The sequence below is a fragment of the Myripristis murdjan genome, chromosome 9 (genome assembly GCF_902150065.1).
Source record: "Myripristis murdjan chromosome 9, fMyrMur1.1, whole genome shotgun sequence".
NCBI classification, from domain to species: Eukaryota; Metazoa; Chordata; class Actinopteri; order Holocentriformes; family Holocentridae; genus Myripristis; species Myripristis murdjan.
The window spans coordinates 13,930,737-14,219,094 of NC_043988.1; the positions used below are offsets into that span (position 1 = coordinate 13,930,737).

Here is a 288,358-nt window from a genome sequence, read left to right on the forward strand (position 1 = left end):
GCAGACGGCACTATTAAGGCTATTTATGGATTAACTGAACAAAACATACTGTATGTTTACCATAACAACAAGAGTACTGTGCAGGACAATGGATTTAGATTATTAATTATAGAGCTATTGTGCAGCAGATGCAGGGAGAAATGTGAAAAAAAGAAGACAAAGACTTGTCACTACTTTTGCAAAAGAAACATACAAATTCACTGTCCTGCCTGTCCTATTGTCTCTGCCTCAGAGCCATCACTTTGATGAAAACTCTACAACCAAAATACAGTTTATTGAATTAATTTCAGTAGAACCATATCCTCTAGAGAGATTTTAGACTTTGAATCAAGATTTCAATATAAACGGTTCTGGACATTTGGCTTATTTTGCTTGCTGCAACAGTGGGAGTAACTAATTCTATGTACTGTAGCTACTGTAACTGCGTAACGTTTTGCGTACTTTTAAAGTACCTCATTTTTCTTTTCCTTCAGTACATTTTTGCTAAAGTATTATACTCAGCTACACTCTAAATAGTAAATCACAAACACGTTTTGTGACTGTCCATAAGCTTCAGAAATAGGAACATTGTAAATGTGACACAGAGGAGAGTAGTAGTCTTGCTTTACATTGTTTGTGCACCTTATTTTGTGATTTCTAATTTTTCCAATTGAAATAATCCTGCTTGAACTGTGCTCTATTGTGTATACAGAAAACATCACAAGAAACAAAGTTACCTTCTCTCAAAGTAGCTCATTAACTTGTACTCAGAGGATATTTTAAATGACATTTTTTGACATATACTTGAGTAGATTTCTACATCAGACATTTTACTTCTGCTTAAGTAATGTTTCAGCAAGGTAGCAGTATTTGAGCAGTGTTTGAGCTCTCTTTCCACCCTTGAAAATAGGAGCTTCTTATGTGACGGGGTCATGCAGCCTCGTCTTGCCTTGTGTCCCCTCCCCAGCAGGGCCTCTGTCTCTACTGTCTGGGTGGATGCGACCTCTGACCTTCTGACTTTCTGACCTTTCAGAATTCCACAAACAGCAGGTCCAGTAAATTCCCGGTGACGCTCAGAGGCCGCCAGGGATTCTGATGCGCATTCCTGCTGTATCTTCATGGTCTGCTGCAGATGCTCGTAAATAAAACACCACACCAAGCCAGCAAACCCAGGGCGCCTGCTTTGTAGTCTTCAAACCTGGGTGCGTAATTGATATTAATGAAATGTGATTTCGCAGAGGCCAGCAGGCATCAAATAAACATGACTTGAAACACTAAAGGTCAGAACAGTCAGTTAATGACACAATACGGTTGTGACAAGCTATCAAAGCCATGCCCAGTTAACTATCTTATGAAGAGTATCGTTTTGAATATGTAAACATCAGCCAAACATGTAAAATACAGGCTACTCACACAAATGAGCATGGCCACACAGGATGAAAAGCCAAATATACCCTGCACATGTCTGGCCATTTTGTACATTTTGCAACATATCTTACATAACATATCTTGCAACATATTAAAACTGTATCCAAATGAAGAAAAGAAGAAGGGACTGCGAATGCCATGTGACAAAGAAATTCACAGTCTCTCAATGTGTTTTTCCCATTAGTTGAAGAAAGCACTCAGCTCTTTTACTTATGCAAAAACGGCAGTACCAGAACAGAAAAATATGCCTCCATAAGTAAAAGTCCTGCATTCAAAAGCATCTAAGAAAAGTGGTCACTGTGAAGAATGTCTCCTTTGAGAGAGTTAAATTATTGATGCATTAACCTGTAAGAAGTATTTCAGTGCTGTAGCTCTAACTGCTTCGTATACTGTCGGCTTTAGTTTACACTCTAACAAATGCATCATCTTTTACGTTTTGCATGCAAAAACCTACTCTGCAAAGTAACTAGAAACTGGAGCCACCAGATAAGTATTATGGGGTAAAATGTAGGCTTACAACTCATCTCTCTAAAATGTAGTGGAGTAAAAGTATAAAGTCTACAAATGGGAAATACTCCAGTAAAGTGCTAAATACACCAGTAAAGCGCTTTGCTATCAGCCTCTTGTTTTTGCACTTCAGCTTTCTCTGCTAAATAGCTCAGCCTACAGCCAAAAGTTTCTTGCCAACAAAGTTGCAAACATCATCTGGGCGACTACAGCTATAAATCACTGCACTGTGCACGCCACTCACGGCCGGTAGAGGTCTCTGGATACAGCAGAGGGCAAAGTTGGGTCTGTGTTGCACCGCATGGGGTGTCACCGTGTCACTCTTCAGCATTTCCAGGGCGCACAAGGGTTTGCCTGAATGTTGGGAAAAGTGAAAAACCAACAGTGAAGAGGGACTCTGAATCTAGTTTCTGCTTTTGGGCGCACTACAACATAACACATCAGAGGAAAACGTGTCTGTTTGATCGGGGTTTGCCAAGAAATCTCTTGGGAGCTTTGCTGTGGGGGCCGTTTTGTGCCACCTGGATCGACGCTTCGCTGTTTGGCAGTTTACGGAGCGATTCCTTCCTTCCCTTCCCAAGTCCGCTCACTTTGACTTCAGCAAAAGACGCCGTACACAAGGATATCTTTGAACTTGAAAAGGCAGAAGCGATGTTTTGCCGGAATCAAACAGCAAGAGCCACCGTTGCCCGCGGCTCTGCCCTTGAAATGGAGATACGGCGAGGGAAGTTCAGAAAGAGCGTTTTCCTGGACACATCACAGGTAGACTCGGGTTTGTCCGCTGCTTATCACCATTATCATCACACACACACACACACACACACACACACACACACACACACACACACACACACACACACACACACACACACACACACAGCAGGAGATTTCTCTGTGTACAACTTTCACTGCAATCTTCTCCCTCTATTTATAAACTGACTCCTTTGGCACAGTTATACTTTTAATCTCGCTCCGGAGGCGTTTGTGTACGCGCCCGCGTGTGTGTGTGTGTGTGTGTGTATCCAACGTGCTTTGCGCCGTACTTTAATTAAATAGTGCCGTAGAACTGAGCCGCTGCACTTAACGCCTCAACTGAAGGCTTGCAATCGCAATATTTCGAAATCACTTTACATTTCCACCCTGTCCCGAAGAAAAAAAAAAATAATAATAAAGAAAAGATTCATATAGATTTTATAAGTATGTGATGCTAAATGGTGACTGAAGCAACTTCACTTTGTTATGCTTTACCTGACGCGTTACCCATTTATCACCACGGGGACTCATAGTTTTCTTACGATAGCCTATTTGCATATTATCCTCTAAAAATTATTACAGGATAGACTAATTATTTTTTGGTTAGGGCCCTTTGACTCTATTATACTCTATTATACTTTTAAATCTCGTTTGATAAGGCCTCTTGATAATCGCTGTGTTTTTAATTAAATTTAATTACGCTGCTACCGTTAAGTCCTCAAATCCATCTCGACTACTAACTGCCACGCGAGATTGTGCAGATGAGGCATTTGGCTCGCTCGTGCGTCCTCATAGTTTATTGCTGATGTGCGCGCGGCTGACCACGAGGGGACCCGCGGGTCACAGAGAGACCAGAGGATGAGAAGTGGGTCAAAGCTGCAGCCGGAGTGAAGCTCTCAGCTGTTTATCAGCGGCTATAGGCTGGTACACTTCATGCATGTTTCCTCTGTGCAAAGCTCCCATGTCAACATCTGCTTCATATTAGCCACTGCTGTCGGCATGGCACGGCACGGCACAGCAGAGCAGGCACACTGAAAGGACTCCCAATCCAACCTCTAATTATTTTTACTCACGGTCCACGCTAATGTTTTGATGGAAAGTGCTCTCTCTCTCTCTCTCTCTCTCTCTCTCTCTCTCTCTCTGTCTCTGTGTGTGTGTGTGTGTGTGTGTGTGTGTGTGTGTGTGTGTGTGTGTGTGTGTGTCATGCACACACCCATGCACATTTTGCATGTGAGCTTTGGGTACTATGCATATTACTTTGGCCAGGTTTTCCAGTCTTGGCATTTGCTTATTCTGCCAGGAGCTTTCTCTGGTTTTTGTGGGTGTCTGTGTCTGTCAAATTAAATCTAGTCTCTACCAGACATTTAGAAGGCGAACGGTTTAGTAAATTCAGGGGAAGTGAGTTTGTTGTACTTAGACATAAGTAAGAAAGAAGGATATGTGGACGTGTGTGTGTGTGTGGTGGTGGTGGTGGTGCGAGTTCTCAATTGTAAAAGGATACTTTAGGAATGTTAATGGTCCAATATAGCAAATGGAAAAAAACAGAGTATTGATTCTCTTCCTCTCCTTTCTTCCTTTCCCCTCTCTCTTTCACTCTCTCTCTCTCTCACCTTTTCACTCTATGTGTGTGTATGTGTGTGTGTTCCTGCATGTGTGTGCATGCATACACACTGTCAGCTTATGCTTCAGCTCTACTAGTCATTTATAATTCATGTCACAGGAAACCTGCTGCAGCTCCCGGGAAGTCAGGCACACTCTATTGTATTGATCTCCAGTTAGAATGGCTGTGATGTGGTGTGAGTTCATATCGGACTTAACGCATGAGCTCATTGGCCGCAAACACATAACACTTCCTGGTGTTGCAGTGGTTTAAATGTGGTTTAGCATGTAAAGAATCTCTCAGGCTGGAGGAAGTGACCTCATGTATATTTAGGGTGTGTTTTTTTTTTTCAGAGTTGTGTGTGTTGATTATTGTCTCCAGCGAATGGCAACAGTGTAAGGGAATTTCTCCATCCTGTATAGGGTATTATAGTAGGAAAAACAAGTGCAAGTATAACAGTATGAGTTCAAGAGATGAATTTTATAGCCAACAACCTCATGCACAATCCCACTTTGTCTTTATGCTGGTCTGTGATGTGCTAACCAATCACTTTCATCCGTTTACCTTGCAGTTCTTGTTGCTTTTTCCTGTTGAGTCTCTCAATTAGTTATTTATCTAGGTTAAGACTTTCTTTCCTTTAACCAGAACAATCATTGCTTCCTTAACTCTGTAATCTGCCCACCACTGGTTCTCATACAAGATTAATTTGCATCTCGGCCACTGTTGCCAATGCTAATGATCCTCTTTCAGAGGCCTGGACTTTCTCCCAACTCTCTCTGTCACTCTCTTTCCCTCTCTGTGTGTGTCTCAATGCTACTGTGGAGCCAGTCTGTGGTATTTCAATGAAGCAATCGACGACACTTTGAATGCCCCCCTTTTACCATGCACAGGGATATCACATGCATGTGTGTGTTTGTGCCAACATTTGAGAGCCTCTTGTTTAAAGGCATTAGTGGTGGTCAGTCTGGAATTTCTTTGGTCAATGACACACGTTATCAGTAAATGAAACCTGCAAAGCTCAAACAGCTGATAAACCTGAAAAAGCTTCCGCTGCTTTGTTGGACTGAACCCAGAGTGTCTAGTGCCAGCTCCTGTGTCCACAGTCGTTTGTTTCTGTAGTGTAAGTGGCCACTGCGCTGAAAAGGTCTATTCAGGTAGTAGAAGAGATTCTGTTCAGGTCTGTCCCTACATGCTCTGGTTACCAAACCAAACCTCCTATTTTCGACCACATTCAGCATTCAGCATAGTTGCTAGCCTTGAGTTTTATCTTATCTCAGTACTTATAAATGCTAGTGTTCATTGCGTTTATTGCTAAAGGCACACTGACCACTAAATGAAGTAAAATGGTGGTAATACTGTAGTGTTCTCGCGCTGTGTGTGTGCACTATCTGGAATCCAGTGCATTTAGCTGTGTAATCATTCTGACTTTAAATCCTCAAATATCCTGTGCTTCTTCAGGACTGATTCTGCATGTGTGTGCTTATTAAAAAGTGACAGGGTAAGAGAGTTTAAAGGCAAAAAGGCAGAAAAGTAGACCAAGCGATTGCATTCACATACAGTATTTGGCCAGGCGGTAATCCACTCTGCAACCGGCCTGCCGGTCCTCTGCCTGCTGCTCTCAGTGGGAGCAGAGCAGACATCTGCTTTCTCCATCCCTCTCTCATCCACAGCACTGCCAGTATCTCTCTGTGCTTTGCTCGCTTCCCATTCGCACCATTTCTGCTGTTCCAGCTGAAGCCACCCAGGCTTCCAGCAGGAGCCCAGTCAGTGCGCTTATTATTACGGAGGTAAGGATGGAATGTCGTCTTTCTCAGCGTTTCAGCTCTCAGCATTATGTTTAACTCACGGATGGTCCCCAGTCCGTACCACTGTGGCCACCACCAGCTATGCAGGGCCAGGAAGTGGTTAGGTGTGTGTGTGTGTGTGTACGTGTTTGTGTGTGTGTGTGTGTGTGTGTGTAAGTGATGACACACCCATCCACCCACACTCTCTCCCAGCCTGATGTGGCAGGACTGGGGAGTCTGCCACTTGTGTTGAGTAAAAGCTTTAACAGCTCTGGACTGCGGTTTGGTTTGGTTTGGTGCTCTACCCTTCTCCGCCCTGCACATCCACACTCACTCACCACCACACATCCAAACTCAACATGCTGGGCTTACTTACATTTGGATGTCATGGGTGTTCCCGTTGCCCAGTATATATTCACTCACCCTAAAAGGAATGCTTTGGTCAAACCAACAGCGCACCAACTCCTCATTTGAAATGTTTGTTAATACCACTAATTCAGTGTTTCCTGTAAGTTGGTCTGTTGGAGAGAAGAGCTTCATGCATGTCTGAATTTGGAACAACTACAGAGATGTGAGGGTCAGCTTTTTTTTTGTTTTGTTTTTGTTTTTTTTTTCTACACTCTTTTCATTCAGATGATTAAAAAATTAAAATACCTTTATTGAAATTGTGAAGATACTGTTGGGATGACTATTGGTGCATGTCTTTATTGTAATGCAGCCTTTAAAACTAAGAAAAAAGTCAACACTTAGGTCATATCATGATATTGCAGTATCCAAGAGACACTATCTTACCTCATATCTATATATCGTCAAGCCCTGCTCTCATGTATGAAGAATATTTTCCAGTGGAAGCATTAGCTGTGCTACTATGGTCGGTCCAGTTATGTTATGTTATGTTATGTTATGTGATGGACTGCAGGTCAACAGTCAGATTGGCTGTTGTCACCTTTAAAAAGCAATGTCAGTATTGATCCAAAAAGTGTATTTACTGCCAATATTACTAACTACTACTGACAAAGCTAACAGGCTTCTTTTGACAAAACACTCAAATCTGAACCTGTGTTGCACCTGCATTTGTGTTATGATTTTTCCAAAAATTGGTTGTTATGGGTTTGAAGATGTTATTTGATATCAGTATCAGTCTCAACAAAACATACTCTTTCATCCCTGTTTGCTGTTATTTCTGCTCAGTATGAGACACTGCCTGCCTGATATGTGTTCCACAGATGCCCAGATGGATGTTTTTTATTTGACACAGGCAGACCTTGCGTTGTAAGCAGACCAGCAAGCTCTCAGTGTGAGCTCTGCTAAAGTGTTTAATGTGGCCTGGCAGGAACTTTGTGATGAACTAAGCCTGTTTATGTAAGCATATGTTTGCCTCCCCACATACACACACCCACACGCACACGCACGCACGCACGCACGCACGCACGCACGCACGCACACATGCACACACACACATACACATACACACAGAAAGAGAGAGGTCATATCCATGTTGCCAGGACAACACCATTGCCAGCACAGAGGAAGCACCTCAGACCATGAACCCACAGAGAAAAAGAGAGAGAGACGTTTTCAAGGAATGCCAAAACTTCCCCTCAGTCCCTCTCTCAAGGCAGCTCTGTGTACCCGGAGAACAATGGGCCATCACTCTGCACTCGAGCCCAAAACGAAGCCCTGTTCTGGGGCATGAAATGTGGTGCAGAGGGGCTCGGAGGCCCAGAGGTTCTTAGGAGTGGATGTACTCTACAAGATTTCCTAAATGACTGAAGTGTTAAAATCACCAACCCACATTTTGAAGAAGAATGGGCTCTTTGGAATAATGCTCTGAGAGAAAAGTATGTAATGGGATTTTTTTTTTTTTTTTTGGCCCAATCTTCCAAATTTATGTGGGACTACTTAAGTTTCAATCTGTTTTTAAACTGCTAGTGTACTGTATGTCCACCTTCAGGGCTTTCTGGCATGTTGAACGCTATAGGGGAGCAGGGAAGATGCCAGATAAAAGGTTAACCTCTTCTTTTACCCGTCCTCTCAAAACAAAGCTCAGCCACTGAGGCTTTATGCTTGGAGGCTCTCTTGGTATGCTGAGGGATATTTTAACTAGCAAATGTTTAACTTCTTTTTTTTTTTTTTTTTTTCAAGGAGGCTTTGTCTGTACTTCATTGTAAAACAACCTTCCCCACTCAGCCTCTGAGTGCTGGAACAAATGAAAAATTGTTCAATTTTACTTCAAACTGTGAGTAAAATTTACCCAATGTCCTGCTATTGTTCCCATGGTAATGACTGGTGTTTGCCTAATAGAGAGCGAACAAAAATTATATTGTTCAGCTGAACTATGTTGAAAAGATCATAAGTTGTTTCACAGTGGGAAACAGTAGCGCGCGCGCGCACACACACACACACACACACACACACACACACACACACACACTCACTATCTTTCTCCATAACTAGATAAGGTTCTATGGTAGTTTATCCATTATTTCACACAATTGAACGCTTGTCTGTCTTAAGTTTCATACATCAAATGTAATTCACTTAATGTCACAGCTGTCATCCAGCGCTAATCTCATTTAGTCTTTAATTTGCCGATCTCCATGGTGAATGTTACGTTCTCTGTGTGGAGAAAAGCTGCCGATCCTCGTATTGTAGATTTGTTGGCTTCTTGTGCCACAAAAGCCTTGAAGGTCTCTGTTCTTTCTTATCTCATATGAGCCACTTGGATGATGGTTACACACACACACACACACACACACACACACGCACACACGCGCGCGCGCACACACATGCACACACACACACACACACACCATTAGTCCCACAGTTACAGGATGTTTTCCTGCACTGACCAGTCATTGGTCCCCTCCCTAGACCCAAGGACGGCACGGAGTCCATCACAGCCTTATCTTATCTCTGTCTAACTGAGTGAACGTGCATACATGCTGTACAGTATGATCCATACGGATTTTGACTGTAGTTTTATTTCAAGATTTTGTTTTTGGCAGCTCTCATTCATTAGCAGTGGAAATTGTTGCATTGTTTTCTTCCCCCTTATATGCTGCTTTGTTGTGTCTTTCTGATCCCATTGCTAGATTTATTTCCAGGATCATCCATATTACAAATACTGCTGCAGCAAGCAGTCGATCAACAGAACTTTAATTGATTATAATTCTGGTAATTGATTAATCATTCTAGTCATTTATCAAGTAGAATCCCACTAAGATGCTAAGAATTTATTATTTTATAAAATAACCATTATTATTATTATATTTTTAACTGCTGTTAAGACAAAGGAAGAAATTTAAAGACCACTTTGACCTCTCCTAACTACCGTTTGCCATTATTTTTGATATTTTATAAAATAAACGAATTAACATTTAACCAAAAGACTTATGCTATGTTATATAAAAGATTAATCAATGTTTACACTAATCAGAGCCAAGTCGCAGATTGCCTGTGTGTCAAACACATTTGTTCGGCCCCATAGTGTCCTTGGAATGTGGCAGTGGCCCGTGTGTGAATGTGGAAGTGGTGTCAGGGTGCAGCACAACAGCTGAGGGTCTGTTGCTGATGTTGTTAATGAAATCCATCCAACCACAGACACGTTCTACAGCTTGACTCAAACAAGGGGTTAACACAGAGAGCAAAGATAGATACACATGTGTGGACTGAGAGGAAGTGAGTCATAGTTCTTGTCAATCTGCAGCTCACACTTGCTTCATGTAATGCCTGCATTCACATTTCACTCTGCTCATTCTTCTGCGTTGTGAATGGAGGCTGCTGTGTTTTGAACTCTTGGTTAGTCATCCCATGGTAATTGCTGTTTGTCAGTCTGAGCTTTACACACACCTTCTTACTGAGACAGTGACTAAATAGCGTCTCCTGCTTGAGCAAGGTTCATTGAACTTTCTCAGACACAGATGGGCTTTGTTCACACGTAGCACACTGTCCCACGATGAGCTGTCACTGGGAGTGATTTGGTCAACACACAGATAGGTAGATGGAGTTGGTGCAATCACTGGATCGTCTCCAGTTTTCCCGGATAGAAAACATCCCCCCACGTGCCATCAGGCCTGTCTCATTCAGTTTCTGTCCTGCCTAGTCAGGTGGGTAATGCTTCAGGATCAAAGTAACCCAGAGCAATTCTTTTTGCCAGGCATACCTCACCTCCTGTGTTCCTATTTTTACTGTGTAATGTGGGCAAAAAAACAAGAATGGGAGAAGCTGGACTAAAGCCCTCATTTTGAAACAAGCCTGTCCCAGAAAATCTGAGTGGAACTGAGCCAGAGTTAAAAGAGGTATGAAAAGAAATGGTAACAGCACTTAGCTGGAACTTGCCATCTTGCACCAAGCTGTCACAATATGAGGAGCAGCTCTTGTCAGGAATGTGTCATGTTGTTGCACCATCAAAAAGTTGCTATGAAATGGAAATAGAGCCCCGCTATTTCATTGAAATGAGTATACAGTACGGCTAAACAGTATGGTTAAAGAAAAATCATTTTCAATTATCCAGGCAGATATTGCTGTTGCGATTTGATTCACAATTTTACAAGTGATCATTTTTGCATCAGAATTTTCATCTTCCACTGAAAAAGAATGATTAAAATGATGCTGTGATTTTTGCTGAGGTCTGTATCAAGCAAAGATGTTTTCTTATGCCTGCAGAATAATGGAATAGTTGTAGGCCAGGGGGTCTCTCTACCACCACAATACTTCATTTATAATAGTACTTACCTTTATCAAAAAAAAAATCCCTTCATCTTGAGAATACTGCGAGTACAATAGTATTTGATTAAGGGTACACTATGTAAAATTAACAAGAATCCACTCAAGCGAGAACCCTTTACACTCAGCTGACTAATAAAATGTAGAATAAGTATGGAATTTGATGGTTGAGTCAACATGGTTCTCATCATCAGTCTGCCTTATAACCAAATTGTGTGTTTGTTTTTTTTTGTTTTTTTGTCAGTTGAGTCTAAATGATCCTTTCCTCTGTCAACATTAAACTTTATATAGTGCACCTTTAATTGTTCAGCTTATATAAGCAGTGAAATGATATGTTTGTAGACACGTTTAAAAAAAGAAAGAAAGAAAGAAAGAAAGAAAGGGTGAAACTTTAGCAAACAATCTAGTCTATACCTGGCTGTCTCCCCCCTGTGAGCCTTCATGCCCTGCCACAGGCTCATTCTGTCCAGTCTATCAACCTCAGAACCTCCCCTCCCCGGGAGAGCCACATTATCTGGGCCACAGGGTTTCTTTCAGGCTTAGGTCCCCTGGTATTCCAGGAAAATGGGTCTTTTTTGTCATGCATTGTAGTGCCAGCCTACTTTCCTGATCTAGATTACACTGACAAAGTCCCCCTTTGTCTTTACATCTGGACAGTCACAGAAGATAACTGTGGTACTGTGGTCTTTTTATTTTATTTATTTATTTTTTTTACCTTCCAGCAGACCCGAACACGTCGAACCCTGTGCTAACAAACTGAACCGTGAGCTTTGGCTGGGTCATAACTAATGTGTTTTCCTGGTGAGCATGTCAAGAGGAGCCTCACTGATTGATGCTCTGTTTAACATTGATGAGAAACACGCACCCACACACACACAAACACACGGATTCCAATACTGGTATCATTTACAGTCGGGGACTGTTGTTGTCAGCTCTTTTGACTTGTCACAGAAGGCTTGGAAACATGAGAGTCTTTGTCACTGTGTGGAAAAATGCCATCCTCTGCCAGACACACTCTGCTGGATCCTGTCTGAAAAGATTACAAAGGCTGGGCAGTTGTGCCCCTTTGTGAAAAATGTTTTTCGTATTTGGGCTCATGCATTAGGCTACTTCCTCCTCGTCTCGCTCCCCCTCCTCCTCTTCTTATTTTCCCTTGTCATGATTATCATCAAAATAAATTGGGAGTTATTTCAAAAACAGCTCCAGGTTGTGAAAGCACAAGCGGCTGTCAGAAATATTTTAGGCCATCTTATGGGAAGAGGGTGGCTCAACAGTGGCATTCTTATCCCTGAAAAACCCTCATTCCATTTCTGATTCAAAGTCTTTTTATCATATTAGTTTTAATATGAAAATGAAGCAAAGGTGACTGTCAAGAATTCTGAGCATGCAGGCAGGCCTTGTCTATAGAGACCATCAATTAAAAATCTGTTACCTAATCAAGTGAAGTATCTCAGTACAGGGTAATGATTTTTCTAACCTGTCATATTCAAGTGGTGCCTTTTTTCACTTTATTTCTTTACAGTTTTGTCCCAGTTAGAATGGCACTCTAAAATCAAAGAAACAGTCACTTTGAACTCAGAGGGGAGAATTCACAAAGAATGGATTGCACATAACTTTAGATCGCTATCTGCCGAGTCTCAAGGTCCGATTTGCGTACATCACCCTTGATGCCATTAAATATGCATCATCGGTTAAGTCAAAAAGTGATATTCTCCTTAGAGATATCCACTTTCAAGCACGTCTAGCATTACGATGCCTTCACCTGGCTACAGTCAGTGCTGCCATGATCACTGGAAAGTCTAGGTGTGACGCTAGGTGTTATGAACGCACTCCAGTCACCTCCAACTCTCTGAAGACGCTGATAATTTCACTGGAACTACGTGTGGTCATTAGCACTGGTCTTTGTGAATTGGACTGTTTCTGCAGTGAAACTCGTTTGCACAGATGGGGCCATTTTGTGCCAAATGTACGCATATTACCTAATTTAAATATGTGCAACCAGCAAAGGCACAATGTGACGGTGTTTGCTTGCAGCCCAATAAGAGGCGCATTTCACCATTTGCGGGTGAATTATTCCTTTTGTCGTTGTGCAGGTTTAGCAGCCGCAAAAGCTGCCCAATACTTTTGTGAATTTGCCCCCGAGTGAATCCATTACAAATGTTGATGTACTAAGTTTAGCCTGCCACTCCACCAGGGACAAACCATTAACCTTCAAATAACAGTTGTTAATGGTGTGGAATATGGGGCATGTCTATGTCAGCCCACTTAGTATCACCTGTTCTAGCTTTCTCTCAGTCTCATTCCTTTATTTCCTTGTTTTTTTATTTGGACAGAGGGTTTTCATCCCTTTCTTCTATATATTACATAACCATCTAGCTCAGTGGCCAACAAGCTGACTATAAAGAGCCAAAAAAAAAAAAAAAAAAAAAAAAAAAAAAAAACAGCCACACAACACATGCAAGCCCACTCTACAACAGCAACAGCAACTTACAGGCCTAATCACAAAACCTAACAGTTTACATGGATCTTTTCTTACCTTGGTTTAGTCAGCGGGACACCTGGCAGTCTTTGTTTCCCACAATCCTTTTCAGGTCTGGCTTGTACTCAGTTGTGGCCATTCAAAGCGACTCTTTCACATGTGTGTCCATTAGCTTGAGTGCAGCATGTTATGTTTGACACTGGGATATCTGTCTGTTGGCACAATTTTCCAAAACTCTGCGGTTCCTTCTCTCAAAACACATTTAAGTCTGTCATCCTCAGAAACTTCAGTCATCTCCAACTGAGAAGCTGCATCATCTGCCACTCGAGGGGCTTTCACAACAATCCGATTCAGCAGTGAAAGGGTTGATGAGGAGTGTGATCCATTTATAAGTGTATTTCAACTGACATATTATCTGATATTCTCTGTTCAGTGGTGTGCTGTGACAGCTGCAGGTCTGACTCAGAACACTTCAAATTGTCATTTTCGGGAGCGAGGATAGCATCAGCATCTCTGAGGCACGTCTTCACAAATGCCCCTTCACTGTTTGGGTTTTCAGCACAAGAAATTTTCCATGCCACCTGATATGATGCAAATGTGACGCACTCTGTGGACCCTTCTCTGACTGCTGCGTCACCACATTTACATTGTATTTGCAAAGCTCAGTGCCTTTGGGAGACTTACTGGCCAAGGAGTTAGGTGAAATGGCACTCCAGGTTTGAAGCTTTAAAAATGTGACAGTGAAGTCTGGCATATCTAGCAAGAGGGTTTCCCATTTCACCCGTAGCTACATGCATGACACGTGACAGCAAAATTATTGTTATTGGCAGTATTGGCGGTATTGTCAAATACTCAAATACATTTTGATTCATCAGAAATATACTTTAAAATGGAAAAAAAGAGCCCTGAGCTGCACAGGAGCAGGCGAAGAGCCCCATGCGGCTCACAAGCCACAGGTTTGCCACCCCCGACCTGCTGTATTGTGACCTAGATGGAGTCAGGGCCTCTCTTTCATACAGAGGAATGTTGAGTGAGAGAAATCGATACAAAGGAATGTGTGGTGTGTAGGTATGTGTGTGTGTATGGTGTGCAGGTGTGTTGCAAATGCCTGCTCCAGCTCTGAACTGCCCACTTGTTTTGAAATGTGCAATCCTACCTTGTTGCGAACTCTGAGAAAATGTGATTTGAAGCAAAGCTGCCTATATGGCCATGGGATGGGGAACTTTGTTCAGGTGTTTGTCTGATAGAGATATGGTGTTGCTATTTCTGCTCCACTGGGGAAAAAAAGACTCATCTGGTGTAGTATTGGGTCAGCCTTATGCTTCAATCTGCCGTCTCTCTTCAAGATATTAGTCCTCCTTTCATCAAAGTGCCTTAAAGGAATGGAAAATGCATTTAAAACACGGATTTCCTTATTTAGTATTAGTCTTGACTACTACCTTCACCATCCATCAAGATCCTAGAAGTCAATAACTCTAATAAAATAGAGTTTTAGGGCCTGCATTTTCAAGAGCAATCCATTTAAGCAGGGCTGGGTGGGCTGTAGTTCCTCTTAATAACATTGTCTGGATCCTGATAAGACAAACCAGTTCTCCAGAAAAGTGAAAATATCCTGCTTGATGGAACTGAAATAGCTATGGGTCTTATTAGTGCTGCAGCAATAAGATAGCAAACGTTTTTTTGTAGCTCATTAAAGTGCAGCTCACTTGCTAAAAACGTGCACTTTGGAGGCTTACAGGTGTAGAAAAGATGTATGAGAAAATCCATGACTGACGCCACCCCCAGCTAAATGGCTCCATGTATGAGACTGAAGCACTTTGTTAGTTCTTGCCTCTTTTGGTATGATGTTAGATTGGTAAAATAATTCTTGGTTAAATGCAGGATTTATGCCCAGGAGCAGCACAAAATCAGTGTGCCAGTCTTGTTCTGGTTAGTCAATACCATTTGTTTAGCCTGGCAGAGGAGAAGAGGTGCAGTCAAAGGCTGTCAATCAAACGGGGGACGGAGGAATACAAACTGAGGTTGTGTTCTCGTTGGATCGCTCCAGTTTTATATGTGATACTTGCTTTTAATCCCCATCAAAACTGCTGGGTTGACTCACTAGAAATCAAGTGAAAGGCCTCGCTCTGCATGGAATGGACTCCTTTCAGTGAAAAGTGACAATTTAATTTACCATCTCTTTAAAAAAGCATTCTGCATTGTAAAAAGTGGAAAAAATGCACATATTTGAAGAAAAAAATGAGATTTTGACACCGTACATTGGAGGAAACAGCCTTTTAAGATGGATGTGTTTTGCTGTGCAACCTGGCTGCTACAGCATGGCATGTTTTTAAATGTGGAGAGGAGAGGGTGAAGGGCCAGAGCCACCGATGATGTCGCTCTCTGTTGTGATGATGTGGAGCAGGTGTTGACTTTATGAGAGCAGATGGGTCTATTATGGATGTCTGCCTTCGCTGCATGCTGCTCAGTGTGCCAGGCCCTGCTACCATGCCTGTGTTTTAATGTGTTTGTTCACCATGGCAGACGCGGCATTGTCACTTCTCGTCATGGTGTTGAATTGTTCCTGCCATCTCAGCATTTTTTTATCATGTTTGTTGCCAGTCGGTGTGTGGCTTTGTATGTGTATGTGTATGTGTGTGATGCTGTACAAACTTGCATGCTTGAGTAGTCTTAACATACATAAGCCCCATTATTTTTTCACACTCATAACAACCTCTCCCTCTCTCTCTCTCACACAAACACAAACACACACACACACACACACACACACACACACATCTCATTTGTCAATGCCTTATTTGAGACATGTTTTGGCTGTCAATTTAAGATACGGTCTGCCAAATATCCCTTCTGCAGATGTTTAGATAATTCATGTTTTACCCCGACAGAGTTTTATTGAGAGCAGCGGCCTCTTATTGTGAGCTCTGCTAAAGCGTTTATTGTCCTCTGGCAGGAATTGCCTCATGGCAAATAAAAAAGTACAGTTTTTCAAGTTGTTGCAAGACTGTTTATCTGGAATATACATGCAACACTGTTTTATTTTTTATTTTCTCTCTCTCTCTCTCTCTCTCTCTCTCTCTCTGTCTGTGCGTCTGTGTGTATGACAGTCATGTGTGTGTAACCCAACTTTGTCATGGCTGATTATTTTCTTGTAACTTGGAAACCAGACAGCACCACATTACGTCACCCCAGTTCCTCCAGCAGTCTCATTCTCAGTCTCTTCCCATTTGAATAACTGAAGTTTCAGACTTATACTTCCACACACCTATCAAGTTTATGCCTCATGCATAGATACTGCTTAGTGGAGTTCTGTTCCGTCTGGCTAACTGTGAAATTGTGTTTCATGTAACTGGCAAGTGAAAAAGTCTCCCTTGCTGTTTGCAGCTTACTCTGCAGAGGGAGCCATTGCTCCATGTCAGATACAGCAAAAGCCCACAGTGCTTGAAGTACACTTAATGCTCTTCCCTTCACCTTTCCCTCTGAGAATTGATTTTCATCTTATCTTGTAGTCATGACTTTTTTATTTTAAACCAACAGGAGCATTTTTAAGTACAAAAAGATCAGCCCTGGTCCACACATCCTGTTAAATCCACACAAATCTACCATGACACATCCTGCCGATCTTATACTCCTTAAAGTACCAATCGATACGGATTAATTGCCTAATGAGTTTGTTAAGCTTTCACTCAGTTGCTCCGTTCCTCAGAGAGAAGAGATGGGGCGAGGTCTTGTGACTGGCCCAAAGATGATTCCTGAAAATCAGCAATGGTTCTGGGAAGCTGCCAGAGTGCACTGTGTACCGCTGACGTGGTGTTGAACTGTCTCTACAGGCATGACTCTGAGCGTGTGTGTCTGTGTGTGTAGGAATGAATACATGAATCTGTTTTCCTGTCCCAGTTCCCAGCACCAGAGGCTATGTTGAGACATATAAAACAGGCCGTCAGCCAGGTGCTTGCAACACTCCCTGTTTAGCTAATATTGTCTACAATGAGGCAGGCAACTCCCCCAACTTTCTTGAGCCATGACACACATCACATTCGCTTCATCTTTTTCTTTAATATGGGATTGTTCATGGAACAAAAACAACAGCTGCATGATTGGTGGGTTCCTGTCCAGCATTCGTTTCCCAACATTCCCCAAATTTTGGCCACTGTATTCCTAGAAAGCTGTAGACTCTTGAAGTAGAGCAGAAGGCACTCCAGGAAAGGCGTCATAACATCCTCTATATTTTATAATAACTGTGAGTCCAGTCACTCAAGACATCACAGGATGAAACTGATACAACAAGGTAGACCTGTGACGGGATTTGCCCTGTCATTAAGCAGCGTCTGCCTGTCATTTATTACTGTGAAGCTGTCAGCACACATATTTTATGCCTTATAACTGAGGTCTGACTGTCCTCCAGGGGGATTTCTGCGTGATAGGTCTGGTTTTACACCTCATCACATGATGTTGTCATCAGGTCAAACAGGTGTGACCCATCACCCACTCCAGCACCACTATGTAACTCAAGAGCTACAATATTCAATTCTATGGAGCTTGATGTTTTTTTCCCCCTAGCAGACTAGTGGGAGCTGCTGTTTTTCTGTCTGTGCACTGTTCAGATGAGTCATATTACATGACGTTCACCTGTGATTCACCTGCTATGTCTATCTTCAGTACACGTAAACATCTCACATCTTAGCAGCCTTCCCTTTTATTTATGTTTTTACAGGCTCTGATTTGTAATCTGGTGCTTTGAGACAACCAAATTTCACTACAGTATGTGAGCAGCATAAATCAATTCAGCTCTGCCTCTTCCTTTATCATTGCTCTTTATGCTGTAACTTTGATGGTGAGATTTTGTTTTTCAGCAAAGAAGGCAAAATAATGTTTCACATATGAATTGCTGTGTACTGGTCACATGACATGGATTAGTTCAGTGTAACATGGAGTGTGGAAGGAAGACCAACCCTTGACTTTGACTTTAAACCAATTTGCATAGTGCAAATTGCCAAGGGTTGGTTTGAAGTCAAATTTATTTAGAGAGCACATTTAAAAACAGCTACAGCTGACCAAAGTGCTGTACAAAGCCTACAAAACCCACTCAGCCGCCACTTTATTAGGTCCACCTGTAAAAGCTAACAGAATCCAATACAAATGTCTTGCTATAAAGTTTCCTTTCATGATAAAGTTTACTTCTATGATGCCCATAATGCCCAGGTTTTCTTTTTGTCACAGTAGTAGAAGTATTCATTCAGTTCTATGTTTGGTTGATGTACTGGACTGCATTTTATTGAGAGGTGTTTCTACTAGACAGTCGCCAGTCTTCCCAGGAGTGGACGTCCCAGCAAATTCACCCCAAGGTCAGGCCGAGCAATGCTCAGAGAAATTGCAAAAAACCCAAGAGCTACATGGAGGACTCTACAGGCCTCAGTTAGCATGTTAAAATTTAAAGTTCATGACACAAATTGAAAGACTGAACAAATATGGCTTGTTTGGAGGGGTTGCCAACAGAAAGCCTCTTCTGTCTAAAAAGACATAGCAGCATGGCTTAGATTTGCAAAGTTGCATCTGAACAAACCACAAGCTTTCTGGAACAATGTCCTTTGGACAGGATGAGACCAAAGTGGAGGTGTTTGGTCATAATACACGGTGCCATATTTGGTGAAAACCAAACACAGCATAACAGCCAAAACACCTCATACTAACCATCAAGCACATGGTGGAGCGGTGATGATTTGGGCTTGTTTTGCAGCCACAGGACCCGGGCACCTTGCAGTCATTGAGTCAATCAGTATTCCAGAGTCAAATGTGAGACCATCTGTCCAGCAGCTAAAACTTGGCTGTGACTGGGTCATGCAACAGGACAGTGATCCCAAGCACACCAGCAAATCTGCAACAGAATGGCTGAAAAAGAAAGAAAATCAAGGTGTTGCAATGGCCAAATCAAAGTCCAGACTTCAATCCGATTGAAATGTTGTGGCGGGACCTTAAGAGAGCTGTGCAAACACAAATGCCCTCAAACATCAATAAACTGAAGCAACACTGTAAAGAAGAGTGCGCCAAAATTCCTCCACCACAATGTGAGAGACTGATGAAATCATACAGAAAACGATTACTTCAGGTTATTGCTGCTAACAGTGGTTCTACAAGCTATTAAGTACTTAGTTTTTCCACACATGGCTTCTGCATTTTGGCTGAATTTTTGTTCAATAAATAATGACATGGTGGATTCTGTTGTGTGTTGTTTTACACCTGAGGTTAGATTTACCTAATTTTAGCACCTGGTAAGAACCAGATATTTTTGTTTATTATTATTATGTCCTGATGTGTGAAACTATAGACCTGAAAGAGGGTGAACTTTCTTTTTCTCATGACTCTAAATGCATAGTCCATGTTTTTTTATCAGCTCAAGTCTAAATGGCTTAACTTCAATCAATCAAATCAGTACTCTTGACAGATAAAAAAAAAACCTAGCCAAATAAATAAAAGTGAAATTGTTGTAGTTAGCAGTGTATCCGTATCCAGTGTATCATCAACAGCCTCTGTCTTGATTTGTAAGCTGTTTTCTCTCAGCCCGAGCAGATCTGAGAGACCCAGGGGGTGCAGGGTAAAAACCACTACAAGAGCAAGTGTGAGTTTATAATTACAGTGATAAAAAAGGTCATAACAATAACATTCCTGTTCCATGAGATATAATGCCAGGAACAATGCTTTGCTGGTCATGATGAAACAGACAGACTGACCAACTCTAGCTGTGTCTCATAATTTGAGACAGTTTTGCCACAGCTACAGTGTGTGTGTGTGTGTGTGTGTGTGTATGCGTGTGTGTTTGTGTATCATGTGTGCACGGGCCCTAGAGTTTATATACGTCTGTTTATGCTTGGGTGTGTTTGTATATGCAAGTTTGGGTTTTTGTCTGTGTACGTATGTCCCGGTCAGTGTGTAGGAGGCATGGCGTGGGTGGGGTTCAGTTTTCAGATTGGGTTTAGATGACAGTCGGGGTTCTTTGTTGTGGTCAGGGCCCCTGCTGGCCTGGGGCCCTTCTCTGTTTCCCTGCCCTGCTCTGCTGTCAGACTGCCTGCTTGACTGGAGACAGATTTTAACCTTTAGCACTTGAGCCTACAGTTTTCAAGACAAGGGTGACGTTGCCTTCGAAGACTGCACTGATTAAAGGTTAAAAATGACGTTTTTATGATGATCTTTGGCCTGTTGGCTTTGTTCACACTCTTCAGATGATCAATTTAGTGGATGATCGTCTTTTTTTTATTTGAACTGCCTCTTTATGAGGACTGCTCTGAATAAGGAGTCTGGTGACCCCTCTTAGCTTTTCTAGTATTTCCTCAGTTCTTCAGTGAATTTGTGGGAGGAAAAAGAGACTGCAATGCAAAACCTATGAGACATTTTTGTCTCATTTACTTTGGAAGCCTTATTGTTGAGGTGTTCGTCCTCGTTCTTCACCTCTCCATTCCACCTGATAATGAAAATCACCTCTCCTCACCTGATTGAGCGCTAGTCTCTAAGGCTGACCCCAGCGTGTCTCAGCCGGCTGATAAAGGCTGCTGACAGGAAGTTTTCCATATTCCTCTGCACATCCGGTCAGAAACACAGAACACACCGGGTATTGTTGTAAAAGCAGTCCATTCCCTTCAGAGCACAAAATGCAAGCCCGTGCCTGAGCTGACACAATGAGGAAACGGGGAACGAAGGTGTTTGTGTGTGTGTAATGGGGGGAGGGATCATTTATCCTCATTTCATTCTCCTTTACTGGAACAAATGATCCTGTTGTTATTCCATGTACTTAATCCTTCCTCTCTTGCCCAAGTCAACATGGTGATCCAACCTCTGAGGTGCCTCTGGGTGAACTGATTGCATTATATAATGTATCGGTTTCACTCCTCCCTCGTGTTAGCCAATTAGCACATCTGGCCTTGCTACAGTCAGACCAAGCTTTTATTGTCACTAGCTGCTAATCCAGCATCCCTCAGTAGGTAATTATGATTAACACACAGCAAAATCCCAGTCAGCTCTGGCTGTTAGGCCTCTCCACTAACCACTAATCTACCATGGCTGAATACCTGAGTTTGCCTCCTCCTCAGTGGCACTTGGCCAGGTAACAGCGGCGCTCTGTGTTTGAACTATACTCACTTGCCTGCTGCAGCGCGCCCTGTCATTGAGATAATAGCTGTTTTCTTGCTGTTATGGTTCAGCCTCTGGGCTTTTGTCATAAGGTGTCAGTCTTTGTATTTCGGTGCTGGGAGGTTTTACCTGCTCGTGTCTCCGCCATGTTCTGCCTCAATGAATTGTTGCCGGTATAATAAAGCAAATGTACACAGAGGCTTAACTTGTCAAGTCACAGTATTATGTTTCAAACATGAATGCAGTGTTGTCCCGATGCGTTGTGTTCTTCTTTGCTTCTTTCAAAGACATTATTAGCAGTCAAATTGATTTGATGACTGTGTACGCCTGGTCGACCTAGTTTGGCTCCACTCAATACAGTTTAAAAATCTAACATTTCCCTGGATCACATTGCTGCCCAGACAAAGATTACACGGTCAATTACTCAGTGAGGCCAGTTCCTCTCTGTTAACTCTAATTAATTAGCATAAAACAACCACATCTAGCCATTCAAAAGTGAGAATACAGTGTCAACAGGGTGAAATTGCCTTTTTTTTTTTTTTTTTTTTATTAATTGTTGCCACTCAAGAGTCATCCCAAACTCCGTATGACCCTATTAATAGGGGAGTTAACACAGTAGTGTTCAAGTGGTTTGAGATTTTGATAAGTGGCCCCTTTGAGTATTTTTCCAGTGTAGCAGCATGTCAGCTTGACTTTTGGAGGGGACTGGGTAGGGGTGGGCAATATACATCACTGAAATTGCAATGATATTGTGAAATGAGACTAGATATCATCAAGGATTATCCTAATATCATTATATGGCATAAGCGCTATTGCATTAAGTAAAAGGATCGAAAATCTCTGGTGTGTAAATATTTCATGAAAGAGCTCAAAGTCATGCTTAAACTATTGTCACAATATCAATAGTGAGGTATTCAGTCAAGGATTTTGTGATATATATGTTTTTGGCCATATTGCCCAACCCTGCAGACTGGATCTGGGTCGACCCGTGCACGCTGCGTGCGCTCACACTCACATCCACATACACACTTTGGAGACCCAGAATGCTTTGGTGAACACCCAACACCCTCCCTCCTGTGCGTTCACCTCAGCTGTTTCTCTTTCCACCTTCTTTTCCACCTCAGAAACAATAAATCTCTTCTCTTTCTGTGTGTATGTTGGTGTCTGAGACAGATTAGCCGGGTGATTTAAACTTGGGAGGGTGGAGGCTTTTCTTTGGGGAAATGCCCCCGCTTGCTACCGCTGCCCCTCGCTCCAGTCCTCTGAGCTGAATGAGCTTTTACAGCTCATTTGTTTTCACTGTTTGCCTTCACTCAGTCACTTTATGTGAAGGAGTGTAAAAGAGTTTAGAGGACGTGTTTTTAAGTGATGGAGTGCTGAATGTGCCCGGGTATGGGGTGGGTGAGAACATACTTGTGGTTTGTATGTGCAGGGGTCCCAAATATTCTCATGATAAGCTTACAGGGGGACGCCCCAAATTGATCTACACTACTCCAGGGCTCATATTTGTGAGGACTGTGGCCTAGAAACCCCATCAAAGATGTTAATTATGGAGTACATTGCATAATCTTGTAACTGTCTACCACAGGTGGGCTGGGACACAGAAACCTATAATCACAAGAGTCTTACATTCTCTCCTAATGCTAACCTGTAAGAAGTGAAATAACAGCAAAATTAAAGTATTTTCTCCAGCCTTTTGCCTCCAGTCCACTTGAAATCACCTCAGGGACCCGTCTGGAAATCCCTGGACCACACATTGGGAATACAAGAAGAGTGTGTGTGTGTGTGTGTGTGTGTGTGTGTGTGTGTGAATGTATTTTACCTCATTTGCCTCAATGAGCAGTGCGCAAAATAACGCCAGTTTCCTGTTGAGGGGTCGGCTTGTGGTTTGCTCATTTTTGTCTCTCCCACGCCACAGGGAAGATTACACGCAACACACACACTCAAACACACACACAAACACATACACATACACACAGTCTCATTCAGACAGCTACTCTCTCTCCCACAGTCACACACCAACAGCTGTTTTCAGGTCCAGGATTAACACTGGAGAGAGAAGAGGGTGAGTGGGTCTCGGCACTCCTACATTTCATGTAAGTTTTTCCAGAGCTAAAGAAGATTTTAATCATGTTTCAGCAGAGGAAACAGAACCTATGGCTGAAAGTCAAGTGGAGTAAATTTTGGTTTATTGGGTTCCCAGAACTCACTGGGGGAAACACACTGAATGAGGCTGATGTGAATGGAGGCTGGAAGGGACGTCCAGACCTCCGGTATCACTGTGCATTGTAATTTTTTTTTTTTTTTTTTTTTTTTTTTTTTTGACAAGGAAAAAAAAAAAGAAATTGGTTAATTGCATATTTTGATGACTGCTTTATAATGTCTTTGTAAATTTGAGGGCTATCACTGAATGTGAAAGCTGACGCACATTCTGAAGATCCATCGTTTGCCAGGATAGACTTGTATGAATAGTTAAAAGGATAAGCCATTAAAGATTTAAATGACTGTGGCACCAGGGATCTGTAATATGAAATATGCATTTGAATTGGCCAAGACGCTGTTAACCCTGTGACCCACTAACGCCTGTCTCCTCCTGTCTAGTCCAAATTTCTGATTTAAATTTGGCCATTTGAAGTACACACTGCAAAAATAGCTATGAATAAGTGGTTTAATATTATTCAGTTTTATGTTCTCATTCTTCCTAATACAAGTTAAGAGACCTGTCCCATGGGATGAGATGAGGTCATGTTCTTTTTATGGGGTCTGTATCAACTCTCCAGCCTCACTGCAAGATATTGACACTAAAATATATTAAACAAATTAACTAAATTCTGAACAACGAAAATAATCGTACTTCGCTGGCAGAATATCTCACTTGTTTCAATTAGAGAGAAAAAATAGAGTTCATGTAAAATGTTAATGAACATTGCACTGTAACTTATAGACCATCTGATGTTCTTTTTTTAGTCTTGCCTGCCCTCTTAACGACCGCCATCTGACACCCTTATAATTTCTCAATTTATTATCAAGCCATTAAAAAGAACAAAGCTCCCCACCCGGCTGTATGCTCCTGTGGCGGCGCGGTATTTGCTATTTGTTTATTTTAAAGGGCGTGGAGGCTACTACAGTAATCTCTCTTTTCTTTTTTTTTCCTTTCTTGTGTTCATTACCATCGCCAGAAGCGCGTCGTAGGGGTTAATTTAGCGCGGAGTGGAGGAGCGTCAGGGCGCGCACAGTGGACTAGTTGTGCCGATCACTCCCGCAGAGGCGATGCCCTTTTGTGGAGAGGTCTCTTGTCACACAGAGGACAGACGGTATTCACAGTCGGGACACAGGGACACAAAGAGGAGAACTGCCTTTTAAAAGGGGCCATTCTTTCCCAGCTGCTGCTGGGTGTTGACTGTGGGTGTTTGAGAGGACCTTTGTTGCCTGGAGAAAAGTAGAGAAGAAGAATACGCGCTGAGAACCAGTTGGGGGAATTTTTATGGACAGGGTTATTACAGTGTAGCCCATGCTGGCTGTCATACACTCACCACCTCTGCCTGTTTTCCTGGGGCGGCAGTTGTTTTGGATGACGGATTCAACTTTTACGCATTGATTGTACGCGCAACTCAGGAAACTCGCAACTGAATCGTCGGAGGGGGACCTGTTTCAGAAGTTTTATTTGCTCTTTTAACCCGTCGTTATGAACTTTCTCACCCCAGTAGGTGTCGGTTTGGAGTTTGTTCCTCATTATCATTAACTTAAACCTCAAGAGGAATTTGTGGATATTTCTCCAAAGGATGCCAATTGATAAATTCGCAAACATGGAGGAAAAACTGTGGATATTGGAGGACCTGAATATGATGTACATTCGTCAGATTGCCCTCAGTTTACAGGTAACAGTCAGTTTCCATTTCTAGCGGTCTCTGCAGATAACCATCACTTGTCTCCCTGCAGCATTCTCGCCCCGGACACTTTTATTTTAGCCGGCAGTGTGAGTGTTGACTGTTACCACAACTTCTTCTTGTACTCAACCCAAAGTTGTTGGGTGTGTCAGTAAAGTGATATTTGAAGGTGTAAAGTTAGTCAAGTGAGGCATGTGTGATAGCTGGCTGCATCAGACTCTGTTTGTCTCGAGTCACAAATCTTAATTCTTTCACTGTCCTAACTGCAAACAGGCAAACGAATTGGAACCTATTTTGAGACTGGTATCCCCCCTCCTGGAGTACAGTGCATCATTGAATTAGCTGAGCAAGTTTGCAGCTGTGCCATGGATGTGTAGCTGAAGAATCTCTCTATGTGACAAACAGGTCATGCTTCCACTGGTGTGATCTGTCTCTCTACAGATGGCAAAGCTCTCACTGACAGCAAACAGAAAACAACCCCCCCTCCTCCTTTTTCAAACCTTGGTTCACACATACAGTCCACAGCTGCACATATGGGACTCATAAGTCCCTATGGGTGCGTGTAAGTGTTTGTGCCTGTTTGTCTTTTGGCATGTGCTTTTGTGTTCTCACAGACAGCCTCTCCAAACAATATTTGCACCAAAACTTCACTTTAAAATAAAATTATTCTCAACGCGTACCTATGCTGCTCCTTTCATAGTTCCAGAGGAAATAGCTGAAGCGTGCGTCCATCACATTTGCAATGGAGTAGAGGGGAAGAGGAGACACATGGCCGGTTGAAATCGCACAGTAATATCAAAGGGAAATTCAAATATACTCCTTTTTCTGGCACTATTATCTGAGAAGATATTGGCTCTGTGCAGTGCAGCTGTTGTGTATTAGGAGAGTAAGAGACAGGCTGTGTTTTTTTCTCACTAGCAACAGGAATCTAGTCCAGTAGTCCTCCTCTGTGGGACATGAGTGAGCAGTGTATGAGAGGTGATATCACTGTGGTATACCCTCTGCCCGCTGGCAGTTTGGCACCGTTTCATGTGTGAGGTCTGTCTTTTGTTCCTTGGTCTGTGCCAAGTGTCACAAAGAGGGCCAGGTGGTCTCTTTGGCTTTTTATCACGCTGCGAGAAGGGAGATGTATGACTATTAAATAACACCCACACATTTGTCAACCCCCCCGGCTTGTGTGCATCCCAGTCCCGTCTCATTCTAAGGATGGGGTTAGAAATTTAGACTCTCCTCACTGTTGATCGGTCAACCAAACTCTCACCAAATTTCAAGCTTCTTTCTTCTGCTCAAGAATAGCACATTAAGATGATTTCTGTTTTCTCTCTGAAGCTGCACCAGCCACTTCATCTTGAGCTGAACTGTCGCTAACCAGCCCTCACGAGGTCTCTTCACCCACAAGTCAATCGGGCTCTAATCAGCTTATTAGTTCCTGTCACAGAGCCTCCTTTGACGAAGAAACTTGTTTACAGCTCAGACACAGACTGCAAAATGCCACTTTGTCTGAATATTGAATCTAGGGTGCTGTGTTGGAATGTAAATAGCAGGCATTTTTCTCCGTCTGTGTGAGCCAGAGAAGATTCAGGTAGAATGCTGTCTCAGTTTAGGTTTTTATTTTGGAACGCACTTTTGCTTGGACCGGAATGTGCAATTATAATAGTAGGAGCCCTTTTGGAGACCCTCTTCTCACTCCTCCCCCCACCACAGAGAGGTCAAAGATCAGGGTCAGCTACAGAGCAGCTCCCCTGTAGCTGGAGGGGATTCAGTGTCTTGCTCAAGGACACTTCAGCAGGGTGCATGCTTTCCCACACGGGGTCTTGAGCCCACACCCTCTGGTTGAAGGACAGTTTTCTATACTCCTTACACCTTTTTGTCACCGCTCGGTGCAGCAACCAGTTAGGATTCAAGAGTCCTTACTTGCAGTCTCGTGAAAACATCTTCAACTCATCTGAACATTTTAAACAAAATACTCACTCTCTTACTTGTTTGCTCACTGGCTCATTCACTCCCCGTCCCTCCAACCCCCATCTCCCCTCTGCCTGGGAGGGTTTATGAAACAGGGATTCTTTGTATGTGGCCGAGCTTCTCGGCCCACAGCGTAACTGTAATTTCAGCCAGCATTTGCAGAGCAAGATCCGTTGAGCACTAGCTATGGATGTTTTTGCTCCAGGGTGTTTCATAAATGTCCTTTTGGATCATCGTGACTTGCTGTTATTATAGTGTAAACCCTTTTCTCCTCCTTTATTTGTGTTTCCCTGCAGCAGTATCTGACTGAACCCCCCCTCCCCATTCTCCTCTCCCCCTAACGTTTACAAGATTTCAGCTTGTTTGTTGCTGTTTTTATGTGAGAGCTGCTGGTAAGACAGCAATTGATTTGAGAAAGTATGAACTTCTGCTGTTTAAAAAAAGGAAGATCATGCATGTCTTAAGCACTGAAGTTTCAGCATTCCTCAGGCATATATAATTGCTGTGTCAGAGAGGGAGAACAGTCATTGTGTTAGGTTCAGCCTAGGAAGTCTCCTTTCTGCTGTTCAGGTTTTAACAAGTCCATTTATAATAGGAGCGACTGCATTCTTGACTCTGTGCTGTTTTTTTTTCTTTCCTTCCTCTTTTCCCCTCCTATGTTACGAGGCCCATAAGACAGTCGGTGAAACACCTTTTCAGTCACATGTACAGTGGGAAGCCCTTTCGCCTCTTGGAATGCTCTATTCCCCAGCAGTGAGGGGGGGAGAGGTGGCTGATGGGAAGCAGGAAATGGTCATGTGTAATGAGTGGCTCCCACTGGAAGTGATGGCATGATGTCATAGAGCCTAACTGCCATTAATAGACACACACACATACATACACACCATTTCCTGTCGCCCTGATGCACGCAGCTGCTAGTGGAGAAGGTTCAGGCTGGGTGAGCATCTGCTCTCCAGCGGTTCAGAGGTTATATCTTCTGTGTCACTAACCCAGCCTCATATTCCCAGGCTCCTTGGCCCTTTCTTGCTACTGAGTTTGTCATGACCTCCTGTAGCTCAAGGAGTCTCATTGTTGCTTATTCTAATCCAAGCCTCTGAAATGGTGTTCCAAGTCTTGCATGTCTTTTTGTCTCTCCCGTTCTGTTATTTCCTCCTTGTCCATGTTTCCTTACCTGCTCTGTCTCTGTCACTATGTCTGGTCCCCTGCTCCCTTGTGACAGACAGAGGGCCGTAGATGGACACTTTCCCCCCTGGTCTAATAATAGCCTGGAGACTGGCCTCTGTGCCCTGTACTGACTGGCATGGATTACATAGATTGTCGAATGCAGGCTCGAATATGTACATCTGTTAAGAAGTATCTGAAATCATTTATTTTTGCTCAAGTCATGAGAGCAGGATTTGTCATGAGCATTTCATTAAATTAGAGAATCATGTTATGTGACAAACTGCGTCTCTGTAAGTACCATAATTTGAGTGTGTATGTGTGTGTGTGTGTGTGTGTGTGTGTGTGTTTATGCTCACTGCCACAGTGCTGCTTCAGCTCTGATTGCCTCTGTTCATGCCATTATTGCTAACTCCTAGTTCCCTTTTGGGTTTTTGCTGTTGGGCGGTTTTGTTGGGTCAGTTGTTTATTCCCAAAATAGTTCTATTGCTATTGCACATTATGGTTATTATGGCCTTAGTGTTAAAATACTGACAATCTACCTTGCATGTGTTTTCCTTTTTGCACAATTGCACATACCGGACTGTGCAATTTTCTGTTAACAGATTGTGTATTTATTCCTATTTTAATTTTGTGGTAGTTTTTACCTTTTTACTCATTTACTTCTTTTTCTTAACTGCTTGTTGAGCAACTGTGACAAGGCAATTTCCCCTGCAGGAATCGATAAAGGTTTTTCTGAATCGTAATCTATCACCAGGTTTGCACTTTGTCCACGTTAACACGAGCTGACATGTGTAACAAATGAGTTTTAAATGTGAAAAAAAAAGAAGTCACGTTTCAACAGTCCTTGTTTTCCTCTCTGAGCCTGTAAGCCTGTTTTCGCTTGATTTGTAATCTTAAATCAATTTACTCCTATATCAGCTAATCCTAACAATCCATCACATTTCCCCAGTGTTCTTTCTTTCCATCCCTTCCTCTTAATGCTTCAGATTTCACTGTATTATCAAGATCAGCACCTCGTCATCCCTCAGAATATTATTGTGGTATTAGTCTGGTGTAGTGGCACTGACTAATAATCAGGTGGGTAAAATACAGCCTTTCATTTAAGTATTCAGAGGCTGACACGTCGACCCTGACATGGTAGCTCAACCTTCGACCCTGGTTGACCGTGAGCTCACGTGGGGGTCAGGTGGGAGTTTCTTGCTGCCTCACCCGGGACTCATATTTGACCTCTCACACGCTCCCAAATCCTAAACTTAGCTGTGGTCATGCCGTGGATAGTTCTGTACACTGTATACACCATGGGCCTTCAGTCATCATTGGCGGGTATTTATAAAGCCTCTCTTCATACATAGTGCCGATCTCAAGGCTGATTCATTCAGTCGGACGATCACCAGGAACACATGTCAACCTAGATCAATACAATTTCCATTTGAAGTTACAATCATATACTTGTGCAGATGCGCCCTCTTCTGCATGATTAAGTTTTCCCTCTTGCACATTAGCTACATTTGTCTTGTGTAACTGAGGCTGTTTCACCTTTGTACATCTCTGTATGATGCATTTCAAATATCAGGCCTGGTCACAGATGTCTCCCAAATCCAGACCAATTACACCTCTAGAGCTCATGCTTTCTATATGCACTGAAGTCCTGAGGGACAAAGGCCAAACTGACACTGGTTAATCCCTGCCAGAACTGGGACAGCAAACCATTATCTTCCAGCACAGTCCAGCTGGATTCATGAATGTCCTCTGTGAAGATGAATTTGAGGCCAGTTAATCTGCTTTATACTGGGATAGTAAAGCAGTGCATCTGTATACACCCAGTCCCCTGGTTTGCCTACACTGCTTCCCCTGAATTTGACTTGCATTTTTACTGTTTCTACTCTTTTTTCCCCCATTCTTATCTCAACTTTCTCTCTCTCTTCTTCAATCCTCTACTTTTACTATTAACATATTCATTTTTTTTTTTTACTTCATTGCACACTGAATTAACTTTCAGCATAATCCTTATCAGTGTATCAATGCATAAAGATCCAGTCAGCAGTCTGAAGGTGCCGTGTGTGTGTGTGTGTGTGTGTGTGTGTGTGTGTGCGTGCGTGCGTGCGTGCGTGCGTGCGTGCGTGCGTGCGTGCGTGCGTGCGTGCGTGCGTGCGTGCGCATCTGTAAGTGTGTTCGTATGTGTGAGCGTGTTAGTTCAGCTGCGAGCTTGTTTAGGTAGCCTAAGTTAGACCAGAGCTGCTTGCTCCAGTGGAAGGTGTGCTAAAGCTAACAGCAGCAGGTCTCTTGTGATACAGGATACACACAGTCCTCACACACATTCCTCCACAACAGACCACTTCATCGCACCGTGCACCCTGCTGAGCTGGTGTGTGTATGTGTGTAAGTGTGTATGTGTGTGTGTCTGCATGTCTCTGTGTTTGCGAGAGTGTATGTGTAAATATTTGTAACAAGTACTAAGCCCACACTGTAAGCTATATAATCAAGTTCTGCAGAAGAACTAATTTGATTTAATTAAAGACATAAGGTCTGGCTCCCTGGATTTCACTTTGAATAGCATTAGTATTCTTGTGTTGCCCATAATGAATGGAAATACCCAGATGTTTTTATGTATTAATTTGGTTTGACTCTGCTTGTTGTGTGTGTGTGTATGAATGTATATGTGTATGTGTATGTGCATGCAAGCATGTTAGTGTATGTGTTTGTTTGGCATCCATACCATAGATAGCTACAATATGTTCCAGTTCTCCCAGTGGTGTATGCCAAGAGCAGGCATGGTGTGTATGAGGTAGTGGAGAAAGGGGGCTTTGTATCGCATCACACACCCCCATCACTCCCTGCCAAGCCCTCCTCTCCCTCTCAGAAGCCAACATGCAGGTCCTAACCCTCACCCGTCCCACCACAGCTCCTCTCCCTTCTCCTTCAGCCTCTAATCCCTGGAGCCTTCGCCTGAGTCTACTGGCTCCAGACCCCTGTACTCCCATCTGGGAAAAACCCTGACGCCCCCTCACCACCCCACCACCTCTGTCCCAGCCTAGGCTGTCGCCCATGCTGTGGTTAGTTAGGAGCGGGGCAGGTCTGAATAGCCACTCTGTGTGAGCAGGAACCAGTCAGATGCCGCGGCTTGAGCCAGCTTCCTTTGGAAAACAGCAACCGTGAGCCAGAGGGGCGAGGAGGAGAAAATACCAAGTCCCAACCGACAGCTGCTGTTACTTGGAGCGCAAACCTGTCTCCCTGCACCTTCCCTGCCTGCTCCTTTATTGTCATTCACCTCTTTCTTTCTCTTTCTCTTTTGTGTCACTATCTCTGCCTGAAACTATTTGATAATTTCACTCTGCTGTACTCTCCTGTCTCTGTGCTCTTTCTCTTCTCTCTGAGCCTTCAGTCCTCATTTCCACGCTCTTTTATCTCAACCTTCAGTTTCACCTTTCTTTAATCCCTCCTCTCCTCTATTTCTGCTTACACCAGCGTGCTCACAAAGACACTTTGGCAATAGCAGTTTGAGGTTGTTTGCAGCAGCTGCACAGAGAAGTGGAGCCACTTCAGCCATTTGAATTGAGACCTCAGGCATTATTCAAATTGGCACAGATTGGACTGAAATCTGTGTTCGAGTTGCAGTGTCAACACGCTCACAAGTCACCAGCTCCAAGTGGAGATATTAAAATTGTTGCATTCCCTCGTAAAATGTCTAGTAGAAACATCTGAACATGGCAGTGCAGACTATTTAATCAAATGGTTTTCTTTGAACATGTGTATAAACACTTGTGTTAAATGGCATTTTCTGCTGTGTTTATTTGTGCCTGTAGATATTGCCTTTGTGTTTGCCCATATGGCTGTAATTTACTGTGTGTGTTTTAATTGTGTGCTCAAAACATGCACAGTGTGTATTGCGTTTATTGTCAAAGACGTGACTTTATGTGTTGATGGTGCTTTCATTTGGATGCCTGTGCTGACACATATGTATGTGTGGGTGTTTGTTTATGCGAGAATGCACAGTACCTTTTTGTTTCTATAGGTCTACCTCTCTTCGATAATCTGTGCCTCTCAATTCCACTTACCTCTCTCTCACCTCTCAGGGTGAATGCCCTTGAATAAAGAGTAGGTGGTAGGCAGGGAGAGGATGACGGATAGAAGGCAAGGAGTGTCTAAACAAACAATTACCAGCATTCAAACAAACCAGTCCCTGCTGCATTTTCCTCTGAAGTGCAAGCATTAGCATCAGCACCAGCATCCTTCTGACTCAGGGCTAGGTCTTTTGGGGCTGTGTGTGTTTATGAGCATCTGCATTTGCGTGTATGTGTGTGTGTGTGTGTGTCAGCAGCATACCAGAGTGTCTAATTGAATCATAGCACACTGCAGGAGCCTTGGCCAATGAGTTGCTGCGTGTGTGTGTGTGTGTGTGTCACTGGGAGCTATGTGGCAGGTGGACCAACTCTGTCAGCATTTGGAGGACTGCCTTCTGACTGAGAGCCCACTCAGCTTCCACCAAGGACAAGAAAGGATGTATTTATTTTTTTTGTCATATATCATAATTAAACCTTTACTGTCTCTCTCTTCTTGTCTTATTCTCAGAACCATTGTTCGAGACCCATAAATGGCAAATTATATTTTAAAGTTATAATGAAATGAGAAAGTTGTTAGCTAATTTTCTGTTCCAGAATATTCAGCTATTTAACAATAAATGCCAAAGAATTAAAAAAAAAAAAAAAAAAAAAATCTAACTCCCATTACTTCTACATCCTGGAAAATAGTATATGCTCAGTGGTGATCACATGCTAAACCAGTAGGCGTGAGCAAAATTTTCAACCAACAAAGACAATACATTTTTGAACTGTTACACCACTACAATCAATTAAAAACTGCTGTTGGTTTGCCCCTTTAAAAGAAGCCTCTGTGTTGTAGCCTTTTTCAACAGGAAATCCATCAAATTAAGGAAGCAGTGGGTTTTCAAATGCTGCTGATAAAACTCTGAAACTTAAGACGCCCATGCTGATCATGTCAGTCTGTACAGGAATCCAAGTCCAGCTCAAGTTTTTAAATGGCCTCTGCTGGTGGATCTACAGCCTTGAGAAGATAGATGGTGCTGTTATGGAAGTCTAAGATGCCAAAGACACATAAGCTCTCAAGGGGAATCCCAGGGGGTTTAGAGTCAGGTCAGCAGGAGCTGTGGGCTTTAGGGCCGAGAGGGAGCACAGGGCCATGGTTGTTAAAAGGGGCCTCTTTCTGTTGCAGGGAGAAGGTGTTGAGAGGCAAGACTGAGCTGTTTCTACCCCCCAAAATGTCTCCTCACCACTCCCCTTCAAAAAACCCCCTCTCTGTCTCATTAAGATGAGATAAGTGGAAAAAACCCTCCAGCCCGATGATGTCATGACCAGGAGTTGGGGTCAGAAGCTGAAGGCCACATCAGGAGAGGCGGTGTGTGTGCTGTTGCTGTACCTAATCTTTTCTTCATTCTGCTGCCTCCGCTCCTCCCCTCTGTCTCCTTCCTCCCCTCCCTTTCCCCCGATCCACTGGATCAGGGGTCAAAAGAGTGTGTATGTTAGCATTCATAATCCTAATCTTGTCATCACTTGGAGATGAAAAGGTTAAACTGACTTACCATTGCTGCAGCTGGCCGCAGAAATGGACCAGGGTTCCTATTGGCTCTGAGGAGCTACCGGCTCAATATAATTGGCTGAGACAGGTAACTAGCTGGTCTGGAGACCCCTGTTAACCCCTGCAATGCCAAGCCCCTCTTAGACACGGTGTCACTGGTCAGTCACTGGCCACATGTGGCTGTTGGGTTAGACACGTAAGTTGATTGAGGCCCTATTATAAGCCTATAAAGACATATATATGCACACACACATACATACTGTAGAGGTCGTGTCCTCATAGTCGACCACAGCTGTTTCACGATCAGCTGTTACTGCGACATCCATCAAAAATGCCAGCCAGTCTTAGCACTACATATAGCTGTTGAATATGATCGCTGTTGTTTTAACTTGTGTAACACCAGGGGCTAGTTTTCTCTAGCTTGCCAGCAGTGAAATAACTATCCCATCATGTAACTGAATGTAATTTGTATACAGTCTTCAATATTATGATGATGAATGCTATTTTCATCTATTTTTGTATCTGACATATATTTTTATAATAGTCTACAAGTGCAAATTGAACTTCTAAAAATGGCATTTTGGTGCTTGCGCCCACATTCTGGCCTATAAATTAAATTCCACAGAGCATATCCTCAGCAACCTCTCAGTTTGGTCAGCCAAAAAATGTAAAATGTTGAAAAATCTTTCTACTGTTTTGCAGTTTATATCACAGTTGCATTACCCTACAAAGTAATGGCAATATATTTATTTGTAAATATTGTGCAGTCTTAACAGAGAGCATAGTCTAAATATGGAAGCGGCCACCAGAAGGTTAGAGAAGAGGGCTTGTGACTGAAAGGTCACCCGCCCAAATGCCTTTCCCAGCTGGGGAAAACTGGGTGGGGGATTGTGAATGAGGAAATGCTCACCTCTCCTTTAACAACTACTGTCAACAAAAAGCACTGAACCCCAAATCTGCACCAGTTGAGCTGTCCATGCAAGATGTAAAAGCCCGGTGGCACTGAGCAGCTCCCATGTGTCCAGCCCGTGGATGTGTGAGACCCCCAGCTGCTCTGCAGTTTCACCCTCCAGGCCACTGTAGAAATGGTGAAGGTTGCATAAAGGTTAAAAATAACTTTCCATTTAAATAATTCAACAGAAATAGAGAAGAAAGATGTCCTGTTATGAGAAAAATGGCCACAAGAACTTCTTATGATGTGTGCGTGTGTGTGTGTATATGGAGGAAGGAAGAGAGCTTGGGGGGGATACAGTTGCAGCAAAGATGGGAAGAGAGATGTTATTTGTTTAGGAAAAGAGCTCTTGTTATAGCAAGTCAATAGGAAGTGTGTTGGTCTCGGAGGGAGAGGCCTGGGTAGGTTAGTCTGGCTCAAGGAATGTCCTGTCATCCTCTTCAGGAATGAAGGGTAATACCGCTGGGAATGATGTTATCATTCACTCAGCTGCTCCTCACTGAGTCACTGAACCTGAGAAAAATTGAAGTGCACCCGTTGTGGTGTATGGTGATCATGGGATCACATGATTTTAGGTTTATTTTTGAGGCTTTTGGTCATAAAGGAATGTCTTTACCTCCAGAGATTGTGAGTCTGAGTTGTTTAGTCAATACGTGCCATGGAAATATTCTGAGTTAACGAGTGGAGGTGCATCATGTGACCTTGTGCTGTTTTTTCTATGTCTGCTCATTGTTTTCATGCGTGTGTTGATATTGCTATTCACATGTGTAGTTTCCTGAATCCTCCAGTGAGCTGTGAGTGTAAATTAGTCTCTGACAGCAGCTCTCTGGCTGCACCTTAATCTGATTAACTGTAGGATATTTACAGCTCTGAGTTATCAGGGCTCATCTTGTTTTTGTTGCACACACACATACAGAGCGGGAAGGAGAGAGGGAGAGCTTTAAGTCAGTTATTCTGTAATGTTTGTTGACTTTTTTTGGTGTCAGTGTTTAGCTGTTTTGCCTCTGGCTCTCAGTCAAGTTGTGGGAGTGTCCTCTGCTCTCACTGGTGAGGTGGTTACCATGACACAAAGCATGATGGGAAAGGCTCTCCTCATGCAGTATCTTTAGCCAGAGGTGAGGAGCTGCGTCCACACGGCCAGATGCTCAGATGTGTTGTTGCACTGTTGAGATGGACTTTGTTGGTCTGTTGCTGTTAATGCAAAGCCAAGCCTTCCCACAGACTCTCTCTCTCTCTCTCTCTCTCTCTCTCTCTCTCTCTCTCGCCTCCTCCATCCCCATCCTCCTACACCTCATCTGCTGCATCTCTCCCTCTGATCTATATCCCATTCCACCTCTCAACTCACCCACAAACAGCAACACAGCAAAGCCTGTGTTGTTGATTTTTCATCCCTCACCAAGATTACACATTCTGTTCTGTAGATATTTTGGAAAATGTCAAAATATTAGAAATATTGATCGCCTGAACCTTGCAGTTATGTCCTGCAGAGGTGCGTTTTCATAAAGCTGCCCTTGTGCTCACACACTATTTCCATGCCCACTCTGTTATTAGTTTGCCATGCGGATTTCCCACAGCCTGCTGTCAGTCAGCTGAGCCACTGGACCCCTGCTTATTCCCACACTTAATTCTAGCGGGACTCATCCGCGTTTTCCGTTTCCACCTGCCCACAAATCGCTCTCATACATCACCCGCAGACAAGGCGACGCGCTTCGGTGCACAACAACTTCCCAACGTGCCCATAAGGCCAGGTAATAAGCAGGCAGGCAGGGAGATGAATGAAGATTTTTATTTTCCCAGGAATGATAAGTTGTTCCGTTAATAGAATCACACCTACGTGTATGGGCTGTTTGCGGGTAATATTTATGCACATGATGGTGTCATCAGGCTTGATATCGCATCATAATTTTCTGATGTATGTTCACTAGTTCTTAATTATGATTAGAATTACATAGACCTAATTATACATTTATGAATGCCAATCCTACGTCAAATCACCACAATTCATATCCCTCTATTGTCTACATTTTTTCTGACCAGTGCAGAGATGATGCATTTCGTAAACATACAGTGTAGCTGCTCATTTGGATCAGGCAGAAGGAAGAAAAAAGACGAACACAGGGACAAAAAGAGATTTCTGTCGTGCCTTGCGCTCAGCCATGCGTGTGGACCACTGCCTTTTTTTTTTCTTTTTTTTTTTTCTTAAGTTGAGTCATAAGTTGATAAATGCATTTTTTCCCACTGTGGGTGTTGTAGGCACAGAAAGGCCACCGTGGATTTTGCTGACACACTTGCAACCTTCAAAGAAAAGACTTACCCAAGGTGGCCAAATCGTTTTCAAGTCAAGTTCTCTCAAATGATATTAGACCATGAGCCGCATGTAAGATAAGTTACCCCATCTGCTTATGTTTTTATGATTATGATTATTTTATATTAGGCTCCTGCATAAGAGGAGGTGTCCTGGCAACAAGTGGGGGAACAAGGGGAGTGTGAAACCACTGATCAGAATATAATCCTATAATACAATCCCTCATCGTGACAACTGCCTGATGAATGAAATTAAACTATTTCTCAGTTTGCTGGGTACCTCCTGGGATCCTAGTCGAGGAGCCCTGAAGGTCCCTGGGCCCCAGTTTGGGAGTCACTGTCCCAACTCACAATCCACGTCCTTTGGCTTGCGCGCAGTCACACGCAGATTACGCGCACGCACCCGCCTCCTCAGACACGGCTCTCGGTTGGTCCATCCATCGGTCAGTCTTTATCCACCCCGGAGCTGGTGGTATGTGTGTGTGTGAGAGAGAAAGAGAGTGAGAGAGAGACAGACAGACAGAGAGAGAAGAAAAATGAGAGTCTGGACTGGAGTTCTGGAGCTGTTAGGACGACGACAACAGTGATAATGATTCCTGTGAAGAGGACAGCGCGACGACAGAGTCAAACACATGACCGCTACCATTCCCACACTGCCGCATGGTTAGTGCTCGCTGCGCGGACGGCAGAGATCCATAAAAACTTCTAAGGGCAGGAACCGGCAGCTATTTTCAGACGTTGTGAGGATATTTCATGGGTATAAATGGATGCGCTGCCACGGGAAAACCTGAGTTAGATATTTCACCGGGTGTGCGGGACATTGCATGGACCTTGGTGTTGCGTAAAGCGCCCGTGTTGCCAGTTTTGGAGAGTTGGGAAGCGGCGTGCTCCACTTTGAGCAAGATGGATAACTCAAAGAATCAAAGGGTAAGGCTTGTTATTGTGTATCAAACGTTTATTGCTGTAAGATATGGAACGTGTTGCATTTGAGATCAAGTGGAAAATGCCAGCCAGTTTTAAGACACTGTGCCTACCGTGCGCGTCACACTTAATTCTTCGGCGTCAAATCACGTTACATTGGTGATCATACAATGTGTCAATGCGCAGCGGATAAAAGGAAAGCTCCTACCCGGGCAGTTCAGCAAAACATAGCTGTTTACAGGGTTAAGTGTAGCCTGCATGTGCAGTTTACTGAGCCAAACTCCATTAATATTTTGTAGATGAATACAACTCTGCTTTGTTGTAAATACACATTCCCTGGAAGAACATAATCAGCACGTCTTACAAATCGTTAAGGTCTTGTGATAAATTCGGCACATGAATGATCCGAGACGTGGCACTTAAAACTAATACGATGTAAACTTTTATAAGTGGTTAACAGTGCTTTCTAGGGCCCGCCATGGATAAGATGATTCTAAAACTGAATCGCATGCCGAAATGGGAAATGCTGCCTAATGATTTGAAATATGTCATAAGCCATGTCCCAGTAGTCTTCTGTCTATCAAGAAGGAAACGTTTAGTGGGCTACCAGTTGGTGTAATGGAGTGGCTACCAGGCTGGTGTGCTGTCACTTTATATGAAGACTGGCAGGTGTGTCTTTTCAGGGCAAGGACAGACTTGGCATGTGTGGCAAATCCGAATAACGTTAAGTTTCCATGAGTGTCATTTTCCTCTTTCCTCTTTTTTAAACTTTATTTTAAAAAGTGGCATAATTGGACGTGGGTGCCGTGACTAAAAACAGTAGTAGTCTAATGCATTTCTTCCACCTTGGATGTCTCTCTCTTCCTTTCTCTTTCTGTAATTCATGTGTTGTATGGTTGAAGTAAATGGTGGCATAAGTTGTGGGATACTCTCTGTTTCATGTTGAGTGACTGCTGTTACATATTATCACCCATTTTCTCAAAATAGGAACAGTATGACCACTGTGGGGTATTAACTGCAATAATGACTTACATCTCCCAGCCCTCAGTCAGCCCTTCGCCTGTTCGTTGAGGAAATCTTTCCTTAACGCCTTGTGTTGGCAGCACGAGGGCATGGCAGAAAATAGCTGTAGCTTATAACTGAAGTCTGCGGTTTAGAGAAGAAAAGACCTTTCACATGTCAGAATATTTTGCTTGCTAGTTGCTCCCCTTTTCCAGCAGTGACATAATGAAATGTCATGGTGTTCGAAGATGTTGCGGATGCCGGCCAAATGCCACCTAATAGAAGCATCTGTCATACATTGACATTTTTGTTTCAAGAAATAGTTCCCCATCCTTTCCGTATGGCAGAAAGACCCACCAGTCCTTAGACGACTAAAAAATAATGGATAGCTACCAAAAAATGTTTTCTTTACCACTCTTGTCCCATAAAACAGTGGCTAGAGCGCCCGGGTGTGTGTGACGGGCAGTCTTTCTGGTTTCTTAGTTGGACTCTAGGTGCCTGACAGACTGCTGAAACTCTATCCATGCACTGATTAAGGACTGCATCCCTCTGATTGCCTTCACTTGATTCACCTAATGACAGGCAGCATCTTGATGAGAGAGAAAGAGAGAACTAGAGTTTAGTATTTTAGGCTCATGTTGATTTTAAAAGGTCACCTGCATCAGTCACAGATGGAGAGACCCCGACGGATGTGATCTTTCAATTCCCAGAATGCAACCTACGCTTTGTGTAGATGTGTGTGTGTGTGTGTCTGTCCGTGTGTGTATGTGTGTGCATATGCAATAGATGCAAACATTAGTGTACGTGCTGTGTGTTTGTGTGCGTTCAGTCTGTCTCCATTACATGTCGGAACCACAGTCTCTGCACATCAGTAGTGAAAAGGTCACCGTCATGCCAAAACCCCTCAGTGTAAAAGCACAGGGTACAGCTGCATCCACACTGAACAGCCATACTGGTCCTGCTCATCATGTAATGCAATGATGCTGATGCTATTCCTTCCGCAATGTAATGATACCGGTCCTGTTCATTGTTCACTGCAATTCAACTTGTCTTGTAAAGTGCAGATGCACTGGTACTATTCATTGTGCTTTGCAATTACCCCGAGAAAGAAGTCAGCATCCTGTGTCTGTGCTCTGGCCATTGAATCCTGTGCCCCTTGTCTTACAATCAATAACCACTTACTGCAGCGAAACTGTCTGCGGTCACATCTCTCTGTCCTCCTCAGCTTTTCTGTCTCTACCTATCTATCTAAGCGGATATCTCAAGTGTCTTCTGCGTGTATCTGTCTGTCTCTCCTTCCTCTACTTCTTCCCTAGCCTCTGTCCCTCCTCTGCAGTCACATTGTTGCTTTTTTTTTTCGCCCTGCGTACTCCTCTCTCCGCCTGTGCTCTCTGCTGTGTGTCTGCAGTAGAGGTCAGGCTTCAAGACGCACTCTGTTTTCTCTGCTGATATTGTCCCAGGCTTTCTCCCAGGGGGCTGTAGCCGGTGGATGGAACTGGGATAGGTAGGACTTCCTCAGCTTCGGAAATGCAGGAGGGACCGCAAGCCATTATTTTATGTGTTCTGCAGCATGACAGTGGCAATGGGGGCAAATTGGACTGTGTGTGCATGCACGCGTGAGTGTGTGTGTGTGTGTGTGTGTGTGTGTGTTTCCTTGAGCCACATGTCCAAGGAAAAGTGGAATAGTGTGAAAAATGAGCCACTTATACCCCACTGCACTACAATATGGCCTGTCCACCTCCCCAATTATAGATCTTTTAACTGAATCTTATGACTGTAGGCTACACTCTCTCTCTCTCCCTTTCTCGCCCCTGTGTTTTTGTTTTCCTCACATTCTTTTCTCCTACTGGCTCTGGTCCTCCTCTCCCTTTTTCTGCTGTTGACTTCATGACTGAAATGCACACCAAGCAAACACAGTCCAAAAACAACCCTAACATGCCATGACAGAGCTCCCTTAGTAATGTTCTGTCCTATTTTTCCCTCTGCTTTTAGAAGCAAGCACTGGGACGGGCAGTGTGGCAGGTTTTGGGATGGGCTTTGTCCTGAGATGAGTGCCTCAGCTCAAAAGAGAATGAGAGACACAAGTGGGGGCGAAAGGTGGGTAGACGGGGCTGATGAGGAGTGAGGGTGGGCATAGTATTGTACCAACACACACAGTGTAGTGTGTATTTAGAGCGGCCAAGTGATGGCCTGCCTCTGTGATGCTGATGCGGTGGAACAAGACAGGAGGGGTGGATGGACAGAAGAGAGACAGATACAGAGAGCCTGACAATTAGATTGGAGTGATGACCTGACGATGCCGAGGGAGATTGCATAGATTGATGGTCATGCAAAAAAGAGCTCAGGGCCGCCGGCGGATAATCAGACAGGCAGCTAATGCATAGCTGTTGGCAACGGCTCCGAAACACAACCAATCCACCGCTATCTGTCATGTCTGTCTGTGGAAGAGGATGCTAAACTGTCACTCATTTATACAGCGCTGTCTGACAGGCTGTCTGCAACCTGCTACCTGTTGTGTGTGTGTGTGTGTGTGTGTGTGTGTGTGTGTGTGTGTTCTCTGCCACACACTCTGTCCTGCCAAACCATCATTAGATTATGTTTGCTTTGCAGAATTGCTCCTGTGTTTCTGAGTAGAGGCAAACGGCATGAAAGAACTGCGTGTGTGCAATGCGCAGGCACACACACACACACACACACACACACATACACACGCACAGTGCTAATATAATGGATAGTCCTGCCATCTTTCTGGCCCTCTTTCAGCTCCTATAGCCCTTTGATTAAATGCTGGCCATATAGAATCAATAGTAATACCATCACAGGTATAGCTTCACTCACACACACACACACACACACACACACACACACTCCTGCACTATGCACATACTGTACCATCACATGATACCTCAGCTTGGTAAGGTTAGATAGTTGGGACAGAGAGAGGATTGTGTGTGTAGCATGTGTTGTACAGAAGAGGAAAAAGCGCCTCAGGGATTTGCTTAGCGAGAGAGTGTGAATTGGGCGTAGTGCACACTTACTCTCTGACACCCGAGTGTTTTGCTGTTGTTACGGTGTCTCCTCTGTGTTTCTATTGAGGGTCATATCACCTGTTGATGACAAGACTGGATCATAGCTGATATGTATTTTAATTTATTGAAAAAATGCAGCTTGCTTGAGAACAGTATTGTACCTGGCCATATTGCAGTTTCAGTAATATCAAAATTAATTGTTCAGCTGTTATGTAGTCTACGCCTGTCTAAAACACATTAGAGTGAAGCCTGTGTAAATGGCCTAACTGCATGTGTGTGTTGTGTGCATTGTCTTTCTTTCCAGCGTGGACAGAAGCAGCAAAGAGAAAGGGGGTTCACTCTAAATTGGGGTCCATGTAAGACCCAGACTAGCCCTGCCCACGTTCGCCTGCTCATGGTACAGTTAAATGTCAAATGTATCAGCTTGGTTAAGAAAATGTTGAAGTAGTGTGACTGTGTCAGAATGTGTAGCGCTGCTTGGTAGGTGAGTGGCGGAGTAAACATGTTTATGTGTTGAAGTTTAGTTTGTGTATGTAAATGTGATGTTTATAGGATTTTTCCAATCTATTAAAGATATTCTGGAAGGCAGAGATAAGAACCAAGGCACACATACTCACACATACTCACAAACACACACACACACACACACACACACACACACACACACACACACACACACGTGCACATCCAGTGATTAATTAAGTTTGAAATAGCCAGGTTCTTGTCACATGTCAATCTCAGTTTCCCTTACCTCCTTACCTTCCTTCTCCCTCTCATTTTCAGTCTGTGACATGACACACACCTACACACACACACACACACACACACACACACACACGCAGGGTTACTATTGAGCATTAGTAACCAGAGCGGGCTGTAAGTGCTGTAAAGTGGCAAGAGAGGAGAGCCCTAAGCGACAGACAGAGGGAGTGCGAGTGGATCTCAGATTACATGTGTTCCCCCTGACACGAACACGACTGTCATTTATCAAGCCGGTGAAACAAATACACCCATTACTTTTACTTTTACTGCCCTATGATACTAATATGCCTCAGGTCCCAGGCCCTAATTCATGGCCACCATTAATTAGTGGCATACCACCAAAAAAAAAAAAAAAAAAAATCAACAGTGTGCTATCACATTTCATATGCTTGTCCTTTGTCTAGTAAATGCAGTCTAGTGCTGAATCGATCAGTCTATGGACAGAAGATTAATTTCTATTGATTATAGCTTTGATAACCTATTAATCTTTATAGTAATTTATCAAGTAAATATACCAAATGATAGACCTTTTTTTTCATTTAGACATGAAATTGCAGGTAAATACAGGTATTACTATTGATGTTAATTATGGTTCTGTTCCATTTAAATTCAGCAGAGACTTTCTAATTCCATTTTTACCATTTTATAGACAAAACTATTAGTCAGTTAATTGAAAAAATATTGTTGTCGTTAACTGGTCCATTGTGATATTCTGTAAAGTCCTACGATGGATTAACCATTTTGTCCCAGTTGAAATTGTATCACTGGCCATGACAAACATAAAATCGGTGAAAGGTAACTTTTAAAATCACGAAGCTGTCGGAAGTGAACTGTGAAATTAGCAGCTTTTATCATAAAAAGTTCTCCACATTCTTATTCAAGCTCTTTCATCCTATCTCTCGCTTCTTCTCGCCGTGCCTCATTTATCTTTTTTTCCAGACATTTTGCCCAGAGGGCGGAGGGGTCAGGGTCGGTCCAGTGATGTCGAATGTTATTTAAAATCAGCTCAGAGGTCCTGCTACTTCATAAATATTCTGATGAGCCGCTTTCCCCTCAGGCCTCACACTGGTCAATAGCGCTTATGGACACACCCGCAGCTTCATCGTGGGCTTCATCCTGCTTGTCATAATTATATGCATGTGCATGTGTGAGCCTTTTTGTCTTTCTGTCATTAGGATGCATGACAAACTTGCAGCCTTACTCACCCGCCGCCTCTACAGGACACACGTGTGGGCAGCACATGTGGTTATATATACACGTTTGGCTGTAGTGTCTAAATAAGGCAACGGCAATAAGAGCAGCAAGAGAAGTGATGAATAATAGAGACTGATAAAAGCAGCCGCAACTACAGCAGCTTTTGGGGCTCCAATAGAGCTCCCTGAACAGGAGAGAGAGAAAATGAGATGGAAGAGAAACCATGTTTAGGAAAAGATAGGGGGACAGGGTGCCAAGGTCAGTGGAATGAGAGGGGTGTGCGGGAGCAAGTGTGTATCTTCTTTGTATGTATTTCCTATGCATGACATTGAGAGAGAGAGAGAGAGAGAGTACAGCATGTAGCGGAAGTAATGGGGTTATATTTCAGAAATGGCTTCCTTTGAACGCCTGGTTTCAGGACCGAGTAATTTGCTGTTATCTGGGCGCAGGAGAGCTGCCTGCAGGTACCGGAAGGAAGGAAGGAACACATGTGCAGGAATGATGAGAGGAAGCAATGAAAGGTGAGCCAGGTGACTTAGGGGTCATTGTACAATAAATGGACAGGAGAGAGGGAAGTAGAAAGGAAAGAAGAGAGGAGGGGAGAAAAATGGACTGGATATAGATGTAGGTTATCTGGACACTTGGAGGGTGCAACCGATACCTCTTTCTACACTGGTGTGAAATCCCATGTGGGACTGGAGCTCAGGGTAAATGGGATAACCGGGCATGTTGGTCCTGCATTCTGCGACAGTCCCAGGTAATTATCGGCTGTGGCTCTGACAGCGGAGTGGTAAATGGGTCACCTGCCCATTTGCGCATGATACAAGACATGCTCTACATTTAGGCAGGCAGTCCTAACTTTAACATGTAATATGTTTAAGTTAAAGCATCAGAGAAAACTCTGTTGGATAGGAAGGACGTGGCACCAGTTAAGCTGTAAGTGAAATATGGAAACAGGGCTTCTGCTACTGTAAGTGGTCTCACCCACTTCTTTTTAGCTAAAAAAAAAAACTGTGAAACTGTGAAACCCACTTGCTTTGTATAGACGTGGTATAACTTGCTCGTGTTCTACCAGTCAGATAGATAAATATCATTCATTTGTTCATTATCTGGTGGTGATTTGTTTGATTGTAAGGCCATTCCTGAAATATGCAGCCTGGGTCTGAATCGGTGAAGAGTGTGTGCCATGCTTTACACTTAGCTCCACCTCTCTGTGTATTTCTGTAGTCGGAGAAAAGATGGCAGAGGGAAAAGACTGCTGCGCTTAAATGCTAGTTAGGCCGGCTGAGCTAATTAACCCTGATTTCCTCATCCTGCTTCAGACATGGAGGAAAGCCTGGGATTACTGAGACCAGCACTCTTTGTCTCTCTCTCTCTCTTTCTCTCTGTCTCTCTCTCTCCCTCCCTCTCCCTCCCTCTCTCTTTCTCTCTCTCTTTCCCTCTCCCTCCCTCTCTCTGTCTCTCTCTCTCTCTCCCTCCCTCCGTCAGGCTGTTGAAACTGTGAATCGGTCGGCAGGGGGTTTGCATGCATTTATTTGTGAAAGTCAACTAATGAGAGCTTTACAAATGTGTTACAGCGTGCAGCACAGCAAGTGTTAGGATGGGCTTGTGCAAGTGAGATAACCACCCGCCCCCCTCCCCAAAAACAACAGCAACAAAAAAAAAAAAAAACACCCCCTCCATAGAAGAAAAGGAGCTTAATGGTTCACGTCCCAGCAGGGATGCCACTCTCCTCCTGGCAAACTGTGACACTGTGACCTCTGGCTCCCCCGCCCCTTCCCTCCATCTCTTTTAACTGTTTCTCCTCATCCATTTGTCCATATTTTACTGCTCTTTTGACACCCCACTGCTGTACATCTTTCCCCTGCCAACTTGAATATAAACCCATTTTATTGTATAACTGAGGGGTGTCGTGCTAAAATGAGGGCGTCCAATCTTGCAAACTGATCGCTGACATGAAAATAAAATACAATCTTGGATTGTAACATATAAAGGGAAGGTGGACTGAAACAGTTTTACCTATGTTGTGTGATCAGTTTCATTTAACAATTAAAAACAAAATATAGCCTTTACCAGTGAAGCCCCTCTGAATCTCCGTCTTTTTTTAGATTATTTTTTATTTTTTTCAACAGGAAGGGAAGGTTGATGGTAAGCAAAGTAGCTTGCCCCACACTCCCCCCTCTCACCCACCCGCCGCCCCGACATGTTTCCTCGAGGTGTGCGGTGACATGTCAAGAGGCCTGTCAGTTAATCTGACACTTGTCCTCACTTTGAGTTTGTTTACACAATCAAAGGAGGTTTTTTTTTTTTTAGAATGTGTTATATCACATACCCCACCCAGCCCCTGTGGCAGTTCAAAAGTGATAGAACCAACTCATGTTCACAGACTAACACCGCTCTCTTCAGACAGTAATTTGAAGCATTTGAGGGGCAAAAGGTTGTAATGAGATGTCAAAAATTATAACACAGGCTGGATTAAAGTGTCACTTGAGTTCTTTTTTTTTTTTTTTTTTTTTTTTTTGCCTCTTGAGTATCTCGTAATATGATTAAATCCCTCTTTTATTCTCATCTTCCCACTTAGGGACGTGCTACCCGAGTGTTCTCATTGAGAAAGATCACAGCGGGCTTTGATCAGGAGCTTAGAGAGACCTGCCTCGCACCCGTTGCCTTTCTGTGCCCTTCTTTGCTTGCTCTATAAGGGCTGGCGGCTTACTGGAAAAGCTGGCTAATCAGCTAATAAGGCAGCATCAACTTGTATAATAGTCTATGGCTCCGTGCCAACCTGCAGTGCACAGCGCTCTCTGGGCCACTGAAGTTCAGCGATGTAGTGTATTTGTGTGTGGGTGTGTGCTCCTTAATTTATTAATTGCCGTATGCGGCCCGGAGATAGTTCAGCCTGCCAATTACTCTCATTAGACCTTCTCCGTTACCGTTTGATTTCTCTGCATGTCTCCTCTCTGTGTCTTGATCTTCATCAGAAGGTGTTTGGACTGTTCTCTTAACTCAAAGGTTGAGGGCATCGCCACAATACGCCAGAATCAACACACATTACTGGTAAACATTCGGCGTATTACTTATCATCAGCGCGTCTCTCACTAGCTAAAACAGTTTTGTGTGCCGCATTCCTCACCGCCTATTTTTATCAGCGCTTTGCAGCCTGTTTGGATCCAGGAACTTGCAACATATTGAAAGCAGAGCACATAGGCCTAGTACATGTCTGAATCATCTCTGCCTGCGCTCTCCAGTTTGAAATGATTTCCATCCACGTTCATGGAATCTGGACGTCACATAAGTCTGTGCTGAATGCAGCCCAGTTTGTTCCCCTCGGTCCCTCTCAGAGGTGGGTTGGGAGAGGAGCAAGAGGAAGGAGGTGTACTGTTCTTATTAGGGTTTTTGAGCTGCTGTTACTTATAATAAACTCCCTTGCAGGTTGCATGTGTACCTATTTTTTTTTCTGTCCCACACTGTTATTTATGAGTCTGGGTCTGGAACGTGTACGCAGCATTTCATAAATCTGCACTCTGCAGGCCTGTAAGGTGCTCGGAGACCACACACATGCACACCCACGCACACAATAACAACACACACTCTTCCTGATGCTCAAACCTACAGAATGTCTTCACATGATCCTGTGGTTTAATTTTCCAGCCTAGTTTTCGTCCTGCATCCTGCTGTGTTACTATATGATAATGCAGAGCCAGTGCATTAGGCTGAGTGTGCACAGGCGTGTTTGAGCCAACAAGCTTTAGTGGGTCTATAAATTGTGGAGGTGATCGCTACTAGGCAGACTTTAAGGTCTCTCCATTCTCTCACGTAGCTCTAAACAAATGTGTTTTATTGCTTGAAGAGTTTCAGTCTCCTTTAACATAGTATAAAAACAGCGTGTATAAAATGCAGAATACACACACATTGATGCTGGATTCTTGCATGCATGCACCAGATATATTCATTTAACTCCTGCAGACATATCAAACATGCAAAACACATATTGATTTACCACACAAACACACACAAAACGTACACATTCTTTCTGCCTTTAGCAGGCTCTGCTCTCACTCCGCCCCCTGTGCGCTGCGACCCAGCTGCACTCAAACACTCTGCCTTTGTGTGAGAACAGCTGGCTGCAAAGTCATTTGGACACACACATGCACATAAGCACATGTGCGCATACACATCCATACAGTAGATGCACACACAGTTTTGCAGGCGAGCCAAGTTGAAGCGAAACAGTCTGTATTGTTGGCGAATAAGTGAATGCATGAGCCGCTGGAGGAGAGAGAGTTCACGGTGTTCCAGCTATAAGAGCAGAGCATCTTGCCGGTCTAGTGCTGAAACACTATAGCTATCACCTCAGTGGTGACATCAGCAGTTTGGCACCGAGACCGCGGAGCAGACCACAGTTTGCCATAAGAGAGAGCCCTGGAAGTGTGTGTATGTGTGTGTGTTAGTGTGTATTGGCAGTGAGCAGGCCCGGACTGCTCTGCAGCCAGTTTTGCTGTCGTAAACGGCACGCACAAACACTCCACCCCGTTACTGTTTCTCTCTCTCTCTCTCTCTCTCTCTCTCTCACTCTCTCTCACACACACACTTGCTCTGTGTCTCTCTCTCTGCCTCTATGTCACTTGCCTTCCCTCCCTCCCTCCCTCCTCTCCCAACTGACCAGCACCAAACCAGTTCCCTCCCCTCTCTTCTGTTCTGTTGTCCCCTGCTTTCCCAACAGCAGCTGCAATCTGAAACACTAAAGCGACTTTGTGTGGTGAATTGGATCTTTGTGTTTTTGTGGGTTTTTTTCATGTCTTTGATTGGACCGTCTGTCTTTTGTTTGGGTTTTACAGATCTAACTTAGGACTGTGTGTTTTGTATATCTTGGTGCATGTAGACCAGTGCGAATTGTGTGCATGTGTGTGTGCATACATATGAGAGAGAGAGTGGGATATGAGTTGTGTGCTTTCTTCCCTTGTGATCCCAGTGCACCGATTCACCCTCCTCCTTCTTTCATCCTTCAATCATTCACTGTTTCACCTCATACGTCCAGTGCCCCTGCTGCCATTTTTTCTCGTTGTTTAATCCCTCTCTACCGTCATCCACTTAATTTTGTTTTCATTCATTCCTTTTTGGTACCTTAATCTCTCCTTCCATCCCTTGCCACAGCCATACTGGGTGTGGGAGAGGAAGAGGGGAAGAAAGCGAGAGGGAAAGTAGCGGAAGAGGGTGGAGAGGAAGGCGAGGCACATAGTTGTGGCTGGCTAATTGAAAGCCAGCTAACTTTGGTCAGTAAAGTCCCAGTGTCTGGGAGTGGTCAGGAATTCACCAGGACTAGTTTGTGTGTGTGTGTGTGTGTGTGTGTGTGTGTGTGTGTGTGTGTGTGTGTGTGTGTGTGTGTGTGTGTGGGAGAGAGAGTGCACACTTGGGTTTCTGTCTGTCATGACATCTGCCTCTCTGGTTTGTGTGTGAATGTGTGACCATGCCTGTGTGTTTGTGTGTTTGAGCATTCCTCCCCTGTCGCCTTGCCATTGTTCCTCCCTGCCGTTCTCTTTTCATTTCTTTCTCTCTTCTCTCTCTTCTCTCCATATCAGCCCCCTCTCGCTGCCGTTCTGACCAGCTGTTTTAGTTGGCCGGTCAGCCGTGGCCTTGTCAGTAGAGAGGAGAAGTGACCTCAGCGTAAATGGGCTTTATTTACGGTGCCTGCCCAGGCAGCACATATGATAACATTGGATCAATATAGAGGGTGAGGTGGCAGCATGACATCGTAAGTACAGAAGCTGACCTTCAGTCCTTTGAAATCTGGTCTCCGCTCTCCAGAGGTGGACAGAAAATATTCAGACATCACTTTTCCAAACTGACATGATCTCCTGAACAAGCATAAAATGTGGCAAAATATCATATTGTTGGAATTTCTTGATGTGTGAAGGTATTCTGGTGCATTTTTTTTTATTTAGTCCAGTAACAATAATACTGGAAAGTTATTTACAGTTAATACTTCACTCATGGAATTCAAAATATTTAGCGAATGTGCCAGAGCTGAATAATTAATTACAAATATTATAGAAATCGCAAAATGGGAAAGCATAATATCCAAATTGCTGGAGCCATGTTTATTTTATTTTATGTTATTTTATTTTATTTTACCGGTAAAGGTAGAATGTATGATAAAATGACATTATAAATGAAGTATTGCGGTTGCACAGAGATGTCCTGGCCTGCAAATTGTATTTTCCAGACATAAGCAAACATGTTTGGAACCGACAACAGCAAAAACCATACCTTCATTTAAATAGACTTTTCTGATGAAAATAAAAATTAAGATACAAAAATGATCATTCCCTCTAAACTTGTGAATCATATCATAACCACAGTATCTTTCAAAGTAAGAGCAGTATGATTTTTTCCCCCATATCATTCAGCCTTATTGGTTAAGTTATTCACAGTTAATATTTTGCGTGTGTTTTGCTCAGGGATTTTAGTGAGGTGTGGACTTCACTCTCCTGTGTGTCTGTGCTCTGAAGTGGATTGGATTAACATTGATCTGTTTATAAAGCAGACTGTGTAGTGTCTGAAAGCAATGCCCCAGCCTGTTGAATGGAAGAATGTGTGGAAACACACATGCACAAACACACACACACACACACATGCAAACACAGACACGGTAGTAGGTTGTGAGCCTGACCCCATGCTTTAAGTGCAGCCGTCTGGTCTGGTCAGGGATAGAGGTCAGAGGTCAAGGGTCAGTGATCTGAACAGGAAAGCCTACTCATGCAGAACAACACATCGTAAACAAACCATTACACACCATCTGCGGTGGCGTCAAATCCCCAACCAGCCTGTGTGTGTGTGCGTGTATGTGTGTGTGTGAGACACTCAAGTGAGGATCAACGCCTACAGTAGCACACACAGCCAGACGGGACAGAGAGGTGACAGAGGAAGTGACCATCTGGTATCTACTGAGGCATCAAATTACCTGCTGAAAGGTTACAGTGGCATTACGCAGGAGACCGACTTTGTCATACAGTCAGGAGGAGCCGCTCTCATATTACAACATTAGTATTGTACTGATAAGTGTTGTGTGGTCACTTTACACAAATATTGTATTGCTGCTGCAGTGTTTATTTAAACACTTGTCTGGAACTCAGTAAGATGGTTGAGGGATTTGAGGTCATTGGTTTCTGTGGGATTTATGTGTCGCCGTTTTACCAGAGAAATGCCTCTTAAGGTGTTACGTTGCAGATAGAAATGCATGCTAGTTATCTAAATTCAGTTAGAACAGATTATTCACTCCATAGTTGTGTAACTGAATTGCTGAAATTATATAATTATGAAGTTTAGTGTTGTTAGCCTGCAGTGCAATATTACGGACACACACTCTTGTCTCTGTTTCGTCCTCAGTTTGTCCCCTTTCGAGAGAGACTCCATCTCTCCCAATTATTTTCACGCGGGTTCATTTCCACCGCCGTACGCTTCATTACCCCGGGAGCAGATCTTCCCCTGTAGCACCCGCTACCTCTCACTTTCCTCGAGCATTCCTCTGTCTCCCCATTTTCCCCACTACTTCTTTCTCTCTTTCGCCTGTCACCCTTTTTTCCGCCTCTTCCCCTTGTCATTCCTGTCTTCCTCTTGACTCTGCTCCCCACTCTCCCCTCTCGAACTCTCTTCCTTCTCGCTTGTCTTCCTCACCGTCTCTCTCTCTCTCTCTGCCCCCTCATCGCCTCCTCTCCTGTCTGTCTCTTGACATCCTACTCCTCCTCCCCCCCCTTGCAATTCCCTCACTGTCTTTTATTGTAGTCGTTTTCTTTCTCCACTCTCCCTCTCTCCTGAACTGTCTAACCCTGCCTCTTCTTTGCCTTTTCTCCTTGTCATCACCATACCTTTCTTTTTCCTCCTTCCCCCTGCTGCGTTCTCTTTTCCTCTAGCCCTCTCTTGTCCCCCTTTGACAACACCACCCTTCCTTTATTGTGGCTGCCTGATATTCAGCCTGCAGTGCCTCCATGTCACCCATCCAGCTCTCCTTCATCCTCTCCCCGCCACCCTGCTTGGCACCCTCCCTGCTGCCGCTGTCACTGGCAGCCTCTCTGGCATTGCCCACTGGTCTAGCACCTGCCGTTTTGAGGACGCCGTGCAAGGGAATCGCTGTGTGTGTGTGTGTGTTTGTAAGAGTGACTGTGTGTGTGGGAGGGGGTTACTTTGATGTGTGCCTCTGTGCGCATGTGTGGAAGAGATAAAGAAAGCGAGCGAGCATATCATCCACTCATGGCGTTTTGTCCCGCCTGTTGTTGCACGATGTGCGCGGGCCCGTGTTGTTTGGTGCAAGTGTGTTCATCTCTGTCATCCACGTCTGCGTGTGTTTATGTCAGAGTGTTTGCTCGGTAAACCCGACACTGGCGAGGCAGCGTGTGGATTAGAGTTAGTGATCTAGGCTGCTCGGCCTCTATTCTGAGATCCCCAGAAGGAGAAGCCTGATAATTTGATTGCTATAAATACAGGACCTCCTCCTAGCAGGTCACTCTCAGACCCACAGCATGCTACTGTACTGTGGTGACAGCTCCTGTACATTTAAAGTGTGTGAATATGTGTGTGTGTGTGTGTGTGTGTGTGTGTGTGTGTGTTTTCCTTAACAGTTGGCCCGACAGCCCCAGGCTCAGTGGTGCATGGAGCTTGTTTTGTGGTGCCACCAAAGACAAGGACATTTGGACGCAGTCTCTCTCTCTCTCTCTCTCTCTCTCTCTCTCTCTCGCTCTCGCTCTATCCGGCCAACTTTTACCTTTTTTCTGTCTCTTTTCTTCACTGTTACCTGTCTACAGGTTATCTGTCCTGCCAGGGAAAAGCCTTCACTATTGAAGAATAGGATCGGCATTTTTCAACCCAGGTTGACTTAAAAATCTTGATACCCATCATTTGTGACCATATGTGACGGCAGACTCACCACTCCTTCTATCTTCTTGCGAGCTTTCAGTACAGTCCAATAGGGTGCTTGACCTCAGCCTCAAAAACCAGCACAAGTGTCCTCTTTGAAAATGGGAAACAGCACAGTCAAATATGTTTTGAAATTGTCCGGCCCCCCCAGAATGGTTGCAAATTGTGTTTGTGGACAAATTTCAAAGAGAACATTTATAATGGTTCAAGAGGCCCATTGCCCTGCTGTTGGACTGTGTTGAAGGCTAGCAAGACGCTGCAGCAGAATACTAATTTTCTCTCACTTCCCGCTCTCACTAAATTAGAAACATACAGAGCCTGTCCTTTCACTTTGTGTGTTTTACCAGCACTGGCATAGGTTTTGTTTTTATTTTGCGTGGATGCTGCAAATTCAATCGTTGTACCCCGTAGTGTGTGCCTCGTAACGCTGATTCAGGAATTTGACTTTGTTTCCATTTCCTGCAATTCTGTGTGTGTGCCTAAAATGATATGACTATTTTTTGAAATATCAACATAAATGCGATTGTGTCTTTATTTCTGTTGTTTTCCCTTCTCCCTAGACACTAATCTAGGATGAATGCAAAGCACACACGCGTACTCCGACTCTTAAAAACAAACACTTGACCTAGAAATCCAATTTGCCGTTTGTGCACCACAGACAGTTTACTGCTACCTGCCTTTCTGCTTTCTTTCAGAGTCAACAGCAAGGCCGATTAAGGCGTTTATTCAATGTCAGACGTACTCGTCTGCCTGCATTTTCCACAATGTAGGCCAGGCTTCACACACACAAGACTCTTGTGTGATCATTATCGTCATCAGTGTAAATACACTTCATCATTGCTTGTCTCCTAATTATTCTTTCTGGTAGTATTTTATGAGCAAGAATCTGGCAGCAAAGACTTTGGTCCCCTTTAATGTCATATGCTGTTATTGTTGAACGAGATAGTGTTAATGCACGTCAGACTGCTGGCAAGCCAAACAGTCAGCTTTCAAACAGTGCTCTGATGCACTGCGACAGAGCTTTATCCTGTTTGGCTTGGTTTGGAGACAGTGTATTTGAATTTTGTCTGATTTACAGTTGTTGGTGTAGCTTTCCCCACCATGCAGAGCCAGTGTGGTTACACTCCCTGCTCTGTTATTCAAGAACCAGGCTTGTTTTGCCAGTAAAGCGCTGAGATGAGAAATACATGAAACGTCATTTGAAGCGCACCGTGCCCGTGCCATAGTCTGTGTCCAAATGTGGTCCGCTGTGTCCGCGCCGCATTCGTTCCTCTCCCGCTGTGCCATTGTCGAACAGCGCGGGCCTGACGGTAAGGGAGAGACAGGTAGAAAAGAGGAGAGAGAGAGGAGTGTAAAGAAGAAATAAAAGCCAGTTGAGGACAGTGAAGTGGAACGGATGAGAGAAGGTGGAAGGGAGGGGTGGGAGGGCAGTGAAAGTATAAAAGCTTAAATCAAAAGAATGAAAAATGCATGAGAATGAGACAGAGAGAGGATAAATGAGAATCATCAGAGTGGAAGAGGGGGAGCAGTATTTATCAGGTGGAGACAGAGCAGTGGAAAGAAAGGCCAAGGCAGCATTGAAGATTAGAGTGTGCATTTGTGGAAACAGGATGGGTTTGCTAATTTTGTGCTGGAGGGGAAAACTTTTAGTTTGCTTTCACATACACTTAGGCATTGGGGTGCATCCCTCGCACAGTTTCATACACAAAGTGAACTTTGTGTTTCTTAAGATTTTATTGCGCCCACCAGTGTTCCCTTGCTTCCAGAGGTTGTTGCTGTGTGAATGCATAATTCAAAGGTACTGCAGCTCGCAAAAGAGAGGCAGCACTCAAGACCAGCACAGGTTTGCCTTTGCTTTGTCTTTCACTTTTGGATCTCTTTGAGCATTAGTTCTCTCTCTCTCTCTCTCTCTCTCTCTCTCTCTCTCTCTCTCTCTCTCTCCCCTGTTTAAGTCCAGTATTTCTCCTCTGCTGACAGGGGAAGCTGAAGTTGGGTTTAGGGATTGGTTTGAACTTATCTATCTACAAGAGGAGCTAGTCAACCAGTTTGGGGCTCAGGGCTTTAACTGAGTGTAGTTTGCGTGTGTGTGTGTGTGTGTGTGTGTGTGTGTGTGTGTGTGCGCGCGCACATTCATGGCGATGATGCATTTACTTGCAAATGTACAGGGTCTTTCTGCCAAAGGAAGGTTCTCTTTGCCCTTCAGATTCAATTAAGTAATATTTTATTTTTTCCTCGAAGAATGCTGCTGCTGCTGCTGTGTGTGTGTGTGTGTGTGTGTGTGTGTGTATCTGGAGTCATTTGGACTACAGATGTCCAGTGTTTGACAGCTTCATTCCTTATTCTTTCACTTGAGCTGTGCTGTTCTCACTGTTTTGGTGTGTGTGTGTGTGTGTGTGTGTGTGTGTGTGTGGCGATTGTGTTGAAGGTGGGGTACTAAATGATTCAGCATCTTCATGTCTGCTCAGTCGGGGGGAGGGCAGAGGGCATAAAGGCCATATTTTTCTCTTTTGCCTGAATACTGCATGTGCCCACACACACATAGACACACACACATACATACACATACTGATGCTTTCAAGGACACACCCCACCATGTATTCACAAGAGGCCTGTAATCTACAGCAGACTTCACAAATTCTCTCATTCACACACCCTTTCTCTGTCAACCAGTAAAACACACACACACACACACACACACACACTGTCTTGAAAGATTAAGCTCTTACTCCCACTTTTCTTTTGATAATCTCTCAGCTCTTCTCCTTTGTGTCGTTATCTGTTAATGATGCTTTTTATCTCCAAAACCCTTCTCCTTTCACCCCTCACCTATCTGTCTTCCTTTTATTGCCAAATACTCTGTGTCCTTATCTGTCACTAAAGGGCCATCTCCTCCCTCTCCTCCTCCCCTGTCCCCTTGCAGGACAGCGACATCCAGAAGAAGATCGACCATGAGATCCGGATGCGTGATGGGGCCTGCAAGCTGCTGGCCGCCTGCTCGCAGAGAGACCAGGCCCTGGAGGCGGCCAAGAGCCTGCAGACCTGCAGCACCCGCATCATGGCCTACATGTCCGAGCTGCAGAGGATGAAGGAGGCTCAGGTCATGCAGAGGGTGGCGCGAAGGTCCTCGGACGCCGGGCCGATGGACGACAGGCTGCCGTGCAAAGGGAAAGTTGCCATCTCGGGTGAGCGCCGGCTCGTCTGAATGTCTGTCTGTGTGTTTGTTGGGGAGGAAAAGTGCCAAAAGAGAGGCAGTGGGAAGACGGAGGCGGAGTAAGAAACTGGGAACTGACCAGTGGCGAGATAAGGAAATGAAACGAGAGAATCTGCAGAGTAGAACAGGAGGAAGCGTATTTGTGAAAAGAAGACGGGAGGGAAAGCATGCAGAGAGTATTGGAGATTATGGTGTGTAATTTGCAGAGAGAGGATGCACTCTGGTGAGCAAGAAGACTGGCCAGCAGAGAAAGAGGGAAGTAAATAGAGAGAGAGAGAGAGAGAGAGAGAGAGAGTAGTTGTATTTTAATGCAGAGTCACTCTATCAGGCGCAGACTGGTACGTAGCTTCCTCCCTCTCCATTATAGGACGTTTCATTCTCTCATTATTGACTGGCTGTGACCATGGCGACCTGCAGATGCTGCCCGTCACACTGTGAGAGAGGGCAGTCAGATGAATGATGACGGAGCCACTCTATTTGTCTCACAGGCACACCGCTGAGAGACAAGCTACACCAGGGAGCAACAGGGTTGAAAGGCAAAGGAGAGATTTCTTTCCCAGGATGTTTTTTTTTTTTTTTGTTGTGTTTTGTTTTGTTTTTTAGAATGTGGTGAGAAAGTGAAGCAGGAAAACACAGGGTCACTGCTGTTGTCTGGCACCCAGCTAGAAAACAGGGTACACACATGCACAGTTGGTGATTATGGCAGAACGAGCAGACGGTGACATCGTGTAAATATCATTTTTAGTTTAACCCTCTCTCACATGTCTTCACAGACCTTCGTATCCCTCTCATGTGGAAAGACACAGAATACTTCAAGAACAAAGGAGGTGAGGAGCCACTTTGTTCACTGCGTGTGTGTGTGTGAGTGTGAAAAAATTCATTGATGGGCTATGAATGATTTATGTTTGCAGAATTTATTAATGATTCATCTGAGGGAATTGGTATGTTGCTTGCGTACAAGTGTGAAATGAGTAATTCAGAGATGTTGAATTAGCGTAGAAGCTCTGTGAAATCATTTGGATGAGTGTGGTATTCCACATAAATATTACATATCGAAAACTGTGCTGACCCAAGACTCCCACTGAAGTGTACTGGCTATAAATGATGTCATTTTTATGCACAGCCTCCACAGCATTGATCAGTGGAATCCGCTGCAGCTTCCCAGAGATCTTTGCATTTACAGGAACTGGTTAGGGATGGGAAAGCCTCCTGGCAGAACAACCTGCCCCACTGCTCAGTCCTGTTGGCTGCTCCCCTTGGCTTTGAGAAGGCAGCAGGCACTGAACTGGCTTGTTATTAGCAGGGCAGAGCGCGCCGTAAAAGAAAAAAACAAGTGAAATCTGTTCTACAGTAAAGAAACTCCTCTTGGTTTTAGTCTTGGGGAAACCGCTGCATTTTTTTCCCCTTCTTCATACCAAACAGAGCTCTGTTCAAACCTATCCCTGTGTTGTTTTTGGCCTTGACACTTTTCTGCACAGCACCAATTCAGATACGGCTGGTGTTTGTGATTTTAAGTGTGTACACTAATAATACTAGAGCGGTGTGCAGTCATTATAAAGGTCTCTGTGCTCCCGCTCTCCCTTGACAACTTGAACTGAATTAATCTGTATGACCTGTGCATATAAATGAACTCAGGAGACAGGTAGAAGACTCTTAACAAAGCTTAATGAGGCTGTTAGTCAAGGTCATTAAGCTCACTGAGACATAAACTGAGCCCAAGAGGCACGGAGGAGTGGAGCATGTTCCTCCCTCACTTGTCCAATCATATTTTAAGCCGAGTGAAATTGAACTCGCACAGGGAATAATGTGTTTGCAACCTCTGAATATTAAGAGTCAAGGTGAGCGCGGAGGTAGGCATGAACCGCCTTTCTCAGCCGAGTCAGTCGAAACCTTGAATTTTGATGAGAAGTGCCAAAATGATCACCGTAGTTTGGTTGCACTGTTGAAAAAAAAAAAAAAAAGATGGAATTACAGCTTTTATACAATTCATATATATCTCCGTCAATGTTGTCTTCATGGTATGTCACAGATGTTAGCCACAAGTGGTGTAACTCACCATGGGTGTAACTTTTTGCTCGGTCAGTAGCGCTGTTTCATTGTAGGGATACTGGATATGAAAGTTAAACCACTGAGTATATGAGATATTGAGCGTAAAAGCGGAGAGCAAAGTTGGCCTGATGGTGGCGCAGTAGTGAAACAATCAGATTTATAGTCAAAATGCCAGACCCCAGAGTCAAAATCCTTCGTTCCCAGAGCCTTCATCCAAAACAGGCCAACAGAGGAGCCGAAATTGTACATAGTGGACAGACTGAGCCCAATTCATGGTCCATTCACAGCTATCCGAGCTTTACAGCATTCAACAGAAAGACTGGGCTGCATCTTTAACCAGTTGGCTTTCCTGACACTAACCATAGCAAAAGTCCATGTCAAACAGCTGGAAGAGCTGACCTTGGCTCCCGCTCTCATTACTTGTATACCGTCACATGTGATATAAACCTTCTGGCCAATGGTTCAGACATTCTTGCCCTTGTTAAAACAGTCTTGAAGAAAGCAGGTGGTAGTGTTATGGAGCTGACAATGAGTTCCCAAGTGGTGTAATCGAGCGAAAGCTGTTCAGATGTCTTTCACATGTGGTGTTTCACAGATAGACTTTTTTTTTTCTGCTGCCACACTTAATTTGGGCTTTTTTCTACCCCGTTATCCTCCACCTGTTTTTCTCAGAGCTGCATCGGTGTGCGGTGTTCTGCCTGCTGCAGCTGGGAGGAGAGATCTTTGACACAGACATGGTGATGGTGGACCGGACGCTTACCGATATCTGCTTTGACAACACCATAGTATTGTAGGTATTCACGTTGTGCTATGAGCAAACAGTCCCCCTGTCTGTAATTGTGAAATACATGTTATTATCGTTGGTCAAAATTAAAACACTGAGTAAATGTAAACGAAAAGCAAGTTCTTCTTCTGTTATATTGTGGCTTGTCAGCTACCACAGAAAACACATGGCCGTGCCTGACCCTGATATTACCATTCATATATGTATCCATTTGCAGTAATGAAGCCAGTCCGGGCTTTGAGCTGCGTGTTGAGCTGTACAGCTGCTGCTCAGAGGATGACTACTCAGCAGGGAGCACACCCAGGAAGCTAGCCAGCAAGCTGAGCTCCTCTCTGGGTCGATCAGCAGGGAAAAAGCTACGGGCCGCCATGGAGCCCGGAGCATGTAGTCCAGTCAGCAATGGAGGAGGGGCTCCACTGCTGCTGCCTGTCCCCTCTGTACCGTAAGTGGGCTTTTTAATATTTGCTAGTTAGCATTTTGTACCCAGTAGTTTTCTGTGGAAGGAATTGGGGCTGGGTGATATGGAAAAAAAATAAAATATCCCTGTATCTTTGACCAAATACCCCAGCATCAGTATTGTGTTGCAATGTGGTTTTTGGGTCACAATCTCAGTTTCAGTTTGGTTTGTTTTGTACATTAGGGAGAAAAATAAACCTCCCATTTCCAGCGTTACACTTTGGAAAAAGAACTTATTTTTTCATTCAGAGATTTGGAATAACAATATGAAATCAACAAATTCTCCTAAAGGCGAAAGTCTGCTTAGACTATTTGAAACAAACATAGGAAATACTTTCAGTATATTCATTAATTCATCAGCTAAGTGTGTGGTTAGATGGCTCTCATAAAGTGGATGTGTTTGTAACACTGCACTTTGTAGGGTGTATTGTGTATTGAGTTTGTTTTTTTACAGTTTGGTTTTACACCCCTGTTGTAGAGCTACAACAGCATCCTAATTATTCATGAATGTTATCATTGTTTGTGAATATAAATATGCAAACTCTGAAAGACACACACATGCAGAGATCAAAGCAGCGTCCCGCTCTTCTTCTGTGTGTGTTGACAGGGGTCCTAAGTACCACCTCTTAGCCCACACTACCCTGTCGCTGTCCCACGTCCAGGACAGCTTCCGCACACACGACCTCACCATCTCAGGCAACGGTGAGTGGCAGCCGCCATCAGTCTGTCTCACACCATTTTTCTCCTTTCTCTGCCAAATCAGCCATCTGTCTCTTTTTTTTGTCCTCTTCTCCCTCATCACTTTCGTTCTTCTCTCTGCATTATAATAACTTCCCTTATCCCTGCCTACCTCCTCTCTCCTTCTCCTTTCTTCCTCTGTCCTCCCTTGTTCTCTGACAGACAGCCATTGTCAAGGTCACTGTGGTAAAGGCTGTTCTAGTGAGGTGACTGCTGTGTAAAAGCTGTAATGATGCAGGCTAACAAGGGCCCAGACGCTCAGACAGACAGGCCCCCAGTGTTTTATTCATTGGCCCTTCAGCCTGCAGTAAAGTTTCATAGCCACACTTCACAGGGCTCTGTTGAGCTGTTGGTCTTTTACACCCCAATTCTGTGTGGTTTCTCATGTTGAGGGGACAGATTAATGTGGGGGGCTGAAGTGTGTATGAGTGTACGTTGTGCATAAATGATCAAAATGAAAACAAGATAATAAAATGAAACAGAAAAAAAGGAAAATTAAGGTGCGGTGTTGTAAATTAGCAATGTAGTCAACTCTCTCTCTCTCTCTAGCTATGTTTACATGGACACAAATAATCGGAATAAAGGCCAAATCAGGTTAAAAATGCTTCATGTAAACACGTCAATCGGAAGATTGTGATCCGATACGGTCCATTCGGAAAGAAATTTCATTCTGAAAGAGAGAGGTGGTTTATGCCGATCATTATTCCAAACGGCGTCCATGTACACATCCATTCGGATCCTGTCCTCCTGGTTGGGGTAAAATTATCTCCACTGTGCATGTGTGTTACGTCAGCGTGATGCGTTTCCGCCTTTGCGGCAGCCGGTCGTTTTTCAGCAAGTAGCAAACGGTCCAAAAGGTCCATATTAAAAAAAAAAACCTACATAAACAGACACTGTGCCAGAGGGGAGGAAAATAAAATGTGAGAGGCACAAAGAGTGAACGAGCTGAGGACGTGCAGACAACGCGGCGTTTGTTTACAACACAGGCGGAAGTACAGCTTCTTCTTCTACTACTATTTCCAGAAAATTAGACGACTCCGCGCATGCCCAAATAATGTGTACATGTAAACAGTGGATTTGGAATTTCCGATCAACCAAGGTTTAGATCGGATTGGAGAAATTTTGCGCATGTAAACATAGGTTGTGTCTTTCTTTTCTTCCTACAGAGGAGTGTTCGTACTGGCTTCCTCTTTATGGCAGTGTGTGTTGTCGCCTTGCTGCTCAGCCTCACTGTATGACCCAACAGATGATGAGCGGATGCTTGAAAGTCAAGGTATGTCAGCAGGCATGTGGCAGTCAAAGAACTCTCAGAACTGCAATACATTTTTTCGCATTTTGTCCAGATTCATTTCATTACTTTTCTTCCCCTAACTGCAGTCTTGCCATTTCTCTTTGTCTCTGTATCTTGCTCTGTCTGTCTTGTTTTCCACTCACATCAGTTGATCTGTTTCTCTGCCTCACAGCAGTTAGGCGGTGACCCTCAGAGCTGGACAAAAGTGTACGCCGTTCTGAAAGGAACAAACCTTTTCTGTTACCACCGGCAAGAAGACGTGGAGGTGAACGTCGAGCCGGCCTTCACCATCGCCATCAACAAGGTCAGAGAGGGAAACTCATGAACTCAGATGAAATACTGGAGTGGAGTGCAGAAGTTGATACTGGGAGTTTGTATTACAGTTTGTTGAACTTGATCCAGTGCTCTTACAGCATTAATACAGGAGTGTGTTTTGGGTAATGCCTGGGGCAGCAGTAGCCTAGATGGTAAAGAAGTGGACCTGTGGATGGCTGCCAGTTAGAATCTGGGCCACTTGGGAGACTCAGGGCAGGAAGGGTGAATAAAAATAAGATTCTATCACAGTAACTAGTATCAAGCTGCCTGTGAGCAAGGCACTTGACCCTCAGTTGCTCCAGTAGAATTGTTCAGTAGCCAATTCAGAGCCCGTCTGGGAGCTGTTCTGAATGATCAGAACAGCTCCCAGGTGTATCTGTGTGAATGTGAAACAGGCTATTGTTGAAAAAGAGCACGCAAGCTCAGTCAGTCTTCCTTGGATAAAAAGAATATACAAGATGAAGCATGCACATCCAATTCTGCACAGGTGCAAGACCCGAAGACAAAGTATCATGGAATGAAATACTGCCTGCACAGTGGTTTTTGCTCCCGTCCATTAATTCTGTCTTAGTAATAAAGAATTAATGGACGGTAACACATAACAGTGCACAGGCCCTATTTCGTTTCATTAAAAACCAGATTTGAAAGCTATATGCATGGACTGTATCTGGCCATCACACAGACAGTTAAGACACGGTAGTCCTCTCCATCCAAGCAGACATCATATTTCTCTCATCCTCCCAGTTTTCCATGCTCAAGTCAAGGACAGTCAGTCAGCTTGTCAGGCTCTCGATCATCTCATTTCCTGTGTCTGTCTGCGCGTGTTGATGCCTGTGGGGCTTCTCATTCTTTCCACTGTGACTCACTCAGTCTTTTGTCGCCTCTGACCCTCAGCACAGAGCTGAGCTGGAGCTAAGTCAGTCAGATCAGATCTGTATGATCTTGTTAGTCAGCAGCCTGGCTCTCCTGAGGAGCAGGGAGGAACTGGATGAGTGGATCAACACTGCCATCTAGTGGTCATACATAGACTTAGACACGTGGAAAATAATGAGATAGGAGCTGCAAGAGTGCACCTTTTGCTCGATAACTGCTGAAGGGAAACATCTCAGATAAGGACTAAGCATTGTTTTTATTAATGAGGGCATATTTCCATCCACTAGTATTGGAATTTCTTCTTGATTGGATTCATTTTGTTGCACACTGATTATATCCTGTGACACATACATGTTTACCCATGTATGTCTTCCCTTGTTCCAGGAGACAAGGATACGTGCGTCAGAGAAAGACCCTCACAGTAAAGCGCAGAGCATCTGCATCAGTAACCAGTACGGAGGGGAGGAGGTCACACACACAGTGACTACAGAAAGCCGCGAGGACACACACCGGTGGATGGAGGCCTTTTGGCAACATTTCTATGACATGAGTGAGTAGAGAGTCAGTTCACGGCACACTCTCACTCTCACCATAGTCGGACCATATTATCACCGTATATTCTAAATCTGTTCCATAACAACAACATTTCACCTAGAATATAAAAACATGCTCCCACTTACCTTTTGTGCAGTCTATCAGTCCTGATGGTTTCTATGTGATTTGGCGAGGTTTCCAGTCTGCTGCAGTCTCCCTTATCTCCTGGCACCCCAATACATTGGGGCTGGGTGGGTATTTTCCTGTGCAGCTAAACCATGAAAAATGTACATGTGAAAAAGTCAGCAGCAGCAGTTCTTTCCTAAAGGAGGAGACAGGGAAGATAACGGCAGACAGAAACCTCGCCAAATCACACAAACTATCTGGATGGATAGGGTTGCTCAAAAAATATTGTTTTTGTATTTTGGGTGAACTGCTCCTTAAAGCATTTAGAGAATTACACAAGATTACAGCTTTACACACATTGTGTTATGCCAGGCAGCTTGTGATTGGATGGTTGAAGGTGACTGACAGCTTCTCTCCATCATCCAGGCCAATGGAAGCAGTGCTGTGACGACCTAATGAAGATTGAGCTCCCGTCTCCGAGAAAACCAGCCCCTGTCACACCAAAGCAGGGCTCCCTCTACCATGAAATGGGTAAGATGTCTCCCAGGTCACATTGCTGTAGGTTTGAGAGTCTAAATACAGCTTTTAAATGCAGGGAATCATTGTACAGTCACCTTTTGCCATAAAAATAGGGTATTATCATCATCATCATCAACCTTTATTTAGCTAGGCAAGTTAATTAAGAGCAGACTCTTATTTAGAATAATGGCCTGGGTGGGGGTAGCGACCCCCTGGGGAAGGGTGTGGGGATTAAAAATATACATATATTACGAGTATTAAAACAAGAGTATTAAGAAAAGAAAGAAAAAAACCCCAGAAGGCATGGATAGACAGACCAAGAAATGAGTCTCCGTTCCACCATGTCTGCGTTGCATGTAACTGTTTGAAGCTTTAACTTTTTTGGGTCCATGTGCATGTAAGATGCTATCACCATAAAAAATTTCCTCTCTAAGATCTCAAACTCACACTCTGCTTGACTTCTCTGTACTGTAGGTAGAAGGGATCCTATCTCTGACATGCTGACTTATTGTCTCTTTTCTGTCCCTTTTTGTCTTTCTCGATTTTCCCTGTATGTCCTGAATCCATCGCTCCTTTTTTTTTTCTCTCTTGGCTCCTTTATTATTTCCATGTTTACATGAACACCACTATATTTTTCATTATCTTCCATGTTCATTTCTAATGGGGTGAATCATCTTAACCCTTGAATGAGCCTCTGTTTTTACGCCATTACCATCATTTCCTTAACAAATACACATCAACCCTAATTAATTTTGATCATAACACCTGCACTCCATTTGTTGCACACCTCCTCTCCTCTCCACCACTGCGTTTTCTTGCCAACTTCCTCCCTCTCGTTTCATTCCTCCTAATGCTCCCTGGCAGCCCCTCTTGCCACACCCTCCTGCGAGGGTCTTCTGCTTCAGGATAATGCTGTGTCTGCTGAGATTCGTGCTCTGCTCTCGTCCTATTACAACGACAGGTGAAGTAACAGGAGTAGGGGTCTATATGAACCATAGCATGGTAAATGTTGCAGGCTCAAGAGGCTGCATTGAGTTTCACTCTATAACTTAAGTTGTTAAATGTGTCGTAGGACAGTTTTGGTGACATTATCGGGCATTTGTCTTTTTTAGCACAGGAAAAAAAGTGGTTTGTAGTAATGACAAACATTCAGTTACATATGCACACTAAAGTGTTACCTATGCCCAGTTTTGAAACTTTTCATCTGGATCAAATTGTAACCTTGGTTGAGACTTATTTTGAGACGGTTATTCAAATGATTTTCAGATGAGATCGTTCGGCTGCAAATAGCAAATAGATCAAGATTATAGAATGCAGAATTGCAGTCTTTAACTAGTGTCTGTCTCACCATCTGTTGGACAAATAAAGTTACAACATGTAAGGCAAGACAGAAGAGATGACAGGGGTAAAAAAAAAAAAATGTTACTGTCACATGTTAACTTGTATTATCAATACAAGTATGCAATGCATAAAACTGAAAGATGTGTTGAAGTGTAATTTGATTGCAAATTTTTAGCAATACTTCCCATTTCTCTGTAAAGTCTTTCCATTCATTAATTGTGATCTTTTTCTAAAAATAAATGGTCTCAAGAGCATCTGTCATTGGCAGTGCAGCTGTTCCAATAGTTTGTATGATTGTACATTGAGAGTTTTTTTCTATTTAGTAAAAGTTAAACATTTAAATACTATTCTTAATCCATATTCATGATGCATAGACAGTATTATTCCATCCTCCTTAGTTTCACTTCAGCTTCTCGGATCTATCAAACAGCTTTCATGTCTCTTATTCTCCTTTAAACAGTCTATGCTCTTAATCCCCTCAAAATGCAACATCCTAGTTGGATAAACATTCTGATTTTTGCAAGTAAAATTATAATAATCTTTGCTGTAAGAACAACACAGAAGCATTTAAGCTTGACTCAGTTTATGATTTAATTACCCAATCCAAAGTGTCATTTGTTTTTGGAAGCTCATATTTTAAATTTGATTCAACCCAATTATTTAAAATGTATCAGCTACATTTTGATAAACAGGCTACACAGCAAAACAATATAATATTGCATTTTTCTGCGTCTTTCCTCCAGTTATTGAGACTTCAGATGACTTCAGCGGCACAGTGTCGGACATCCTGGCTCGGAGGATGCAGGAGCTGGAGCTTCGCAGCCAGCTGGGCACCTCCCCCACCTGGATGTCTCTGTTTGAAGAGGACACCCCCCACGGCTCTGGCCGCCCTCGTCCCTGTACCTCTCGCCTGCCTGGCCACAGCCCCCATACCCCCCACCGTCTGCCCCGCAGCCCCTTGACCCCTCACCGCTGCCCACGACTGGGCCTGTTGTCCTCAGATGCCAGTCTGACGTCAGACAGCGACAGCCACTGCAGCACCAGCCCCTGTTCCCACCACCACGGCTGGGCTGAACCTTCCTCAAACTTCTCCCTCTTGTCGTCCTCGTCTTCATCCCCGTCGCGCTTGAGGCCGCGCACTCTGTCGCTGGATGCTAAGCTCAGCACGCTCCGAGGGAGGGGGTATGGAGGAGGAGGGACCTTCCAGTGCCCATGCCAGCCTCCTCCTTCGTCGCTGCTCGCCCCGCTCCCGACATCCTCTCGTTCACCTCGGTCACAGCGCAGCACCCAGACCACCCTCTCCTGCTCCAGCTCCACCTCCAGCAACAGCTCCAGCAACAGCGAGGGGAGCCACAGCCCTGAGTCGTCTGAGGGAGCGCCCTTCTCAAGGCCCTCCCCGGCCCGACGCAGCCTCAGGAACCTCAGGGCCAGACTTGACCCCCGCAACTGGCTCCAAAGTCAGGTATGAACTTGCCTTGCCTGGCTGACTTTCACGCTGGCATGAAGGCAGTGGTCAACACACCATGGTTTAACTGGTTTAACATGGATTAACAGTTGATTTATCATGATAAACATATGTGAACCAACCTCAGGCAATCTGCTTAAACCGCATGCTCGGTCATGAGGAGGAGAAGCTGCCTCAATCCCCCTTTCTGTTGGAGGATGGATCATTGAAGACCCACCTGGGGCAAACTGGAAAGTCTTCTAACACAAAAGACAGGTGACAGTCCCTGCAGGCTGCCTTGACTTTTACTGGGTTGCCACAGTCTGAAGACAGAAACGAAATGGGAGATTCTCTGCTAGCTGTTAGAAGTTACGGGTGAGGATACCTGGAAAGCGGCGATGCTAAAAACTAAGGCTTTGTCCGATACACACAACCACCACTCTCTCTGTCCTTGGAATCCTTAATTCCAAAACTTCAAACTGGAAAAAAAAAAAAAGGTTTTATTTTGTCTTCTGTGTCAGCCGTCCTGGCCACTCAAAACTGGTTTCAAGATTATCTCTGTTGATGCACTAGCAGTATTTTGACTGTGTGTTTCTTATCGGTATTTTGTAAGTGATGGTTTGCAGTGTTTGCGCTGTGAAAGCTAAGTGAGCATGTGGCTAAGTTGAAAATGTCATGGTCGTGATCACTCCGAGTTTTCAAATGTTGGGAACCGTCCAGTGTGGTGAAAAGGGTTGATGTTTGTTGCCTGTACTTACTGTGATATCTACTTCAGTGTACTTACCATCTAATATCCACACAAAAGATGATCTCTCACAGTCTCTCAAAAATACTATGCACCGTTTTGTTTCTTGCATGATTTGGCTTAACAAGTTCAGGAGTTGTGCTCTTTGAGATCATTTCAGCAAGTGAATTTTAGTAGGAGTTCAACTTAATTCAAGTGCTTACATTTACTGTACTGGTCGTTACTGTGATCTCTTCAGGGTAAAAATCTGTGCTCTGGTCCTTAATTTAAACATTTAGCTGCACACTGTTGATGGGAGGCTGTTGTTGTAATTAGGTAATAGCTGTGTAACAGAACAAAACCTAGATTAAACTGACACAAACCAAAGGTTACTTGTTACTGAAAAACAAAGCCATACTTACAATTCTGCTACACTGTCTCTTAGCAGTATTGTGGGATTCCATCAAGATATGCGTTACCTGCTTTTAGAAACTCCAGTAAAATGTGAAACGTACATCAATCAAATATTATGCAATACAGGAAACACTTCTAGGAAATTACACTATGGTGGCCGTGTTTTACTTCCTATAAAATTGAGCGTTTGTTCATTTAAATGCCAGTTAGGTATTAAATCATGATCATAGTTAGAGCGCAGGAGTAACATGCTTTGTTTGCACTGCCACCTGTCTCTTTAATTTGAGTTGTCATTGCCGTCTGAACGATTCTGCATGCCAACAGCAAAACGCTTTTATCAAACCAGAAAACAAAATCATCTGACTGAGGGTGGCAATGTGAAAACAAAGGCTATAGGAGAGTGTGTGTGTGTCCTGTCAGTACAGTAAAGCATATTCTTCTGTCTCTGTTGTTTACTGTGGACTTCACTTGGTTAACCATTTCTCCCTTGGAGTTCAGAACTGGGGCAACCATTTGTACTAAGAATTAAAACTTGTCATGAGCTTGAAAACAGCATTTGTTACTGTAAAGTAATTTTTTTAATTTAACAAATAAACCTCCTCTCTTTGTCTTTTGTTAAAATCTATTTTACATTATTGATTTTGTTATAAAAGCAGCTATATTGATATATAATTATTATAATTTTAACAGATAATGTGCAGATCTTTAACTGTTGCAATAGATAACATTGAATTTTATAACCATGCAAGAGTGTGTCTCGTGTTAGCAGGCTTTATGTTCTGCATGCACGCCATGCTAGAGGGTGAACCTAAAATGAGAAATGTGTTTCAGTAATATAACATTAATGATAATAAATGCTTTATCAGTTCACAGCTGTCTCCATCTGTTTCTGTCACATCTACGTCTTGTGTACACCAAATATTACAGATATCCTCAGAAGAGAAATCTGCTAGTAGCTATTTTACATCAGATGCTTGGTACATTTCAGTCGACTGTTCTGAAATCCTTTATCCCAGATGTGTCTTAAAATTGTCATAGGGATTTCATTAGTATGCTTTTCATAAAATACTATAACTCAAACTTAAAACTGTTACTAGGTGCCAAAGAACCCTCTGTGTGATTTCTCCTTTTAATTTATGTGCCCTGGATTAAAAAAAAAAAAAAAAAAAAAAAAAAAAAACCGCTTATTGTGAGAAAGTTTTCCCTTTGTTCTGCAGATGAAGATATTTTTTTTTTCCTGAGAGAAAATGGCAAAGCTTTTGTGGTAGATCGACATAGCACTTAAATCTCCCCTGCATTGCGAAAGTGTGATGGTTCATATACTATCCAGTTCTGTTCTTTAGTTTCTCTGTCTTCCTTCCAGCTGCAACAAATCCCACTAGAGTTGCCATCTTATGTGAAACACTGAAGATGAAACTTGGACGAATATCAAAATAGAAACTACAGCAGTCTCTGCGGCACAAGCATGCAGAAAATCAGCTAGAACACAGGCTTTATTGTCAGTTTAAATGTCAAAGCCTTGGATAAATCAATAGTACAAAGTACTGTTACAAACATAGGAGGTAGTAGACTGAGTCTTCACTGAGCATTGTAGTATGCATAGGGAAATACTATGGCCATATCAACTCTGTTGAAATGCCTCAGAGCAGAACCCAAAGCTCCCTGCTTTTTGTTTGTAGTACTGAGTTGTGCCATTATAACTTCACCATCAATTAAAGTATAAAAATCATACATCTAACCATGTTCAAATCAACAAATACATATTCTTCAGAGTTTAACAATCACATAAATACTTTATATTTCCTCTATATGTATGCTCTATATGATGCTGAGTATTGACTAATGTAACCCAAGAGGGGAATTTTATAGTTTGGCAATTATATGAATTCTGTTGGATTACATAAGTAAACAAACAATATTACACCAAGTTACACCTCAGTGAGGAGGGTTTCTCCTCACCCCACCCTCCACCTCGTCCTCCAGATTTCACAAACATTTACTGTTTGTGTGCATGTGCTTCTTTCCGCTTCTGTGCCTTCTCATCAGCAGGCACTGCGTGGGTTGGATGCTCGTAGCGCCACACCGGCCAGAGTCCTCCAGGCGAACGTGGAGAACCTCGCGGGGCACGTTCCCGCTCTGTTGATGTACGTGGATGCAATTCGGTGCAGCCGCTTCGCTCCAAACGTGTTGTAGTGTCCCGGGAGGACTTGATCAACCTGTTAAGTGGATTTGACATCAATGTAAACAATGCTGGTGTAAACTGCATGCATTTAAATAGCATCAGTCGTGACAGACTAAAGCAGCGGTTCCCAAAGTGGGGGATCCTTAACAGAGTTCTAGGAAGTCCCCAGAAAGGTGAGCAACAGCTTTAATTTTCCTTTTTTTTTTCAATTTAATGAGGTTAACACAGTGAGAGTAAATAAAAGGATGACAATTTTTCCCATAGCTTTCACTCTTGCCAATTTGCATCCCCAAATTGACAGTGCACACAGTTAAAACTCTATGCTATGTAATAGCATAATAACAACAAAAAATAGGATTCCATTGGACAAATCTTACGTATTATTATGCGAGGTCTTGTTCTATTTTGTTGTCCTTGATGTGACAAAGTTTGGGAACCCCAGCACTAAAGCATTATTCCACTGTACACCAGGGCCCGATGCTGAATGGCTCTCATTTAGAATGGTAAATTACCAGCGGCCCTAAGCCAAATGCTCATTTATCTTTGGCTTGCTAACAAATCATGGTTTACGCTCCTTTTCCATTATGAAAAGTCAAAATAATGAATGTTGCATGTGAATTAGACCCACAAGCCACTTCGGAAAGGGCATAAATAAGTCTAGCCATGCTCACATTTATTTACCGAACAAATTATCCATCATACAAAAACAGTAACATTTGTCAAAGTCTGTCTCTGACCTCTGCATGCCTTACTGTTAGTCACTTGTAACACTGATGATTTCAGTGAGTTTTTTTTAAGAGTTTCTATGGATATGAAAGTCATCTTGACATCTAAAATGTATATGTTTACTCGTCTACAGGACCTTGACATCTGCTTTTATCCACCGGAAATGATCTGATTGGTTCTCATGTGCAATCCGAGAGCAACTGATAAACGAACAGAGAGTGGACCTTTTTGAAATGATAGTTCAGCCCATTTTCAGTCTCAATTTTACCTGTTCACTGTCCACCAGCCCCACCAGACGCTCACAGCTGCCGATGTAGTCGCTGACATGGCTGTAGGGCAGCCAGTCAATCATGGCACCGTCATACACTACATCTCCGCTGAAAAGCAACTTATTCTCACGGTCGTGGAGGCAGATGCTGCCCCGAGAGTGACCTGGCATATGAAGCACTGTCAGCTGCCTGTCACCCAGGTTGATGACATCACCTGGGCAGGAGAGAGGGCGAGAAAGTGAAGGAGATATTAGCCATAATTTACAAATCACACTCACAAACACTGCATGACTTGGAACTTTAGGGCCACAGACATCCTGATCCCATGTCATCTCCTAGACTTGCATCCACATCCTAAATCTGTATCATAACATGGCTGGTTGGGATCAAGCCCAGGCTACATTTTTTCTTGCCTTTACATCATCTCAAATCACCTCGAGGTGCCAGGTCTAGGACATCTGGGTTAAGTTTATAATCGATTTGGGACAAGATGTGAGTCAGACAACGTGACAGGAGATTGAAACTGACTCTTTGAGCAATGAGATATTCCAGCTGCACTGCAGCAGTGGCTCTGACACAGCGGAACAAGGCAGTGTATTGACTGACTATGCAGAAATGACTTGGCAAGAATAGCAAAGACCCCATCAGGCAGAGTTTGGCCCTGCTAAAAAAAAACAGCTCAACCCATGAGAAAAGACCTAAGACACTGTGGGTAAATCTGGCCTTTTTTGTGACAATAAGCTATGTATACCAATTTCCATGACTGTAAAATGCAGAGTGTATGTTTTCCTATTCGGATATGGTGAATCTGCTCTTGCAGGAGGGTGGGTCATGACTAAATCAATATGCAGCAGCTGTGGGATGCTCGCCTTTTCTGCAGTTGTTTATGTGGCAAGTTTGTTCATTTCTCTGTGTGTACTCCTCTTTTCTGCCTCGGCTGAAATAGAATCCATCAAAGACATCAGCCGGCTGTCCTAAAATAGAACATCTCTGCACATACAGATTGAAAAACAAGCATAATATTCTGTCCCTAAGAAGACAGTTTTCTTTTCATCACACACTGATCCACTAACAGTCATACAGGCCACCTCTTCACAGATAACTCCTGTATTTTACAAACCCCTCTTACTTGCAATAACAGTGTAGTGGCATATGGCATGGGGAAGCAAATTACCCGCACACCTGTATAAGGTTATGCCTCACTTCATGTCATAACCCAGAGCATGTGCGTGGGCGTTTTGCCTCCATAGACAGAAAAATGTGACGGATCACTTAGCAACGACAAAGCCGGGTTCATGAACCCTATAAGTCATTATGTAAGTGTGTTTATTTAGGAGGCCGGTTCTGGTCCTGTGCCAAGTTCACCACTCTGCAGTATGTATATTCCTATAACAACACTGAGGCCCCTGGAGCATAATGTGCAAACTACAGTAGAACCACTGTACCGCTGGGCGCAGACTCATCCTTTAAATATCTGCTAATTTCATTGCTATCGATCATAGTCTTTATCCGGGCTGATTCATTGCATTCACCGGCGCTGATCCTAGCAGGAACAGAGCAAAGGAGCTTGTCTTTGGTCACGGGTCCACCACAATCTGCACCTACCCTCCTGCAGTATGTGTGTGGGCTGCACCGCCTTGACTTTGTAGTGCCTTGCCCTCCATCCCGGGCTGGGAGACTGGACGATCTCCCTGTCGCTGAGCCAGGTGACCGTCTCGAAGTTGTCCCCGTTGGCCAGGGCATCGACCTCGGCGCTGTGGACGCCCACCTGTTGGAACTGATGCAGGCCGCCCGAGTGGTCGAAGTGGGCGTGGGTGGCGATGGCTAGCAGCGGGTTCTTCCTCTGCGGATCGTCACCCAGCAGCGCCTTGGCGTTGATGTAGTCAGGTAAGCTCCTCAAGCCCAGACCCGTGTCTATCACCACGTCTTGGTGCGTGCCGCGGATCAGCCAGATGTTAGCCCGGTTCTCAGACTGGTAGAACCGCTCCTGGATCCAGAAGAGTCCGTCTCCGAGCGATTTGTGAGCGTACCATTCGGTTGCAGACATCCCAGTTCATGCACTTGTCGAGATATGATCGATGTGGATGCGTGTGTTGGGGGCTGATTTTGCGGTGACAAAGGTGTACGCTGTCAGCGCTGGTATGTTTTCATTGAGGTAAAAAATGATGGTGGCCGCAGACACACCCTTGTAGGAGGAGCGTGTGCTCATTGGACGAGCCGCTGCGCGACGAAAGGATTAACAGCGCCGCGATTGGCTGGCGTCCCTGCGCGTCAGTGAAAGGCGTGGCGATTTAAAAGCCGCATGAGGGCCCCATACAGAGTAGTAGTGTGAGCAAAGGTTTCCACGCCGGGTGTTGATGAACTGTTCTCCAGATACAACTTCTAATCAGACTAAGTGGTAAATTCAGTCATTTCAAAAATGTGTTAACTTGTCGAGCAACAGCTGAAACATGTTGACAGTAGCTGACAGCTAGTGGTTGGTTAACAAAGGGAGACTGAAAACATGCTGATTCAGTCCAGGCTAAATCCCTCTCCACAGGCCTGGCAGTGCATTGGCTTTCACTGCCCTGTGTCAGGATGTATTGACAGTCTTGTGTTGAGTGTCACTACTTTGTGAATTGCTGTAAAACAAGGGAAATCAAAGGTAAATGTTCTCATAGCCTAATGGGAATGGGGTTATAATGGCCTGTTGCCTGTAGGTGTTCCTAATTTCTCTACTTCATAATTTAAACATTTGGTTGACAAATGTCCCATGATAAACCAGGCAGTTCCCAGTTGGGACAAAAGGAGACATAATGTATTAACCTTGCTAATAGTGAAGTTGACTCAAATCATATGGGCTCCCTGCAGATCTGTAGGAGAGACTTGCATCCATGGCAGGCAAAGGCCGTGGTATAGCTGCCTTTACCTTTAACATCGAGGCCCTGGGCATCGGCAGGGGCTGCATGCCAGAAGCCAGGGTGGGGCCCAACCCACTCTTTCCAGTAAGTACTGACCACACACACACACACACACACACACACACACACACACACACACACACACTCGCGCAAATGCAGAGAATCCACAATGACATATGATATTCCAGTATATTATTGCATTTATAATTCCTTAAGGTATCAATAGATGCATGTCTTGTATTATTATAGGTAAAACGTATATTATGATTTAGCCAAGAGTAGTGGCTGCTTGAAATCCTATTATCTGTGCATTTTATGTAAATGCTGTTGTGTATACTCAGTGAATGGTGAGGTGGGGTAGTTCAAAGCTTCATGTATTCCAGGGAAGGACGTGCACCTTTATAGTGGAATGTGCAAGAGCATGCCAGAGAGCAAGAGAGTGGCTCATGATTTATAAACTCAGCTTTTAGGTGTTTCTGTTAATTGGTTATAAATTATGCTTTTGGGAAAAAAATGCTCCATATCTTTAAAAGTATGCTTATTGCTGTATGAATTGGCTTGTATTTTCTCTTACAGTTGACGCCATCACCTTTGTTAGTCTGAAAGAATAAAAAAGGATCATAACAGAAACATCATGAGGTTCATTTTGTCTTTATATACATTTTTTTCTTTAAACGCATATAGTACCAAGACCTATGGATGACAATTAGGGCTACACACACACACAAAAAAGTTCTGATATTAATCACAGAATTCATAGAAAAAATGTCAGAATTCTGAGAATAAAGTTCATAAGAATTGTAAAATTTGAAGTCAGAATTCAGACTTTGAGGGTAAAGTCAGAACTGTGAGATTTTTGTGAGACTTAATCTCAGAATTCAGATTTTTTTTTTTTCTTGTCTCAATTCTGACATTTCAGAATTCATTCTCAGGATTGTGACATTAATCTCAGAACTAAACTAAAACTTTTTCATTTTTGTGTGCCCCCAATCCTCTTCTGTACAAGACAATAATTGATTAGTCAACAGAAAATTAATCAGCTATAAGTCTGATAACTGTCATAATCATTTTAGTCTTTTAACAAGTAGAAATACCAACCATTTAGCCATTATAGCTTCACAAATGATAATGATTTCTTGCTTTTCTGCAGTTTATATAATTATAAAATGCAATTTTTTTTGTTTTTGTTTTGTTGTTTTGGCTGTCGCATTGCGTGAGTAATTTGAAAGCTTCACTTTGGACTCTGTTAACTGTCACTGGGTATTTGTCATTTTTTTTTTTTTTTTTTTTGACACTTTACTCAGAATAAATAATTTATCAATTACTCAAAAAATAATCATTCATAGATTAACAATAATAATGACAATAATTGTTTGTTGCGGCCCTAAATGCATATATTTTGAGTTTTAAATTTGCCAAAAAAAGAAACAAAGAAAGATAGGCAGACATGATGCACACATTTACAGTGGGACGCTCAGTTTTTCTCAAAGCCAAACAAATCTGCTGATGAACAGCAACAGTTTCATACAAGACTTCCCCCTGAATGGACTGTATTTGAGATTTCCACATTGTGATTGTCTGTAATTGTCCCAGAACACAGAGTTCAAGCCTGTGCCGCTGAAAGCTGGCGAGGATGAGGACTACATGCTGGCTTTGAAACAGGAGCTGAGGGCAACGATGCAGCGGCTGCCACACAACATCAAGCCTCTGTGTGTGAAGGCAGGTGAGGAGGGGAGCGGTGCATTAGAAATCTGACATCCCACTTTAACACTATAGCAACATAATTAGCTGCCGTGAGGTGAGATAATGCAGCACTCAGGAACTGAAACATTTAATTATCTCCATATCTGGGAAAAAGGAGAGATTTATGTCTGACTATTGAGTCATGGGCCTTTTAGAGCTCCCATATTCAGCAGTGAGACAGTCTAGTATATGTACAAAATCTGGTTTTATCAGAATGTGTTGCTTTTAGATGTTTTCAGATGCACAATATTGGTGCTTTGCATTCCCAAGAAGATTTTTAAGTAAAAATGGGCAGCTGAGGCCTAATAGATTATATCTCTAACAAAGCACCGAGTAGTGTGTGTTTACTATAGTTACAGGTCTGATGAATGTGTCGTGAGAGTGGATGGGAGTTTGTGTGAAATTGCACCAAAGTACAACCTGTTCTTGTTTACACATCAGAGGTGGAGAGATACAAGGAGAGATACCTGAAGCAAGGCCACGTGGATGATGAGGAATGGACTCCGGGTATGTGTCCAATATCCACCAATATGATTAGAGTGAAATGAGGAAAATATGGAAAAAGTGGTAATCATATTCACTGCATTTTAGACTGGAACCTCTTTCCGAAAGAACTGATGCCCCGCCAGAAAAAGCCTCGTGCTAAAACAGGTATACACAATGCATGATGTATTTAAATGGATGTTGATTTTGCTGTCGTAAGAATAAAGACAAGTGCTTAAATTCAACAGGCACAAAGAAGAAAACTGTGAGGAAACCAAACAAAGATGCAGAGAAGATGCTGAATAAACTGGAAGTATGTTTCTCCCACCTTTAAATTTATTCCAGACCCCACTAGATTTATCAAGTGCCGCCATTGCTTCCACATCAGTTTGCCTTAATGTGGTTCTAAATGTGAACTCAGTTGATGTTTGAAGCTCCATGAGGTCATGTCTACTTACATATAACTAGATATTCCCCTAGTTTCTTGAGTAATGATGGATGTAGTTTAGTATGTAGTCTCATACCTGTGTCACTTCTCAAGGAACTGGAAAAGAAAGATGTCGAACAATCAGATGACGAGAAGGAAAAGGAGAAAAAGGCGGGTGAGGATGAAGAGGAAGAAATTGAAGAGGAGGAATATGATGAAGAGGATATTGAAGAGGTTAGATAACAGATACCTGCCAATTTCAATATTACATCAGACCCAGATTCTCATATGGTTAATAAACAAGGACAAAAAGTAAGGTTCCTCTTTACTCATGTCTGCATTTGTGTTTTTCCATGTAGGAAAATGACTACATAGACAGCTATTTTGACAATGGTGAAGATTTTGCTGCAGGGAGTGATGACAATATGGATGGTGAAGCAACGTACTGAGACCACTGTGCAACTGTTACCTCAACTATGCAAACTGTCAAGCAAATGTGCACTGTTAACTTACACGTGTTTTGTTTTTGTTTGTTTTTTTACTGGTAATATATTGTTGATAAGCTGAAATTGCCATTTAGCAAAGTGGTAGCACTTGTTTGATGTTTTGTTTCAGAAGTGTGATCATGAGACAATTAATGTAATTAAAAAATGTCAAACGTGAGCAGGCCTGCAAGTGTGAGCATCAATAATTTATTCAAAATAGACTTTTATTTATTTTCCAGCCTGCTGCACATTTCCACAGGTTGAAAGGCACATACTGTCAAGAACACGTTACACTTGTTTTAGACATAATGATAAAATAAAAAAGGTTCTAAAGTCTAACATTTCATGAGTATAACTATGAGTGATTGTGGGAATACTGTGCATTTCCCATTTCCTCACCATGCCCTTAGTCATAGAGGTTTCTTGTGATTCCCAAAATAGAGAAAAAGAAAATTGCAGCCTTCTCAAAGCAGGCTTAAGGACCCAGAAAAAAAAAAGTCAAGCATTCAAGAAGGTCACACAACATAATTCAACTGGTAACTTCCAATACTGATAGTGTAAGTATAAGACCAATGCTAAATGCTCAATAGTTTTCAAATAAATTAATTATTCTATGTTAATAACAGAATGGCAGCAATCGGGACTTTCCAACAAAACAGTGTCGGAGAATATTCTATTCCTAACAGCTTTATGGCAAAAATAATTACAGTCCCCTGTTAGAAGAAAACACAGTTGGACCAAACTGAGTAAAAACAGGTTCAAAACACATCCACAGAATGAACATAGGTTTGTCTTATTCCCAGTCTTTCAACCATACAAAAATGATTTTGTGTCCTCTATAAAGTGACTGTACCAGTTGGCCAGCTTGCACCAATGTATAAAATCAATAAAAACTGCTCAGATAAAATAGGGATACTGACCCTGTTTTTATTGGGTCTTTGAGTCAGCAACTGGTTTATTTGAAATGTCACTGTTCCCCGCTATGTGTTGTCATGCTTTCCACCATCACTGTCTCCCCTTTTATCAACACCGTGTCCCTGTGGATCTCCATTACCCGCATTTCCAGCATCATGTCCAGGGCCAGCACCCATATGGATGCCCCCTGCTCCTGGAAGGTCCACTTCATTGCCCTGCCGATGTCCAGGGGGTCCACTGATGTGAACCTGTGTAGGGATATCATGGTGGCTGACGTCTGTTTTCATCAGAACCTCATAGTACAAGAGATAAAACACTGGTGTGACAATGCCAACAACAAGCATGATGGCCACAGCTGTCCACCATCCCATGCCCCAGTCTGCCCCGTAGTAGGGGTCCTTCCTCGGAGCTGGTTTATACTCCACCTCTCCTAGCAGTGGCTGCTGCTGGAGTGATAAAGAGGACACGACTTCATTCAAGCTGGTGCGAGATGGGCCTGTGGCCTTCACCAGCTGCTCAATGTCCTTGTCCTTCTCCAGGAGGAAGCCTTCCACGCTGTCTGTGGAGGAGGAAGAGTCTGTGGAGGATTCAGAGGTAAGGGAGGTAACGGGGGAGATCTGGGGCAGGCGCCGGGCACCTGATGGGGAGGCAGATTTGATTGGTGTAGTGCTGTGGGTCTCTGTCAACACACTGAAACGCCTCACAGGAATCTTGATGGACCGCAAGGCAAAGAAGTCCTGCTCTGTTAAGAGGTTGTTTGCCCGCTTAATGTCAGCCACCTAGGGGACAGACAGAAGAAAGGTTAACTTGACTGTCAATAGCAGAATGTTTACAAACTCCTCTGTTACACTTACACTCCTTTTACTATATTGCATTCAACCATGGCAAAAAAATGGCAGCAAAATATGCTGAGGACTGTCCCTTCCTGACTTGCATGTATGCGTGTACGGTTGCATTTGTGCAAAAAAAAAAGAAAATGCATATAAACTAGGGCTGAATAACATGGTAAAAAAATCATGTAAATTATTTTGATGGTGATTAAGATTATGATTACTTTGAGCAAAATGATTCACAGTTTTACTTGGAATAATAATAAACATAACTTTCATTTTCACTGAAAAATATGAATGATGATTAGATTTTTGCTTGCATGAAAAAAAAAATGTTTTTGTTTTTTACATTTAGAGAATACAATCTGTAGGCCAGTGTTTCTATAGCACCATAATAATTCATTTATAATGCTGTTTTGTCACAAATTTTACTTTTATCAAAAAATGGTACCTCCTGTGATTAGGTTATTCCACTTGCCCAAACTGTGATTTCATTAAAAAAAATTATTTATTGTTCAACCCTAACATTGAGTAAAAAAAATTGTAGCCAACTTTCTGGAAAAAAAGCATTGGAAATAAATAAAAATATTCTGTTTATAAAATAATAAATGCAGAAGAATACAAGTAAAGCCATCCAAACATATTGTAGTTCATGTAGTTGACAAATACTGCATGGGAATTTGCGCATACTGTGACAACAGAATTTATAGAATTAGATAGAAACAGATACAATATCTGGCTGTTTATACAAAGAGGTGACAGCTTTAAATGTTTTATCAGAGTTACGACACAATAAAGTGTGTTCATATAGTCTGTAACATGGCAGGCAGAGAGGGTTTGCATGTGTGCTCCCCAGAGAGGGGGACAGAGACCAAGACAGGTCAGCGCAGACGTACTGAGCAATGGTACTGCAGGGAAATACTGTTCAGGGTGTCCCCCTCCTGGATATCTCTGGCCAGGTAGATAATATCGTCCATCCTCTCTCTAGAGGTGCTCCTCCGCAGCCTCTCTCGCCCGCGCGCCCGCAGCTCGTAGCTCTCCCCGTCCTCCTCTGACAGGTCATTCTCTGAGCCATTGTTCCCAAACAGGTAGGCATGGCCGCCATTGGCAGGTTGCACTGTGGTGGCCGACTGGAAACCATAGTGCTGACTTCTACTGGCCATTGTTTCTTCACTCTAGAGAGCAGTGCAAAAAATAAGTCTTTAATTATAAAAACCTTGAACTGCAGGGGAGACTTTCTTCTCTTTTAGAATGACATGTTAATGGTTAAACGCGCGACCTCTGTTCTGCCCTGAAGGGATACAACTGTCAAAACTGGTATGAATGTCTTTTCTAAACTTCCTACAGGACACAAATTCTCATGAGGCAACAATGAGCTCTGAGCTGAAAAATTACGAAGCATGTTTTGACCCCAAGAGATGGCCAAGACAGTCAAAAAGGTTCTAAAACTAGTACTTTTTTTATTTGATGGGACCCATAGTGTCAAACCAGGGCTGTCCTGGGAAACTTGGGATTTAATCAGCCACAGGCAAACACTCAAATTTGCATTACTGCAAAGGGGCAGATGGAGAATGAAAGGTTAGGCTAAAAATGTAGATGCTGTAGTCATCATTTTCACTAGTTTTTCATAGCGTTTGAGGTGTACACCAGGAGCATACCACACATTAGTGAAGAACAACATGGTTAAAAAATACTAGAGTTATTGCAATTCTGATATGATTCATGATTTTAGTGGGAATTCAAAATTTTCCTGCATAACTTCCAGCAAAAACAAGCCCCAGCAATGTGGGGCATGCTTTTCCCATAAAGTTTCAGTCATTTTTAAAGTGATTTTTCAGCCATACCTCCTATCACCACCAGCTCCCAAGGTCACCCCACATGTGAACACTGTGGCACATAGCCATACAATTACACCTGCTATATACTTGTACTGGGATAACAGCTTTAACAGCTGGGTGAAATTAAAATGAAATTAAATAGTGACTAGTGTTCCTTTACAACAACATGCAAGACTAAACATGCATCCGGCTGCACTAACGCGAGAGGCATGCTACAGAAACCAGAGGAAAATATCACTCCTGCCTTGTGGCATGATTATTAATGCAACGTTTCTGGCGACCAACACCAGCATAGAGGGACAACAACTAAAGTCCATCTGTTAGGTTGGCGGTTTAATATGTCTACAGAAGAGCCAGATAAGACAAGGCGCTGATGACTGCTCAACGTGATAACTTCAGGCAGAACATCGGTACATTCACATTTGAGAGATGTCAAGGTCCTTGGTTTATGTAACCTGCCCATTCCTGTTTACTGGGAACGTCACCGGCTCCTGTATCATCCTTGATAATGTTGGCTATGGCGAATCTGTGGACACAAACTATTCTGAGAGACTAATGGGACTCGAAACTACTTCCAACCAAGTGCCAGGTTTTTGACTAGGTAATTAGCTACCAGTCAGCGACCTAACATGCAAACCATAAAGCACACCAGCCATCACCAGCAAGCCGGGAGTGTGATTATCCGGTTAACTTTACACAGATTATCTCTATCTTAAGTAACGTTAGCTTTTAGTTAACCAGATATCAGCAAAACCTCGCAGTTTATCCAACCACTTTCAGTCCAGTCGATAGCCACATTTGAGAGGGAAAACAACTAACTTGATGTTAAAATCGCATCGGCTATCTTGAAATGTTTAAGTAACTAACAGGCCAATCAATCAATGGCTAAAATAAACAGTCACGTTAAGTGTCAGAGGGAGTGTAATATCAGCAATAGCATGGCTTGCTAGTAACTAACGTTATGCTAGGTCAATGCTAGCTAGCGTATACCTATCTGTTGTTGGTGTGACTAACGTTAGTAGCATTTGAATACTGTCGCTTCTCATAGTTTAAATGGTGTTTACTGTTAGCGAGGGGGAGAGCAAAAGACGTGAAGAATTATCTGTACCTGAGAAGGTGAACACCACTCAGTCAGTCGTCCCGAACAACATCCATTTCCCCTCGGTCTTACCTTGCCCTTAGTTACCTGCTAGCTACTGTTGTTTAGCCGCTGCTCACGCCACGTCAACAGAATGTTAACGTGATGACGTTAGCATTCAAGCTCCTGAGGGTTTGATCGCTTGATGGCGCTAAACATCAAGTCATAATACGGCCTGCAAGTGTATTCATTATAGACAGGCACACCACTGTAACCCATTTTCAAGTCTTATAATGTTGCTAAGTTTTTATTCGTATTTTTATTTATTTTAATTTATTTTTGCCCCCACCCCGACGCTTTGATTAGGCCATTAAAACAGTAGATAACAAGTATAACGCGGAGGGTAAACTAGTTCCTTTTTATTTATTTTTTTTGCTCGACATAAATTCACAGTACACACTGTAATAATAGGCTACATGTTAACAAAATAATACATAATACACAGAGATATAGTGCATTTTTATGTAAAATGCATCAATGAATGCTCTCTGAAAGTAGACTATACACAACTCTTTCTGTGTAGGCCTACAGTTCTTTTTCTTATTAGGATCACATGATTGGAGGTAGGCTAATAGTTCACCAATGCATCACTGTTCCTACCCGCACACTTTATAGCCTACTTTTGCCCACGGAACCCTTAACCCTGGAAGTTTTAAATGCCACTGAGTTAATTGATGTAGGCCTATATTGAGATTAACACTGAGAGTAATGATCATTCATTGTAGTTACGCAATGACGCAAGAGGCATCATTGCTTAAGCATAATCTAGAGCATAATCTATTAAAAAAGGAGCGATGATTAGTTAACGAACCCCAAAAAAGAGGAGTATTCAACCATGGGGACACTCTAGATTAGGATTTGTACCGCGTTTGAGGAATTATGGTTTAGCACATATTTACAATATTGACATCACGGCGCTCAGCAGAGGGGAGAGAAGCCATGATGAACACAATCATCAAACCCCTAAGTGTCCCCTGGGGGCCCCGGACCCCGCTTTGTAAACCGCAGCTCTCGGCTCTATGCATGTTTGGCTCACAGGGTGGAGCTGTCCGCCACCACACTGAGCACTCTGTGAGACAAATGGGATTAAAACATCTCGTCTCATTAACTCGGCGACTGGGAGTCGAGCTGGAGTCTCTCAATAGCTGTAGGCCGGTGTTTTTTGTCGGACAGTTGTGTGTGCAGAAGCTGTAGCCCACACATGGCTGCAGGACCCTGGACCTAGTGAGAGGAAGGTGCTTGCCAGACTGGGGGAAGCGCTCCGTCTCCGCTGTTCCTCCCGGCTTCAGTCCCGTTAGATGACATATACGCGCTTTATCCGATGTTGTTCACCTGGAACCTAAAGCTGCCAAATGAATAGCCAATTTCAATAGATTTTGAACAGAGTCACGATGCAATTAGTGACTGCCATTTGAGGGGAGCAGGAGCCGAAGACCCTGGGAACTCTTATCGATGTTATCCTCAGCAATAAATATAGGTATTCTAGTAGGCTAATTTATCCTGGACAGAGAGGCCAAGCAAGGTGTCAGGTAAGTTGGGCTGATTCATTTATTTTCTAACAGGTGTTTTCGTTGGTCAGCTCGAGCACAACAGCAAGGATGCAAAACCAGCAAAACTTTTCTGAATTAATTTCACAGAAACACTTGAGGGCGAGGTGGATATCGCTTTGTGACGCATGGTTATGCTGCTTGTTAAATGCGAGCGTTTTTTAGTTTTATTTTTCGGCGAGTGACGCAGGCTAGTAAAGGCTGGCGAGCCCAAGCCTAATTGTCTTTGGCGGATTAACAGTGAAGTGAATAAAGGAAACAAATGAGTAACGATCTATTACTCCTCATCAATTATACCCGACAGCTCAAGCAAACCAATTGTAAAGCACCGTAAGAAAACGATTAAAAGTGGTGGGCCACCGCTAATTTCTTTTCGCACTATGCCAAAAATCTCCCTCGGAGTAGCTAATAAAATTGAAAAGCCTAAATATTGATTCAGTGCATCACTAAATGAATGGCCGGGTAACCCATTGAGGAGGGAGACAAACGCTTCCATGGTTACATCCAGGATCTCCAGTGTGGACACTGCGCTTTGTGTGTGTTTTCTCTCGCCCATTGAAATAAAACAACAATTCAAGGGAACTGCCACACATGGTGAGCTGCGGAGCCGCTCATAAAGGCTCCGTTGACTAATCTATAGTTGGGCCATAAGTAATCTTGGCACACTTTGAGTTACGCACATGTGCTACTGTTACATAAACGAGTGTAGGCTGTTACCTTATTGTCCTACTGTTTCTTTGCGCATTTTACGCAGATGTCCAGATGTCTCCATAATTTGAACAGTTGACGGGGTGGGGTTTTGTCATTCCTGAATAATTTAATATGTCCACCTTATCTCTAATTGATTTGACATGATGTCATCTCGGTGCGTCTCTTCTAAATCTCTTTTGTTAGCCTCTCTGTGGCGCCTCAGCTGAGTTTAATCCTTTTTCTCACTGGGGAGGAAGGGAGGGAGCTGCTTCTGTATCCATTCAGCACTTACACCTGCTCCTCCTCAGCATAAGCCTTCATTGTTAACTGCTTCTGACTAACTGTATCTTTAAATCTAAAGGTGAAATTACTGGATGATTTGAGGAAATAATCTGCCCCCTTTGTTTGCAAAGAAGCAGCTAAACTTGGCATGAAATTATCTCTATTTTAATTCCTTAAATCCAAAATTTCCATTTCCATTATCATAAACCCACATGTCACCGCCACTCTCCTTTGTACACTCAGATCCTCTAAGATCCTTCACTTGCTCAGAGCTCAGGTCCTTTGTTTGTCAGTGTTTATGTCATCGCCTGGCAGGGGTCAGCCCCTAGTCGCCTGTGTGAGGGTCTGAATGTGATTCACTGGGCGGAAGCTGTTTTACTGCCTGCTCCTCTCTCCTTCTGTCTCACCCCCCTAATGACTGCACAGTACAAAGGGGGACAGTGCCATAAACAGACCCTGTCCATTGATGAGCGGTGCTGAAGTGTCGCTTGTTGCAGACAGGCTGAGATTGATGTTTGCAGAGGATAAGGGGGCCTGCATTCCCATTGTGCGTTGATTTAGGGGAATAGTAGACAAAGACACAGTCCCATGCGTACACACACACACACACACACAGACACACACACACACACACACACACACCGTTCAGCCCTGCAACAGGCGATGGCTGCATCATTGCATCTCTGTACCACTGAATCTCTGCTGTGGAGATGTAAAGGATGACTTCATCTGGCAGATGGGGCCTATATAGTGACAACAGTAAAATTTAGCACATTTTTTATATGGTCTGATTGCCCCATATATGCTCTCAAGATATTCCTGAACCTATTTCCCTCCACTTTATCAAGTTGCCTGTGTCTCTTAACACTGTTTCCCTGTCATACCACTTCCCTTCACCTGCCTCAGTTACTGCATGCATGCACGCGCGTGCACACACACACACACACACACACACACACACACACACACAAACGAGCGAGCACACACAATGACTCATGTCTTGTCCTGTATGTGTTTGCAAGAGTCAAATCAATGTTAATCTGACAGCTGCTTCACCCATATGTCTTGAAAAAAGTATTGATTTAGTCATGTCTGGAAAGAAATCATTAAAACGTGTGTGTATGTGTGTGTGTGTGTGTGTGTGCGTCTGTCTGTCTGTCTGATTTGCATGATGATAGGGAGGGATCAGGGAGTAACTACATTTGGACGTGTCCCCAGGAGGAATTTCATTCCTCTGGATCTGATTGAATAAACATGATGTTGGTGTGTGGGCATGAGGTTAAAATTTATCTTTCCTTTGGTGGGCGACCTCCCTTTCTGCTTCCTTTTCTTCCTCTTTTTTTTGGGGGGTCTGCTGCTAGGCCTATTTAACCTGTCACTGTAAAGTGTGACAATGCAGGAAGAGACTGACAGCTCATATTAGTTACAGCCTGGTTCTCATTTCCACACCTTGAGAGGATAAAAAGCACCACCTACTGTCCCATTAATTCTCTCTCAAATCACCATTTCCTTCAAAGGCCCATGCATTGGAACAATTCATTTGGTATAAGACAGTCCAGATGTACCTGAAAGCAGCTTCTTTAACAGTAAGCTGGAGGCTGACCTGGCTCATTGAATGCTTGTTTGAGTTTATGAACTAACAGTGATAACAGCTGTGGAACAGGAAATGTACCAGTAACCCCAGAAAAGTATTAGGGGCAACATCCATGGCTGAGCAGAGCCATGGATTGGTGCAATCATAGTAAAGAAGTCAGGCATTTCTTTCCTTTTTTAAAAAATTGACTTTAAGATTGTTAATGAGTGCAGAATAAGAAGCATGAGACAAACTGGGACATAAGAAAACTGTACTAAAACTTTTTAGTGCACTTGGATTTGAGCTATTTTCTTTGACCACATCCACCATACTTGTAGCAGAATAGGCTTTTAAGTATAGTCATGGATTTCAGAGATTGAAAAATAATTATTCAAAAGCATAAGTCTTCTTTTGATTTGCTGTGACATCCAACATGTTTTGCAGTGTTTGGTGCAGTGCATTGCTCCTTCATTACGTGATATTTGTCCAGTGTGGGGAGAAGAGGCACTGCTGTGGGCAGACATTATAATTAAGGCTCTGATCTGAATGAAAGACACTGAAGAAAGCAGTGGTGTGCTATAGGGCCAAAGAATAACAAACACATATGTAGGGAATTATCTAAAACTTGCACTAGTTGACGAGAGACGAGAGAAAGTTATCTGCACCACTTTCAGTGTATTGAAGGTTATTTGTTTTTAGTGCTCAGGTCAAATGCAACGACTGGTGCATTTCCATAATAGTTAACAAATAAGGAAGGGAAGAGACCTGCTTTTATATTTTTTTTCTTTTTTGTTTAACTAAATTTATTATTATGGGGTCTGGTCAGGGCTGTTGTGATAGCTGATAAGGTGGATATTCTTCGAAGAAGTTGGGCACTATAAATTACTGAGGAGTAAGTGGGTATACTGTCCTGTAATGGAAATGGCTGTTTGGCTGATGGGTGGATATGCTCTAAATCACCAGAAAAAGAGGAGGGTAGACTTTTTATACCTGTGTATAGATTCCAATACACTGCTGGATTTGCTGCCACTGTGTGCATGAACTTTGACAAAAATGGTTTTAAGGTTAGTTGGTAAATTAAAGTCTTAAATTAGTCTCTTGTGATGTAGTCTGGGACATTTGGGACTTAATGCTGAAAGTTTATTCCACAGTTCATGCTTACGCACAGGAGACAGGATCATGTTTTAGTAGTTGTTGTCCTTGGAGCGCAGGGACAGGAAAGTGGTGGGTCCTCAGTGATGGCCAACAATCCTGAGGTCTCTTTAGTGGGCCTGACCAACCGCATATTGTTCCTGAAGAGAGGATCCTGGTACGGTCACTGCAGTGTATCCACGGCCATGACCACGCTGTCAACTCTCATACTCACACACACACACACACACACACACACACATACACATGCTTATTGTTCTGCATTGTGTTCTGTAGGGACCAAGAGGAGGCCTCCATTCTCTAAGGGTATTGAACTTGAACTCTGACCCCCTGTGATGTTAGTAAAGCCGTTGGCCACGGATGGGTCAGCCTTGGAGCCATGGCTACCTGCTGAGCTGAGTAATGCATGACTGATTCCTCCCCTCAGTGCAACCACAGTTAAGAATTGTCAATAAAATTAATGGAAAAAAATGTACCAGTCAATAAGTAAAACAGTAATTTTAATTTCTAATATATTCCACTAGATCTAGTATAATTTATTACAATTACAGTTCAGTTCAGTTACTCTAAAGCAGCTATTTGGATGTGGCTGCAATGCTGTGTCTCATTTTATTTTACATGCATGCATAATCAGCACAGGAAACAACATTTTCTCAGGATGTCAAAATATAATGAGGAGTAGAAGAACATGCTTTTGGGAGAATTTTTTTTCTGTCTCAAATAACCCTAGCAAGATTATGTAAAAATTAAATAAAGTTTCTTTTGTTGTGATAACTGAGTGAATCAGTGTCCCCCAAGAGCGAAACTTGCTCTAGAGAAAAGGTCTCTCAGAAAAAAAAAAAACGCCCTCATTTGGTAGATGAACAGCCTCTTTGGTTGCTCTTCGGTAATCCTGTTCTTTAGATGCACAGCGCCCCGACCCCCTCCACACCCCCCTCACAGCCACAGTGGCAGGTCCCTCCATCCGGCCATAAATCCCCAACGGGTTCTACCTCTTGGCCAGATTTTTTAGGGGGAGCCACGTGGAACACATCCCATGTTGTGCCCTGCTTCCTCTGCTAATTTACACGGGGTCACACACTGAGTTCTGTCAGGAGCACGTCACTGCTATCCAACCTTATCCTTCTTTCTCCATGTAGTGGCCCCATCACCACTCCACATTGTTTATGAGTGTGTGTGTGAGAGTGTGTATATGTGTGAGGGCGAGAGAGAGAGAGAGAGAGAGAAATCCTCCCCCACTTTGAGGGTGTTTCCTATTGAAAACTTGAACCTGTTGATGTGGGTCACTGGCTTCTAGATGAATCTTCTTAAACCTTTAGTCCTTTCCATTACCCTTCAACCCTATTAGCCCCCCACTCCCCTGTGTGTGTGTGTGTGTGTGTGTGTGTGTAGTCTAGGATTACCCATTCTATGTTATCACTTCATCCACCATCCACTTTATCCACCAACTTTCCACCATCGACCCTCATGCACACACATCTCTATACCCCTCTATTTGTCCCGCACACCAGCCCCTCTTTCATGTCCTGTCTTTTTCTGTTTATCTCTTACTTCCCCCATTGTACTGTAGTTGGTCACGGCAGAGGAATTCCTCAAGTTGGGGGGGGGGGGCAAGCAGGGCTGAGATGTGGTGAGGTTGTGTTTATTGTCATAAAAGATGTGTCCGTACACTTTCTCTGGCTGCCTTTCATTTGAGAATGAAGTTGTTTGCCTGGGATGTAAAACATCTTGGAGATCAGTATCGCTTGGGAATAAATAGAAAACACGCTCTTCGTCTGCATAAGGAAGTGAAACATAAACCGTTTGGATGTTTTGCATTGCATTATAAGTAAAGGGTTGTGTAATTGCTTTGTGTTTGTATGGTCGCTGTACAGTCTGGAGAGCATTGCAAGGGGAGGAAAGGTTTTAGACAGGACTGAGATGTGCCACACTGTAAGATGTAAGACAAACTACTACTGAGGTTAATTACAAATTTTGTCACTAGTTGTGGTTGTGTTAATTGATAACAGGACAATCATAGGGATGTGAACATATGTGAATGTACGCATGACATTACACATTCAGATATAATATACAGTAAGTGGAGGTATGACGTATAAATGATTGGTACTGAATCAGAGAGAAAGAGTTAATGATTAGCTAGTTCGGAGGAAGAAGTTGTTTTTTGTGTGTTTGTGTGTTTGCTTGTTTGTTTGTTTGTTTGTTTGTATTTTTTTTTAATGCTCAGAAGCCGACAGCCGCACTTGATCAGGGATTTAGTACCTTGGGCCTCAATCCTGCCATCTGGCCCCCTAGTCCAGCACTACTTCCCAGGACTGAACTGGGTAGACCAGATGAGAGAGGGGCTCTCCCACACCTCCCGTGCTGACATTCTGTGTTGGGTGTGTAGGGCAGAGAGAGAGACTGAGAGAGAAAAAGAGCCTGGATAGGATGGTTTGGGTTCTGTCAGAGAGGAGGAGGAGTCCTGCATGCCAAAAAGTGGAAGACACAAAAGAAAAGAGAACAGTGGCAATGTCACAAATACACAAAAACAGGAGCATACGAGAACAAAAGGCTGCTCCTTAAAATTGTGTGTTGGTCAGTGAATCGTAAAGTCCCGCTTCTTCTCCAACAAAAATACGCCCCCATTCTGGGTTCCCTCTCTGTTTTGGGAACGCTTTTGAAATGCAATTAGCATTTCATCCAGGCCCAACCAGTTACATGCAATGAAGTAATACCCTTTCTAATTTGGCCCTTTGGTCTGTGAGACTGTGGAGAGCACAACCTTGTTTAATCCCCTGAAAGTGCTTTTCTGTCTGCCTCAATCATTATGTGTCATACAGGCTAATCAGTCAGCCAGCGCTCAAATTGGAACTCACTCTGAATTGCTCACGCACTGGTTCCTACTCAATTGGAACCTCCTTCCTCTTTCTATATCCCTTCCTTCCCACTAGTTCCAAAGACGAAGAAAAAAAATTGTGTTTTTAGTTAGAGGGAAGTGAGATGCCATTGGCTCGACTTAAGAACAGCCGACCACAACCGTGTGGACAATACCTCAGGAAAACTCTCCCTCTCTCTGTTTCTTTTTTCACAGTAAAATGCACACTTGATTGGCAGCCTCTTGCCCCTGAAGGAGAAATGCCTGGCTTGAAAAGTATCGTCTGACAATAGCTGCAGGGCTGACCTCATGCATTTTTGTTCTTTAGAGAGGTTTTCATTCAAGCGTTTTCTACTTCCCCTCATATGGAATGGCATCATTTGGCTGCTATTCAGCTCTTTGCCATCCTCATTTCTCAAAAACACTTTCTCCCCCTCCTTGTTAGACTAATGCTAGGTTTTCTGTTTTTCCCCCTCAAAATAAATAGAAATCTGTTTTTTGGGAAGCGCTCTCCAAAATAAGCCCAGTGAACAACACAGCACTCAAAGTTTTTGTCAGATTTAATGATGTATGTTTTAGCTCTACTTGCTTATTAAGTTTCTTAATTTCTTCTCCCCTACTTTTCTCTATGGCGAGAATATCCACTGATCTAAAAATACACAGGCAGAAACTACATGTGAATTGCAATTATGGCCTTGTGAGTTGACCGGGAATGGCAGCCGTGGCTGCGCCGGGCTGAGAACGGACGGTGGGTGGTTTCTGAGGTAGGGCCCAACACACATTGGGGTGGTGGCATCGTTTAGTGTGGAGTGCAACTCTAACAGAAAACAAACCAATAAACAGAGCAGAGGAGGTGCCCTGGTTTTGGGGCAAAGCAAACACAGCCAAAGGCATGAAAATACAAATGAACTGAAAAGGCAACCTTTCAATGAAAAGGTCTAAATTTTGCCAACATGGATCTACTATGTCCTCATTAGGTTTTGCTTAGAGCATCATGTAAGGAAAGACCTTGAATGGCTTCATGCTGCACGTCATTTCAAGGAAACTCTTGCATTATAAGCACCCTCTGTTTCTGCTCAAATCCACTTTTTCATATTTAGTCTGAACTCTTGAGCCTTTTGACCACTGCACTTCAAGTTTCCAATGTTTACTTCCCTGAAGCATTGACCCAGCAATCACCCATTACATTTATAGACTTTTTTGTAATGGCAGATGAATGTGCATGGAGCCTTATTACCACCTCTCATTGCTTTAACTTTATACCTACCACACTATCTGTCTGTCTGTGTTGACTGTTCACCTGTCTGTTAATCTCTGTTAATTTAAGTCTGTCTGCCTGTCTGTCTGGATTCAAGTGTAAATTTGCCCTGAGGAGAAACATAAACGGACCAGGCATGCTGTTATATTAGCAGATTTTAATGACAGAGCAGTTTTTCTGCGGCCAGACTGACTCCAGATTACCGACCAGAGCTGTAAGATTGATGAATGAGATCCCACTGCAGGCCTCCCAGCGTCAGACAAGCAGGGATCACTTTGTGCATGTGTGTATGTGTCTGCGCATGCATGTGACTACCAGATATAATCACAGGCTCTTCACCGAGGGCGTCTCAGGACCAGGGAAGCCTGGATCGGGATGCCGCATGGGAAAGCCCTTCTACAGGCTGCTATCCCACACATACTCTTCTGAGGAAAAAGTAAGAGTATTGCTTGCCTTTTAGGCTTTTCCATCTTTAAATACAGAGCATTCTCAGTGATATAACAAGGGTAAAAAGTAGCAGAATCCATTATGACTGTCGAGGCTGGTATTTTGCCCCAAGGGCTCCCAAAGACCTGTACTGCAAGAGAGGGAAATGACCAGGAAAATTAAGAAGTCTGTATTAGATGACTTAGACAGAGTACACCTTCATTTGAAGATATAAGGTTGACACTGTCTGGTTTGCATGTCAATTTTAGCCTACCTGTATGTGCTGCAGTAAGTGTCCTGTAAGAAGCTTTTGCCAAGTGCACCATAAGCAGAGAGTCTGTGACAGTACACGTGCAATTACGCATGCTTTAGTCAGCGACCTGATCGCCTGACTGACCACAGACACCACATGTGGCATTCTATACGATGAGTCTTCCAGTGACCACACAGATAGGCACACACACACATCCACACAAACGTCACTACCATTGAACACATTCTCCTGGCTACTCTGGCTGTGAAGTCTTGGGCTTATAGTGAATAATTGATGCTGAAGATTACGGCACAGAGGCCACCATCAGGAGAAACTCTAGAGGCATCAGCGCTCAGCGCTGACCTCAGGAGCAGCCCTGCAACCAGACACCACCTCAGCATCTCTGACCGGGACATCCAATAGATAGACAGGACAGTTGGTCTCCAAGAGGGAGGAAGTGATAGGGAGACCAGTGACAGAGAGAGATCAGAAGATAGAGAAAGGGCTTGAAAAAGAATGCTGAGGAGATACCCTATGAATGTGCGTGGGTGTGCATATAATGCGTTTTGTTAGTGCGTGTGTGTGCATGTGTGTGTTTGTTGCCTGTGCATTGTCCCCTTTAGCTTTGATCTGGGGTAAGCTGCTGAAAAGAGAGGGCTTAGTAACCCTCCTGATGTAGCTCAGTGTCCAGCGCTAAGAAACTTTCCTGGCAAGCTTGAGGCTCCCTTGTACAAGAGGGCCGTAAATCCGAACTAAACTGCATAGAGAGAAGATGAAAGAAATAATGCTGGAAGTATTATGCCCTGGCTAAAAATGGGTGTTGTGAAAGCAGGTTGAAGGTTAAGGCTTAACCTGGGATTAATCTGAATTAAACCACAGCATTACAAACTTGTAGCTTATTGTTGAATGATTCAGGGCAAAGAACCCCATATTCACTTTATTGTCCTTTGGTTTTTCTGATAAATTAAAGAGTATATTTAATTGACAAATTAAAAAGAAAAAGGCTTCCCTCACTTTATTGTTGTTCTCCAGTGAGCAAATGCAGTCATGCACATCACAGAGGCAGTCAATATATATTTTGTGGGATACTAGAGATGGGTTTATTATTTTCAGCTGACTGACTAAAAGGTCGCAACCACAAAATAAGTGAATACAAGCAACGTTGTCCATCTTCAGAATTTGAACATTTCCTCTGTTGTGGTGCTGTCTGTGGTTTGTTGGAGCGCCAGGTCCCAGAGTCCTGGCCCCAGATATGATGTTCTGTTCCTTTGGCCTAGGAGATTTGTGATGGACAGTGTGTTTTCATGCATTTCTGAGCTCTGCAGTGTCCTGGCCTGTCACCCAACTGTCTATTGCACCATTGAGACCTTGTTTTTCAGATGTTTTTGCAGTCTGTGGTGGACCTGGCAAACGTGTATGCGTTCATGTGTCCATATGCGTGTGTGCGTGCATGTGTTTGTATGCGTGTGACTTGGTCTGTATGCATCTCTGTGCACCTCTCTACATGGACTCTCTGACTGCCAGCCTTATCAATGTCAGAGGTCTGCGCCAGGCGCTCCATGTCGCCTTTTGCTGTGACAGACAGATCCTTGGTCCCCCTGTAGCCCCTGGGGTCAGGGTTGGCACCAGACACAGTGCCAGTACAAAGACTGCCCTGCTGTGTATAAAACAGACCTATGCCATCCACACAGCATCTGCCTTTGAAGGGAGTTCAGCATCTGGGTCAATGCATGGCTATAGAGCCACCCCTCTGTTTTTTGGGGGGCAGGAGGTTGGATGCTTGCTACCATTCATGTGAAACATAGCAGATTGAAAGATGGTATTTGGCATCATTTGCAATCTGAGGTGTGAAAATTGTCTGACTTACTGTCCTCTTTAGTGATTTGCTATCATTAAAGCTTTTGTTTTGATGTCAGTCAGAGAAAACAGGTGACAGAGAAATCGATTAAAAAAAATGTGGAGGAGAGAACTTTGCGGTAGACTTGTGGTGAGGTTTTAGGCTCGTGGTAGTAGCTGATGAGCAGGTGGGGCTGCTGTCACCAAAAGATGGGTACTTGTGTGTTGGTCATACAAATACACACTCCAAAAGTCAAGTCAAGTCACATCAGGAACAACTCCCTGAAAAAACCCTAAGAGAAATAAGGGGAGGCACTTGTAATTAAGAAAGCTAAGGGTTTTGTGAAACTGGTGTCCAGATGCCATGAATCTGTGCTCAGCCTCAGGTGCACTGCTACTCATGACAAGAATAGAACAATGGTTTGTAATGGGAGGCTGTTCTAGCAAGTTGGTGCAAGAAAGAGGGCTTATAGCTTTCTTTCTAGCTCTCAGTCAGAGGTACAGGAAGTTCCCAACCCTGGGGGAGAGAGCAGGCAGAATAACAGGGTTTGCTTCCCCCTGGCCCCTCTTTGTCCTGGGACACCCTCACCTCTCCTCCCCTTGCATCCCCCACTGTCCAGCCCCACTGCCCACCAGCTCTTAATCCGTTTTTGATGGATTTCACAGCACTCTCACCACTGCTGGCATGTGTGTGACATATGCACACGTACACGTGCCCCTAGACACACGGTCACCCACACACACAAACACTCAAACATATTCTTATGCTGTCTCTCACTCTCTCTCTGTCTCTCTTTAACACACACAGACACCTTCATTCTCTTTGTTCTAAATGGAACTGCCACTCAGCAGCTTGTAATGCTGATACAGTGTTTTGCCGTCTTCTCGAAGCTGACAAACTGATTGATGGATGTTTGCTATATAAAACACCCAGCAATACCCAGAATAGCCCAGATTGATCTAGCAGTAATGGAACATATGAAAAATGGGATGTTTTCAATGTCCAACTTTCCTAAATGATTTCTCCCTAAGAAAAAAAAAAAGAGAGAAAACAGCATGACTTCATCCACCATAGCTGCTGATGTTCTTTTTCAACCTTGTAATTAAGAGCAAATATTTTTTTTTTAAAAAGGCCTTACATGGTCATCCTGTTGGCAAGCCTGTGGGTTGCAGATCATGAATGGGATGAGTAAAAAAGTGACGGGAAAGTGGGAGACAGAGCAGCGAGGCCACAATTTAGTATTAAGCAGGCCCCACCCCACTTGTCATGCTGTGTTGTTTTGTTGTGTTAGCCATGACAACTGTCCTGTGGGTCCATCCAGCTTTAGGATGGATTATTCTGGGTGAGAGAGCAGTACAGAGGAGAGGAGAGGAGAAGAGAGGAGAGAGTGTTGGCACTTTGGATTGGTGGCTGTCTGAAGTTTCAAGATAAAATATCGCGACTACCTTGAGTGATCCAATTTATTCTTGCATGACATTTAATTCATGTGGTCAAGTGGAATATAAACTTGACAACAACTGCGTTTACAGTTATGACAACATGAGGACAACAGCCATTAGGGAATGGAATAATGTTATGAATCATTTATACCACAATGACCAGCAAGACCGCCAGCCAGCCTGGCTGCAAGTTTCATAAGCTGAGTCCTCATAATATCTGGCCTATACTCTGTATTCAGAGCTTAGAGTGTAATGTATGTCCACCATATAATTTTGTACTCAACTACCAGCATACATGATAGAAGGAATAAGACAATCATGAAGTTATTCATGAACTTTAAGGTGAGACGATGAAGTGAGAAGATTACTCATCATGAAAGAAGGGTAATGCAATCAAAGGTGTTTTTAATATGGATGCCATTTCTTTTCTCGGGATTTTCTTTGTCCTCCTGCTTGCTTTGTTGCTTCTGAACAGGTCCATCCCCATACTTTTATGGTATTTTTCATACAATTAATGCATTCTCTAAGTGCGAGTCCCTCTGTTGTATCCACTAACATGCCACAGAGGTAACAGTATTCAATTTGTCAGTTTAAGAAAAAACAAAAACAAAAGTTGGTTTATGCACACATATGCCTTTGATGAGGTGGGCTTGTAGACTGCAAAATTAACTTTTTGGAATGTTTACAACCTCTTACAGCCACAAAAGTATATAAAACATCAATTAAAACATAAATTAAAGGCTTATGCAACACAGAGTAAAAATAAATCAATCCTATAAATTAGAATAGCAACAGAGCGAGTCCTTAGGTCACGGTTTCATGTCAGAGTACCATACTGAAGTTATGACTTGGACCTGCTCCCATTAGCTAACCTTGTAATATATACCTTATTTGTAATTTTACTGTATCATTATTTTTAATATATTCTTATTTTCCCCTTTCTTCTCCTAGGAATGCCCTCTGTCCTCCTGCTAGCTGGGTTAATTCTGGCTCTGTCCATCCCTGGTGCTACGTCTGAGTCAGCTGTGCTGCGTTTTTTTGGGCAGACTGACTTTGTGGTCAATGAGAGCAGCAGAACTGTAGTTCGTCTGGTCGTGGAGAGAGAAGGAGACCCGATCAATGTGACAGCCCTGGTTCTGGTAAGACATTGAGCGAAGTGGTCACGCTCCAGATGACTCACTGAGTATCCTATTGTATGCCTGCTAAACATTGTCCAGTTTCTTTTTAGCAAAACCACTGCCTGGATTTGAAATTTGTAGTTGAATGTAGTTCAAGTAATTCTGTTAGAGCATTAATTGTTTGCTTTGTGTCTTTGTGTCAAAGTTCTCTTTCTATCTGTCTCTAACAGCCAACACAGCTCCTGTGTTGGCACAACTGATAACAAAATGTGATGCCGAGGCGAATCTGTCACATTGCTCTGTTGCTGGGCTGCCATTTCCAGGTCTGCTGAGGGGAGAGTTCGGTGACCTTTTAGCTGTGGCAGTCAGTGGTAGTGACATGAAAGTCCCAGTGTGTCTCCAGAAACTGTCTCCCACATCACATCATGCATTTAGCTTGATGTCCTCCACATGGGAACCAGTGTCAGCTGCTCACAGTTGGTGTCTGGCATGGAGAGCTGGCTGCATGGTGCAGTGTGGCCAGGGGATTTCCTATGCTTCTTGATGGCTTTACCGTATTTCTGCTACATGAACTATAATACCTGCGCTGCCATAACCTTATTAGTTAATGAAATACGCTGTGGTATCAGGCTACCTTCCAGGAAACTGACAGACACAGACAGAAACATGCAGACTGAGATGAAAAAACCCCAGGCAGCTAAAAGGCACAAGTAGAGAGGAAATATGTTGACAGCAACAAAATGCATGCTCCTTGCAGGTGGAAGGAGATGAAACAGACAGGCAAAAACAGTCTGCCGGTGGCATCCTGCGGGCTTAAACCATGTACCTGCAGCAATCTTAGTTAAAAGCCGGCTTGGGACCTTGGTCACCTGTTATTCTCTTCTCTCCTCTCCTTCATGTCTGTCTGCACTGTAGGCTGTCAAACGAGAGCAAACATACTGAATGAAATATTTTAGTCAAGAAGTAAAGGAACGTTAGATGTACAGAGAGACGGAAATTTCAATTTATCTGGATGATAAATGATAATAAAAACATTGTGTTTGCTGGTCTCCTCAGCTAGAGGGAGAAGACACGGGGGACTTTGAATCCACTACTGCTGCAGCCTTCCTGCTCTCGTCTGAGCCCAGTAAGACCATCTTCATTGCTGTGAAAGATGATGATCTGCCTGAAGCTGATGAGACATTCACTTTCAACCTTAAACTGCAGGTAAAGGCCCATTGTGTATCCACATGTTTGTGCATCTGCATCAAACTTCCAGTTGCAGACTTAAGTGTATTGATAAGAAACAGTACATGTATGCCTGTGTTGTCTATGTGCCAGATGTCTGATGGTTGGCAGTGAAAATCCTTTACTGCCTCACTCCCTTCTCTTTCTCCTTTCTGGAGCTTAATTTCCACAAAGTTCCACTGTTTTAATTCTGCCCCTGACCATGTTACACGTTAACCCCATTTCTAACCAATAGGGAGTGGGGGCCTCGCCTTTCAACCCCAAACTAAGCCTTGGGCAGCTCTGAGCTGTAAGCTCTTTGATGTGTGCACTCTATAGGCCTTTTCCTGGGTTGGCTTGGGTGGGGCTGCGCACTGTGTGCCTCTCTGCCTTTCTGAGGTTCTCCACTAAAAGACACCTTTGTGAGGAGAAACCCACTCTGACAGCCACGGCCTCGCCACACACTAGATTAAAGTGACTCTCTTATTCTCTGGCCCCTTGACTTCAATGGGCATGTCTGTTCCGTGGATTTCATTTTTACGCATTGTGTGTCCACTAATGCAAATGACACATCGCTATGGATGAAAGTTCTGTCCGTTACAATGAGTGAATGGATGCACAACTAAGTATATTAAAATCTTTTAATACACTTTGAGACTTTTTTTGGTCACACCACCAAATGGAGCACGTAGGGGGAATTCACTACTTGTGTACCATAGTTGAAAGGAAATTTTGAATACAATAGGTCGTGTTTAGAGGGTCTAAAAAAATTATGTATTGGATAAATGGCCTTTTTTGAATAAGTACAATTATTGTGCCTTTTGCTGTTGGACACTGCTGATATGTTTTAAACTTTGAAAGTAGATTTTTTTGTCTTTATACATTGCAACTCAGTCCTCATCACAGGAACGTCTGTTTAATCATGGACCAGGATGCCTTACAGCTAGTGGCTATCTCCATGGTATCATGTCAAGATTGATTGATGGTTTAAGGGCGGCTGGTCGTGCTGCCCGCCTGCTAGATGCCTCACACCAAAGGCTCTGAGAGAAAGACCAGTTTGAATCATTTGATTTCAACTATATCACTGACATTTCTCAACATCAACCTTCCTAGGCATATTCTCAATATGACACTGCATTTTTTGTGACATCTGGTTAAAATCTAGTAGCCTATACCTGCATTTACTTGTCACCAGAGGGAGCAACCAGATGAGGCCTACTCAGCTCCACTGTTTACACTACAGAAGATACAAAGCCTTGGTGAAATGCTATGCTGTCAGTGTACTGAAACACTGCCTGGACCCTCACCTCTCACTTATTCAGATAAAGAATAAGTGAGAGGTGAGGGTCATTTGTGGTTCATTTGTCTTGTCTGACAGTCTAAAATCTGCCAGTGTAATTCTGTGCTAAGTTAAGCTGAAATTAGTCTAGCAACACATTTATATAAAAATGGGAGAAAATGTGGATTTGTGCAACATGGTGATTATGCTGCCATACATACAATTGTAGCCACTGTAGAGGTCACCTGTCATGGATTTATTCTGCATTTTTCCTGCAGTAGCACGGCTGTTTTTTTTCCTTTGATTGCTCATAGTAGAATCAAATTAGTATATTGTAATTCAAACCTTAGTGTCTCTTAGAAAACATGAGCCTACCCCAGTGGCTACATCTGTACATAAAGCAGCTGATTACAATCTCTATGGAGTGGAGCAGGTGCAGTGTACTAGTGCTGCGTAGGACCATGAAGAGCCATATGGTGATTGGTGGAGGCAGTGGCAAGGCTGGCATGTGAATGCCTGAAGGCCCGATTTGTGCGTATAACTGTGCATACGGGAGTGTTTGTACACACGTACATGAGCATGTGTGGATGTGTGTGTTCGTCTGAGTGTGTACCCAAAAGAGCAGGCTCCTGGCTGTGCCGGCGGGTTGGCTTGTGAGAGCGTGTGGATTCTGTGTCTGCGTGTCGGCTGCTACAAGAGCTCAGCAGCTGAAAGAAAGCTCTGTTACAGCTGGGAAAAGCCCTGTTTGAATAGAGGGGTGAATGCAGAAGGCCTAAGTACTTTTCTTTTTTCTTTTTCTTTTTCTCCTTTGCCTGCTCTCTCTCACCTCAACACACACGAACACACACACGCACACGCTCACAGTGGTTTTGCTAAGGGCTTTCTGCTGGAGTGTCTTTGGCTGAGAGAAACAAAAAAAAAACATTTCAAAAACATTACTGGGGAGAGAGTTGTGTTCCTGGTTATTAAACAGTGCCAAGCCTGTCACAGATCATCATTTTCCAGTGACTGCCTGTAAATGCACATTTTACTTATGTCTGGAGAGTGACTAGATGTTTGTATATCAATTGTGGAAGTTTTGATGGGAGTGTGTGCGCTCGAGTGCAGACATGGTGGTCGTCAACAGAGACAGTAAGAGAGATGCTTATAAAAACATCGGTAAGCTTACCAATGGAAACCTTGGAAAATTGCACCAACTATCAAGCCTGTGGTCTTTAATAGGGTTCATGAGAAGGAAAACCTGCCTTGCATAGGTCATAGAATAGGGTTGGTTTGTTTTGTTTTGTTTTGTTTTGTTTTTTAGTTGAAAACACAGTCTAAACTTTGCAAATTGTGTGTGTTAGTTTAATCACATTGTGACTGAGAGTTTGTCAGGTCTTAGTGCTGAATGACAGAGCACAGCGTAAGTCTTGCAGAGGTGGCCTGCTGAGAGCTGACCTGACAAACCAACTGGGCTGAGACCAGTACTTCCTGTCTTTGTGGCCTCTCACCAGGGCCTCTCAGCTGGATGATAGAAATGAAGTGAAGTGAGTGGGGAAGACAGGCTTTCTGCCTTTTCCACATGGCAATGAATGTTTGGGCTTAGTGGTTGGGAGGAGGTACAGTAGCTGTCTAACCAACTGAATTCTTCCTACTTTCCTACCAGAGCTCATCCAATGGCGTGACACTGGGTACACCAAACAAGGCAACCATCACCATCCTGTCCAATGACAACGCCTTTGGAATCATTGCCTTCAACTCAGTAAGAAACTCCTGTCATTCATTGTCACGTGCTTTTTCTGTTTGTGCTCTCTGTTCATTCTCTTTGGTCTTGTCTGTCACAAACTAAAGAACATAATTTAAAGCTATACTGAGCTCAGTCTACATGAGTAACCACAATAAGGTGCATTCCAGGAAGCTGGAATTGGCATGTTGTTACTACAGTTCCATCCTCTCCTATGTGGAAACAGTTTTTTTCCCTTGTTGTGTTGAAGTCCTGTCACATAGCCAATAACACAAACTTGTTTAGCACTGTGTTTCCTTCACACAAGGTATATATGTAAGCATGTAATTACCAGTTTTCTTATATTCCTGTACTGTTTAGCCTTGCTTACGTCACTTAAGTAACTTAGGTATAGTACTAAAGTGACTAAAGAACAGAGACAAACACAGTTGGTGTGTTTATTAGTGTAAGAGTTACTCCAATGTCTTTACATGCTTAGTGTAATATCTGCAAAATGTCTAGAAGTTACTTCAAATTTCTGCTGACCTTTTCCCAAGCAAGCAGTCGTATTTTAGAACTCCAATATAATTTTTCCTAACTTTTATCCAGCCATTGCTTTCCATGCATTTTACTATGATATGAAAATTAACTCTCAGACTTTTTTCAGACCATTATTCCATCACTTTAATGAAGTCGTCCATATTAGTCCTCCTAAACTCAGCAGCACTGTTGTGTTTCGATAACTTGAAAATAGTTCATAGTTACCATTACAGTTGTTCTTCAGTTCTTGAGTGCAGCTGCTCCATAGTAGCTGTGTGTGGTCTGTGAAATGACAAAACAACCTATCATTTGAATAAGTGTTTCAGTGAGCAAACCTCATTGAAAGCCTTTGAAAAGAGGATGGTTCCTCAAGTATGGACTCAAGACAGTGCCATTATGTCTTTGTCCGTTGAGTGACCCCATGCTGTTCACTTTATCCATCATGTTTTACAGCCCTGCAGTACGTCTGCACTGTGCGAGAAACATATCTGTCTTAGTCAGGAGTATAAAGTAATGGGTCAAAGCTGAATAATATGGGGTCCAAAGCCATAGAGAGGGGTTCGCTCATGCCTGTGTGGTGGTTGTGGCGTTAGTGACGGTCCCATGGTTGCTAGAGTGGGATTCAGGGGGTTTCCAGGGGCAATTAAAACCACAGCACTCCCCGGATTAACTTATCAGTGGGAGTTTTTAGTGTTTCCATGGTAACTGTGGTATATTGGGCACTGTTGGCCTTACCACCTCCAGAAGGTCTCATATGCGGGATAATGATTTGGCTCTCTGAGAATCAATAAAGGCCTCCTGGCCTTGGGAGATGTGTTTGTGTTAGGGTGGTAAAGTGAATTCTGATTGGGTTTCTTTGCTTTCTTTTCTCCTTCTTCAGTTACATTATATTGAGAAACTTATTTAGCTGTGGTGAATGGAACCAAAATTACATAGAAAAACAAAGGGGGTTTAACTTCCAAATTTAAAGAGAATGATAATGACTTCCAAACAATATGAAATTTAATGTTATTTCTGTCTTACTGCATTAAACTGTGGAATGAATTTTGGTGCTGCTGCTCCAAGGAAATTTACTGGAACAAAACATAATGTCAGACTTTGTGTAACTTGCTCCTCTCTATCGCTACTCGCATTACCAGCACCTTTCAATTCAATTAATTTACTTCATTACCACTGACTGATGTTTTGATTTCAAGAACTGGAGAATGTCTATCTCAGTCTCACCTGTCATGCTATGTACTCTGTGTCCTCTTGGTTGCCATTATTGTTTATATCTCCCTTTTTGTATAATTAATACAAGGATACAAGGATACAAGGAAGTTTATTGGTCATTATACAACAGGTTGTATAATGAAATTAAAATGTGGTTCCCTCTTGGTTGATTTATTAAACATGGCATTTCTCACATCAGTCTGTGTGTCCAAAACAGTCCTGTAGGGCTGCTGCAGCCTCATCTGTCCACACCGTGACTGTTTATACAGTTGGTTTGACCCTTTTTGTCAGCTGGATGTAAGTAGGCAGGAGAAGCAGGGAGATGTGGTCTGACTGGCCAAAATGAGGACGAGGGAGGGCTCTGTAGCTGCCAGGAACATTGGTGTAGAAATGGTCCAGTGTGTTGCTGATGACCTCATACAATTCCTGGAGTGCATTTTTTGAATTTGCATCCGGTGGAATGTAAACAACAGCGACATTCTCTAGGCAGGTAATATGGCCGACATCTCAGCAGTAAAAACTACTAACTAAGTAATTGCTGGTTACTTCACCTGTAATTGGTAAGGATCTGTGTTTGCTTTATATTTCAGATGTAAAGAGATATTCAGCTCATTCATATCCTCTGCTCAGGCTGAATCACTTTCTAATTTACTTTTGTTTCAGTTTCTTCATTCCAGTGTACCAAACAAGGTTCAGTGCTTTATTTCCATATTTGGTTTAATCTTCTTGAGTTTAGGAAAGAAATGTGATAATCAAAGTGTATATGGTTTGGCTGATCATTGTTCACTCTTTTTCTCTGTCTCTCTCTGTCTTCATCTCAGACTGAAGAGGTTGTTGTAGATGAACCAAGAGGAAGGAACCAGTATGTGCCTTTCACCCTTATTAGAGAGAGGGGGACATATGGGACCGTGACTGTGAACTTTGAGGTGAGAGGGCAATTCACATAAAACAGGCAAGCCCCAGACACTTTACTCACACTACTCAAAGAGGGCTGGCAATGTTATAGTTACTGACAATGGCAGTATATCATCGTTAAAGGCAAAATGTAAGCTCCTTAGGAAACAAAAGCAGCCTTGTTTTTAGCTTGATGTTTTTAGCCTAACCCTGTAAGATTTTTTGAGTTTATCTAATTGGTTTTGAAAGGGTTTCATAAAGCCAAAAGGAGCACTTTCTCAGCCCAAAGTCACACTAAGATTGGAATTATGAGGTTCTCAAACAACACAAGCATTCATTTCATCCACTAATTTAAAGGAACAGTACACCCATAATACAGAAAAGAAAGTATTATGAATTTGGTGCAAATATATACAGTTTGCTGGTGTTCTTCGGCAGGAAATAGTTCCCAATGAAAATGTTCCCCTCTGATGGCTGTGGATTATGTCGGGTATCCATGTCATTGTTTTTGGAAAGAGCTGTTGTTGTTAAGTTTTTCATATGTAAATTTTTTGTTTTGAAGTAAAGGGAAACAGACTGGAAAGCTCGCCAAATCACACAGAATCTATCCGGATGGATAGATTGCCCTCAAAGAAAGTGGGAAAACAGCCTTTGCAATTTGAGTAGACTGTTCCATGAAAAAATGCTGCCTATTCCTGCAAAATAATTTAGAGAAGAAAATGTAAACATATTATTGTAGCTTTTTGGATAGGTTAATGCATAGTAGGTACTTTAATCATTGGTTTCCCAGTGCTATCACTTTGCATGGTGAGTTCTCAACATGTAAGATGTCCTGAATGATGAACTTAAGGCAGCAGTCTATTTACAGCATGGATATGTACGTACCTCTTTGGCATATTAATAATAAATGAAAATGCATGTACATGGGCATATACATATACAGAGGCTTGTGTATCACTTCCTTCCTGTTCAGATCTTTGGAGGTCCCAACCCTGCCATTGAGGACCTCAGACCAGACAGAGGAAACATTACCTTTACCCCCAGGAAAGCTGTGGAGGTCTTCACTGTCCTCATCCAGGATGACCAGGTGCTGGACAAGCTCCTGGACAAGTCATATGTCATATATTTTTATATATCAAATTAAGCATTGTGAGTTTTGAAACTGCTGTCTAAGATGTGCTTTTTGAATGTGCTTTTCTTTCTCTGTGGTCCAGATCCCGGAGGATGATGAGGTGTTTTCAGTCAGGCTAACAGGCGCGGCAGGCGGGGCCCTCCTCAGCCCCAACGCCAACAGCGTCCAACTAAGGATACGGCGTAATGACAGTCCGCTGCGGTTCTCCCAGTCCATTTTGGCAGTAGAAGAGACTGACGGAGTCGTCAACCTCACTGTGACCCGTGGTCGGTTGACAGAGGGTGGGCCAGTGGTCGGCTCCATTGACACCGAGGTCGAGCTCTTTTCTATCAATTCATTTGTTAAGTTTTATGTTTTTTGCCTTGGTGTTGGTTATTCAGATCTTCGTAGTTTCTGCATCCTGTGAACTGTAGAAATGGACTGTGTGGATTTCGAAATAGGAATATTAAGCATAAGAATAAATAACTTCTTTATATGTATCTTTATTGGCTTCCAAAGTCGAGCTCTTTAAGTGCGTTTTTCTAATACAAGGATACAAGGATACAAGGAAGTTTATTTGTCATTTTACAACAGGTTGAATAATGAAATTAAAGTGTGGTTCCCTCTTGATTGATTAATTGATTGTATAGAAAATAAAATTATTAAACATGGAAGAGTTCAGATGGTGCATTTAGTAGTCTCACAGCCTGGGGGAAGAAGCTGCTCTGTAGTCTGGTGGTACGGCAGCGGATACTTCTGTATCTTTTGCCTGACGGCAGCAGGGTGAACAGGCTGTGGCTGGGGTGGGTGTTGTCTTTTAGGATCCTTTTGGCTCTGCGCAGGCACCTCACCTCCCCGATATCACTGATGCTTGGTAGATGGGTGCCAATGATGTTTTGGGCGGTTTTAATCACTCGTTGCAGAGTCTTCCTGTCCTGGGCCGTGCACATCCCATGCCAGTTTGTGATGTTTCCAGTCAGGATGCTTTCAATCGCTCCTTTGTAGAAGCTGACAAGAACTTGGCGTGGGAATTTTGCTTTCTTAAGTTTCCTTAAGAAATACAGCCATTTCTGGGCTTTTTTAACCAGGGCAGAGATATGTGAAGTCCATGACAGGTTCTCTGTTATGTTGATTCCCAGGAACTTAAATACGTGGGCTTTTGATTTTAAACTGATGATTAAATAACACAGGACACGACTTTTTTAAAATCTGTATTTTTCTGGGGCAAAAGCAATGAGCTCACTGATATAATGTTATGAAAATTTCTACAATTTTTTTTTTTTTTGCTTTACACAGGTTTCTGTCGATTACATGGTGGTGAGCGGTGAGGGAGCAGCCAGCGCTACACCAGCTGTGGACTTCATTGACCTACAGCCGAACCGCACAATCACGTTCCCGCCATTCCACTATGAGGTCATCCTGCAGTTCAACATCAGTGACGACGATGTGCCAGAGATCGCGGAGTCCTTCCATCTGGTCCTGCTGGAGGAGACAGTCAGAGGAGACGCTGTCCTGGCTCCACCCAATGATGTCTTGGTCACCATCGAGCCCAATGATAAGCCTCACGGTGTCCTGTCAATCAGCATTAGCACACTCTTTCAGCCTGTCAGCATCAATGAAGATCTGACACAGAGGTGAGAATCTTATGAGCGCCTATGAAAATCCTCGGAATGAGTTATGAAGACAAGGGGGATATTTGATCCTTGATTTCCTCAGTCTGACATGGCATTCTTTTCTGTGATAAGGCATATGACAGTTTTAAGAAATCCTCAAGGCTATTATGCTGTCTGAAAAAGTATGAAAAAATGTGGAATATGATTTAGATAATTTCCTGGTGTGGGTAAGTATAGAAAAAGAGCAGAGAGTATGGATAAATATTTGTGTTTCTAGCCTATTGCTTGCTTAATAGTTTTCTAAAAAAGTTTAATTAAAAATTCACAATAATAAATTAATCATACAAGCAGCATATTTTGATTTTGTTGACATTTGGAGCACACTGCTAATTATTATTATTTTTTTTTTCAACTGAGTGGGCAGGGCAGAGCGATTTAAACCACTGTCCATATTATAGCATGCAAAATCAAAGGTGGCACATTCCGTCTACAAGATGGGAAATGCAAGTTTTCTGAGAAATGGGTTACCCAAATAAGATATAAAAAATGGTTGGTAAAGGAACAAACAGAGCAGTACAGTGCAATCTGTGTATGAAATCATTTAATATCTCGAACACGGGCGAGGCAGCCCTCACTGGTTATATGAGGGGGGAAAAGGCACGATGATCTTGTGCATTGTCAGCACCCGTTGTCTCATCATTTTTATGTCTCATTGTTTGTGATGAAGACATCAGCAGCTGGAGTATTTACATCTTGATAAACATAGAGCTCAGTAGTCTGAGATGTAAAACACAGTCTGAAAAAAAAATCCACCAAGATTTCTGGAAATGTCGGTCTGGAAAACTATGGAATTTTGGAATGTAAAATGTGCATGAGCACTGATTATGGTTTTGATACAATCAAGTCATATTCAGACAATCTAAAAATGTCTTCTCCAAAGTAGTATACACGCTTAGCAATTAAAAGCCCGGATAAAACAAGGAAGATGACTCAGTTGCTCCGCAGTTACCAAAATAGCTGACATAGCAGCCAATAAAGTACATCTAGTTGGTCATTGCTCTGCTGAAACCTGTTATTATTTATGTAATATATTAATTTGTAATGTAATTTTTCCTTTTTTTAAAAGCTGAGGGCAAAGAACAGCTCATTTATAAGGTCATCATATCTTCAACTGTCCTTGTCTTCCATCATTGCTCTAGATTTGATGGTATCGTCATTGTAAGGAATGGAGGCAGCTATGGTGATGTGTCTGTCAACTGGACCATCAGTCGAAACTCCAGTGACGAATCCCCAGTGTCAGACGACTTGAGTCCTGAGGCAGGGATGCTGAAATTTGGTGCTGGTGAGAAGAAGGCCATATTGCCGTTATACATTGTGGCAGATGATTTTCCGGAAGAGGCAGAGGCCTTCATTCTCAAACTGCTGCCGGATACTGTCACAGGGAGTGCCGAGGTCGACGAACCTATGGAGGTAAGAAGAAATGATTTAGACTTTCTACATGCTTTCTTTTTTAGATTCTGAGATTGGGCGAGAGGAAGAGGGCGGGAGAGGGAGAGAGAGAGAGAGAGAGAGAGAGAGAGAGAGAGAGAGAGAGAGAGAAAGAGAGAGAGAGAGGGTACCCACACTTTGTTGGAGAAATCTGCAGGGAAAGGCTGCACTTGTGAGGGGACCCATCTGGAGGATGTGGTTGTGTGTGAGTGTGTGTGTGTGTGTGTCTGTGTCTGTGTCTGTGTGTGTGTGTGTGTGTGTGTGTGTGTGTGTGTGTGTGTGTGTGTGTGTGTCTGTGTGTGTCTGTGTGTGTCTGTGTCTGTGTGTATGCGGGTGAGACTTACTGTAAGGTACAGTGGCAAACTTGGCATGTTTTGCCGAACTAGAGCCTTTAGTCTGTCACTTTGCTCCCTGGGTGTTCCCTTAATGTGGCTGAATCAAAACAAAGCAGAATCAGCAGGCATACTCTGTGTGTGTGTGTGTGTGTGTGTGTGTGTGGTTTTTAGAATGTGCGGGTGAAGTGCTGAGAGGTTTTTTATAGCTTCCATCTTTGTCCAAGCCACTGCTATTGGCTATGTGTGAAAGGAGTGGGCAGATCTGAGTCTTGTTTATGTTAAAGGCATTAGATTAGACACACACAGACTCTGCCATGGTCACATACGTACAAACACACAGCAACACACAACCCCAGGTTATGAGGTTACAGGATCTGTTTGCCATGTGTTTAGGAAGAGTTGGCTGGTTAGAAATTCCTTTAAGGATTAACACATGACTTTAACGGTTGGACAAGTTAATCAGTTTTAAGTGTCATTAATGTTACAAATGATTTATCACACACTCTCAACTGTAAATCAGCTCTTGTGAACATGTCGGGCCGTGCATTAGTCCACTGTAGGTCTCAGGCAAATGAATGCGCTTCAGTTTAAATGCTTGTGAAAATGACTCTAGCAGACTTAGCTGAGTTAATTAAAGAGGATGCCTCGCTAAAATTAGTTCAGGGCTCTGTTTTACTACTCTGAGTCTGATATACTCTCTTCTTCCTCTCCACTTTATGTTTCTTTCCTCTCCATTCCTTCTTCTTCAACGAGGATGCAATTTTAGCAACACAATAAAGACACTGATGAAAACAAAAAGAAAAACCAAAAAGAGATTGATCAGCATCACACCATTTACCTTGTGGTCCTCAGTCTCCATTTTTACTCCTCCCTCTTTCTTTTCCCACTGTTGCTCGAAACAAGACTCCTCGAACAAGTGACATGAAAAATACAGAGGATGTTTAAATCATTCTCCCTCTTATCAAACTGTCGAAGCTGCTTTCTCTATTCTCCTCCCAGTTTATTTCTTCCACTCCTAACCTTCCCCTAAAGTCTTCCTCCGCTCTTTCCCCAGATGGTGTTCTACATTCAGGACAGTGATGACATCTACGGGATGTTTCGCTTTCACCTGGTCGAAAATCAAAGCATCCAGAGCCAGCCTGAAGGCCGTTTTCTGTCCCTCAGCTTCCTGCGAGAAGGTGGCACACTGGGTGAAGTGTCTATGACCCTCACCGCCCTCTACATTCCTGCAGGGCCAATAGATCCAGCGCTGGCCCGTGACCAGGTCCTGAATGGTAGCAGGTCCATCAGTGTGGTGTTTTCTCATGGGCAGGAGCTGGTCCACCTCATTCTGCCAATCAGGAATGATGCTTTTCTGCAGAATGGAGCTCATTTCTTAATACAGGTAACAGGGATGAAAAAGCATCAGATGTTATTTGCCCCCGTTTTTCGTCATACCTTGAGCAAAACCTTTCTCAGTGTAAGGGCATTTAGGGGAATTTTGCCTGCACCTGTATGAATGCATTCTTTTGCATTTGTGCTTACGCCGTTGGCGAAATCAATGCCATCCAAAGTTTAAGTGCCTCATTTGTATGTGTGAATGGTTTGGACATGAGAGCTCAAGTCTGGTCTGTTGCTATGGGAATAGACCCAACTGTCCAAACAAAACACATCACCTAGTTCTCGCAAACAAACCAAAAAAACTACCAAAAGGGCCGGCTGCACATTCAGTATGACCATAACTGTGCCACACATTTAAATTTAAATTCTTTAATACGTCTTAGACATACGAGGCACAGTCATGCTAATTGAATTTGACGAATGAAAGAAGTATAAAACACTTTTAACAACCTGAAAGCAGAGCAGTTTTCTGAACTGAAGGCATTCCACACAGCATTTTGTTTTCCATCGATACTTGTGAGGTTGATCTGCTTTGCTGACTTTTTTCAAACAGTTCTACAAGTATTTTAAATGGTGCTCCAGTAATAGAAATGTGTAATCCAGTTTCAGAGCTACTACTAACACCTTGTGCACAGAGCACACACATTACATAATAATTTTCCAAAAATCTCTTTTTTGTTATTTCTCCTGCATGTGCTGGATATTGACTGAGGGCTTTTTCTCTCTCTCTCCCAGTTGGATAAACTGGAGCTGGTTGACATTGCGCCCCCGATTCCCTCGATCAGCCCAAGGTTTGGGGGATCCCTCAATCTGACCCTGCCTGTCACCCCAGACATTGCCAACGGGGAAATCGGCTTCACCAGTAACACCACTGTGGTGGTTTATGAACCAGAGGACGGCAATAGTACCATGGTAGGATGTAATGTCTGTTTTCAGCAGTGATACAAATGTATAGTGCATAGTATGCTGCAATGTATAGTGCATTGTATAGTTTGAATAGTATATATCCATTATAGGGAATAAAAATGTCACCATAAGTTGATCATCCACTTTACGTCTAAAATACAGAGGAGCAAGTCAGTAAAAAAAATTAAAACAATCTTTTTCAGTCAAGAACGTTCGAGCACCATCATTTGTTTTAACATTATGCTTTTAGTCATTTTATAAAAGGGGGGGTCACTTTTTTATTTGTTGGAGATATATTTTTTTTAGCCCTAACCCTAACCCTAACCCTTTTGTTAAATGAATCTCTTCAGTTTATATAGATCAATTAACAATTACTGTGAAGGCAAAGAGAGTTTTCTCACTGTTGGCAGTTAAAAACACTTCCCAGTCAGAAAAATCTCTGTAATCTGTGTTCACAACTTAAATTTATCTGTGTGTAGGTATAGCTGGTTCATTTTTATTATGTTTGATGCAGGTGTCCCTCCCCCTGCGGCGTGATGGGACAGATGGTCAGGCTGAGGTGTTCTGGAGTCTTCAGCCAATTGGAGCTAACCGTGACGATGTAACCCCTGACGACCTGGGGCCTTTTAGTGGCTCTGTGGTTTTCATCTCTGGACAGAGTGCCGCCTCCATCAACTTCACCGTCATGCCCGATGATATCCCAGAAGTTAATGAAACCCTGCTGCTCACTCTGGACAGGTAGGGACAGTGGGGACGCTGTAACATCTCTGGTCAGCCTGTATGGAGTGTTTTTAATCTGTCATGAAGACAAATAAAACTTGATACTATACTTGCATACATGACTACAATAGCTCCTAAAATATCATTTAAAGGCAGTGTTAATATTTCAGAACAAACTTATGTAATGAGAGAGTCTAGTGAGCCTGGAGGTGCTGCGTGGGTGCTGCTGTATCTCATCCCTCCTCCACTCACTTCTGGTGTTTCTTATATTTTGGAGGGGTGTGCATGTGTGTGTGTGTGTGTGTGTGTGTGTGTGTGTGTGTGTGTGTGTGCTAGTGGTAAGTTCTGATGAGAACGGCGGCTCTCTCTCCCTCCCATCCCTCTCCTGCAGGGTGGAGACTGAGCGCTTTATAGTGTACTTTGGGTAAGTGGAGGGTGGACTGAACCTGGTCCCTTTGTGTGCCATGAATCAGGACTTTGTTTTTTAGAGAAGGGCCCACTTCAGGATTTCTGGGGCCTTTGCTTGATGTGGGGATGAGGGGGCTTGGGGTTGGCTGGGGGTTTCTGTGGTGGTGTAAAATAGGGAACCTAAAGGAGTGTGGTAGTGGGGAGTAAATGGGTAATCTTCTTTATGTGTTTCGCCCCAATTTAACTAGGCTTGATTGTGTACTCTTGTAAAGATGTCAGTGTTTGTATGCATGCAGTGCCTTGGCTGTGACTGTTTGTTTGGAGTGCTTCATTCTGTCCTCCTTTTGTCTCTAATTTACCCGTTATGTGGTGCTTGTTTGGCTCTGGTTTTCTCAACACACACATACACACACACACACACGCATACACACACATACCCCTGCAGCGCAATAGAGATGCTGGCGCGGCGTTGATTGACATAGTTAATAAGAGTGGTCTAAACAGCATGCCCTTAGCATATGGGAGCCATAATGAATGAACATCAGTCTTTGGAATGCATTAATCAACTGAAAGGTTAAGCTTAAGACATTCTGTCATCTTATATTGCCCCAAGTTGGCAGAAGCTCAACACCTTTGGCACAAGAAGCCTCCATATGCAAACTTCTAATGCACCATGTAGGCAACATCGATCTTGCCATCTTCACTTACTCCAAAAGGAGTCCCATCTTATGCTTCAAAAATAATTGCAATTTTTTTTACAATGAAATCCATCTACTTTATGGGGCTCTATTTGTGCCAAGATTATGCTGATACATGTGGCATTGTGTTGCTGTATATGGTGCTGTTTATGTATCTTGGTCTTTGGACACTGCGTTACACTGTTGCCTGTGTCTACCGTTGCATTTGTCCATTCAGCTGTTTTTGGTGGTCTATGTCTCCTGTATAAATGCTTTTGTCTGTTGTCATCTCAGGTGGTTAACAGTTTATTAGCTTTTGTTAGGGTTTCTTCATTGCTCTTATCTGTTGTTTAAACACCTAAAGACATACACAAAAACCAAAATGACACTAGACAACTGGAAACAACAATGCACAAAGACAAAAATATAGCAAAAATGTAACAACAGAATATACAGCATATACCAACAGCATAATTCGGGCACAAATGGAAACCCATATATTTCATTGTTATTGCTATCAAAGTACATAATGTCTATGTAGTGGGTGAACAGTAATTATTAACTGTAATGATCTAACACTGTATATGTGTGCATGTGTGTCCCAGGAGTAACGTCGAGAACCAGATCCTGAAAGTTGGCTTCACCAGCCGAGAGATCGTCATCATGGAGAACGATGACCCCGGGGGTGTCTTTGAGTTCTCCCCGTTTGCTAGAGGTCCATGGGTCATCAATGTAAGTCAAACATGGGACTTGCAATATGACTTAAGCTAACGTGTCTATTGTAGCATTCATTTGAGTCCTCCTCTGGCTGTGCATGATGTGAAGGGATAGTTATATCAACTCCTTGATATGGTTATTGTTTCTGACGTCTATTCTCCTGCTCATATAACATCTCTAAACCTCTCTTGCAAATGTAAAGGAGGGTGAGGCTGTGGAGCTGCGAGTGGTCAGGGCTCAGGGTCAGCTGTTGAAGCAGCTCATACGCTACACTGTCATGCCCTCTGGAAACACCGAGTTCTATGGTGCTACGGGCATCCTGGAGTTTAAACCACGAGAGAGGGAGGTGGTGGTGGCACTGGTGGCACAGCCTGACGGGGTGCCAGAGGTGAGAATATCATCATTGTCTTTGCCCACATTTTAGAATATACATTTTCTTTCTTTCATCATAGTAAATCATTTAGTCATTTAGTGACACTCTCTCTCCAAAATTATTTTTGGAGAAAAAGGCAGTGGGTTGGGATAATTATATTTACCTGCCAAGCAGGTCGCACTTGTCTCAAGAATTTTCTCAACATTAATATGTTAAAATAAGGCAGAATGCTTGGTTTGGTTTGCATTGAAAAAATATTAGAATATATTGAACAGCTTGTTAAAATGGTTATTTTTTGTAGTGTTCCATTTGATTTAAAAGGACATAGTCAAGATAACATGTAATATCTACTTTATCCAGTAGTTTATAATGAGGATGTACTGACAGTAGCAAAGTTCAAGATACTTGAAGATCTATTTCAAATTCAGTGTCTGGTACCTTATTTTTGTGTGTATTTTTGTCTGTGTATGTGCATGCATGTGTGGATGTGTGTGTGCACAGCTGGACGAGACCTTCTCTGTGGTACTTACCAGCCATAGCACTCCGCCCAGTCGTCTAGGCAACCACAGGGAGGTCAACATCACAGTGCGAAAGAACGACGACCCCTATGGGGTCATTGAGTTCATCCAATCTGGACTGGTGGAGGCCATCAATGAGAGCAAAGGGAGCGAGACATACCAAGGTACTCTGGAGTAGCCCTCCTTTAGATAATAAAAGTGCACTTTCATGTTAAGTGCCATATCATTGAAGCTTGAAAGGGACTATAAAGAAAGGACTATAGTATTGTTAGCATCCACAGATAAAACTTGAAAGAAAAGAAAGAAAAGGTTCATGGCCAGATTGTTAGCTATTGAAATGGCATTATGCATGGCTACATTTGAAGACTGGCAATCTGATAGGAAATTCTGTCTCATGTGCATGATATCTTAAAATGCAAATTTGAGCTCTGTGTACCAAAACAGAGAAAAATACATTTCACCATCAGGAAAGCATTGCATGAAGGAGACATGATTAGAAATCTTATCTAATAATCTGACACTGATGACCCATGTTAGATTACAACGCGCAAAAGCACATTTCTGCTGTGAATGAAGTTTTAGTTTTTAGCTACAGGTCTAACCATGACCAAAGCTTAACTTTAACCAAATTGATTTAAAAACTGTAACGCTAACCTTAAGTAAGCTGACTTAGTTGCAGTCAGTAGTCAAGTTAGAAATGGCATTCCAATTTTGGGCTATTGTTACATAGAATAATCCAAAGCATGGTGGAGTAATGTAGTCTTCACATAATGTGTGCTCACCACAGGTAGTCTCTGTTTCAGACTTTGTGCTCATTTTATAAATTTAATGAGATCATGTTGTTTTGCTTTTCTACCTAAGACAGCATTGTAGTGTGCATGCTGTATGTTCAAGTTTATACCCGGATTTGCAAAATGATTTTTAATCTTGAGTGATTCATCCTATAAATAGACACTCTTTGTTAACTCTATCTCTATGCAGCGGTGTACCCTGTAGTGAGGAACAGGGGTCGGTTCGGACAGGTGTCAGTGTCCTGGGTCCTAGAACCCTCCCAGTCTGGGGACGTCAGCCCCATCCAAGGAAACATCACCTTTGAAGAAGGAGAGTACCTGAAAAACCTCACTCTCTTCTCTGTACCTGATGAGGTAAAGCAAACACCTAACTAGACTAACTTTCTGACCTTCAACCAATTTCACTTGGTTCTTAAAATCAAACTGAGCTCAAATCACAGTTAGCACATATACATGAGTGTGTCTTGGGCTTCTTTGGTTAAAATACGTTTGTGTGTTCTTGTCTTTTCTTTGAAAAAGATCCCCGAGGATATGGAAAATTTCACCATCACACTGATAAATGCCACAGGTGGAGCTAGACTGGGAAACGTACTGAATGCCAGTTTACAGATTAACAAGAACGATGATCCCATTTACTTTGCTGGTAAAGGTTTTTCTCCTGTCACGTTTCACATCAATCAATGATCCTTTGAAAGACCATGAGAGATTATATATTATGGCTGAGACCATTTCCCCCACCCTGACTTTCTCTTTCTCCCACTCTCTCCATCTTCATATTTCCTCCTCTTCCTTCCTCTCTCACCTTTCCCTCAGAACCGGTGGTCATGCGGCTTCAGGAAGGGGGCGTGGCCACCTTCACTGTTCTGAGGGCAGGCCGGGCAGACTTTGTTGCCACGGTGATGTACCGTGTAGAGTACGGTGACGCGTTGCCGGGTGACTTCACCATGCTGAGTAATGACACGTTGCTTGTGTATGATGTGGGTGAATGGATGAAGAACATCTCAGTGGCTGTGGAGGACGATGACATACCAGAGACCGATGAGCCCTTCTACATTGTTCTCTACAACGCCACAGGTGGGTAGGGGTTTCCTTTTAAGCAACTGGATACTACTGCTGTGTTTTTGGTGATTCTTCTAGATTCAAGAATAGAAACAATGTCAGAGGATTAAAAATCACAAACTGCTTTTTAAAGTGGCAATAATCAAAATGACTGAATCTACCTGTTTCTTACTGTTGGACTGATTGAGTAATAAATGCTTATTCCCTGGTTTTTGTCTATTGCCTCTTGAAGGTACACATTTTCTCAATTTCAGGTAATGCAGCTTCAAAATGCTAATAATTCATGATAAAGTTTACAATGGAGGAACCAAGCAACACCTCATCAAACGTCTGACTTGATCACCCCCACCCATCCCCTGTTTATCCACCCTCCTTTGCTTCCTGGTTGCATCTGTATATAGGAGAGTAGCTGGGTTATTTAGCATTGACTGTGGTGACATTGAACGCTCTCTTAATCCCAGTATTGTGTGTCAGGGATGGAAATGAAAGACCGGTGGGCCCCAACAGGACCTTAATTACCAGACTCCCGACTTTTCTGAGACACAAAGACGGACCACTCCACTGGCCTCTCTCTGTTTACTGATTGACACGGAGTAGAGCAGAGTAAGGGGTAGCCTCTGGTTTAAGCCAGGGGATTGGCCTTTATACAGAGCCTATGTTAGAAGTCAATAAACCTTATGTTAGAAGTCAATCAAACTCCATGGTTATTACAGTGTACGCATATTTGGACAACTTGACTCAGGAGCTTCTGCAAGGCTGATGCAGTGGCTTTGCAGCAAAATATTCTTTACTATCTTTAGGAAACATTGTTGTTCATAGATTGTGGTTGTTTGAGGCCTGGACCTTCACCTTAGTTCCTATACAGAGAGAAGTCTGATATTTGGATGTTTGTTTTTTTTTCATTAATATGGAGCTCTGTCCTCCCGGACTTGGTTGCCATAGTTATGGCGTGCTATGTTAATAAGAATAGCCTTCCCTCTATTGCTTGATATTTAGCATAACAATAACAATGTGTCCAACACAAACCGTCCCTCCTTCTCTCTCTCTCTCTCTCTCTCTCTCTCTCTCTCTCTCTCTCTCTCTCTCTCTCTCTCTCTCTCTCTCTCTCTCTCTCTCTCTCACTCTCTCTCTTTTTCTCTCTCTCTCATTCTTCCTACTTGTCTATTTCTCTCTCACTCTACTTATCTATCTAGATGAACTGCACTTGAATATCATATTTGGTCCAATTTTATATTAGTGTGATCTTAAAGATGTTTTCTTTGTTATCATCTGATTCTCCTCAAGCAGAAAAGATGTTTGAGTTCAGATGAAAATGTTGCTTCTTCGCATGCCACTGGCTCAAGGGGGGCTGAGTGTTTTGAATGTAAATTTACAGCTATGTGGTCCTGGTTTTCTTATTGATGTCACTGCTGTAGTAATGATGAGAGTTACATTTTCCATTTGCCACACTCTATATACTTATCATCACAAATTAGATGGTTACTAAATAAAAAGAACATCTTATCTGACTCTTCATTGAGAGTGCAGACTACAAATACACCCGCAAATGTATGATATGATGCGTGTGTGTGTGTGTGTGTGTGTGTTTGTATACAGGTGATGCTGTTGTGTATGGAGCCGACACAGCTACTGTAGTGATTGAGGCTAATGATGACGCCAACGGGATTTTCTCCCTGGACCCCACAGAGAAACCTGTGGAAGAGGGCAAGACCAACAACTTCACGTAGGAACTGCTCTTTAATTTAGCTGTGTTTTGAGCAGGATATTTCCATTTAGAAATTGTTTTAGCATTTTGTATTATGGCTTTGAATTCATCCTCACCATCTGCCATTGCAGTTTAACATTTATGAAATGATTACAGGCTGCTCTGGGGGTTGAGAAAATTCTTTTTGAAACCAGTTAGGTAAACGCAGTTTTATCGTCATCAAGCTAAAAACAAGGCAGAAAAGTTGATTTCAGAGTTACAGTGTTTCCATCCTTAACAAACCAGTGTGCAGTCCTTATGGGTAGATGATGCTTCTCACACTTAACACACAGTCTCCTCTGCAGCTCATCTGCTCATTGACTCCTTAAAAATATGATTCCTGTCTCCTCTGTCCTAGTGTCCTGCGGGCAAGGGGCCATTTTGGTGATGTGACAGTGTTCTGGCAGCTCTTTGCCAATGACTCAGTGTCTCCCCTGGAGGAGAGCCAGGAGTTCACCAACACCTCCGGCTCCATCACCTTCACCACAGGGCAGGAGGCCAAGCCTATTGTCCTGGAGGCCATCTCTGATAAACTACCAGAGTTCAATGAATTCTTCGTCCTTAGGCTGGTTAATATCTCAGGTGAGTTCCCAACAAAAGGGAACTAATTTCATGTTATTAAAAAAAATGTCATCACTTGAGACAATTGGCAAGTCATTTTCATATGGCTTGGGGGTTAATTAGAGTAAAGCCTTTGAAATAAGGACTCCTTCAAATGTATTTAAAGAAGACCCTTCAAAATTTAGCAGTAGGAAGGGCACATCATTCCTAATTTTCTAGATAAACCTTCAACATTTGCCTATACTATCTTACAGGTGGTTATCCAGGAGAAGGTGGACGACTGGCGGAAACGTTCCTGAATGCTTCTGTCCTCATTCCTTTCAACGATGATCCATTTGGCGTCTTTGCCATCGCTGAAAACAACCTGGATCAGGAAGTGGCTGAAGACGTAGCTTCAGAGGACGATATGTCTAACGTCACATCCTTCAAAATCCTCCGACAGCAGGGCACTTTTGGTGACGTGCAGGTCGCCTGGGAGATTGTTTCGGGTCGTTTCCCAGAGGGCCTTCCTAAGATGGATGACCTTCTCCTCTCAGCCTCCTTCCCAAGGGAGGTGGAGCTCAGGCCCCATGCCAGGAGACACCACTCCGGCACAGACGCATGGTTCTTCTCTGGCCACCCTGGAGCTTATGGGACCATCTCCCCTGAGGATGGTCCTGCTGCCTTGGGCAATTTTACTTTCTCTGCTTGGCTGGTGCCCAGGCAAGACACCGATGGCTTTATAGTCTCCAAAGGAACCAGAAATGGGACCTTGTATTATGGAGTGAAGGTCCACACCAATGAGTCCCATGTCAGTGTGATGCTGTTTTATACAGCCATAGGGTCAAACAACACCCAGGTGGCCCGGGCCACTGCTGAGAAGTTTGTGAAGGATAATGTGTGGCTGCATGTCATCATTACAGTGGATGATGGGATTATAGAGTTCTTCTTGGATGGGAATCCCATTCCTGGAGGACTAAAGAGCATCAAAGGAGAAGGCATCGCTGATGGTAAGTTGTTTTATCAGTGTTTTGGATGAAAATGAGGTCACTATAACATACAATTTGATAATCTTCAAAAAACTTCCCTCTGCTTTAGGGCCCTAACCTAACATAACCATACCTGAAGTAGTACGGGAACCACTCATATGGGGGGATATAGGGGGAGATATCGGGGAGGGGAAAACATAATACCTACGACAACTTCGATATTTCCCGTGCTGTGAGGGTGGGGAAATATGGTTCCCACGAGGACATTGATAGTTCCCACCACATGGGGGAGGAGCAAACATAAAGAAGCTTGCACAACAGCCTTCTAAATTATTTCTCTTGTTGCTCTGTGTACTCTCACTTTATAGATAGATAGATTTTATTGTCCTTTTTCAGGATAATTGTTTTCACTTCCGTACAGTCACGAGGATTACACAAACAACATTACAGAGGGAAACACCAACCAATACAATACCATACAAATACTATGCCATGGCGCATACCCGCCACCATACATATACATATACATTTCGCCACAGTTACATGTCTCTCTGTTGAATATGAACGCGAAGCAAAGGTTTTCTGCCAGTGAGGTTTTGTCACAGCTCTTTGACAGTGAAAGTGACATAGAGGAGAATGTGTCTGAGACAGAGGATCATGTTGAGGAGGACCCTGATTATGAGGCATCCTCTGATGAGAATGAAACCCTCAGTTCTGACCCTCCTGTTGTCTCTCAACCACCAGCAGACAGGTTACCTTCCAAAAATGGAGAGGTATCATGGTCCCTCTCCCCACATGAACAACAGGGTCGACTTAGTGTTGCTAATGTCATCAAAATGGTTCCAGGCCCCAGCAGATACGCTGTCAGCCATGTCCAAGACATAAAATCAGCATTTGAGCCCTTTGTAACACCATCAGTCGGAAAGAATATACTTGTGATGACAAACTTAGAGGGGAGGTGTGTGTGGGGACAGCTGGAAAGACTTGGATGTGACCCATTTGCAGGCCTACATTGGGTTACTCACTCAGAAGTTGTGTTTCTTTTTCCTGGGGTCAAATTGACCCCGAACATAAGACATGTTACTATCCTTGATAATAGAAACAGATTTTCTTTCCAAATGTTATAAATAACAAAAATCTGTTCTTAGAAATAATATATAGCCATTAAAACACCAAAAAGATATTTCTTTCCAATTTTAGGTCAATCAGTGAAATTTTATGGTGATTTGCATATTTTTCCATAGTCGCGTAATAGGAAAACTGGATGTATAAGTGGGGGTGGGGGGGAGTTATGTTTTATTTTAAGGACTATTTAGGTAGTCAACAAAGAAACATAAAGTACCTGACACATAAACTTTGGTAACAATTTTAATCATAATAATTTTGTTGAGGTTTAAACTGCTGGGGTCAAATTGACCCCAAACATAAGGGATGTTAGTCAAATTTGAACATAACAGGAGGGTTAAGTCAGGCTTTTTAAGAATTTGCAATGCCAAAACATAAAACCCTGGCAAATCTCTCCCTTTCTTACAGTACAAATCATACAGTTTTTTCCAGATTTTTTGATTCATATATTCATTGAGTGCTGTCTCAGCAGTGGAGTCTGTGTTAGAGAGCCACAAATGTCATTTAAGCTGTCATAGTCATGTCCTCATGTCTTCATTATGATGATGTCACCCGTGAGCTGTGTGTGAGTTTGTGAATGTACTTGTGTGTTTTGGTTGTAGCGTGTTTGTGTTTTGCGCAGGAAGTTGGTTTGTTCATGCTTTTCTCCTCACTGTCATTGTCTACATTTGGAGGGATAACCGACTTACACATCCTACACATACATGAATGTGCGTGAGCATACACACACAAATGCGCACACACACCACCCAGTCGCTTGCCTATTGTTCACCCCTACTGACACTCTGCAATGCTTGAGTGACCACTTAGCCTTGGCACTGCTGGATATTGTTACTGCTGAAAGGAATCAGTCGGCATCTTTTTTTCTTCCTATTCTTTCTAATAAGTGAAGACAATAGTGGCAGCCTGTAGCGAACCAAAGACTCCCGCATGGGGGAGAGGGAGATGTCCTGATGGCTCTTAGACTAACTTGAGTCACAGAGGATATACATATAACCATCTATCATGTCAGGCATTATTGTCTGCTATGGTTAACTCAAGCCAGATGGAATGCTTTGTACTTGCTCATTGTGGCAAATTTCTTCCATTTGTCCCATTTTATGTGAGTGGAAGAAACTGCTCTGTCTTAGGCACAAGAGCTTTGAGCATAGACAGAGCAGGACCTATTGTAGGTTTTCAGTGGCCCTAAGCAAGACTGTGTTTGTGGCCCCAAAACATATCATGGTCGCCAATTATGCACAACATTAATAAGAAGAATAAAAATAAGAATAAGAATAAGCTGTTTTTTATTGGTTAGATTGGCTTTGCTCAGTGCTTATTCTATGGGCAATGGCTGTGGATATAAACATTTTTATAGGGGCAAGTAGAACCTGTGAGGGGCTTTGACTTAGCTATTTATCCCAGAGTAAACATAATATATGACATACATCCCAGTATTTATAACAGAAATAACAACTAACATTGTATTAAATTCAGTTTAATGTTTTTGGTGACTTTATTAACTGTGAGGATGAGTTGATATAATATGAAAAACACACAATGAGGTACTTTGTGAAACGTTCTTCAGCAAATGTGGTCCTGTAAAAAGCAAAAATTAACACTTTTAGAATCACAAAAATAATTTTTATTTTCTTATTGGTGCCCTTTAAAAAAATACAACAGTTTTCAAGCAGCAAAAGGTTTCTCGAAATTCGTCACATCCACAGTGAATTAACAGTATTAAAACTGTGTGTGTGTGTGTGTGTGTGTGTGTGTGTGTGTGTGTTTGTGTGTGTGTGTGTGTGGGTGGGTGGGGGGTAGAATTTTACACACTGGCCAACTGAAGCAGTTTTGGCAGCTTGTGGCTCATCAAAATACTAAGCCTCTAAATGTCTCCTTTATATTGTCAGCCAGGCCGCTCTGTACAGTGTACTTGTGGTAACAACAATTATGTTTTTTTCTGTTGTACTTTAGCATTTCCTAGATGATATTTGCCCATTTTCTGCAGCTCTAAAATATTTTGCGTTGTTTCTCTCCTGTTCCTGCTGCAGGACCTGTTCCACTGTTTATTGGGTCAGACCCTGAGGGTGAGCAGCGCTACACAGGTCTTCTCCAGGACGTTCGCCTGTACGGAACTAAGCTGAACCGCAGCCACATCCATGAGCTTCACAGCCAGCCCGCCAAAATAGACCTGCGTAACATTTCAGGGTACCTTAAGTACCGTCAGGACGAGAAGCAGAAGTCCTTTGTGGTGGAGGTGAGGGACGACAAGGAGGAGGAAGGAGAGGAGGTTTTCTATCTACAGTTGATAGCAGTTCACGGCGGAGCACGCCTCCCCTTCCCCAAACCCACTGCCACACTGCGTGTCATGAAGAGCGACAATGCCAATGGCTTTTTTGGATTCACCGATGCCTGCATACCTAATGTAAGTCATCTGCATTTCATGTGTGGCATTTAGGATTACCATATAAAACTGCCAGCTATTACTCATGGGGCATCTACTGGCATCTCATCTGTATAAACATTTACTGAGGATGATGGACACAAGCAACTTGTTTTGATGTACAACTATCAAAAGCACAATGCCAGACTGTCGGCCAGGATGATCCTTATTCAGGATCATCTGAATAAGATCTGAAGGCTTCTGCATGATCACTATTACAATAGTATCTGTCAGTGGTGTCACTGCATTTCACACTCATTTGTCTCTACAGAGAAAACCTATGCATACTGTTACCTAGAAAGCCGTGTAACGTAAACCCTTCAGTTTGTGAGTCCATGTCCTCCTGCATATTTCATCAGTCTTCACGCCTGGCTGCAGGGAGAGCACGCTCTCCCTCTTTAGTTGGATTGGACACGTGGCCTCTCATATGGTGCCCCTCTCAGGTAGAGCGACAGCTGGTCAGGCCATGCAGTGGCAGGTCCGCTAGCCAGGGCATTCCTATAGAAGTGGATCAGGAGTTCCGGTAGTGGGACTGAGAGATCTAGTTCCTCGTTTCCATCAGCGCAACAGGTGGCAGGGCCGTGGATGACATTCCAGCAGAAGTAGGGATCTATGTCCTATTCCCTTTGGGGACAAAAAGACGTAGTGGCATGTGGGCTGTCAAGTAGTCTGTCCCCAAATCACACTATGACTGTGCAGGAATAAGAGCACACCATTAAGGTAATGGGAAAGACTATAGCTCATGCAAGCATAACATAAACTAAAGGGTTTTGGATGCCTGCGCACTAGCACCCATGGCTAGTTCAGAAGTAATGGTCGTTTTTCATTTCAACTTTTGTTTATCGTTCATCAGTCTTTGTTCTCTGTAATCTCTCCTTCTAGACCACCGAGGAGGGCTCCACTATTTCATGTGTGATCGAGCGAACACGAGGAGCTCTGGACCATGTTTATGTCAACTACACGGTTACCCAGCTGGACAGCTCGGACAGAGAGATCACAGCCCACCAAGATTTTGCTAATGCCACTGGAGCTGTACTTTTCATGCCTGGACAGCGCATTGAGGTGTGTGCATGTGTGTATGTGTGTGTGCAAGAGATAATGAGGAATGGAGAGACAGAGAGAGAGGGAGGGAGAGAGAGAGAGAGATTGAGGTAAAAGACAGGTATAGTTTCAAAGAAGTAACAAAACAGTCCAGAGAAAGAGGGTCACCTGTAGAGAATTCACTTTCACAGATAATAACGTTTATGGATTAACCCCTGTCCACTGTTTTCTTGCATCTTTGTATATATTTCAAACTGACAGCTGCTTTTTACACCGTCTCCCACACTGTTTCTTGATATCCAGCCCCACCTAGTGGCAGGTTGGTTATGAATTTGCTGATGGGTCAACAGGTGTCAGCTGACTGTTAGGCTTATCCTAAGCCTGTACAGCACAACGAAGACAAAACCCCACATTGAAAATGATGAGGTCATTTTAAAGTATAGCCTAGCATACAATAACAAAGTCAGTTCCCTTATCCTCTCTGTGTGTGCCTTGGTCTGTCAGGCGCTGAACCTCCTGGTGTTGGACGATAACCTCCCAGAGCTGGCAGAGTCCTTCCAAGTCATGCTTGTGTCAGCACAGTCAGGAGATGGGAAGCCAGGCTCCACCCCCTCCAGCGGGGCAAGCATTGACCCTGATAACTCCATCAACACTGTCACCGTCACAGCAAGCGACCACCCCTATGGTAGTGGCACTCACATACGTACACACAGAGGCACATAGCATACAAGTGTTTTAACAAACAGCTTACTCAGTCACTCCTTGTCCCACTCCTTGCCCTCTTGCACCAATCATACCTTTCTCCTTTTCCTTATCTCCACTGCCCTTTTCTATCTTCTCCTCTTGTCTCCTTTCCTTTCCTTTCCTTTCCTACGCATCATTACAACCCCCCACCGCCCCCACACACACATTCCAAGGCCTGCTCCAGTTCCAGCCGAGCCCTCCAGGGGAGGGCCTGATCTCTCCAGCCTCAGAACCTGCCCACATCACCATTAACGAGGAGGACGGGGACGTCCGTCTGCTGGTGGCCAGAGCCCAAGGCCTGTTGGGAAGGGTCATGGTAGGATACAGGACGACCCCCTTCACAGCCTCCAGCCCTGAGGACTACGAGGTCATTTTCCATCAAAGTTTTTTTCGCCATATAGTTCAATATGCCACTGTAATATTAGGGAAGAATGCGCTGCACAATGTGGCTATGCATCCCTCCCAAGACATAATAAACTACTTTAATTTAAGACCCTAGTCATAACAAAATTGTCCCTCTTGCTGATGGGCATATGCTCGCCTATGCAAAAGTATTGCTGGCCTCCTACAGTCAAACTATTTGGCATATTCAGTGAATGATCATTAAGTTTTAGTGGCAACTTCCAACTTTCTGACAGCTTTAATTTCCACTTCCTCTGTATTCCACTGCCAGGACTCAGAAGGCTTGCTGGATTTTCAGGAAGGCGAGAGGTTTAAGTTCATCACTGTGACCATTATAGATAACCTCGTCCCTGAGTTGGACAAGATTTTCAGAGTAGAGCTCTACAATCCTGATGGAGGAGGTAAGAATGCATTTGTCTTTCCCCATTAATAGCTGGCATCAATTGCTTGATAGATTTTGAGCCTTAGCAATACTTTCCTCAGGTATTTCTAATTGAATAAATTTTCATTAGAAACCTTTCAGTACCTATCCTCTGATCAAGTCCTATATTCTTCCCTACTGTTTTTGTGTGTTGGCGTGAATTTGTGTGCTGTGCTCCTGTGTGCTTCCTGTACCTGCCTACCTGCCCTCCTTTTGTTGTGTCTCTGACCTCTGACCTGGTGTGATCCTTGTGTGATCCTGGTGTGTGATCCACCAGTGGGTCAGTTCCTGCATAGTGAAGGAAGTGGTAGTGGGGAGAGTGACTTTGACTTCCTACTTCCATCCTATCACCACCGTGGTAAGTCTCCCCTCCCTCACTCCTCTAGTCTCCTCTTTTTTGCTGTTCCTTCACCTCTCACACCCATATCATTCCTCTTTCCCTTACTTTCACACTGGGCTAAATTCATATCTCAAATTCTTGAAGTGACAATAGGGTTCGACTGAAATGAGTTTAGTTGCTGAGAATTGATATTTTGTATTGATAATCAGTATGTTTGAATCTGACTGATTTTTGTGCTACCAAAACCCAGAGGATTCTTTTTTTTGCCCAAATTTATTTTTCATGGAAACGGCATTTTGACCATTGAAGCTGTTTGACATAAAAACTTTCCACTGAAAGGCATATTGATAACATTTTTGGGTGGGTTAGCAGCTCCTTAAGTCAGGTTTTACTGCAGCTTCTGAAGACTGTCAATCCTAAAGCTGGTCTGTAAAACTCCCAGATCACATTGGAATGATTTCTCTGTGATCACCCATATGAAATTTAAAAAAATAAATAAATAAATCAACCATATACACTATCTGTGGTGAGGAAGGCTCCACCATGAAATAAGAGCTGGTGATTATATCAAGATAGAGATGATATCAAGTTTATAATAAAATTCAATATCAGCCTAATATATTAAAAAAATGTATTTCTAACCCTAGTTCAGATATGAACGGGACCAAATATAGTACACTACGTTTGACAGCCAACAGCTCACTGCAGTCCTTTCATATCAGCTGATTTAGTATTTGTCAGCTAGGTTATTAGTTGCCTTTAAGTCCCTTGTCTGTGAGTATGTGTGTGCATATGTGTGCATTTGTGGGTGTGTGTTTGCCTGTGCATGCTATTTACATTGCAATGGGGCCTGTGAGTGGTGCCCGGAGAGAGAGATGTGGGAAAAGCAAATAGCTTTTCTTTTGAGGCGGGGGCAGTAGTGGTAAGTGGTTGACATGGAGTATCACAGACCCTGGCTATTTATATTGGGTCTGGGCTGCCGTGAACCATATTGAAGTAACCTCTAAATACTATGAAGCTGCCAGCCCAATCTGACACACTTGACCAGAATGTCACTGATTAGCTAATTTATATGAACATCGCTTGCTTGATTTATTATTACAATGCTGGTGGCTTGCATGCCAGTGTGTACATAACAGTCACATTTCCATTCCCTACTACCCTACCAAATTGTGTTTGTGTTTGTATTTGTTTTTTTTGTTTTTTTTTACCTCCCACCCAAAATCTATCTAACATATATCTGTAAGGTAATGTCAAATTAAATCTGGTAATTATTTGTGTGTAGCAAGCCTGGGAGTTGGTTCCCACATTACGGTGACCATTGCCGCCTCTGATGATGCCCACGGAGTGTTTCAGTTCAGTCCTGACTCCCTGGTTGTCAACGGGACAGAACCTGAGGACAGACGCAGCTCTGTGGTCCTGCAGGTCAGTTAGATACACAGTGTACATCTCTAAAATGCAAAATATACAAGACCCGATCTTGACAATGGTCAGCAGCCATGTCAAATATTTGGTATGATACACCAGAAGATATAATTGTCATTATCATGCAGTCTCTTTTTGTCATTCTTCTGTCCTTCCCTTTGTCCTTGTCCAGGTGGATCGGGCCTTTGGTGACCTCTCCAATGTGACTGTTTATTGGGAGGCTGAACCAAGTTCAGAGGACGATCTCCTTAGCAGGTCTGGGAACATCACCTTCAGCGTAGGTCAGACTTCGGGGGACATCATCATCAGCATAGCACAGGATGAGGTGCCTGAGCTGGACGAGAGCTTCACTGTGTCCTTGGTGAATGTCTCCCATGGCCAGCTGGGTGTCCACACCACTGCTACTCTGACAGTGTTTGCCAGCGACGACCCTTATGGTGTTTTTGTGTTCGCTGATGTCACCAAACCTGTCCGTCTTCCTGAAGGTGACTCCACTGTCACCCTCACCATCCTTCGACAAAGAGGCCTAATGGGAAAGGTACGTCCATATGTTGCAAGGTCTATATGGAGCATGAGAAGTGCAATAAGAAGGGGAAAAAAATAATTTTAGGCCACAATTTACTAATTCGTGGCCATGAGATAAAGTATAACTTGCTCCCTTAGTTTAATTAACTAGCTCCCACAGTTTAGTTCTTTCATGACCACGAGGTAAGTGTCCAGTGCTCTTCCTTTCTCCTGGGAGCAGACTGCAGCTGCGCACCAGACAACATTTACTGTATAAATGAGGATTATCAGGCACAGACGTGCTTTCTTTCTGGGAAGCAGGCCCAGGCAGTTGCAGTCTGCTCTTGGGAGAAAGGAAGAGTACCACACTCTTATCTTGTGGCCATGAATTAACTAAAATGTGGAAGTAAGATAATTAAATTGAAAGAATGAGTTATATCTCATGGCCACAAATTAAGACTTTAGGAAATAACTTGGAGGTAAATAATTGACGCAACAACTGATCCCATTTGTGCGGAATTTGCCAATAGCATATTACTTTGCTCTCATTGGCTTAGGTGCGTGTGACATATGGGACACTGAATGAGGACGATCCAGCACCATACAGGACCCCTGGGGTGGGCCGGGCCACCGAGGGGGAGGACTTTGTTCCTCTCCTGGAGTCTGTTGTGTTCTTGGCCAATCAGAGTGAAGTGAACATCACCCTCCAAGTGCTGGATGACGAAGACCCAGAGAGAGACGAGTCTGTGTTTGTGGAGCTGATCAGTGTTCATCTCATCGAAGGAGAGCAGGAGAGGCTCAGTAAGACACAGATACTGACACTGAATGTTTCACATTTCAGCTGATGTAATCATTCAGTCATAATGATATGTTACTTGTTTATTAGTGTACAAGTTTCCACAATTACTTCAAAATGATTCAGAAAGACAAAGCCAAGTTAATATTTTCTTGACATCGTATTATCATGGTGGCATCTGTTTGTGTGTCTGTGTATAGACATATTGTGGTGAATACAATAACTCAAGAACAATTCATGATAAAAAATTATATGCTTCTCCTTAATGCTTTAAGATACATAGTTCATAATAATATAACCCATGTGTTATGTAAAGTATTCAATTAAACAAGTGAATTAACCAGTCAAAAAAGTTTCATAATAAAAAAAACTCTTTTTTTTTTCTTTAATAAAATATTAATTTGGTACAACATTCCCCTGACTATTTTGTGCATGGATCCTTAATTAACAAATGATTTAGCTTAATTAGTCATCTCATTAATCGACGTATAAAAGTAATTATGGCAGGACCTTGTAGGCAGTTCATTTGCACTATGCAAAGATGTAAACCACAGCAAGCTATTGAAATGATTCACCTATACCACACTATATTCATTGTATCCTCTTACTGTTCTTCTCAGTTGCCAGATCCCCTCGTCTGGGTTCACGGACTGAGATTGTGGCCCAGGTCATAGTGGAGGCCAGCGACGATGCTTTTGGAACCCTGCAGCTGTCAGCCCCCGCTGTCACTGTGGCTGAGCACTATGTTGGGCCCATCATTAATGTAACACGCACAGGAGGGATATTCGCTGATGTATCTGTCAAGTTCAGAGCAGTGCCCATGACTGCTACAGTCAGTAAGTGTTGGACAGAGTATGGAGCTGATGCTGTTCTGTCTCTACACTTTGCTTTGCTTTGCTATGCTATGTCTCAGCTGTTTACTTATGTCCATGTGTGTATTCCTACAGGTGAAGACTACAGTGTAGCTTCCACTGATGTGGTCCTGCTAGAAGGGGAATCCAGTAAGGCTGTACCCATCTACATCATCAATGACCAGATCCCCGAGCTGAAGGAGACCTTTCGCATCGAGCTGATCAACCAGACCACAGGAGGAGCTTTGCTTGGGGAGCTCACACGAGCTATCATCACCATACTGCCTTCTGATGACCCCTTTGGTGCCTTTGGTTAGTTGGCATTATCCACATATATACAAATATAAGTTACAGCCTTTCCATCTTTCAATTTATTATTAGTAAGCAAATTATTTACTTGGTTTTCTTGTTCCTTGCCCAGTCTTCCAGGCTGCTCCAGTCACCATAGAGGAACCAGGATCTAACTCCGTTGAGGTCACACTACCTATTGTCCGTACGGCTGGAACTATTGGCACAGTGACAGTACAATGGCAGGCCACTGTCAATGGCCAGCTAGCGGTAGGGGACATCAGTCCCACATCTGGTGAGGTGACCTTTGCTCCCAAAGAGACTGTGAAGACCTTGAGACTAGAGGTCTTGGCTGATGATGTACCTGAAATCACTGAGGTAAGACAATTACAGTTAGTGCAGCATTGTGTACATGTTTTTCAGTCATGAAAACTATTTTTTGTTTTTACTCAGACAGAAACAGAAAATTGGTAGTTTTATATCACACACACACTTTTCCTCCCAGATTATTAAGGTGGAGCTGACTGGTGCCAGTAATGGAGGAAACCTTGGAGCTGAAACATCTGTTAACATCATAGTGCCTGCTAATGACAACCCATATGGGACGGTCTTCTTTGACCAGTTTGTGTACCTCGTTCAGGAGCCACTGGAGGGAATTTATATAGCCAATATTACAGTCCGCAGGAGGTTAGTCATTGTGTTTTTGTTTTTTGTTTTTTTTTTTTGTTTTTTTACTGGAAGAATTGTTCAACTTATTCATAGTCACCATCATGCATGATTCACTCCAATATTCCCTTCTTTTCTATTCTCCATCTCCTCCATCCTCCCTCTGCTCATTCTGCTTCATTCCAGTGGTGGTCACTTTGGTCGCTTGGAAATCCTCTACAGCACCTCGGAGATTGACATTGTTGGCATGGCTCAGGCTGAGGGCCAGGACCTGCTGATGTATTACAACACCCCAATCCCAGGTGTCCCATCTGCTGCCACCCACAGGACTGTCAACATCACTGGCCAGGGAGACCCCCTGACTGCCTGTGCAGCTGCCTGTCTGAGGGAGCGTGCCTGCCAGGCCTTCTCTCTCTCATCAGGGGTGAACCCACCATCCTGCACCTGGGTGACTGCAGGCACTGACCAGCTAACCCCAGAACCTTCAGTGATGACTTATTTGAAAAATTCCTCTGTGGCTGCTGTCCTATACAGTGCTCAGGCCGTGGCAGGTAGTGATTACACCACCATGACAGCTCAAAGTGCCTTCATGGAGGATGGGTCCAGGACAGCCAACCTCACTGTTCCCATCTTGACTGATAAATTCCCTGAAATGGACGAGAACTTCGCCATTCAGATCCTAAAGGTACACACCATTTACATAAAGAGATAATTCACCACTTTTTCATGTAAATAAAAGGCTGTTTCACCACTGTGTGTTGTTGATTGATACTATGTTGAAAAAGTTATTACAAATAAACTATATTGCTTTTTTGTTGTTTGAAGGTCGAGCTGGTGAATCTGACTGTGGCGGAGAAGAACCTGCCCTCCATTGGCCAGCCAGACAGGGCCGTGGTTACCATAGGGATAAATGGGGATGCATTTGGGGTGTTTCTTATTTATAGTCTCAGTCCCAATGCCACCAGGGATGGGCTGTATTTGGAGGTCCGTGAGGAGCCAATGGTTCTGGTGCCACTGGTTATAGAGAGGAGAGGAGGCAGTCTAGGGAGAGTCACTGTAGAGTGGAGGTTTGTTGGAGGAAAAGCCACACCAGACGCTGACTTCACTGGAACTGGAGGGACGCTGGTCTTTGCAGATGGTAGGTGGATCACTGTGACCATTTAGCAACTGTGATTTCAAGAACATGCATGTGTGTTTCAGCTTAGTGGTTACAAAACTGGGATCAGGGAATACCCAGAAGTCCTAAAGGAGGTACTAGGGGTCCTAGGATAATGAGTAATGGTTTAATTTTAATAGTATTTTACTTGCTGGGTGTTGTTAAAATGAGATAATATAGCAGGATGGCTGTTCTTGTCATAGGTTTGACAAGAACTGTTGTTTGTTTTCTAACTCTAGTTGAGGTCTGATGATAGTTCAATATTTTGATATTTATTGTCTTTGAGTAGAATCATATCATGATGATATGATAATTTTAATCTTTACTCTGCTCTCTAAACTGATGATAGCAAACAAATTTCCGTTTGAAACTCTGACAAATGTACATGTACTTTATCTTCTCTGTGTACAGGTGATATGAAGAAGACCATAGAGATAGTAATCAGAGATGACAGTGAGCCAGAGGACAGCGAGAACCTCCACATTGGACTGGTGAAGGCAACAGGGGGAAGTCGAATCCTGCCCAGCTCTGACACTGTCGTCATAGTGATACTGGCTAACGATAACGTGGCTGGGATAGTAGGCTTCCATCCAGCTTCACGCTCTGTCATCGCCAGAGAGGGTGGGTGCCTAGTCTTGTTGCTATGCAAAAGAGTGTATGTTTACATATGCATGTATGGGCACCACGTCATACTCAAACCCGTCGTCTGCATTACACACTTACATCCAGTGTCCCTGTCACCAGAGACTTGAGGTGCTGTAATTGTGTAACTGAGAGAACAATTGAGGAAATGCTGTAGCAGTAGTGACTGCATGTGGCAACAGGTGGCACATGTGACGCTATGTCATGGGCATTAAGTATGCATGACAAAGCATAAGTTGAATCCTTACACCACCTGCATATGGAATGAGAGACCTTGAAGCATCTTTCACTGGATCATAAGAAAACCTACACAGTTTGCATTAGATGTCTATAGAAATATCCATATTATCAGTATATGCCATGTCACATACACACTTATAGAATGACTGTCTGCTCATGCATATTTTTAAATGATTCATACTCATGCATAAAATTCACCATTCGTACATAAAATGGTTTATACTTGTTTCCCCACATCTGACATGTCACTGCTTATATACTGCACCATTCCATTCTGATTCTTAATCTGTTTTTACATCATTGCAATGAATTGATTCATATAGTGTTGAATCAGTAAGAAGAGAAAAAGAAGACATGTTACTTTTTTGTGCTAAGCTGCGGTGCTGATTGTATGATGCTTTGTGTTACAGGTGAGAGGCTATCCTTGTTAGTGTTGAGGACAGCTCCAGGCCTGGGTAACATTACTGTGGACTGGGCACTCCAAGGCCCCCTAGTAGACAGGACCTTCACCCAAACCTCAGGGACACTTTTCTTTACTCAGGTAAAACAGAGTGTAAACATAGGAGAGATTATTGTCAAATGGATTATTGTACAATATAACATTGCTGCACAGATCAGTATGCTATCAAAATCTTTGTGGTTTGTGAGATTTGCTGAGACGATCAGTTAACAAAGAGCTAAACCCTGAGTGATTTAAATTGGTGCGACTGTATCTGTGATACCTTCATACCTGAGCTGTCATGATTATTTGCTTGTAAATAGCTGACTTTTGTATTGCCCTCTACAGGGAGAACTGAATGACACCATAGTCTTGCAGCTGCTGGATGATGTCACACCAGAGGACAAGGATGAATACAAAGTAGTCCTGTCCAATGTACAAACTTTCGGTAAAACAACTGCTCTGACTCCTCCTATGAATGATAATAGCACATGACCACTAAGAAACCTGAGGCATTTAGAGCTAACTTCACACATCCTCCCTGACTGTCATGCAGGTGTTTTGGTGACAGGCCACGCAGCACTGGACATTCAGGGCAGTGAGGCAGTGGTTACCGTGCAAACCAGTGATGAACCCTATGGGATGTTGAGCATTGCCCCGTCCTCGCTCAGGGTGGCCACGGAGGAACGCGACCGAACTGTGCACATCTATGTCAACAGGGAGTTTGGAACCTCAGGTCAGTCGGCTTAGTAAAGAGACACCAGTGTAGAGGTGATGGATAGGTTCCCATTGTACCCCATTCCATCATTCCATTGGTCAGCTAATAAGCAATTTAAACACCTATCTGTTAATGAACTGTTTTCATTATGACATAATATTCACATTGATATTGTATCTTTAGTGCTAAATCTTCACCCTCTAACTGATATTCCACCTGAATCTTCTTAATCCAGGAGCAGTGAACATCACTTATGAGGTTGTTAGGGGTTCTCTCCAGGACCTGTCCCAAGTAGAGGGGGATCTTGCTGACCCTGGACAAGACTTTATCTCTGGAACCGGCTCTGTTATCCTTCAAGAAGGACAGACCTCTGTTGGCATCCCGGTCACCATACTGGATGTAAGGATTGTGTCTGTCTTCTCTTCAGATAGCAGGACTGGGGGTGTTAGATGAGCATGGATGGGACTTTGTCTCTCTCTCATTCTGTCCATTTGTCAAACAGCATATGTCATACACTCCAGGCTGTTTTTGACACGAGGTATGAGGTATCTTCCCACTGTGTTCCAGCATTATAAATGTTCCTCTGCTCGGTGTAGTAGAGGCACTAAAGGTCAGCATTGTTTACAGAAACATGATTATCTGGTGTGATTTTTGTGAAACATAGAGGGATCATATATTATGACACTGGCATTTAAACAATACATTGATTAGACTGACATGGCTGCTATAACTCAAGGTCAAAATCATAGACAATGAAAGCCCATAACTGGCTACATCACTGCTCTCATGTTTCTGAAGCTTGTACCTAACTAGCCCCAAAAGGTGGCTGCATTATTTGTCGTGAGCGACAAATGTTTTCATTGACGTGAAAACATATTGACTTTTTTTTTGATTTTTTAAAATGATTTTATTTCTATTAAAGCAAAATGCCTACCCTTTGCAACCTATATCACTTTGAGACAGCTATATTGGAAAGTTGAAATTTAATAACTTCTTCTTTTCTTTCTCAGGATGACCTTCCCGAGTTGCAGGAGTTCTTCTTGGTCAACATAACATCAGCAGTGCTTATCACAACGGTTGCCATTGCTCCCCAGCTAGGTATACAACAATGCAGCAGCTCAGTCTGTCATCTCTATACATTGATGCATATTCATTTCTGTAATTGCTGTTTACAATATACAGTGTGTTAAAAAATTTGTATAAGATTATCCAAATTGCTATCACAGTAGCAATATTTCTATATTACAACAGTAGCAAGCCACTTGGGTTATTATGGTCTCAAAATACACCTAAAAGTCTGTTGTTTTCCCCTCTTGCTTTTCCCTTTGTAGCTCCCCTGTTTCTGGTCTACTCTACATTTTTATATATTTTGCGTAATTTCATGAAATCCCTGTTTTCCTTTCCTTTCTATTTTTTCCCCTCAATTTCTCACCACTTTGCTCTGTATGATGAATAGAGGTTGTGTTTTGCACGTTGCCAGGTAAAATATGCATTCATACGCTCACATGCTTTGCTTAAAATGTCATGTAGATTAGGCTGATATTCCTTCCATGTACATTCAACTAAAACATTGTAGCTGGATGTCGTCCTGTTTCATGAAAGAGCTTAGTAGTTACTACCACCCTTTTTGCATAATCCAAACCACAGTCCAATTTATGAATGGGTAACTTTAGAAAGTGATGAGTAGACAGAATACTATAGGCAGAGCAGTGCCTCGAGACTCCCAGAATACTATAGGCCTTCTGCCTGGAGACACACAGTAAACACACAGCCTCTCTCTTGGCAGCAGTCATTGTGTGGTTTGGATGTTAGGATTGATGCTTTCCATGATTGAGGAAGCCTGGGGATTTGGTGGGAGCTGAGTAGCACTATGTGGTGAGGAGACAGAAAGCCAAACTAAACCCGTAGCTGGCCTCCAAGTGTTTTGGCCATAGAGTAAATGGGAGAATACTATTCAGGGGGTCATAAATCAGTCCACCCAAAAGACTTGGCTGCTCAGCCTCCCAAGCCACTTACGGGAGATGCTTCTTAGCTATAATCCTTGGCTCAAATGTGGCGTGACAGAAGTTAGATCCTCTACACTTTCCTCTTGCACAACTTTTGCTATTGATGCTTGCACTGTAATTGTAGTGCTCAAGGCAGTGCTATTGCAAATGTTTTACTCAAGATTTTTCTGTATGCAGAACACATACTGTATGTCACTGATATTCACTAGTTAGTTAAACTTCTTCACCATTTTTCCTCTTTGCATTTTATACCTTTTCCCAGACACCCAAGGTTTGGTGGCAGAAATCACCATTGTTGCTAACGATGGCATCAGAGGAGTCATTGAATGGACAAACACCATGTGAGAGTCTTTCCAACTTTGTATTCCCTCTCCAAGATAAATCATTCAAACAGCGACTGCATAAATCACAAACATAACATTTTATGTGTTTTTTTTCTCCAAAATATCGTCTGATTTATAGGTTTGAGGTAAATGAGACGATAGGGGCGCTCACCCTGGTGGCCTACAGGAACAAGGGGACATATGGAAATGTCTCGCTGCTCTTCTATGCTCAGAACCTGGAGGCTCAGCAAGGACTGGACTACAACACCAGCCAAACGGTTAGCCACACAAATGCAGTCACACTACACTTCAGATTTACTATCTAAAATAATGCCAATTTTTTTTTTCTCAACATCAAATCCTTCTATCTCCACAGATGCTCCATTTTGTTGATGGTGAAAGACATAAGTTTGTGGAGGTGCAGATCACTGATGACTCCCTTCCAGAGGGACCTGAGAGATTCCAGCTGATCCTGTCCAAGCCTTCCCCTGGACTGGAGCTGGGCGCCAACACCACAGGTAGAGACTGGACCACGATAGAATAGAAAGTAGAAACCGTGGTAACAATAAAAAGATACAATAAATATGTAACTCAACACCACATCACATGGGGACAAAATACTGATTCACATAATGAAATGTAGGATAAAAAAAATGCCTTGAATGCATTTCTGGAATGGAGGCAGATTTTTTCAGCACAGCACCCCAAATAGAGGGGTATGGGACTCATGACCACCAGTTTAAGAAACTAGTGAGAAAAATATAATGTTGTGGTAGTGTTTATGGGGTAGAGTGGTTGTGATGGTTAACTTTACATAACACAACTTGTTGTTACCATACTCTTGGGAATTGAATTGTATTAGTACTATCCTTGACTGCTATTCAAACATAAAATCTTTAGCTGGATTTATAAGGACAGATATCTGTTCTAGTCTCCTTACCTACTTACAGTAAATGTTTTCTCTTACCTATAAAATTGTTTTCCTGTACCACACCTTGACTATTATGTTATCTTTATAGCGACCGTGACCATCCTGGCCAGTGACGACGGGCACGGTGTCATTTCCTTCAACAGCAGCGAGCATTTCCTGTTGAAGGAGCCCACGTCAGTGTCGGGCCTGAGCGAGAGCGTGGCCACTCTGTATGTTGTCCGGAGCCCTGAGCAGGGCACATTCGGCACCGTGACCGTACAGTTCACCATCACTGATAACAATGGTAGCCTGGCAGAGGGTGACCTGATTCCATCACAAGGCTTTGTGGTGCTGGAGGATGGGGTCAGGTTTAAGGTGAGCGGGGGATTTTAAAAGGACATTTTCCATATCAGTGGTCAGTATTTATTTGTTTGAATTATTAGTTATTTAATCATGAAGAAAATATGATTTATTTTCTGATTGTCTCCTCTTATGTTATTAGCTTGGGGTCATGGTATTTGGTCATAATTTACAGATGTTAAACAGATATGGTTAGATGAATAGAGAGAGAGCCTTTGCCATTTGTTGGAAAGATTTTGTCAGCCTCATCGCCTGAGCCAAGTCTGTCTTGTTCCAGACGCTGGAGATCTGGGCGGTACTGGATGCTGAGCCTGAAGAGAATGAAACCTTCACAGTGACCCTGTCCAGTCCAACAGGAGGTGCACGTCTTGGCGACCAACTCTATACACTCATCACAGTCCTGGAGAACCTGGCTCCTTCTGGCCTGTTCCGCATCGGACCCACACTCAACAGGTCTGACTCAAATCACACTAACAAGGACAAACTGAACAGAAAACAAACTCCAGCTCAGGGACGTCCCAAACACATGTATGATGTTGCATATTTGATTGACCACATGTATGGAAGCATGCACACATTTTTTAAAATTTTATTTTATTTATTTATTTACAAGGGACAATGTACATTGATCACATGCATTGCATAACATGTACCAGATTTAGCCATCAGGCTATTTTGAATGTGTAGTCCCTGGCAGGTTAATGTTGCAAAAGATAGGTAGGCTACAGAGAAATAACTAACAGAGGTACAAGAAGCATGACACAACAACAGACAATTAAAAAGCATACAATATATAAAACTGTCACAGGGGATGGAAGGTGGAGGACCCAAAAGCAGGAGCAGGCAGGCAAAAATGCTCAGTGGCAAATAAAAATATATTTAAACAGGCTGTAAACACAATACATAACACAGGGCAGGAAACAGAGCATAACATGAGACAGCACAGCACAATGAACCGACAAGGAACAAAACTCAAAACAGGACTTAAATACACAAGAACTAAATAGCTAACAAGACACACCTGGGGAAGGGGCTGGAGCACGAGACAGGAGAACACAGAGGATAGGCCGAGGGAAACACTGGGAGGGATCAGAACAATCAGGGATAATTAACAGACACAGGACAGGTGTGGCACTAGGAGGGGCAAACAAGACACAGGTGAAATCACTAAAAAGAACCAGGCAAATGAAACACAGGAAACATACAAACAAAGCACAAAACCATGACAGAAACACACAGGAAACAGAACCAAACAAAACACAAGCAACACGAAACCATGACAAAAACAACAATTTGTAAAAGGCTACAGAATTAAAAACAAACAAACAAAAATTGCATGTGATTGCAGGTTTGATTATCCAGTAAGCATTATTTTATGGATTTTGCGGAAATGTGTATATTTGTAATTTCCCTGAGTTCAGTAGGCAGGGTGTTCCATGTATATGCTGCTCTGTAGGAAAAGGCTGACTGTGCAAAGGATGTTTCTCTGTATGGTATTTTGCAGTCCCCTCTGGTAGTGGCTCTTGTCGATGTCATTTGAGTTTGTGTAATGAACTCACTGAGTGGAGGGGGGGCCAAGCCATGGAAAATCTTATGTACTAATAAAATGTCAGCAAATTTCATCATGTTTTCCCAGTTTAAAAAAAAAAAAACATGTTTTGCTAAAATCTTACAGTGATGATAAGCATTTGATTTTTTTGTCCAGGATTTTCAAAGCCTGCTTATAAAGTCGTTCCACTGGTTGTAATGAGGCTTTGGTTGTCTGTGTCCAGCTAGTAAGGCAGTAGTTTAAATGTGAGAGTGTCTGTGTGTTTTCTGTGCAGAACTAACACAGAGGTGGTGGCTGATGAAGGTGGCAGGACAGTCTTCCTGACTGTGTCTCGCAGTAATGGCCTGGAGTCAGCTGTCAGCGTCGAATGGGAGACCCAGTCAGACACAGCTGTTGCCTCAGGTAAGATAACTATAAAAGCCCACACTGGCCCCTAAGGAGTTGTATACATGTAACCTATACAGACATGCACTTACATCTCACAAGCTAACCAGCCTGCTGTCTAAGGGCATTAGCATGCTGGAAAGCTAGCTAGCAATCCAAAATGCGAGTTTTTCTCTTTACATATGTCCTCCTTCCTTCCTTCCTTTCTTCCTTTCTTTCTTTCTTTCTTTCTTTCTTTCTTTCTTTCTTTCTTTCTTCTTTCTTTCTTTCTTTCTTTCTTTCTTTCTTTCTTTCTTTCTTTCTTTCTTTCTTTCTTTCTTTCTTCCTTCCTTCCTTCCTTCCTTCCTTCCTTCCTTCCTTCCTTCTTTATAGGGCTAGTAATGAATAGTTAGTAATTAGTATAAAAGTTATGATGAGCAGGTAAAGGCAAATGCTGTTAATTTTACTCATCCAGAACAGGCTAATAGTTTTAGAAAATGTATCACTTCATTAATGCAGCCTTTAAGATTGGGAAAATGCAATATTAGGAAAATTAATTAACTAATGTAGCATTTGAAAAATTTAACATTAGGTTATTTCACTATACTAAAATACCAGACAATATCTAGTCTCTTAACAAAACATCAGTATTATACAATATATCTCCCAGTCCTACATAATTCCTTTCCTACTGCATTTGTTTTTTATTTCCAATGGGCAGTGGGTCGGTATTATCCCTTTGATTGTTTCCTTTTTGCTTTCAGAGGGTGATCTCTCAGTGATGGGTGTGTACCAGAGATTTGAGGACAGGCCCACCTCTGCTTGGTGCTCCCTCCCCGAAGGGCCCTCCTTCCTGGCCATGAGGCTGGACAGGAGGCCATCTGTTGGATTCCCTTACACTCTGGCAACCCTCTACCAGTGGCAGGGCGTTTTTGTGCCCACAGAGGTAGAGTATCTATAATTTTGTCATACCACGCCACATACAATCTCCCTGCCCAAATGCATGCATAGCTCACAGGTGGAGTGGAGTCACAACTCTTAGGAGGAGGGCTTTCAGTCAGCCCCAGTGACAAGCTGATGTACTATATGACAGATTATGAGCATATGTTTATTTTAGAGGCACAATGTCATACAGTACAACTTAATCCCATTTCCCCTCTCTTTGGTCGTTCCAGTCCATCAGGATCCAGGACCCAAGCTCATGTGTTGGGTTTCCAGTGAATGGTTCCACCTACATAGCTATCACACACAGCGGTTCTCCCTTCTCCCCTGCTGCCAACCTGAGCATCTTCAAAGTGCAGAGTGATCTCAATATCACATTGGTAGATATTATTCCAGTCATGGTCCATAACAGTAAAACATTCACATTGACAATTATATTGTGTTATATTTTCTTTCATATGATTTGGTGCAATTTCAACTTTTTAGGTGCAAACCCTAGGTATCGAAGCTCTTGATGTGAAACACTTCTCCATTGAAAAGAGAGACTACCTGATAGCATCAAGCCAGGTGAGACTGACAGTGCATGGCATTTTTACTTCAGACCTGGACTCTTATGACCATGCACACGTTAAAGTTTTTAATGATCGGGACATATTTGAAACACTTGCTAGAGTCATTTAAAGCCGGATCTAAGCTGTGCTTTTGTTTTCGTTTTCATTCTGCAGGTTTTCATCAGGGTTGGAGGCTGGTTCGCTCTCTTCCAGACCCTTGACCTCCAGCAAAATATCCTCAGTGTGTCCCCATTCATTCGTAGGGATACTCACTACCTAGTAGCCTGCATAGACAGACAGACTGACAGCTGTTTCCTGCTTCAGTGGACCAATAGAAAATTTCAGAATCCGCAGCCCCTCCCACTCGCCGGCAGAGTCAGCCAAATCGAGGCGGTCCACACAGTAGCGGGAGACATTCTCCTGTTGGTTGTAATTGAAGGTGACCTCTCCTGCTTTCACCTCACATCACATTAATGATATCAGTATTATTATTTTAGGCTACTCCAAGCCAACATTATAGTGTTTAAAAATTGAAATAGTAGAAACTAAAATATATGAACTTGTGTATGGAAGGATAACAGATCCGTGTACCTAAATTATGTTAAGGGGATAGCGGTATTTCTTGTTTTTGTTTTTGTTTTTTTGTTTTTTTTAAATAACCCAAAGCTATTTTCTGTTTGTGTATTTTCAGTGTACTTTGTAGTGGATTGTGCGGAAGTGACATAGTGGTTGGGATAATGCACACAAACTGGTGATATTTTAAAAGGCACAGAGATAGAATATGTCCTACTGGCAGACAAAACAGTCTGCCTCTGTAGGCCCGACCAAGATGACAAAAGTCAGTATGGATACTGGATCATATACTTTGATTATGTGCCGTATATTTTGATGATACATAATATTGTGGAGCCTGCAGAGGTTGCAAGTTTCCCCAGTTGAAACCTGTTGTGGGTTTACTGGAAAGGCCTGCATGTGAAGGAGAGCAGAACCACAGAGGGACTTGGAAGTTGTAATTTGTCTTGTTGGGTGTGTCAGACAGACCAGTCCTTACTTCACATAAACATGCCATTCTGTTGTTCAGGAAAAAAAAAAAAAAAACGAAATCTTGTATGAAACGTCTGTATGTGTGTGTGTGTGTATGTGTGTGTATGGTGCTTGTGTCTCCTCAGGTCCTTCGTCATCCTGTGAGGTGTTATTGTGGGGTTCAGAGGAGTTTTCACCGCAGAATATTCAGTCCATTCATCACCCAGACCTCACCTCAGTCCATCACTTCACCCTTCCTTCAGGAATCAGTGAGTACAATGTCAAAAACTGGTTTGTTTTTACCTGTAAAGATACCATTTCTGACTGTAATCCAAATATTTCTGGCATTTGTCCTAATCAGATCCTTTACACTTGTGCGACTATATATATGATAATTTGCATTGATGTACTTGTCCCTACTTGCTCATAAAAGAATAAGCACTTGAAAAGTTTATTCCAGCTCCAGTTTTCTCCAGCTCTCTTTGTCTTCTCTCTCTCTTCTAGCCTATGTCCTGCTTGCTGGCAGAAACGACTCATCACTCTACTCCTGGAGGTCTGATGTCCATCTGTTCTCCATGATCCTGAAGGCCCCCCCAGCCATCAGCTTTCTGTCTCTGTTGGTCCCCTCCCTCGACACCAACAAGACCCTTTTGGCCTCTGCTGAGGAGAGCAGCTCTACTATCTATGAATTCACTTACATCTCCAACCAGTCTGATTTCATACCCAGGTATGGATGTTTTTTGTTGCATTGTTTATCATTGTTCCTTTATTTTCACATGTCAGTAGTTTTATTCATTCTGTTACATTTATTGAAGAAAATCCCACTGAAGGAAAAAATGATTGAAAGAAAATGAATGATGCCACATATTAATGGGTTTTACTTAATTTTTGACATATAGTTATGGCGAGTTGCACTTTGCACCGGGTGACAGCGAGCTGGAGATAGCAGTTAATGTCATAGATGACGACATCCCTGAGGAAGAGGAGCACTTCCGGGTCAGCCTGAAGAACCCGAAGGGCGGGGCTGAGATTGGCTTTGGTGGTCAGGTGACTGTTATCATCCCAATCAACGATGACGCCCATGGAGTCATTGGCTTCGCTCAGGTAAGAGGAGATATTGACTTCTGATATGAGACAGGTTGTGCTTTTATCCATATTAGTCATCATATTATATCCACTGTGTTTAACCTCAAGATTCGTAAACCATTTCACGTAAACCATTTTACTACAGATCATTCCGCTGTTTTAGCAAACTGTCGTTGTCGCCTTCTAGAGCTCGCTATTCATGGAGATTGAGGAGTTGGAGCAGAACAACCTAATTTCTCTAAGTGTGGAGAGGAGAAGGGGGACTTTTGGCAGGCTGACTGTTCACTGGGCAGCTAATGGCAGTCTGGAAGACATTTTTCCCACTTCAGGAGTGGTGAGTCAGCTTTGCCCAGCCATCTTGTACACTCAGTGTAGTCATGACATGATTTACTATGTAGTGCCAATTAAAATATATAACAATAACACTGGAACATTTTTAATCAGAAAATTGACATGCACAGCCTACTGCCTATGAAACTAATGACTAACAAAAGCAAATACTAGTCTTATGATATCAGCAAGCGGAATTTCATTTAATTTCATTTCCTATTATAGGTAACGTTTTCAGAGGGCCAATCACTAGCCACGATCTCTGTGGCGGTGATAGCAGATGGCGTTGCAGAGATGAGGGAGAGTGTCACTGTTGCCCTCATGGATGTCACCACTGTGGGTCTGGAGGACCCAAGGCAGGCCGCTGTCATTGACCCTCAGCGAGCTCGGGCCCTCCTCACCATCCTACCAAATGGTTCACCTTTCGGTGTGATAGGGTGGCATCTAGACTCCCAGTTTACATTAATACAAGAACCACAGAGTAAGAGTCTGACTTACTGACTGAATAATGATCAGTGATAATTAGTCAGTAAATTTGTTTTTCACTGTATAACAATGCAGAGCTTTAGTCTGAATCACAGCATCACAAACCCAGTCAAAGAAATACTTATTCCTGGATTAAGCTTTCTGTGTGCCTGAAAAATAAACTCTCTCAGTTTAGCTGGTTGCCACATACTAGTAATACTTTTTTTTTTTTTGGATGAGGTTTCTTGGAGAGCTATTACGGTAATCACACTTTGAGATTTACAGTAAAGGCAATCTACAGGGCTTCCAGGATTTGAAGTAATTTAGGATTTATCTTAATCTGTGTTTTGGAGAGTTGCCCAGGATGTCAAAGTAGTCTAACATAACATATCCATGGTGTTCTCAAAATATTATTTTATGCCCATTTACTGATGTAAAAATGGGATTTTTGTTTATTCAGGTTCTTACTGGCATCCTCCGTGCCATCACATTTCCTAGAAACATATTTTTTCATTATTTAGAAAGGAAGTGAAGTTTTTGGTTAAATGTGATTCCACCCCGTGGTATTCATCACTGCCTCACACCATCTCTTTCCCTGACCTCCAGGGATGCCCATCAATGTGACTCTGTCCATAGTGAGGGAGCAGGGCTCTTCAGGTGAGGTGGCAGTGCATTACCAGACCAGGGCGGCTCTGTCCCAGCCCCCGTCCAATCAGGCCACAGCAGGACAAGACTACATCTCTAAAGACGAAACCGTCATCATGATAGACAGTGCAACTGTGGTCCTTGTCTCTGTCACCATCCTGCCGGTAAGGATGATGTGTAGGATGGAAAGTTAGTTTTAATATACCAGTATAAAATTTAAAAATGTTTGTTAGTTTGCCTTTGGTTCACAGACTCAACTGACAAAGACATTGGATGTGCGTGTACTTTGATAGCATTTGAGGCTGGCAGCAAACACAACCATTAAATTACATTCATGCTCCATGTTGGAGCCTAAGTGGTCTTCATCTAGATCTTCCTTTGCTAATGTTGATTATTGTGGCTTTAAATGTATAGATAAGAAATAATGAAATGTTAACCACGTCATAGAATAGAGTAAAACAATCTACTGGGAGGCTTTGCCAATCACTTTTGAGATGAGACATTAGAGCTTTTGGCCTTGGCACAGTCATAGGTCTTGTCCTCTTTTCCTTCAGTCCTTCAGCCTACACCTCATACACTCCAGTCCATCCTGACTTGTTGAACAGACTGCTGCTTTTTTCTGCCCACAATGTAATTCCTCTCTCTAATCAGCCTTGCAGCCATCGGACTAAAACTGATACCACCATGTGTAGGTCCACAGTGTTGTGAGAAATCCTAGCCACCCCCTCCTTTCCTCCAGAAAGATCTGTTATCCTTCCATACACTATTCCAAATTATCTTGGGCCCTTGATTCTATCTGCCTTCCTTTCTCTCTGTCTTTCTCTTTCATGGCTTTGCGCTCTTTCCTTCCCTTGCAGGCTCTCAGGCACATTGCAGAGGCCAGTGGTGTCTATTTTAACCTCCCCCTAATGTGACTGGTGATTATGTTGTGTGTTTAGACTAGAAGTGGGAGAACGCTTGAAAACATGACACAGGGCATGGTTTCTATTTTTTTTTCTCCGAAACTGCCAGCCGTCATTACAGCTGTCGTGGAGAGAGGTTGTATAAATGTTGTGAAATGTTGCTGCTCTTCTTATCCAAGACCATTGCTGCTTGCACAGTCAGCTGCAGCTAAAACCACAGAACTAAATTTAGTGACCAAGCTCGGGACTTTCAAAAAACATGTGTGTATGAGGGAGAGAGAGGGGGAGCATCTGTACATGCATGTGTGTGTTTGTGCATCCTTTAAGGTACGTGTACATGTGTGTTTCCCTAAGGATGACATCCCGGAGCTGGCAGAGAGCTTCTTGGTAAACATCACCGGTGTTGAGCTGATTGGCGGGTCTGTTGGAGCAGGCCAGCCCAGTGTGAAGAGGCCTGGTATGGAAGTAGCGGAGGTCACCATCCAGGAGAACGATGACCCCAGAGGGCTTCTGCAGTTCAATGTGTCTCAGGTGAGATCGTATTACCTGGGTAAGCTCTTTGTCTCTGAACCTGGATGGTCAAGCTCTGTAGATGATGATGTGTTGATACATAAAAACATGACCAAAAGACTGAATCAACAACAAATCTGTGTTTAAGCCTTAATAAAGCATTCCTTGTTATTTCTCATTGTCCATTCTCAGGATGTCCATGGGAGGGTTCTGGCCCACGAGTTGCCACCACCAGACAACATTTTCCAACTGTCAGTGGTGCGATTGGCTGGCACATTAGGAAGAGTGGTAATCTACTGGGAGGCTTTGCCAATCACTGCTAGTCTTGACGACTTCAGCCCCACCTCTGGGAATATCACCCTAGAAGATGGGCAGGTAAATGGATAAACTATCATAGTTTGAAATAGGGATGCACAATACATTTTTTTTTTCAGACTGAATATGAGTACTGAGTTCTCACTTTAGGGTATTCGCTGATACCGAGTACTAACATGAGTTGGCTCCTATGATTTAACAAAATCTTAGACAATAGGACACTCTCTCTGAGAACTTCCAGAGTGAAAAAAAAAAACAACATGAAATCATCATGACGCTTCAGTGCCATCTGTTACTCTCCCTGAGTTTCAGCAGACAAATTATAAAGCTATTATTGAATACAGCATGTCACTATCACTGTTCCAGTAACAGACCAAAAACCGGCACTGACATTCACTGAAACAAAACATGGAATAGTCATCAAGGGTTGCAACATTTGTGTCAGAGGGAACCACACATTAAATGGCCTGCACTGGAGTGATTTGTCAGCACGAGAGATTGAGCTCTCTCCAAGGTGCGTGCCTAGCTGTATCCTTGTCAAACAGCCCTGCATCCTGTCTCTCCCTGCACCTCTCTCTGTTTGGATGAGATTCATTTCTGTGCTTAGCCACAAAGATGGTCTGCAGCTGGATATTATTGGTTGTGTCTAAACATTTTTTTTCCACTTCTGTAGTGTTTGTGCAGGTGTTGGTTGCTGCAGTTTTTTACTGCTGGCATTATTAAATCCACTATACTCTGTGGTATGTTGATTTTTAGATGCCCCTTCAGCGTCTGTCGTTATATCATGCTGATATTGTGGTTTATCAGTGAATTTTTACAAGTAAGAATACTACAGCATAAGTACAATATTGGACCAGTACCCAATTCAGGTATTGGGATTGATGCATCCCTAGTTTGAAATGATGAGATGTCCAAAGTATCACACTAAGCCAAGACACGAGGCTGTCCAGAGGTTATTGCTAACAGCTTGTTAGGTGCAGGCTGTCCAAACCACAGTAGTTTGTATTATCTTGGAAACTGATGTGTATCTTGTATTTCCTCACTCTTCTTCTCAGAGAGAAGCCACAATTGACATAACCATCACGGATGATAAAGAGGTGGAGACTGCAGAGACCTTCACAGTGACTTTACTGCGTGTGATTGGTGGAGCCCAGCTAGGAGAGGTGACATCTGTAACCATCAGTATTCCACCTAACGACTCACCTCTGGGGCGATTTGGATTCCAGGAGCTGGAAGTGAGTGTAAAATAAAACTAACTCATGATAAATCATACTTTTTTTCCCCCATCAGCAGACTTGTTGTCTGCCAGTCTGGAATAGTTTCCATCATTCTAACATGATCACAGAAATAATAAACTTAGTTAAAACAAACCATGCCCCATTGGAAGGATTTGCTGTTCTAACATCACAAAAATGTATCTTATCCTCTCTCCTCCCAGGTTACTGTCAGTGAGCCAGAGTTTGATGATGACCCCGCTGCCGTGGCAACACTAGCAGTTGTGCGTAGTGCAGGAGGCGAGGGGGCAGTGACATTGGTGTGGCAACTAGATAACGAGGCCAGAAATGACCTCTTACCCCTCAGAGGAACCTTAGTCTTCACTGAGGTACCTACACAAAAAATAAAACATCTCACAAGATAGTCTTGTGATAGTTAGTAGTAGTTTTCATGTTTTCATGTTGGTAGACGGGCAAATGTAAAAATGAAGAAAATCAATTTATTACATCTTGTTTCATATGTTTCTTTCAATTGATGAAGGATAACAACTAAGGAAATAAGGAGAATTTTATATTCTATATTTTCTGTGCTTTCCCAACTTTACAGACTGAGTCTAAGAAGACGTTTGTGGTAAGAGCTCTCGCCGACTCTGTGCTGGAGGGAGATGAGAGCTTCTCTGTCCGGCTATTTCCTGATGAGAGTGGTGTCGTCATCGACCCCTTAAATGGTCAATATTTATGAAATCCTAATAAAAGACACACAATTAGTTGATGAAGAGTCCCAAAACAAGCATGTTTTCAGCAATTATCCTTTGTGGATGCATTCATAAAATCCAAGTTCCTGGTGTCTCCTGTGTTGCCGTCCTCCAGGTGTGGCCACCATCACTATCATGGGAGACACGGCTGCCCTGGGGATCGTTGGGATAGCAGAGTCCTCCAAGAACATCTTGATTGGTGAACCTCAAGGAGATTACAATGGGACTGCTGTTGTCAGGTGAAAAAAAATAAATAATTGATCAAAGAAGACATTTTTATTTTTCAAAGAGAGTTTTCGGTTTCACGATTCAGGTGGTCTGTTTAATTTGTGTTTGTGTGTATGTCTAACAGTCTGGTTCGAGGGCCAGGTGTTTTTGGGGAGATCCAGGTCTATTGGAACATCACTCCAGCTGTGGTTTCTGAGTTTGAGGAGATTTCTGGCATTGTGACTATGAGAGACAGACAGTCTGTTGCCACAATTATCCTTAAGGTACTCATTCTGCTAGCACAGTGTACCATCTGCGCTAAACAATGTTGTACAGTTCACTGAAAAATCTGTTTTAAATTTGGATTTACGTGTAACATTTAACATGAGAAATAACCAAATGAATGTGTCTTTTTCAGCGCTGCTTAAACTTAATACTTTACCCTGTTTAACTTTCAAATCAGTTGTATGAAAGCCATATGCCTTTCTGTGAATTTATACCTTTTCATATACCTTTCCATAAAAACATCTCTGTCAATTATCATTGTGCCAGGCCCTTGATGATGATATTCCAGAGGAGCGCCAGGTGTATCAGCTTACCCTGACGTCTGCCACTGCAGGGTTGGACATCAGCCCCTTAGCCAGACATGCAAGAATTACCATGGCAGCCAGCGACAGCCCCCACGGCTTGTTTTCCTTCACACAGCACCTGCTCAGGGTGACCGAGAAAGAGGGAATGGTGAGGTCATCAAAATGAGATAAATGTTAGTGTGTAACTGCGACATGATTGAGATGACTGAGTTCTTTGCTGACAGATTCAGATTCATATTGACAGATCCACTTGTGTGTCCACAGCGACTCTGTAGTTCAGAACTGAGTTGGTGTTCTCATAAACCTACAGCTAAATGTTTTAATTTCCTCTCCCTAGGTCAATGTGACGGTGATCCGCTCTTTGGGCACTCTGGGTACTGTATGGGTGACCTATCAGACATCGGGCAGCACAGCAGTCAGCGGGGTGGACTTCTCCCCAGCTTCAGGACGATTACTCTTCACTCCAGGCCAGATCGCACGACAAGTCATGCTGCGTATCCATGATGATGATCTTCCAGAGGGGCCTGAGGTGTTATACCTCAACATCACTGAAGTGGAACTATTCAACGTGAGGTAGAGCAATTTAATTGAGTAATGACATATGAATGATACATTTCTACAGCTTCATCAGAAAAAAACAATTGCACATGAGACTGGGAGGCATATGGACTATGGACTTTGTTGCAAAGCTTTCTAAACTGGGCTGAAACAAATTCAGCACAATTTAGTTGGAATAGTATACCCTATGTTTGAGAGATTAAAGGCATCTGTGAGTGACTGCATGTTCTGTGTCTCCCTCTGGTGGTCAGTGATGTGGACTACACAGTAAGAGAGTCAGGCCTCCAGCTGGATCAGCCTCCAGCTATAGGCAACATTTCCTCTATTGCAGTGGTCATCCTGAAGAACGACAACATTGAGGGTATTCTTGAGTTTGACCAGGACTTTGTCAACATAACAGGTGAGAGTAAAACACACACTGGCACTGAAGCTGCAGTTGAATTATGTACTATGTCAAATTTACAAGCAAGACACTACAATGACTACCATGAACACATAATGCTTATGATACTCTTTGTTGCTACTTATCAGAATGCTAATTTACTTTATATCTCTCTTGCAGTTGATGAGGGAGTTGGCATGTTGTTGATCCCTGTGGTGAGGAAAGTAGGTTCATATGGACTGGTCTCAGCTCAGTTCATCTCTAGAGGCCTGACTGCGACCCCTGACTTGGACTACATCTTGTCTAATGCCTCAGTGGTGTTCAGCCATGGCCAGAATATCAGCCACATCAACATCACTGTTATAGATGACGTGGACAGGTGAGAGGATTAAGGCTAAAGGAAGATAGAGCTAACAGGTCCAGACTAAAGGTGTATATTTTGTTTTTATTGTAGTAGTAACATTGATGTATGTCTTCGTGGGAAACTTTTAGCCTAGGACTGGGTTTTAGTGTGCATCTGTAGACAAAAGCATGAAAATGGGACATGCACATGATTGGTATAAGCTTTAATTCAAGCGTGACAGTCAAATTGATTATTTTCTTTCCATTTCAGTGAATACGAGGAGATGTTCGAGATCCAGCTGATAGGAACTACCGGGGGGGCAGTCTTGGGTTCTCACCGAATTGCCAGGGTAACCATCGCCAAGAGCGATTCTCCTAGCGGGATGGTGCGTTTCCTTAATGAGAGCCTAATCACTTTGGTGAACCCTGACTCCACCCTCAAAGTCACCCTCGTCCTGGAGAGAGTGGGAGGCTCACTGGGTAATGCAATGGTGAGATTGAGGAACAATTTCCTGGTATTGGGACATCACATCACTTGAATTCAGGCATCTCTTCACCTGTTAGACTTAAAAAATTCTCATTACTTTTAAAGACAGTTAATTTCTGGTCCCATTTTTATGGTTGACATCAGATAATCCAGAGTGGTCTTACTTTTCTACAGGTTGCTTGGAACATCCTTGGTCCCAACAGCAGAGAAGTCCTTCCTCCACTCAACACGGACATTCGAGAACCTGTGAACGGCTCCTTCTTTTTCAGAGATAAAGAGGAGGTCATGCACGTGATTGAGCTCCGGATTCTCCCCCATGGGGAAGTGGAGGTGGAGGAGACATTTATTGTAGAACTCAGCATCCTTTCTGGGGAAATGGATATTGACCCTCAGGCAGGCTCCATCACAATCAAGGTACTTTCTGATCCCTAGTCATGACTTCAAGCTCAGTTTCACTGTCATCAAACTGATGGTGTGAAGGGTGACCACAGGTTACCACAGTTATTTTTAGGTTCCAAAGCGCTTTTTGCTGAAGAACACAAATGCTAGCCTACATGCATAGCCTATATACTGCAGCCAACAGGCTAATCTATGCCATTAACCCATGTGCTTCTCTTTGCCAGATTGAGAAGTTTGGTGACCCTAATGGTATAGTGCAGTTTTCCGAGGATGCTCTTAGAGAACGCATCTTCAGTGAACCCACAGAAACAGATGGACCTCTCAACATCTCTCTGTTAATTACGCGACGAGAGGGTGTCATGGGTAATATCACGGTAAGATTTCATGAAACATACCATGTGTACTTTTTGTGCTGTGTTCATTTGAACTCTAAGCTTAGAATTTCTGTCTGAAAAATTTCTGATCTACAACCACATTCTGTTCATGACCTCAACTTGGGAGAAATGGATGCCGAGACGGGGAAAGTCTCATTTTCTACCATTGGAAATCCTGTGTGCAGCCATATTTGCCTATGTAGTAAACAAATCCTCCTTCGTATTGATTCAAATTGTATGGTAAACTAGAGATTGTGATTTGTTTTCCACAATTGAAATTGGAGAAGTAATGCCTGAAGAAATGCCAGAATTTCAAACTTCTATGTAATTCTGAGTTGGAGAATCGCTCAGTTCATTGTTACGGAAGTTGGAGCTTGTTTTTGATGAGTTCCAATTGGAATTGAATGCAGCATTATGCCCACTCTGACATACCTTGATTGCTGAAAAATAGCATACACAATACAAGGAGGTTGTATAAATCTGTCTACTCTGCCCCGCCTCAGGTCCACTGGCAGATCCAGAGCATCTCAGATCTGGTAGGCGACTTCCTAGCCTCGGCTGGCTCCGCTCTGATCCTGGAAGGCCAGAGGGAAGCAGAAGTTGTCCTCAGCTTGATGCCCGACACGGTGCCAGAGGTGGAGGAGCTTTACGTTGTCCAACTCACAGCTGTGGAGGGTGGTGCCACTCTGGATGCCAATCCAAATCGCACCAGCACCCGCATCAGGTTTGTTGTTATGGCACTGTTGTATTCAGTGGACCGTCAAGGCTTTCATCTACTGTGGTACAATGTTGCAGATTTGTGTATAATTTTTTGTGTTTATTAGATGTATTAGAATGACCAAATCTAGCTATGCTTCCCTCAAAACAAGCTTCTCTTCCCATTTCTATACTTCATCATTTATTAAAAGAACCTGGAGGCTGAGCTATATAAATAATTAAATAACTTTATAATTTATGATAATTTAATAATTGTAATAACTTTTAAGTAACGTTGAAAAACTATGCAAACCTCTATGAAAATCATAGCTCATTTCACAGCCACCCCCTAGGGGAGTCTAAGTTGAAAATCACTGATCTAACCAACCTGGAGTTACTCTCCCTCTGTCCCTCTCAGGGTGCGTGCCAACGACGAGCCCCACGGTGTGTTCACCCTGAACCCTGAACACCAGTCTATAACAGTGGTGGGTGAGGGGTTGGAGGTCAGCAGAGTTCTGGTTCTGAACGTGACACGGTTAGCTGGGCTCTTTGGAAATGCTAGCGTGGGCTACAGGATCACTGGAGGGATAGATGGAGCGATGGGCATTGAGGAGATCCTTGGAGAAGAAGCTGAAGGAAGGGTGTTTTTGAGAGAGGGAGAGCCCTTCACCACTGTTACTGTGACCATTAGCAGCCAGGTGAGGAGGCTTAAAGATGCCCATGCAAAGACATCATATATGTTCAACAGATTTCAGCAAGTGCCAAACACTGTTCTACAGATCTTATTTTATGTTATTGTTATGCACATCTTAATACATTTAGGTCACTTCATTATTTTCCTCCTTTTCTTAAGGTGTTTTTGTCTGTGGGTGAGAGCTTCACAGCAGAGCTGACTGATGTTAAGCTGGTCAGTCCTCTCCTCGGCCCCCTGCCTCGCCTCCTTCTGGATGCCAGTGTTGCTATGGTGACCGTGCCAGAGGAGGCTGCAAGCTCTGAGGTGATATGAAGTTGTTTGCCTTTTTGTTTTTGTTTTGTTTTTTTTTGTTGGATTTTTTTTTTTTTTTGGTAATATATTATTGATGTCCAAAGGGGAGCTCTTGGTGCCTTACTCAGGGATATTTGCACAGGGTGGATTCTTTCTGCTGTCACAAGGGCTTCAGCTGAAGTTTTATTGCTGCTCACCAAGCCATCCTCAAGTTGCAGCATATTCCTGCTGGAGACATGTCATGTCTCTATTTTAGGAAAATATTTCTTTAGCGTCCTGAATGAGCAACACAACTGTGAATCCCATATTTGTTTCATCTGTGCTGAAAATTCCTGTTATGGGTAGGAAATGTTAGATCAATAGCTCTCAATGATGTCTGGGATAACATACGCATCTAGAGGTCTGAGTGCCTCACTTTCAGCTGGGGGAGTAGGTATCAAAGCTCCTATGACCCCAAGCATCAGCCCTGCTGAAGTGTCCTTGAGCAAGACTCTGAAACCCCTACCAGCTCTCATGCAGAGTTGTTATTCTGTAGCTGAGTCTGCACTTCAACCTCCATGCTGTGGAACCAGTAAATAATTCCCCTACAGGAATAGTACTATCACGTTATTTCATTACTACTTGGCCAGAGAGCAAATGTGGATCCGCTGCACTGTATCTTTCCCTATTTTCTCTGAGCTTTCTGTCACTTTGCCCTCAACTGTATGTAACTGAATTAGTGGCCAGTCTGTCCTGTGAACAGTCAGCCCTCTGGTTTAATGAGTGTAAAAATCTAACGGATTTACAAACTGTCCTGTGGTGTGCAGGTTGGCTTTGCCTCCCTGGCTTTGCAGGTGTCTGATTTAGAGAAAGGCATCTGTGAGGCGGAAGTGACCCGTTCAGGGCTGTTTGGGGACATCAGGGTGGAATGGAGAGCTGGGTACCCTCCAGGACTAGTGCCCCCTGGGTTCAGTCTGGGACCTGTCATCCCCAGCTCAGGTAAGACACCCAGAGAAAGAATCAGCTCAGAGAAAGGCTGAAAAAAATCTTAATTGTCTCAAAACAAGCAAAGGATTCTGCCAGTTACTTTGTTACAACATCTATGTTGTCTTTTTAGTCTTTTGTTTTTATTTTATAACCTTTGCTGTGCTTTGGCTCTTGGCCAGGCTTTCGGTTGTAAAGGAGAATCTGTTCTCAATTGACTTGCCTGGGTAAAGAATGGTTTAATAAAAACAAACAAACAATAGAGTGAGATAATTTCACTGATTTCCAATAGATTTTTGTTTGTCTTGAGATAAGTCAGAATTAGGCAAATTACTTCACTTCATTAAATAACTTTTCAACATGGCAATGTTTCGTAATGCATACCTTTCTTTTTTATTAAACATAAATATAGGTACCATTTTCACCATAGTATCGCTGGTTGGCATTATACCAATCCTTTCTTTAGACTGATCACCTGCAATCTGACACAACAGCATGATGAAATTGCATCTCAAAGTGTGTGTGTGTTTTTTTTTGTTTTTTTTTTGTCCTTCTCAGGCTCAGTGACCCTGGCCCACGGAGAGAGGAGTAAAACTGTCTCTCTGATGGCTGATCCTGTTGTGTCAGAGGTGGCAACCTATGCCATTCACCTCACCACTGCCTCCTCCAGCACCACTGCTGCCAGCATTGTAACACTCAGGTAAAGGTTTGACAGCCATGTCATTCTGTGACCATTGTTAAAACTGGCTACATACTTAAGTGATATCATAATTAGATGGCTGAGTTCGCTCCTGAGGCATCGAGAGAAAAATTCAAGTCAGGCATCAGTATACAATAATGCACAGGTACAGACACATCTGCACCTGTGGGCTAACATACTTCTCACTGCTTAAGAGGATATTATTTTCAACAAATTGTTTGGATTCGTTTGGATTTAAAGCCACACAAGTCTGGGGTTACAGTGGGAAAGAGCCCATTACATGTGCAAAAAAAATATTAGATCTGTTCCCAGATCTACATAGTACAACTGAGTTAGTCACAATACAGTTATATTTTTAACAGCACTGCACTCAAAGCAATTTTCTATGTATGATAGTATCAAACATGACTAAGAACACCCTGTTAAAAAGGTGATGAAACTGATTCATGTGAATCAGTGCAGTATAGCATCACAGATGCACACAAAACAAGAAATATACATCAGAGCAGAAAACAGATTCTCAAAGGTCCCATGTGTCTGTATTGAAGATCTGACATTATTTTGAGCACATTGCAATATGAGCCTTCATAGACATCTAACCAAAAACAGGGGTAGGCATTTCTGTTTTAGAGCCTTTTCACAAAGTAGATCCTTTTAATATCCTTGGGAGAGCAAATGGAATAATTCAGCTTTTCGAGTTATCTCATGCCTAGGCAAGGCCACACAATCCTCACCAGAGTGGAGGTCCGCCATTGGGAGCGAAATCACTGTTAATAAGTTGATTTTTACAGAATACAAAAGGAGAGAACAACAGGAATGATTCACTACAAATGTTACCATCAACATGATTAAATAATGAAATGTAGGCTAAATCCTTGCGGTTTTCAGTCATATCAAAATTCAGCCTTACTCTGGTGTCCATCTACCGGTGCAGGTCAGGTTTCACTGTGGCGGAAGTGGAGCCACTGGGGGTCTACCAGTTTTCCCGCGACTCCCGCCAGCTGGTCATCGAAGAGGACATCCAGACTATAACACTCTACGTTCAGCGACTCTATGGTTCCCGTAGCAACCGCACACGCCTCTCCTTTGAGACCACACCGGGCACTGCAGCAGCGGGAGAAGACTTTGTGGCCGTACCCAATGGCTTTTTGGTCTTTCACTCCCCGCTGCAAACAAACGCCTCAATATCCCTTTCGATATTGGATGACCCCCTCTCGGAGTCCGATGAGTACTTCTTTGTCAACCTAACAGATGTTCAGACCGCTACACCAGACTTCCCTTGGGCAAATACGTATCCTCGCCTCAACCCTCAGCACAGTGTTGCCACAGTCACCATCTTGGCTAGTGATCGGACTGGGGGAGTGCTGAGTATTGGTCCCGGACTAGTTCATACAGCTGAGGATCGGGACGAGGAGACGCATCAGGAGAGAAGAGTGACGTTAACGGTCCGCAGGTCTGACAGTCTGGCCCGGTCTGTGAGGGTACGGATCCAGGCCTATGGAGGTGTGTATTTGTGTTCTCTCTTGTTGTATTTCTCAACACAGATGAATGATGAGGATGGATAATGCTGGATTCACAATATATTTTGATGTGCTATTTTTATGTCTTTGTTTCTAATTGTGTATTTTCATCCAGGTGGAAGCACAACAAGCTCACTTCTCCCTTTTGCTGTGGAGCCTAACGGGACCCTGGCAAAGGAGGGGCAAGACTTCCGGCTGGAGTCCACTGTCGTGTTCCTGCAGGCTGGACAGAGTGAGGCAGAGGTGGTTCTCCTCATCGTGGACGACTCTGAGCCAGAGGGACAGGAAGTATTCTTCATCTACCTCAGCGACCCCGAGGGAGGGGTGCAGATCACTGACAGTCCTGACCAGCAGGGCTTTGGGGCCTTTTCCAAAATCATCATCCTTGGTAAAATAAAGAGAGAGAAATCCTTATTTTCTAGAGTCATGTATATACTGTTCACTAACTAAGACCACGCCATTTGTGTATAGTTTAAATAGTTTATTTGATCAACGAGAAGATTCAGGAAGGGATAAGATGAGGGTCAATGACGATGGATGTTAGTGTCGGGGGGAGTGATAGAAGCTGGATGAGGGTGGATGACGTGTGCGGAGAGATGAAGGAGTCGAGGCTGGAGCGTCTAGGAACCCGGGGGTGGAGACTCAGGGTGGGGGCACGTCTCGATGAGCAATTTCTGCTTCATCATCCCCCGGTGGTTCCTATGATGAAGGAGAGAGTAGAATTACTGAGGGTTTAGGGGGGTGGGGTTTGAGAGAACTGAGACAACAGGAGAGGTGGAGGTTAGGCGTGCTTATATATGTGCGTGCAGGTATGTGGCTGGGAGAGGCACAGGTGATTTGGGTTAACGAGGCACAGGTGTTGTGAATTAGTGAGAAGCAGCGGGGCGTGGTCCTGTTCCTGAACTTAGTTATAATAATAACTTGATAAAGAGTATTCATTATTGAGCATTCATCATTATTATGTTCTTTTACAGTATATGCCAGCTAATGAAAGTTGCATTACATGCTCATCTGTTGATATGTCCCCCGGACTTCATCTCCTCCTGATGAGAACCTCAAATTAATCCCAACAGTCTCCTTTGGATCACTTCCTTGCCCTAATCAAATGGGGCCAAATGGATCCATGGACGTGACTTTGTTATCTCACAGAGTGATTCAGTGTTCTGCCCTACTTTCACTAATACAATTTTATTTGAGTCTAGGTCACTATTGCCCTGATATTGCTCTCCAAATACCATTTTGGGCCTCATGGCACTTACTTATCACATAATCAAATCCCCCTACAGATATTTGATTATTCGGTGTATTGATTACACAATGAATGGGTAATGATTACACAATGAATAGGTGGTTGCACAGTTATGGGGTAATCAGATTTCTACTCCTCCTTTCTCTAAATGTGTCTTTTGCTCTTTTCCGACCTCTACTCATGCCAGGGAGTGACTTCCATAACGGGATTGTGGGGTTCAGTCTCAATTCTCTGGTGGGCCAAGTTCTGGATGAGGATTCAGAGAACAGAACCACTCTGCTTTACCTGCAGAGGCAGGAGAACAGGTAATAAAACTATATTCAATTATGCATATGATGAATACTGTGGTAAAAATAGATTTTATATACATTCTGTGATTGAAATGTGTATGTCTTCAGGTATAGGGTGAAAAATGTAACATTTCACTGTTCCTAGTTGTTTAATGTGCTCTGTCTCCCTCTGTTTAGAGCCTTTGAGGATGTGCAGGTTTTCTGGAGAGCTACGTTCAGCAAAGAAGCTCTTGCGGTCGTCAGCAATGGAGTCAACCTGACCAGAGAGTTGCTGCAGACTTCAGGCACTGTGCTGTGTAGGAGAGGAGAGATTATCTGTGTTCTCACTGTGGAGGTCCGTGATGATGAGGTGAGTGGGATGGAGAGAGAGAGAGAAGATAATAATAATGAAGGTGATGTAACAGGCAACATATAAAATAGTCTCTCACACACACGCAAACAAACAAATAAAATCTAATCAGTAGCCTACCAGCGAGAGGCCTCACTCTGAAGGCGGTCGAAGGCACCGATTGTTCATTTTTTCTCAGCGGGAGGCCTGACATTTGCATCAAAGCCAGGGGCCCTCGTCTTCATCTTGTATCACCTGCACGCATAACGTGCGAGTTTGTTGAGATTCTGTCTCTATTTGCAGTAAGGGGCACTGTCATTAGAGCAGACTCACAGGAGGACAGGGAGACACTTGTTCAAGATAAAGCTTTCCTCCCCCTCTCCCTGTGACTTCTATCTTCCTCTTCTGTTCTTCACCGTCCTCTCATTCCTCTGGCATTTCTGCCCACCTCCTGAGCTGATAAGAAGCTGTGGGAGTCGACTGTTAGAGGCAGTTTGCCACAGACATGCACTTGAATGCCCACATGGCACAGACTCAATTTCCCAAATTTCAAAACAGGAAAAGAAAAGATTTACATGGTGGTAAGATGGTGTGATATACTAGATAATATTGTACCTTCCTTTTCAGACAGAAGAGAAAGTTTTTAAACAAGCAGACGAAAAATGTTTTGATTGATTTCATCTGTGCAGTGCCATAAATTAGGGTTTACCCAACTCCTCCTCTGTGTTAATGTAGGAACCAGAGAACCAGGCGTGGTTCCTTGTGGAGATTTATCAGGTCGGTGTAGGTGCTGCCATCAATGAGACCACCCGTTTTGCTAACATCACTCTGGCAGAGAGTGATGATCCACGAGGCTTGGTGTACTTCGCTGTGGGCTCCAGATTGCCCGTTGCCACCTTGAAGACCAGAAAGCTGAGTCTCCAGGTGTACAGACAGGCAAGCACGGCTTCAGCCATGTCTGTGCGCTACAGCATGATGGTGAGTAACAAACACAAATATTCAGTGACTAAGAGTACACACACAGACATGGCACTCAACAGCACATAAATGGATAGTCTGCACCCTGAAATGTACATGTAAACAAATGTAGTGAAAGCTGAAACAATATTTCACACTTCCTAAATAAATCTTTAAAAGTACACTATATGAAATCATAAGCTGATTTAAGTGAGGATCCTGTAGATCTGTTTAAAAGCTACATGCTGACTGGTTGAAACAGTGCTACCCGAACAAGGCATGCGCGAAGGTGCATGGGCCTTATTTGGGTCAGGTGTGCAAGAGCAGAGCTGGAACAAAAACCTGCCGTACAGGGGGGCCTTGAGGACTGGTTTGGGAACCACTGCTGTAGACTCAGCTGACAAAAATGTGGAATAAGCATGTCGTTTGATGGTTGAGTCTACATTGCTTTCTTCATCAGCTAGACTCACTGATCAATTATGTGCTTATTCCACTTTTTTTGTCAGTTGAGTCTTAAAAGGTCTCACTTAAGCCAACCCATGGCGGGTTTGCATAATGTACCACACCGCTGCTGTTTGACTTGACATTAGTGCATGGCAGTCATCCACTTGCTGCTTACACTTAGGCTTTGCCTCAAAGTTATCACATCCAATGGCAGAAAATCTAATTTCCAATCTAGGCCAATTGTGTCTCCATCTGTTGACTGTTCCAAATAAGATTTTAACCTCTACCGCTGAAATCCTAACACCTGAACCATGTTTGTCTGCCTCTGTCTGACCTGATTTTGTGTGACCTGATTTAGTCACCTCATGACTTACAGCAGGCACAGACCTACTGCTCTAATCTGAGGCTTTCATAACGGCGTCATTACATCAACCAGTTAGAAAAACTTGATTATTTATTATGTCATGCTGTTAAGCAGCATGATCGTGATACATAAATGTTTTAGTGTTTTCTTCCCCTCAGAAATTCGTACTCCATATAAATGCTTGACTTGAACATTCCAGAAAGAACTGTTTGATTTGATATAATCTAAAATTGTTCAAGAATTGTTCAAGAAATTTTGAAATGGAGTGTATTGAATCAAAATGCTGTAGTTCTCCAACTTCATCTTCACTTTATACAGCTGAAAGTTGAAAAGCCTTGAAGCTGACAGTTTGTCCTTTAACCTTGCATTAATTTCCCACCCCCGATAATAAAAGGCCAAATGAAATCAGGTGTTACTGCTAAGATGTTTGTGGAGCTCATTGTAGATCAGGACCTGGTCATGATGATTAGCTGTTATATGGTTTTTATTGATGCTTATCAAGTTCAAAGAGATGAGTGTTCCCTCCTCCTCTTCCCTCCTCCTTTCTCTCCACATCTCAAATGGATCATGATTAGAAATGTGTGTTTGATCCATAGTTTAGCTATCTGTCTCGGGGGCTGATATAAAGTGGTGAAAGAGCTATTTGATATTACAGATCAAAGGATAGAATTTCTAGTGCACTTTACGAGAGTCAAACCCTCACTGGGACACATGGCCAGGCCACCTGCTTTCATCTCTCCCTAATGAACCATATTGTGAGAATATTTGTTTGATACATATTAATAAGCCGGAGGTCTTACAAGCTACAGAATCTGCTTTCATGTGCTTCCAACAAACTGTGCCTTTCCACTTTGTAAGTATATCTCAAATCAGACAAACAATGCTAGCAAGATGATTTATTTTGCAGAACAATATTGGCAAACATTCATCCATCCATTCTTTCAGATCTTTTACTTTTCATCCAATGCCCCCAACTGAACTCACACCCCTGTTTGTTTTTTGCATCTAGAGGCTTCCCGAAGCAGAGCTGGTCGGTCCCTTTAAGATCTGGCCCGCTGAACCAGGGAAGGACTTCGATAAAGACGAGGGCGAGTTGATGTTTGAATTGGGCCAGTCTAGCACACTGTTGGAGATCAACCTGACACCAGACAAGGCCTCCTCCAACCCCACACCCAAGCGCTTCCAAGTGAAGCTCTACGGAGCTTCAGGTGGGGCCAGGGTGCACCCGGAGTTCGGGCTGGCTAATGTGACTCTGGTGTCAAATGCACAGGCCCAGGCTGTGTGGGCCTTGCTGGACCAACTCCATCAGCCTCTTGAGCCGACCATATTGGACCAGGTGCTGCAGGGACTGATCAATAAAGTCCCCACGGCTCTCACTCGAGAACAGATGACCGCAGTCTTTGAAGCTTTTGGGAAGGTGAGAGAGTTGGAGAGAGGATTGTGGGAGAAACGCATGTCACCAATACACATTAATACCCAAACTCCTCATCTTGTTATTCTTGCTTGTTTCTTAAATATTTCATTTTATGTTTACAGAGAAAGCCTCAAACTGTTCTTATTTTTGTTTTCACTCAATAATTAAGAAACATTTACTAGTGTCTTGTGTTTCTGAAATTGTCATCCTTTGAAGCCCGGCGGTCGATGTAGTAGCTCGTGCCAGGCAGTTCTGCCCTAAAGGGCATACATCACCTTGAGTACACAGCTCTGACAGATCTAAGAACCACTTTCTCCTCTGAAAAGGTCTTAGTTGTCACTCTTCAAGACTGCTGCTATAACCTCACTCCGCTGATGTTCGAGTCTGCACCCCAGGCTCAGGCAGCCTCCAGACAAGCACAGACACCCTCTGTAATTTAAGTGGGATGGAAGAGTGGGAGCAGAGAGAGCAAATGAAGGAGGAAAGAAAGGGTAGTTGGGGAGAACGAGAAAGCATGGGATGAGGGAGAGAGAGGGAAAGATGAAAGGAAACAGAGGTTAACAGATAAACCACATTAATTCACTATGAAAGAAATAAAGCTGCGTAACGTTAGAGAGAGCCAGGAACGGTGGAAGAGAGAAATATTACTCTAGAGCATGGTCAAACATAAGACACACACTTCACACATATCAGTCACAGACAAATGTACTGAGAGCAAACTTAGATTTTCAAGGCACTGTTGTCTGACTGCGGTTGCAGGATTACTTTTTTCACTGACTGTGCTGCCTGTAAATCACTGAATGTTATCTGCTACTCTTATTCCATTACAGTGGGTGGCTGTCTGTGTGTGCTAGAAATGATGATCGCTGTAGAAGGCACACGGTAATCGGAAAATATTGGTTATATTTATCGTAGTTGTAGTCATCGCTGTAGTTACGCAGCCAGTATACTCTTGGAACAGAGAAGTCGACACTGCTTGTTCACACACGCGTGGACACACACACAGAACATACATGCACGCAGGTCCACAAGCTTATCATTATTACTCACCCTTCCTCTCGTCACACACTCACCCACAGTCTCTCTCTCTCCTGTGCCAGATACTTGCAGAGGCAGAGAGGAGCCCTCTGGAGGAGAGCAGCCGAGAGCTGACCTATGACCTGTTGTGTGCGTTGGCCAACCCCAGCCGAGAGGACACCCGGGGCCTCAGCCACCTGGCAGAGGTGGCCGAGCGATTTGCCTTCTCCCTCCTCACAGACAGCCAGTGTGAGGTGAAGAGGCTGAGGTCAGTCTTCCTGCTGAGTGTTATGAAATGTGTAGATGTCTTTTTGGGTTCTTGATCTTTAGAGATTTGTGTGATACTCTGCTGTGCACACAATGAAATTTTAAGAAAATGTTGTAGCATTTTGCTCTTAGCTATAAAAGTTACTATACAGTGATTGTTACACCACTACACCTACACTTTGTCTTGTGTTTTGTTAGCTAGATTTTTACACTCATCCCACACATGTACTTTGAGCTTTTTCTTGAGGTGTACCCATGTGCTGTTTCCTCAGAGGGCGTACCATCCTCGATACTTGCCCGTACATGTCCATCTCTGCCTTCCACTGGTACCCCACCAAAATCAATGGGTACATTTTCACGGGCCGAAATACAGACACCTTCCAGCTCCCTGACACCTTGCTGGAGGTCCCAGCCCCAGCTGCGGGCACTCCGGCACCTTCAGCCTGCCAGAAGATTCACCTGACCGAGTACACCACTGAGCACTGGTTCCTCAACAGCGATAAACACAGTGCCCTGAATGGAAAGGTAGGGAGGCGGTGAAATAGTTTCGCTTCATGAAAAGGCATGTTATGCAGCACTTCCCCCACACTACTTGTTGTTTTGCCTCTAGAGTGCGTGTTGATTCAAATTGCCACCGCTTCCCTGCACCCTCCCACCACAAGTACAAAAGGCACGCCTCTGCAAAAAGCAACCGACTTCTCATGCCATATGGACCTGCAGAAAATGTTACCCAACGTAATAATAATAAATGTTGTAACAGCAATGGATATCTTACATGCTGATAACCTTATAGTTCCATCAGAATACAGGCCAGATGCACAACAATCTTCATCCGCTTCCTTCTTTCAATACTGTCCTTTGGGGAAAAACCATGACAAAAATCAAGTCAGTTTGTAAATGTTTAATAGAATCTCCAAATCCGTAAACACATGCATACACCTGTAAATGCGTATGTAGGTCTGTGAATGTGTAGGCAAATGTGTAAATATGCATTAGATATTAATGGCTCGTACACACAGATTCTGAGTACACATTTGCGGATTCTTTTACACATGCACAAATGTCAGTACATATTTAGAGATTCGTTTACACATTCACAAATCTGATGACACACACACACAGATTGAGATACAGTTACTCAACTCTCCACACACGTTTGAAAATAATTCTGCTACAGTAATATTCTCAAACAAGCCGAAGTTGACTCAAACCATGTCAGGAAAGTGGAATCAGGAAAATTCCACTTTCAAATAGTAAAATTTGAAGGACACGCCAACTCATCACTCCCAGTCAGAAACTTTTGACTATTTTAACGATGAGTTTCCTAACATGTAGTTCTATGATGTCTGTAAACATACCAACATGGAGGCATTCATAGTGAATAGAAAGAACAAGAAAATCTTGAAATTACCACATCAGCCCTAATTTGACAGACAAAAATTACCACTCTGAAATATGCAAAACACAACAAAAAGTTGCCTTCATAGTTTTCCAGTCCAGCAAAGTGGTGATAGAGTGTTTTTCTGTTGTTTTTTTTTTAAACATGTTTTAGTGGCTCAACTGGCAGAGCGCATATCATGTGCCATTTAGTCCTTGTCACAGTGGTTCAGTTCCTGCCTGAGCCCTCCGCTGCATGTCATGTCCTCTCTTTGTCCGCTGTGACTTTTCTGTCTCTCAACTGTACCGACGTAATCAGACAAGCCCTAATAATCATCTTTTAAAAAAGGTAAAATCTCAAACAATATGACTTTAAAGAACATGGTTACTTCACCTTACAGCAGTTGTTTAGGTCATTTCACATTGATATGTTTTCATTGTTAGGTAATCTGGAGGTTCGAAACACATGGAGTGTCCTGTCTACTTGCAAGAGATTGTCCAATTGTATTCAGATTTACTGAGCAATAATATTTATACATTTAAGTTTGCATAGAGAGTTGGAGTAGTGAAACAGGCTTCTCCCCATCAGTGTAACAGAGACTCTGCACTGCCAATACTATAATCTATAATTGATCACCTCAGTAGGAGTATCATTTAAAGACACCCCATCTTACTTTGTCACGAAATTCTACGGATCATGAAAGAAAAGTACCGATCAGAAGCAGCAGGTGGCAGTGTTGTTCCAACATAAGCTCTCCAAGAGGCGTTACAAGATTTTGCAGTTGACCTCTCTCTCCTTGTCTCAAGGTTTTCTCAGTGAGCATCCAGGGCAGAGGGTCACGACCCCTGGCTGATGGGAATGAGGTGGTGTATCGCATCCACACCCCCGGCCCGCGGGTTAAACCGGGCCAGTCTTTGTGCCTTCTCTGGAACCAGGATGTTCAGAGGTAACTCACCGCAGGAGGGAACACTGTTTGCTGATATTATTATATGATGATGCTGTGATCAGGCATTTTCAGAGGTTTTTTTTTTTTTTTTTTTTTTTTTTTTTTTTTTCCAGAGCTTTTTTCATTACCTAAAAAATCCATCTGTGAAAACTAAGACTTATTGGGATGCAACAGCCAGTCCTAACCAAGGGCCATTATTTGTCCAATGTTCCTCTTTGAACTTTTAAAATACTCTCCCTCCCATAACAATATATGTAGTCAGGTACAGCTAATTAATTAGAGGATGACACTTCAGATATTATAACGCTCCTTACTGTACTAGAGGCTTCTCTTTTAGATAATACCACCTCCAGTGCTTTCCCCATGAATGCTATCAAGAGTACTATTGGTTCAATTATTTATGTCAGTGTACAGTTGACAAAAATATTTTCACTCTTTTTTTTCTTCCCTTTTTTCTTTCAGTCATTATTCTTAATTAAATACATGTGGGTAGACATTCAGGAACATCTGATTATGTTATAAGGACGTATTGCTTCATTCTCACTTCTCTCTGTGATCGTCACACTTATTGCGTGAGTAAGTGTCTAAGTGAAGTGCAAAGGTTCAAGTTCAGCCAGGGTCAGGCCCCTCTGTCACACTGGGTGAAGTCTCGTCTCATTTTATTCGATATCTGCATGTTCAGTTTGCTCAGATCAGTATCCTCCCCCTCGCTGTTGGTTTGTCGAGGACATTCCAGGGGCTTGGAACGGGACTTGGCAGGAACAGGCTGTTACAGACTAAGATTTGGCAGATTTGGTTTGGCCAGGAACAGCTGCCTCGGAGACGTAGCCCAGATAACAAAACAGATGTGAGGACTGATAGAGAGAGAGAGAGAGAGAAAGAGAGAAAGAGAGAGAGAACAAGATGGAGGGGGAAACAAACCGACAGACAGGAAAAGGATGTTGTTTGAGTTTCGTGCTCCTACTGGCAGGTCAAGACGAAAACAGTCCTGAATGTTATACACGACTCTGATTGCTATTTAAGAGCACTTACATAATACCTGTCTGCTTATTTTCACTGAAGTCGTGGTTTAGGCTCATTAAATCCAGTACAAATATGACTGTAATATTCTGGTCTTTGAAGTGTAAAGGTGACAGCCAATAACAGCCAAACGAGCCAAAATGCTGCAGAACTGGGTGTTCACACGCAAATATGACAATGCCTCAGGCTGATTTCCCTGCTGTTGTTTACCTTGTCAGTGTAATGGTGCACTTGTTGGCAGTATGGTGTCTTAACTTGTCTTTCCCTTTTCCTTACTTTCCTTATGTTTACATTCTCTGTCTTTCCCTCCTCTCTCCTCTCCTCTAGCTGGTTATCAGACAGTCAGTTTTGCAGAGTTGTGGAAGACAGTGGGAACTACGTGCAGTGTGCCTGCTCCCACTTGTCTGTCTACTCGGCTCACGCAGAGATTGCTGCTCTCGCATCCTACAATGAGGCCTTCTACGCCTCGGGATTCATTTGCATCTCAGGTACACACCAACATCTTCTGCATTTGTCTTGTGTTGTTTTTGTTACTACCCACTATCCGTCTTCGTGCCTCTCTGTCCTTCTGTTTGTCTCTCTTCCTCCTCAGTCTCGTAGCCGACTCATAGTTGGCGTAACAGAATGGTTTGATCTTCCACATTCCTCCCACACCGTTTCGAGTGGCACATTGCTGATTTGATATGAAACACTTGTGTAGGATTAATAGTAGGTCCATCGATAATGTGTTTTCCTTCCCTCTCCTCAGGCTTTACCTTGGCCATCATATCCCACCTGCTGTGCTCCCGTTTCCCCATGTTTGCTGCCAAACTACTTACCCACATGATGGTGGGCTGCCTTGGGACCCAGGTAATACACATCTGCCCTCTGTGCAGCACTGTAGTGGTTCACTGTATGGGCCACAGTGAGCTCCAACACCCACAGTGCACTGTTTATGATTCAGGCTGAGGGCTTCATACTCCCACACCGGCCCCTGGCTTTCATTTTTAGAAAAACACCATTTGTTTCTTTGGCATTTTCATCTTCCATCCACTGACTCTCTCAAGCAGTATAATAATGGCCTTAAATGTAGATGGATAGGGAACCTTTGCAAGTAGTTATAGAGGCATACATCTCTCTGCAGATCAATTTCTTTGGGTCAGTAGCTCACATACATTAACAGAATCATACATGCTTTGTATAATGCAGCTCACACATACAATATACATGTACACCTTTACATAAATTTCCACATGAATGTGCACAACACATGCACACGCTAACACACCCCTGACCAGCCGCTAGAAATGTCAGCGTTATTTTCTTAGAAATGTGCACAGAGCTGAACACACACATCATCAACAAATGCGACGGCTGCGTCCTTTGCGGGCTGGCGTGTCCTGACAACAGAACCATGCCCCCCGCACCCGAGCCCAATAAAAACGCAAGCTGTCATGTAAGCGGTGAGCGAGATAGATATGCGGCTGGAGGGGAGTTACCGTCAAGGAGCTCAGTCTCTCAGCTGATTCCGACCTGTGAGTGTGTGTGCGTGTGTGTGTGTACGTGAGTGCGGGACTGGTAATTTTCCACTGGTCCCCACTCTCATTGGTTGACAAACACGAGCCCCTACTAAAGCAGACTGTCGTTGGGGGCTAACCACCTCGGGCTCAACCTGTTTATGGCCCCAGCCGAGCCCCTGAACCTAAAAGGGTTTTGGATGGAAAATTCCGTCCTGTTCGTCTCCTTGTTGATACTGTACGTTAAGGCCTTCTGTCTTGGATGTGCACGTGTCTCAGATTGTGAGATATAGTTTAGAAAATGCATTCTTGTGTTTGTGTGGCCTTCTAGCCAAGGCCAGCCGACGAAGGCCTCCTGGTAAGCTGTCGAACTGAAGGCCTGGCTGCATGTGCTCTTACGTCCCCTCTTACTGTTGGGAATATTTTGGAGGTAATGATGAGCACACAGTGCAGGATGTGCTGAGTTAAAATAGACCGATTGACGTCACTGTCTTCACTTAACTGTACACTTTATCTGAGATCTGAGGAGGCTAGCTGGAGTAAAAGCAAAACTTCCTTTTTGTATAAACCCATGGGAGCCGATCTGTTTGTGAAGTCTGCTCGTTTCTGTAAAGTCTGCTCATCTCCATAATCCCCGTTTGTCTATCTGCCCTCAGGTTTGAATGTCCAATTTCAATAAACTTAGTAGATAAAGGTAATGCAGCAATTTCTCCCAGATCCAGTGTTTGTTTGTTTTTTTTGTCGGTGGTGCTTTAAATGAATTAATTAAATAGTAATTATTCCTATAAAATTTATATAACATAATGGGAGCTTTCCACTTAAATATAAAATTAGATACCTAGATGCAGGGTATTCAGTGGGTAGTGCGTGCATTCAAGTTATTTTTTTTTTTTTTTAGCCTCCTTTCAAAAAGAAAATGAAATGTCTCATCACTCAGGAAATATAATTGTTTACTTCCCACTCCACCTCTGAGTAATTTACTCATGCCTCAGGGATGGGATCTTTTTCTCTGTTATCAAAACAGAATCTCACCAGCAGAGCTCTATAGTGTAGCCCTTTTAATGGATATGCTGTTAAATGCATATTTATGCTAAAAGCAAACAACAAAAAGAGAAAATCATCCCCTTGGGACTGGAAGTAATGATAGTCAATTTCACTTATTTTCACATGCGGTGCAGTATATATAATATTTGTAAAAAAAAAAAAAAAAACACCACTATAGCACCCTGTTTGTTGTTTTCTTAGTGAAGCACAACAAACCTAGTTTAAGCCTATGCACATGCGTGTGTGTATGGGTCTGTGTGTGTGTGTGTGCACACGTGCATGCATATGTAAGTGTGTGTATTCGTGTCTGTGTTTGTGTGTTTGACATGACCTGGAGTTTTTTGACTCACGACTGAAGAGTTCATTGAGGTCAGCATTTTTTATCAGGGTAAACAGACCAAGCTCCACAAAACAAGCTACATTTCACCAGCCTTCTCTCATCTACTGAAATGTGATTGAAGTCCCTGAAGCAGGTCGCTCTGCGTACACCTCTGTGATGTATACTGCATGTAAATCCTGTACTAGCAGGTGGCTGGAGACATCAGTGTTCAATTTCTGCACAACTTTGTCTTAGATCAAGTCTTATATGCATGCTGTTGACTATGAGCACAAGCCTTGTGACCACAGAGCCAAAACAGACTTTCAAAGAAGGTTTACAGAGTCTCTTCGTAAGCATCGATTTGAATCCATGTGTGATTCAAATTGAGGCTGCGACTGATGCTTCAGAACTGCAAGGTTCAGCAACACAAGGTAAGTGTTGGTCAAGTGATGTCTTGGTGAAGAGTCACAGTCAGTCCCCTGTGGATGTGGAGCTGATGTTCTCCAACTCTGGATTAGAATTAACATCACACCATTAATATTTACAGTCCTCTTAGATATTAGGATAGGACAAGTGTTGAATTTCTGTATGATGACGGTAAATACCTCTGGCTCTGTGGTGGAAGAGATGTGATTAGTGACCAAAATGTCTGCTGAACCTCAGGGTTTAAACCTTGGTCATGCTTCACCATTGATTTGAAATGTCAGGTTCAGCTCCAAGAGCTTCCAACAGAGATGGTTCTCCATCTGCAGCGCTGGGGCTGTAATTAGTCACTGACGCTGGCCCCTGTGTGGAGAAAATTAAAGCTGCCGGTTTGATTTATTTCTCTCTCTGCAGCAGCTACAGTATATCTCATCTTTCTGTGAGGCTCTGAGGATTTAGAGAAGGTGGGGGAGAATGAGGAGTACAAGGGGAGGTGGAAGATCTATTCATCTGGCTGCATACATACTTACCTGTCTGTCTGCCTGTGTGTCTGTCTGCCCTCCTTCCTGGTCTCCAGTAAGGACACTGCAGAATGTCACAGACATGAGGATAGTAGATTTAGCTATTAAACCTCTGTGTCAAGACAAAGAACATGAGTGTGAGTAAGAGCAACGGTTAAATATGGACTGACTGCCAAAGAATTTGAGTCAAGTTGGCTCATCATCTTCTCTCTCAGGCTCTATCAGGGCCTTATTTCTGCACACCACATATTTTCACATCCTCATGTTTGCTTCTCAAGAGAAAGAGAAGAAGTACGTACAAGAGGATAAACTACAGCAGCATTAGCTCTTTCCTCAGGCCATCACCGAATAAAGGCTTGCATAGTGAAAGGGAAAAATGTCCCATCTTATCGTCAGTGTCTCCAGGCTGCTGATGCAGGCTGTGTGATTGTTTTTGTCTGAATGCCAAGTACATAAGTGTGTGTGTAAAGCAGAAGAAGCATTCTTAACACTTTGGTAGTGGTTAAAAAAAAAAGATGCGTCATCACTTAACTCTTTCTTCTAACATTCATATTGTCAAAGGATGTTAAAAGGAATAGTTCATCCAAAATACCAAAAAGATATTTTTCCACTTACCCCTAGTGCATTTAATCCATCCACATAGTTTGTGTGATTTTGTTAAGTTTCCAGTCTGCAGGGGGAGACTGCTGTGTCTCTGTGCCACAGTACAATGGGGCACAGAGACACTGAATTTATTCACATTGATGGCACATGGATACAGTTTGCCGGTGTTGTTCTGCAGGAAAGAGTTCCCAATGAAACTCTTCACCCCTGAGGGTATCTGTGTCTTATCTTTTGGAAAGAGCTGTCCTACTTGAGTTTTTCACTTGTAAATTTCGGATGGTTTGAACTCCACTAAATACCCATCGGTTCCTCTGTATTGAAACCATCCAAATGGATAGACTGAAAAAAGGGCATTTTAATCCAGACTTTATTAAGACTGGTGCCTTCTAGTAAGCCTACATAGATTTGATGAGATGGCTTTGCTGGAGGAAGCACAAAATTTCAGAAAAGGAAGGTGTGATGAACTAACCTGTGCTGGTATCGAGTTGCCCACGGGCCACTGTCATTGTTGCAGACGTCAGACCTCCCACTGAGGGAAGAGAATGATCTGTACCATCCAGGACCTCCATGGAGAGGCCCCTAACTGCAAATGATTGGGCTTAGTGTGTGTGCGTGTGTATGTGTGTGTCACATCTGAGGCTGTGCGGGGACAGGCCTCGGCCCAGGCCAACAGTTTGCAGCAAGACAACTGAAGATTGTCTGTGTGGAGTGGAAATTTACCCAGTGGCTATGTACTGTATGCGAGGCTCAGCTGGCCATGTAGTGTGTGTGTGTGTGAGTGTGTGTGAGTGTATGAGTGCATCAACCATGTTAGGGCTTTTCACACGAGCGGCAATAACACACATTAACCTTGGGCAATCAAAGAGCAAATGCCATGCACAACAGACATGAGTGAAGGCAGTGAGTATATTAGTGTGCATAAAGAGGTGGTCTATAATGTACATGCAGTCCAGTTTATGTGAAACTACCCATTTTGGAATCCAGACAAGTCCAGTTAAACACAGAGCTTGAGTGCCAGACTCTGAAAGAGCTGCATCCCTGTCAGCCTAATCATGTCTAGCCTCCTCACAACCAATATGTCATTCAAACTGAAGATTTATTTATTCTTCCCAAGGGGGCATCTCTTTATTATGTGCTGAAAACAGGAAGATGGGGCTCTTCCCATGTTTCAGCACCTCAGGCATTTTCCAATCTCATTGAAATTCATCCCTCTCCTGACAGTTTTTATGAAAGTAGTTCTTAGTCACTGTATGCCTTCAAGCCACAGCCAAAGCAAGACCAGATCATGAGCAAAATATTATTTTCTAACATTGCATGAATTAGTTTCTCTGTTTATTTGTCTTCCCCCTCTGTTGATCTTCAGGATAGTCCAGGGAAAGGTGAAGAAGTTGCACTTTTTCCCTCTCTCTTCTGTTCTGTCTTTCTGTTGTGTTAGCATATCCTTGGGTTATATTATTCTTATGCCAAACCCCTGACAGACTATGTTTAAACATGTAGTGTGTCTCTTTTGCTATCCTGTGCAGCTCAAGTTCTCACTGTGACTGATGTAACTGGATTTGAATGTCAAAATCTTGATTTGAGTGACTGTTTTGGACTCTTACTGTCCTGCTCTTGCATGTTGCATGTGAAGGGGTGCATGCGTGGGTGTCTTTGTGGGAAAGGAAAGTCTTCTCGGCATCTGTGTCAAATGCAACACACAATTTAGTTCCTCATCCATTGTATTTAATAGCTCCCCACGTCCTATTCAGCCATTCCCACACACTCAATGCAGTGTTTACCCCAGTGGTTCCAGCGTTTGATTCCAGTATCTGGGAGGTGCTTAGGTGACTCCTAGTTCTGGTTATAAAGGATTTCCTGTTAGCTGTAGGACCCGCTCCAGCAGTCACAACTACTCTACTCACCCACACACACACACACACACACACACACCTTCCTCACCACCCTTACTTCCTGTCTCTCAGTCAAATAAAGAAAGTGTCTGATTGCCGTGGAGATCTCTAAAACGCAGTTCCTGTCTGTCGCCAATGCATGCGCGTGTGTGTGCGCGTGTGTGTGTAAGGGAGTGGCGGGAGGGCTCACACTCTTCAGCTCTCCTGCCAAGAAGGCATACGAATTACACAAGAACTGACCTTGTCCTTTTTAGAACGTAAGAGCGACACTGCCCTTTATAATGAAGTGACTCTTCCTGAGGAAGTTTATCTGTTCCCAGTATGACTGGTCAATCATTTCATCAACAAACAAAGCAGTGTGTGTGTGTGTGTGTGTGTGTGTGTGTGTGTGTGTGTGTCTTGCTGACGTCAGAGAATATGCCTCATCATCACCGTGTTTGGAGAAAAAAAAAAATCTTGAGGAACATAGGAGGGATTTTCACACACTTCATCAACCAGTAGATTCCTGCACTCTGTTTTTCTCAGGTCTCACTATTCTACCTTGAGTTCTTCTTTGTTCTTCAGTCTAAGGAGAACATTTTAGTTGCAGCTGTTTTAAAATTTACAGCAAGATAAAGTACCCACCATTTTCCTGATAAGATTTTAATGCAGTGCTAAGCTCTGTGCTGTCTGTCTGTCAGTCCTGGCTAATGGTAGGCAAGTGATGTAATGGTATAAAGTAACAGTGGCCAGGGCCTGTGTTACATGTGTGTGTGTGTGTGTGGGTGTGTGTGTGTGTCCGTGCGCGTGTGGGTGTGTTCACATAGAGAGGTGAAGAGGGTCTCCTGGGAGGGTCACATTACACTCCACTGGCTGGTTACACTCCTACTGTAGGCCCGACTCCTCTTTATCTGGCCCAACTCTGCTCTGCTCAGCATCTCCAACAGGGCACAGGCTGTTCAATTTCTTACATGGTGAAAGAGCAAAAAGCTCTTGCCTTTCTCATTTTGTGTGCCTGAAACCGAAGAGTCAAGCTCAACGGCACAGTGCAATAAATATTTTTTCAAGGTTCCATTTCTTTTCCTTTCATTTCTCTGTGTTCATGTTTCACTTGTTCTTTGATTCTTTGATCTGCCTTTCTTTGCCTCTCCTCTCGCCCGACCTCTGTGTCACAAAATGAGGACTGATGTCTCTGTTTCTATTCTCTGCCTCCTCCATCTCCATCATTTGGCTGCTGCTGGGCTTTGCAGGGAGTTGTGGCTTGTGGCTCTCTCTCTCTCTCTCTCTCTCTCTCTCTCTCTCTCTCTCTCTCTCTCTCTCTCTCTCTCTCTCTCCCCCCCCCCCTCTCTGCTCGTTGTCTGACTACCCTCTCCCTCTCAGGAAGTGACTGGTCACATCCTGTGTGAATCATCACTTTAACCGCTGATGATATTGACAGATGTTGCTTTTTCCCTAAACTGATTACAGACCTTTCCCTGAATCTATGAGACCCCCACTCTCAGCCTACCGATTTGATTCACACACAGAGCACATGGTCGATATTATTTTCAACTGAAAATGAGCCATTAAATTGACCTGTATTTTATACTCTATTTCTGTTTCTCTATATCTCCCCACCTCTTTTTTGAGCGTGTGTGGGCCAGATTTCAGTGGGCCACCACTGAAAGCAAAACCAGTCCTGAATTCAGTCTTTTTTAGACCTGCTTCTAAAAAAAAATAACATTTGATTATGTGACATCTCTCAACAGCAAAATGATTCAGTGTTACCTTGGTTATGTATTATTAAGTTACACAATCTAGTGAGAAAAATGCAGAAGGTTCAGCAAATGTCATTTTCATGCCAGCCTTCTTTTTGTCACGTACAACTTGTTTTCATTTCCCTTTACAAGAATATGAAGTAATGTTCAACTAGCTTACGCCATCAAACTTCCACCACGTTCCTATCTGACAAAATTGTTTGCTTAACTTTTTCCCATATGGTGTCATTTTGTTTCTGTTTCTGTTCTGTCTTGTTCTGCCTGTTACTTGCCGTTTACTGTCTTGTATCAAAAGAAAAAGAAATAGCAGAAAATAATAAAATATCCAATAAAAAGAAAAGTAGGCCCCCTCCCTATCCATAGTTCATGTATATGTTTGTCTCAAAAAAAATCTATTGATCATTCATGATTATGTTGAGTTCTTCTACCAAGGCTGGCGGAAGTCATGGGATAGAAACACACAAGCCCGTGCTGCCAGTGAAGTGGCCCATAAAGTTTTCTTTGGTAAACCGGCGACTGATAAGGAGAAACCAGCTCAGTTATTAACTCACTTTGCCCACAGTTAGTGCACATGGCAAAGAGAGGATGCTATTTGTCAGTGTAGTATTTGCATTACTTTAATGGCTGTCTACCCTATTTTTTATATACAGTAGGTCACCTATCAGTGTATGCAAATGTGCCCCTCTCATGCACCTCTCTGCACGTGCCGATATATTATTACACTGCAAGGGGAATGTATATTTGATTAATTGTATTGGTTTCCTCTCCTGTCTCAGACTCTGAACCTTTCTGCACTCTGGACATCAGGTTACACTCTCTTTTTTGCCATGTTGTCCTAACAGCAGGTGACACCAAAAACAAACTACCAAGAAGAGCTGAACTCTCCCCCTGTTTCCAGAAAAAGCACAGCAAACAGCAACAGGAGGCCACAGCAGCCTTCTCCCTTTATCAGGACTCTGTAACGAGCTCATGCCTTGCCTGGAAGCTGTGAGACATGGAGCAGCAGATAATCCAAGAGCAAATAGTACCACTTGTCAGTGCTTAAGGCAATTAATTCAAAGGTGGCTAGATACTGCAGATAAACACACTCTCAGACAGTGTAAAATGTCAGTGTGTGTGCAGTGCTTGGCACAGAGCGGCATGGGTTCGGCAGAGTTTCAGCAGTTCATACAGCTTTAGGGGCATGGGGCCTGCCTGTTCATTCATCAGTTCAACACAAAGAAATATCGAGGAGAGGTTCACATATAGAAACTCACTTGGAAGCATAGATACCCATATGGAAATGTAATATATGTACATATATGGAATGGAATGGAGAGACACACACACACACACACACACACACACACACACACACAGTCTCTTTTTTTGGCATTTTTTCTTTATTTTACAGTCAGAGTAGAGAGAGACAGGACAGGCAGGGGAGAGAGAGAGAGACAGAGAGGGGATGACATGCAGTGAATGGCCTTAGGTTGGATTTGAACTCAGGATGCTGTGATCAGGACTCAGCCTTAACAAGCGGCATGTGCACTACCAGATCAGCTACTGGGGCACCTCTATGTATGAATGAAATATATATTACTTATATGTAAAATACATGTTTGTCACATGAGTTTTTTTTTTTATAATTGCAAATACAAAGAAATTGCATTGATATAGAATATAAATTATACAAATACATCAAACATATGGTGTTAAAACAGGATTTAAAAATGTAAATTGAAGGGTAAGATGTAATGATGAGCGGCAGGCTGTTCCCTGCGCTGAGCTGCGCTTCCCGCTGGGTTGGGCTGCACAGTCAGCAGCCACTGCCACTTAGCTTGGCTTTCAGCACTTTATTATATATGTTCATCTAAAAAATAGACTTCTATGTTTAGAATTAACTAGAAAAACATAAGCATACATAATTCTGTAAATAGATTGTTTTAATAAACCTGTATTTAAATTAAATATATATTGATAACATATATGGTGTCAACAAATAATACCATATAAAAATTCATCATTTAGATATTTTTAATATATCTGCATTTTATTAGTTTTACTATGGGTATTTCATGTATGCTCTAAACTTATATATGCATATATACATGACAATTATGTGAACATATATGGTTGCAACATATAGTACCATATAAAAAATCTTCCTATGGGTATTATTCACATATGTACATATATAAATTTTACTATGGGTATTTCATTTGTGTTATAAACCTATATCTTTATATATTCAGAGGATGTATGTATGTGACAATAATGTATTACCTTACATGTAACATATATGGCAAATCACTCTTGATATAGGGCCATATTTGCACATATATGACATTTCCGTATGGGTATTCAGCCTTGTTACACAGTTTACTCTCATATTACATTTGATGTTTCTGTGCAGACATTCTGTGCAGACATTCAAACCAAAATCATCTGTATTTGTCCAACAGTGAAGATCTGTTTCTGTCCTTGTGCAGCAAGGGATGTTAACTGCCCACTAATATTGTGCCTCAAAGGATAAATAAAATGTATTGTGATGAACAGATATAGAGATAAAGATAAATGATAAAATGGTTTGTGGTAAGTAAAGTTAAGAGCTCATATTGTTTATGAATTCCTCAGCCTCTCCTTTAATATTATCTTATAATGTGGGGCATATAATTTGGCCAAGGTGAAGTAAATGTCAGTGGCATAGACAAGAGAAAATGTAACAGTCGTGCATAGTTGTTTCTGGTGTTAGTCAGTTTAATGCTGTATTCATCAAGAACTTTTTCAGTTTTGTTAAATAATTGGTCAAGCAATTAGACCTAGCCTGACTGTTGCACTTGTTTTCAAGTTCAAAGCTCTGTACATACAGCACTGGGTCAGTCAGTCACCAGGAACTTTATCAAACCAGGCTGTCAACACCATGGCTGATGGTTCAAGCAGGACCGCAGTGCTCGATCTCTTGCTCTATTTCTGGAGCTTGCCCACTTGTTGTGGCAGGCCTTTGTGTATAGAGAGGAGTGAAAAGACATGACCAACCTGATGGCTGCACTTTTGTTTGGTTTGATTGATCTTGTTTTGTTTACCTTGAAGCTATTGAGGTCAGTGGTGTTGTCACTGTAGCTCTGATGTCAGCACTGGTTTTCTAGGTTATGTTGAACGGGATGTTTAACAATTTCTCAATTGTTGTCACATATGAAATGACATCTTTAGTAGTAATGGGGTCTATTCTTACCCATATTTTACATTGACTGTCTATATAAATAATATAAATAATTCCTTTAATAATAATTCCTGATGACACCAGTTGATGATTCATCAGGCCTAGTAAACTACAACACACAAAATCAGCACACTGCAGGGCCACTAGAGAGTGAGAATCTCATGCCAGCTTAATACCACAAAATCGAGGATGAGAGTACTGTATGTGTTGCCTAATTTCCTCGTGGAGTCAGGGACTGTTGAATGAAGGAAGGAAACAATGAATTGTGTCTAATCAAACAGAGCCGTGTCTATATTAAGCCCTTTGTTCTTGGTTTATCAGCAAATTGTAATCAGTCTACTTAGTCATTTTGTTTGGATCTCTGCTTGGATCTCAGTATTGTCCTGAGTATGACTTAAGCATGGGAGTCTAAGATGAATGTTGCTATGACGACGAAGGCAGAAGTGCTGCAGATTCCAAGTGCACTGCCAAACCCAAAATCAAATCTCGAACAACAAGGACAAATATGGTATACACAACATCACACGTGATGATTTTGTGTGCACATAGCCATTGTCTTAACTGCACAAATACACACACAAACATGGACTCAGTCACCACTCAGCCACCTCGGATCAATCTTGGGTTTCACCAGCCTTCACTTCTTTCCCCGTAGTGACCTGTGGGGGTCTCTCTAGCTCCACAGCCAGAGCCAAGTTCAACAGCAGGCGTGAATGAGCTGCCTGATCAATGGTTCCCCAGAGCTCTGCTCTTATTTAATGACTAGACATCGTTTTGGAGCACACTAATAAATTTGAGGGCTGTAATCCTGAGAGAAACAGTTAGAGCCAAATCCTCTCTCTCTGATTCTTAGAAATAATTTGCCAGTATTGGTACACAGATGTTTATGCTGCAAACAGTGACAGGCTCCTTAATTTATGCAAAGAAGTAAGGTTGTAACAGCCAAACAAGAGGTCCAGTAATGCTTAATTATTTATTACTTAGTACTTATTAATCTCCTATTCTTATGCAGAGTAACAAAACAACAACTATTGAGCCAAAGTGCTTTTTTAATTTTTTTTTTTTTTTTTTTTTTTTTTTTTCTCCGGATGTGAATTGATTGCATGTGAGCTTTATGATGTAAATCAGAGAAAATCCTGCCATTCTAGTCCAGGTGCAGTAGGTGAAGAAGGCCAAGTGAGCTGTAATACAGTGCGTGTTGGTACATCTGTCGCTCTTATTTAGTTTTAAATGGCAATGGCAGTTTCTATAGCAAGGTGTGTTGGCACAGCCACAAACAGTGCATACAGTACTTGATCGAGTTCCTCTCATTGATTGGCTGACAGTCATCCATTGATGGATGCTGAGAGCCGCTGCAGATCAGCCAGCTCGTGCAGAGGGGATCCTTGTTGGATTGATGGCCTATTGGACAGCAGTGGGTTTGACTGATGTAAGGAAGGTGGTTCTTAACCTGGGGGTTGCAAGATAATTTTGGCTGGTCACAAGAGGATTATGACATAGGGGAAAGAAAAAGAAAATAATATCAAAATTATCAGGATTTTTTAAAAAAATATCTTACTGTTTTTTTCTGTTTTCTTGTGAAATGCTGACTAGTTTGAAAATACCTGAAAAGGTAGTCATTCTTCAGGAGGACCGCTACCATTCTGCATTTGCTGCCTGTGACATGGGGTTGCAAGTAGGATTGGGTCATTTTAAGGGGTCAAGAGCCTAAATGGTTGAGAGTCACTGTTTTAAGGGGTTCAGGCCTTATTAGTGCAATAAGAAAGGCACTGAATTGTGATCCCTATGATAGCTAGTTGGGATGTGTCTGCACCACCGCTCCAGTAGTAATGCAACATGTCATTAAGGACGTGGCTGTGCATTCATGCGTGGCTGTGCACGTTGTGTCCGCATGCATGCACAGTTTGCCCTCTACCTGTGATGTAACCCACATGGTACTGTCAAATTGAATTTTGCTTAATCAGATCAGCACTGATGTGCATACTATATGGTGACATGGCGAGCAGGGATACAGTTAGGCAACATGTCACAGTGTAGACTCTCTGTCTGTCTGTCTCTCTCTCTCTCTGTGTGTGTGTCTTATCTCCCAGTCTCTCTCTCTCTCACACTCTCTGTATGAAGGTCCTGCATGAAGATGGCATGAGCTGTTGAATGAATAAATAGGCTTTCAGTTTTTTGCATCTCACAGAGTCTAGAGGTCCTTCAAACTCATGGAAAAAATTCCATGCAAAACTCCTTTATGTTCTCCCTTTAATGGCCTCTTCATAATGGCATTTGTGAATCTGACTGAATTATAGCCATGTTTCATAATGTTTGCTGCTTAGCATTTCCTCTGATAGCCCGAGTCGTGTGAAACAACCATGGTAACCATAGACCACAGCTTTCAGCGGTGGTTACTCACATCCACATACACATCATGAATGCAAACAAGTACACGCACACAAACATAGAGGTTTGTGGTAGTGCACAGTAGACCCATGGAGTGTTTAGGGAACTGACCTTGTGCAGCTGGTTGCAATGTTTTTATAGCTGTGTCTGCACATGCATCCATGTACATGTGTCATGTGTCTTGCAGTCCACTGAGTTCTCCAAACTGGTTCACAGCAGATGTTGAGGAAGGAAATTTCAGAGGTATGTAAAAAGCAGATTTAGGTTTTGAACTGCAGAACCAGTATTTCAGAGAAATGTGAATGGAGAAAGGAGATGAGTCCTGGTCTAATGCTGCTAAATGTGTGTTTTATGTGGGTGGTACTGCTAAGACTCCATATATGAGCGAGTTAGCAAGAGAGCAACTGGAAGGAGATGTGGCAAAAATAACATTGTAAGTATTTTCCATCCACATGTTGCCATAAAATGAAAAAGCTTACTGATGATAACTACATAAGGCTTGTTTTGCTTATTATTTACAATCTAAGAAATTAGTTGGACTATTGACAGTAACAGGCTTCAGACGTGATGGCATCATTTTATTATTAGTCTGTAAGCGAAATGAAAAAGGGTGTCCCGTATTCCTTCAAAATAATCAGACCTTTGTATGTGTATGAATGAGGAAAGATTTTCACTTTTTTATCTGATAACAAGTGGTGTCACTTTAAAAAAATAGCAGCTGAGAGGCCATCCACTTATGATGACTCGTCCTGTCACACTTGACTTAGGTGGTTGTGATTCTTGCAGCTCTTAAAACTTCTGTCATCCCTGACACAAAATGACAGTTGGGCCAAAGAAATGGAAACTAGCAAACCAGGTATTTCTTTTGGCTCAGCATCAAGCTAAAGTGATTCAAGTTGTAAATTTAGTAGGCTAAGCCAGTCACAGAACAGCACGCTGTGACATATTTAACATGCAGCAGGGTTGGCTTTTTTGTTGTCTAAATAACTATTTCGGTTGGAAGGCAGCAGCAGGATTCAGTGGATCAAGTCCCATGTAAGCAAAAAAAAAAAAAAACATAAAAGTGCAGATAAAAACATGTAAGTTTTAAACATCACCTTAAATCACAGAGCAGGAATGACTTTGAAAACCCCATGGATTTTTCTTCATACAGGAAATGTGTTTGATCCGGATTTCCACACGAGGCCAAAGGTTTGTGCTCAACAATACATGACACTTCTTAGGTCTACAATATAGTTAATGTTGATGTTGATGCTGTTGTTTTAGTTCGTTTTAGTTGCTTCATACTTTGCTGACAGTCCACTATTGCTGTGTCACACCGGAAGCGCTGGAATGTCACACCAAGTCCGCCTTTTGTGCGATCCCAAAACCTGTGGGATGTTCCTGCATCCTGTGTTCTGGGAATATATCAGTCACTCCCAGCATACGTGACACTGGACCCTGATACCGCGTCTCTCGTTCACACATGCAAACATGCACACACACATAGACACACGTACACACACACCTACTCTATGGCTGTGCATGCTGATGTCAGCAGTTGCAGAGGGAATGTGGTGGCTGTTTGGGTGTGAAACAGAGGGGACGGGAGTGGGTGTTTATTTAATAACAGCTAGCTCTGCCAGGGAGCCTCAGTCAGTTTTAACCCAAAACACCAGTGAACTTTATTTCTGTACTCTGACCTTAAGCTGCTGGACATGCTACTTCAACACACCAAGATAGGATAGTCGCTGGCCAGCATGCATGCACAAAGCATGTTGTGGTGAACTATCTAGTGAAGCTCCAAATGTAAAAGGCTTTGTTTCAGTAGCACTGTCAAATGCCAAGACTTGAGTTGTGCTGATAAAATGTGAAACCACATACATGAGACCAGGGAAACAGTCCCTGACAATACATTTTTTAGGCCCTCTTTCCGTTTGATATTCCTGTTGAACATCACAACCTTTCCCGTCACTAGCACATATAAATCATTGTCACACTGTGTGGTCCTGCAAGCAGCCTATGACGGTTTAGATCTCTTGCTCATTTCTGCAGTGTGTTGTTGTGTTTTGTTAAGGGCATTCCCTTAAACTGTTCCCTTAAATCATTAAAGAAATGTTGTGGGTGGAACTGTGGACTGCGTAATGTCTGTTCTGTTCTGTTCTGTTCTCTTTTTCACGTGATAAAAGTAACATCTCAGGCCATCTCTCTCTCTCTCTCTCTCTCTCTCTCTCTCTCTCTCTCTCTCTCTCTCCCTCTATCACCTTTCACTCTGCCAGCCGCAACCCGTGTTTTCATCTCTGCCGTGAAGCAGCTCACGTAGAGCTCCTCTGTTTTTCTCTTCACCGTTTTCCTGCCTGTCCTAACAACCTTCTCAGCCAATCTTAAATCATCTTACTCTTCCCTGCTTCTCCTCCTCCTCCTCCCCACACTGGCCCACTAACCCACCTACGAGCCATCCCCAAGTGACCCGCTTCTTGCGACTGGCTGTCCCATGTGCTGCAGAACGTAAATCACATTCACACACATACACACACACACACACACACACACGAATGTGAAGACTGCGGCACGTGAGGAGACTGATGATCATTGCACATGTCGCCTACAGTAGAGGCCTGGAGTAAACACGTTTACCCTCCAAGTGAAAGCCACTCTCACTAACACACTTTCAGTACAGCGCAGAAATGAAGCACCATATCCGGTCACGTTCCTGAATTCCCTCGCCTGTTTCTATTCAAAGAACCTCACTACTCACGTCAGACTTGTAGCAGAATTTTTAACAAAAAGCAGTCATAATGTTACTTTGACATAGATTATTTGTAATTCTGCATATTTAAACTGCATTCATGAAGGCTGCCAGGATAGTCTGAAGTCCTCAGCCATAAATGAGAAGAGGTGAAGGGATTGGAGGAATTAAAGTTGATGGATGGCAAGGCTTTGCAATGATGAAGGGAATGGGGGTGGAATGATAAGCTTATATTTTGCTCTCTCTCTCTCTCTCTCTCTCTCTCTCTCTCTCTCTCTCTCTCTCTCTCTCTCTCTCTCTCTCTCTCTCCCTTTATCTGTTTCTGAACAAAGAGAGGAGGAAACACCCAGGGTGCAGGCTGAGGCTGGAACAAGCTAGATCAGACCGGTAGCTGTTAGAGAGAAGGGGGAGGTGAAGGAGAGAAGGAGGAGGAGGAGGAGGAGGAGGAGGAGGAGGGGAAGAAGAGATGAAGGGTGGAGCAGGGGAGGTAGATGAGTGGAGGAAGGGGGGATGAGAGGAAGAGGTTGGGATGAGGAAGAGGTTGGAGGAGGGGAGGGAAGAGGACACAAGTCTAGATGGAGGGTCTGGCAGGCAGACAGCAAGGGCCCCATTCCCTCAGTGATGTAATGCTCCGGGCAGATGCTATTTTTAGCCACTCGGGTACATTTAGCTACCTTAGCATCAGCACACAGAGTATTGATCACTTGCACAACTCACAGGGAGGATGGGAGCTGCAGCCACCAACAGCACAAAGCTGCTGCACCATCACAATGTTTGCTCTGTGCAGGTATCCTTTATTTGGCTTTGCAGGCTTCCTTTTATCTCTCTTATGTGTTTAATATTTGTCTGTCCTCAGATTCCTTCTGTGTTATCTTAAGGTATCACGTTGATAAGGCAATTTGGCACAATACCAGAATGCTGTTGAGTGCTTGGGCATTTCCCGCTGTCGATCTAAGGTTGGGAGAGAGGTGTTTTGTTGCAGTCAGACCTCCATATCATATAAAAAAGAGAGGTTGCATCTTGTCAGAAGATAAATATTATCTCTCTCAAAGCTGCAAAAACAACAGCAATGACAGCCCATCCAATTCAATGTAGATGTGGAACAAAACAACAATAATGATGTTGATCTGACAGGCACTCATGTGCTTTGAGCCACACAACAAAGGAGAGTCAGCTGATTGGTTGTGCAGCTTAGGACACGGACCAATAGCAAGAATCAGGGGCCTTGAGGCCTAATGACAAAGCCACATGAACCATTTCATAGAAGAAGAGTTTCTATTTTATAATATATACAATTATCTAAAGCCTGAACCAGGCCTCTGTGTCATTTATTATAACTCCCCTCCCTCATCCCTCCCTCTCTCTCTTTCTCTCTCACTCAATCTCTCTCTCTCTCTCTTTCTCTCTCACTCTCTCATTTGTATTGTCTCTCCTGCCGCTGCACCTCCGGGGTGTGTGGGTAACACTGTGTGCAAGTGACACAGCGTCTGGATATGTAATCTTTGTACCCAGAGATCATAAATTAGAGTTTTCGCGGGGGTGTGTTTTGGTGGTTCCTGTTTTACCAGGCATGGCAACACGCGAGCCCTTATGAACACCACGCACACACACATACATGCACAAACACAAACACACACTGCTGAGACTCAACTTGTATTTAGAATCCTGCAGCACCTCCCAGTCTTTGCTTTGAATAAGTGTGTAGCCTGAGGGTCTAGACACGTCGACTCCTGGCTGTCCTACACAAAGGAGAAGGAGGCCCTGGGACAAAGCACAGAGCAGTAGATAGGACTCTGATAAAAGCCACTTCCGCACCTGTCACCTCCCCACCTAGCTAACTAACTACAGTACTGACATGTACCTGTGTTATTTCTATACTGGACCAACAGTGGTGGCCACCACCTCTCTTACTCTCATCCTATCCACCTGTGTCTTTGTGCTGAACAGAGTAAATACAAGTCCCAGCCCTGCGACATACAGTTTTGATTATGTAATCCTTAAAACACCACAGGGCTTGACCTGAACCCAGATATCTATCAATGGGGATAATAGCAATCTGTTTATAGTCTTAAGCAACAGGTACAGGAACTATGTCAGCCCAGATTGGCCTAGTACAGCATTGTTTCCAGTTGTGAACGGCTAACCCTCCTGACCTTCCAGGTGACTGAATGGTGAGATGCTGTAAGCTCAGCTGTAACCTAATTATGCAGCCACAGTCAGTCGGTTCATGGAGAATGTTGCATGTCAGTACTGATAAGATGCAGAGCCACTGAGAAAGGCCTGCAGGGTCTGGCTGTGTTCTCTCATAAAACCTGATTCACTCCATTTTGTTGAACTCTCCCAGCACCTCCCTGTCTCCTGCTCTAACCCTGAACTTAGTGCTTTGTCTGACGCAGACTTTGGGTCATCTGGGGATTTCAGCACTATGCACAGGCCTAACGATATTCATTATGTTCGGCTTTAATTTAGCCAGCTCCACTCAGGTTCGACAGCTCTCTCATCTGTGTCACACCCTGCCCTCTCAAGTTTAATAATAGGGAAGGTCTCCTCTGCTGCACTTTGACTGACAGGGTGTGCTGAGGTACCCACTCAGCCTCGAACTTTGAAAGACACTTTTAAAGTTTCTTTGAAGTTTCTTGTCAGTATTTCAAATTGAACCCCTGTCGATACAACATATTTCTTTTAACCACAGTCGTCCAGCTTCATTTACATGAGCATTTCAAAGGGAAAGCTTTACTGGCTTGGTAGCCACACCATGTAAACGCTGCTCAGAAAAAAAAAAAAAAAAAGGCAGTTTCCAGAGGAAGATCGATTTCCTCTGTTTGTTTGGAGGCTTGTCTCTTAGACTCCCATGTAAATTGTCTTCTCTCTGACAGTTTGAGTGTTTCTATGCTCTTTGTGTGCCGTGATAAAAAAGCTGCCCTGGTTTGCACTCCTTGTCCAGTCAAAGTAATGGCAACAGCAATCTTTTGTGTCCAATTACAGAAAACTTTATGGCTCGGTTGAATCATCACAAGATAGGCTCAATGTCTGCACTGTGCTGTGTATCACTCTCTCTTCCTCTCTCTCTCTCTCTCTCTCTCTGTGCGTGTTTGTACGCACGCACACAGACACACACACACTATCCACTAATATCTGCTAATGGTACAAAAAACAGCTACACAGAAATGCTGCATATCTCCAGTGACTTCATCAAACTTCATATTTCTTCTTCTTTAAGCGGCCCTTATTGGTCTGCATACTTGACTGTATTCTTTTTTTTTTAAATCTCTGTGTTTATATTGGTCATGTTGTATAAAGTGCTATATATTAGCCAGACCCCATTAAAGGGGTATAATAGAGTATTACATAATAGGCAAAAAAAAAAAAAAAAGTATTTTTAAGGCCAGGTCAAGCTGCCTATTTCTGTCCCCTCTCTCTCTCCGTCTCTCTCATCTACAAAATATTACCACATGACGCGCGTCTCACCTTGAAGGCTCAGTCTCTTTTTCTTATATGTTCTCCCCAATCTCCCACCCATTCATTATTGGAACAACTAATTTGAAAACAAACAAAGTGCTGCCATTCAGAGCACCGAGTCATCAGAACAAAAAGAAATTAGCGTGAGAAATAAAACGTAGCTCATTAATACGTAGCATGTATCCTATAGGAGGAAATAATGAAGCTTTACACAGCAAACTCTCAGCACCCCTGTTTTTTGTGTCTAAAGCTCTGTATGGTCTGTGTATGTGTGAATGTGTGTGTGTGTGTGTGTGTGGGTGTGTGTGTGTGTGTGTGACATATTGTGAATATGTGCATTACATATGTGTTTGTGTGTTGAGTTTGACTGCTTATTTTAGGGCCCTTTTGAAAAGCCAGAGGGCCACTGGACCCAGTCTATGCAAACTCAGATCTTTATGGAATCCACTGTGTGATCTATTGACCCATCCTAATCTGGTCCACCATACCTGATATTTCACCTGTTAACCTGTGCCGGTTAATTCCTAGGAAGACACATCACGGCTCACACTATGAGTGCGAGCTGCCATGACGCTCTTTTCAAATTTATCTTTGGTAGAACCAGTGCACCTAAAACCAACTCAAACTAAGCACAATGTAATCACTTTGACCTGGTTTATTCCTTGCCCAGGGCCATGGAGAAGACACACATACACACACACACACACACACACACACACACACACACACACACACACACACACACACACCACCTCTCCCCTGTGATGTCATCATTTCACCGCAGGTCACTCGTTAGCGCTGGGGTTATTCAGGTGTGTCACGATACAATAATGGTTCAAATAACAAGTCACTCTATTCTGCTAACATTATATATCATTTGGATTAACAAACTCTAGCTGTGTAAACGCATTCATGCTTGTGATTATGCATGTGGCTGACGGCAATTTATTTTGCATTTCTCACTTCGTCTTTTCTCGTTGTTTTGCCTGGGAGGAGAGGTATTATGTTTCATGCTGCGTCCTTGGCCAAACCGAGGTGCTCCCTTTGCCAAAAACACACAACACTGCCCGTAATCTCCTATTCCCATAAGTCACCTGAACCGCTTCCCCGCTCTGGCTCCGTTCCAGGCTGTTCAGGCGCTCACTTCCTTCCTGTGCCGTCCCTCCCGCTCACACCCTACAGAGCTGAGAGCACGGACGGGAAACAGAACTGCCAAGTGTTTATTTAACAAAGGCCCTGACTTTTCCCCCTTACTCCGCAGAGAGACGCCGACAGTCAGAGGTGGAAAGTCCAGGAATAGTCAGTCGTGGTTTTGCCCGCAGAGTTTCCAAAATGTGGGGATGGAGGGAAATGGGAGAAAAACTTGCCAAGAGGAAAATAGAGAGAGAGAGAACTGAAGACTGAGAAAATGTTGAGAGAGGACATTAGGGTTAAGTGTCGGTGTGTGTATGTGTGTACCTAATGTGATGACATCAACCGGCTCCAGCAGGGGAGAGTTGAAGGTGTCATCTGATGGGCATGTCCCTTACCCATTACCATTATTAGGACGAGGCTTTTACACAACAAACACAAGCTCTCTTTGTGTGTGTGTATATGTGTCTGTGTGTCTTTTTGCGTTTGTGGTGTCAGGTATGGTCACAGCACACCATACCTGTTTACCTGGTTGCTGTAGTAACGGTATTGGCAAACAAATTAAAACGAAACCACAGGGCGAGATCAAAACCATTCACTGGGTTTTCTCGTGTAAACTTGCAATTGCGACGGCAATTAATGATAATTAGGTGTAAGGTAAAAAGGCCACGCTGTTGGGACACTGCTCCCAAAATGAAAAACAAAAATGGTGGCTTCTAAAAGCACACAGCAAGTGTTGATCACATCTGCACAGTTAACTTTGTGATCACAGCAAGAAGCTCAGATGGTAGCAAGTGCTGAATTCAGTAAACAGACTACAGCGGGTTTATGTCAGGCTGGTATTTTTGTAAGCGTGTTTTTTGGGGATGTTGTTTTTGTTTTTTTAGTGACAATAGGGTTGGTCAAAGATCAGTATTGTAATTTAGGTGTGTGATAAAAACTAAGATGTGACACTTTAGCCCTATGAATGAGGGTTCCTCATTTTTGTGCTCATGAATTCATAAATATTTATGTCAATAAGTCTGCGGTGTGTATAATTAATTGCAGATCATTAATGCGGAAACAAGCCTTGACAAGCTCAAATCATCATTCATCAATTCATTCATTCAATCATTCCTTAACATGAAGGAGGGCACATTCAGAATTGTGTTGTTGTGCATGTATCATGAGTATCAAAATTCATGATCCATGAAAACATCATGTATTAATATGATATACTTGATAATACTGATCTGAAAGCGGAGATTTTTGCATGCAGGAGGATGGGCGTGTGTGCTTCAGCTTGCCATTTGCAGCCAGTTGTGACCAGCTCAAAAAGGAAGCAGCTGGGTTATAATTCAAGTCACAAATCACCACTTCCTGATATTTGCATAGCTAAAATAAATCAGCTACAGCGTGCACAGCAGTGGAAATATACTTGGAAGTAACAGCTAAATTTTTATGTCAGTCATGTCCCACGCAAGGCTTGGAGACACAACAACAGCTTGGCACCAGAAGAGAGTAGGTAGGTTTTTACAGTCCAAAACAAAAAGTGGACCTTTAATCAACTGTTGCAAATATTATTTCTTGTGTACACAGTACATCTTTTAATAATATTTATTAGATCTTAAATGTCTCAGTATGATAATGTTGTCACATAAATAAACACATAAAAAGAAACACTACAAAATGGATTACCATAAAAGTTTTCATTTCATATACAGATGTGCCAGCTACATTCTTCTGGCTCCAAATCCTCCGTAAAAGTTTTAAAAAGCACTAGAAATTATCTCAGTGTTGTGCTCATGACAGAATCATTAGATAGCATCTTAAATAGCCGGTGCTGTGGCTAACAATAATTACGGTGATGAAGATGGTGACAGTTGTAGGTGGTGGCACTTACAGAGCTGATAGTGATCGAGAGGTGCGCTTGGCAGCTCTCAGCGTTGCAGTGCATCTGGACAGAGCCGTTTCAATCCATCACACCTGACAGTCTCGCAGTTCTGTTCCAAAAGTGTGTGTGTGTGTGTGTGTGTGTGTGTGTGTGCACTGGATAAGGATGACTCACCCTATCAAAGGAAGCCGTGGGTAATGGAGTTTACACACACACACACACACACACACACAGACGCACGCACAGACACCTAAGCACATACACAAACACACAAAAAACTCATTACAGCAGGCCAGATGAAATCCAGAGCTGGAGACGGGAACTGTGCTGAGTTTTGTCCTTGGACTGAGACCCGAGTTAAAACGTGACTTCACTTTTTTTCAGATTAGTTTGATTTGTTTTCAACTTTAATAGTGTTAAGCACTGAATAGTGACAGGAGAGGTAAGAAAGGGAGGCATTAACATCTGCAGCAAAGGCAGGGAGACAGATTTTCACCCATGTCATTGCAGGTACATGGTATGTCCCTCAACCTGCTGAATCCCCATGATCAACCTGTGACTCGCTGTCCCTCCTCCTCTCCTCAGTTTGTCTGTGCTCCTACTCTCTCCTCCTCCTAGATGGATGTTGAGGTTGAAGTTGCAATTCACTGGTTGACATAAATGTCATGTTGGAAACATGTAAAACCAAAAATTCGCTTTGGCATCCTTTTGGTGCTCAAGGAGGACAAGAGAAGCGAAAGTTATGCATGATGGGATTGTTGATTTTGAATTCCACCTGTTAACACCAAAAAACAATCGCCTATCCAGGACAATACAGTTGAACAGAACCTGAACCGAAGTGCTCTGGCAGCACAGTGTTGTTGGAACCAAGAGTCACTGAACAAAATATTTTGTTTAACCCATGTGGTCTTTAGTCACCAATAAAGCAACATATTTGTTCAGGCAGACCACTGAAGTCATGCACGCAACCAGCTGATCAGCATCAGCTGTCCCATCTAACAGCTGATCTGTGTCAGCTAGCTCCTCCAATCACCAGTCACATTCAAACATGTCAAACATGAGCGTAGATCTGTGCCAGGTGTGTCTGGGGGCATGTGGGTGGCAAGCAGGAACCACAGACACACTTGTTTGTCCAGCGTGTATGAGTGAGAGTCGTGGAATGGTTAAGAAGAGTGGGGAGTTGGCACTCAATTGTGGTATAAAACAGGTTTTTCAGCGGTTCTGAATTACTGTTATCATCATACCGTCATAATTGTGCAACAGAAATATTAGGCTGATGGAAGTAGTGTGTGACATTAGCTGCGGACAGACAGATACACACGACTCAATGCATGATCCCATCCAAGCTACTGCCTGACAGAGATTAAAAAAAAAAAAAAAAAAAAAACTGCCTCTGTCTCGCCCAACTCCCCCTGCTATCATCTGTTATTGTTGTGACATAAGTCTCTTATGTCTTGGGGGGACTTTTTGAGCTCCTTGTAGATTCTTCAGGAGCAAAGCCTTTAAGACCAAATACAACTGTAAAAGCATTTTTTGCTATAAATGGTCCAGTTCAAATTCAAGTTTATTTAGAGCACTTAATCACAGTTACAGTCTCAAAGAATTTGGTCCAAATTCTTTTGTATGTTTTTGACTGACCAGTTAGACAATCACTAAGCTTGTGCTTGTGTGAGTTGTACCACACTGCCTGCTGTATGAGTGCACAAAGTATTTTTCTTCTCCAGTGCTTTTAGGGCTCTGCACTGCTGAAAGAGCACCTGCTGTGATTTTTCTAAGTTGCTATATTGTAATGAAGAGTCCAACTGCAGGATCTTCCTCCTGAGACTCTTCCCTCTTTTGCAAGCCAGCAGGAAGAGGGCAGGAGGGTTTTAGCATACCCTCTAACTGTAACCCTAACTTTTAACGTTTAACCTAGCCTTAATCCTAACCTTTAAACCTTTAACTTTGCCCTAACTCAGGGCATAGGAAGGAGGTGTGTGTGATGCTGCAGCTGCATGGATACTCTTTACAATAGTGGAAAAGAGGGGAGTCAATTCACACTTTAGCTCCAATGCATTTCATTAAAAACCAATGTTTCAACAGAAATCTATTATTTGCAGGGTCAATGCTGCATCGGCTTGATTCCTGCAGTTATGAATAAGTGTCAAGAGGTGTAAAAAATATACTGATGAGTAATAAATCTCTCATAAATATACGATATGTGTTGCTCTCTTCCTTTCTAGCCTTGATAACACGTGATGTCCCCTGAGCATCGTGCACCAAACCAACACTGATATCCATCACGCCATCAAACATTGTCATGCAGCTTCCTTGAAATGTACAAGTCAAGCTTCCATTCACAGGTGCTGCTTTGATTAGATATGGTCCACGTCTGTGCTGTGAACCCCAGGCCAAAGGAAAGTTTCCATAACCACCTGCTACTTTTAAATTGCATATTCTGTTTGAGAATCGAACTTCTGACCTTGACGCTATTAACACGATGCCCTGATCAGCTGAGCTAATTGACCACGGAGGCACCAAAGCTCTGCTATAATGAAAAATCTTTGATGGGATTCACCCTCTTGGCAGCTTCAGTGATATACACACCCACACCCCGACTAGGTTTCTACATAGGATATTTTCAGGGTAGTTGCGTAGTAGATCAGGCCAGTAAGGAAATGACTTATTCATCTGTTCTCCGCTTCGCTTCAGCCCTCTCCCCCATCAATAGCTTGTTTATTTTCAGTCTTACTCCTCTGTCTCCTGCATCGTCATTCTCCCCACATCCCTCTATTCCTCCTCTCATCCATTCACCCTCTCTGGTCCATGGTGCTGGCACGGGGCCAGGTGTTAGCAGGTTATGTAACTGTGGCCCGGCTGTGTTGGCAGTGCACCACTCCCTCTCTGTGCCAGAGGTTAATGAAGCTCGGTGACAGACAGCAGAGCAGGAGTATTTTCAGCTGCCCTCATGGGTTTTCCACACCGTCTTGCCTCTAATGTCACAAATTGAATTTTGGCCCTGATTCATTCCCTCCTACAAAACTCACACACTCGTCTTTTATCTCTCCTCTCTCTGTCTCTTTCTCACTCACAAACACACACACACACACACACCACATGCTTATATCTGCATTGTGATTCTGCTATGCACTTTGTTCTAATATTTGGACAAATGCACACACACACAGGCATGCACACATCTTCTCATGTGTGGGATGGTACGAAAGGCACATTTGTCAGTGTTGTTTAGGCTGTTGATATTGTTATTTTTGGTTCTGCCTGCATAGCTTGCTGCATGGTGATGTAACAGGTCTGCAGGATAGGATCTCTCTCTCCCAGTGGGGTGAATCTGAGTCCTCCTGTCCCGTCTTTAAAAATGCATGGGCTGTAACGCAAGCGATAAACCGACTCATACACAATCTGCCCTGCTGACACTGCATGGAGCGCTGCACCTGCAGTATGTGTGCACGCGTTTATATCTGTTGGAGAGCATGAGTGAGTGAGCGTGTGTTTGTGTGAGTGTTAGGGTGTGCCATCTATAGTCATCTGCATAGAGTCTCACGATGTTCTCTGAAGATGCAAATTATATTTACAATGACAAATTTTTTTTTACCTTGTCCAGGGTTTTCACACATGTAGTCTGTGGTTTGAATCAGTGGAACAACTTTATGTACTTTGTTGCATTGTTGATTTGGTTTCACACAGGAAAAAATGAACCAGCGTGTTTCAGCAAAAGCCATGTGGGAGCTATCAGCCTGTTCACTGGTCAGGGGACAAATATCTGTAGGTTCAAAGGTGGAGAAAGGGAGTGGTTTTTTTATTATTATTTTCATCTCTATCTTTATTGTACCAACACATTTGACCAATACAGTATCCAACATGGGCACAGATCACCATCTGCAGCTTTGGCATTTATTCATTATCATAGTGCTGGTTGTATACCAAGAAGACAATGTATTTCCTTGATGTTCCATGTCAGCACTGGATTCCTTTGGTTTCTATGTTGCTAACTGCCAGTTGCTACCAACTTGCTTTTTTCTGTTATTAATTACAAGTCCATAATGCACACCTCAGCTACAGAAACTGCTTCAGTCCAAAACAAACACAATGCTTCCTGCTGCTGGGTTGAACCTAGGTCGGTTCAAGCCCACATCGCAAACAAACCGCTCCGGAGCTCGTTTGTAACCGTGCCAAGACCACCTCCTCAGCAGGGTCTTGGTCAGACAAAATCTTAATTAAGTTCTTTTTTTTCCTAATAAAGCAAAAATGTCTTAGCGACAGGGAGAGACAGGACCGAAGGAGGGGATGACATAGCAAAGGGTCTGGGCCAGATTCAAACCCAGTATGTTGCATGGTATGCACTCTACACAGTGAGCCACCGGGGTGCACCATGGTAATTAAGTTCTGAATTATCTATTGAATTCTCTGTATACATTACATGTTTATCTTTCTCTCTTTTTTATCCACAGATCTGTTTCCTGGTGTCGGCTTTCCGCGGCCGAATGTTCTCAGAGGACAGCTGTGCTGCTCTGGCGCTCTTTTCTCATTATTTCCACCTCAGCCAGTTCTCCTGGATGCTCATACAGGTAAAAGCTGGTTAGCAGGTAAAAATGGATGTAAACTTGTAGCAAGTAAAAAAAAAAAAATTACTTGTCAGTGTGCTTGTTATATTTGTAAATGAACTCAGTAAAAAATCTCCATCTTAACAAGTCATTTGGTCTCACATTAAGTGTTAAAATCTTGTTTTTCTTAAAACAGGTGAAAAAATCTGCCAGTGGGATGAGATAAGCCAACTTCTTGCCAATGCAGTTTCACTTATTTCAGCAATTTTTCTGGCAACAAGTATAAATACGTTGGAACAAGGCAGAATAAGGCAACCCACTCATATCAAGAAAATTATACTTGATTCAAGAAAAAAACAAGTCAAATAACATTGGAAACAAGTGGGATTATGTCATCCCACTGATTTTTTGTCCACTTCTTTTAAGGAAAAACTAAATTTCAAGACTGAATACGAGATTAAATAACTCATGAAGCAGGAGATTTCTGCAGTGCATATATCTAGACATAAAAACATTATGACCATCCCCAATGGCGTCACTGCGATCGATCAGATTATCTGTTGCCACTAATAGAGTCTTGTGATCAGAAGACTTGTGGAATCACCTGGATAGAGAGATGAGGAAGAGGCTTTTTAATCTGTTGAGTAAGCAGTACAACCATGTGCAGGATGTTTCCTGCGGCCATGTCTGTGCAGTCTATAAGCCTGAACAGTGAAGTCTATTCATTAAAGCCTCTATGAGACAATGGCCCATAGAGACAAATGGTAATACTAGAGTCCATAAGTCAAACAGTATGTCAGTGAAAGGTATACACTGCAGCAGATGAAGGGTTCTGTATACAATGAAATGCCTTCATAGGGTCACACACTTTCTTTTTTGTTATCTTTGGTCTGCTCATTCCCTGCAATGAATTATAGTCACAAGGATTCAAAGATGAGTCAGATTTAAAAGAAGAGATATGGGTTTTACCTCTCACTGTTTTCCATCCCTAGCTGGATTTTCATTAAGCAGCTGTTCTCTTACATCAAATATATTTCTCGGTGAAAGGTACCTGGCACGTATAAGTAAAATCTCCTCTCCTGCTCCTCCCTTATTTAACCCATGACTTGGCATAAACAGGGTTCCCATTCTTTCTTTTGTCGCTTACGTAAAGCCTGTGTTTTTATGCAATCAGCAGTGAAACCTCAGCCCTGGACCACGTGGACTTAACCAGGTTTTCATTAGGGGGCGAGACTGGAGGTGCTAGTGTGCTCTTTGACATGACCTTTGATCCTAGACTGGTACCTCTTAGTAAAACCTCACCCCCAGCAACCCCCAACCCCTCCTTTTTGACCCTGAGCCCTCCCCCTTTCTTTTAAACTCCCTCTTCTGTGACATAACCACCAAGGAACAGAGCCAGGCTTGCAGCTTAGCTAACATGTTCACACTTAAAAAAAAAAAAAAAAAGGGGCTCAATTCACTCCGGCACAGCAAATCTGATTCTCACCATCTTTTTTATTACTGCTTAAACATCATAACACTAGATTTATTGTTATCTGTTCATGCTAATACAGCTTTGATAACATCAGAGCCGTGCCACACAAAGACAGAATGAAAAAAAGGATCAGATTTTTAGCTGACAGTGTAAATCCAGCCTAAGCCAATTTTAATCCTTCAGAGAGTGTATAGATGACTTGTGACCCGCTGAAGGAGCCAGGAATGTGGTGAACGTGGGCTGGAGTGCACCATCAGCCCATTTAGGGAGGAGCACTGCCCCTTTACCCCAACCGATCCCCCTCCTCCGACAAGGCCAGCATGCTCCTCTAACTATCTATCTATTACATTTATTTTTTATGAAGTACAAAAATCACAAGTAAAAAAAATCAAAAATCACCATGGTAAATTAATGTGCTACTCAGATTTGCATATATCACTTCAACTGCACCATACTGTGACGTGAATAAATGTGTTGCGGTACTTAAAATGCCTCCAATATGCCTCCATTCTGGTCTGACCATCTTATTTGCACACTAACTGGTCTACTAGAATCAGCTGACAGATACAAGGACTTATCAGTCCATGTAAAACTACTGCTGTAGTTGTTTTTATTTGTTCTTTGAAAAGATAAATCAGTAAATGCTGTTTTTGCAATACATTTAAGCTGGCAAGCAAATGCTGTGCTTATGTTAATGGTGTAGAATATATTCATGTTGGGAATAACTGCGAATTAACTTAGATTTACAAGGTGGTGGGTGACAATTATTAATGTCAAAGGGAGACGTCTGTATTTCACCACAGACTCAAGGCAAAATATTATTTTACCTCTTTGGGTGGGAAAGACAGTTGTTTGTCTTCATACCGTATCATCCATTAAAAGCCAAAGCTAAGTACAGCAAACAATCAAATGAGCTCTGCAGACGAGCTCTACTAAATAAACATCGAAGGCACTTGTAATCAATAATAATATTTTGTTCCAGACAGCATTGCACTGCACAAACCTAACCTCAAATGAACCTCCTGTTCTCCTTCTCAGACATTTTGCCCCCCCCCCCAGTCTCTGCCTGTTGCGGTGTTTACATCATCCTTCAATCTTTTAGAGTGTGTGACGTTTATAGGAAAACGTAATCGTTGTTTATGTAGTGGATGTAATCCGTCCTGGCATATACGTTATTATAGCTTTGGTGGAGCATTACAAGATTAGCCCTTTGAATAAGCTAATAGAGGGTGACTACAATGGAGTCATATAGGGATCCATTTGTTTTGAATGAGCTGAATGAGTGCAGGTTTCTTATTGTGTATCAGAAGATTTTACAATATGAGTCATCTTATGGGATAACGCTCACGGCCAAAGGGTTTCATGTGGCTCAAGTGTTTTCAGAAGAAAATTGTCAGAGATCAAACATGTTTTTCGACATCGGAAGCTGTTTCAGACACATATGGTAGTAGTTGTCATGGGGGTAATGTAAACTGTGATTCACGCTGGAAAGAATTACAGACTTTGGAAAGTAACACAGACTTCTAAAGGGAAAAAATCAGGTCAGAATATTTTAAGAGCATTTATAGACTTTTTCGCCTTTTTCTTACTCTTTGCATCTTTATTTATGTCTTTTATTCATTCACTCACTTGTCCTCATTCACCTTTGCTTTTTCTGAAATTGCTCTTCTATCCATCAAAATGCATTTATGGTCACTTCACTATCCTTGTCAGCACCGATAGTGGCTGACGATGAACATCTTGCTGACACTCCTGTCCTCCTTGATGTGTGTCTCACTGAAACCTTTCAGCTTTCAATGACATTTCAGTGTTGAACCAAGAGATGCCTCACCACTCACGTTTGCCCGCGTCAGGGAGCTGCTTTCAGTTAAGTGGCTGATACAAGTGGGCGCCAGCAAGCCATCTCAGAGCACAGAAAGACTTTGATTAATAGCTTTCTGCATGTGTGTGTGTGTGTGTGTGTGTGTGTGTGTGTGTGTGTGTGCATTGTTTATCAGGGAAACACACATTGAACCAGTTCCAGAAAAGCAGCCCATAATTTAATCTTCATGTTGACCAGCTTCGTGTAGAGAGGAGAGGCTTTCCCAGGGACTGCACAATATTACATAACATAACAGCCCGGTCAGCCAGGCAACACCTGCCAAATCCTGGTCCACTGTGTGTGTGTGTGCACTGGGATAGTTAGCCAGACAAACAGCCAGCCAGGATGCCAGTTGTTTTGCCAGGTAATACCTGTAAATGTTGTCCTCTTGCTCCAGTGTGTCTCTGGATAGTCAGATAAATAAGTGACCACTCAGCAAACCAGTCAGTCACTCAGTCACTCAGTCAGTCAATCAGCCATCTGGTCAGCCAACAGGCAACACCGCCACTTCTTTAATCCAGATCAGGCAGAGAGGTGCTTACTAATGATGCATGGATTGCGTAGATGTATCCACAATCCAAGCCATTATATCTGCAGATAATCTGCAGATCGTGAAATGTGGATGCAGGACTTTAAATCGGAGTAAATAATTCATTCAGGTGGGCGGCACTTGATTTATGCGTACATGCGGATTAGGATGATGTCAGAGCTGATCCGCATATTGCTAGGGGTTCCACTTGTTTTTTCCAAGTCAGTCTCTGGATATCAAACCAAAGAATGGCACAAGGATTATTGATTACAATTTGATTATAAAAGTTTTTACACCTATAAAATCAATCCTCTGCCTTTTTGGGGTAGATATCCAGACACTTTCACCCACTAGCTTGTCCTTTTTTGAGATTGGATTATCTTTACAAGAGAACCTTTGGCATCCGATTACACCAGGACTCATGATATGATAGATATGTTAGGAAAAACGAGTGAAACTGCATCCAGAGGTGGTCTCATTCACGTGACTGGCTCTCAGAGAAGTGTGGACCGCAGTGTGACCACAATCCAGACACCTGACTGTTTTAGTAATCCTGGCATCTTCAGAAGGCTCTTTGTTTCACCAAATGCCGTCTTTCCCAGAAGGATCACACAGGAAGGTTTAATCTGACCACAGATGTTAAGTGCTGACTCATGCACATGGATATCGCTGGGTTCCAACTTGGCTCATCCAGTCAACAAATTTGTCCGGAAAAGACCAAGTCAAAACGATAGAGACACAGCCAGTGACAGTCTGGTCTGTTCTAGTGAGTTCTAGCTCTCGTCAACCTGTGTCCAACGGGGCTCAACAATGAATCTGATATCTGGTTGCGTTTTTAAGGTTCAGATTTGGGCTTTAGTTGGGTTTGGATTTGTTATTTTTATTCAAAGAATTTATCTCTCTCCGCCTGTATTTCTCCAATCTGTGAGAAAGTGCCTCCATATGCATGTGTGTTTTGGCGCTCTGTGGAGGAACAAAGCGTGAGCGAGTAAGGCAAGCAGGCCATGCACCAATCAAACTGACCAAAGGAAAAATATCTGTTTTAAATAGGGATGACTGTAAAAAATAACAGGTCGGGTTTCAAATTTGGCAGCGCCAGTCAGTCTCAGTTGGGTCGGGTCTGAAAGTCGTGGTTACAGACCGGGCTCTGGCCTCAGTCTCATGCTCGTGCAGACATGTAGTCTGTCCCTCACCCATTTAACCCAGTCACACCTGCCAGTTCTCTATTGTCAGAAGGCAGTATCATTGGCCAGTCAGGGAACACGTCAGCACAATCCTACCCATAATCCATTTATCTTACCATTTATCTTCCAGTCTGGTCACAGGCAAGGAAAGGCAGTTCCTGATTCTGACTGACACAACACTATTGTCTCAGTGCCCAAGCTGTTACACAACTGGTGTAGCTATGCTGTGTGCGTGCGTGTGTGTGCGTGCGTGCATGCGTGTGTGTGTGGTGTCAGTGGTTACACAATAGATATGGGAGTGATGCCGCTCCCAGAGGAGAGCAGTAGTTATTGGGAGACAGAGGTTATCTCCGGGAAAGGTCGGTGTCCCTCAACCTCCTGCCGTCTGTTACATCATGATACTCTGCCTGTTTGGTCCTGGAGCCCCACATATACAGACGGTCACGAGCATCAGCAAGACTGGCATGATAGCTGTCAAGCTAATTGTTTTTCACTCCGAACAAAAAAATCTTTCATTGCTTTGCTGAGAAAGTTAAAGCTCCTCTGCTTCACTGATCATGAGGTCTTTATCGTCGCTAGAAACTTTGGTGTTAGTGAGACAAACTCGTGCTCTAAAGGTCATCGCTTTATATCCCCAGCCCGGCACGCAAGACTGGAAAATGGAGAGTTGCGAAGTTTTGCCCTTGAGCTTAACCTTTAAAATTAACCTCCGCTCTGCTCCAGCGCAGCAGCTGACGACCGCCGTTGTACTTTTCAGCTCCCTGGAGAGCACCTCTCCTCCTGAGGCCATTGCTCCGAGGAAGAAATTGTTCTGGCTCTTAGTCAATCACGTTGTTCAGGAAGAGTTCAACGCTGCCACACTGAACATCCCTCACCCTTATGTGGTCACAACTGGCTCGGGGAGATGTGTTATTGTCTGTGTGTCGAGGTGGACACACAAGGAAAAGAAGTTGTTTCTATGCAACACCCAACAGGTGTTAGACAAGCTGCTTATGTAACAATACAGGACTAAGTGTATCAGACAGATGAGACTATCAAAGCCTGCTAGATTACAAAGCAAACACAGCTGTGGTGTGTGTGTGTGTGTGTGTGTGTGTGCCTGTTCATAGATGTCTAAATGTCCTCACAAAGATAGAGAGATACTTCAAAGATGCCTCATGCTTCAAAGTAAGGACATGTTTCCAGTCCCCGTTGTTTTAAAGCGCTAGCGTAGGGTCAGGGGTCGGGGAATGAATGCCAATATCAATGAGATTCTTACTCTAAGCCGTATTTTTTTGTTAGCTGGAAGTGTAAAGTACTACCAAAATCTTTTGAATTGCTGCAATATCAAGAAAGCTGGTTTCAGCCGATTACTGCAACAAGCTGCAATGTAATGTTTTGGGGGAATTACAGCCTCAGAAGAACATCCACTACAAGAGCTTGTTATTGGTACAAACAAGCTCAGCCTGATATGATGTCATGATAAGCATATTATCTCCATTTCTGTTATGTCTTTTCACTGTGTTTTTATGGCTTTTTATCTTTGTATCTCAACACCATTGTGAATGAGGATTTTTTTTGTGTGTGTGTGAAATAACTGTTGGGGGAAAAAAATGACAGCGCTGTAAAGATCTTATCCATGTTATCAAATAATCATCAGAACATTTACGAACAGAAACATAAATGTAATCGTATGAGAAATGTGTGTGGAGCAGGAAGACAGGTGGAGGCTGAAAGACGTGACGAGAGACATTTGGTTGAAAGTTTATTGCTGAAATACAGCCTCTTAAAAAAAATAAACTAAAGTGGTTTGTATTCCTTAATTTCCTCATTGCTGAAATAAGATGTCGTCACAAAGTGATCTTAGTTTTCAGAGCTCCCTTTTGGTAATGAGGACTTGCTGAAGTTGTGGCTAATCTGGTGCAGAATTACATTTCTGTTAAGTGGTTGGCCAAAGCCATTTCTCTCAGTACTGCACTAATTCAAAAGACTTTGGTACCTACAAGGGGCTTATAGTAAAATATGCTGAAGTTATTTTTTTTTTTGCCTGTATAACAATATAAAGGTGTGTAAAATGTGTGTGTGTGTTTGTACATGCTTTATCTTCCATAGTGTATGTGTGCTGTCTGTGCCCTGTGGCGTCGTTTCTCTTACACCTTTCACCCACTGCACAGTTCATATCCTAAAACAGACGTGTGGATGTAGGGGTGTTTTCTCTTCACAGTGCATGTTGTCCTCTTTTTCTCCCCCAGGCGGGGAACTTCTGGCAGGTGCTGGTGATGAACGACGAGCACACCGACCGCCTGTACCTGCTCTTCTTCCTGCTGGGCTGGGGGCTTCCTGCCGCGGTCATCTTGTTGCTGGTCATTGTGGCGCTGGGGGGCTACAGATGGAGCATACACACAGTATATGGACTGGTGCACGGAGATGTGTAAGTGGAATGTGCACACACACACACACACACACACACACACACACATGCTGAAGATGGATAGGTGACCCAACAATACCACTCTGTGTTCATCAGAGGTCGTGTCAGTGTTTTCTTAAACCAGGTGCAGCCAGTCAAGATGACCTCAGTTTATTTTTCAGGCCTAAGTAAATTCCACTTCAAATGACAAACAGAAAAAAAAATACCCTGTTGAGTCATCACTGAAGTGCCAGTGACATGTCGGGAGGAGGCTGTTTCACCGTGAGCACATGTGACTCCCTGCACAGAACCTCAAGTCATTACCTCTGAGGTAAAGGATCTCACAGGGCAGGATGTGGAATGGGTGGAGGACGGCTCTAAAATAACCCACATAGAACTGTGTGTGTTTGTGTGTATGTGTGTGGGTGTGTGGGTGTGTGTGTGTGTGAAAGAGAGAGAGAGTAAGAGGAAGAAAGAGAGTTATAAATAACCTTTTGGTTATTTATAGGTATTCTTAGTGCACCTGAAGCCTAGACCACTACAAATGAGGTCATCCTGTAAAGACCTGCACAGTTGTCCCTAGTCAGGTGTGTGTGTGTGTGGGTGTGTGTGTGCGCACGCACACACGCGTGTGCACGTGCATGTGCGCGCACATACACGCTCATCATCCTACCATTTATTCATGTCAGTGTATTTTTAGTGTGCACGTGCAGGGATGAAGTCTTTCTCACTGTCAAACCTTCTGTCTTTATGCAGAATGTGACTCTGTGTGGCTGTCTTTTAGTGTGATTAAGTGTGTGTGAAGGGCAGAGTACTACAATGTCCTTCTCAGGTGCTGCTAGTTTGCCAATCTTTTACTTAAGTCAAACTGCTGGTGTAAAAATCTACTTGATTACATGTAAAAAGAAGTTAGAAATTACAGAATGAAGTGCAGAAAACGATGAATTACTTGTCTCTGCTGGCTGACTGTTCACTGCGAATGGCCCCACCACTGGCCAGTTTACATCAGCCCCTGTTCTGTTGCTTATGGAGTCAACAAAACACACACTCTGCGATAACTGTGATTTAAAATGTACCTAAGCACAGCACTTAAGTGAAAATGTATTACGGTAAAATCCCTTGCTTCAAAAAATATTTACAAAGCACTTGTTCACAAAAATACTCAATACCCAGTTGTAGTAAGTAAATGTAATTAGTCACTTCCATCCGTAGTGAAGGGCAATGCAAAACGCAGAGTAAGCTAGACCTCTCAAATCACATCTAAAATTAGCCAGTGGTCTTAGGCGTGCCTGTTATCCTTGGGACTGAGTGTGTCAGCGAGCTTTCCCGCCCGTGGGTGTGTGCGTGTGTGTGTGTGTGTGTGTGTGTGTGAAAGACAGTGAGTGTACACATGTGAGTTTCAAGGACACAGAGGTGTATTCAGCGTCCTGGGAGGCTTACCTTCCCTCTTTAGGGAAAGAGGCAACATTTCCTTCCCTCTATCACTCCCTAATTTATTTTTCTCTCTCTCCCTCCCTCTCTCTCTTTCCTCATCACTGTAAATAGGCGACCTCTTGTCTTCTCACTGAAGTTTTCTCAGTTCACGGCTCTATCCTTCATGCCTAGATAGAGGTGTCAGGATGAATCCTTATGTCAGTAGGGCCCTGATGTCTGCTCACTGCGACTATATTATTTATCTCATATCTTTTTTTAACGCTGAAAACACACGACTAAATAAGGGCAGGATAAACTCAGCAAGTATCAAATAAAGTACCGGATGTCTTTTTAATGCGCATGTGGTACCAGTACCTTGACTTTCATGCCTGATAAAGTTAGAAGTTTAATTAGCTCCAGACAGTCTGGGCCATGCAAGGTTCTCACGCTAGCTAGCTCCAAGACTGCAGGCCTGCCGCAGAGTCACCGTAGCCTTGTGGGTAATCCTGCAGAAAGGAACAGAGACTAGACTCTGCTTGCCTCTGTGTGTGTGTGTGTGTGTGTGCGTGTGTGTGTGTGTGTGTGTGTGAAAGAGAGAGAGAGAGAGACAGACAGAGAGAGAGAAAGTGAGAGTGAGAGTGAGAGAAACTCAATCTCAAACTCTCAGCAGTGGCATCCGTGCAGTCTATTTAATCGTTCATTCATTTATTCATTTTGAACATTTTTTTTTCCAGCCATTGTAGCCAAATGCGTTTTGTTGTGTTTTGTTTTCGGTTTTTGTTCCCTACAATACTCTTATCATGTGCACATCAGTTTTGTCCCATTTGCTGACACCCAGCACCGATTAAGACAATCTTGCTCATCGTCCTTTCCTCGTTTGCTCAGTGGTCATAGACACGTACCACGTTAACAGGACGTCCTGGAATCAGATTTAGCCTGGAAACTTTGTCATTTCCCTCTTCCTTCCTCGCCCTTCCCCTATCTCTCCTCTCCTGAGATAGGGGGACGGGGAAAGAGGCCCAATCAAGCAGGTGAAGCAGAAATTCCATAGAAAATGTTCATGAACTAGAAAATGACTAGACAGCCAAGGAGGCAGATCAGGTGTTGTTCACAGAAAACTTTACACTAATAGACAAACACGGTGTATTTAAGAATTAACAGCTTGAATCTTATGGACGCAGTTTTCCTCAAGATCGCCCTTCTTCTTTAAAATCTAATAAAAGTGCCTATATGTAATCCACAGCATGTTGCCTAATGCGCTCACAAAATATTTATTGTTAGTATAGTTATTGTTTTTCAGAGGCTTTAACCTTTAACAGGATACCTATCTCACCTACATGGAAGTTAACTGCCTTGAACATAAGTCGGGAAGGGGGTCGTATAAGCATGTCGTAAAATGCCAATGTGAACGATAGACGCTCGGTTGCTACTTTTTAGAGCTGGCACATTTTGTGGATTAAAACATAGTGTTTATGTACTCAGTATACTCAGATCGGCGGTGTGTGTCTTTCCAGATTCCAGTCAAAGAGTACACAAAGACGGACACCGTTTTGTGGCACTTTGGAACAATACAAAAAGGCCAACACCAATCTCGTCTAGATTTTCCTCAACTTTCAAATGAAGTATTACCCGAACAGATATCACTCATAAAACAGCGTGAACATGTGATCAGCTCCTCGTTGGCTCAGGCTCAATCTTTCTACAAAGTTGCCGGTAAATACATTCAGAACATTTTGAGATATCATGGTAACAGACAGACAGACAGGCAGGCAGGACGATTACGTTACCTCCTTGGCAGAGGTAAAGATTCGAACAGGTCATCACAGGTGAGTTTTAGAAACAGCCGGGAGCTATTTGTGACCTATTGGTGTATGGAGAAGGCAAAGGTGTGCGGGGATTCACAATTAATTGCATGGGTGGAAAATTATGAGAAAGGCCGAGGGAGGGAGATTAACAGATGGCAAAGAGTCAAGATGACCATGCTGTTGTTTAACAAGCAAAAGAATAGTTAAGCACACATAGATATATGTGCCCACACACTTAGCTGCCTGCATTCATTACAACTCAAAATGCACATATGGCCAATATCTTGCAAGCTTAAGATGCTTTAGATGCATCACCTTTAATGTGTGAGGCATACTAACTCTGATCTGACTCTGGCTGCATTCAGATTGCACAAACTGCAACTTCTTACTTTGCATTGAAACTGCTGTGATTATCTCTTGCCGGTGCAGTAAAGAGTCTATGTGTCTCACCTAAAGTTTTAGCTTTTATCTTCAATTCCTTTCTGTCTCTTTATTCTCCTGCCTGTCTCCTCTGCTGGCCCCATCAATCTCTTTCTTTCTCTCTGGCTGGCTTAAGGACACGTGCTGGTTTCTTGCCAGCAGCTGTGTGACGGTGTGTGCCTACAAAAGAGATTAAAGAGATTACAAAAGAGACAGTCATTAGCATACACAGAAAGTATGGTGGTGTATACAGTGTATCACTGTTGTTTAATCGTGTGTTTACCTAGTGTTTTACTAATTCCCATTTGAGACTGGTGTGACAAGCTATGACACTTTAACACACTCTTTTATGGGTCACGTCAGTGTGTGTTTTCCCAAGACTTACAGTAACAATGTTTACAAGCAAGTGCAAGTAATTTCCCGCACAGGTTGACAATATAACCTGACACCTAGCTATTCTATATACTCCGTTTATAGCCTCACCCACGGTGTAAATTTAGAACTTGAATGTACTGCCATCACACTGTGGAGTGAACCCAATGTGATGTAAGGTTTCCATGTAAGCATACGCTCTTCCTTCAAGCCACATTTCATTCATATCATTGAATTCATATTAGTCGTCCCTGCTCCAAGAAGGATCTGTGCTTGAATGGCGGGGACTTTATCCTGATGGATGTGCGAGACAGAAAATCCGAGCATCGCCTCCAGTGAAATCCCCATAAGAGGCATCGCTTACCTCATTTCTACATTCTCAAACTAGCATATCGTCAACGAATTGGGCCTCTCTGCAATGTTTCCCTGGTCCCGCTCCAGGAATGCTTGGGATTTCACTTTCTTGTGAGATCTAAGCCTCAATCCCCTCACAAGGCCACAGCAGAACAAATATCCATATTACAGTGTGTTTACCCTCTCCCATTCTGGCTTGCAGGCTGGGACATCATGATGCAATGCTTTATTTGGCATACCTCATGTTATGTTATGGCTAGCATAACCATAATATAAGCCAATTATTTCTGTGTGAATGCAGAAGACTGGGATCTGTAGGGTACACTTTTGCCACGGGCTGAGCCTGGCTTGTGAACAGGACAAAGTCACATGAGTATTTGGATCGTTGTTTGACTATAATAGATAATAAGCAAGGATGTTGATTTTCCCAGAGACCAACAAATTGTTCGGTTTTCTCCAGTGATGCGAAAACACAAGAGACCGGGCAAGAGAGGGGAAGGGACTTACGAGATTTCCCAGAAAAGCATTGAGACATAAAGTTTGGGAAGGAGGGGTGGGTCATACAGAGGGAAAAAATACAGACTCACGGACAGACAGACTGGAGACATAGACATATCTTGACACAGAAAGGAACAAAGAAAGAAAGAAAGAAAGAAAGAAAGAAAGAAAGAAATGTAAAAATAATAAATCATGAAAGCTAGGATAGAAAATCAAGATAAGTGAGAAAAACGAGGACTTGCGATGCGAACAGCATCATCATTCAGCTCATAAAGGTCAAGACAGCATTAAAATGTTACGTGCATACTTTCTTGCTGTCACTGTTTTATTTTTAAAATTGATTGCGACCCGAGGTTGTCAGTACCCACCGGGGGCCCAAAAGCATCCGGACCTGCATGCAGCAGTTGTAGTTTGTGCTCCCAGTAGCTGAGCCAAGTGTGATCGTGTGGATGGGTTTAACAGTGGATGGCTGATGCACGCTATAAACACACAGCCAGGGCAGGAATACCCCTCAGAGAACACGCTGTCTTTCCCCAGCCTGTCCGTGTGAAATGCGTGTGAGACTGAATGACACGCTGCTGGCATTTGACGCTCTGTGTGTGAGTGTGAGTATATTTGGCACAGTGTATACATTGTACTGAAGTCTCACCCTTACACCACGGCGATGAGGGAATGTGCTGTTATAATGTGACCTTAGAAACCGGCACACTCACATGCATAGATACAGTACACACACACACACACACACACACACACAGGCGCATGGACTCTTAATACTCACAAATGCCAATGCACTGAATAGATATTTGTCTGTGTATTAAGCCTGAATTTCAGTTTGACCCCTAGCCAGAGGTATGGCTTTTAAAGATCGTGTTTTGGCTGGTGGGCAGGATCACAAAACACTGAACCTCTCAGTAGATGTGTTCACATAACCACTTCACAAATAAGATGCCCCTTTCAAAGCAGTGGGAGATGAATGTATTGTGTTGTTTGTTCTTCTGAGTGTCCTTTCATCCTCTAAATAGGAAAACATTTTTAAGCGTCTTTGGTCTCGGATATTATCCTGCATTTGCTGCAGGCTGACCTGGTTGCTCAGAAGATTTAAGAGCACATTTTGCTGCTGAGGAAAAGGGCCTCTGAAGGCTGCCGTTGAGAAGGAAGGCTTTGAGTCTTAGGCAGGCTCAGAGGTATCACCTAGACGATCCTGTTTGTGGAAGCTGGAGCAACAAAGTCTTAAGTAAATGTAAAATGGTACGGACATGTAATACGTTTTCTGTTTTCCAGAGCTTTCCATTGGGTTTAACTGGACTCATGGTTGTTCAGTAGGGCTGCACCTAACACAGAATTCCCTCAGTCAAATCAGATTCGGCTTTTCAATAAAATAATTCAACAAGAAAAACAACTGTTAAAAAGGATCTCAATTGACAGAGTGGGTGTGTTATTGATGACTTCACATGCTGTACTGATTACATCATACTTTTTAGGGACGACTTCCTTCTCTTTACCTTTTCCATCAGTCTCTCTTCCATCTCCGTCTCCTTTCGTACATGCCACTCTTGTCTTGCTTCACACCAGACATCTGTGTCCATCTCTCCTCTAGGTGCTTCATCCCAAACATCTACGCAGCTCTGCTTGCGGCCGTGCTGGGGCCTCTGATCTGTGTGGTTGCGGTGGTGGTGGTCTTTATCTACATCTACCAGGTCACTCACCAGTGGAAGGCCTACGATGACGTCTACCGTGGACGCACCAACAGCACAGGTATCCGGCAAACACGCTAGTGTGAGTGTGTGAATGAGGACGAAATGAACGCGCATTTGCACACAGATGCATACGTACAGCATGATTTGAGTGTGTGCACCTTTAAAATGACTACAGATTACACACACAGTCACAGCAAAGCGGTGCCTCTACTTCTGCTTAAGTAGAAGTGTGATGTTTGAGTTTACATGGTTCTCATCATCAGGCCAACTCACTGTTATTTTTACCCCTTTTTCCACACTTTTTCCACATTTTTGCCTGTTGAGTCTAAATGGTCTATTGGTCTAAATGGCAGAAGCAGACTCCTCTTCTCATCTTTGGTGACTGAGCATTCATTGGTCACAGAATCTGTCATTGATCATTTGTTCTCTGTAATGGATGTGATTTAAAATGTAGTGAAGTACAATACTCAAGCAATGTATGCAAATGTACATGAAAAATTACTGACTTAAAAAAATACTCAAAAATGTCCCCCAAAAAGTTACTCAATCACAGTCATGAGTAAATTTTTATTAGTTACTTACACCTTACATTCTCTCCTTCTCTTACTGTTATCTTTCTTGCACTCTGTCTGTCTGTCTCTCTTATATAAAAATGCCAGAAATTCAATGTACCCGCAGCCACTATGCCCTCAGGAGCTAGACTGCACTGACCCCTGTTCTTGCTTGCTCAGCCTACAGACTCTGTGAGTGTCTGCTGTGTCAAGTGTTTTGTCAGGGATCCATGACTTGTTATGTAAAATCAACAGGAACAAAGCATCACAAGTACTTGCATGCCTGACTAGAATAACGCTATCGCAGACCCATGACAAATAGGTTTATTCAGCCAATGTCCTTATATGTGAAATCCTTTTCAGAAGTTAACACCATGGCTCTTTAGTTTCAAGCAGCCTTTCATTCCCCATTTAGGACCATGATAGAAATGTGTTAATACTACTGTTAATACCGAACCGTACAAACAGCCATATGGTCTGATCTCTCAGAGAACCATGAAAGTTTCTATTCTTAGTTTCCGATAGAACTCAATGTACAGTCATCAAACTACTATATGTTTTCTAACTCCTTGAACTTGAAACAAGCCTCATCATTTTGTCTCTTGGAGAAGCTTCAGTAAACAATATCCTGAGAGAATAATAAGTTTTCCAATGCAAATAGAGATTCTGGTACCTCCGCCAAATCTATTCCAAACAGCCCCTACGATTGCCAGGGGTACTGTTTCTGTCTGTGTATATGTGTGTGTGTGTGTGTGTGTGTGTGTGTGTGTGTGTGCATGTGTGCGCTTGGGTGCGTGTATTCTTGCAGCACACAGCTAATCCCTCACGCCGCCTCATAGTGTTCAAGCTATTTTTTGCCATGGACTGCAATTCCAAACCTCTCTATCAGTCTGATCAGTTGCAATTTAAAGCACTGAATAAATTCTATGCAATGAATGTGGGGGGTGCGTTGTGCACATGAACCCACACACATCTTTACAAAGCTCTCACTTTATGCAACATGGCGTTGGGCAAAAACGTGCACAGATATATGGTCAGTGTGAGTCATGCAGAGTAGCACATATCCAGCATTTCCTGAGCACGCCCACGCTGTCCGCCCACACACGGAGACACTCGCCGTGCTGCTGTAGTCCGTCAGTGTCATGGCTCTAATCCATAGCCATTGGTGAGAATCAGCGGGCTTTATCTGGTACTGCTCAGTCAAGGCCCTCCAATGACAAAGCAAAGCCTGCATTAGTGCCAGGCCTTTGGCTGGCAAACTGGCTAGCAGTTTGCCCTCCACACTGTGTGTGGCCTCTGTGGAGGAGAAGAAAACTGTGGAAAGCCAGAACAGTGTTTTCCGAGCAGGGAGCAAAGATAGGAGTGAGCAGTGGAGCTGAATATGGTCCACTTTGCCTCTGGGTGTCTGGGTTTGGGTGTCCACGTGTGTACAGCAGCAGGTATGTAGTGTGTTAGCTTGTTTATGAAGGAGAGACAGCAAAACAAGAAGGAGAGAGGTGCTCAGAGGCTTTTTTGTTCAACACGATGTTCGCTTTCGCAGGGTGAGAGTGAAGAAGCAGAGCTGGGGCAGGAAAAAGAGAGAAAAGTAGACTAGACAGAAGGGGAAGAGAGGAGATCTGGGATTATTTAGGGGGCTTGAAGGATGTAAGGGGAATGGGGAAAGCAGAGGGGGCACAGTCAGCTCAGTAAACAAGGCATCAACAGCCTCTAAATCTCCTTATTTACACTGAGTGAGAGAGGGAGGCTGAGGGGAAGGTAGGCACAGCACACACTATTAAAAGCAGCAGTGTTAGTGGAGACTGAGTGCATGGGGCACAGGCGCGGAGGACAGGACTGCCCTTGAGGTGTGTGTGTGTGTGTGTGTGTGTGCTCAGGTGTGTATGAATGTGTGTGTTTGTGTTTTTGTTTCCCCGCAGCCTGGCATCAGACCCAGCAACAGAAGGTGACCCTCTGTAAGTTTCCTATAGAAGAATCATTTCAGCCAACCAAATGAGGAAAGGATCTCTGTTGCCGGCTTAATTAGTCTGCACTGTTTCTCGTTAAAGCCTTCCAGGGGCTTTGTCGGTCGTTTTCACTCACAGACACAGAGGTTTGTCTAGTAAACCTTATTCCTCCCTTTCCCCTTCCCTCTATCACCGTCTCTCCGTCTTCCTCCCTCCTCCTGCCTCCATTCTCATTTCTTTTTCTCCCCCTTCATCCCACCTTCGGCTCATAACTTTAGTCCCCAGACGTTGTTGTAGTTTAACAGGATTGCAGCCTGTCATTTGTTTTAAAGAGATTAAAAAGACTGCCCATCCATCTATTCCCTTTTTGCTTGTTACCTCTTATCCACTGAGCTCTCTTTATCCCCGTATAACCATAAAGAAGTCTAGTTGTTATCAGGAAGTGGTTGCCAGGACTCCCGTCTGTCTGTGTCTTGCACAAGGTACTCTGGGGTTGCAGTTCATCTTCAAACACAAGACAGGTTTGTCTAAACAAGGCTGCACAAGGCCACAATCCCGACATGATATCTGTGCTGCAGGAAAAACATGCACACACACACACACACACACACATGAACAGACACACAAACAGCATGGGCCAGATTCAGTCACAAAGCTCTCCTTCCACTCCTTTTTCTCACTTGTTGACAAACATTATTTTGGTGCAGTATAGACTTCTCATTGGGTTGTATATCAGACTATTGACTTTCTCTCAACCAGTCCAGAGTCCAAGGGGAATAAAATGAATGTGAGGGAATGGCCTGTTATAGTTTATTATTCCAAACAGAAGCTACTCCTCTGTTTGGTCCCTGGACGTACCTACAATTTGTCAGAGCTACTTTAAAAGCCGCAAGCTGCACTACAAACAGATACACAGCACCAACAAAGGCTGATTAGTTTCAGACCTGTGCAGCAGAGGGATAAAAGACTGTTGAAACATAATGTTTTAAAGAGCCTTGATATGTTTTGCATGCAATCTCATCCTATTTAACACCCAGACTTACCTGTAAAGAGATCACATGATGATTCGACTGCAACTGTTGTTTCATCGATCCATTTTCTGTGCTCCTGCCAGGCTCCTTATCAAGCTCATAAATCTGATAGGAGTGTCATATTGATATCTCCATCTGGCTGAGACATCACTGCAGAGCCTACAACAGCTGATGTCATAAATGATATCAGATCAACAATATTTTCAAATTCCTCACTATAGCAAACAACTGCTGAGATAAGCAAAGCTGAGGGCTTCTTCACATGTGTGTGTGTGTGTGTGTGTGTGTGTGTGTGTGTGAGTGCACGCACACATGACGTGCTTGTAAAACTCACAGGGCTGTGTAAGATTTAGCAGGACCTCTGACGTCAGTGAAGTAGTGTGTGTGTGTGCCGCAGGGCACTTTACCCCATCTGCAGACATGTACCTCAGCAAAGTGTGTAACTCTATCATTAAGCCGAGCTGCTAAAAAATATGTTAGACACTACTAAACATGATGAATTTGATCTCATTTCCATTATAGTGTCACACTAAAACACAACAGTGCCTCGTTAACGCACATCAACCCGCTCTTATCGCAGCCCCCACTGAGCCGCCAAGGTGTGTTTGCAATACATGATGTTCTTTTGATACAGCGGTATGCACACCTTCACTTGTCAACAGAGCGGAGCAGAATGAATAGCTATTATTGTTCTGTGTGTCAGTGTGCCCTGTCTGCACCTCACTCGGTCCGGAATGAGGAAATAAAAGAATAAATGTGATTAGATGGATGGAAGTTTTGATTGCAGGATACTTGCTGGACAACTGACTCCTTTTTAAATTTGTTGTTTTTATTGCCTTGTTTCAAGAGCCTTGAAATGCAAAACCTAGCTCAAAGGCTTGTGTAGATATAGCACAAAATATTTTTCTCATGCCTGTTTCACCGGATTCATTTGCAATAGCTACATGTTACCTTTATCCAAAAACTAAACTTAGTTATGTTGGATGGAGAGAATTTAATTTATTTCGATATTAATCTGTTCCCTATGAGTTAACTCGCTGGAATTGCAATGTTATTCTGACAAGCAATCTGTTATCAGCATGGGGATTTCTATCTGGGATTGGTATGAACACAATAACAGTGGGCTTTTAATCTATCAGTGTATTCTAATGAGAGGGTTCAGTATTCAAGGCCACTGTCTTGAGTAACCCTGGAACAAGGTGCTGACATTAGAGCCGTAAATCCAAATTATAAACTTGCTGCTATCAAGTTAAGTTTTTATTGGATGGTTGTATTTTCTTGGGGAACCTTGGGGAACCTTTAATTGACATTGTTCAGTAGATTGTCCTTTGTAACATGCTGAACTGCTTTTTATTATCATGCGTTGATGCTTTTCAATTGAGGTTAAAGTACAGACGGACAGCATAACTTCACACAACCTTGGCAGAGAATCAGATTGGCAATGGGTTTTTTTAATGTTGCGATTATATAACATCCATATTGAATAGATTGTGAACAGATTGTGAGTGCTGAATAGTCCAAGCAGTAAAACAATTTTTCAGTTTCATGTTTGACAAAGTCATCCTGTCATGGTGATATGAAACGTTTATTGCGCCAATAATGTTTATGGAGTTGAAGTGGGTGTGCATGTGTGTATTATCTAAATCTAATTTTTTACCACTTGTTTGGATTCTTAAAGTGCTTGCGTGCTTCCTTGTCAGCTTATATGTGTGTGTGTGTGTGTGTGTGTGTGTGCACGTGTGTTTGTAGTGTGTGTGTATGAGTCCATGCTGAACATAAGGGCCTCTGCTGTTGTGACAGCTGCTGACCTCTCCGTGACAGTAATGTCAGTGCCGTCTTTGGTTTCTGCTCGGCTGTTTGTGTTGAACCCGCATTCTCTCAGTTGGTCCTCTCGCACCCTGAACTCACTCAGATCAAATATACAAATATACTTTCATCCTGTGGAGAAACGCGGCTCCCTCGTGTCCAGTGGAAATTACTGGAAATTGTTTCGGGCCAGACGGAGCACCATCTCACATCCGCCAGGATACACAGAGAGATAATCATTACCTCCCATCAGAGGTTAGACAGCTCAGGTCTGGCAGAGGGATGAGACTGTCCTGCAGGTTTATGTGTATGTGTATAGATGCAACACACACGCACACACACATCTGCACACATCAGTCTGGGTAAGTGATGGAAAACTGTGCCTGTTGCTGTCTCAGCCAGCCAGTCAGCTCATTTCCAGCAGGCTTTGGGAACCTGCTCTTACTGTGGGAGCTCTACTCTGTCCTCAGACTGGAATGTGCTTACATGGTTGGAAAAATCAAACCAGGCAGGGAGGAGACAGAGGCAGATGTGTGAGTGTGCGTGAGAGAGGGAAGAGAGATAGAAAGTCTGCACAGCTCTGACTGGAAGTCAGTAGAAGGTAGAAGTTTAAGAAAAGTTTATGAATATTTTTGAGGAACTGCAGATGAAAGGGCTTATTATACAGATTTATAGACTCTGAGCAAACAGGCAGTCAAATGAGATGACCAGAGGGAGGGAAAAAGCAAGAAAGGTCTAGGTGTGAAAAATAAATTCTGAGCTGTGGAAAAAAAGCACATTGTGACGGGAGATGCTGAATAAAGACTTGAAGGGAATAAAGGCTCTACAGGAAAGGGAGAGGGAGGAAAAAGAGATAAAAAGAGGAGGGCACAAACAAGGCTAAGGAAAATGAAAGGCAGAGAAAAAGGGAGAGCCAGAGAAAGAGTAAAAGCTGTCGAGATAAAGAGTGTGAATGTGGAGCCGAGCGGCTGACAGAAGGGTGGAAGTAGCACCTGTGTGTGGGCTTTTTGTGCAAACCTGGGCCCCGTGCCCCTGTGTTTCCAGCCTACTTGTTAAGTGAACTGCACAGTGTGTCCTACACATCACCAACCGGTAGACCACAGCCATACTGGTCATGCTGTGAGACGCTGAACTGCTGCAAAACTCTCTGTGGATGGGGGTTTACACTCTTTTACATCAGTTGTCAAAGAATTGCTCGCGGTGTTGGCTTGACACAAAAATCATTTATATTGAATTTTAAATTTACTCTGCAAAAACTCTCCACCTGAAGATATTTCATTCCACACTGACTCTTAAAACTGGTGAAAGAGTTGAATGACTCAACCAATGAAATCAGATTTTTTTTTTTTTTTTTTTTTTTTTTGTATAATTTAGTATAACAAGTATAATGCTGAAACCAGACAGAAGAGTAAAGCAAATAAATTACACTTGATTCAAGAAAATTCTGGAAACAAGTTGAATATCTCATACCACTGTCACATATTTTAATAAAAGAAAAACAACATTTTTAACACTAAATACAAGACTGAAACTGACTCAAGATGGAGATTTTTGTGCTGTATGTCTCTTAAACTCCCATATTCCAGAAACCTACACGCACACACACACACACACACACACACACACACACACACACACACACATACAGACCATACAGTTTTAGCGACAGTGCATCTGCATCTACATGTTTTGCATTGACCATATTAAAGTAGGGAGCCATTGTGAGCTGTATAAATGAACAGTGACACTCCTTAACACCGTCATTAATATTGAAACTATGTTTTCATTTGGAGAGTGTTTGAGTGTGTCAGCCTCATACACAGGCTCTTAGGAGCAGATTTGATTAAAAAAAAAACAAAAAAAAAACAGGGGTGCTGAGAGTTTGTTGCAACAGCTGCGGCCGTTGTGGAAAGCTTCATTATTTCCCCCTAAAGGAAATATTTTAGGTATTAATGAGCTATGTTTTATATCTCACACTCTTTTCTTTCTGTTCCGATGAGTCACTGCTCTGAATGGCAGCGCTTTGTTTGTTTTCAAATTAGTTGTTCCAATAATGAATGGGCGGGGGAGTGGGGAGAACATATGAGAAAAAGAGAGGGGGGGTTGAAGGATGAGAGGAGCATCATGTGTTTATACAGTTTATTCACTCTCCTGACCAGCGTGAGAACAAGCCTTTTCTCTTGAGTTCACATCAGGAGAGTTCAAGGGAACATAAATGTAGCTGTCTGCACTAAGCATCCACGGCGTATTTTCTACAGGTATATAATCTGTTGAGGAGCCTGTGATGTAATGTTGATACAATACAATGTTGTTAATACAGTGAATAATTTGCTGAATGACAGTGTAGGCACATTGTATTGTGGGTATTGTGTTGTGTTACTACTTTGATTAATATTCAATCTGCCGCCTTGACCCCTCTCCTCCAATTCCCAGAGGGACCACAATGGAAATGAACTTTCCTGACTTTTTCTCTCATGTGCGCACTGACTGCCCTGGTAGAGCTAGTGTTTGTTTTTAAATGAAATCATCAAATAAAAATCAATCAATTAATCAATACTTATATCTCTGGTCATGTAGTGTGTCACACAGATGAAGCGCTGGTGCAGCCCTGACAGAAAGTGGGTCATCAGCGATACCGGTTGCTAAATCTCAGTTCAGAGGCACGTGCAGAGAGGCCTCTTGGTAACAGGATCTTATCTTAGGAAAAGTTTGCAGTGTCCAAATACGCTGGGTCTGCTCGTGTGTGCTTGCCTGCATGCTACATGCTCTCATTGGTATGTGTTTACTTTATGAGACACGCAGGAAAATGTGTGTGTGCGCCCTAGTGTGTGGAGCACATGTGCGTGTGAGAGTGTTATGATGAGGGATCAATTTACTGAGAGGCGCACTAATTACCACGTGCACTCATTTAACAGGTGCAGTTTTCTCTGGTGTAGCACCTGATTTATTACCACCATTTATGCAAATCAAGTCATTTGCTATTTCCCAATCACAATACCTGAGGTGCAGTGTCATTCCCACATGCTGCAGCCTTGCTCTCACAACAAGAGGAGATGTTGATTAATCAAAGGCCAGGAGATGAAGGACTGAAGTTTTGTCCATGCATGTATGGCATGACTCCAGAGGTTACAATGCATAGTTTACTTCATAAAGCAGTAACAAAAAATATTATCAACTGCATCATAATTAATAATGATAGATCTGACTGGGCAAGGTGTAATTTCTTTTCATTTTCATTTGGAAAAGACGAGTTCTGAAATGAAAACAAGCTCTTTCTCTTTCTTCTCCCCTGTCCCTGCCCCTTTGAACAAATTTAAAAAAAAAAAAATGAAAAACTCTATGTAAAAAAAAAGATATATTAAAGTTTATAATTCTCAGACTCTTCATGCAGCATAAAGTCTTGATTCTCCAGCTGTATGCTCAGTATAGCCTTGGTGAAGTCGTCTATTTGGTTGGTTTTACTGGATGGGCAGAATTTCAGGGTTACCGCCCTCTATAAAGGGTGAAGATGAAAACTGAGTGATTGGCAAAATAAGGAGTCCTAGAAGGCAATATTCAAACACACTATTCACGAGATTTGTACAAATAATTGCAAGCACTACCAAGTTGAGCTTTGCTTTTCAAATTCAGATGGACATCTCAACCAGTGACTGGATGGATGGTGAGTCTTTTTGCTCCCTTCTTTTTCCCCCACAACTGGAGGATCTTTCTCCAGGCTTTCTACTATGTACAAAGAACAAAACCTGGGAATGAGATTAGCTCAGTATGTTCCAAACCAGTGCACATGCTGAAAAATCGCTAAATAAACCGTTTCTAAAAAATGCACAAGGACCTGTGCACACCTGGCCTGCATGCTCACCAAGTTGGTGACCCACCTTCAGCTTTTTCATTGACTTGGAGTCCAACTCCCTCACTGGCGACTCTTACTCTCAAATCAGTGTTGTGACTGAAGCTCAAGTCCTTCCATCCACACGACACTGCATTAGCGTTTTCACACCTTCTCTTCTTAGTTAATCTTTTGGCAAATATTTCAGTTTCACAGTTGAATACTTCTGCCAAATAACTTCAAAATTCAAAGGATGTATGGCCAAATAGAAAAAAATCTGCAAAAACTCTGCTCATGCTGTCTTCACATGAATGTGGAAATCACAGTATCATGTTATCAGCTCTCTTCTCTCTAGAGGAAAATTCAGGGTGGTTTCTTCATGAGAGCATTGATCTCTCCGGAGTTTACACATGAACCACATGATGTCACAGGTCAGAAATTACAAGACTGGTTTTCTAAGGCCCCACTCCCATAGTAATGCTAAATAAAACTTGTTAGAAAGCAGTTTCCAACAGCTTTTGGATGGCCTCAATGTACCGAGTCATGCCTCAGTCATAATTATATGGTTAAGTACGTTTTGGGCTGAGAAATATTTGTGTGTGAGATCCATTTCAATAATCTCCTCCTCCATTTTTATGCCCCTACAGCTGACACTCCTCAAAACACAAACACACTAAAAGTCTGCTGCCAGGTGTCTCCTCCATTTCCACATGCAAACTGCCTGCGTGCACTCGTTAGTGGATCAGAGTCGACACTTTTCACAGCACTAATGCATGCAGCTGCAATAGCATCACCACAAAGGCTTAGTTCATTCACTTAGTTCATTTTAGTTCAGCCCAGAGTGAGTTTGAGTTTGAGTGTATGCTGGCATGCTCGCTTGGGTACATGAATGTGTGAGTTTGTGCGTGTGTGTGTGTGTGTGTGTGTGTGTGTGTGTGTGTGTGTGTGTGCGCGCGCGCGTGCGCGCGCACGTGAATGTGTGCAGCACATACACATACATTTGTTTCCATGCTGTCTGGGCCAACCTTTAGCCCTGTGCCAGAGTTGCTGCTCTCCAGTAAAGCCTCCTGATTAAGAGCTGCTCCACTAAACAGCCCCTCAGGCCTGCAGTTGGCTCCAGCACCGCTGCCTTTTTTCTCACTGCCCCACTGTGACGGGTGCCCAGCCCTGGCTTCAGAAACACTAGTCACACATGAGACCCACATTATGTCTCACCCACAAAATACTTAATACACTAAAACCATGAAACACCAAATTCCTGCAGGATGTGTTAGTTCATTTTACTGCCATTCTACCCTCATTAAACTTGAAAATGCTGTAATCAATAACCAGCAAATGTGTGTGGCATGTATGCAGCTAGATGAGGCAAGCCAGTACATTATGACCTTTTGGATGTTGCTATCTGTAATGTGGCGGCTCACAGTCACTGCAGTATGGTGCTATGACTTGATGATTAAAGCTTATCATACTGTTCAATTAACTGAGAAACATCCAGTCTATAATTGAAATTGTTGATGATCAGCCTGCATTTGTGCCGTCTTTGATCCCGCTCTGTGTTATTCTGTGCGCAGAGGTGCCCATGGTGCTGTACCTGTTCCTGCTCATCTTCCTGGTTTGGCTGTGGGGAGGACTCCACATGGGCTACAGGTACCCGTGGATGCTCATCCTCTACGTCATCTTCAACTGCCTGCTGGTGAGTTCACTAAGTTCACTATTTGTTTTCTTTACTGTCAACATCTAAATCAACAGCTGCATGTCATTTTCTCCCCATTTTGCAACACATTGATGTACAATCACTTCTTTTGGTATGCACCGAGAAGATGAGATTTATCCTCTCATGGAATGATTGTTTGTAATCTGTGTTTTCATCATTCTCCTCTTTGGAGATGTTATCAGAGTTATTGAAATCACATTGCATTTTCTTTTACTTTTTTGTTATTGTTGTCATCTTTATTGATGCCCTCGAATGCAGGATTATGAAGTGTGCTTGGTACTCACTTTTTTCAAGTCTCAACTGAGCTGACATCACTGGAAGAAATCTCACTGTCCATACTGAAATGACAGAGTCAGCGAATATTAGCAGACCTAAGCTTTTCAAGCCTGAGTGCCACAGACTCTGTGTGTATTTCAAACCATCCATACTACTCGTCTTTAAGGACTAGCATCCCTCTGTTCTTATGTTTGCTAGTTGTTTGATGCATTTGCATTTCCAGGCTTAAAATATGGGAGGGCTCTGTGGCTGTTACCACAAATAAAATATAGATTTTCTTAACCTACAGGAATGCTAAGTGTTTTAGTGCATTTATGTGTGTACAAGTACACATATGTATGATTTGCTGAGTTATAGATTGAGATTGTGATGAAGGCTACTTCAGACTCCGCTTTGAAGCTCCACTTTGATGTTTTGGTGAGTCAGAGTAACAAGAGCACCACAGGAATGGAGAGAGGCAGGTCCTCACTATCTGCTCTGACCACTGAGGATTATCTCTCTCTCTCTCTCTCTCTCTCTCTCTCTCTCTCTCTCTCCTCCCCTCTCCATTTGTATGCTTTTCTTTATCTACCGGCCCCCCTTTCTTCTTTCTCTGTGCTCCATGTGGAGGATAAGGGGAGCACATTAATGCCATACTAGATAACCCTTATCACCTGATATCTCCTCACAGCTGGAAATCCCTACCAAACATTGCCAACTTCAAAGTGCTACATCAATGACAGTGGTCAGTGATGATGGGTTGAACTTCGCAGCCAGCGCTTTGATTCAACTGAGCAACTTCATTTCGCAGAGAATCATAATACTGAATGTGCACACCTTCAGTAACTTGTAGACAGGTGCATAGGAAGAAATGTCCAAATATGCAAGAGAGCAGAGGATTCCTGCACTCTTAATACTTGCCCTAAACTTTATTGAGAACACTACTTTATTACTGTTACATGGTTTTGATATATCAGTATTAACAAGTAATGTCAGTATGGACCTTTTTGCAAAAAATGGCCTATAATGTCATGACATCTGTTTAACAATTATTAGTATTTTCCTTGCATATGCTTGACCAGAAAAATCATTCCAGTTTGTGTTGACATGCAAATATTGGGTATTTAAATTGCAACTTTAATCCAAAAAAAACCCATAACAGTTGAATGCAAGATTAGTAGTTAGCAGTTGTTGGCACAGCGATGTAGTTTTGTGGAAAAGTAGGGGCCTGTGGTGTCTCAGTCACTAATCGTAGAGTAATGCGTGTCAGAGGTATCCAGCATGGTCTTTCTAACTCCTTCTCTTTTGTTTTTTTTTTCTTTGCTTTAGTTTCTTTCTTTGTAAACTGTCTATAAATGCCTCCGCTGTCATCTGCCTTTTGACGTCATCTGTCTGTTAAGTGTGCCATCAGGGTCTGTGGTAGCCCACGGTGATATGTGGCATCCCCATGCCAAAGACGACAGTCTCACACTAAAGTAAACCTCTCCCATTGCTGCCGTGACTAATGAAGAGAAGTGATGTCACTGCCAACAGCCGAGGTCACACTTAGCGCTTGTCTGTCAGCCCCTGCTCTGTGACATCATGTGGTCACTTTCCTCAGTTAACCCATTGGATGAGGGTATTTTTATTTGTATCACTGGTTATAAGCCACACCAACCAGTCTTTTGATCAGTGTATATCATTTCTATCCATAATAATCCTTAGTGTCCACTCAGTTAAGAGACTGAATGGCTGGCGATATCACTTGTAGTTTGAAACATCAGTGTTAATTTTTTTCAACACCACTGTGACTTCTGTTTTAGCTGAAAAAAAATCTGGTTGAAACGTGTAGGAACACTTTGGCTAAAAGGCCCCTTTTCCCTCTTCATCTGTTTTTGTCTTTTATTTCAGCCTTCCAGACCTCCCTGTACTCTCCCTTAAATCAATTGTCCTCCATTTCAAACACACAAACACACATGCATGCACAACCCACACACACACACACACACTAAATCCCTGTCTCCAGCACGCAGCTCCATTTCCATTGAGAAACGAAATTCAACATAAGAAAAGTCTTTACACCAGCCTAATAGACTTCCTCCTGTCTTGTCCAGTTTGGCCTTGGCTTCAGGGCAGACATGCGTTGGCTATAAGATAACCCTTGCAGCCAAATTTTCAAACTCAGTAGTGCTCTGAGAAAGTCTATGACAATTGATTTTCAATTCTAGCTCCTACATTTGTGTGCCACCGCCAAAATTGGTAAAGTATCAGCCTCGAGAATTGAATAGCACAGTGCACCGACCGCAGTCCCACAGCTGAGACCAAAGCCAGAGCCTCTGGGGCTCGGCGCTCGGTCTGCTGTAGAGACAAGGATTCATTCAAATGGAACAGACAGGTAAAGAGCCCTGAAAGCCAACTGTGTCCAAGCACATTGATTAGCAGTAAACAAACTCATGTGACCTAGTTTTCACAAAACCTCGCTAAGGAAAGAGGGTTTGTGTCTGTTGGGAGGCTATTGCCATGTCCTAAGGATGGTTGCAATTAGAGCTGTGTGCGTGTGCATGCATGTGCACCTCGGGGATTGTCTGAATCTAAGGTTTACGGAGCAAAAGTAATTCGTTTAACTGTGAAGGGGATGAGGGTTACAGCAAGAGGCCTGACATTTTGTGTAGTCGTGGGACATCCATTTGGGATTGTGTGTCAGAGTTTAATGAAGGCGAATGGGATTCAATAAACAAGTGGAAATGTATTTCTCATCAAAGCACTCTACAGCTTGAACAGCAATTAGTTTGTCATGATTCATAACAGATGCCGGCCTGTTACGGTACAAGTTAGAAATTCTGTTTTGCATTAATGAAAAAGTGCTCTGGTGCTTGTGCAAGAAATTCAGATCAAGAGGCTATTTACCGAAAGAGTTTAAAATCACAGTGCAAGGAAATGATACCATGTGATGCAAAAGTCAAGATGGTTTTCACATCCACTGAGTCAGAGAAATGTTGCATTAGTAAAAGAAAGGGAAAAATGGCTCAGCGCATAAGCTTTCCTAACCCAGTTACTCTTTTCTGTAAAGTCTACTTGTCAGAAAAAAAGTTTGGGAAACACAGTAGTTAAATGCTGCACAAAACGCGTGCTGCGTAAACACCTGTTTCTCGCAGCATTATCATTCCACCAGCGGTTTATTGCAGCGCTTTACCTAATCCTGGGCTGAAGCCGTCGAAGTCTTTAATGTTTGAAATTTCCATATCCCCCTCAATTGTGTTGCGGTTGCAAGCTGTTATATGTCTTTTGTTTTGCGGCGCGGCTCGCCAGCTGATGTTGTTTACCTCGAACTGTGAGTTTTCCATGAGGAGAATTTTCCATGTTTACTTTGGTTTTGTTATTGATGTGTGTGTGCGGCACACCTCCCAACAGCTGATTACCGAACACCATTAAACAACTGCAGATGTTACAGCTGTTTGTGTGTGTGTGTGTGTGTGCGTGTGTGCGCCTACTATACAGTGTATATAATGGGTCCATAAACTGATCTGTGTTCATGCCACAGAGTAGACATTAGTGTTGGTCATTGAGCTCCGTATCTATAGAAAACAGCCTTTACTGACCTGCCAGGACTGGCATCGATAATGAGAGAAATAGGACTTTGGCGTAAAATCGATACAATTTGCCTGAAAATAGAGCAGGCCACTGTTTTGCCCCTCCTCTCTGTGTGTACTGTACCCATCTACCACCTTATTTTTTCCTTTACGATCCCACTTCTCCTTTTCTAAGAGTCCACTACTGTCTCTCTCTTTCAACCCTTTTCCTCTCGCTCTCTGCTGTTTGGCACATTGTTCGTCTGGAGACACATCTGTACCACATCAGGCTAAATTACAACACAATAATCAAATCATTACAGCACCATCCCTTATTATCTTCTCCAGTGGCGGCCCTTGTGCCAGTAAACCTTACCTCATTGTATCATCACAGTCAGACAAACAGGCAGCAGTGAAGCAGCACCAGGCCCCATCACAATTCAATTCCACCCCCGCTGCCTCGTTGAACCTCTGCTCACAGCTAAAAATAGGCCACAGGATCTCTGTGTGTCTTGATGAAAGAGCAGGCCTTGGCCCACATGTCCACACACACACACACACACACACACACACACACACACACACACACACACACACACACACACACACACACACACACACACACACACACACACACATACACACATACACAAACAAACAGCAATGATGAGCCTGCTAGGACAGTGTTGGTAGTGCTGGTGTGTGGGAAAGAGCCCTGTTGCACACAAACCACGGCACTTTTCCAAAATGTTGAGCAAATTCTCTATCAATTATTCAGCTCAAACACGAATAACATTGTCACCAACTCACTAACACGATATGATCACTCTCGCATCAGCTGGTTCAGAAGAAAGTTATGTCTCAATACACTTTCTTTTTTTTTTCTTTTTTTCTCTTTTGTCTCAAACCTTCACAACAAGTGGCTTGGTAAAAAATATATATATATATATATATATATATATTTTGCCAGATGTTGCAATTGTGATATGATTCACAAATTTTGTAGAAATACTAATTATTTGCATCATATTGGATTGCCTTTTTGCTGTTAAAAAATATTAAATTGACCATGATATGAATTTTGCTGGGGTCAGCGCCAAACAAACATGTTTTCCTAAAAATTATTTGTAGACCAGGGCTTCTCTGTGGCTCCACAAAACTTCATTAATATTTGCATTTGTAACACATTTCATCAAAAAATTGCAGCTCCAGCAATTTGGATATTGCACTAGGCCATAGTGCGATTTTGATAATATTTTAATGAATTGATTAATTGTTTAGCCTGACTTGTTTGCCTGCCTTCCGCCCAGTTTGAAATAGACTCCAGCTCCCTTGTGACACTGATTAGGATGAAGTGAGTATAGAAAACAGATGGATGGAATGGTTCAGCCGGAGCCTCCTTCCCTCTTTTGTTTTCCTCCTCCTCCTCTTCTTTGTCATCTACCTACTTCATCACTTCTAATTCTCCTTCTCATCTCCTTAGTGCTTCCTCGTGTTTTTCTCTCCTCCATCCCTCCTTACCTCTCTACCTCCCTCCTCATCTATCCTTCCCTCTCTCATTAGTTCGGTCCTTTCCATCTCTAAAGACCTGGCCTCTCCGGTGATCAGGGAACACTTATATAACAGGCCTGTGGTAGTAGAGCCTGTTCCTCGGGCTGCACGGCCTGCTAATGATCTGTGCTAATTACCCTCAGCACTGCTGTGATGGAGGCAGAGCCATGGATAGCAGCACCCAGACATGATCTCACACCTGTATGCTTGTGCACACATATCCACTACTTCAGCTGAGAGGACTCTCAACTGACCGCATCCATTTGTTTATCCTTAAAGGGAAACTTCAGCCATAATCTATAATTGTTGTATCAAGTGCTCACTGTGTGTTGCCTTCAGCCTCCGACGAAGAAAATTTTACTCACAAGCCTTCGTGGTAAACTCCAAAAATACCAGCCATTTCTGATCCAGTGGAAAAAATTGGGCCTGTAATTGTGCGAAACACCATCAAAAGTCTCATTTAAAAAGCTCACACTCGTCATGCAGTGTAATCCGAGTCTCCGGTATCCAGTTGTATACTCAATATTTCCCAAACACACATATTTTTGCTCAAATGTTGTTGCACTTCCACAAAATCCTATCATTTGCAGTCCTGAAGTGTGCATGCACAAGTGTGTGCGTTTCACCGGATCAGCTACTTGGACAGAACTTTTGACAGCCTTTTGCTGTTGTAAAGTCAGAAAATTACGACGTCAGTTTTTTCCATTGGATCAGAGATGGCCGGCATTTTTGGAATACAAGTTTACCATGAAGGCTTGCCTCATAAAGCTTGTTGGAGATTGAAGGCAGCACAATCAATTATGCTTTATGAGTGAAGTATTCCTTTAACTCTAACAAACTCTAAGTAATGATTTTTAGAGTTTTCATATGAATAAATGCCCATCTTTCTGCACTGCTAACCCAGTATCCAGTTCATGAAACATATTATACTTGCTTTTGTAATAGAGTGGTCTTTCCTGAGAAAAAAATTTCTCTGGCGTGCACAAAGTCATGTGTCTACTCAGCAGCAGAGGTTTGTTTGGAATAAACAGAGGAAGACGTGGGTAGTTAGCACAAGCAGCAAGAGCCACCATGGCTGCAGGGACAGAGAAAAGCTGTTACCTGCAGAAACCCAAACTTAATCAGCAGAGAATCAAACAAAGAAGACATCACCATCCACACGGAGTGATCTCTGGGAAGTTCTGTGTAAAAACACCACAGCAATGACCTTTTATCACCAAAGATGTTGCCAAACTAAATATTAAAAAAAAGCAAACGAACCTTAACATAGTACTAATTTTAGCCCCGACCCCAAACCTAGCCTTAAACCCTGAAATGACCTCTGTTTAATGGTAGAGCAAAGGAAAATGAAATGTCTCCTTGCAGAGCTCGTAAACTTCTTACCTGTTCTCTGAGGTGCAGTGCTGCAGGGACACACACTTGCGTTCACGTACCCATGCAGCACTCACACACTGCGAACTTGCCCTCTCTGAAGCATGAGGCTGTAAACCACAGCTAATGATCTGTGAGGTTGTTCCATGTGCAAATCTATTTGCAAGGCTTTTTTTGTCCTCCAGCTAACTCGCTGGATGTTCCCTATTTACAGTACACCCATAAACACACAGTTTCCAGTTACGATTCCTGTTGGCCTCCTCACGTGGCTCATCATGTTGATTGTGACCATTAGCACTGTTTATTTTCCCCTTTCTATGTCAACGTCCCTTGGGTACACGGGTAATGATGATTGCCTGCACTTTGCTCTGCTAGATAGGTGTGTGTGTGTGTGTGTGTGTGTGTGTGTGTGTGTGTGTGTGTGTGTGTGTGTGTGTGTGTGTGTGTTGGGGGGGGGCTTGGCCATCGGCTGTGGAAAGGCCTTTTCTAGTGCGCTTTTTGTCCATCTAATACATAGCCCGTGGTCGGCTGCGATTCCAATTTCTATGTACAACACAACTGCATGCATCACTTGTGGAAACATTGGACATATTGGTATCATCTTGAGACATTCTTAGCCTTTGCTTCGCAAATTTGAAAATGTCACATGATGGAAAAAGTTTTGTTTACTCAGTGATTTTAATAACTGAATGGTTAGCATACCACAGTGTTGCATACCATAATGTCTCCCATGATGACTGGTGGCCTACAAACCGTTTTTAGATGTATTTGATTTAACAATTGTCATTGAGTTTGTAATAAATTCACTTTTAATGTAACATTAAATTAGGTGAAAGCATGCTGTATTCATGTGCTTATGTGTGCATGTGTGTGTGTCTGCTGGGGAAGATTTGTGTGTCTTTGTTTGTAGGGTAGGATGCATTTGCACACACACTCGTCTGTGCTCCATCTCTGTCTGTGGCTGTCGTCACGGCCTGCTGACGGGTATTGTGAAGTATGGGACACTCTTGTGGTATTTTGCACACCGGTGCTGTGGGGTAATTCACGTCCGGCTGCTGTTGACCGAGAGGATTTGGTAATGATGATGAGAAGGAGGAAACAGAAATACCGGGGTGTTAGTGATGTCATGCGCCGAGGATGAAGTAATGACTTGACAAAGCTCTCCATTGGAGCCTGTATCGGCTTTTGTGGAGATGATTGAGATGATCAAAGCAGATTCTGGGGGTGACATTGTGAATCTCAAAGGATGATGATGATGGTAGTGGAAATAAAATTGATGATAATGATGATGGTTACAGTAGTGCAACAGTAGAGCAAGCTTAAATTCCCACATCACTCGCAGCCGATAACAGGGAGTGCAAAGGTTTGATCGTGCATCATAGTGAAAACTTCACAAAAGGAAAAAGAACTGAAGAGAAAGGTGAGAGCAGATTATTTTAACACTGAGTTTTCCCTCCTCTCCAGGGCCTGTATGTGTTTGTGGTGTACTTCATAATGCACAACCAGCTGTGTTGGGCAGCCAAAGCCAGCTACACAGTGGAGATGAGTGGTCACGACGGTCTTGACTCGACCTACCCGGGCGGGGGAGCCGCTACTGTAGAGAGCGACATCAACAAATCGACTCAGAACCTCATCAGCGCCATGGAGGAGGTAGGAAACACACACACACCCACACTCACAGAGATTGTGTTTATATGCGCAAAGGTAGATATGCATACAGTATATGCACTTACTATGTTTAGCCATATTTCCTTTCCTTGCCCTAATCCTGATCTTGTGTTTACTTTACATACAGCACTGCTTCTGTTTCCGCCCTGATCTTCATCTCTTAACTTCAATCCCAATCTCCTCCGGCTTCCCCGCCCATCACCCTCACCTCACTTCATCCTCTGGCCTTTTCTGCTTGTTTATTTTCTTTCTTCTCCAGGATTTGAAACTAACACCCGCCAAACCTACCCAATGCGGTTTAAAAACTCTGGCGGGAAATGTTGTGAAATCAGCAGCCAACTTGGCAGGGGAACTTGATGAATCAAGTTCCGTATAGGCTATAAATATCACGGCATCTGTTTGAGGCAGAGCGGTGCCACATTCCTCCTCAGGCTATAATATTGCATATAATACAGATTTTTTTTTTTTTTTTTTAATACAGATGGCAAAAATGTGAAACTGCTTCAATACTGATTGAATCTCCTTCAGTTCTTTCATTTGCCTCTTGTTAGGACACAGGTTTTATTACTCATTTTGGAAAAGAAATAATAACTTCATGGTCTTGTCAGTGTTAATTTGCTAAATATGGGATTTTCATGGGGCCCGCTACTAAAATTTGTTCATTCACAGAAACCAGTTACTCCTCCGACGCTGATCATCACTGATCATTAGACTTGAATTTGAAGGGTCACCGTTTGATTTTCTGGCCATTTAATTTTTAGATAGTCCAGTGTTTACAGTACATGTACCACAGAATTGGAGAGTTTCAGTTAGAGAAGGTATTTTTTCTCTCCCTCTCTCAAAATATCTGCATGTCTTGTGCATCATTTTATACACATTTTTCTGTATTACAACAGGACATATTTGGTATCTTTTGAAACCCCAGGAGCTCCAGTAGAATTTAAAATAAATCTCTGTGTGCAGTGACAGCCCACTCATGGGAGCAGCCGAGTTGAAGAGGTTAAAGTCCGGTAGCCATATTGTCTGATGATGCAAAAAGTTAATTTCAAACCCTGCACTCTGTGTCTCTGTCTTGCCCCCTCCTCCCCGAGCACATCCTAGCTTTCAGCCTCCACTCCCCTCTCATCTTTCTCCCCATCTCTCCCCCCCCTCCACCTCCCTCGTCCTCCCTCACCACCCTGCACCTCCCTCCTTCTTTTTTCTCCCATGCCCTCATTCCCATGGCTGTGTTTGCCCATTCCTGGCCCTCCGTCACACATTTCTCACCTCAGCCGAACGCGGCTCCGCATTCATGTGTCCTCACTCGCGCTCCGCCGGCCTGCTTGCTTTACAGTGGTTCTCATTATGCAACATCTGTGCGAAATTATGTGTGTGTGGGTTTGCATGGGTGCATGTGAGCGGTCCGTCTGCGCGTCTCCCACATAAACTCACCTTGTGATCTCTCTTGGTGAGAGTCCACATGACACACACACACATACACACATGCAAGCACGCGCACATAGCACACACACACACACACACACATGCACGTGCACCACTTCTACAGTGCGCTGTCTCTTTCAGCAGCTTTGTCCCTGGAGAATACCCTATAAGGAGCTTGTTGGTTAGGAGGAGAGGATGGTTGGATGAGAGCAGGGGGAAGAGAAAAACGAGAGGAGGAAAAAAGGGGGGCAGATTTAACTTCATTGCTCCTGGGAACGGCCCTCTCCATCTTTTTCCTTCAACATTATTCCGCCCTCCCTCCCTCTCTCTCTCTCTCACTCTCTCACTCTCTCTCTCTCCATCTCTTTCTCTCCATCTCTCTCTCTCTCTCTCTCTCTGAACCTAGGAATCCAGTAATCTTGTTTTATTCATGAGAGCACACTATCTGCCTTCCTGAGATTTGGCAACTCTGGTACAGTCTAGTAAGAAAAAAAGGAAAAAAAAAAAAAAACAAGGGGGCGAGCAGAGAAAGAGACCGCTAAGAAGAACGAAGTGAGCATTAGATAATTGATGATTTGGGAAGGAGATTGGTCAACGATTTGAGACAAAATTGGACTGAGATTAGAAAGGGGGATAGGAGCGCACAATGGGAGGGTTTGAATTGCTTATTGTGCAGCGTGAGTCATCCAGTCACGGCCTCCGTTCAGAGTGGATGTGACAGATCTGTGGTGCCTGGTGGTGCTTAATTCACCTAACCGGGACACTCTGTACCTGTCACAGACTAGCTAGCCTCATAAGCTGGTGGAACACACACACACACACACACACACACACATGTATGCATGTATATGTTCACTCATAGATGCATGAAATGATTTCATGTGAAAGGAACTCACTGGAAAACAGGAAGAGGGTAGGGGTTGCAAAAATAGCACAGAGAAACACACAGATTAAGAGTCAGTCACATATACCAGGCTCATTAGCTCCACTAATACCCTTGTGATAGTTTTTTTCTGTTGTTATGGAAGATTCGGTCTTCCCCTTTCGTAGCCTTGTTTGTCTAGTCCAAACCGGTTCAGCCCCCAGAGTACAACCTGGTTCTGTCACTCACCACAGTCTCTCTTTTCCATTTCACTCTTCATTTTTCATTTCTTTCCCCTTCTCCTGTTCTCTCCCTCCTCTCTCTTGTTTAAATTCAGACTCTCCCTCCCTCTCTTTTCTCTCTCTCTCTCTCTCTCTCTCTTCTGCCGTCGCTCTCTCTTTTTTCCCTTTCAGCCAAAAATGTCAGTTTTGGACTGTGAATAAAAGGTTGCCATCTGTCTGGCTGTGCCGGCAGCAGCATTTACATGATATTAGTCTGTTTTAGTATGAAACCCTAAACTCAGTGACCTGGCTCTGACCCGCTGAACCCACTATGACCCTGCAGATTGGCTTTAACCCTTCGGGGTGCTTTGACAACATGCACTCTGGCTGACCTTAACTCATCACAGACACGATTACACGGCTGGCAGACGCAGCCATTCTCTGAATTAAGAATGTGACACTTGTGTTTGTGTGTGTGTGTGTGTGTGTGTGTGTGTGTGTGTGTGTGTGTGTGTGTGTGTGGGCGTGTGTGTATGTGTGTGTTGACAATGAGGTGCCTGGGTTTGGTTGACCTGTTCCCATCCTGCGTTCATGTCAAGTTAATATTGGTTCTTAGATTAATGTGCAGATTCATCAACTATTCACAAAGAGGAGCCTTGCACTTTCACCTTATAACTATACATACAGAATACATTTTACATGATGCACATGTATTTTTACAGACTCCAGTTGGTGAATCCTTGTGAATGTGTGCATACACGGGTTGCAGTAGAAATAGCTGAAATGGACTGTAAATGAATAAATCAAGGTTGCACTCTTCACACCAGCATGTTTCATTAGTTTGCCTTCCTCAAGCTGTCATCGCAGTAAAAATGAATTTGGATCATAAGCAGAAACATGTCCATAATTTCTCATATCTACAATATCTACAAATATATAAATATATGTTGCATCTTGCCATCACAAGCATGGGGCTTTTTTGATTTACTTACTCTTCACTGGTCGGTGTCTATCAGTGACATTACCAGCATTTTAAATATTATAGTTTCAGACAAAAGAAGCACAAAAGCTTAAAAACCATGAAATAGAATAATGAAGATTCCTGTGAGTACTTTTGACCCGAGTTGGCAGAGACTGAATCACTAATCCTGGCGGTGTTAATACCATGCTCTACCCTCCGCGCTACAGGATGACATCTGTTACATGCATTAAATTATGTGCATCATATTGCGTAACATGTTTTCTTCTCTTGGTTATGTTTGTCCATGTGTGTGCAGACTGTAAGTGCATGCCTCATCTTATTAAAATGTGCATTGCCATGTTTGTGCTTGCATGCACTCATATGATTCTGTGTGTGTGTGTGTGTGTGTGTGTGTGTGTGTGTGTGTGTGTGTGTGTGTGTGTGTGTGTGTGTGTGTGCGTGTGTGTGTGCCAGCAGTCAGCTGAATGGGAGCGAGCGTCGCTGCGGCCCAGCAGCCAGCCCAGCAGCGTGTATAAGCCCAGTCCTGTGATGGGCACCTACGGCACAGAGGGAGGCTTCATCAACACCAACCTGGTCTCTGGAGACGAGGAGTCACAGGAGTTTGACGATCTCATTTTTGCCTTAAAAACTGGTGAGGAGCCCACAAGCACACATGCAGACTCTCAGACATGCTCACGGCACTTTGTTTGGTGTTTCCACCTGTTCAGCAAGTTTTCAATGAACCTTCTGTCCACAAGGTTAAGTCAAACAAACTTTGCTCAGAGCAGGAGATAATTATATGAAAAAATGCAGCAAAGAGAGAAATGGAAACATTAGTAACAGTAATTTATGCTACATCGTTATTTGTTTGATAGATGATTTTCTATTGCTTTATATAAAAGAAAAATTCAGACTCAAAATGACCCTTTCTATTCAGCCTTTTCTGCACAAAAACGAGAAGATCTTGCTCCAAAAACTGCTGAGTCGCATACAAAATATTAAAATCATGTCTCATTATATTGGGATATTTACAGCAACACACTATGATAATATTATGAGTGTTGTGACTTTTAAAAGTTTAGACTGACAACGAGAGAATAAGAGAGAGAGAGGATAAGACCTCTGCTTTTGGAATTTGGAGGCCTGTGGGTGTAGGTTTTGCTCGCATGTGTGTGTGTGTATGTGTGTGTTGTGTGTATGCATTTGACTGTTCCATATACATAGATACCCGTGGCATCCATTAGTGTCAGCTAAGCTCAGTCCTTCCTCTGCGGACCTTCAATCTCTCTGCTGCCATGGAAACCATTCTTCCTCTATGGCCATCAATGTTTAACGAGCTTAGGGCCCAAACTGCTGGCTGATATATCACACACACACACACACCACACACACTCCTCTCTTCTCTCTTTCAAATCACAGTGTAATTGCTTTACAGTGTCTGAATAAGAATCAGGCCCGTGTGATCAGGAGCCAAGTCGAGGCTCAGGACTCCGTGAAGCCGTTAACGTGAGACACGACGCGGCCACGACCGACAGAGATTCTGCCGGAGGAATCCTGACTGTACTTCAGAAATAACCATGGCGATGTGTGTGTGTGTGTGTGTGTGTGTGTGTCCTGTCCATCAAATCAAGTTAGACTGAATCGCCAGTGATGGCAGGGTTTCATGAAAGGTGTTGTAGCTCTTAACAAGTTGAAGTACTGTACTTCCTCCAGATAGCTTTTCATTTCCCGAAACTTTTCGTTACTCGCACGGTTTTAAGATCACTCACTGATCAGAAACTCACCCCAAATCAGCATATCGTAATAGAAATACTTTAAATAGTTCTCTGTCCGTCAATCCACCCTAGATGCGACTGTTATTCTGCAATTATTTACTACTTCAAAGGTCATTTTCACTCCCTGCTGCTCTCCCCTCTACCAGTGAGTGTTTCTGCTGACACCGAGCCAGTGGAAAACATGCATTTCTGTCTCATAACTCCCCTTAAAATAAACTCCAGTCAGTTTTAGTCATGGAAACATGGAGAGTCTGACAGTCCAAATGGCAGTATTAGTTTGGGGAGAGACAGAGATAGGTAGCAAACAGAGAAACAGACCGATAAACCTAAACCTGATGAGACTTAATCCCAAATTAATGTGACTGGGTCGGGTCATGCTGCGTTTGTCATTTAATTTCTCAGAACCAGGCAGGGCTGGGGTTTCAGAAATATCACAGAGAAATACGATTAATCATTAAATAACTGAGGAGAGACTTTTGACTTTGTGCAGAAGTTTTTTTACGTCGGGGAAAAGGCAGGCTCGAATGTTCAGATCAAAGTCAAGTTTCACCTTGTGGGGACAACAAGAACATGGAGTCTGCAACACTACCTCAGTGATAAGTCGGCCCCTGGGAAACAGCACCGGAGACCCGTTAGCATCCATGCCAGAAAAACAAAGCCCCGTCGCCAAGGAGATAGCCAAATTAAAAGTCTCTGCTAGCAGGTGCGACTTTGAGAGACTTAGCAGCGTTAATGAACAGGGATTAGGCTCAGAGGGTCAGTTACACGAAGCTGAAAACTTGGACGGAGATAACCTCTTACTCCTCTTATTGATTTTGTGGTGACAGGGTGAATCACAAGCAGACGGGTGTGTTTGTGTTTTTGTGCGGGACGGTTGTGTCTGCTCTGCTTTTCTCCCGGCCCCTTCCCCGTTGTCCTGAATTGGCCTGCGTATCACTTCTACCTTAAATAGCCTCTGTGGTTTGCAGCACACAAGCCAGAGAATTTATTGGTGCGCTTGTCTGCAAACTCAGCAATATGATGTAATGTGTCTGATTATTTAGCATTGCCCCGAGGCACGTTTGCCAAAGTGTTAATTAAGTCAAAGTAGTTGGCTCCACACCGTTCACTGGCATGCCATCAAGTGGATATTTGATCATCCCTGTGTAAAAAAAAAAAAAATGGAATGTATTAATGAGATGAGAAAGTGAGGTTGTAGTAAGAACAGCAAACACAACCTGCCAACACATTTGGGATACGTGTGAACCTTTTTTTTTTTTTTTTTTTTTTCATCTCTGACTTCTGCTATTAAGTGTTGAGAAGCAGTTTTCACTACATGTAATTAAACTGGTACAGGGTTCCCACCTGTCTTGCAAAACCTGGAGCTGGAAAATGTCCTGGAAATATTCGTGCGAGTCTGGAAAATTGTAACATTTGATCAAGATAATTCACTCAAACGTTTACCTCAGCTCACACTGCATGTTTTTAGTTTGTGGTGACCCATTTCTCAAGTTTTGTTGTAGTAGTCACATGTGTATGGGTGGCCAAACAGATCAAAAACCTGCAAAACTTTGATCAACACATCCGCCATTTTGAGGCATCTGCCCACTTTGTTGATTTTAAAACTTTCTAAGATGACGGTCTGTGAGCAAGGCCTAAAATGTATATATGTTGTTTGATATTACCTTGAAAAATTCTGGAAAATGATTTCCTTAAAAGAGTTGGGACCCTGTAATAATTCAACTACATTTTACAGCAGTGCTTATCAGCTCATTTCATATTTGCATAGTGAGTCGAGTAGTTAAGTGGCTTTTTTGGGGGGTTAGAATGAAGAACTCAGGTGGGCTTTTTTGATTTTGGACGAGTTGAGGTGTTTTACAGGATGCTGGATTGCTGTGGCTTTAGTTTTTAATATTTTGAATCTGATTTTGCACAACTAAACTTGAATTTATCAGATGACAATTATTCATCAGTGTTAATAACTACTGTGTATTACCAGATTTTCAGAGATGCTGATGCATGCTGTTTTGAACTGTAACTGCCCCTGACTGTAATTTCTGGAGGGCAAGTCTAATCAGTCGACGTTGCATGCAAAACCAAAGCTGTCACTCCCTTTATCTCCCCGTAAGCAATGACTTGTTTTTCGTCAGTTTCATGACTTGACAAAGCAATTTGAACTCCTTTTTTTATGTAACATTAGTTAGCCAAGCTGTGTTTCTCCTGAGGCTAGCTTTGCTGTTGTTCAACCTCCAGAGTGAAGTAATTGGCCGCTTGCAAAACTGCGCCTTCAAACCAGCTTCCCCACCACCGAACACGACGCTGCTCCGCCAGCCACAAGGACATTCAGTGTTGCGCCACAAGCGCCGTCCTCGCGCTTCCCTCCGCTGCCCTCTGCCCTTGTTCTCGTTCATGTGTCACAGTGAACTTATAACCTGGTTTAATGTGAGGCGACTCTCAGCCGGTCAGTCAGCAGTAAAGATAATTCTCTAATCAGAATTACATAATGTGGCGCTGCTTGACAAGGGTCATTAAGTAGCACGGTAATGAGCCTCATCACACTCCATTTGGCAGTCAACCATTAACACGCGCTCACAGACGCACACTCACACACACACACACGTACATTATACACATTGTACATAGCACAGTGGGCAGGTGATCATTAACGTCTTGGTTTTACTGTACAAGGGTGGCATTTTCTTATCAGTCACCATCGTTAACAGGAGCCTTGACACTCTGGGTGTGCTCCAGGCTGAGGTGCTCCTGTTATGTCACACCATTACCTCGCTCTGCAGGTTACAGGTTAACACAAAGGGGCGGTTTCAGCCCAGGATACTTAATATATGGATGATAGTTTCTGCTTACTACCTATCGTGCTGGTGGGTGGCGAAACATGATGCAGATAATGTCTGTTATACAAGGTTTCAGCCAAGTAATGTCACTGGTCAAAGACTGGCTTCAGTCATACTGAAAATTATTAGTTGCAAGCCTAACCATTGCTTGTTCTTGCTGCACACTAAACAGTACACATATGAGCATATTGTAGCAGACTTTCTTTTGTAAATGAATGCTGAAAGTTGAGAAAATGTACAGGAGTCTGCAAATGTGTTCTCAGAACCTGTGTGTGCGTAATCTGATTGGTAAGTACGTGACAGAATCACCAAATCTGTTTTCAGTTTTGCAAGTACATAAAAATTTGTGAATGTGCAGACAAATCTGTGAGTGCATACATGTACATGCGCACACATATGCATTAGATGAAAAGTCTGACAATTTTGCTCCAAGAGTGTCTGGTTGCTCCTCAGTATCGTTAATGCTGCCACCACAAACGGCTTACAACAGCTAACATTACATTACACACACACACACACGCATTTGGATTTTGAGTACACATTTGCAGATTCTTTTACATATTCACAGCTTTCAGTACACACTGAGAGATTCTTTTGCACATTTACAAATCTGATTACGCATACATGGATTGAGATAGTTAGACAACTCTCACACACATTTGCAAGTAATTCTGCTACAATAATATCCTCATATACACATGCCTCTGTAATTGTTGTATAAAAGCCATAATAGCCCAAAGATTATGACTAGTTTATACTGGCAGTGCCCAGCTGGATCTCCTACGTAGTAAGGAAATGCAAATTAAAACAAGGTTTCTTGGGTGATATGTCATTTCTGCCTAGGTTTGTTCGCTGTACTGCCTGCTCCCACCGTCAACTTGGAGATTGAGTTTAGTCACATTTCCAGCTGGCCAAGTAGCCATCAAGGATCACTGTTGCATGTCAGCTGATAGCTCACTGACTAAGAAGTACATTGTCAATTATGTAACACTGTGTTGCCACTAACGGGACAAATGTGAATGATAATCAGTGCTATAAATGAGTAGTTATGCAGAAACACTGAATGAAGTGTGGAGATTTTACAACAAGATTTCCGTCTTGAACCTGGGTCAAATGTAGAAACTCATGAACTGTGTGTCTTTATTTGTTTTAGGAACTGGCCTTAACGTAAGCGATAACGAGTCCGTCCACGGAAGCCACGACGGAGGGAGCGTAGCCAACTCCCAAATCGTCGAGCTGAGGCGAATCCCGATTGCCGACACCCACCTGTAACCAGTTCGCCTCCCCAATCCTCCATCCCTCCCTCCTCAAGTCCGAGAGAGAGAAAAGTACACCACAGTATTTTTATATTCCAACTGCTTTTGCACTAAAAACATCAGTTTTGTCAATAGAAATGTTTTCATATAGTTGTTTGATATGGAACTTGGTGATTTTTACTGTACATCTGTTTTTATATATATGAACATATAAATGTTTTACTAAATTAATTTTTTTAAAAGTCCTTGACGGAGTTTTTTTCTCTGGTTGTATATATTGTTTTTTGTTTTGTTTTGTTTTGTTTTTTTGCTGTTGTTGTTGTTTTATTTTTTTTCTGTATAGATTTTAGGAAGAGTTAGTGGTGCCCTCATCACAACCACCACTGCTAGGGCTGGAGATTGTGTAACATTGTTAATAAATAATTCACCATATATTTTACATTTGGCTGTGCTGATTCCATTTGTACTGCTGATAATGCTTTCTGAGGGGTCGGCCAGTCAAAGAGGCAGTGTAGTAAGAACAGAGAGAAGTAAAAGGAGTGCCCCTGTGATGGTTATATAAGTGAGGATGTGGAGCTACTGAGTTGCTGAAGGTCGGTGTGTGTGAATGAACACAGCCTCTCACAGGAATCTCACAAGCTTGTTCTAAACCGTCTGAGAGTCCAGGAGCAGGAAGAGGTCTGAACGCTGTGCTGCGGTATGCAGATAGCAAAGCAGCTACAGACTTTTCTGGCTCACCATTAGAAAATAAGAATAAAATCTCAGCAATCAATAGAGATGCCCGCGTAAGGAAAAGGCCTACAGGGCAGGGGAGCGTGGAGGAAAACTGCAGAAACATTCCCGAATGAGAAATGGAAAAAAATCATCAAGCTAATACACTGCAAAATGCAATTATTCTCTTAAGTGTCATCATTTTGTTATATATTAATGAAATCTATTTAATTTAGGTTCAAATTCATGTCAGATTTATCTTTGATTTGCTCCATGAAGAAACTGAGTGAGTCTGTGTGAGCGTTCCCTTGTAAAAGTTACTCAGTTGAATTTTTATTTGAGTTAAAATACTGGAGTGTTTGCTTTTAATATATAGTAAGTATTCAAAAGTACATTTTCTTTTTAATATCAATATATTCCTATCTTGTTTTCACAGTGCATTTACATAACCTCGTAACTGTGAAACGTTTGTGCTTTGCTAACAAAATGGAACGAATGTGTTTCACTTTGAAAACGGATGTCGTGCTTGCGCTTGTTTCACGGAGCTGGATGACTTTTTTTCCACACCATACCCAGCTGAGAGCAGGTACTGTGATTGGTGTGTCTCTTATGAGAAACAGTATGTGGCCAGAAAAAAAGCCAAACAAACAAACAAAAACAAACAGAAAAAAAAAAATCAGCAGCTCACTTCAAAGCAATGCTTAAAAGTAACGAGTAATTTGAAAGGTCATAGAAATGTAGTGGAGTCAAAAGTGCCATATGTCTTTGAAATGTAGAAGAGTAAAAGTCATAAGTTCCCAAACAAACAAACAAAAAAAAAAAACAAAAAAAAAAACAAATACAATAAAAAGTACAGATACTTGAAAACTGCACTTAAATATAATAATAAAGTAAATATACTTCATTATTGCCCTGCACTGCCCTTAGGACTTTTCCAGCAGCTTTGAACTTCTTGGAATTCAACATCTTCTTGACCCTTGCACCGGCCCTTCACCTCTGCAACTCATCAGCCTCTGAATGTGCTTCCTGGTTGCTACTTTTTGCTACTGCTCAAGAAAGGGAGAAAAGCTAAAAATTCAGGAAGAAATATAGAGGTGAGGAAACACAGACTGAATAGAAGTACCAATCATCCATTTCCTGCAGCTGAATTTGGACATTTTGTTGACAGAGTACCTTGCACATTACAGATAACCTCCCAGGCGTATGCTGGCTGGTTGAGGTTGCAATGCCAACAGATAATGAGAGCAGCAGCAGCAGAGTTGATTTTCCCTCTGTAAGTTATTTTGACAGTACAGACCCAGCTACAAAAAATTATGGGAAGGGCATCAGTGCCGGTGTTTCCTCACACTGAAAACTAAACCTTATTCATCCTCCATTCTGCTCCGGTGGGAGACGCAGCATCTCTGGGTGCAACTGCAAGTGTAGAGTTGACTTTTTTCTTGGCAAAAGAAAGCAGACTTTGTCCTCTTCCCTGGTTTTTCACCCACCTTTGTGCCTGACACTTGAGGCATTTTTCCACCTTTGAGGGAAAAGCTAATGTCCACCACAGAGGCTACTGAACTGTGTTTTTTTATCTACAAAGGAAGGTGTAGGAGCTCATGAGGCACTCCTACACAGAGACTATCGTATCACTTCCCAGAACACAACAATGTTCTTCATTCAGAGATGGCTCTTTCTCTTTATGTGAGTCCGTGTGTGTTTCTCGGCGGTTTGCACTTCTCGTATACCTATGAGATTGCATCACTGCAATCAGCCCTAATATCGTCAATAGGAGTCTTTGCTGTGGGATGTGAAGAGAAGCACTGCTGTAATGAGCAAAGGAAAGCAGAGAAGTCATTAACATTCTACTTTACAGCTTTATACTGCTCTGGTTAAATGGAAGCAGCTTCTGAGTTTATTCTCTACGGCAACAAAAGAGATTGGTAATAGTGCGGTAAGAACTCTTGATTGCCATCCAGCGTTTCCAAGAGGCTATGTAGCAAAAATTAAGCAAGTCATTTGCTTCTGTGCATAATTGCAGCCTGCTGTTGTGGTGGCAACAAAGCCTATAACTGAACTGACTTATTTCCATTATGTGTTCAGCAGGCATTGCAGCCACTGCATTACCTGAACAATGAGCACAGTATAGCATATAGTCAGTAACTGTAAGGTATAGGTATAAATCCAGCCAAATTAAAAGCAAGTCAGACTTGATGACGTCTTCATTGACCTGTTGCATAAAAATGATTTACTCGAAGCAAACCCATCTCCTGCTTCTACCGGCTGCAGTCTTCAGCATGTGCCAGGGGTGCCTGACTTTTTAGTTTAAAATGAGTCACTCTTAATGCTTATGCAACTGGCAGTCATACATTAGCCAGAATAAAGAATTAAAACTAGTCCCAGCACTTAAGTCATTCAGTCTCAAATGTTGTGTTAAGTGTTGTTCCTAAAACAAGTCAAAACTCTGCTAGTGGGATGAGTTAATCCCACTTGTTTTCAGTATTGTGGAATTAGAATTAATTTTTTCAGGGAAGAAGTGTAAATGTGTTGAAATTAGGTAGATCAACCCATTGGTATCAAGAAAATGACACATAATTTAAAAAAAAAAAAATCAGTTGTTTTGAGAAAAACACAATTTTACACTGAATATCGAACTAAATTACATCTTAAAATGCAGTTGTTGTTTTTTTGCAGTGAATGTGAGTTTATACATCTCACCACAAAAAGCAATCAGCAGGTGGAAATAGGATAATGATGGCTTCTGGTGAGCACCATTCAATATGCCTGAAAACACATAGCATAATAACATGGAACTGGTTCTTTCTGATGAGGTAGAACTTTATAGGCATTCTCTCAATAAGGGAAATAGATTTGAGCAGCACCAATGTAAAAAGTTTGTATGTTTGTTTGCACATTGTATGACTTACATAAAAACAGTAAAAATAATAAATTTAAACATTGTGCAGGAGAGGTAGAAGCCAAAAGGCTTATGAAAATACCTCCCCTATGTAAAAATAAAAACAACAGCAGTGGTTTATAATACGGATAATATAGAAATTCACATCACAACAAATAGGACAAAGAAGAGGAGAAAGAAGAGGAAGAAAAAAAATAATAATAATAACCAATTTGCACAGAAAATGAAAGATACAGATTGAAGATCCAGAAGTGCTACAAATTATGGCTAAAGAATTATTTTTTTCAGTTGTTTTTTGAACAAAGCCAGTGTAGATAAAGTAGTGTTTTTGCCAGTTTTTCACTGTGCAGTTTTCAAATGAGATGTACAGTACAGAGCACCAGTAAAAGTGCTGAAGTGACCTAATCAAATCTCTAATCAAAGCTTGATGTCCCGACACATCTCGTCTCAGTGCCACAGACACCAGACTGCTATCAGATGTGTGTGTATCATAAACATATTTGATATAAAACACACGGCCCTCTCTCTCTGTCTCTGCCCGGGGGAAAGACAGCAGACATCCAGGTAACAGTTTAGTCTGTTTCACACCAACTCATCGTCTGTCTGCGTGCCCTTCCTCTGCCTGTGCAGATGATGATGACTCTGCAGCTCAGCAGTGAATCAGCACGTTCTCTGCACACTGTTGTCTGGCAAGACAAAGGAAACAAGTGAAAACTGCAGGCAGAGGGTAATTAAAAGAGCTCATCATACTGCACAGATTCTTATCAACCTTGTCAAATACAGCAATCACCAGCAACCTCCATCTTTAACGCCTCATTTGGTAAAAGTTGGCAAAGCTTTGGATGTTTTTCGCTGATGAGTGCATTCATCTTTTGACGTCTTTGTGCAAAACATGCAAATTTAAGCGACAGCCTACAAAAGATTAAAAATAGCGTTGTGTTTTTCCATATGCTTGCAATCCCACCACAATGACCTTTAACTAAGGCTCATTCTGACAACAAATATCTCAGTGGAGAACAGCCATTCTTCAGGTTCAATGGGCAGGGTGTGAATTTCTGAAATTTGATAATGTAATCTTATTGCTATTTTCAATTCCTCTCTTTCTCTCCAGCACAATGTGTGTAAGAAGAGCCACCCTCTTCATTTCATTAGGCTGTGAATGGGCATACAGTTTGAGAGAATATGAGCTATTCAGGCCCTTTTTATGGAAAATAAAACACCATGTCTCAAACTACAGCAGACTGACCCACTTCCACACAGAACGTCTGGCGGAAACAGTCTTTGTTATTGACGAAGACTGCTCAATACAGTCTTTGTCAATACAGAATACATCAATACAGGCAGACAGTGAGCCAGGAGTCTCTCTGCCGCTGATGAATGGGAAAAGAGGTGAGGAGGAGAGGCCAAATGAGGGAATAATAAACCAGCTTAATATCCATCTTTTGCAAGGTTCTATTCATATTTAAGTTATTTCATATTCTACATGCTACATGTCATTCAATGTTACTGCAAAGAGAAGAGTCATCCCAAAAGATTAGTACAGTTCCTTTATGCTTTGTGCATTGCAAAACAGATACAACTAGACATTCAAGATAATTTAACATTTGGTGAATCACATACAGATGCACAATGTGTGTAAGAAGAACCACCCTCTTCAGTTCATTAGGCTGTGAATCACAGATGTTTCCACTGACTGTCCTCCTCTTTCTCTGTCAGGCACACACCTTAAAACAGCGGTTTTCTGTTGGCTTAGGATCCACATTTGGCCTTACTCGGTTTTTGCAAAATGAAAAGTTCATTACACCGCAATACTTTCATGGAGTGCAAACCCTCTGAAGCCGAATGAAAAGCCCTTTAGTTAGTGTTTGCCTCCAGTTCATTTTTTTTTTTTCATTCTTTTCAAGCCTAATTTTATAGGTCTATTTTATATATTATATTTTACATAATATACATGGACAGCCAGAATCAGCATTTAGTTCACTTTTGGACCATGACCCAATATTTGACAATCACTGCATTTTAACACCAGCAGGTCACTGATAAGCTTATTCTGTCAGTGTAATATGACTTTGTGGAAAGTTATCTTGCATCATGGGAGTAGCGGCAATGGTGCAATACTATACCATAACATGGTAGTTTTTATCTTGCCGGTGTGTTATCTTATCTACTAGTTGTTGTTTTTTATCTCTGTGCTAGTTCACAGAGACTCATCCCAAAGCCATCCAGTCCTCCTCTCCCCGGAGAGACTGCTGAGCCAGCACCACACTCTCCTACTACATTTACGACCTGAGAACTGAGCTGAGTGCGAGTGTGGATGATTTGGTAAGCATTTGCGATCCTGTGTACTACGCACTTGGCCCTTGTACTCCCCACTACATTCCCCATGCTCCTGTCAGCTTTCCCTGCAACCGACCACAAAGCAGAAAACTGGGACACGGAGTCAGCAGAAGCGCCATTCATGGTGGCTCAGAAGTGCGCAAAGTCACACAGAGAGGACAGAATGACTCACCTCTGATGCACAGGGGCTTGGGATGAGAGCGTTTAGATGAGAGTGGGGGTGAGGGGTGTGTGTGTGTTTTTGTGTGCACTGGTGTGTGTATACAACTGTCTGCCCTATTTCTCTGTTTGTCTTCCTGTCTTTCTTCCAGTCTGCCTGACCATCTCTACCGCTAATCTGTTTCTGCTCTGTGGTCAGGACGCCGCAGGCAAAACTGCAGCATTCTTCATTATAGAGGCTGATTATAAAGAAGTACAAGTAAAAAAAAAAAAAAAAAAACACTTTGGCCAAAGAAGATGTTATTTTCTGTTTTCATTTTCTATAATTTTGTTGGGGATGATGAGAGCAATATTAAGAGAGACAGGTGAAGAATATGTGAGGAGTCAGCATGGTGTTCTCAGTCGAGACACACTTTTCTCTGGAAATATGTAGCCAGCCATCCACGTGTCTGTGTATTTCACTGTAAAGTGGCATTACCACTCCTCGGGATGACTAATGACAACCTTTTCTATGTAGAGATCTGTGTATGCATCTCTCTCATCACCTTGAGAAGCTAGAGTGCCTGAGGTGCTGTACACACTTGTCATCCGCATTCAGTTACAGCCTGTCTCATCGCAGCTATACGAGTGTGTCTGGTCTGACATCACCAGCAAGTCGTGGTGTGTATCAGGTGGCTACCACACCACTGACAGTGTCACCGCTTCAATATTCAGAGTATGTGTTTATTCTTGGGCGATTAGATGATGACTTTGGCCTTCTCCAACCAAATATGGTAGAATATGAAGGGCCTCTTTATATTAGCTGCCTAAGGGTCCTTTGGCTAAGATGGGCATTTGGGATGCTCTTGTACGCCATGGAGCGAGTGTGTTCAGTCCAGTTGCAGGCTGTTTGAATTCTAAGAGCAAAAAGGAGAAATCAGTGGCGCTCCTTGCTGTCTCAAGTACAGTCTGGCACAGCTCTCGACTAGATTTCCACCTGCTCGGCAAATAGATTTATTTTTAAAGCACCTTTTGTACTCACAGGTAGATTCAAATGACTTTGCACTAAATCACATGGCACAAATGGCACAATAAAGGCAGCGTTCTCAGATTTTCAAACTTTGCCAGGAAATGTGGGACATAAACAGGGCATGTGGCAGGTGTTGTAGAGAAAAGACACAGGTAAAGGACCACATGGGATGTAAACAGACAAAAAAGATAAATAGCAGTAAATTATACAGTAAGATCAACCAGAAAAAATATAATTAAAACCCTCTTTCATTAGACACACATTAGCCTAGCACTTTCCTAAGAAAAACTGTGCGTTTTTATTTGCTCTTTTTTTCCACACTGAGCCAACAGTTAAATGCAGATGAACCACTCAATTCACTTTGCTTAGAAATACACACTCAAAACACATGAAAGGCCTTCAGTGGTTCTTTACAACACGTCTTATTCAATTTAATAGATGAGCTTCACCTGGGCAGCTGGATGCCTGTCATTTTTCTGGGACTCCAGCATTCGCTCAGTTTTTATTCGAAGCTAATGACACCCCAGTCAGATAATGTGACCTTTGGCTCTTTCTGTCCACTGACTCCAAAGGTCAGGGAGATTAGAAGAGAACCTTGTAGAGGGGCAGCCAGGAGCGCAGGGGCAAACTGCTCGTCTTGAGCCATAGAAACAGAAATCATAGATCAATCCAGAGTGGACGCTGAAATAAGTAGGTTATTGAATGGAGTTGACAGTGGGGGTGTGACTGGAGCAGAGCACTCCTGACCGAGGCTTTACAAATCAAACTGTAGTAAATCTGTGCTGGCCTCTAAGAAGAGAGGCCAAGAAGGACTTTCCTTTGGCTGCCCTATATATGTTTCCTTGTTTTCTCTTTGTTCTCCTGCGATATTATAGTGGGCACACCGGCCTGTGGCAACTCTGTGATTTCTGATTCTGCAGGAAACACTACACTGTGCAAGACGGGCAAGCCAACATGGCTGCGGTGGGGGAGGGGGTGGCAGTTTGACTATGAGCTTGGAGCAGAAGGAGTAGACATATCATGTCTGCAAATGTCTGCCTGACTTGTTCACACTATGCTGTCTGGTTGGCAAGATGAATACATTCTCCCCTGTGTGCCGTGTGCATGTATGTAGATACATGTGCGTGTGTCTGTGCATGTGTGCGTGTTTTTGCACACAAAAGTATGTGTACATGTATCAGTGTCTTTGTGCATGGAGCGTCAGTATTTCTGCATGTGCATGCGACTGTGTGTGCAAATCAGCTATTTCTGTGCATGTGTGCTGGTATTGATAAATACATGCTTGAAAGTTGACCCTCACACTGGAAGTCTCCTGATTGGCTCATATTTTTAACCCCTTCTGCAGCCCAAAATAGTCGTCATGTCTGGCGGGCAGATGAGTTGTTTTGCTGCAGACGCGGACCTTTGCTGAGAGTCACCAACCATTGTCAGTCAGAGCTCTCTCTGAAACGACTCCAGTTATCCTTTTATCCCCAGTGAGTGGTGAGCTTTTGTACGGCAAAGCTTTGTACCAACAAAGCCTTTGAAGCATAAAAGCCTTGCTCAACATTTAGATTGATACTGTATTTTTATTAGCTGTTTGATATTTGTGGACTGTAATTGCCATTTGGCTTGCTTTAGTCTTGTTGGTTGCAGTGGTATAGTGTATCTAATGCAGCTCATGCACTGTACATACGAGTGGTATTTACAAGCTGTGACACCAGCCACACCCACCTGTAAGGTTATGTCCTCATGTGTGTGCATTTGTACTGGACTGTGATGGTGTGCTTGTGTGTGTGTGTATGCATATGTGTCTGAGAAGGTAGATTTATGTGTGCATGTGTGCATTTATGCAAAAGTGGGTGTGTGCATACGCATGCATGACTCTGCCACCAAATAGCAAATGACAAGTGAAGCCTTGATAAAGTATTTCAGTGACACCGGCTATGTGGCAAGAAGTAAAGTGAGTGACAAACTCTCTCCTCTCACTCTCTCTCTCTCCCTCTCCCTCTCCCTCTCTGGATTGCAGTGCTCATCAAGCCGGCTCAGACCGGTTTTTGCTTATCACCCACCAGTCACTTCTGCCGTGGCAGCTCAGTAAATGTGAAGGAGAGATAATCGTACTTTTGCCATCCTGTCGAGAATGTGGCTATGAATTTCAGCCATCAAAATCATCATCATCATCATCATTAATGTCATCACTATTATTATCATTTCCTTCGCCTGTCAATGACCACATATACTCGTTGACCAAATCAGTTTGTTTAACTGCATGATTTCAATTCTGCTCAGTCCAATTTGTTTTCTTTCGAAGCGAATTAGGAGTAAAGTGCATCACAAATAGACTAGCCTCTGGTAATCAGCAGTAATTGTTATCTTCATGGATTGATACTTCCTGAATTGGTACTTTCTGACTCAGCTGATGAGCAAGCACTGTAAAATATCACATGTTAAGTACAATAAGGGAAAATGTGGGCTGTCTTGCTGGTAGGTATAACTTATAGGTAGGTATAGGTAGAGCAGCTTGAGGCGGTTCCATTAGTGTATTCTCAACCAGCTGCAAATGGCCTGCCTCATTGTGTGATAACAAGCCGCTAGAAAGAATAGAAACAGAATGAGGAGTGCTGGGGAGAGGAAGGAAGTTTGGAGAAAGTTTCCCGAGCACAGCAATACAGAGAGGAACCAAGCAGCGGTGACCTCAGCGGCGAGGACACGTGACCTTTGCAAACCACAGGAAGTGACACATCAGAGAGACACACACAGTCATCATGTCACACTGGGCCCTCTGTGTGTATGTGTGTGTGCTCAGCCAGACCAGACTGGTTTGATCCAGCAGTCACTGCTTCAACACCAACAACAGCAACCGTACAGTAACAACATGGCATGAGGCAGAATAACCGGCCCAATCAGGTTCTAACTGCGTACATGAACAATATCAGTCTTTGTTGTGTGTAGACGATGAAATGTCAAATGCAAGTCAGCCCCGTCGGGACCTGAGGGCTGGTGGCTGCTTAGCTGACTGACCAGCCAGGGACAAAGAAGTTACTATCAAGAGAGACGGAGAGAGGAGGCTTACTTGACGCCATAGATGGCAAAGCATAATTTCATACATGGCAGCAAAAAAAAAAAAAAAAAAAAAAAACCTTACAAGGATATAACTTTGTGCTGTAAAAATGCTGAAATATTATCTGTAATTTCAGAGTGAGATTTTTGACAAGTAAAGCCCTCTGATCAAATCAGTACGTAGAGACAATTATAATTTTGATGAAGATAATGAGAATTATTAATAGGGCAGATGCCACCGGGTGTCCTGCCCATTTTTTTTAACATCTCTCTTCCCCCATTCCCATGACTTTCCCTAGAGCCACAGGCTCTGACAAAATAGGCAATCCAAGCTCTGCACACAGCGAACTCCAAACGAAATTGGGCTAAAGAGCAAGAATAGCGATACCTTATTTAGTAACTTTCTACCCTCAAATTGACTTCTCGGTCTCATACATTCTGTTCTTGTTTAACGAGGCCTTTTAAAATAATGAAAGGCTTACAATTACATCTACAACATACAGTACATTTTAACATACAATTTGTCACACTTCAGGGAACTGTTGCTCTTTAAGCGCTGGAATTGATCCATCTCTTTCAACAGCTACACAGATGCCACATTGCAGTGTTACAGCGCTGATGGTACCATGAAAATCTTTACCAGGAAGTATTTATTCAGAGCTAATGTGATCTTTTTATATGCTGCACACTTCATAGGTCAACGTGTGTGTGCCACGGGCCACCTGTTGTTACATACTGAAAAGAGTGGAGAACAAAAGAGAGGATCACACGCAGAATGCAGCTTTAGCATCAGTTAGGCACAGGCCACATTATAGTGAGGCATGTGGATATACAGGCGGCAGTGGGACCGATTTATTTTCATTTTTCACTGATCGTCTAAATTAGTTTGAAAAGGGGTTTTGTTTAGCATAAAAATCAATCAAGATAATTTAAAAAACCTTGAATGACCCTTGTCTTGCAAGTGTTGTATTTTTTCTTCCTTAATAATAGTCAAATGGTCAGATGTGTACCAGTTAGATGTTTTAGTACATTTTCAAATTAATGTCATTAATGGTCATTATTGGCTTATGCCCTTTCCACTGGTGTATTATTGTTGTGTCCAGCACCAGCCACAAACCAACCTGATTTAAAGCATGCACTTTTCAAAATGAAACATTGGCATATTAAAAATTAATCTGCAGTTGACAAAGGACTCATTAACGCTCTGAGTGTGGGACTATCTGGCAGGGTTGAGATCTGACTTCCCCATTACATATCAGGCTGAGGCTGCCTCATTGTCAGAATATGCCTCTACATATACAAAGACTCATTCTGAGTCACTAGGAAGATCAATAGTGAGTCTAACACTTCTGACTCATTGGAGTTGAAGGCCTAAAAATAAAAAAAAATAAGTCCTCAAGATAATTTGCTCATTTAGATTTGCACACTACTGCTCAATCTTTCTAAATCATTGAAAAAGACATTAAGCATGTGATATAATGAAATGCCAAGGCAAATACATTTACACTGTTACCCTCCCACATGATCTATGAGTGGAACTGCCTTTTGCTTTCCCATCGCACTTGTCTTTGTGTCCACACAGAGAGTTGTCTCAGTGAATATCTGCGTCTCATAGATCAAAATGTATATCTGGCAACACTTCATAAGAAACAATCACATGGCCGTAACTCCTCCGCAGGAACAAAGACCGGTTCAGGCCTCAGCTGGTTTCGTCTGGCTCTGCTCTGCTGCATCGGAGCAAATAGCCTTGAAATTGGCTTCAGAATCAAATCATGTCTGAAACCTCTTGAAAATGTAGACAATTACGCAACCTTTTTTCTGTCAGACTTTCTCCTTGTGAGTGTGAAGGAGAAGATGGGTGAGCAGAGAAAGGATGGTCTCACATTAAAACACTCATTCAGCATTAGTATTTGTCCCAAACTACCACAAAACCTTGTTTTCTAGTTCATTTTCAAGGGCAATTTAATAAGCATCATGTTCATTCCTAGCCATGAGATGTTAAAATCCACAGTTCTGACAACACAAAAAATAGAGCAATTCCATATTATTCCCATTTACCAGCTACATTAGATATTTCAGCTGTCATTTGCTTGTACAATAGATGTTAACTTTGCTAAATATTCTTCCCACATTTGACTGTGAGAAGGAGTGGGAAACATGAGGCAGCGGAGCACATGGTGAAAGTTGAGTTGAAGGGGCTGGGAGAGGATTGCACTGGTATGTGTAATACATTCCTCCCTGTCTGCTCAGCACACAATGACGTTGAACGAAGCCCTTTGCAGCCCTGACCGCTGCAGCACCGGCCTCTGCTCGTTTGGAGGGAAAGGAGCTCGGCTGCCAAATACTGAGTCAGATAGAAGAGATGAGAGATGCCATTTTTTCTTTTCTTTTTTTTTTCAGGGCAGCCGCTCCAAATGATTAAAGTGAGTCACAGAACTGGAGCAGACCGCACCGGGCTGCCCTTGTCCCAAAGTGACTCTTGTGTATCCTGGAAGATGAAATTGCAGGATAGAGTAAGAGGGAGCAGTGAAGAAAGCTGATTCTGTTGTCTGTTGTTGATTCTGTTGGAGGAGCACTTCAAATTCAGAATGCAGCAGACAGTGCAAAGAGATCAGATGTGGGACGCAAAGTAAGCTGTTCCCTCAAAAATACAGAACAAACGCATGGTAGCTATTTCACAAATGGAAAAACTGGAATGACAAAGAGAATGCAATGATGCAAAGAATGCATGCTTGAGTATATGTGTAAATGTGTGAGTGTATGTGTGTGTGCGTGTGTGTGTGTGTAGTGTCTGTGTGCGCACACTCACATGTTGGAATGCAAAGCAGTAGGGGAGTAACTGCAAAGGTGCGGCCCATCCCCTTGCTTCCTATTGGCTGGTTCCTCTCAGCTGAAGCAGTTGGGCACACCCCTTGACAGGACTTATGACTCAGCGCTGATTCATCGCTCGGCAGAGAGGAGAGGAGAGGAGTGGAGTGAGAGAGGCAGACAATGGGAATGAAGGGGGATAACAGTGGATAAATGAGGGGGAAAGCAGGGAAAAGTGGAATAGGAGATGAAAACTAAATGGTTTTTGAGAGGGAGAGATGAGGAAATTGAGAGTGGCCAAGCAAAAGGGGAAGAAAAATTAGGGGATTTTGTCAAAAAAAACAAAAAAAAAAAACAGTAAGAGCATGTGGAAATCATGAATAAGAAATGTTTTTCAGATTTAAAAAAAAAAAAAAGAAATGATGGTATGATGCAGTGTTGACCGCTACTGCCTGACTAAGAAAGTTCCAGAAAGGAGTTAAGCCCCTCATTTACCGAATGACGCCTCTTCTCCTCCACCAGCCCCCTCCCTCCTCCATGCTCTCAACTTTAGGCAGCTCTCACACGCCTGACAGAAGAAGTTACCTCAGCACTCCTCCAAATCCCCTTGAAGTCAACAGGCGATAGCGTTTCCAAATGATTGTGAGCACGGGACTGGAGCGTCAGTTAACCTAGTTTTAGAATAATTCCATCTTCTTTTCTTTCCATTCCATTTTTATTTTTTGCTTTTAGAGAAAATGACTAAATCACAGGTCATGTATGAAGGAGAAACATGTTGATGCAACTCACACACAATGTATGAAATGTCTGTGTGAATCAGCAACAAGTGGAAAACCAGTTTGGTGTGGTCAGAGTTTTCCCTGATCATTTCTGTGTTGTATAACACTGCTCTGTTTCGTGCTCTGCTGTCACACAGCCATCTACAATCCCATCAACATTTCAGCAGCTCTCACTTTGTTATGATGAACACCCTTTGTGGTTTTCATCAAACTGTCATTGGAACGGAGACACAACGGAGAGCGTTGCTAGGGGACAACTGGATACACAGCTCTAAAGCTGTATAGTGATGTGCGTGTGTGTGCATGCGTGTGTGTGTGTGCATGTTGAATGAGTATGTGAATGTATGGGCTTGCACATGATTGTGTGTGTGTGTGTGTGTGTGTGTGTGTGTGTGTGTGTGTATGTGTGCCTATGTGTTTTTTCAACCACCTGGCCATTCCTATCCATTCTATTGGATCCCACTCTGCTCAGACACCAGCGAGAATGACCGATGATGTTGTTTACATGTCAGTTTATCCCAAGGAATCCAAACAAGAGTAAGCACAGGCTCGAGGAACTGCACACTGGTCCGGACCGGATTAGACAGATGGAAAGTTCTGGAACATGATATAGAGACCTGATATGTCTGCCATTAAACTTAGGCGAAGATATTTATGTCTTGCGCGTGGCGTGCAACCAGCTAGATGGTGGGGTAAAAAACAAAAAGATGCAGCATTTCACGTGACATTGTCAGTCAAACTGGAAAGATAGTCCATCCTTACACCGTATGTATGTATACTTATTTACATATTTGGCATGTTCACACACACACACACACACACACACACACACACGTACATAGAAAAATATTGGCTTCACTGATCAGTGCTGTGTCTCCTGTACTTGCCTAATTGTCTTTCTGTAGTATTACTTGAGTCCCACTTGGGAAGGTTTTATGTGCCTGTTGATTCCTGTCACAGATATATTAATCTTTCTGAAAGGTCAATACACGTCTCTGCTTTAATAGCACGCTATTTTGAAATGCTAGTAAACAACTGTGATTGTAAGAGGACACGCTAGAGGTAGCCGATGTCCATAACTTTCTTAAATGGCTCACAAAAGATACTCAGAAAGACTCAGAAAAAACTCCTGGATTTGTCGCTTTGGCTTTTTTTCGGTCTTTTCTCTGTAATGAGAAAGTAATAAGAAGCTATTGATGTAGGTGCTCACCAAGTTATGGGACAGCAAACTCCATCACTCTGCTCTCTGTAATTTTAGGTTTTGTCATTTCTTTTCAATCAGGCTGCTGCAGGGTCATTTTTAATGTCAGCTTATGTTTCGGCTGATCACCGGCAAGAGTCTCAGTCCTATTTTGAGCAAGGCTAAAGAGATGAGTTTATGTATTCTCCTCACCATAAAGGTTGCCAGAGGTTTGAGACAGAGTGCATTGGCAAGATCAATGGGTCAAGTTTTACCATTTGAGTATAAGTGGAAAGGGAATTTACTGCCTTAAATCCATCAGTGGCCATCCCCTGGGGCATTTACTCAGCAACTTTTAATGCAGAAAAACTGAGTGCTTTTTGACAGCCAGTGACTCTATCTTATGACAGGCCATTAAGAGAAACTATCACTTCTTAGGATAAGAGGGGATAGCTCCTCTTAATGGCATCTTTTAATGGCATGTCTATTCGAGGATTATCAAACAGTGAAGTGGCACACTTGTGTAATAAATATTAAAACGCACTATAATGGAGTGATAGTCTCCCTGTGTTTTGATTTTTCGATCAGACCATGCTGTAGGGGCTATTTTACAGGAGCCACACAGCAGCTATAATCACAGCCAAACACCACCGCTAACCCTCAGACAAAAGCCACTGCCACACTTTAACGCCACTGAACTGACACTATACACCTGGCCCCATTTTGTACTGTTTGGATAAGATGCTATTTTGGAAGTCACTGGGCTATCACCGAGAGGGTGTTAGATAGAGGGATATGGGCTAGAGGAAGACCATGTGATGTTTGCATCTATACACAACAGCAGTGGTGACCTAGAAACTATACGCTGCATGCAAAGAACAAATAAGTGACCCACAAAACGTGCTGCTGCTGTCAACAATCAGGAATGTTGCTGGCCCAGAAACAGATCATTGTAAACAATGACACATCTGCATCACAGAAGAGTGTACAGAGAGAGTGCAGGAGGAACAGACATGCAGCATGCTTGTGGGTGCTTTGGGAACTATTTTTTTTAGAAAGATTTTTGTATGCTGGAGCTATACAATGACCCCCAACACATCCAAAGAACAACAACAGCACATCTTGAATTAATACTGAAAGACACAAAGAAGCCCACTATCCCATGTCATATCTATAAATCATGAATGTAGGATGCTGCCTCAATGGGAGTAGAAGTGGCTGGAAATACCAGATGCTTGCTGAGGCAATATATAGACACTGGCTTGGAAAGACTGCTGTGGTGAGCCAGGAATCTCTAGCAGAGGAGGAAAAAAAAAACACAAACAAACAAGGAATTGGGTTAGTCATCCACGTGAGTAGCCCTCCTTTATCCTACTCTAATGATAACAAAACCATCTGTCAAAAGTTACAGGGAAAAAAGAGACATAAAAGAGAAAGAGAGGGAGGATTTGCCTGAGCTGTTTGGTTGTATTCTCTTTCTTTTAGTCTGCACTCAAAGCAGAACAATGAGAGAGGTGGAGAGATAAAGAGAGAGAAATGGGGCGTAAGGACAGGTGGAGGAAGCGAGAGGAGGATTATATTTCAAAAATGAAATTATTCAGGCTATTTTTGAAACAGGATGCGATTCCGTTGGAAGGTGCTGCACTGGGTGGGCACGATCGAGGGGGTCGGAGTATAATTTGAATGGAAAGAATGTGTACCCAATGGGGAGGAGAGCAACTGGCTTCAGGGGGAAACATTAGAGGAGGGGTGTGGAGGCAAAGGTGGCACAAGTGCAGAGAAAATTGTAAGAGGGGCTGAAGGGTGTTAGCGAGAAGGGGATGGGTACCGTGTGCAAGCAGGTCCACTGACACTGTCAGTTATCTGGGCCACTGGGCCCTCTAACCTGAAAACAATCTGCTGAGGGAAACTTTGGACATAATTTTGTCCTAGGCACGAGCAAGACACACGGCAGCGCTGTGTGGAAGGGTGACAGATTGGATGTTTGGAAGTAGAGGGCTGAAATAACAGTGAGAAGTGGCTGGGAGGCTTGGACACTCAGCCAACCAGACAGCCAGACAGCCCTGTGCAAGGCCCCGCTGCACCTGTTGTTTTTCACGAAAGAGACACATAGAGGGAGTCAGTGTAGAAAGGAGAGCGGGGAAAAGGAGGGGTGAGTATGGGGTGGAAAGGCTCTCTGTGACTCAGGAGAATCTGATCGGGCAGAGAGAGAAAAGAGAGAGAGAGAGAGAGAGAGAGAGAGAGAGAGAATGACTTAGAGCTGAGCTGGGACTTTGCAGGAGGTCTGGGGGGGATGGGGGCTGTGCTATGAGTCAGCCACAGCTAAAAAAGGAAACTCAGTGACTTCCACCAGGGACCAACAGGGTAAAATAAGACAAGTGATGAAACAGCACTCCTCAGTCCAGCCCCTTTCCTCTTTAATGGATCATAGTGACCAAAGGAATTGGGGGAGGGGGGTGGGGGGTGGGGGGGTTGTTGTGTGAGAAGCACGTCAAGGTCACCATTGAATATTTGTTTCATTTTGTTACTTCATTAAAAAGAGATTTACTGTAGTAATAGCTTTCTTGTTATTTTTTTTGCACAGTAAGTTTCTAATTTAAATATGTTGAATTTCAGTAGGCTACTTAATATTGGTAGCTTCAGTTTAAAAAAAAAATCGTTATCAGAATCAGTCTTAAAAAAAAAAAAAAAAAAACAGATAGTCAAACCCTAGTGGTGACTTCATGCCTTGTCATTGGATATCATATTTTGCATGCCACAAATATATATATATATATGTATATATATATATATAGTATATATATTTAACTCCGCCACTCCCACGGTCAAGTGCATCATTGCTGTGTGTCCAAACTTTGCTCAGACTTTATATTTAAATTCTAGTGGATATCCCTAACATGTCTTGCTGAATTACAGATAAATGTGTATAAAATGATGCACAAGACATATAGATATTTTCTGTTTGATACAATGGTGCAGCCATGTAACAACGGCATCTTGGGTTTGAATATTCCTCTCAGCGTAAGGGGGAATTTAAGGAAAAATCGGCTTCAAAGATGGGTTAAAGACACAACTGTGTTTGCTTTAACCTCCCCGATACAGTTTGCCACCAAAATTTAATGAGTTAGCGAAGCAAACTGGAAATACAATATTTTTAGAGACCAACACCATAGCACACAGTTTTACCATTAAAGTTAACTCTCGGTCATTAATGCAGACATATAATCAATGTAGCACTTAACAAGGCATTCACTCTGCACGCACAGGCCTCCTCGACTGATCATCAGATTCCAGCGCTGTTCCTCCTCTTGTTGTGTCTTGTTTGGAGTTACAAAGGAATTCCACCAACTCAAAAAAAAATCCCAGCTTGGACCCAGCTCTAGGTTATGGTGCAAATCCCTGGTGACATAACAGGGCAGCTAGGATGTCAGAGATAGCCGCATCTCCCCTTCCTCACCTCCTGCTCTCAGAATAGAGCAGAGCACCTTGCACTGCCCACCATGGTAAGGGAAGGCCGTAATATGAGTTGCAGGGTATACTAAGTGTACATGTCTGGTACATTTTCCACATACAAGCCATGTTGGTAATGTCAGACTGACTTTGTTTTTCTCCTTGGGTGCATGTCAGGCAAGCATGAATGGCTGTCTGAGAAGTAAGGCCATCAGTCTTTTTGACATGGTTATGCTAAGAAATACCATATCCTGTCCCTGCAGAGTAGTCACTCCGTTGACTTCAAAGCTTCTGCAAAGTTTCCCAAATACATCTGGTGAGGTGAGGTGAGAGTTAAGATGGAAACTGTCAAATGCAGGAGCAATATCGATGCTGCAGATTTCAAGCAAGAAGAACAGGACAGCAGTGGAGGCATCTGTCTAAATGCAATCTGCCATATCAAAACTGAACTCTGGGTGACTTTTTCCTGGTGTCGTGGCTCTGACATGATTTTAAAGGAATGTAATCAGGCCTGACAAAGCCTGCTGTTTACCTCTGCTTGCAAGGCATATGGAACGGAGCACGACTGACATGCTACCTACGCAACCCACAGCAATAGCCTTTCTAATCCTTAGGAGCCTGCATAACACGGATCGTTATGGTACTAAGCTACAAACAACAAATGTCAAAACTAGCATCGTTTGTTTTCTGTGTACTGAGCTCTGTGGGTTAGTATGAGTCTGAGGGCCGGATTACAGCAGCATCCTTATGGCTGGACTTGTATAACATTTCATCATGTGTGTCATAAGTGAATATATAGATCATGCCTGTCATGATGAGCTCCAGATCCATTCTGTACATATAGTATTTCTTGTTGCCATTCAAAGGACACCCTCCATTAGCTTTCACTGCCTTGAACGTGAACCCTCCCCTTTAGCCACGTCTATTTTGGCCATTACCAGGCTCCCTGGCAGAGGAGAAACAAGCTGCAAACCGTGCAGGCCTGCACTCAGTGTCAGTAGCAGCAAGGTCTTGAACTTCTGGTGCTATCTAAGAGTTGCAGACCAGCCAGTAGAGTACAGTGTGTATGTGGAGGAGGGGTTGGGAGCGGAATGCTGACCATGCTGGGACTTTGGTATGGTAGGGATGGGAGTCCTGGCATGAGAACATAGCATAGTGTCACTTAGGCTATCGAATTCACAACAGCCCATACAGCCCCACTGAGGTTATTTAAAAGGACTCTGAGTTAGCGCCTTCAACATAAATTATGTTCAGTCCATGCATGAACCCCATTACCCCATAGCTAATGTTAGCCATAGCACATTTCCATTCTTTTCTGAAAACCAATCATTAGGTTTCCATACAGTGCACAGCGGTCATGACACATCAGCAGAGTGGAGACAGACTCTGGGACTGACAGCTGACACTATAAGAAGACTCTGGCAACTGTCCTTTATGGAATGGCCATCAAACACTCTAATGACTGGCCAATAATATGTGAGGGATATGTTTACAGCCTGCAGCAGCTGTACAGCAGCTGCTGTTTACATGCATGTATTCATATACATTTTACACAGCCTTTACAGTGAAAAACATGCATGTATTTGTCAAAGTACAGCAGAGAAGAGAGCGAGCAGATGTTCAGAGCTCTTCTTAATGCATGTGTCTTCTCTGATGTTGCTCCACCATCACAACAGGATAAAGCATGTCGATCTCTGGTCTGTGTCATGGTCAACCATTCCCCATTTAAGCTGTTCAATAAGGTGCATTCAGTGGAGGTAAACAATTTGTTCCTGGCAAGGTTGGCAAGAATCCCTCCCTGTCTACTTGTCAGCACTGAGGCCAGCCACAATAACGAAAGAGCAGCAGCTTGAGTGCTCACGTGTAAGCGCTTCAAACTGGAATGAACCGGCCACTGTAAAAGATCATAAAGCAAATCTCTTGAAAAAAATGGATGGAACATTGCACCCCCACCCCGCCATCAGTCTGTCTCTAGCTGTATCTTTGTTCCCTTCTTTGTTTCCAATGAGAAAATCAGAGCAAGTACGAAAGACAGATGGAGCACTGGCTGCACTGCTGCAGTTTAAAATGGAGTGATTTGTGTGTTTTTTTGTTTGATCGCATGTGTGTGTGAGTGTGTGCCTGCATATGTGTGTGTGCATGCATGTATGTGTGTGTGTGCTTGTACATATGTGAGCAAAGGATAATGAAAGATGGAAATTTAGTGATTGTTGAGGAAATTGTTTCTTCATTCAGGACATATCAGCTAAAAGTTAACTGAGTTCATTAAAATCACTACAGATGACGCTGAATCTCTTTAATGTAACTAATCTCCTCTCCAAACCGCACACTTGCTCTGGTTAGGGCAGTTCATGCTCTCACAATCATGCTGGGGAACTTAATAAATTAATAATTGAGGCTTAGAAGCAAATGAGCATGATCGTTAATCATAACCTAACAGTAGTCTGCTTCCGTCAGATATTCAAACTGTTGAGGGCAGAATGCAACTGTAAGGTTCACGCTGTTTGTGTTGGCTGTGTCTGCTGCTTGGCCTTTAGCAGCCAAATTAATGAATCACTGTTATCAACTTTTGCACCAAGGACAACAACTTTCATAGAATCAAATTAGCACGAAAATGATTCAGTATTGTGTTATAATGCCAGCCAAACAATGAGACTTAACTTGTTCGTAGAACTCCACACACTTCACCTCAGTGCAACATAATTCCCTGGCATTTGCAAAACAGCAGTTACAAAAACTGAGTTTCTTAGATGTCAGTACCCTAATTTGAAAACATTTTATTATTGTAATCAACAACTAATAAGTTTATTTAAAACATTTATCACTATCTGCACATCCCTTCAGTTGCTTCATTGTTTGGGGGAATGTGTGGGCTTGCACCATCACCGTGCCTCGGCGCAGAGATGTGTGTGTGCATTTCTATTATGTCACAGTGATGATGTGGCACTGGCAAGCAGGCATGCAGGGGCCTCAGTCCAGACCCTCTCCATCCACGCTGAACGTGCCTGATCACAGCAAGCTGCCGAGAACCTCTGGATCACAGGGGCTTCTGGGTAGTGGGATTAGCCAGTGAGAGGAAACAGCTGAGGCCTGTGTAGCGTCAGCACTTGCTAATCAACACTCTCACCCCACACACACGCACACATGCATGCACGCTGCCCTGACCTGTGCACCCCCCCAATAATCCCCTCCTCCTTTATTCAGTCCCCAGGGGTCATACACCCACAAAGACTGAGGCCCACAAATGTCAAAGAGACCAGGGGAGCTGAGGGGAGGACGATACGGGACAAAGGGAAACTGAAGTGCTTGGTCAAAACTGCATGGGATGCTGAGTCATCACAGATGTCAGCCACAGAGAGAACTTGTCAAAATTTCAAATAATGTTGACTCACTGTAATGATATTAGAGACAGTACTAACAGTAACAGTATTAACAAGTGGATTTATTTAACATGTGCTGTTTGGGTATGCGGAAGATATTTTTTCGTCCCATAAAAACATTACACTCAGCGAAAGATAAGAAGACAAAGACAGTTTTATGTGACACAGAAGCTTCACTGTCAAAAAGTGCCAGGTTCAATTGTCCAAGGGCAGAAATCATTCTGTACATTCAATTCCAGTTGACCTATGAGACATGCAAATTATGTTTATTCAATTTTGAATTATTTGATTTCCTGAGCTCCTCTACGCTTCCATGCTCATATTTTCCAACAAATCAATTATTATAAAATAGGGCTGACGTAATAGAAAAATCAATTTGCAGCGAGTGGAATTGATTGATTGGCTGCGTCACTGAGTGGTGAACATTATAAATAGGTCTTGTGTATACAAACTCAACAGACCGAGAGCAGCCTGATTTTAACAATGAAAAGTCAAGTCAAAGTCAAAAGTCATATTTGCAAGTCAAATATTTACATCTGAAAAAAAACATTCAAAAGTTTTCTCTAATGGATTGGCGGTATGCATCAAAATCTTGTACCAAAAAATAAAATTGAGGCAAACTAGAGGCATGACAAATTTGTGCAAATAAGGCTTGAAAGTCATTGTGCAAGGAACACTCATAATGGATGATGGGGAAAAAACCCAACGTCAACAACAGCTATCCTTTGGTGCATGACCATTATGTATTGGAGATTAAAGGCTGAGCTACGAAAACATGGTTAGAGACACTGCGTGAAGCTGAAACCGCAAATAAGTCTCTTAACCAATCCTCCTCCTCCACAATAGGTGTGCAACAGGCCTGCATGTCCCCTCTTGTGCATGCATGATTCAGCAGGGATCAATAAATCATGTGTTTTGCTGTATGTCAACCTGTGGCTGTGGCCAGATTGCCATGTAACCATCCACCCGTGTCACATTTCAGTGGCAGTTCCTAGAGAGGCCTGCTTGCTTACTTATCTGTCCAAAAATGAACAAACCCTGCACAAACACATTTTTTTTTTTATACCTGTTGATGTTTACACATTGATACACAAATGAACTTTGCTCTGCTAAGTCTAAGTTATAATCAGTGATGGGAAAAGACACAGTCTCTGCCTCATAATAGCAAAGGTCTCCTGGAAGATGGAAGATATTCTGCATGAGCACATCTGCACGTAACAACAGGTGCAAAATAATTGTTTCCATTTTCCAAGAATGAAACAGTGAATCATATGTAGTGTCAGTTTTATCTACAGTGTGTAAGTTTCATTAGTTTTCAGTGGGTTACTGGCAGGTAAGCAGTGCCAAACTCATTCTACAAGTACAAAACAAAGTTGTTTTTCAGTAAGGTTATGACATTTTTAATTTGAATAAGTGTCCAAATCCTGCCAAGAAACTAATTCTGCTATTAATAATACCAAACAGGCTTATAATAAAAAGTAAGATCCTTGTTGAAATATTTAGTATTCTAATTCACTTGCAGCCAAAAGAGGAGTGCTCTGCTTTGCATAAAGGGTGTTTAAGCAAAGACAGAAGCATAGCGTTTTCTCTCTGGGTTTTGACGTTCCATCTCTGACCTGAGCAATCCCCAGAGTTAACCCTTGACCTTTACCAAGGGAATGACCCCTGCAGACTCCCTGAGGGGTGAAGCCTGTTGGGTAAATTCAACTCTTGTCTTTGGCGTCTGCATGTCCAGCACCTTAGATATCATTTGGAGTCTGCCCAGTATGATAGCCTCAGCCTAGCAATGACCCTTGACCCCACACAGACAGCCAGATGAGAATAACCCTGTGCTATATCCAGAAATAGACAACATATGTCTGTACAGACAACTTTGTTAAATAAACATACAGGGCTACGTTGGCGTGTACCGTTGAGCTGAGCTGAACTGGGAACCTTTGGACAGAAAAGACTCATTGTGAACATGTGAGAGCAGAATAAAAACAGGGATGAACCTTGATTCTCCAGTGCCACATGTTTGAATTTTAAGGAGAAAGCAGACTTGACAAATAATGAATTCTTCTCTGGAAGAATTCATTCTCTGAAAGCGATAAGGGACTCACATTATATTAGTGTGACAAACCTTAAATGTAATCTGTGCATTGGTTACTGAATTGGCTATCTGTAACCATTTAGGATAAAAGTAGGACTCTTCGGTATCATTCAATGCAAGCCCTACGGGGCCTATTATCATGCAACTGACTGCAGCAAAGCTAAGTGCAGATTTTAATACAGCCTCTAGGGGCACTGTAGCACCATTTTTTAGAAGACAGGGTTCCAGCCTTGTTTGTCTTTAAACTAAGGCTTCCGTGAGCCAAATAAAACAGATTTGAGTGAGGTTAGAGGAATGGGTAATAATTAATTAGATGAAACTTAATTTTCAACTTGTGGTTGTTTTTTTGGCTAAAAAAAGCCTTTCCTTTTACAGTTCTTGCACAACCCCAGGTGTTTATATATGACAGCACAATAAGTGCACTTGTAAATGTATGTTGATCCTCTGCACAAAGCAACTTACACCAAAGCCCGTTTTAATTTTGAACAAAAGTTTATTCAAATTAAAAGGAGGAACTAGACAAAAGGTTAAATCATTCAGAACATATATTCATAGAATATCTATACATCGTCATGATCAACAAAACTAAAGACAGAAAAAAGGAAAAATAAACAGGACATACAAATGGAGAGTGACAAAAATTCAATGAGTGATATTGCACTTTGTTTCTATAACGTTTCAGATCCCCTCTCCCATTTCATCTTTTTTTTCTGAACATTTCAGTTCCTGCCCTCACCGAGTCAGGAGTTTAGCTTAGCTTTGACACTGGACTACTGAGGCCCAAGCAAATGGACTATGGAATTGACCAACCTGAAACAAATTTGTAAGCTTATTCATTAAAGTTTAGCTTGATGCAAATTCCCTAAGATAAAATCCAAACAAAGAATTACGAACACAAACAAAGGTTAGACTGAGCGGTTTGCCTACTACCTCTTGCTAATTAAGTGGTTCTCAGTGGGGGAAGGGTGCTGATCAACAGCTGCTATCCCTCAGGCCTGAGTGTGATCAGAGAGGCCAGCGAGACCAACTCAACAATGTCACTTGTTGTTTGACTAGGAAGAATACTACAGAAATGCCCCCAAATTATACGGAAAAAAAAAAACAAAAAAAACAACAACCCTCATCAGCTTCAGGGAAAATAAAAATCAAAGAGGCCTGTCCAGGGATCATCATTTCTTTAAAACACTTTTTTCCTTTTCCCTTTTTGTCCCTTTGAATAAACATGGAAAGGTCTCAAGCAGACAGACATTTACAAACAAAATAGAGGAGAACAAGAGTAAGGTTGTAATTAATGCAGACACTGAAAAATGAAGAATCATGATCAGGTCTTTTCTGTGTCAAGGCCACTAAGATAAGATCACTTTAATAATCTGCAGTTCATCGATTACTGTCAGAAGCTGTATATTTAGTTGCCGGCTGGATCTTTATAAGAGCGTGCACACACACACACTCTCACACGCACACACACAAAACACACATACAAACTTGTGTTAGCTACGTTTAAAATGTAAACTTTCAAAAAAAAAAAAAAAGTCACTAATCTTAAAAAGATTAAATAATGCATTCATGTCCTACACAACACTGCTTGACTGAAATTCTCTATAGTAATAACATGGTTACGACCAAAAGTATTCTCCCAGACCTTCACCGTTGAATGTTTTTTTTTTCTTATTTTCTTATCAAAAAAAAGTGCTACTCATCTTTTTGCCTGACTATGCTAAACCTCTGTTCCAGCTGGCCTATTGTGTTGAATGAGTTAGAAAACCAATGTATTACTCATGTCAACCTAACACTACTTGTTCTGGCCAGTCTGAACAGAAGTTTAGCAACATCCCCAGCTGACACGCTTTGTGCTGGGTTTGCTCTGCTATACTGCAGAAGCACAGTCATACCATTTCTTCTCTTCGTTTATGTATTTTTTTTTTCTAGCATTCTGGCTTCACTGGTCTGGTAAATCTAACTGTTGGTTGGATGAATTGGGCAAGTGCAGCAGGACAAAAAGGGAATGTGATTCGTCTCAGAAAGCTGCCTTGCTTCTCTGCGGATGCCTTGCTCTCTTGTTTTGGTAGTTTGTAAAAAAAAAAAAAAAAAAATCATTACTTTAAACAGTGCAATTCAAAAGAAAACTAACATTTTTTTCTCTTTTTTCCAACCGTTTGGCAAGTGAGAAGACCACCTGAGACAGTGCTTTTTTTTTTAGGCAGTTATGTAAGCCTGAGATGCCCTGAGATTAGGAGTAGGGTGGCTGCGGGCCATCAGAATGAGGGAAGTCCCTCAAAAAAAATATATACCACCCTTTCTGTGACTCACACATACTGACTTTTGTCTCTTCAGCTAAAATTTTGAGTGGCAAATGCAGGTCTGCAACCGTCCTACTCCAAATCCAGAGCAACATCAACACAAACCAGAAAAAAAAAACAAAAAAAAAAAAAAAACAAGATTGGCTGGAAGGCATTCTATGTTTAGAGCTAAATACAAAAAACAGACACAGAATAGCAGAACTAAACGCAAGAGGGAAGCCACACTTGGATCCGAGCTGGGGAGGCAACATATTAAAGAGCTTCCAGGTGGAAATAGTGTGCTGCAGTTGTAAAAGTCCAGTCTAGTTATTAAAAGTCATTGAGGAAATGTCATAAGGAGAAAAAAAAACAGCTTAAACAAATTCAGTGCATTGTTCTTGTCCTTTTCAGTCTGTTTTTTTTTCCAAATCAAATCCTGTTCTCTGTGTTGCTCAAAGTTGTGCGAATAAAAGAGTCTAATAAGGAGTTAAGCCTGCAGTCTCATATTCTTAGTCCAGCGCATTACAAGGCTGAAACCAAACTATTAGTGATATTTTTTTTTTCAATTCTCATCAAATGGAGCCATACAACTCAAGTAAAGAATAAAATGTGCAAAACAAAATCCCAAATGAGGCAGGAGGAGGCTCCGTTGTTGACTGCTGCTGACCACTTTCATTCATACAGACTATGGTGGTTATAACGTTGTGGTTGTTGTCGTTTTTTTTCTCTTCTTCGTCCCCATTTTCTTTGCTTGATTCTGCTCAAGTCTGGACATGATTAGTCCTGCTCTTTGTGTGAAGAGCCATGTCCTTATGTGCCATGGGTACAGAAGAATCAAGGGTTAAAGAAGAGCTTGGCAGACCGGGCCCTGGTGACTCTTCATTGTCATCGTCAATACCATCACCAGGGCCGTCTTCACTACTGGGGCTTTTCTTACAGATTGAATGTGTGTTCATCTGCAAATGTGTACTCCCCCCCCCCTCCCGCCCGCCCCGGCAGGCTGACACAGGAGGGAAGCGATACCCCAATCTAGTGACGTCCCGTTTCTCTCACTGAGGGGAAATAGGAGGAATTTTTGTCCAACCCAACTCATCGTGGTCATTTGTCCAAGTCTTTTGTTTGTGGGTTGGTTAGTTACTTTGTTTGTTTGGTTTCTCTCGACGTCGACAGCGTAGAGTAGCGCTGTTGCCGGAGAAAACTAAACAAAGCTGAGCCTTGCGGGCAGGTTTCTTTGAAGTTCCCCGAGTTTGGTTGGGGGAATGTCAGGATTACGCTCAGCGTGATGGACAGGTGTCAAGCCTGCGCTCCTCTGTGCGGCTGGCATGATCTGGGTTGGGATCGATCTGGAGGGGAGAGAGGAGAGAGGAGGCTTTACAAAACTGAGACACACTGCCATTTTTTTTCCTGATGTAATAGCAAAGTAAAGACTTTGCGATAGCCTGCTATTTGATAAATGCCACCCCCAAACAACAGCACAATGGGAGCTACAGTGTATTTATTTGGTGTGTACCTCAGAGTACAGAGGAGGGGGCTGAAAGCGGAACTCATGGATGTAAGCGAAGAGAGGCCCATCGAGCTCTTCCCGGGCTGGTGGGATGTCCAGGCTGCTCTGCCTCTGCTCTTCAGTCACAATTTCTGCATAGCTTGGAGGAGCTGAGGAGGAAAGCCAGCCACTGGTTAGCCATCTCGAGAAGTACTCTTAATATGAATCGCATCATGTCTGTGAGATCCATGAGAGTGCACGTGCTTGTTAACCTACCTTCAGGCCGCTCAGGCAGAGCCATGCCCAGCCAGCTCATGCTGCACTGGCTGCTGACGCTGGAGGTGCGTGAGCCGAAGGGGTGGAGCGGGATGGTTCCGATGACCAGTGGCAGGTTAAGGGACAGGTTTATTGCCCCAGGGATGTCAACATACACCTGAGCAGACATGAGGAAACCACAGAAGGTTAAGAGTAATTCTTTGGCCTTGAAAAATTACAAGGTGACAACATGGTGTGGTGGGTTTGATACATGGCATTGAAGTTAAGCATTTAGCATGGAATTACATACATTCACCATCCTCAGCCCTTTGAAACTAACACCCTCCCGTCACAAGTGGGTTAAAGATCTTGAAATCTCTCACTACAGTATATGGATTCAGTGTGGAGCTATATGGGTTGTACGGTAGTTCTACAAAATGTGGGTCAGTCACATGAGGTCGGGTGCTTACGCAAAGCAGAGCCCTAGTCTGGTGGCTCTCTGTCTGAAATGACCAGTTCACAGGGTAAAGAGGTCATTAGCACCTTTGAGGTAGGTGTTGCCGCAGATATTCTGGGCTAATGCTCTTAGCGGTGTATGGAGATAACACCTGGTACAATCCCAGGCACAGATTTGGCAAGGTTGGCTGAGTCAGCCAGGCCCTTTACCGGGAGAGATATGAGCTTACTGAGAATATGGTTTCCACAATGATAATGTGTAATCAGAATGCTATGGGTGTGAGGAAACAAGCAAACAGAAAAGTCTTTCATTAAAGTGTAAAGCTAGGCCTAGTGCTCAGTCACAGAGAAAGATACAATACTTAGAAGAGAGAAATGTGCCAAAATGCTGTGTCACTCCACTCACCATGAGAGAATACTCCACTCGGATGATGCTGCAGTCCAGGATGGAGGGGGAGACGGGTGGGATCTTCAGCATCTTGCCGCTCCAGGTCTCCGTCTTACCCGAGGACAGGGACTCTCCCCGCAGGTTGGCCACCAGCTGCTTGACCTCCTTCATCTTCCCTTTGGCATAGAAGGTCTGGGTCTGGTAGATGGCTGCCTTTGGCACCACCATGCGGGAGGAGCAGTTTTCGATCTCGGCAAAGATCTGGATTGACTCTCCTACACGGGTGGAATGGGAAGTGGAGGGGTTATTTGAATTCACTGTACTGCCATTTAGACTTATCTGTGGACATTAAGCTGCATTCACTTAGTAATCTGAGTGCCTAATTAGTAATCAATGCACTAATCTGCAGAGTGTGATAACTCCATTTACTTAACTGGCTAATTGATGATTGGTGTTACAGAGATTTCATTACTGATCAGTGACATATTATTAAACAGATTTTATTCTCACCTGGGGTATATCCCTTCCTTTCAATTTTGGCACTTAGGGAAATAGGACCTGAGGTGCAGAACCAACAGCAAAGCGTCTTGTCTTTTGTGCCTGCCTGTGGTGACTGAAGGGGGAAAAAAATAAACACATTAGCGTGCATCTTAAGAATTTACCTAGCCACCCCCACTCTTCCACCAGACATCAGTAAAAAGCCATGGGGTTGATGAAATGTTCAGACTAACTATGCAACTGACGCACAGAGGCCCATTAGTCAAAACTCCCATGTACTAACTTCTTTTTTTCCATATAAACACCCTGAGGATAAAGACATCGTTTTGAGTCAATGTGAAAACAACGTAGCTGTCACGCAATATCATATTATCTCATCGAAAATCTTCACATTGTCAGTCACTATGGTTACAGCTCAATAGTAATTTGCATTGTTGCAAATTCTGTGAAAAGTTTCAAGGGTATTACAAAATTCACAACATATTTAGAGTCGCTTTCAAGAAACTGTACCCAGATGTAATACATATTGAAACAAGCAGTAAGCCATTAAACCGACCACTTCTTTCCAAGGTTGACCCATGATTAAGAAACTGATTGCTAGAATGAGTCACACTACAGCCTTGCATTATATACACTAGCCTGGTAAATGCCTGAGCCATTACAAAGACAAATATTGAAAAGTGGAAAACTGTGAATGTTGAAAAAAAAAAAAAAAAAGAGCTCACCAGCAGTAATGGAGTGTTGATGTCAATGTGCTCGAAGACTGTGAATTCCTTCTTGGTCTTCATGGGTAGGAGCCATGGCCTGTGGAGTTCTGCCTTTACCCAGTAACGCACACTGCCATGCTTCCCTTCAAAAGAGGTAGCCAAAGGTCTGCAGGAAGGAAGAGGCAAAATGGAAAGAGAAAGGGAATTTTAAATTGTTCACGGTCATCACAAAGGGGGAAAAAAAATAATAAATATTACAAATATTACAAATATCTATAACCCTTGCACATGCAGGCTATGTTCAATGGATCAAAGACTAATACTGTTATTTCATCCCTGCCTTCATCACTTGCGGGCTGTGCTCAGGTACTCACGTCTGTGGAAGCTCGAGGCTGAATGCATACTCATGTCTTCCTGAATGGATAGTGGTGAGTCCTTCCTCCGAGTTGTCATCGTCTGAAAGAGAAGGAGGACAATATTCCAAACACATGTATACCATACCTGGGTAAAATGCTCTACGAAGGCATCTGTAAGTCATACCAAAAAACACAGGGCGGGGGAGACAAGAGAGAATAAATTTTTTACAATCATATTTGTATGTGCAAATAATTGTAGCCTCCTGAAAATATACATCAGACCAGTGATCCTAAGATTAAAACCCATTGCACAAGTGTCTTGCAAACAAAAACTTTTTTTTTTTTTTTTTTTTTGCCCTCAAATGAAAGAACAAATAATTCTACTCCAGACAGGGGCAACTATTTTGCAATAAGGAGAATAACAATGAAAGGTATAAATCCACAAACAAGGCTATGGTAAACCAGGATTGTGAATAGGCCAAAGATAATCTGTAGATTAATGTCTCATTCCTACATGGGACGGTGCTTTATTCTTACTTTCCCCGTTTTATGTTCAGAGGGCACTTGCGCATCGTGAAAATGAACATTAAATTTTTCACGGTAAGAATTAATGTAGGTTTAAATTATAATATCATAACACGGAGGGTGCGTTTAGAGAGCCTGGGCCGGTCTGCTTCTGCCAGCTCAGCACTCCCTCCCCTTCGCAGCCTTGTGGTAAACAAGTGCAGAGCTGTCAGTCAAACAGCAGACTCCAGCAGGAGGAGACCGGCCTAAACCGGTGCGAGCAGCTTCCCGGGGCCGGTCTCTGCTCATTACGTATTCACTGTGCGCCACCTCAGTAACCAGCAGCTCGCTCTAGCACACTATTTCGCTCTGCATCACTTTATAATGTACCACACAAACGATACATTTCGCCATTTTCGACTCAATTTCACATTTTTAGCGATTTAACCCTTCTAGCAGACAAGTAATTTTCCTCGATAGAGATGAAACCAGAAATGGTCGAGTAATAAAAAAAAAAATCATACTAATAATAATAACGTTTGCATTTGTAGTTGTGGATGTTTTTCTTCCTAATGCAACATACTTAGCCGAGAGGTGGGAAGCCGCTGCCTTTATGCGGACTGTAGCGCATTACTTCACATTTTGCAACATTTCAAAAGTTTTGCGGATGGAGTGACAGGTAACTGTAGCTACCCAACTCAGCTGAGACACTTCAGTCGTGTACAGCAGCGACCACAGACCATTTGCCCATTCATTAATACACATGAAATGAGTTTACAGCCTGAGCAAATCCCTCCTGTATGGACACACACAGATACGCATGCAACTTGTGCATTTCCTGATGCTGAAGCAGACCTACGTGGCGTGAACCAGCACTGACAGACTAATCGCTGACATTTCTATGCATTTTCTAGGAATGCACATTATCACAAAATGGTTCGTTTTCCAACGCAGAACTTGCTGCAGCACCCTAGTTCAATTGAAAGCACAGTAGAAAACAAGCACTGCAGCTCTACTGTCGCATTTCTCCAAACAGCTGATGAATATACCTATGTTTCAAGTGTTTTTTTAACTATAACATGCAAGTCACTTCTTTTATGCAACATACGTATACTCCTGTTATGCGTTATTTTTTTCCATAATTAAAAAAAGTTGCAGCGCGTTCTGTCACTCTGCATAAGAGCATGACGTCATTACCTACACATGAGCACCTCAGCCAATGAGAGCGCAGGGAGGGCGGTGCTTTCCCCCCTTGCTCCGCCCTCCCGCGGTCCAGTTTTCTGAACAGGATTGAACCGCTTTGAACAATGGGTGGAAACTTAAGAAAAGCTACAAAGAAACACCCTATGTGCTGCGGTTGTACAATGAAAATTTCACACCAATCTTCAACCACGTAACCACAAACTGCCAATTCAGCGCACAGAGGTTCGAAAATCACTGCAATTTATGTTTTCCACGAAAATACATGAAGTGATTATGCCTACGCCATGGCTGTCATTCATTCAGCTGCCTTGACACAAACAAGTGAGGATGGACCTTCAAATGACCAATGCCACAAACCACATTTAGCCATCACCATAAATAATAGTAATAGGAAGCTGATGTTAAAGTTGCCCAACTGTGTTTTTTGTCTGTTATTTCTTTTCCCAGCTACAGGCTGTCAGGACAACAGCATCCTCCAATCAACCTGACCCACAGCCACAGTGTTTCAATTTCACTTACTCCAAAATAAAAGTAAATCATTCTTACCTCTCTCATGCCCAATTAAGATGTCTCTGTGATTTAGATATTCCACTTCCTCTGTGTAGTTTTGCGTGTAGGCAGTGTTGGATCCAGCATTTCTCGATTCAGTCCAACGAACTTTTGCAAATCCTTTTGCGTGGATTTTGAGAGATTTCACACGGATTTCTCCTGTGACTTCGATGATCACCCTCCCTGAGACGGAGTCCCCGCTTGAGAAAACGGGGACATTGCTGTCATTGAGACAGTCATAGCTTACTGTGAAGCTCTTTACCTTTCCTAGCACCATCATGGAAAGAAATAGGCTACACAGACCTAGAAATTAAAAAAAAGTCTATGAAAAATAATCTCATAAGAAAAAAGAATGCAGTATTCAGACACTGATCAGTATCTCTGCCCTGCAAAAAGCAGTAGGCACGATCAGTGGTTTCTTTGCGAGCAGTTCATTGAGATGTGTGAAGGCTGAATAACAGCAATGGATGCTGTTATCATCCGCCTCTCTGCGTGTTGGTCTCCGGTCAAAGACAAGGAAACTCCTGTAGCTCAGCTCACTTTAAGCGACGGGCTGTGTGAAAAACAACCTACTGGGCATGCGCAGCACTTCACTGCCCCCTCCTTCCGCCCTCTGGAACAAGGCAGAGGGAGAAGTGTGGCACTGAGCCAGATGACAAGTTCGGTCAAACAGCTGATACACTGCTGAAAATGTTCCTCTTAAGAAGTCATTTAGTTCACCTTTGAATATTCATAGGTCGTTTGGATCACTGATAAAAAGTGAAAAAGAGAGAATATGTGTAGTGGCTGAGATCAGTTATCTTTCTAGTTAGATTTCAACTTTTTAAAATTAAGTGACAGGATTTTGATGTAATGGAGATAATGCAAATTTGAGACGAGCCGATTTGCATCTGAAATAGAAGCGACTCTATTCAGCTGTTCTTAAGACAAACAAGATTTTATGACTCGGTTCAATGGATGACTTTGTTTGCAGTGCCGATGTACACAAGGAAACGACGGATAAGTCTGCAGTCCGCATAGATAGCTGGGGCTGCGATTGACAGCGATAATAGGATAGTTAATAGGACAGTAGGTCACCCCACACCCTTTATATAGACTATAGGCCATTAGCCTTAAGGAGATAGGTAGGCATATGGTGTAAGAGTGTCTGTACATTCATCTGTAACATATGGTCCCAGACCCAAATACTAAGGCTCACTACTGATTCTGCGAGAGTTCAGTCAACAGAAAACAAGGGAGCTGCAAATCCTGCATGATGCATGCAGGATAACGCAGGGAGTATCGCTGATGGCTGTGTGCAAAGTGAGTGCATGTTAGGCTGGCTAAGACTTAAGGAAAACCCTGCCATGTTAACCTAGCCCGCCACTCTGGGCTTTTCTTTTAAGGATAGAAATGATCTAACATGCTGCACAGACAACAAGACTGGGGGTTGGGGCTTCTCATTGTGTGGAGCTCACGGTTTACAGCAAAACAACACTAAGGCTCAAAACGCCACCTGGTGGATGTCTTGGCTGGTGAAGCAGTCGTCACCTGTTGAATCATCCAGAGCAGCCACCCTTTTAATATGTTTCTGTTCATTGCTTTCGCCTGTTTTATTAGTGAATAAATAGGCCTTAACAATCAGGGTGAAAACTGCTTAACCCTTTTCTATTTTATAATTCAGAGTAATATTGCCTCCTATTGTACATCCTCAATATAGTACGAATTTAAACATTGCTAGGAGAAATGGGGTGCTAATGTTATTACTGGGATGTAAAGTGATCATTGAGGTAAGCCTGAAGTCGCAAGATCCTTTAATAGGCAAACATACTTAAACACCATTCGTCGGTCTGTGTCCAAATACGAAAAGATTAGTTTTGTTTTTGTTTGTTTTGTTTTGTTTTGTTTTTGTTGTTGTTTTAATTTTGCGTATGCTTTACCCATCGACTGGTGTACATTCTTCCATCGTAGGTGTACTTGCGCGATTTCATTTATTCCAGTCGTAGAGCTGAGATTGGATATTAAGCTTACAATAACATGATAGACATAAGACATGGTGAGTTAGGTGCTGGTTCAACAGCACCGCTCAGCCTTTGATAAAGGTTAGCCTAATGCTTCCCTCTAGAGTCTACAATGAGTCATTACATCAAGAGAAATTAATTAAAAATGAAAAACGAAACTAGCTTTTACTTCCCATTTGCTAGAATAAGAAGGAGTTATAGGAAAGTTAAGATCTGCAACCCTTTGAGATGTAGTCCAGTCATTTTATGAAAAAAAAACCTAGGACAAATTGCAAGAGAAGCAAACTCAGCTGATTTTATATCCTCAGTATGTCGTAAGTGAGGGGGGGGAAAGTCCCAAGGAATCCCATTGGTGGAAAGTTTTGAAAATCACCTATATATGACCATATAATACCAAAAAACGCCCCTTTTAACTCACAGGTGAAAGGGGTTCCAAATTTTACTTTCAGATATCACTATAAAAATTCACAAGTTGATTACACACACAAAGACAAGAAAAAAAGTCAATTACAAGTTCTTTGAATTATTCTGTTTACACATGCATATCACATATTATCTGATTTGATATGCGCTAATTGGAATAAATGCCAGAACAGATATTTAAACAGTGAATTAAAAGTTTACTATACATATAGTAACCTTTTAATTCACTGTTATCTAGTAACCTTTTAATTCAAGGTTACTATATAGTCTATAGATTGACCCCAATTTTGGCCTAAAATTACTGGACTAATGTGGATAATGAAGATTTGATTCCTTTTTACCTGTGAAAAATTCATAGTGTTACATTTAAGCACATCTTAGTGGATATATAGGGTCATATCGGCCTTTTTTGCGTTTGAATAATATACGGTAACTCTAAATAAGTATTTAAGAAACCTATATGGTCGGTCATGTATTATCCTATTATTGTAGTAGAGTGCTACACTTACACTTGCATGTCTGCACCTTATGGTGAATTACGTTCACTACTTTTAAGCGTTATTTTTGCGCAAATTTGTATATATTTCTTGGGATAGGAAAAGAGGAAGTTCAATTTTCATGTTTTATACGTTTTGTTGTTTTTATTTTTAATAATAATAATAGAACTACTGTGATTTAGAAATAAAACTAAAAAACTGTTATTTTGAAAGCGGAACCCGGAAAGATTAGATCCATCCCTGTCGTCCACTTCAGCAGAAAGTGAGAAGTGGAGGATGTTTTCCGGACTGCGAACAGACACAAACTTCTCTGTTTTACAACAACAAGTCACCAAACTTGTCGCAGGCGAATCGCTATCATGTTTTTCGTATTTGTTTTGATTTTAATGTTTAACATGCACGGTGGAAGTGTTTGCCAAAATGGTATAAGACCCAACATAGTTATGGTGATGTCTGATGCATTTGTAAGTGCCAACTTTTTAATTTAAGTTACTGAATTATTGTTTACTACGATTACAGTTACAACTATAATATTTATATTGTTTTCTCGGCTAGCAGTTGGAATTGACGTATATTGCAATGCCATTTATTATATGGGAATGATTTATTGTTTTTGCTATTTTGTCTTATATGTAGTAACCCAGTTGCTTTAGCTTTTAATATCAGTGTTATTTCTTTGGAGGATGGGCGATTGACCTTTGATCCTGGCAGCAGGGTCGTGCAGCTACCATACATTAACTACCTAAGAGAGCTTGGCACCACCTTCCTCAATGCCTACACCAACTCACCCATCTGCTGCCCTTCAAGAGCAGGTAACAGATCAAAACTCCCACTGAAAAGAAGATCTTTCCCTCTGTATTGAACCGACAATCACCTCCCCTGGGTGCAAGTGCAATCTTCTGTTCACTTGAAAGAAAACAAGCATCTCAACATCTTAGAACCTTGTGCAGTTATCAAAAATATTTAAAAGATGTACCTGAAGTCACAAAATAGAGTTCAGTATTTTAAGCTACAGTGTGTAGTTGAAGTATGCTGTCCTGGACATCACAGAAGTAATGACTTTATTGTGTTTAAATCCTTGTTCTTAGCAATGTGGAGTGGCAAGTTTGTCCACCTGACCCAATCATGGAACAACTACAAGTGCCTAGATGCCAATGCCACAACATGGATGGACTTGTTGGAGCAGAGTGGCTATCATATCCAAAGGATGGGCAAACTGGACTACACGTCAGGGAGTCACTCTGTCAGGTCAGAGGATTTTGCCAGGCATCTGGATGAGAACCAGGAGAGGCTGTGAGGTAGAGCATACATCCCCAAAATTGGCCTCATATGAGAAAACCATACCTTTATTAAAATGCTCTGTTATATCAATTGAGCAATGGCAAACGTTGAGTTTTCAGTAATTTTTTTTTGCTGTAGCTGAATTGCCATTACTAATCTCCAGTAGTACACTGTGTTTTGTGCACACCTGTTTTCCAGAATAATGTGTCATATTCACATTTCCTACTATTTTTGAAGCCTGTCCTCGTGTGTCTCTTTCCAGTTCCTGTTTTTTTTTATATATATAGGTGTCCATGTACTTTGTATCCGTGTTTGCATTTTGTGGGGCCTTCATGTGCATGTGTGCGTACCTCTCACAGTAATCGAGTGGAGGCCTGGACACGAGATGTTCAGTTCCTTCTGCGTCAAGAGGGACGGCCAGTGACACAGCTTGTTGGGAACATGTCTAAAGTAAGGATCATGACTCAGGACTGGAAAACCACAGACAAGGCCTCCCAGTGGATCCGCCACACAGCTGCGTCTCTACACCAACCCTTCGCTCTCTACCTTGGTCTGAATTTGCCTCATCCCTACAGAACGGACTCCCTGGGGCCCACAGCAGGAGGATCCACTTTCCGTACCTCGCTGTACTGGCTCAAGAAGGCATGCTTTTTCTTTATCTGTCTTGAGAAAACTCTCTGTGCTGTTGCTTGATGTCAGTGTGTATTGTACAAAGTAATCTCCAATCACAGTTCTCTCATTAATATAGGTATCTTTTGACCTCATCTCTGTTCCTAAATGGCTGCCCATGTCTGCCATGCACCCTGTAGACTACTATTCCACATTCACCAAGAACTGCAGTGGCAACTTCACTGAGGAGGAGGTCACAAGCATTCGGGCCTTCTATTACGCCATGTGTGCTGAAACAGACGCCATGCTGGGTTAGTTCACCATGGTTTTTCACCAGATTTAGATCAGCAGTGAGATGTAATTGTTTATATTACTGCTTTATCCTGCCACTGTTGCTTTAACTAGTGTTAATATGATCATTTATCATTGCAATAAATGCAAATTAAGCAGCTCTGTACACATACATACAGTAAAAGGTCCGCTTCTTACTTTCTTTTACCAGGTCAGATAATTTCAGCTCTGAGAGAGACCGGCCTGCTAAACAACACTGTAGTGATCTTCACGGCTGACCATGGAGACCTGGCAATGGAGCACCGGCAGTTCTACAAGATGTCTATGTTTGAAGGCAGTTCCCATGTTCCTCTGCTCATCACAGGCCCTGGTTTCATGTCTGGGCTGCAGGTCAGCCAGCCTGTGTCCCTGGTTGACCTCTATCCCACTATAATGGGTAAGCAAGGACAAATGCTTGTGGAAAATTAAAAAACAAGTTTAGAAAATAGGTTTAAAATGTTTATCAGTGGATTCTGGTGAATATCAGCTCTACACTTAAAGTACTCAGTATGAATAATATATGAGTGGAGAGGTTTGGAGTACACTCTTACAGCCTTGAAAACCAAAGGAGTACCAATTTCGCTGGCACTTTTTTTCTCTTGATGTATGCCTGTCAATTTTGCAGACATCGCAGGCATCTCAGCACCAGGTGATGTGAGTGGCCACTCGCTTCTTTCTCTGCCATCCAAGTCCAGTGCTGATCCCCCAAAGCTGCACCCAGACTGGGTTCTGAGTGAATATCATGGCTGTAACGCCAATGCCTCCACATACATGCTTAGAACTGGCCAGTGGAAGTACATAGCCTATGCGGACGGCCTGAGTATCCCTCCGCAGCTTTTTGGTGAGTTCCCATTTTCAGGGTCCTCAGGGATTATTACCTCATACTACATACACTATATTACCAAAAGTATTCGCTCACCTGCCTTTACTCATACTATGAACTGAAGTGCCATCCCATTCCTAACCCATAGAGTTCAATATGATGTCGGTCCACCTTTTGCAGCTATTACAGCTTCAACTCTTCTGGGAAGACTGTCCACAAGGTTGAGGAGAGTGTTTATAGGAATTTTTGACCATTCTTCCAAAAGCGCATTGGTGAGGTCACACACTGATGTTGGTCGAGAAGGCCTGGCTCTCAGTCTCCGCTCTAATTCATCCCAAAGGTGTTCTATCGGGTTCAGGTCAGGACTCTGTGCAGGCCAGTCAAGTTCATCCACACCAGACTCTGTCATCCATGTCTTTATGGACCTTGCTTTGTGCACTGGTGCACAGTCATGTTGGAAGAGGAAGGGGCCCGCTCCAAACTGTTCCCACAAGGTTGGGAGCATGGAATTGTCCAAAATGTTTTGGTATCCTGAAGCATTCAAAGTTCCTTTCACTGGAACTAAGGGGCCAAGCCCAGCTCCTGAAAAACAACCCCACACCATAATTCCTCCTCCACCAAATTTCACAGTCGGCACAATGCAGTCTGAAATGTACCGTTCTCCTGGCAACCTCCAAACCCAGACTCGTCCATCAGATTGCCAGATGGAAAAGCGTGATTCATCACTCCAGAGAACGCGTCTCCACTGCTCTAGAGGCCAGTGGCGGCGTGCTTTACACCATTGCATCCGACGCTTTGCATTGCACTTGGTGATGTGTGGCTTGGCTGCAGCTGCTCGGCCATGGAAACCCATTCCATGAAGCTCTCTGCGTACTGTACTTGGGCTAATCTGAAGGTCACATGAAGTTTGTAGCTCTGTAGCAATTGACTGTGCAGAAAGTCGGCGACCTCTTTGCACTATGCGCTTCAGCATCCGCTGACCCCTCTCCGTCACTTTACGTGGCCTACCACTTCGTGGCTGAGTTGCTGTTGTTCCCAAACGCTTCCATTTTGTTATAATAGAGCTGACAGTTGACTGTGGAATATTTAGGAGCGAGGAAATTTCACGACTGGATTTGTTGCACAGGTGGCATCCTATGACAGTTCCACGCTGGAATTCACTGAGCTCCTGAGAGCGGCCCATTCTTTCACAAATGTCTTGTTTCACAGTCTGCATGCCTGAGTGCTTGATTTTATACACCTGTGGCCAGGCCAAGTGATTAGGACACCTGATTCTGATCATTTGAATGGGTGAGCGAATACTTTTGGTAATATAGTGTATGAGCTCACCACAAAGATATAAAAATACTATATTAAGGGCTGAAATTTTCTCAAGAACAGGGAAGCCCCAACACTGATGTAGGCTGAATGCAGTTATAAAATCCTGTCTTTCTTTCACCTCTCTGTATTTTCTCTCCCATTTGCAGACCTAACACGGGACAAGGAAGAACTTCAAAATGTGGTGCACAAATTCCCAGATGTCTGGACTAATCTGGACAAATTATTGCGTAGCATTGTAGACTATCCAAAAGTCTCCGAGGCGGTCCATCACTACAACAAACAACAATTTCTGGCCTGGCGCCAGGGTCTGGGGAGCAATTACAGCCAAGTCATTGCTAATCTCAGATGGCATGTGGACTGGCAGAAAGATGCACCAGCCAATGAGAGAGCTATTGATGAGTGGCTAAATGGCTCATCATGATAGTTCTATTATACTAAAGGCTATTTTTACTGTATTTATATTGACAGTGGACAACTTCAGTATATAATTTTTCTCCTAAACATTCACACTTTGGCTTACAGATTGGCTCTAAGTGTGGGACTAAACCATAATAATTACCCCCTTACCAACACTGTCACATAGTATTTTATTCATTTTATGGATTTTTCTCTGGTAGAAAAACTCAGTAAATTATGTTGGCTGTGTGTGTGTGTGTGTTTCTTAATGAGAGTGTGCAGGCATGTATGTGTGCTTGAGAGCAGGTTCACATGTGAATTAGACTGGATCTGATTCACCTAGTGATCTCTCCCTGCTGTAAGACAATATAACTAATGGGTTTTATGTAATGATGTTGGTTTTATTCTTAAAAATGAAGAAGGCTCTGATGTCAAAGTGCGTAGACATGGACATGACTTGTGGCACAGCATTGTTATATTGCACAAATAAAGTTTTCTGGGAGCTAAACATTTATGTGTGGAATTCATTCATTAATTCGTATTTAATGCATAAGTGCTTATATTACTACTTTTAGTGTTGTCGATTGGTATAAGTATAATACACTGCACTTGCCTTGTCCTATCAATACGGAGGCAAATGGACCTACTGAAACGTGCTCTTATTTTGAAAAGTCACGGGGCTTTAACTTCCATGTCAACAAAAAAAAAGTTGAAACGTCAACAGTGAATGGATTGCATCTTCAGAGCATAGGAGGGTAACTATAAACATTATCAGCATCCAGATTAATAAACGATTATCAGTCCATGAAGGTTTTACAGTATTTTCCATTTATAATTCAGGCTCATGTCACAGGCTCGCTCAGTGGCTTTGAAAAGCTAACAGCTAATGCTAGTAGCTAATGCTAGTTCTCTGTATGAACAGCCACTGCCTGGGTAAGGGAAGTTAGTTAGCTTGACAACACAGCTTACAGTTGCCTGTAATGTTACCTGGGTTAGCCGTCAAGTTCAAATCTTTTCCAGGGTTTCAGTATCATTTTGAACCTCAAGTCAAACAGCTGCTCTGTTCACATTTTGTTCACACTGACGAGCTTGGAAAGGTGGGCTATGGCATTCGGATTTAATGTGACAATGTTCTGATTTCATTGCATCTCTTAGATTATCACGGGATGTCTAATAAAGAAGTTAAGACGGCACTGAAAAGTGCCAGGGAAGCCATAAAAAACAAAGAGTTCAAAGAGGCTCTAAAACACTGCAAGGTAAGCTATCAAGACAAGTGAGGCATTTAACAGGTCTTGATTGTGTTTATAACTTTAAGTGATCCTGGGTACTGACCAAGACAGATACAGTTCTTGAAAAGATAATTACCGTTGACTTTTCTGTCTTCAACCTGGCTTTAGGCTGTTTTAAAACTTGAGAAGAACAATTACAATGCCTGGGTGTTCATCGGCTTGGCAGCCAGTGAGCTGGAGCAGCCAGACCAGGCACAGACAGCGTACAGGAAGGCCCTGGAGCTGGAGCCTGAGCAGCTGCTGGCATGGCAGGTGAGACAGGAAAACGGACAGTGTCACTACTCACTATCTGGCTGTCTTGAACTCGGAACATGAGGTTATGAACTGGCCTTTAGACCACAACAAAAGAGAGACACACCAGGTTTTTTAAGAAAAGATAATTTATTAAATCAAGTTGAACATATTAAAGAATTAACTAAATATTTAACAAAGCATTGGGTGTGGATGTCAGTAGGGTCAGTGATGTAAGGTGTGTGTGTGAGGGAGGGATGTGTGTTCATGTAACTAAGGCAGCATGACAAAGGTGCCCTCGGATGCTCCCAGGTGCGCTGGTGACCCACCTTGAAAAACAAAACAGTAAGTCCGGTGAAGTCAGCTAACCTCAAGCCCAAACAGCGGGGGTCATCACAGTGACATTTGCATATCAGATATGATTTTGTGATCTGAAGTAGGAACAGTTAAGTCCATTCCATTTGTTAATGATGGTACTAATGGAGAGAATACTTAAAAATGTATCCATACAGAATCTATACCTGGGATATGTTTAAGTATTAAAACTCAAATCACTCATATCTGCCTGGAGCCCCAGGCCCTTTTCAGTATTCCACAGTCTGAAACTTACCAATGCAACATTTGTTTTTCAGGGATTAGCAAATCTGTATGAGAAGACCGACCAGTGGGATTTCAAAACTGAGTTACCTGATGTCTATCAGAAGCTTATTGAACTTTATTCAAGGTATGCTGTTGAACAACCCCCTCTACAGATTTCTTACCTTAAAAAACGTGATTTTTTTTTGTGCCTGTGGCATTTTTTAGTATTGTCCTGCACAAGACATCTTGTGCCTAACTTTATAACAAAAGTCATAGATTTCAGTTGTTTCATATATTTGATTTCTGATGATGATTTTCATTCTGTTCTCTGTTCACAGTTCTGATAAAAACAAATGTTATGAGGTGATCAAAAAAGTGTCAGATATCTATCAGTCAGACAAAGAATATTTAAAGGTATGTAACTCTTAAGGCTCGTGTTCAAAAGTAATCAAAAGATAAGATGGCAGATGAATGCTGGATATTTATTTTTACACGAGTGTGTGTTTTTTTGTACATAGCTGGCAAAGGTTTGGCTACGGCTCATCCAACTGAAGGAGGAAGACGCTTCGGAGAAGACCGAGCTGCTGCAGCTATGGCAACAGATGACCCGTCTCCTCTCGGATTGCATGGATATGGAGGAGCCGGACAACGAAACTCAGCAGCATGTATGTTTTCCTTCACTACACAGCAAAATCAGCAGCATGTATGATTTCCTGAGCACATGGTGCAGCTAGCGATTACAGCATAAAACAACGCTGGTATTTTTCTCCTAATACCACTGCAGCAAACTTTCCCTATGCTGTATGCTAACTGGCCATAATGTTTTTTTTTTTTTTTTTTTTTTTTTTAATGATAGTTAATCACAGCGTTTGAGAAGGCCATGGCTCTCACTGATCCTGTGCCAGGAGAGGAGCACAGGAAGCTCTCAGCTGACTATGTCAAATGCCTCTCTAAAGTAAGTGCACTCTCTTAAATCTTAGCTTCACCATCACAAAAGTCTTAATGAATGGGTCCATATGAATTGAAGGATTGAAAAGGGGCCACTTCATGGTTTGCACTGCATAGTCTTTTCCTAACTGACTTGCTGATCATGAACCTGCCCTATTTCCAGCTGTCACATGAAGAGGCCAAAATGAAAGAAGCATGTGAGTCCATGCTGTCCCTCTACCCCACCCAAAGTTATCCTCTTGAAATCCTTTGTTCTCACTATATCAAAACAGGTAAGACACTCTTTTTCTCGCTCATTAAACCCATAGTCACAGTAAGCAGTGATTGACTTTATCACAAAGAGTTGAGTAGCTTTTTATTAAAAGCTATCAAGTCTCATGTCAAGCATCAAATCGTTCACCTTTGCATTCAGAGAGTTGATCAGTACATGGCACAGCCAGTGTTAATACATGCTATATTTTCATTTGCAGGTGTCCAGAGTGAGGATGCAGCCAATTGTTTCTCCCGGCTCCTAGAAAGGGTCCCTGACTCTGAGTTAGGTCACCTTGGTTTGGGCATGAAAGCTCTTCAGGAGGGCAAATATGAAGATGCCATTAAAAATCTGGAACGAGGTCAGTATGCCCTGCAACAAAGTACCTTAACATTTTTTTTTACTTGGCACATGCTGCCTTAAATGTTTAGGCTAATCTCATCATGAGCAGCGCTGTAATTTGGAAGTTGGACTGGTGGACTGTAGTATCTGTGCTGACTGTCCGACCTGTCTGCTCTGTTTCATTAGGGTTGAAGAAAACAGGCTCCAGTACAGGGTGGTGCAGCCTGGCTGAGGCCCAGCTCAAAATGCACAGATACTCTGACTGTGCTGCATCTTGCCTCCAAGGTAGGGTTTGTCAGGGCCGTGGTTCCCAAAGTGAGGTCCAGGGACCCCCAGGTATCCTCGATGGAATTCCAGGGGGTCCCCAGAAAAATGGATAATAAGCTAATTGAAATATTACTTCACTAAATAAAAGTTATCACAATGACAGTACATACAAGGATCACAATTTTGCTTATACATCGATGTCACTCTCCATGCTATTGTTATCACCTCACTTACTTATAATACTGTCTACACAGTCATATCTCACAAGAAAATTTTCTTAGATAGGTGTCCATAGGACCAAAATCTCTAATTTTGGGTCCAGTGTATATTTTTATCACCATCCAGTTGATCTAACAACATTATGTAATCACCCATCAATCGCTGAGGAAGAATTGGGCTGCTCATTTTCCAGGTTCCAGCAAAAATCTAACTTACCATGCTGGAGGATAAATTATTAAAAATGTGGGATATGTGGTGTTGAAGACGATGATGTTAACTATCATTTCAGGGCATGTCTTGAGTTGTCTGAAATTGTCTCTACTCCCACAATTAGAGACTGAACTCTGGTGTGTGTCTGGTTGTGTTTGATTAGGTCTGACACTTTGTGCGTCTGGAGACAAAGAACTGAGGCTCCGGCTGCAAACGCTGAGGCTAGAGGCTCTGGTCAGGAGTGGGGAGGAGAAGGCTGCAGACCAGGCCTTGGAGATATTCTCACAGGTGATACACACATGTGTACATACACACACACACACAAAGTAGTGCATAGTGTTTTATTTATATTGGAATTGTCTGTTTAATTTATGTGACATTAAGTAATGGATAACTTTTTTTTTTTTTTAACTTCTATTAGTGATCAAGGAACTGTAGCATTATTAACAGATACCTGCTCAGCTACCTGTAGCTTGTATTCGTTATTACTTATTAAGTCAGGTTTTCACAATAAATATGAGTAATTTAGCAATTTAGAGCAGAGATCCAACAGAGAGAAAAGAGGTTAGATAAAATAAAAAGTAAAAGCATACTTTTTTGTCAGTATTGTAGAATGAAATTTGTTATGCTGCCAGTCCTCCATTGTTGAGTAATTCAAAATGCAAGCAGGTCATCAGCACTCATCAACAGTCCTTCAAAACCCCTGCAGATATATTAGGTTCATTTTGCGCTGTTGGACAGTGAAAATCTTTGTTATTGCAACTTTTACTGAGTTTCCTTTTAATAATGCAAATATTCCATGTGCAGTACTCTTATTTTTTTCCAGTTCAGTATAGAGATGTTTCACAGTCATACCCATGGACATCTGTGATGTCAAGAAAATATATTAGAAGATTCAAAATTAAATCTTTAATCTACAAGGAAATACACATTACATTTTATGTTTCATACTCTTAGTCCATCTCTCCCTATGTGACTTGCTTTTCCTGTGTTTCTTCAGATTCCAGCTTCTGAAAAAGACCCAGCTCTGATAGTCTTTAAAGGAAGAGCTTATCTGAATAAAGGACAGCTTGAACAAGCAAATCAGGTAAGAAACCGTTTTTGTCTACTTAATTCTGTCTAATAGCTGTGGATATTTTCAGATTTATGATATGACACCATACAATACAATATGAGCTATCTGAGTAGGAAATACAGTGTTGCAGTAGAGATAGTCACAGTTGAAGATATAACTCTGGAGAACTGTCAGTATTGAACAAGGGACAGTGCTTACAGTTTGAGATACATGCCTACCCTTTCTCTTAATATATGTCAAAGGAGAAAAGAGTGGCCCTGAATGTAATAGTTTTAGACTCAAGACAAAAAGATCTGTATCCTCCATAGGTGTCATCTGAGTTGCTGGCCTCTCATCCTAACCTGGCCCAGACATTGGCACTGAGAGGGCTGGTACAATTAACCCAAGGCCAGCAGCACCAGGCAGAACAGAGGTAAATAATTGGTTATTTGTTTCTTTTTGTTCATGCAAAACATGTCTGTGTGTTTTTATCTAACTTTGTGAAAGCCTACCTTGGGTATAATCCTCCACGTTAACCCTTTCTGTCTTGCTCTTCTATGTGGTGTAGTTTCTTGGAGGCAGCAGGCCTGAGCCCAAACTGTGGGGAGTACTTTTTCCTTTTGGGGCGGCTCTATTGGGACATGGGGGAAGAGACCCGCCGAGACCGGAGCAAAGCCCATACACACTTGCTCAAGGTTAGTACAGTTGCAGCAGCTGTGGTTCAGGAGGTAGAGCAGGCTGTCCACAGATCAGAGGGTCGGATGATTCTCTGCATTTTGAAGTGCCCTTAGATATTGAACCCCACATGCACCAGACATTGGTGCATGTGTGTGAATGAGTGAGTGAGCAGCAGAAAGCTTGTATAGCGCTTTGGATAAAAGCGCTATATAAGTAGCCATTTTTTATGCTCTTGAAAAAAGTTAAAACTTTTAATGGACCATTTCTTGCAAGTAGCATTGTTTTTGAAAAGTTGTATTCCAGAACATTGTATATACACACTACACAAGTTCATCACTCTATCTAAAAATGTTTGCCACGTTTAAGATACAGTGCTACAAAGGATTCAGGGGTCTCTATAAACAAGTTTCAAATTTAACTGGTATTACCTTTATGCCTTAGTGTTAAAAGGACTTAACTTACTTATCCGTCTTTATAACGTGTCACAGTATATTGTATTTATTTGTTTTGTTTTTTTTCACATCTGTTATTTGACAGAAGAAGGCGACACGATTTTAAATGGAGGATATCTAATTTCTGAAACAATCTCTTCATTTCTAATTTTTAGGCTGCAAAGCAGGACCCAAACCTTGGCTGTGTGTTCCGCTACCTTGGACATTATTACCGGGAGGTGGCGAAGGATCGCGGCCGTGCTCGAGGCTGCTACAAGAAGGCCTTTGAGTTGGACAGTAGTGATGCTGAGTCAGGAGCTGCCTCTGTGGATCTCAGCATGGAACAGGAGGATATGGTGAGTGGTGACTGTAGTGACCAACTGAGACAAATCAAACTTGACAGCGACAAGAGTTTGGAGGTGTTGTGTGCTTTTGACACTTGTTAGTGTTTCTTACTTTTCTCCTTCCCCCTTTTTGACCTCTTTTTTGACCTGCTTTTCAGGACACTGCCCTGACAATACTTCAGTCAGTGATTGACAAAGCCACTCCAGGCTCGGCCAAGTGGGCCTGGATGAGACGAGGCCTTTACCACCTGAAGGTTGGACAGCATCAACAGGCTATTGCTGAGTAAGCATCCTAACAGCCAACACATTTTTATTTGATGTAATTCTGCTCCGTATTTCTTTGGAGGATTGCTTATTATATCAGTCCTATTTCATTTCAAGGCTTGTTTTTTCTTGTTTTTAAGCCTGTTCTTACCATTGACAATTGCATTTTGTTTACTTTTAGTTTGCAGGCAGCACTGAGGGCAGATCCTGAGGATTGGGTGTGTTGGGAGTGTCTGGGCGAGGCCTACCTAAATCGCCGGAGCTTCACAGCAGCACTGAAGGCTTTTGGTAAGGCCCATCAGCTTCAGCCGACCTCCATCTATAGTGTCTATCAGGCAGCGGCTATCAAACAGACTCTGGGCAAGTTCAAAGAAGCTGCTGCAGAGTACCTGCAGATCACGACAAGGGAGGACTATGTGCCTGCTCTTAAAGGTAGGCGTTCAAGTTTGTGTGAGTGCACACACATATTTGGTTTATTCTTCAGGTTCAGGTTGTTGAGTGGGTTTTCTGCGATGGGTTTTTCAGGTCTGGGGGAGTGTTTACTGTCCCTTGCAAAAGGTTTAATGGAAGATTACAGAGATGGAGGGGCCATAGACCTTCTCCAGCAGGCTATAAAAAACCTTTTCAGGTAATGACCACAAGTTTGTTTTACAAGCAAAACTTAGTTTGAAACAAGGTTTATCTGTGACCTTTTATACTGTAATATCAAACTGATGGCTCCTCTTGTTTCCTCTGTCTATCCCATCACCACTCTTTCTTTCCTCCTCAGGGCAGTGGAGCTGCGTCCAGACCTGTCCTGTCTGTGGAAGCTTCTGGGGGACTCCTGCACCACCGTCGGCATTGTGTCACCAAACAGAGCCCTGGTTCTAGTCCCAGGCCCACTGGCTGGTTTAGACCCCATCACCCAGAGTCACACTCTCAACCAGGCCCAGACTCTCAAAGTTGGTGAGAGGTATGGCCTCCATCTGGCTTGGAATCACAATATGGCATGACTACATAGTTTTCAGACCTGCAAAAAATCATTGCTACTCTGCTAATGTTTTCACTGTTATCAGTTAAAAAAAAAAAAAAAAGATTGGATATTGTGCCAGAAAGAGAGTTCAGGGTAAGAAGAAAAACACAGCTGACATACAGTCTATGCCCATGTTTATCAAGACACACTCAAACCAGTCGCACACACAAGAAAATAACTTGCACAGCAGTTTCTAGTTGGCAAGTGATTTAATATCAGCTATTATGTTAATGAACTCATGGGCAATTCAGCCACATTTAGGCAATCAGGATACCAGAGGTGCTATATAAATCTTGAGATTGCAGTTAACCACTTGGCATCTTCTGTGAAAATAGCATCTGCTGTGAAGAAGTGTAGATGCAAGTTTCTCTTTCTGAAATTACGAGTGCTTGTGGAAGAGGCAAAATAGAACATTAAAAATTTCGTGTATGCATTTCATTTCATTTACCAGCAGCACAGTGTGGCTGTGGCTGCATAGACGGCAGCTGTTTGTCCAATCTATGAGACTTTGAGAATGTAGGAATTACAAATCTTTACGTTTATGTAACTCACACCCCGGTCTTTGTTTGACCTCACCTCATGAAGCTTAGTCATCAATAAATTGGGGTAAATAGATTGAACCAGGGGGATTTAGCCACTGGCCATGTGATGAGACACTGGGCATTGCAGACAGCCTTGATGTTGATGGTGAAGGTTATATGTGTTTTCGGTTCTGGGAGATGTGATGTATTGTGAGAGATTGTGTTATCAGGGACATGTGTGTTGCATTTATTGCTTTGATGTCACTGAGGCACAAAAAAAATGTGCTTTTGTCTCATGGAGCTAGTTTCCAGCAGTCATATGTGATGTTCCTGTTGCTGTAGCTTCGCCTTAAGCACCTTGATAGTGCATGACTGATTAACACTGTGACTTTGCAGCTTAGTTGCCACCATTTGCTGTAAAGACCGTGAGACCAGGAGGTGAAGGGTAGCCAGAAGTTGAGGTGAAAGCTGGCATGGCAGGACTGCTTCTGGTCCTAGGTTCCATGTCTGTCTGTATTTCTTCATGCAGGGATAGTTTTGCATAGCTTGGCAGCCTTTATCTAGTTTTTACCTCATCCGCTGACATCTCAAAGAAAGCAATGCGTAAAATGAACACTGAACTTTATTGATCTACTTCTCATTCTTTTCATTCATTCATTCATTCTTTTCATTTCTTCAAATTTCCAAATCAACAACCTTGGTGTCAAAAATGAAGAGTTGCTTTCTCTGGGCGCTGAATACAGTGCACAACCGGAGAGGTAAAACTAGCACTGTCTGGTTCAGTAAATCAGTTGGTGAGATTCATTTGAATAATTTTAATAATTCCCTCCATTATTGTGCCTCAGCAGGGCCACAGCTCAAAATACATATGCATGTAGTAAAAAATGCTAAAAGTCTGTGCATCAGTGTTGCACTGGCAAAGTGGATGTTTGCCCGGACAATGACAAATGGTACTTTTTCATGCATAAACATTAATAGTATGGGCGGTGGAAGTTTTAAGGTCATAGTCCTTGTTCTGGGATTGAATCTAGATATAGAAGTGTGTCTCTGGTCTATAGGTGCTACGGTCGTGCTTTAAAGCTGATGCCTGAAGCCCCCAGCCTTTGGTATGACCTAGGACTCAACTACCATCGGCAGGCCAACCTGCCCTGCCCTGCAGAGGGAGACCAGAGCTCTCTTGTCCAGCTCCTGGAGAAGGCCCAACAGGTAACTGTCACTGTCTTGTATTGCTGTTGAATTAATTATAACCTCTGCAAGACTTGAATTTACCAGATTACCAAGTATTTGATAATTTTATTTTGCATGGTTTGCTTACAAAATTATTATTTTCCTTTTACCTGCTTTCTTGTTTCTTCTCAGTGTGTTAAAAAGGCGATCATGATGGACAGTGGGAACCACAATTACTGGAATGCCCTGGGAGTGATTGCCATGAGCAAAGGTAATAACATACTAAGTCAACTGGTGTACCTATTTTGTGTGATGTATTTATTTAAATATTAATTTAGGAATGAGGGGCTACTGTAATTTCTTTTTTTTCTCACACCAGGCCTTGAGAATTTTGCCTTGGCTCAACATTGCTTCATCAAGTCCATACAAGTTGAAGCAAATGTAAGTATTACACATTTATTGGCATGTAGGGTCACAGTTGCAGTGGTACTCATTGTTTTTGCTTAGACTTCACTTAAAGCCACACTTTTTTGAATTGTCACTGCCAGACTTAACTATTGCAGTTCATACTTATGACCCATAGAGGTGATACATTCTTCAGCTCTTTGTAGAACACATGTTATTTCCACCCTGCCAGCTGCACTATGCAAGTACTTTTCATTTTCAATAATATGATACACTTTGACTTTAACCATATAAAAACAAATTACATTTTGTTTTTCACATTACCATCTTATGCTTCTGCTTCCCAATATCAAGTCTATGTATTATAGCTGCACTTGACTTTGTATACCATGGTAACAACACATAGCAGTGCTAAGTGGGAATGCAATAGTGCTCACACTCACTTCCCTTTCAAATTCAGAATATGCCAACTTGCCCTGCTCTGCTGCTATGTCACGGCAAATTCACTTACTTGCTCAAAGGGGAAAATACTCATGGTACTTGTTTTATTTTTAATGTGTTATTATATTTCTTTCAGTGGATCAAAGTGAGTTGCAAAGCAAGGCTGTGAGAGCTGCACATGGCTTGTGAGCCACGTAATGAGTATCTCGAGGTCATGGTCAGGGTTAGAAGGCGAATTTTATTCCTAGGTAAAAGCTTGATGTTTTTTATTTTATTCTTCCTAACCCATAATAGAATGTTGTTGCCTGGACCAACCTTGGTGCCCTGTATTTGAAGAAGGAAAATATAGAGGTATGCAATAATTTGATTTCTCTCATCATTTTTGTTTTTATCAACGTTGGACCTTTTCATAGTTAATACTTGCACTCCTGATTCCACAGCTTTCTCACGAGGCCTTCAAAATTGCTCAGTCCTTGGAGCCGCTCTATGTCAACTGCTGGATTGGACAGGTGCTTACCCCATCTTAGACAAGACACAGGATTAAAAATCATTTAATAGTAGTATTAGAATAAACTGTAATGCCAAGTCATCTTTTCCTTTCGTTTTGTCTGTTCCTCTTTTTAAATGATAATCTTTAATCATCCCTTTGTCATCTTACCAGGCGCTGATTGCAGAAACAGTGGGAAGCTACGACACGATGGACCTCTTTAGGCACACCACTGAGCTCAGCACGCATGTGGGTGACCTTCTAGAATGACCGTGTTTGCTGTTGTTATTGCCACTCATTAGTTGGCCAGTGAGAATTTAATTTTTCCTTCATGTCTCTCTCTTTAATCTCCATTTATTAGCCTTATGTTAGCACTAAAAAGTCATTAGGGACGATACTGTGACGAAACAAAAAATTGATTTTTCACCTATTATGTCACACTCCACATTCCCTCCTGTTTTTTTCCATCCTTATCTACTTCTCCTCTCAACTTCATGTCTTTCACACCCACAGACAGAGGGAGTGAAGGGCTATGCTTACTGGGTGTGTGCCACCCTGCTGGATAAGAGCAACAGGGACTCTGAGCTGTACCGCTACAACATAGTCCAGATGAACGCTGTCTCTGCTGCTCAGGTGGCACTTACCAAGTACACAGGTAGAGCGTGTGTGTCTTTGTGTGCACGTGGGTGTGTACACGAATATCTTTAGGTAGATGAGTCATGTGTTACAAACGAGAGTGCGTAACATGTCCTGTTGTGTCTAATAACGTAGAGAGGATCCAGTCTGACCCCGATGCTTTCATTATGCTGGGCTACCTGAACGAACATCTGCAGCTGAAGATGCAGGCTGTCCAGGCTTACCAAAGGTGTGTGTCTGAATGACACTGACTGACTTTATCTCTTTCTTGTAGCCGGTCTCCTTAGATTAAAAAAAAAAAAAAAAAAAAAAAAAAAGCAGTGAATTGCACCTCTGATCAATAACAGAATCGGGCTCATTCATAAAACTCTGTGGTAACAAAACAGCAGTACATAAAGTCTGTGACCTGGTAATTTTACCTCCTTCATAAATTTACCACAGCTGTGAAAAGTGTGACAAATCCTCATTACCGCTGTGTTATCCTCAGTTGCAGCCCAGGTGACAGACAGTCAAAGCCGACGTGTTAATTAAGCTTTACATATTCGGCACCTTGTCCATGCTGTGTGTCAGTGCCATGTGTCAGAATGGCAGGGACAAGCCAATTTCTCTCTTGCAGAATTTTGAGAGAAGAGCTGTTGAAAAGCAGCTAAAATCATGCAGTTGAAATGTTGGCCATGGTACTCAGTACTTAAACTGTTTTTTTTTTAACCACATTCAGAGTGATCATAATTTCAAAGCCAGTCTGTGACTAATATTTATTTAACATTTTCATTCGTTTCGGTCATTATTACTGCTCTTGGACACAGTGTAACATTAACTGTTGATTTAAAAAAAAAAAAAATTTAAAATTGCCATTCATTCAATATACTGTGTGACTAGAGGAGGTTGTATTTTTTGCTTTGCAGTGTGCTATTATGAATCGCTATCACAGTATATGCAAATTATCGAAAGGCATGGGAGTACAGGGACTGTACAGGGGATGTTATCCATAATAACAAATGAGTATTTCACTTTTGTGTAAGAGAAAACACCCCCACCGTGATTATTGTATCTGGGCATAATATGACACTAAACTGGCTCATAGGTTTTATGAATCAGCCCCAGTGTATCTTAACTTGATTATGCAGTAATATTTGTGTTTGTAATTCACTATATATTTTCTAAACTCTCTTTTCTCAGAGCTGTTGAGCTGCTTCAGTCCATGTCCTCTACAGAGGAACTGGCTTTTGCGCTGGGCAGCTATGGACGTGCATTATGGTAACAAGCTGCTGTCTTATTAACTGTTAACCATCATTGAAAATATTTATCTAATTGGTTTGCCCCACACGGTTAGTTACAAATGAACTCGTCAATACGTTAGTAGAATGCTTGAAACATTTCTGATGTGTCATGCTCAAGCCTTTTTAATAGGTTGCTGTTTTTAATAGAAGTATCTCACTGTGTCCTCCACAGCACCTCAGGTCGGTGGGAGGAGGCGGTGCAGTGTTACTCTTCTACTCCACTACAGGAGCTGTGTGACCTGGCTGGACTGGCTCTGGCCTACTTCAGGTCTGGACTCATCCCAGAGAGCATCAGTGGTGAGAAGCCAAACTCATATGATAGATCATGGACGCTCAACTTGTACATTATTGACAAAGTTATGTTTCAGT

At 42.7% G+C, this 288,358-nt stretch overlaps 8 protein-coding genes and 1 long non-coding RNA gene across 20 annotated transcripts in view; 5 read left to right on the forward strand and 4 right to left on the reverse strand.

Moving 5' to 3' along the window:
* Positions 1-762: 762 nt before the first annotated feature.
* Positions 763-2,567, reverse strand: LOC115365141 (uncharacterized). The gene is made up of 3 exons (XR_003928751.1): positions 2,436-2,567; positions 2,159-2,268; positions 763-1,177 (listed from the first exon to the last, which is right to left on the reverse strand). It is a non-coding gene; the product is annotated as an uncharacterized LOC115365141 (long non-coding RNA).
* On the forward strand, positions 2,532-68,744 carry rtkna (rhotekin a). 8 transcript variants are annotated; one of them, XM_030059959.1, is made up of 12 exons: positions 37,705-38,167; positions 55,976-56,237; positions 57,040-57,093; positions 58,988-59,105; positions 59,317-59,541; positions 60,163-60,257; positions 61,460-61,566; positions 61,757-61,888; positions 63,157-63,322; positions 63,859-63,963; positions 64,816-64,912; positions 66,036-66,107. In XM_030059959.1, the coding sequence occupies exons 1-12, from the start codon at positions 37,994-37,996 to the stop codon at positions 66,040-66,042; spliced, it is 1,542 nt and encodes a 513-aa protein (XP_029915819.1). In that variant the 5' UTR covers positions 37,705-37,993; the 3' UTR covers positions 66,043-66,107. The 8 variants fall into 8 exon arrangements, with proteins under 8 accessions (XP_029915816.1, XP_029915817.1, XP_029915821.1 ...); XM_030059956.1 differs by lacking the exons at positions 37,705-38,167; positions 64,816-64,912 and adding an exon at positions 2,532-2,676 and having other exon boundaries at positions 66,036-68,744; XM_030059957.1 differs by lacking the exons at positions 37,705-38,167; positions 64,816-64,912 and adding an exon at positions 2,532-2,676 and having other exon boundaries at positions 61,760-61,888; positions 66,036-68,744.
* A 605-nt stretch (positions 68,745-69,349) lies between these two features.
* On the reverse strand, positions 69,350-73,229 carry mblac2 (metallo-beta-lactamase domain containing 2). Its single transcript, XM_030059181.1, has 3 exons — positions 72,657-73,229; positions 71,051-71,265; positions 69,350-70,090 (listed from the first exon to the last, which is right to left on the reverse strand). Exons 1-3 carry the CDS (start codon positions 73,096-73,098, stop codon positions 69,917-69,919), a joined length of 831 nt encoding a protein of 276 aa, XP_029915041.1. The 5' UTR covers positions 73,099-73,229; the 3' UTR covers positions 69,350-69,916.
* A 104-nt stretch (positions 73,230-73,333) lies between these two features.
* On the forward strand, positions 73,334-77,274 carry polr3g (polymerase (RNA) III (DNA directed) polypeptide G). Its single transcript, XM_030060902.1, has 8 exons — positions 73,334-73,449; positions 73,902-74,035; positions 75,545-75,674; positions 76,136-76,201; positions 76,286-76,345; positions 76,426-76,490; positions 76,719-76,838; positions 76,964-77,274. The coding sequence occupies exons 2-8, from the start codon at positions 73,925-73,927 to the stop codon at positions 77,051-77,053; spliced, it is 642 nt and encodes a 213-aa protein (XP_029916762.1). The 5' UTR covers positions 73,334-73,449; positions 73,902-73,924; the 3' UTR covers positions 77,054-77,274.
* Positions 77,275-77,282: 8 nt separating this feature from the next.
* Positions 77,283-81,920, reverse strand: lysmd3 (LysM, putative peptidoglycan-binding, domain containing 3). The gene is made up of 3 exons (XM_030060901.1): positions 81,781-81,920; positions 79,731-80,009; positions 77,283-78,783 (listed from the first exon to the last, which is right to left on the reverse strand). The coding sequence occupies exons 2-3, from the start codon at positions 79,995-79,997 to the stop codon at positions 78,070-78,072; spliced, it is 981 nt and encodes a 326-aa protein (XP_029916761.1). The 5' UTR covers positions 79,998-80,009; positions 81,781-81,920; the 3' UTR covers positions 77,283-78,069.
* Positions 81,921-82,934: 1,014 nt separating this feature from the next.
* Positions 82,935-235,173, forward strand: adgrv1 (adhesion G protein-coupled receptor V1). Its single transcript, XM_030059593.1, has 95 exons — positions 82,935-83,339; positions 96,076-96,263; positions 97,299-97,448; positions 100,373-100,468; positions 103,003-103,107; positions 104,049-104,162; positions 104,290-104,520; positions 105,483-105,820; positions 106,999-107,269; positions 108,677-109,006; positions 109,738-109,914; positions 110,423-110,646; positions 112,319-112,445; positions 112,633-112,818; positions 113,305-113,485; positions 114,303-114,466; positions 114,632-114,755; positions 114,926-115,186; positions 116,768-116,894; positions 117,274-117,497; positions 117,731-118,465; positions 121,600-121,973; positions 122,874-123,053; positions 123,537-123,717; positions 123,950-124,143; positions 124,450-124,579; positions 126,225-126,364; positions 126,537-126,902; positions 127,426-127,669; positions 128,285-128,500; positions 128,612-128,827; positions 128,937-129,181; positions 129,309-129,490; positions 129,656-130,154; positions 130,295-130,607; positions 131,037-131,246; positions 131,918-132,048; positions 132,295-132,394; positions 132,503-132,682; positions 132,900-133,063; positions 133,675-133,762; positions 134,121-134,144; positions 134,933-135,011; positions 135,133-135,271; positions 135,370-135,511; positions 136,013-136,278; positions 136,541-136,716; positions 138,087-138,214; positions 138,940-139,121; positions 139,351-139,497; positions 139,604-139,684; positions 139,843-140,107; positions 140,838-140,960; positions 141,196-141,418; positions 141,591-141,795; positions 141,965-142,111; positions 142,333-142,588; positions 143,179-143,381; positions 144,474-144,650; positions 144,822-145,004; positions 146,000-146,179; positions 146,383-146,547; positions 146,766-146,886; positions 147,029-147,152; positions 147,266-147,404; positions 147,673-147,858; positions 148,048-148,283; positions 148,520-148,668; positions 148,831-149,029; positions 149,264-149,483; positions 149,654-149,893; positions 150,103-150,252; positions 150,756-150,976; positions 151,367-151,646; positions 151,802-151,945; positions 152,740-152,911; positions 153,455-153,596; positions 154,531-155,099; positions 155,232-155,504; positions 156,553-156,670; positions 156,833-157,004; positions 157,719-157,961; positions 159,758-160,165; positions 161,263-161,447; positions 161,719-161,971; positions 163,631-163,770; positions 165,118-165,278; positions 165,539-165,639; positions 192,051-192,167; positions 199,423-199,601; positions 206,043-206,200; positions 216,871-216,992; positions 225,203-225,388; positions 229,347-229,524; positions 234,632-235,173. The coding sequence occupies exons 2-95, from the start codon at positions 96,078-96,080 to the stop codon at positions 234,748-234,750; spliced, it is 18,600 nt and encodes a 6,199-aa protein (XP_029915453.1). The 5' UTR covers positions 82,935-83,339; positions 96,076-96,077; the 3' UTR covers positions 234,751-235,173.
* A 24,106-nt stretch (positions 235,174-259,279) lies between these two features.
* arrdc3a (arrestin domain containing 3a) lies at positions 259,280-267,762 on the reverse strand. 2 transcript variants are annotated; one of them, XM_030059442.1, is made up of 8 exons: positions 267,253-267,762; positions 265,018-265,099; positions 264,662-264,809; positions 263,949-264,051; positions 263,457-263,713; positions 262,616-262,772; positions 262,367-262,509; positions 259,280-262,199 (listed from the first exon to the last, which is right to left on the reverse strand). In XM_030059442.1, exons 1-8 carry the CDS (start codon positions 267,533-267,535, stop codon positions 262,131-262,133), a joined length of 1,242 nt encoding a protein of 413 aa, XP_029915302.1. In that variant the 5' UTR covers positions 267,536-267,762; the 3' UTR covers positions 259,280-262,130. The 2 variants fall into 2 exon arrangements, with proteins under 2 accessions (XP_029915302.1, XP_029915304.1); XM_030059444.1 differs by having other exon boundaries at positions 265,018-265,170; positions 267,253-267,367.
* Positions 267,763-270,415: 2,653 nt separating this feature from the next.
* Positions 270,416-275,436, forward strand: arsk (arylsulfatase family, member K). Of its 3 annotated transcripts, none has more exons than XM_030059152.1 (8): positions 270,416-270,639; positions 270,858-270,987; positions 271,264-271,423; positions 271,816-272,098; positions 272,205-272,376; positions 272,568-272,792; positions 273,021-273,236; positions 274,685-275,436. In XM_030059152.1, exons 1-8 carry the CDS (start codon positions 270,535-270,537, stop codon positions 274,957-274,959), a joined length of 1,566 nt encoding a protein of 521 aa, XP_029915012.1. In that variant the 5' UTR covers positions 270,416-270,534; the 3' UTR covers positions 274,960-275,436. The 3 variants fall into 3 exon arrangements, with proteins under 3 accessions (XP_029915012.1, XP_029915013.1, XP_029915014.1); XM_030059153.1 differs by having other exon boundaries at positions 270,887-270,987; XM_030059154.1 differs by having other exon boundaries at positions 270,890-270,987.
* Positions 275,437-275,609: 173 nt separating this feature from the next.
* Positions 275,610-288,358, forward strand: part of skic3 (SKI3 subunit of superkiller complex) — a 20,645-nt gene continuing 7,896 nt past the window's right edge. The window contains exons 1-29 of one of the 2 annotated variants that reach the window (XM_030060535.1): positions 275,610-275,689; positions 276,090-276,190; positions 276,332-276,475; positions 277,087-277,178; positions 277,372-277,447; positions 277,552-277,698; positions 277,890-277,988; positions 278,145-278,253; positions 278,452-278,592; positions 278,760-278,858; positions 279,433-279,557; positions 280,270-280,356; positions 280,653-280,756; positions 280,892-281,018; positions 281,609-281,788; positions 281,935-282,059; positions 282,222-282,472; positions 282,566-282,668; positions 282,810-282,992; positions 284,632-284,779; positions 284,933-285,011; positions 285,120-285,181; positions 285,881-285,937; positions 286,027-286,095; positions 286,248-286,322; positions 286,587-286,728; positions 286,845-286,938; positions 287,889-287,966; positions 288,162-288,286. In XM_030060535.1, the coding sequence (XP_029916395.1) occupies positions 276,101-276,190; positions 276,332-276,475; positions 277,087-277,178; positions 277,372-277,447; positions 277,552-277,698; positions 277,890-277,988; positions 278,145-278,253; positions 278,452-278,592; positions 278,760-278,858; positions 279,433-279,557; positions 280,270-280,356; positions 280,653-280,756; positions 280,892-281,018; positions 281,609-281,788; positions 281,935-282,059; positions 282,222-282,472; positions 282,566-282,668; positions 282,810-282,992; positions 284,632-284,779; positions 284,933-285,011; positions 285,120-285,181; positions 285,881-285,937; positions 286,027-286,095; positions 286,248-286,322; positions 286,587-286,728; positions 286,845-286,938; positions 287,889-287,966; positions 288,162-288,286 (3,211 nt within the window). In that variant the 5' untranslated portion in view covers positions 275,610-275,689; positions 276,090-276,100. Of the gene's footprint in view, positions 275,690-275,848; positions 275,868-276,089; positions 276,191-276,331; positions 276,476-277,086; positions 277,179-277,371; positions 277,448-277,551; positions 277,699-277,889; positions 277,989-278,144; positions 278,254-278,451; positions 278,593-278,759; positions 278,859-279,432; positions 279,558-280,269; positions 280,357-280,652; positions 280,757-280,891; positions 281,019-281,608; positions 281,789-281,934; positions 282,060-282,221; positions 282,473-282,565; positions 282,669-282,809; positions 282,993-284,631; positions 284,780-284,932; positions 285,012-285,119; positions 285,182-285,880; positions 285,938-286,026; positions 286,096-286,247; positions 286,323-286,586; positions 286,729-286,844; positions 286,939-287,888; positions 287,967-288,161; positions 288,287-288,358 lie in introns of those variants that run through there. The other variant, XM_030060533.1, reaches the window with a different exon arrangement.

Coding starts and splice junctions, on each gene's coding strand:
- rtkna (XM_030059953.1), top strand. CDS start 37,994: ATGGGTATAAATGGATGCGCTGCCACGGGAAAACCTGAGTTAGATATT. Junction 57,094..58,987: donor ATACTTCAAGAACAAAGGAG/GTGAGGAGCCAC, acceptor TGTTTTTCTCAG/AGCTGCATCGGTGTGCGGTG. Junction 59,542..60,162: donor CTGCCTGTCCCCTCTGTACC/GTAAGTGGGCTT, acceptor GTGTGTTGACAG/GGGTCCTAAGTACCACCTCT.
- mblac2 (XM_030059181.1), bottom strand. CDS start 73,098: ATGTCTGCAACCGAATGGTACGCTCACAAATCGCTCGGAGACGGACTC. Junction 71,266..72,656: donor CACACACATACTGCAGGAGG/GTAGGTGCAGAT, acceptor TCTCCTGCCCAG/GTGATGTCATCAACCTGGGT. Junction 70,091..71,050: donor GGCTGGTGGACAGTGAACAG/GTAAAATTGAGA, acceptor TCCACTTAACAG/GTTGATCAAGTCCTCCCGGG.
- polr3g (XM_030060902.1), top strand. CDS start 73,925: ATGGCAGGCAAAGGCCGTGGTATAGCTGCCTTTACCTTTAACATCGAG. Junction 76,346..76,425: donor AAAGCCTCGTGCTAAAACAG/GTATACACAATG, acceptor TAAATTCAACAG/GCACAAAGAAGAAAACTGTG. Junction 76,839..76,963: donor ATGAAGAGGATATTGAAGAG/GTTAGATAACAG, acceptor TTTTCCATGTAG/GAAAATGACTACATAGACAG.
- lysmd3 (XM_030060901.1), bottom strand. CDS start 79,997: ATGGCCAGTAGAAGTCAGCACTATGGTTTCCAGTCGGCCACCACAGTG. Junction 78,784..79,730: donor CCCTGCAGTACCATTGCTCA/GTACGTCTGCGC, acceptor TCTGTCCCCTAG/GTGGCTGACATTAAGCGGGC.
- adgrv1 (XM_030059593.1), top strand. CDS start 96,078: ATGCCCTCTGTCCTCCTGCTAGCTGGGTTAATTCTGGCTCTGTCCATC. Junction 128,828..128,936: donor TGACCCCTTTGGTGCCTTTG/GTTAGTTGGCAT, acceptor TTCCTTGCCCAG/TCTTCCAGGCTGCTCCAGTC. Junction 129,491..129,655: donor AATATTACAGTCCGCAGGAG/GTTAGTCATTGT, acceptor GCTTCATTCCAG/TGGTGGTCACTTTGGTCGCT.
- arrdc3a (XM_030059442.1), bottom strand. CDS start 267,535: ATGATGGTGCTAGGAAAGGTAAAGAGCTTCACAGTAAGCTATGACTGT. Junction 265,100..267,252: donor CTTAATTGGGCATGAGAGAG/GTAAGAATGATT, acceptor CTTCTCTTTCAG/ACGATGACAACTCGGAGGAA. Junction 262,773..263,456: donor GAGTGGAGTATTCTCTCATG/GTGAGTGGAGTG, acceptor ATGTCTGCTCAG/GTGTATGTTGACATCCCTGG.
- arsk (XM_030059152.1), top strand. CDS start 270,535: ATGTTTTTCGTATTTGTTTTGATTTTAATGTTTAACATGCACGGTGGA. Junction 272,099..272,204: donor CGCTGTACTGGCTCAAGAAG/GCATGCTTTTTC, acceptor TCATTAATATAG/GTATCTTTTGACCTCATCTC. Junction 272,793..273,020: donor CCTCTATCCCACTATAATGG/GTAAGCAAGGAC, acceptor TCAATTTTGCAG/ACATCGCAGGCATCTCAGCA.